The sequence below is a fragment of the Oratosquilla oratoria genome, chromosome 16, assembly GCF_046742065.1.
Source record: "Oratosquilla oratoria isolate Oo_2021 chromosome 16, ASM4674206v1, whole genome shotgun sequence".
NCBI classification, from domain to species: Eukaryota; Metazoa; Arthropoda; class Malacostraca; order Stomatopoda; family Squillidae; genus Oratosquilla; species Oratosquilla oratoria.
Genome location: NC_134792.1, coordinates 47,809,230 through 48,097,587, shown reverse-complemented (window position 1 = coordinate 48,097,587; position 288,358 = coordinate 47,809,230). Strand labels below are relative to the sequence as shown.

Sequence of the window (288,358 nt, the reverse complement as noted above, 5' to 3'; positions counted from 1 at the left end):
GTTTTTCCTTCCACTAACACACTAATTCCCTCCTCCCCTTCTTATTTATCATGTCCTCTAACACAAAAGTCCACAAGACTATAAAAATATTAGAACAATTGGGTCTGCCCCACATCTATCATAATTCTAACTTCCTTCCATTTCATTATTTTCTTACACTAAACTCCCAAATCCTCCCTCTCCCCCATCTTATCTATCCTGCCCCTTGGAAAGCATGTAGGTCTGCCCCGCATCTATCATAACTCTTCCTTCCTTCCATTTCATTCTTTCCTTCCACTTAATCCCCCTCTCCCCCTCCCTCCCTCTCCCCCATCTTATCTATCCTGCCCTCTAACTTGGAAGGAAAGTCCAAAAGACTATAAACTAACCGAGCAATTGGGTCTGCCCCACACCTATCATAACTCTAACTTCCTTCCATTTCATTCTTTCCTTCCACTAAAAACCCCTAATCCCCCCTCCCTCCCTCTCCCCCATCTTATCTATCCTGCCCTCTAACTAACTTGGAAGGATAAATTATAAAATAGTTGATCACACAACATTTGCCCTCTAACTTGGAAGGAGAAATTATAAAATAGTTGATCACATAACATTTACCATAGATACGTACTCGTTGGTAGCAACAAGAATTAATCAGTGCCAGCTACCACAAACCCGTGTGATCCTATTGTCCAATATGATTATTCCCACTCCACAATACACTATAAACTAGAATGGAGTATAACCCTTGCAAGTGGCCCTACGTCACTCCTCACCCCGCATGTTATTTTATCTCAACAAGAAAAAAAATCATAGCTACATCACAGATTAGGTTGTTATGGTATTCGCTACATATAGCTGGTGACATTGTGAGCTCTGTAAAACGGAAGCTGTTTGGATATAGGTTTCATTCACTCCAAACCCAGGATATATGTTCATATGTGGTTACGGCTATGCGAGCCAAAACTATAGCAGACAGGCCCAGGACCAAAGCTTCACGACGGACGGATTTGATTATATATATATATATATATATATATATATATATATATATATATATATATATATATATATATATATATATATATATATATATGAAGAGAATCGCCATTGACGCCGAATGTCAACTCAAATAATTCGCAAATTTAATAATTCCACGTTCTACAATGTAATAGCCCCATTAGCTCAGTTGGTAGAGCTCTGGTCTAACATCAATCAAGTGAAGTCCTAGATCGAGTTGCATTGGGAGTGTTGGAATTAATTATTTGATGTGATATCTACGTTTGTGTATATATATATATATATATATATATATATATATATATATATATATATATATATATATATATATATATATATATATATATACCAAGAGCCTTTTCTCCCTTACAAGGGAGGTAGTCAATCAAAGGCATGTACCTGTTATATATATAACGGAGAAAGAGAGCGTGAAAGGGAATAAGGACAGGTGTGGAAGGTGAAAATTGTCAGATAAATTTGCTCCGTGTTACAGTTTGAATATTTACCGTCTTATAAGATTGTCAAATTCATACAATCTTTGATTAAGATTAACATTTGTGCATGGGCTACAGTTGATTAAACGACATTCAATTAATTCAAAACACAAGTATTCTTTACTTTTCCTACAGACTTTTCCCAGTCTTCCAGAAAAATCAATCTCGCTAAAGCAGCTATCATAACTCTAACTTCCTTCCATTTCATACTTTCCTTCCACTAAACCCCCAAATCCCCATCTTATCTATCCTGCCCTCTAACTAAAGCGGGTGACCTGTAATATATAGTCACCCCTTGTTTTTTTATCAATAATAATAATAATAATAAGTTTATTTGGCAATAAATCAAATAAAGATAAAAAAAAATACATTTTTCAATTTTACAGTGACCCATGCCAAAGCAAACTGAAAAAACATATGAGCATATTTCCATTGTGGTCCTCATGATGTGTAATATGTCTTTCTTGCCCATACATTATTATTATCGGCATGTCACTTTTTCCATTCCATGTAATGTAATTTTAATGATCTATGCAATTCGGTCTCCCAAACTAATATGTATTTTTATCATTAATTTGTACCATCCCTTGCTTGCATTATTTCAGAAAGTTTGTCAATCCTGATGATGTTTCTTTGAAGACGAAAGCTCGACAATATTAAATGGAGAACTATGGAGATCTTGTATTAGCTCACCCTACAACTGGAAAAAAGTTTATAAGAAAAATGGAAAACATTAAGAAAAAATTGGACAACTGTCAGAATATTGTCGTATTTAATTCAACTTGTATCAAAGAAAAACCTGATTCCTTACTTCACGAATATATATATATTTATATACCAAGAGCCTTTTCTCCCTTACAAGATAGTCAATCAAAGGCATGTACCTGTTATATATGAAACGGAGAAAGAGAGCGTGAAAGGGAATAAGGACAGGTGTGGAAGGTGAAAATTGTCAGATAAACTTGCTCCGTGTTACAGTTTGAATATTTACCGTCTTGTAAGATTGTCAAATTCATACAATCTTTGATTAAGATTAACACATGTGCCTGGGCTAAAGTTGATTAAACGACATTCAATTAATTCAAAACACAAGTATTCTTTCCTTTTCCTAAAGACTTTTCCCATCTTTCAGAAAAATCAATCTCGCTAAAGCGGGTGACCTATAATATATAGTCACCCCTTGTTTGGACTAATATCATTAATAATAATGATAATAATAATAATAAAAACAATAAGTTTATATGTCAATAAATCAAATAAAGATAAAGAAAAACACGTTGTTTAAATTTACAATTACCATTGCCGAGGAAAAAGGGAAAAACATGTGGGCATATTTCCATTGTGGTCCTCATAATATGCAATATGCCTTTCTTGCCCAGAAATTATTACCACCGGCAAGTCCTTTATTCCATGAATTAAATTGTGATTATTTCCCTTTGATAGAACTAGATCTTCCGTATTATACCAAACAATTAAATTTTATAAGCACACTTTTATTGGTGCTAAACATATGGTTAATTATTATGGGTGCACATTGAGGAACTTCGCTGTATTGACTCTGCATTTAATGTTAATTGCAGGCAATGGAAGTTAGGATTCGATTACTAGTTGTACGTCGTTGATAGTGATTGCAGCGCGCGGTACTCGGATGGTAGCCCAATAACAGTCCGGTCGTAGAGCTACATCTCAGGTTAGGTTGTTAGGGTATTCTCTACAAATAGCTCTGTAAAACGGAAACTATTCGTTGCATGTTTCATTCACTCCAAACCCACGATATTATTAAGGTTATATGTGGTTACGGCTATGCGAGCCAAAAATGTAGCAGACAGGCCCAGGACCAAAGCTTCACGGCGCCATCTTTTGGTATTAGTTCTGATTACGTTAGAGCTGGGCGCGTTACTGCCGGGCAGACAGTGCGGTAGTAATGCAAGTGCCCAGATCTTGTTATTTTAGGTTTTAGAATTGGAAATATTAATGTAGTAGTTTAGGTATTATTTCATTGAGAATATTCGTAAGAAGTAAATTATCTTTTTTTTCATCTAAAGGAAATTAAAATCGGTAACGCACTGACAGTAATGCACTACATGTCTCGTGGTAACGCGGCCAGTTCGTAGACTATAGTTACGGTCCATTATTTGTAACGGAAATATCTCCCTGAAAATATTCTCATATTGGTGTATCATTGGTACTTACCTGTATCCATGTTAGTTTTGCTTTTTTTTTCTATTGGGCACTCAAAAAGAAAAATATACATGTCACGCATTCAATATTTTTTGCAGTGTGGTCCGAGATATTCCTGCATTACGTTCACACTGCGCCTCGTCGATGCTACAAGCTTTGTAAACAATGATGTCTACAACGTATACCATGTAAACGTAAACCATGTAAACCAACTCGGCCTTATTGTGCCAGTAAAGAGTTTGATTTTGGAGATTTGTTACTACTAGGTAAAACTAATTATTCTTTACACAAGTTAGATTCTTTTTTGTAGATTGTATGCACTCTAAATAATAATGAAAGCATTACTGAAAGTCTCGCAAAGAGCCTACCAATCCACTTCAGAAAATGGCAAGTGTGTTTTTCCTGGCGTCTGCTTCGTTTTGTTTTATTTTCCCTGTTGTTATACATAGTTATATACTATATGTATTTGTTTGTTATTTACTTGTCATTTCCACTGATTTAATTTGTCTAAGCTTATTTATCTGATAAATTGAGTAAAGTTCCAAAAACATGTATATTATTTTTAAATAATGCTTTAAAAAATGTCAATTGGTACCATTGTGATAGAATCTTGCCCCATGATTTAGCTCCCCGTGTATTTTCTGTACAGTTTTCATAAGCTTTCATCTCTTGCTTTTCTCTGATTTCTATGTTATTGATATATCATTATTCTAAATATCTTTAATCCTATCCCTTTCTTCCCAATCGTGTATTTTCCCCAGTAGTTCTTTCTTCATTTTCATAATCCCTAACTTTGACATTAGATAGCCTTCGGCACTCGACAGTATCACTGTTCATCAAACGCAATGTCGATGCTGCACGAAAAGTGAAAAGAATCTCTGACGACATTGCGAAATAGATGGCGCCACAAGTAGGTTTTTACGAGGATGTCTATAGCATACGACGTAATTTCAAATTGCAATGAATAAAAAATATATTTAGCTATTAATGACTTTGGTAAGTACTAAAAATTATTCGGTAAATTTTGACCCCTTTCATTTTCAAAGTGGTTATACTTTGACTCTTGTTGTAGCCGACGTTAGGGAACTGTTTTGTTTCATCTTCAAGGGTGAAATTAATTAAGGACTACTAAGATCGGTAGTTGTGGAAGGCGAAGAAATGTCTGTATAAAATTGAAAAGAGAGTAGTGTGCGATATAGATCTATTGCCACCAGACGATTCTTGGGGATATTAATTGTGTGTTGTCGTGGCTCAGGACGCATGGGCAGGAGACTTCGATTTGGAGGCTGACTTCAATATCTGTGAGGGGCATTACTGCGGATATAACAAGATCTCAACCAACAAAGTTTGAAAGGGAGTCGGAGGCTAAATCGTAGGAATAGTCAGAAAAATTGAAAGACTTTTAGTGGTAGGTAAACTGAAATGAGAAGATGCAGTAGGAGAGAAAGTTATAAAATAAACTAATTTCAGTAGGAGGAAAAGCTTGTGCGTGTGGTCGTAGTTTTGTTTGCGAAATGTTTGCGTGTGTATACTACGCAGAGAGGGTTGTTGCATTCAACAGGATATTTTATGTATAGGGAGCGAAGTGGACTATGGACTACGTACGATAGACCACCCGCTCGATCGGGATTGGTTGTTGTAGGACGGGAAGAGATGTCTGTATGAAAATTAAAAGATATTTTTGTATAAAAGAGGGCTATTGCCTCAGTGTGATTTCAGGGATATTTATTTCGTGGGGTCGTGGCTTAGCAGGGGTGAAGAGGAGACTTGGAGTTGAAGGCTGATAGGGTTGCCACCCGTTCCGTAAAATACGGAATCGTCCTTTATTTGAGAATAAAATGTTGCGTCCCGTACTGACTCAATACGGGACGCGGTTTGTTCCGTATTTTCCAGAGTGCCCACTGCACCTCTCTGCCTGTTGTAAACTGTGCCTCTCTTGTGTTGAACCATTTATTTTGAGCAACTTTTGATGGAAATCCGCTACTTTTTTTTTTTTTACCTTTTTCCGCTACTGTTTCTGAAATTTTCTGGCAACCCCCTCAGTGGCGCCTGCCTCACTCCCTCAGTGCTCACTGAGCCACTGAACTGACAAGACCATGCAAATGTCGTCGCCTGCAGATTATGATACCCCAGCGGTGAAGACGAGTCCACCACCTCATAAAAAGGGAAAACGCCTCCAAAAGTACAGACATGAATGGGAAGAGGCATACCCGTGGCTTAACAGCGTAAGTGGAGAATTGTATAAAGCGAACTGCAAAGCATGTAGGCGCACGTTCTCGGTATCGCATGGTGGACTTTCTGACATCAAACAGCATGCATCAGGAGAACAACATTCCCGAAATGCAAGATCACAGAAGACCCAAAGTGTAGTGTCACAAATCTTCATGACTAAAACATCTCAGGCAGAGATTGATTCGGTATGTGAGATATGCACATGTTATGTTCTTACTTATCTGTGGTTTTACAAGATGTCGAGTCAGAATAGGGCTATTAGCCTAGGCTACGAGCCTACGTAGGCTGTTTCTATTTACCTGCATAGTCAGTATAGGATAGATTGATAAATATAATAGATTACAAATAAATAGATACAGATACATTGATGGATAAAAGAGTGATCAGATTACATTGTAGTCTACAGTGTAGTCTGAATACTTTGTTTATCTATTAATGTATCTATCTTACTCATACCTGGGTTACCTATGTACTTATGCATATTAGGGTATATTACATAGTTTTAAATCATATTTCTGAATGAGCTGTTCTTTATATGGGTACGATTTTAATTCTATTGATTAATTAGTACAAAATTTTATCATTAATAACTAATCAACCATAATGAAAAGTCATTATGGTCTCTCTCCTCCCCTCTAGGTTACTGCAGCTGAAATAACACAGGTATACCACACAGTAAAGTATAATCTTAGCTACAACAGTGCTGACCGTGCTCACAAGCTAAATAAAAAGATGCTACCTAATTCCAAAATACTGAAGGAAATGACTTTGGAAAGAACAAAGGCAGAGGCCCTGGTGAAAGATGTCCTAGCTCCAAAGGCAGTGGGTGATGTCCTCAAGGCCCTAACATCACCCCTCCCATTCTCCATACAGACGGATGCCTCAAATAAAGGAAACCGGAAGATGTTTCCCTTTGCCGTCCAATACTTCAGTCCAGAGTATGGAGTCACAAACAAAATGCTTGATTTCATTGAGAATTCATATGAGTCAGCTGCCGGGATTGTAGCTCTCCTGGAACAATCCCTTGATAAATTTGGTTTGTCATTGGACCAAGTAACAGCATTTAGTGCAGACGACACTAATGTTAACTTTGGTATTCACAACTCAGTTTTCACCAATCTGAAAATGAAGCATAAAGATCTGCTGCAAGAAAACTGCCATGCCCACATAGTGCACAACACAGTGAAGGACGCCCTTGACAAGCTCTCTGTAGATGTTGAGAATGTTGTGCTGAAGGTATATGGCCACTTCTCCATATCAGCCAAACGAAGGGAATCCCTCAAAGATTTGTGTGACTTTTGTGATGTGGAATTCCAAGAAATGCTACGACATGTAACTACCAGGTGGCTCTCTCTTAATCCAGCCATCCACCGACTGATACAAACTTGGTCTGTACTGAAATCTTACTTTATCAGCCTGGGGGATGACTGTCCAAAACAACTTCGAGCTTTGTTGAAGCTCAGTAAAGTGTCTGAAGATGCAAATGAAGAAGATGGAGACATAGTGGAGGTGTACCTCCTATTTTGTAGTAATATCCTATCCCTCTTTGAGGAGGTTGTAAAGAAGCTGGAGAGTAATACAACCACCTGTGTGGAATTATATTCCATCATGGATAACTTCAAGCAAAAACTCACACAGAGAAGAGATGACCAGTTTTATGGCTACTTAACTAAGGTGAAGCTGCAGCACCTCCCTCCACAAGATGTAAACATGGCAAGGACAGATTTCACTGCATTTCTAAACACAGCAATCTCATATGTTGTCAAATGGTTCAACTTCTCAGAGGACAACTGGCTGTTCTCACTGCAACCTCTCTCTTTGGACCATAACACCTTGACTTTCAATGATATCGAGAAGGTGGCTAGTAAGATCAACCTCATCAATAAAATCAACATGGATGAACTCTATGATGAATGCACCACATTCAATATCATTCTGAAGAAGTTCAGAGAAGATTCTGAATGGAAGACCAAAGATGTGGCTGCCAGGTGGATGTCTGTTTTACAAGGAGCTGACCTTCCTAACATGTTGTTTATTATAAGCCACATACTGAACATCCCAGCATCCACTGGATATGTTGAAAGGATCTTCCCCAGGATGGCCAACAAGTGGAGTGAAAGCAGGAACAGGTGCTCTGTGGAACTCATAAGGAGTGAGCTCCTGATCACTCTCAACTTTGAGCAGTCCTGTTCAGAATTTCACAGCAGTGTTTTGAAAGACAAAGAGTTACTCAGTGTTGCAAGGAGCAATAAGAAGTACACTTGGAAGAAGAATAAGTAAAAAAGAGGGAATACTATTGACTTGTGTATCCAGCCTTATATAACAATGTTCATTGGTAATAAAGAACTTTAAACATGACTAATTGTTTTCTTGACTACTCCTTTCCTGACTAATAAGTGACTCCAGAGGCTAAGTGATCTATGCATTTTTCAAGAGTTTGGGCCTTTATAAACAACCAGATTTCTCCCTGGCCACCGGAACGCACGCATACGCCACGCGCCCGGAACGTCCCTGGTAGACGGTAGAGGTGTCCCTTATTTTATTTTGCAAAAGGTGGCAACCCTACTTGAATCCCCCATTTATAATTACTTTTTTTCCATTATCACGTTGACCAAGAGGAGTGTTTCTTCTTGTGACCAGTTTGGCTTCCTTTTCTTTTTCTGTGATTCTTCTGCCATGTCTATATCCTCTGAAATAATTGTTGAGTCTTCTGTCGGAAGATTTGAATGTGGCGCGGCCGCCTGTACAATGCGCCTTCGTCCAAAAATATCTGTCGTTGCTTAATAAGTACTCATAAAAAAACATACATACGATATCTATGTGCTATCATGATACTCTATTAATAAATTCTGAACAACAGCATTAATAACACTGTTTTATGTGTGCAATTTTTAATAATACGTCCATTTACATGTTCATAAGCTGCTAACTTCAGCACTGTTTAGCGGGACTTGACAAACAACTGTTTGCTAGCTAACATTTGTTAGTTAAGCATTGGTGTATAACTTTTAGTAGTTTTCTGTTAACTAGCAGAGATTGTTAATTAAGGCTAACAAAAAAGTTTTGTGTATACGGCCCCAGATCTGCAGTGCAACTCTAGGTGCTGGGGCTGTCAATATGTAGCGTAGGGTCGGACCAATTCAAATAAGGCTTTAGATTTACATAGTAACTAGTTATAAGAAACCAGAGAAGCTACCTTGACGTGAATCATCCTTGTATCTATATGGGAATATCAATATGAGTAATGCAAATTATCAAATATAACACTGGAGGTGATGACAAATGTTATATTCATACACAGGTATTAGAGTGGTGCTCCAGTGAACTCCAATGGCATTGCACCCATGTAGTACAGTACTACAGAAGAACCTTACTTCATGAATACCTCTAGTTTGATTTTTTGCTAAATTGGGAAGGTTAGTATTTTTTTTTTTTTTTTTTTTTTTTTAGGTTGGTAACTTGGTGGATGATTTGACTCAGCCACCATATTTGAAAGGGGGGAAAGGCCCTTGGAATGTGTATGTTTATATTCTTGAGCTCAGTATTATAACTAGTTGAATGCTTTAGTTATTTAATGTTATATTTAGAAGGAACTCATCATTGTTTCATGTCTCTGTATCTGAAAAGTCTGTACAGAGTATTTAGAATATTGTATTTTATTAAAGTAAATATTACAGTTGCATGTTTCATTGTATTTCAGATGAATCTTACTGCTGCTTCTATTATATTTGCATTTTCTGAATTCCCAGCTCTCCCCTCCTAAAACAATTATGGGAATTGAGGTCAGGGGTGGGAGAATAGGCATCTGTGCAATATGGATGAACCTGGCATACTTAATGATTATGAATCCCAAAAAATAATTTAGATTGATTTCAAAGAAAATTTGATTGCAATGCTATTTATCAAGTACTATTACTATATGTATGTGCATTTTCTAAAATTTGTTATATCTGTGTTACAGTAACTTTTTTCATTACCTGTTGTGAACTACATCACAATGGGTGTAACTGTGGTCAATATTCCTGATGATGATCCTCATTGGTATGAAAAAATTCAGCAACAGAAGAATAAGAATGTCCCCTGTATAAAGGAAAACCCAAGGCGTGAGTATAGAAAGGATAAGTTTCTCTTGCTCCTCAGTCAATGTTGATTATTACCACAGTACATTAGTGGTATTGGGAATGGGCTTCTCAAAAAGGGGTGATTATTACCACAGTACATTAGTGGTATTGGGAATGGATGCCAAGAGGAGATTGTATGAAGGAGTGATTGTACCGACAGCACTCTATGGGGCAGAAACATGGAACATAAGAGAGGAAGAGTTTAGTGTTTAAGATGAAATGTCTGAGAAGTATGATAGGGGTTACTAGGCTGGATATAGTGAGAAATGAGGAGGTGAGTGGGGGTGGAAAAGGACTTGGGAGATAGGGTTGATGAAAGAGTATGGTGATGGTTTGGACACATGGAAAGAATGAGTGAAGAAAGATTAATAAAAGAAGTATGGAAGGCAGAGGTGGATGGAGTGAACAAGAGGAAGTGACCAAGGATGAGATGGATGGATGGATGGGGTAAAAGGGGCATTGAGAAAGAGGAAGATGTCTGTTGAGGAAGGGAGGGAGAAGATAGGGGTGAGTGGAGAATGGTTGTATATGGATGATGCTGCGGTTTATGAAAGGGAGGGATGGGAGTTTAAAGAGCGGTTATGTATGAGGGATGGAGGGGTTAAGGAGTGGTTATGTGTGAATGATATTTTGATGCAGCTGAAAGGGATTTCTCCCCATCTCTTTTCTGCATGAGGGGACAGAAAGATGGGGGGGGGCACCAATTAAAGCAGCCTTGCTGTGGAAGTGCTGTGTCTTGCTGCATTGCTTCTGACACAGAGCAATGGGTGAGATGCAGGGATGACCCATCATCCAGGAGGAGCTAAGAAAAGGCGGAGGGAGGTAGGGGTGATGAGTGGGAGTGGAGTGGGTGGGGATGAAATGGGTGGGAGTGGAATTATGCCTTTTGACCTTGGCTACCTCCCTTGTAAGGGAGAAAAAGCCATTGGCATATTTACCTTTTACCTAGTTGTATTTACCTAGTTGTATTTTGCGGGAAGGGGAGCTATGCTCGTGTTGTCCCGCCTTTGTATCTTGCAGTGTCTAGTTTGTTTTTAAACTCATGAATGGTTTTTGCGCATACTATTTCATTGTCCAGTTTGTTCCAAGTGTCCAAAACTCTATGAGGAAAACTGTTTTTCTTCAGTTCTCTTCTATAGCTATGTTTTTTTATTTTCTTTCCATGTCCTCTTGTGTTTCTTTTGTCCCAGTTAAGTAAGTTCTCACTATCGAGAACCTCTGTGCCTTTCATGATTCTGTAGATGGTCAATAGGTCACCTCTCTCTCTTCTTTGCTCCAGTGTCGGTAACTCCAGTTTAGCCAATCTCTCTTCGTATGATAGGTTTGCAAGTGCAGGTGCCATTTTTGTAGCTGCTCTTTGGATTCTTTCTATTTTCTTTATATTCTTTTTGGTACTGGGGGACCACAATGTCGCTGCATACTCTAATCTAGGCCTTATCAATGTAACCAATATTTTTTTCATCATGTCTTCGTCCAAGTATGTAAACGCCACTTTTATTGATCTTAGCAAATTGTAAGTCTCCCCGACAATTTTGTTAATCTGTATATCATAGGACAAGTCGTTCGTGATAATTACTCCCAAATCTTTTTCGGATCCTACTTTCTTTACTTCTTTGGTTCCAATTGTATATTTTCCTGATATTCTGTTTTTGCTTTTTCCAAACTCCATTATGCTACACTTCTTAGTATTAAAGTCCACTTCCCATTTCTGACTCCAGTTCCATACCCTATTTAGGTCTTCTTGCAGTGCTTCACAGTCCTCATCAGTTTCTATTTTCCTTAGCAGTTTGGCGTCATCGGCAAAGAAGCTCATGTAGCAGTTCACGTCCTCATCCATGTCATTCATATAGATAGCAAACATTATTGGTGCCAGCACAGATCCTTGCGGTACTCCACTGATCACCTCTTTCCAGTCTGAATATTTTTCTCTGAGCACTACTCTCATCTTTCTACCAGTCAGAAAGTCCTCTATCCATTTTAGTAGGTTTCCCTGTATTCCTCCTATGTGTTCCAGTTTTTTTAGTAGTTTTCTGTGTGGTACTTTGTCAAAGGCTTTTTGCAAGTCTAGGAATGCACAATCAGCCCATCCATTTCTTTCTTGCACTATGTCTATTAGTCTTGAGTAAAAGCATATTAAGTTTGTGGAGCATGATCTTCCTTGTCTGAATCCGAATTGTCTTGGGTTTAATATGTCATTGTCTTCCAGATGTTTTACCCATCTATTCTTGATTATTTTCTCACAAATTTTGGCAATGGTGCTTGTTAGTGATACTGGCCTATAGTTGGTGGGTTCTTCTTTGTTTCCTCCTTTGTGTATTGGTACAATGTTAGCGTTTTTCCAGTCCTCGGGTATGTATATTAGTGTGAAAACATATTCAATTTGTTAATCTTCTGTAGTTGATAAGATCATCAATAGTGCAGTTACTGTACTTTGAAAAGACCTGTTGTTGCTCCTGAATTTAATTTAAATTCTATTGTATTAATAGAATTTAATTTGTATACCTTTTTATATATTTACCGAGTTGTAATATATGGGGTTTGAACTTCTGAACTTCTGTGCTCATGAGGTCCAATCTTTTTGCCTCCATTCATCAGTTCTGCTATAAATTTGTTTATGGTATTGGCTTGGATTATATTTTCATCCAGCTTGTTCCATAAGTCTCCACTTATGTGAGGAAAGCATTTTTCAAACAAGATTGCTTTTTAATTTTTTTTTTACAATAAACTCTTTATCCCATAGCAGTAAATACTGTCTGTATTTTTTTTATATATCTTTATTTGTTATAGACATCATTATCATGTTCCCTCTCTCTGCTCATTTAATGTAGGAAGTCCCAGATCAGTCATGTCATTTAGACTTGGGATCATCTTGGTGTAACTATATCAAGTCTCTTGATACAGTGATGACACACTATTGATAGATTACATTTGCAAGTGTGTGTTTGCATTTGTCAAATACATATTTTCTTTTCATTTTACTTGTAATGTTAATGATATATTGGAAATAACTATAAATTTTATAATACAAGTTTCAAGTCGTTGAATTTTATATTTCAGCACTTCAAGAATTACTTCTGCAGTTGTGTGAGTCTGGATGCTATGTTGGTCATCCGTCAGCCTTCTTTCAACAAAATATTGAAGATTCAGTACAAATCATTCTCCACAGAGATGCTGATGGATCCAAAATTCATAGTCAGGCAGCACTAATACACCATGTTAAACAAAAACCATACTTTAAGATGTTTATAGAAGCCCTAGAAAAAGAAAAACTTTTAAAGAAGCAAAGATATGAAAATTGCCATCAAAATAGATTACTAAATTATTTCAGAGAAGAATGTGAAGAAATAGAGCAGAGGCCCCGAGAAGACTACAAAAATCTGTCAGAAAGTTTGGTGTCTGTTGATCAGTCTTTACATCAGGAACTAAAAATTATTCCAATATCAGATTTGTGTGATCATGAAAATAACAATAATTGTTCTCAAGATTTACAGATAATTGACCAGTCAAGAATACAAAGAAACAAAATTACTACAGATAAAAGTAAAGTAATTAAGAAATTGCAACATGATCCTATTATATCTAGTGAATGTGGAGGATGTTTAGGATCGCTTATATTTGACAGTGATGAAATGAAACCAAATAAAACTTTCATTACTAGTGATAGATTATATAAAATGCATAAAGATGAAGTAGTTGTAAATGTATCCTCAAATAATGAAGATATAATGCATGCATTAGTGCTATCCTCATTTCTTAAAGGTAATACTATAGGTTCACATGGTCGGCAGGAAAATTCCAACAAATTGGACGAATCAGGAATAGAAGAGCGAGGCTTAATAATGAAAATCCCCAATTTGCCAGTTGATGTTGAAAAAACAGACCATACACCACGATATAGATTCTTAACTGGATTTGAAGATCGACCGTGGGCTTGTAATTACTGCAAGGGAAGGTTTACAACCAAGAATTGCTTGAAACAACACCTTAAGACTCACACAGGACAAAAACCATATGAATGTGATGTGTGTCTTGCTAGATTCAGAGAACAGGCAGGTCTGAAGCGGCACAAAATGACACATACAGGAGAAAAACCTTTCAAGTGCCATAAATGTGACAAAGCCTACACCGAAAAAGCCGTGCTTATTGAGCACCAGCGGACTCACACAGGAGAGAAACCATATCTGTGTCATATCTGTAGTAAACACTTTTCGTATCTGTTTAGTTTCAAGCAACATATGAAGCGACATAGTGGTGAGAGGGATCATGAGTGTGAAGTTTGTGATGCTAAGTTTTACACTGCCACAAGCCTTGCAACACACAAGAAAAAGCACATTGGGTTGAGAGATGCCATATGTGAAGTCTGTGGAAAGGCTTTCATTGATAAATCACTTCTGAAGAGACACATGAAGATTCATTCGGGAGTCAAATCATTTATGTGTCACGTATGTGATGCCAGTTTTTACAGGCGTGATGCTCTTAACGTACACATGAGAAAGCATACTAGTGAAAAACCTTTTTCATGTAGCATCTGCAAGAAAAAGTTTTCTGATCGGAAGATATACCATGTCCACGTTAAGAAGCATGAAGAAGAACCCAAGTTGGCACATTTTGACAATGACTCACAAGCAGTCATACAGGGAACATCCTCTATAAAAGGTAGTGCTGAGCTTAATGAAGGTGTAGTAGATGAGTATGAAGTTAATCTTTCAATAAGTGGTAACTATGAAACTTCTCGGGAATATCTCGGTGAAACATCAAAGACATTATCAGAATCATACAAAAATTCACATGAATTCAAAAAAGTTCATGTGACACAGAGAAATTCAGTCAGTCCAAAGCATCAGCAAGAATCACAAAAATGCACAATAAATATGATAGACTATCCAAGTGAATATAAGCATACCCTAAGCACAGGTTTTCACCATCAAATGGTTCCTTATCCCAGACCTGTTAATGCAAGATATCCACCTGAACACAGATCTACACAAGATGCATCAAAATGTCTAACAGATCCTCAGAAATATCTGCAAGAGTTTCATAGGTATCAGCAGCTGCAAGATCATCATCAGCAACAAGATAACATTATACAGGAACATCAGCAAAATCGACATTTGCTCCCACAGCATCAGCAGCAACAGATACATCAATCAGATTCTCATAAACATATAGAACATCCAAGTATCAAGTAAGAAGCCAGTGTTAGACTACTTTCTGTTTATTTATATTATCTAATTTTATTTGCTGAGATGGAGGTGGTGGATGAATTGGTTTTATGTGTTTTTCAATCAGTCACAACCTATATGAATATTATATATCTATACATATATGTATATGTGTGTGTGTATGTATATACATATATACTGGGATAGTTATCTCTTGCCTTCTTTCCATGCTCAGAAAATTTAGAACATTACAACTTTTCTTCAGATCTGCAGCAGCAGGCCACTTCCAGCCTAACCTTAGGGCAGATATTGCCCACCGCCTCATCACCTCAGCACCAAGTGAACCTCCTCAAGGCTATTTCCAAAATCATTGTGTGTGGACAAGCACCATTTCACCATCTAACCTGGCATGGGGAGGAAGTACCATGTGGAGACAAGGCAGCTTTGGAGGACACTGACCATAGTTTTGGGAACTGTAAGGGGAGTACTTTTCCTGATTTTTTTTTTTTTTTTTTTTTTTTGGGGGGGGGGGGGGGGGGGCTTGCTAGGTTGTCAATGCTTTGAGTATCTATTCACCGATAGCCCATGGCCTTGAGGTAGTTGAGATATTTGAAGGAAATAAAGGTAAGGTGAATTTAAGCTTGGATAAAATAGGACGAGATAGAAGAGGAAGATGTTAATAGATGGTGAGAATTGGGTACAACTGAGCTACAGTTTTTCTTAAATAAACAATTGAAATTCTTTGTTGTGTATTTATCATGCCTATATTCACAATTTCTTGAATGGAAGAGGCAGTGGCATTGCCATGTAATGCAGTAGCAAGGGTAAACCAGCTTCAGCTGTTGGACCCAACTGTGAAAGTGCTGTGTTTTGCTGTTTTGCCACTTACCCAAGCAGTGGCAAGGGACAGGGATGAGCCTTTATCTATAAGGTTTTCATTCGTGAGGGACTTTGTCGGAGGCTTTGGCAAAGTCTATAACTATGGCGTCTACTTGCCTATTATCTAATTTTGGGGTTGTTGAGTAATTGGAATATGTCATGTGTTGTCACTAGAAGCCAAAGCCTCCAACAAAGTCCCTCACCAACAACTATTAGCAAAAATAGATTATGGCACACGAGGACCACTTTTTCACTGGATTAAGATGTTCTTGTCTTCTCCAGAACAGTGCATTGTTCTCGAGGGTAGCCAATCCTTAACTGGTCCTGTAACTTCTGGGGTTCGACAGGGCACTATCTTGGAACCTCTTCTCTTTCTTTCTTACATGAATGATTTCCCACTATCACTTTCCTCTACTACTAGACTCTTTGTGGACAATACTTTAGTATATAGGCAGATAGGTAACAGAGACGATTGTCTTCAACTATAAGATGACCTACACTTGAAGACTGGTAAACCAATATAAAATGACATTTAGACCTAACAAATATCACCACATCAAATTCACCCGTACTAACCAACCCCATCCAATTTACCTATAGACTACACAACACAAATCTAGACATAGTTCCCCCAAAAAAAATATTGGGGGGTCCACATTTCAGCGATGATCTACACATGGATCTCATACCAAAAAAAGAAAAAAAAATCTTGCTTTCAAGACACTCGTTCGGCCATACTATTGGGACACCGTATGGGATCCATACACTAACAATAAGTTCAATAACACATACAAATTAGAGTCCACACAAACTAAAACAGAGACGTGATTACAGACACACTACATCAGTCATAATTAGTTATTAAATTTGAATCACTTAAGACAAGAAGACGAATATACAGCCAAACAATTTAAGTAACATAAACAAAGAAACTTAACCCAACAAATACACGAACAACTAGTGACAGTCACAACCTATAATACCACACATAACAAACGTCAACATATTCAAGTACTCACCCCCCCCCACCCCGCGGCATCCATGAGTGGAATCATCTCCCATCTTACATAGAGTCCCATTCTAGATACTTTTAGAAATAGGATCACCCATCACTACCTCCCTCTCCTCAATCCTAATCCCAGTCCTGCATCTAATTCTGATTAGTGATGTGCCAGAACCAAAATTTTTACCGATACCGATATTTTTTTTTAGCATTTTACCGATACCGATACCGATACAGGAATTTAATGGGTTACCGATACCGATATTTTGCGCATTGCTCACAATGCCTTGTACTTTATTGTGCACTTTTTCATAAAGCTCTGGGATAGTTGTGTTAGAGATGTATTTCCTGCTTGGGATCTTATAGTTTGGTTTTAAGTGATTAAGGAGCCTAGCAAATCCCAGATCTTCTACAATAGATATAGGTTGACAATCTATTGTGATCATTTCAGCAATATATTTGTGTACCTCTTTTGCTGGAGCACTGTTGATGTCCCAAATCTTTTTGTACTGGAGAGTAGCTTCAAGAGTTGGCTGTTGAGATACCTGTTTTGCACTTGAACAGCCTGTTTGACTTTGACTAGAAGTTGAAGTTGAAATTTTTAGCTTTTTGTTGGGTTTGATTCAGCTGCTTTTTTCTGCTCCAATTCGGCATTTCCAAACTCATCAGGATGTTTATGTTGAAGATGCTTTCTAATATTTGTTGTTGTTTGGGTTTGCCTGTTTATTCCTCCTCTGCTTAATATTGTATTACAGAAATTACAGGATACTTTTGAAGAATCATCTTTGCATACTGTCACTAGATTCCATATAACACTTTGCTTTGACTTAGGCATTATTGCTAATTCTGGCAATTCTAATTGTAATTTAATAAATTTATCACAATATTGACTATCTGAAAAATGCAAGTTCAAATATTAAATATAAATAAATAATTACAATAAATAAATATTAAGAATGAGATCGAAAAGGGTAATAGGATAATAGCCATCAGCTAGCTCTCTTCTCTTCTTACATAAGACGCAAATGATTCCACAACCACATGGCGTGAAAGACACCCTTTACTTTATATATTTATATAATTATTTATTTGTTTCATGAATGAAAGTAATTTAACTTAAATTTTCTCTCAAGGTATCGGTATCGGTATCGGTATTTATTTTTCAATACCGATACCGATACCTTCTATTTTACCGATACCGATAGCTTGAAAATAAACCGATATTTACCGATACCGATACCGATACCGAAGCTTCGGTACATCACTAATTCTGATCCCATCCTCAACCCTAAACCTAGCCCGCAAATCATGTCGCTCATGAGTGGCCCTCCGCGGGTTTCCGTAAAGAAAGAAAATATATATATATACGCCTGTAATTGGTGTGGGGATTCAAACGATGGTCTCCATAATCCATGTTCCATTCGCTTTGATGGACGCTCTCAGCGGTACGCATACATGCATACGCTCGTTCACATATATAGGCTGAACGCACTAACAGTGTTAGCATTATGAATAAGTGTTGTCAGTGGCAGAGCTGAGATTATTAACGACATAATATTTTAATGTAAAATTAGTCAAGCATCATAATGACCCCTCCACCCAGACTTCTACCGTCTTTGCGCGTTCCATCATGAACACAGGAGGGAATCTACCAAACATTTTTACGATTCCGATACGAGTCCTTATACTGCTCTGAAATTCCGACTAAGATAAAGAATTATATAAATGTACTTTGATCATAAAGTATTTGTTTCCCAATTCAATTGCATGGCCTGAAAATAAACATGAATAATCATTGCAAGTGTCGGAATCGGACTCGTATCAGGATCGGAAGTTCAAAGCAGTATCGGGACTCGTATCGGAATAGAATTTTTGTTATCGTCCCATCACTATTACATATTCCAATTCAGGAGTAAACCATGATATCATAACTATGCATACAAACCTTACTTGGTCATGCAATTTCCTAAGTGATGTCTTCTTCCATCGCTGCTCTTTTCAATCTCGTCCACAGAGAGTTTCACACTCAAGATACAACGGTTGAACCCCCCGCTCACCAGCACCCCTCTCCCTTACAAGCCTTGCTGGTTCCTCCCACACCATATTACATGGACGAAAATCACCATAACTCAAACGGCTTAAGGGGTTATCACACTGGGCTTCACTAGCGGCGACAGTTGAGAATTCGTTTGAGTAAAAACGACTTCGGTTACAAGATTTCATCTTTCTTATTTCCAAATAATCAAATTATCTTTCCGTCATATATAGCAAAGCTGAATGATGAACTAAGAAATTGTAAATAATTACGAATGTTGAACATACTGTTGAAATAGTCATAGAGATGTTTAGATTTCTGTAAGTGAAGTCATATTTTAGTTATTCAAATGGAGGTTGGAGTTAAGATAAGGGAAGAAAAATAGCCGAGTGTGATGACCCCTTTACCTATTCTCCAACGGTACAACGGGAGAGTTCAATGGATATATTCATACATACAGGTATATGTGCGCACATATGAAGTTACATATATGCATACATATGCATGTATCCCTACATACATACATACATACATACACGCAAGCACCTGCCCAAACACTCTTCATCGGAGACGTCGTCTTGGCTGTCGCGAGCTAACGCCCATCGCCAAGAACCTCCACGACCTTTGGGAGAGTTCGACAACAGACGACGACGCTTCGCGTTCGGGAAAAGGCGGAGCAGCAGTAGAAGTCGACGACAAAGGACCTGGTGGTCCAAAGGACGGAACAGAGGACTTAGTACCTAAGCCGATTTCGTTGAGGTGAAGGACACATACCCAGGCAGCATCCTTATGCGCCTGAAGGAAGGAACCAAGCCGTCACCGAGGGCGCTTGGCACATGACGGGACGTGCAATGGCAGTCAGTGAGGAACTCCAGTCCGTCCTCACGGAAGAGCGTCCGGTCCAGTCCTTGAGGGCCTTGGCACCCGGCAGAGGATGGGATTAAGTGGTCTGCTTTGGTAGGCGAGCCGACCGTTGTCAAAGATTCTGTACAGATACTAAAATAGTTTTTTTTTTTTCTATCCGGCGCAGGACGGGATTAAGTGGTCGGCTTTGGTATGCGGGCCGACTTTCGTAAAAAAAAAAAAAAAAAAAAAATCGACTACGCCGGGAGGGCTTTGGCCTATGGCGCTGCTCTCTCCGCTCTCGTATGCTTCTCGTCCAGGACTCCAGCCCTGACCCCTGTGGCTAGAAATGACAATGGTGGACGCTCTTTCCGCGGCAAGGCGGCCGTCGCAAGGGCCACTTCCGAAGCCCCGAGACTTAAGGCTCGTCTCACACAATTTCTATTTTTTGAAAAACTCGATATCGTCTTCGGTAACCCTTTTTGGTGCCATAATATTGATGAATTCCAGGAGCTGAGATTTTTCCTTGTTTAATACTTCATTTTCCGTAGCCTCGGACCTTAAGAGGAAGCCCGGGCTCCCTCAAAGGACCCCCGGGACCCAGAGGAACCCTGGGCACCAGAGAAACCCTGGACCCCCAGAGGAACCTGGGCTCCCAGAGGAAACTCGGACCCCCAGAGGAGTCCCAGGCCTCAAGAGGAACCCCGGGCTCCCAGAGAAGTCCCAGGCCTCAAGAGAAGCCCCGGGATCCCAGAGGAACCTTAGGCCCCCACAGGAGTCCCAGGCCCCAAGAGGAACCTTAGGCCCCCACAGGAGTCCCAGGCCCCAAGAGGAACCCCAGGCCCCTCACAGGAACCCTGGGTCCCCTAGAGAAACTCTGGGCCTCTAGTGGAACACCGGGTCCCCAGATGAATTCCGGGTCTCCAGAGGAACTCCGGGCCCCTGGAGGAACCCTGGCCCCCAAAGGTACCCTGGGCTTCTAGAGGAACCCCTGCCGGAAGAGGAACCGCCGTTTGTACCCTATCCGTATATCAATTGTTTGCTTTCTACCCTTACATAGGATGTCTCATTTATGCCGGGTTCTATGGCTGTGGGATGACGTCATAAAAAGTAGGAAAACAGTATTTTTATTCTATAAAAGAAATCCAGCGGAGGGTGGGTTAACTGATGAGCCGGCCGACTTTTGTAAATTAATTCATACTATCTTTTTTATCAATAGTTTCTTTCAGCACGACGGTTGGAATCATTTATTCAAAAGGCATAAATGCCACAAATTATTTATTCCAGAATAATTATTATTACAAAGCGAATAAAAGTGGCGTTCAAATATTGAAATGTCAGGTGCACGGATTGCAGACGTTGTCGTTGTAGTTCCACTCCTTTATGTGGCACCATAGGATCAAACTCGATCTATATCATAAAGACCCGTGCTTGAGGCTCCGCGACAGCTGCAGTTCATGACTATTTGAGAGACGTCACTGCAACTAGTGATTTATTCCACAACAGTTACCAAAGCAAAGCCAATAAAAATATCGTTTAAATGCTGCCAAGTGCGCTGGTGGGGTTGGGAAGGAGATGAAATATTGTGTGCAGGTGTACGGATTGCAATCGTGGTTCCTATCACTTCCTAGCATATAGTTCATATTAGGTTCCATACCTATTACACCTTTTGTGTGGCAAGATGGTAAGAGACTGAGTTCCTCTTCTTAAAGGACCAAGTTCGAGACTTCGTGGCGGAATAAGTTGAGTGTTCGACGAAACAAGGTATCGTTTGACGAAATGAAACACTCAGTAACCACACAAGAACGATATTTCCCGGTCCGGCACATGCCCCATGGTTCAGCAGTACATTGACTCTTAGGCAACGCGTCAGTGCAACGTGACACGGTGTGTGTTGTTTCACAGATGCCTACATATTCCATATCATAATGTAGGAGCTTTGTGTTATAGATATGAGTACATATGTAAGGCGCCTGCGTGCTGCGACGCGTACAGGAAGGTTGTATATAGTTATAAATGGGACATATAGGCAAACGTGAGAATATTACAATACTCCACCTCAAATACCACTACACACATTTCATAGCTGACACTCACTAGTCAACTAGATTATAAATTAGCATGGTAATGGCTAAATAAGTATTTCTAGATTACAGATTTTAGCTTGACATACATTCTGTATCTATTTTTATTGTTATTCTGTTTTTCTACATATTTTCCGTTATTGCATGTTCTACTTTTCTCCTATTGTGGTGTAACATGTTGAAAATATATATTATATTGAGTTTACAAAAGTGAGACTATATTAATCTATTTCTTCCTAATCCTAATTGTGCATAACACGTATTTATTGATATAAATAAAAGAAAAAATACTACCAGAGCATGATTGTAAAATGTAAATGTCTGTCCTAATAATTTTGGATTTTCTTTGGTGCATGAGCATATGAAAACGTACCCGGCGTGCTCGAACTGCTGCACCCGAGTGTTAGGAGTAATTTACATAAGAAAATATATTTTGCATATTTCACCGAAATTACTAGCGTCCTTACAATTAAATTTCCAATAATAATTATATAACAACTAATTTGGATAATTTAGAAAGAACAATATGCATGATAACATTTCTTAGTATTCAATTTTATTTCCGGGTAGAGGGAGAGTACGCTCCAGTGAAGTAAATTTAGATTGGTGGAAGTTGCATTACTCCTCGCTGGAATAGATTAGGTGTGGTGGCATGAGCTGTATTCTTCCCTTTTAACAACACTTTAATGTGGTCATTGCCGTCTCCTGGCAGTTCGGTTCTTCAGGCATTGAAGTCACCCGCCCTCCCCCGACTTTAAAGATACGTGTCAACATAAGAACATCTGAGCATGTCAACATAAGAACATAAGAATGAGGGAGACTGCAAGAGACTATAAGGCATACACTAGGCAGTTCCATGTCCATATCCATCTGTCATCTCCACCCATAAAGTTGTCTAACCCGTTCTTAATACAACTGATAGTTGCAGCGCTCACTACATGGATACTAAATCTATCCCATTTGTTGACCACCCTAATAGTAAACCAAATCTTGCCTATTTCCTTTATAAATCTAAATTTGTCAAATTTAAATCCATTACTGCGAGTCCTACCTTTGTTTTAATATGATGACCTTGTTTCCGTCACCCTTGTTAAAGCCTTTGATCCACTTAAACACCTCTATAAGATCACCCCGCACTTTGCATCTTTCCAGAGAGTGTAAGTTAAGGTGCCTAAGCCTCTCTTCGTAAGGTAAATTTCTGAGCCCATGTATCATTTTGGTCATTCTCCTCTGTACTGATTCTAGTGAATTAATATCCATTCTATAAGACGGAGACCAAAACTGTACCGCATAGTCAAGGATGGGTCTAATTAATTTTGATGAGATGAGAAAATATTTAAGACATTTGGTCACTTACGAGACCAACCCAAGGGGCTGTGACGGAGTAAGATATTAGGTCAGTCCGGATTTCATTAGTGCGGTCAGAATCGGATCACGAAGGGTAATATGCACACCTTGGGTCAGGTCACTTACAAGCGCGAGGTCAACAGCCCGGCCACGATTTGGATGATTTGTACAACCTAACAGCTTTAATTCTAAATTCACAAAATGAATTTATTCCCCTCAAGTCAATACGGAAGAATAGTAATACTCCCAAATGGATGACGGACAGGATGAAATATGAGATCGGAATGAAAAGAGGATTTTACTCAAAAATAAAAAACGGGGAACACACCTTATCTCCAAATATAACGATATGGCAAGATAAGATTGGTTAAAAAGAACACGCGCACAACGAAACGTAATTTTGAAATTAAGGCTGCCAGGCAAGTTAGATCCAACCCAAAAAGCTTTTTTCATCAGGCCCAATTAAAAACGACGAAAATATCATGATAGAATCGGAGGAAAAAATGAGTGAGGCGTTTAACAAATATTTTCTCTCGGTGTTTACTAAGGAGGGGTTAGATAAGGTATCTGACCGCGATTCGATTTTCAGTTGGGATGAAGAAAGTAGACTATCTAATATCATCTTTAGTAAGGTAGAAGTAGTCAAACAGATTGATAGACTCAAAGCTACAAAATCCCCGGGTCCAGACGAAAAATTTCCGAGAGTGCATAATGGTCAACTGAGAATTTTTTATTTCATGTATGAAAATATAACTTAGAGGAAGTTAGAACACTAAAATGCACGTTTCTAGTATTTTATAGTTTTGATTTGATCCAAATAGCATGATCATAACAGTGTCTGAGAGCAGACGAACTTTTCAATGTCGTAGTTACATTTTCCACCGCTAGGATAACTGATGACGTCGGTAGTGTTGTTTCATTTCGTTACACGATACCTTGTTTCGTCGAACACTCAACTTATTCCGCCACGAAGTCTCGAACTTGGTCCTTTAAGAAGAGGAACCCAGTCTCTTACCATCTTGCCACACAAAAGGCGTAATAGGTATGGAACCTAATATGAACTATATGCTAGGAAGTGATAGGAACCACGATTGCAGTCCGTACACCTGCACACAATATTTCATCTCCTTCCCAACCCCACCAGCGCACTTGGCAGCATTTAAACGCTATTTTTATTGGCTTCGCTTTGGTAACTATTGTGGAATAAATCACTAGACGCAATTGTGTCTTTCAAATAGTCAACTGCAGCTGTCGCGGAGCCTCAAACACGGGTCTTTATGATACAAATCGAATTTGCATCTATGGTGCCACATAAAGGAGTGGAACTATAACGACAATGTCTGCGATCCATGCACCCGACATTTCAGTATTTGAACGCCACTTTTATTCGCTTTGTAATAATAATTATTCTGGAATAAATCACTTGTGGCATTTATGTCTTTTAAATAATTGATTCCAACCGTCGCGCTGAAAAAAAACTATTGATAAAAAAGATAGTATGAATTAATTTACAAAAGTCGGCCGGCTCACCAGTTAACCCACGCTCCGCCGTATTTCTTTTACAGGATAAAAATACTGTTTTTCTGCTTTTTATGACGTCATCCCACAGCCACAGAACCCGACAAAAATGAGACATCCTATGTAAGGTTAGAAAGCAAACAATTGATATACAGATAGGGTACAAACGGCGGCCCCCAGAGTACCTTTGGGGGCCAGGGTTCCTCCAGGGGCCCGGAGTTCCTCTGGAGACCCGGAATTCTTCTGGGGACCTCTAGAGGCCCAGGGTTCCTCTAGGGGACCCAGGGTTCCTCTGGGGGGCCTGGGGTTCCTCTTGGGGCCTGGGACTCCTGTGGGGGCCTAAGGTTCCTCTGGGAGCCCGGGGCTTCTCTTGAGGCCTGGGACTCCTCTGGGATCCCGGGGTTCCTCTTGGGGCCTGGGACTCATCTGGGGGTCCGAGGTTCCTCTGGTGGTCCAGGGTTTCTCTGTGGCCCAGGGTTCCTCTGGGTCCCGTAGGTCCTTTGAGGGAGCCCGGGGTTCCTCCGGGGGGCCAGGGGTTCCTCTTAAGGTCCGGGGTTACGGAAAACGAAGTATTAAATAAGGAAAAATCTCAGCTCCTGGAAATCATCAATATCATGGCACCAAAAAGGGTTACCGAAGACGATATCGAGTTTTTAAAAAAGTAGGAATTGTGTGAGACGAGCCTTAAGTCTCGGGGCTTCGGAAGTGATCCTTGCGACGGCCGCCTTGCCGCGGAAAGAGCGTCCACCATCGTCATTTCTAGCCACAGGGGTCAGGGCTGGAGTACTGGACGCGAAGCATACGGGAGCGGAGAGAGCAGCGCCACAGGCCAAAGCCCTCCCGGCGTTGTCGGGTCCTTTTTTTTCTCTCTCTCTCTCTTTTTTAATCATGAAAGTTGGTCCGCCCACCAAAGCCGAACACTTAATCCCGCCCTCCGCCGGATGAAAAAAGACGATTCTAGTATCTGTACAGAATCTTTGACGACGGTCGGCTCGCCCACCAAAGCCGACCACTTAATCCCGTCCTCTGCCGGGTGCCAAGGCCCTCAAGGACCGGACCGGACGCTCGCTCTTCCGTGAGGACGGACTGGAGTTCCTCACTGACTGCCATTGCACGTCCCGGCACGTGCCAAGCGTCCTTACTAACGATTTGGTTCCTTCCTTCAGGCGAATAAAGGCGCCGCTGGTGTATGTGTCCTTCATCTCGACGAAATTGTCTTAGTATGTCCTCTGGTCCGTCCTTTGGTCCACCAGGTCCTTTGTCGCCGACTTCCAATGTTGCTCCGTCTTTTCCCGAACGCGAAACGTCGTCCGTTTGTTGCCGAATTCCCAAAGGTTGTGGAGGTTCTTGGCGAAAGGCGAGCTCACGACAGGCAAGACGACGTCTCCGATGAAGGATATTTGGGCATGTGCTTGCGTGTGTGTATGTGGGGATACATGCATATGTATGCATATATGTAACTGCATATGTATGCACGTATACCTGTATATATGAATATATCCATTGAACTCTCCCGTTGTACAGTGTACGGTTGGAGAATAGGTAAAGGGGTCATCACACTCGGCTATTTTTATTCCCGTATCTTAACTCCAACCTTCATTTGAATAGCTAAAATATGACTTCACTTACAGAAATCTAAACATCTCTATGACTATTTCAACAGTATGTTCAACATTCGTAATTATTTACAATCTCTTAGTTCATCATTCAGCTTTGCTATCTTATATGACGGAAAGATAATTTGATTATTTGGAAATAAGAAAGATGAAATCTTGTAACCGAAGTCGTTTTTACTCAAACGAATTCTCAACTGTCGCCGCTGGTGAAGCCCAGTGTGATAACCCCTTAAGCCGTTTGAGTTATGGTGATTTTCGTCCATGTAATATGGTGTGGGAGGAACCAGCAAGGCTTGTAAGGGATAGGGGTGCTGGTGAGCGAGGGGTTTAACCGTTGTATCTTGAGTGTGAAACTCTCTGTGGACGAGATTGAAAAGAGCAGCGATGGAAGAAGACATCACTTAGCAAATTGCATGACCAAGTAAGGTTTGTATGCATAGTTATGATAACATGGCTCGCTCTTGAATTGGAATATATAGTAGCGATTGGACGGTACTAAAAATTCTAACTATTCCGATACGAGTCCCGATACTGCTCTAAACTTCCGATTCCAATACTTGCAATGATTATAATTCATGGTTATTTTTAGGCATTGCATTTGGATTGGGAAACAAATACTCTATGGACAAGGTATATTTATATAATCCTTTATCGGAATCTGAATTTTAGAGCAGTATCGGGACTCGTATCGGAATCGTTATTTATTGTATTTATTATTATTATTATTATTATTATTTTTTTTTTTTTGCTATCATCCCATCACAAATATGTATATTCCATCTTTTGTTTATGATGAAACACGCAAAGACGGCAGGAATCTGGGTGAAGGGGTCATTATGATGCTTAATTAATTTTACACTAAAATATCATATCATTAATAAACCTCAGGTCTACCACTGACAACACTCATTCATAACGTGTTTGACAACCAAATACCCCGTTCACACGTTCACACATCACTTTAAACACGTGTCTGTTGAACCGCGTTCGACGAACCGTTAGACCGTGTAAACCCCTCTAAAACCCCCTTTAGGGATGTTTATCACTATTCAAGGTCTCAACCAACAAAGTTAGGAAAGGAGTCGAAGGCTAAGAAGGGGTTTACACGGTCTAACGGTTCGTCGAACGCGGTTCGACGAACACGTGTTTAAAATGATGTGTAAACATGTGAACGGGGTATTTGGTTGTCGAACACGTTGGTTAAACCCCAAATACCTCGTTCATACGTTCATACATCACTTTAAACACGTGTCTGTCGAACCGCGTTCGACGAACCGTTAGACCGTGTAAACCCCTCTAAGTCGTAGAGACAGTCAGAAAGATGGAAATATTTTTAGTGGTAGGTAAACTGGAATGAGAAGATGCAGTAGGAAAGAAAATTAGAAATGAAAATAATTGCAGTGGGAGAGAAAGCGTTTGTAGATGTTTATGCGTGAACTCGTGTTTCATGTTTGCGATGTGTTTGTGTGTGTGCGTGCCACTTAGGGAGAGTTGGTGTTTTTATGTGGGTGTACATACAATGGATTATATTATGATATGAAGAATGATTCATAGCCTGTCCTCTGCCGATGAAACAAACTTCCTGAAGTAGTGGAGCCGTTTTGCCGGGGAGAGGAAGACAAGTATGACTAGAGCACACAACATGAATGAATGTATCCAGCGAAGACCCGCTACCTTTTCTCACACTTGTCGCTGGTTCCAAACGGACTCGTGTCCTCGGTACTCAGTCAGACAGGACCCAGTACATCGCGGCACATCTGGTCACGATCAGTCTAAGCTGGTTAAAGGATATGTTGACGTCCGCTGGTCACTGTATACAGCAGGGGAGGGAAGGGTGCAGATGACAAGAAATCTGTAGAATATGGCCTTGGTGTGATGTGGCGTATCAGGTGTTCGTGTTTGACGTGAAGTCTTTCGAGGTGTTTGATGTGCGGTGTGTTTGTGTTGGTTTAATGAACGAATGTTGACCACGCAGTGTAGTGATTCAGATGGACAGATGTTAATGGAAGTGAAGGAAGTAAGGGAAAGATGGGAAGGTGGGTAGAGTACTTTAGAGACCTGTTGAATGTGGAGGAGGACAGGGATTGATTGGTCTTGGTAGTGGGAGGCGGTAAGGAAAAGACGGTGGTGGGAGAAGAAAATGGAAGAGGTATATGAAAAGATGAGGTATAAGGAGCTTGACAACTATGACAGCTGATAAGGCACCTGGGTTAGATGGGTGTCATGTGGGTTGTCCAAACAAGGGAGGTACAGCAATGGAGGACTGAATAGTAAATTTGTTTAATGTGTGTCTAAAGGAGGGGAGAGTAACAGAGGACTGGAGGGGTGCCTGTATAGTTCCGCTTTACAAAATAAATGGAGACAAGTGCAATTATGCTAGTTTTAGAGGGATCAGTTTGTTGAGTATAGCTGGAAAGGCTTATGGGAGGAATTTAATTGAGAGGCTTAGCGGAGGAACAGAGGGAGTAATTGAAGACCAGTGTGGGTTTAGGAAAGGTAGAGAATGCGTGGATTAGATTCTTGTGGAAAGGCAGATTTGTGAGAAGGCTTTGGTAAAGGGATGTTTTTGAACTTTTATGAATTCTGAAAAAAAGCTTATGACAGGAGAGACAGTAAGGCACCGTGGGAGGTATTGCAGATATATAGGATTGAGAGAAAGGGCAGTCCATTTTTTTTTTTTTTTTTTTTACGAGAGTAGTAGAGCCTGTGTTAGGATTGGGAATGGAGAGAACAAGTGATTTGAGGTAGAGGTGTGGATGCATTATGGCTGTGTCTTATCCCCACGGCTGTTCAGTGTGTACATGGATGGGTTGGTACGAGAGATACATGCAAAGGTAATGGGCAGGGGGTTGGAGGTGGTTAGAGATAGTGGAAAGAAGTGGGAGGCGAGCCGGTTGTTATTTGCTGACGATAGTGCGCTTATGGCAGGGTCAGAGGAGGAATTAAGGCAGTTAATGACGGAGTTTGGGGAGATAAGCAATAGAAGAAAGTTGAAGGTAAATGTGGGCAAAAGTAAGGTTATGGGATGTACAAGGGGGAAGGATGGTGGGGAGTTGGAGAGAGGCTGGAGGAAGTAGACAGTTCTAACTATTTGGGGTCGTATGTGGCAGGAAATGGAGGAGTGGGGTGGAGGTAAACTTTTGTCTTGGGGGATTGAAAGTGTCATGAGAAACAGGCATTTGGGAATGGATGCAAAGAGAAGATTATGAAGGGGTGATTATGCCGGGCTGCCAGGTTGCAGGGTTTCAGTTTCGATATCAGTATCAAAGACAGAACATCAACCGAGGCAAGCCTCAACCCCCACCCGACCCCCGACGGTGCCCAGCCGCGGCAGTAACCTTCCCCCAGTCAACAACAGTTTAAAGTACAAACAAGCGGCAACAATGGCTTGACGTAAATGTAAACACTGCCGTAACGTAGTATAAAAATTTCAGTGAAATGTCGAGTGGATACCATGGCGGGTACCAAGGTGGATACCAGGGTGGACACCAGAGTGGATACCAGGGTGGACAACAGAGTGGATACCAGACTGGATATCCAACTGGATACCAGACTGCATACCAAAGTGGATATCAGAGTGGACAACTTGGAATTCCGCTACCTAAAGATGTTTGGCGAGTTTCGGCGCCTGTGAATCGGGCACAGCCCCCCAAATCCAAATTTAAGAAAAAGTTCGGCAATAAACACCCCTCGAGGTTTGTATTCTCTAACAATTATAACCGAAATACCAAGCCAAGAGCATGTTTTCGTAATTAAAGGGATATAAGTCCTTTCCTCAACTTTCCTATCGTGGAGAACGCTTTGGAAATTCGTGAATATTCCAAAGGTTAGGTTAGTGATATGGTGGCATTTTATTTTAACATTTGCAAGGCACAGGATTATCTAGATTACAACAAAAAACACAAACTAGTGAAATTCTAGGTACCCCTGGTGGTAAATCTCCAGAAGTGCACACCTAAGTGTTATATGAATAGAAAATTAAATATTTGTAAATTATAATACATGTTATTTGTTATATTGGTATTTTTTAGAAGTGCTCACCTATGCAATATAGCATTAGAAAAGGATAATTTTTTTTTTAATCATAATACATAAATGTAATATATGTTTTTCTTGGCAGAAAATGATAACAAAAACTTGCTAAAAGCAAATATACAACCGAACGAAGTTGTGAGCATAGCAATGAGATGCCATGTTGTCCTCTGTCCAATCCAGTCAGTGTCAGATGATGGCTTTCATGTTGTGCACTGGGTGTTCTCTAACTCCAGGTGATGTTAATAAGCACTGTTACAAAGGCAATAGGATTTCCTTCAAGTTATGTCACAACTCTATTCTCCGCAGTCTCTAATTGAGTACTTAATCAGGCCATCAGCATCCATGATGATGATGACCTGGATGATCTTTAGAATCACAGCCACCACATTACTAAATACACCTTAGGTTATGTAGGTTAGGTTAGAATAGATGAAGTAATCATCCTTTCATTTCTTCAACCTCAGCATCTATCAAAACAAATATGGTGCATCATTCACCCACCGAAACTTCTTTTGTTAGTAAATCAGTTGTAGCAACTTTTGTTATTCATTTCCGCCAAGAAAAATGAATATTACATAGATGTATTATATTTTACAAAACTAGTTATAAATTTTCTATTGCTATATCACATAGGTGTGCACTTCTAAAAATTTACCATTATACTTATTCTATATAATTTTTTTGTGAAGGATAGGGTAGAGGTAGGAGTGGAGGAGAATGGGGGTGTTTCAAGGAGGGAGTGACAAGGTGCGGAAGATGGTATGTAGAACAAGGAGGATGGGAGGGAATTGAAGGGTAGTGAGAGGGAGGATGATGAAGTGAAGAAGGTAGAAGAGAAGAAGCAAGCATAAGGGACTGGTTGCAAAGTGGGACAACTGAAACATGAGAGGTACAAAGCAAAAAGAAGCAAAAAAGATGAAAGAGGCAAAAAGGAGAGATGTAAAATGTGGGAGGAGTATGACAGAATTTTTTTTAAGTGGTAAAAAAATGTTTTAGAAAGAAATTAAGAGAGTAAAGGGAGGTGAGTCAAATAGAGAAGAAAAGGTAAAAAGTGCAGAGTAGATGGTAAGGGAAAGATGGGCAGAATGTTTTAGAGAACCGTTGAATGTGGAGGAGGATTGGGAACAATTGTTGGTAGCAGTAGGAGGCGCTAAGAAAATGACTGTGATAGGAGAGGGAAAAAGAAGAGAAATAAAAAAAGATGAGGTACAAGTAGTTTTGAATATGAGAGTAGGTAAGGCACCTGGGTCAGATGGATGTCATACGGAGTGTCTGAAGAAGGGAAGTATAATAACAGTGGACTGGCTAATGAGGGTAGAGTGTCAGAGGAATGGAGGAGTGCCTGTATAGTTCCACTTTACAAGGGAAAATGGGACAAATATGAGTGGAGTAGTTTCAAAGGGATTAGGTTGTTGAATGTAGTTGGGAAGGCTCATGGGTGGGTTTTGATTGAGAAGATTAGGAGAGGAATTGAGGGACTAATTGGTGAGGAACTGTGGTGGTTTAGGAAAGGTAGGGGTTGTGTGGATCAGATTTGTATTGATATGTAAGAAAGCTTTAGCAAAAGGTAAGGATTTTTTGGGCCTTTATGTATTTGGAAAAGGCTTATGACACTGACAGTAAGGCACTGTGGGAGGTTATGCAGATATATGGGATTGGGGGAAAGTTGTTTTAGGCAGTTGAGATTTTTTATGAGAGTAGTAGAGCCTATGTTAGAACTGGAAATGGTGAGACCAAGTGGTTTAAGGCAAAGGTGGGACTGCAACAGGGATGTGTCAAGTTATTGCCTGTTCAATGTGTACATGGATGGGGTGGTGTGGGAGGTGAAGGTGAGAAGATTAAAGAAAATAGAGAAAAGTGGGATGAGCCAGTTATTGTTTGCTGATGACACTGCACTTATGGGAGGGTCAGATGGGGATTAAGGGAGTTGGTGACGGAGCTATGGAAGGTATGCAATAGGAGAAAGTTGAAGGTAAACATTGGTGAATACAAGGTGATGAGATGTACAAGGGTAGAGGATGGCATTGAGTTGGAGGTTAGTCTTTAAGGAGAAGGGCTGGAGAAAGTGGATAGCTTTAAGTATTTGGGGTTACATGTTATATGTGAATGATAGTTTGATGCAGCCCATGAGGGGATAGAAGGAGAGGTCACTGAGTAAGTGAAGATGCCTTGCTGTGGATGTACTGTGTCTTGCTACATTGTTTCTGACCCAGGGCAGTGAGTGGGATACAGGAATGACCCATCATCCATGAGGAGTTAAGATGAGAAGGTGGTGGATGGGAGTAGCTATGTGCCTTTTGACTTGACTTCTTCCCTTATAAAGGGGGGAAAAGCCCTTGGTATATAAATAGACTATTTAATTACATGGCAGTCAGTAACTTTAGGATTATAGTTTATATAAAACCTATTGTGTTTTTCTCATGAAATATTCATAGTAATGTATAATCACATGCTTATTTTACCTCAATCAACAGGGGACAGTTTGATAATGCAGTTCCTGGATCATCTGGCACTGGGCCAGTGGCTAACCAGAAGGGCCAGAAAAAAAAGAAAAAAAGAAAAGGTAACAATCTCTCAAGATTGATGTTAAAGTAGCTGTTACTTAAAATGGAAAGAAGTATAGGGTCATCTAAAGAATCTGAATTGGGTGGGATCAAGGATGGTTTGAAAAATAGAAAATTTAGGGTTGTTGAGCCATCCATCAGAAAATAGACACAGTTCTCTTCTGTTCCATGATTACCCAGCCAGTAACAGGTTTTTTATGATCATGCTTCTTGTATTTCTTTTTTACAGCTTTAAGTTGAGCTACCTGCAGTCCATGATATGATGTGTTCTTTTTTCCATACTAAGATTATATATATATATATATCCTCTATACACCAAGGGCTTTTTCCCTCGTACAAGGGAGGTAGCCAAATCAAAATACAAGTACCCACTCCCACCCATTCCACTTTCATCCACCACCCTTCTTACCTCTCATCTTAGCACCTCATGGATGACAGGTCATCCCTGTATCCTGCCCACTGCCATGGGCACATACACAGCAAGGGCGCTTCACTTAATCAGTGACCTCCCTCCCCCTCTGTCCCCTCATGCAGAAAGAGAAGATAGGGAGAAAATTGTATATATATATATATATATATATATATATATATATATATATATATATATATATATATATATATATATGTATATATATATATATATATATATATATATATATATATATATATATATATACATATTATATATATATATATATATATATATATATATATATATATATATATATACACATACATACACAGATGAACCACAGACCAAAGGGGAGGAGACTAGTGGTCTTTTAAAGCAGTTTGTCTGTAGGTTCCATGTGCTGAATGCAATGTATATAGTCTTACTAATTACTGACAACTAGTGTCAACTCTGATGATATTCATTATTTTTCGTTAATATTGGCATGAAGAAATCATTTGGGCTATATTTTATTGTATCTCTAAGTTTTAAAGCATTTGGCTGCATCAATATTGAGATTCAAGATATTATACACTATTGACAACTTGTAGCTCAAGGCCATGTTTGTTCTTTTGTTGTGGACGGTCATGCTAAATACCATTCAGAGCCATCCAATATCGTCAGAACAAAATTAAAAAAAAAAAGAGAAAAAAAAACCATGATGGGGATTAACTGTGACATATTTTTTTTCTTCTAAGATTAAAATGTACTCATATGAAATAATGTATTTAGGCCCAGCACTACTCCTTACCATTCAAGATAGGTCCATCCTCAGACTTCTGTTAGTTTGTCTTCCCCAATGGGTCATGCTAATTACCATTTGGTACCATCCAGACATTGTCAAGAGCTGTCCAGACACAGTATGTTACCATCTTGACAGGGTCATAGGGGCATTCTCTGTGAGATAGACAAAAAAGTCAAATTAACATCTTCATCCCTCTGATTTTGCTCAAATTTGGTTTATAGGTAGTTTTAGGGTCCTAAACACATTTCTGAAATTTAAAGGTCAATCCAAACATCTGTTCAGGAGATAGGACTTCAGATATTTTGAGGTCATATGAGAGAATATCAGATTGTGTACTGCACAGGTAGCAACTTGTAGCCAAGAAACTCATTGAGGAACTGCATGATGCTTTGAAAGTGTGCATCAGGGCAGTTAACAAAATCAAGGCACTTCCACTTAACTCGTGATTGTTTGTACTGTTGTGCAAATATGGTAATGATTTAAAGTGGCTGTCTAGGGGTCACAGCTTGCATACATTTTGACTTGTACAACTCAACTGTTCAGTTCCTGGCAGACATGATCTCATCTCTATGTTAAGAGTTGAAAAAATGCAAAAATGTTCTGTTCTATTTGGCAGACCTCTTTTCTAAACTTAGTGAAACACAAAAATGTCTGCAGGAAGAGGTTACCATCATTCAGGCCAGAACAGTTCTAATGGGATTCCAAGGCAAGCTAAGTTTGTTTAGAGCATCACTGGCATGTAGAGCTTTTCAGTATTTTTCAAACTTACAATAGATACAAAGTGATAGCATTTCTGATGGTGACACATGACTCATCTGGAGAATTTAATTGAAGACTTTAAAGTGCACTTTGAAGACCTGGCAAAAATGATAGTGCCTGAATAGATCCTAACACCATTTGATATTGAAATAGGGAATGCAGACATTGTCTTACACCAGGAAGAAGAATTCATTGACATGACTGTGGACATGGAAGCAGGTGCTTTGTTCAGAAGAAATTGCCTCCATGAATTTTGGATCAACAAGAACAAGGTTGCTAAATATCCTCAGCTTTGTGCAGTGGTTGAGCCATTTTTACTTGATTTCCCAAGTTCATACAGAGTTGAAGCTGGTTTCAGTCATGCAAATGAAGTGTTAATAAAACAGAGGAGCAGACTGAGCTTGGAAGAACAAGGCAACCTACAGCTGAAGCTCACCAACCTGCAGCCTAATAACAGCATCCTTGTTGAGGCACATCAGGCATATCCTTCACATTAATGATATCAATAGTGAAAGAGGAAGTATGTTGTACTGAGAACTAAGTTATATATATATCGATCAACATATTTTCTGTGTGTAACCTTTTTATGATAATGTGAAGGATAGGAAGGGAAACATTGTTGCAGTAGGAAGTTCTAAGAAAATGACAGTGGTGAATGAGGAAAATGGAGTAGAAATAAGGAAAGATGAGGTAAAAGCAGTTATTAAAATGATGTGTCAAAAAAGGGAGGTGCAGTGATGGTGGACTGGCTGATGAGGTTGTTTAACCGCTTCAGTATGAGTAAAAGTCTTGTGCGGAGCATCGGTTGCCATACGAACAATGCATCACACTACTCACATCATAGAATATAGTTACTGCTGTATTACTTGTTTTCTTTTACTCTGAGTAATAATAATCATGGAAAACATGATCAAAACATTTCACAGAATCCAGGGGTAACTCACACCAACTACAAAAAAATACAGGGCTGTGGAGTCGGAGTTGGAAGCAATTACGGTGTCACTGGAGTCGGAGTTGGTAAAAATATACCTACTCCAACTCCAGTTAAATTTACATTTAATAAGGCCTTCGTTTAGTCTGTAGAATTATGCAATGCACACTCCGTATAAGTAGATTATATAAAAAAGAAAAAAATAATAATTTTCTAAAATGTAATAAATCTCATCATCTTAGGCTGCCCGCACACAAGCAACATTTTATTGCTAGTTGTCACAACAAAAAAATTGTCAAAAATAGAACGCACACATCTCTATGGGTGCCCGCACATGGACAATTTTTCCTGAGGCAACAACAAAAAATTGTGAGGTAGTTGCAGCCAGATCAATTTCTCCGATAACACAATTATTGTCGGCAACTGTGGCAGGCGATAGAAAACATTATTTCAAATGGGAGCTGGCACATGAACAACATTGCGTTGCTGCCACCCAGCCTGATGCTGCCTTGGTGTCTTTCAGACTGCAGTGGTGAGAGGACTTGGTACTACGTCATGTCTGTAATAAAAGAGTTATCTTTGTGGTCATTCCACTAAACCCCCAAAACGTCCTTGTGCAATGCTGGCTTTCAAATTTATACATAGACTGATAAACATCCAAAGTATTACTTCAATAAATTAAACACCTCCATTTTACACCTTCTATTGACACACAGTCATGGGAGCTGTAATATTCCTGTCAAGTTCCACATACATCGTTTCCATCACTCCATCAGTTTGGTGGTTTCTACCACTGCTGTGTTGCCAAACAATAGGATAATTATGATTTCAACTGTAGACTACCGCAGTAATACTCTCTTCTCTCCTTTCCCCTTCTTTTTTCCCCTCTATACTTTTTAGCATTGAATTATTGAAATAAGGAATTTAAAGTTTTAAAAAAAAGTTTAACATTTCAAACATGTTCAGCTGTATCTTGTTTTGTACTCGTATCGATAAGATCGGTTCCAGAACCAGAGTAATGTCCATTGCAATAATCGCATAGCAGTACCAGTATGTAGTTAAACCAAGAGGTACTTGTGTGAATAATTTCAGTACAAAAAGACAAAAGAAGGTATGAAAACATATGAAGTATAATGATATCCAAAAAGTATGTATAATATATACAGATGCTCCTCTACTTACGTTCATTTGTTTTACGTTTTTTCGATTTTACGTTTGAACTGACTGAAAGAAAATTTTTGTATATATTTTTTTTTTTTTGGAGCGAATTTTTTAGTTTAGCGTGCTCTCCGTAGTATGAGACATTCAAACGATACTTACACATGACGCTGCGTCCATTGTTTACATGGCACAAACGACAGACTGAACGTGCCTTGCCTCCTCCTCCTCCTCCTCCACCATCTCACTTTATGTTGCTTGAATTTAATCTATTTGAAATTAATGTTATTATTTTACAATGTTATGTTTATAATTAATGGTTTAGGGGTGTTTTATAAGATACGGTAATAGAATTTATGGATGTATAGTACAGTATGAATGGTCATACATTAGTGGAACGTACAGTAACAACTTACATTAATTTTCACGTTACGTTCGGCCGTTCGGAACGTAACTAAAACGTAAGTTGAGGAGCATCTGTATACCTTTCAGTATCATACATGTTCAGCTGTAACACTCAACCTTGTACCATACTCGTATCAATTAGGTTTATTTTGTCTATATTTACTGTTTCCTTTCAATAAATTTGCCTAAACTTCTTTTATAAAGTATTTTTATCTTTTTATTTTGGTTTTGCAAAACTATATATGTAAAAAAATCTTACATTATATTTTTTATTATTAGGTTTGTATATCATTTACAAAGGTTATATTTCAACTTTTGTTATAAAGAACAGTACTGTATTTTTGTTTTTGAAATATACTTATCACTTATTTGCAAAGATATATATTATGCCAAATGTCTTACATTATAGAATCTTTTTTTTACTGAATTTTCTTCAATATCCTTTCAAAAATTTTGTCTCTACTTCAGTTATAAAGTATTAATGAAGAGGTCAAACATAGGAAAGCCACACTATAACATATATATTTATTCTTTGATATAAACCAGTTATAATGATATAAGTCTACTCAAGATTGGGGCATATGTGTGTTGTATAGGCTTTATAAATTATTTAGGCCATAATCAGTTAATTACATGAAGAGGATCCGGAGTTGGAGTCAGTGGTGCCATAAATAGAGGAGTCGGAGTCGGAGGTTTTGTGTTCCAACTCCACAGCCCTGAAAAAATACATATAATCAGGAACCTTGTAGTGTCCCACAAAGTTTTGTATTGGTTCCGATAATATTTGCCATATATATATAAATGACATGGATGAAGGTGTGGAATGTTATATGAACTTTGCAGATGATGCAAAACTACTAAAGAAAGTAAGTACAGACGCTCCTCAACTTACGTTTTAGTTACGTTCCGAACGGCCGAACATAAGTTGAAAATGAACATAAGTTGTTACTGTACTATACAACTGTAAATTCTATTACTGTATCTTATAAAACACCCCTAAATCATTAATTATACACATAACATTGTAAAATAATAACATTAATTTCAAATAAATTAAATTCAAGCAACATAAATTGAGATGGTAGAGGAGGAGGAGGATGGGGCAAGGCACGTTCAGTCTGTCGTTTGTGCCATGTAAACAATGGATGCAGCGTCATGCGTAAGTATCGTTAGAACTACGGAGAGCGCGCTAAACTAAAAAATTCACTCAAATTTTTTTTTTTTACAGTCAGTTCAAACGTAAAATCGAAAAAACATAAAACGAATGAACATAAGTAGAGGAGTGTCTGTACAGAGGAAAACTGTAAATCTCTACAGAAAGACTTGGATAAAATCTGGGAATGGAGTCAAAAGTGGGAAGTGAACTTCAACATTAAGAAATGTAGTATAATGGAGTTTGGAAAAAGTACATACATACATATACCAAAGGCTTTTTCCCCCTTACACGGGGGGTAGCCAAAAAGTAAAAGGCATAGAAATCACTCCCACCCATTTCATTTTCCATATATTCCACTCCCCCTCCACCCTCCTCCCTCCCTCCTATCTTGGTACCTCCTGGAAAAAGTAAAAATAGAATATCAGGGCAATATAAAATTGGTACAAAGGAAGTTAAAAAAGCTAGCTCGGAACGGGACCTAGGACCAATTATCAGCAAAACCATGTCACCAGACAACCATATCAACAAAATAGTCGGAGAAACCTTCAATTTACTAAGATCAAGTGGCCTTTGACTTCTGTAATATTGTAATTCTTCATTCACTTACAACTTTCTTCACTTTCTTTTTATCATTGTAGTATTGTAAGTCACTTGTCTATAGGCCCCATGCCTCTCTCATAATGTAGGCTTTTAGTCAAATTCCATTACTCAATAAATGAAGGGGAATTATATTAACTTAACTTTTCTTCATTTTCTTCACAAATTCTGGTACAATATATTTTCTTAGGTACACCTGAGTAATCCCCCTGGGATCCTCTTACACCCACCAAGCCAAGTCTGCTCCGATGTCACAATTTAATTCATCCAATAACTTTGAACATTACAAATAAGTGCCACCCTTTTAGGGCATGACTTTATCTCCATGCACTAATAATTTTTCTCCTCCACCCTTTTCTCCAATCAGAAAGACTGTTATACGGTCTCAAGCAATACTGTTTACGCAAGCACTTCTGACACAAGCAGAACGGGCTTTGTGTTTACATTTCATCACATCAGCACCTTTGATCGCTACCTTAACCAATGTTTACAAACTTTAGGTGGTAAGCGAAATATGCAACTCTGCAACTTACAGTTGGCCATTGTTTCCAAAACATCTGGTCATAAAATTATATATCTTCTCACCTACCCCTCTATCTACCGGCCTATTACACACTGATAACATTACAATTGGAGTATGCCTTGACACCATGGACACCCAGTACTAAAAATATATAAAGAAATTAGAAAGAATTCAAAGAGCAACAACAAAGATGGGACCAACTCTCTCTAAATTGACATACAAAGATTGTCCAAACTGGAACTACCAATAAAGAAGAGAAAGGGGCCATTTACAGAATTATGAAAGGGATGGAAGTCCTCAACAGAGATGATTTATTAAAGTGGGGTAAGAGAAAAACAAGAGGACATGAAAAGAAACTCAAAAAGAATGGTTATAGAAGAGATCTGAAAAAGAATAACTTCACACACAGAATGGTTGATATTTGGAACAAATTGGATGAGGCAACAGTGTGTGCAAAAACTATACAAGAATTTAAGAACAAACTTGATGCTGAAAGATACAAAGACTGGTCACTATGAGCATAGCTCCCTTCCTGTATAATACAACTAGGTAAATACTTACGCCTCATGATGCCTATGTAGGTGTTGTTGTACCAAAGGGGTTAATGTTTGTCTAAAAGAGGATAGAGTATCAGAGGACTGGAGAAGTGCCTGTATAATTTGTGCTTTACAAGGAAAAAGGGGACAAGTATGAGTGTAGTACTTTCAGAGGAATCAGTTTGTTGAGTGTAGTTGGGTAGGTTTATGGGAGGGTTTTGATTGAGAGGATTAAGAGAGGAGCAGATGGACTAATTGGTGAAGAACAGTGTGGGTTTAGGACAGGTAGGGGGTTGCATGGATCAGATTTTTGTGGTAAGGCAGATATGTGTGAAAGTTTAAGGAAAAGGTAAGGATGTTTTTTGGGCCTTTGTGAATTTGGAAAAGACTTAGAGAGGGTAGACAGGAAGGCACTGTGGGAGGTATTGCAGATACTGTATATGGGATAGGAGGAAAGATTTTAAGACCAGTCAAGAGTTTTTACGAGAGTAGTAGAGCCTGTGTTAGAATTAGAAATGGAGAGAGTGAGTGGGACTTAGCCAGGGATGTGTTATGTTGCCTTGGCTGTTCAATTTATACATTGATGGGTGGTGTGAGAGGTAAACTAAGGGTAATGGGCTAGGGATTGGAGATGATTAAAGAAAATGGAGAAAAGCAGGAGATAAGCCAGTTGTTTTTTGCTGATGACATTGCACTTGTGGCAGGATCAGAGGAGGGATTAAGGAAGTTAATGATAGAGCTTGGGAAGGAGTGCCAAAGAAGAAAGTTGAAGATAAATGTAGGTAAAAGTAAGGTGATGAGATGTACAAGGGGAGAGGATGGCAGCAAATTGGAAGTGAGTATTAAGGGAGAGAGACTGGAAGAAATGGGTAGCTTTAGATACTTGGGTGCAAATGTGGCAGGAAAGGGAGGAGTAGAGGTGGAGGTAGAATGTAGATTGAGAGAAGCAAGTAAATGCCTTGGGGGATTAAAAAGTGTAATGAGAAAAAGACATTTGGGAATGGATGCTAAGAGGAGGTTGTATGAAGGGATGATTATAGCGACAGCACTGTATGGAGCAGAAACATGGAGCATTAGAGAGGAAGATTTTGAGATGAAATGCCTGAGAAGTGTGGTAGGGGTTACTAGGCTGGATAAAGTGAGAAACAAGGTGAAGAGGAGAGCAGGGGTGGAAAGGGAGTTGGAAGATAGGGTTGATGAAAGAGTAATGGGATGGTTTGGACATATGGAAAGAATGAGTGAAGAAAGATTAGTAAAAGAGGTGTGGAAGGCAGAGGTGGTGGGAGCAGAGATGAGGGGGTGACCAAGGATGAGATGGATGGATGGGGTAAATGAGGCATTAGGAAGGGGGGGAATGTCTGTTGAGGAATTGAAGGGAGAAGACAAAAGATAGGGGTGAGTGGAGGATGGTTGTGTATGGATGATGCTGTGATGCATGAAAGGGCGTGGTTGGGGGATGGGGGAGTATGTGTGAATGATATTTTCACATAGTCCAAGGGGATTTCTCCCTCTCTTCTTTTTTTCTGCATGAGGGGACAGAGAGAGGGGGTCACCAATTGAATGAAGTGGCCTTGCTGTGGATGTGCTGTGTCTTGCTGCATTGCTTCTGACCTAGGGCAGTGGGTGAGATGCAGGGGTGGCCCATCATCCAGGAGTAGCCAAGTAAAGATGGAGGGATGTGAATGGGAGTGGAGTATGTGAGGATGAAGTGGGTGGGATTGGATTTATGCCGCCTTTGACTTTGGTTACCTCCCTTGTATGGAGGAAAAAGCTGTTGGTATATGTATTTTACCTAGTTGTATTATATGGGAAGGGAGCTATGCTCATAGTGACCTGTCTTTGTATCTTTCAGCATCAACTTTGTTCTTAAATTCTTGAATAGTATTTGCACACACTGTTGCCTCATCTAATTTATTCCAGATGTCCACCACTCTGTGTGGGAAGCTATTCTTTTTCAGATCTCTTCTATAGCTATCCTTTTCAAGTTTCTTTTCATGTCCTCTTGTTTTTCTCTTGTCCCACTTTGATAAATCATCTCTATCTAGGACTTCCATTCCTTTCATAATTCTGTTTCAGGGTTGGTAGTTCCAATTTGGACAATTTTTGTTTGTCAATTTGGAGAGAATTGGTGCCATCTTTGTCATTGCTGTTTGTATTCTTTCTAATTTCTTTATATTCTTTTTAGTACTAGGTGTTCATAGTGTCACAGCATACTCCAATCTTGGTCTTACTAGTATAAATAATATTTTCTTTACCATTTCCTCATCCAAATAGTCAAAAGCCACTTTCATCGACCTTAGTAAATTGAAAGATTCTCCAACTATTTTGTTGTTATGCTTGTCTGGTGACATGTCTTTGCTGATAATTACTCCTAGGTCCCTTTCCGAGCTCATTTTCTTCTTCTGCTCCAATTTTGTATTTCATCAGTGTTTTATTTTTACATTTTCCAAACTCCATTATACTACATTTCTTGATATTAAAGTTCACTTCCCACTTTTGGCTCCATTTCCAGACTTTATCTAGGTCTTTCTGTAGTGATTCACAATCTTCCACTGTACTTACTTCCTTTAGTATTTTTGCATCATCTGCAAAGTAGTTCATATAGCATTTCACACTTTCATCCATGTCATTCATATATTTGGCAAACATGTATATATGCATGCATGTCAACTACTACTACTACTACTCATATTGATTTTGTCATCAGTGTTTTTTCCCTGAATTAAAAGCTAGGGGATAGGAGGTTGATAGAAAATATGAAACTTTATAGGGGGGTTGATGAGTTAAAAAGTTTTAGAACCCCTGCCTTTGGGGTAATACCTTTAGGTAGAGGTGTTTATGGTCTTTGGAAGTGGGCATCTAGAAGGTGGTCTTTGGAAGTGGGCATCTAGAAGGTGGTCTCTGGAAGTGGGCATCTAGAAGGTGGTCTTTCTCATTGTCTACCCCATATGACTCCCTTGTGCAGGAGACCATTGCTGGCCCCTTAGAGTCCGTAAGACTTGAGAGAAAACAGTGAAACATGAACATTATAGAGAAAACTGAAAATTTGACATTACATAGAATGATAACCTTGTATTTTCTTTTGTCTGTTAAGTTTTAATGTTTTCATTAATTGCAGTAAGAATTCAACAGAAATCACCATATGAGTTAGAACCTCCTGTACCATTGGCCAAAGAGCTTGGTAAGTATCATTTTCAAGTTTTATTTTTTATAATACCAGATTTTGATGAACACATCCATAATATTAATGATTTATATTTTAGAGGTGACAAGGTTTGTGTAGTTATAGTTAACACTGGGCAGTGTATTATGTATAAACATGTGAATATTGTTTATATACATTGTTTATTTACTTACAGGTCAGAATCCAGTCGTAGCATTACTTGAACTGTGCATTAAAAGAAAATGGGACAAACCTAAGTTTGACGTGATTATGGAGTGTGGACCTGATCATAAGAAACATTTTGTAATGAAGGTAGGGTCACACCTTTCTCTCTTATTGACTTTTCATTGATTCAATAGTTTCATAATTTAATAAAAAATTTGTTTTGTTTTAAATGCTATTAGGTCAGGGTTGATGGTCATTATTACAAATCACCAATAGCTATTGCACCAAAGAAATTGGCAAAGGCTCATGCTGCTGCTGCATGCCTGCAAACCCTTGGTCGTGAAGCATGGAAGATACTGGAAGGGGACTTGGAAAAGAAAGGTAATGAAGAACCTAAGGAAACAGAAGAATCAGAATAGGTAAAAAGAATATCGTAATTTTTGTATCAACTAGGCAAAAATAGGGTATGATAGTAAAAGTATTATAACATACCATGCATGTATGCAAGATTGCACAACCTGTGCAGTTTATGTAAAAGAGGAAAGATTGATATTTGAGTTTGAAGATGATGTAAGGATGAAGTTGGTTTACTCATTAGAATAGAATAAAATTGAAAGAAGAAATGAGCTTTTGCATATTCCTGAATTTTATTTTAATATAGGAACATGGTGGTAGCATTCTTATCCTTTCAGTTCTCCCCAACACATAGGAAATAAAGGCATTGTATTTTGTCTACAATAAGCAGCACTTCTTTCCATGAGGACAATAATGAACTGAAGTGATGGAACCACTTTGAAAATTAAAGGCGTCTAATTCTTCTGAAATAAGTTTTTAATACTTCCCAAAATCAATTGTAGTTAAGTAAATTACACACAAACTTTTTAATTTTTTCTTTATTGCAGTCTATTGCAGTATTGGGAATGGATGCTAAGAGAAGAATGTGTGAAGGGGTGATTATGCCCATAGCACTGTATGGGGCAGAGACATGGAACATAAGAGAGGAAGAGTTTAAATGTGTTTGAAATGAAATGTCTGAAGCATGGTAGGGGTTACAAGGTTGGGTAGAGAGAGAAACAAAGGGATGAGGAGGAGAATGGCGGTGGAAAAGGAGATGGAAGATAGGGTTTATGAAAATATTGGGATGGTTTGGACACATGGAAAGTGAGTGAAGAAAGATTAGTAAAAGAAGTGTGGATGGAGTACATGAGGGGACAATCAAGGATGAGATGGATGGATGGGATTCGAGGGTCACTGAGCAAGAAGGGGATGTCTGTTGAGGAAGGAAGGGAGAAGGCAGAAGATTGTGTGAGTGGAGAATGGCTGTGTATGGATGATATTGTGATGCATGGAAGGGAGTGGGAGTTAGGGAATTATTATGTGAATGATATTTTGATGCAGCATGAATGGATTTCTTCCCTTCTTTAGTGTTACTGCATGAGATGACGTTGAGGGGGGTTGCCAATTTAAGGAAGTGGTCTTGCTATGGATGTGCTGCATTGCTTCTGACCCAGGGTAATGGGTGAGATGCAGGGATGACCCATCATCCAGGAGGAGCCAAGATGGGAGGGAGGGAGGTGTGGTGAATGGGGGTGGAATGGATGGGTGTGTAATTATGTCATTTGACTCTGGCTGCTTCCCTTGTAAGGGGGAAAAATCCCTTGGTATATATATGTATGTATTTATTGTTGTCTGAAATTACTGATCCTAACCCAGAAAGTAAGGTGATGAGAAAGGGGAGAGGATGGCAGCAAATTGGAAATGTGACTGAAGGAAGTGGATAGCTTTAGATACTCAGGGGTGCATGTGGTGGAAAAGGGAGAAGTGGAGTTAGAATGTAGATTGAAAGAAGCAAGTAAATGCCTTTGGGAATTAAAAAATGTAATGAGAAATAGACATTTGGGGGTGAATGCTAAGAGGAGAGTATGAAGGGGTGATTGTGCCGACAGCACTGTATGTAGAACATGAGAGAGGAAGAGTTTAAATGTGATTGAGATGAAATGTCTGAGAAGTATGGTAGGGGTTAGACTGGATAGAGTGAGAAATAAGTGAGGAGGAGAGTTGGGGTGGAAAAGGAATTGGGAGATATGGTTGATGAAAGAGTATTGGGATGGTTTGGACACATGGAAAGTATGAATGAAGAAAGATTAGTAAAAGAAATATGGAAGGCAGAGGTAGATGGAGTGAACAAGAGGTGGCAACTGTAGATGACATGGATGGATGGGGTAAAAAGGGCGCTGAGAAAGGGGGATGTCAGTTGAGGAAGGGAGAGGACAGGAGTGAGTGGAGAATAGTTGTGTTTGGATGGGAGTTGGGGGGGGGGTTAGGGAGCGGTTATGTGTGAATATTGACATAGCCCAAAAGGAATTTCTCCCTGTATTCTCTTTTTCTGCTCAAGGAGACAGAGGGGGGGTTCACTGATTAAATGAAATGGCCTTGCTGTAGATGTGCTGTGTCTTGCTGCACTGCTTCTGATCCAGGGCATTTGGCAAGATGCAAGGATGACCCATTATCCAGGAGGAGCCAAGAAAAGAGGGAGGGAGGGGTGGTGAATGGGAGTGGAGTGGGTGGAGTGGAATTATGTCTTTTGACTTTGGGTACCTCCCTTGTAAGGTGGAAAGAGCTCTTGCTATATATATGTATGTAACTGAAAAAACACTGTCTTTTTCAGTCATTCTTGTGAAGCCTACTAATGGCACCATCTACTCTGTGTTCATTTTTCATGTATTGTCATTGTGTTTGATGAATGGTGATCATGTTGAATGCCACATGGTATTTACTATCAAATTTAGGAATTATGAAAATGAAGAAAGAACTATTGAGGAAATACAATTGGGAAGAAAAGAAAATGAGAAAAGATGTGGAGAATAATGAAATATTATTAACATATAAAACTCAGAGAGCAAGAAGAAAGCTTATGATTATTGCCCAGCAACAATATTATTCACATACAGAACATACATGGGGAGCAAAATGAAGAGGTTTCTCTTACAATAATACTAAATGGCCTTTTTTAAAGCATGTGCAGAGCAAATAAGAGATATTGTTTTAGGAAATGTTGATTAAATTTATTGGATAAATAAACTTAGAAAAATAAAAAAACAGGAGAATTAGTAAGTGAATAACAAAGAAATTCGATCTAAACACCAGTGGCTTTTTCCCTGTTACAAGGGAGGTAGCCAAGTCACAAGGCAAGTACCTACTACCATCCAACACCCTTTCCTCCCTCTCATCTTGGTTCCTCATGTATGACGGGTCATCCTTGTATCCTGCCCACTGCCCTGGGTCAGAAACAATACAGCAAGACAGCACATCCATAGCAATGCTGCTTTACTTGGCAAACCCCCTCTCTATCCCCTCATGTAGAAAAAAGAGAAGATGGGGAGAAATCCCTTCATGCTACGTCAAGATATTCATGCACAACCACTCCCTACTCACTCCTTCCCTTCCTTGCATCACAGTGTCATCTATACACAGTTATTCTCCACTCACCCCTACTCCTACCTTCTCCCTTGTTCAACACATTCTCCTCTTTCTCAACTCCCCTTTCACCCCATCCATCCATCTCATCCTTGGTGATCCCCTGAGGTTCACTCCCTCTACCTCTGCCTTCCACACCTCTTTTACTAATCTTTCCCAATATTCTTTCACCAGCCCTATCTGCCATCTCCTTTTCCACCCCTGCTCTCATCTCACTCTATCCAACCTTGTAACGCCTACCATACTTCTCAGACACGTTTAAACTTTTTCTTTCTGCCTCTCTTAAATTCCAGGTCTGCTCTCATAGTGCCATTGGCACAATCATCCCTTCATATGGTCTCTTCTTTGCACCCATTCCTAAATGCCTATTTCTCATTACACTTTTTAATCCCCCAAGGCATTTACTTGCTTCCCTAAGTCTACAACTTACTTCCACCTTCACTCCTCCCTTTCCTATCACATACAACCCAAAGTACCTAAAGCCATCCACTTCCTCCAGCCTCTCTCCTTAAAAAATTATTTCTAACTTACTGCCATCCTCTACCCTTGTACATCTCATCACTTTACTTTTACCCACATTTACCTTCAATTTCTCTATCACATACCCTCTCAAACTCTATTACTAACTTCTTTAATCCCTCCTCTGACCTTGCCTCACCTCCCACTTTTCTCCATTTTCTTTAACCATCTCCAGTCCCCTGCCCTTTACCTCCCACACCACCCCATCCATGTATATATTGAACAGTCATGGCAACATGACACCCCTGTCACAGTGCCACCTTTATTTGAAACCACTTACTCTCTCCATTTTCAATTCTAATACAGGCTCTACTATTGTAAAAATTCTTGACTGGCCTTAACAGCTTTCCCCCAATCCTATATATCCACAAACCTTCTCACAGTGCCTCCCTGTCTACCCTGTCATAAGCCTTTTCCAAATACATAAAGGCCCAAAAACATCTACCTTTCCCTAAAGCTTTTTTACATATCTGTCTTAACACAAAAATCTGATCCACACAACCCCTACCTTTCCTAAACCCACACTGTTTCTCATGAGTTACTCCCTGTTCCTCTCCTAATCCTCATTTACAACCCAACCATATGCCTTCCCAACTACACTCAACAAACTGATCCCCCTGAAATTACTGCACTTGCATGTCACCATTTCCCTTGTAAAGAAGAACTATACAGGCACTCCTCCAGTCCTCTGACACTCAACCCTCCCTCAGACATACATTAAACCTCCTCACTAGCCAGTCCACTATTACTATACCTCCCTTCTTCAAACACTCCACATGAAAACCATCTAACCCACATGCTTTACCTGCTCTCATTATTTTCAAAATTACTAGCACCTCGTATTTTTATTTCTCCATTTTCCTCTCCCATCACTGTCATTTTCTTAGCACCTCCCATTGCTACCATTTCTCTCCCTATCCTTCTCCATATTCAGCAGTTTTCTAAAATGCTCTGCTCCTCTTCCACTTCTCTCCTCTTCCATAAATATATCCATCTACACCTTGTACCTTTTCTTCTCTACTTGACTCACCTCCCCTTTCTTAATGTCTTTCCAAAAAATCTTTTTATTACATTCAAAATTTTGTCATACTCCTCCCCCATTTTACGTCTGTTCACATTTTTTGTTTCCTATATCTTTTGTTTTGCTTCTCTTTTTTTCTTTGCACCTCATATGTTTCTCTCATCCTACTTTGCAACCAGTACATATGCTTACTTCTCTTCTATGACCTTCTTTACTCTATCCCACCGCTTTCTACCTTTCCTTCTGTTCCCTCCCATCCTCCTTGTTCCACATACCATCTTTACACACCTTGTCACTCCCTCCTTGAAACACTCCCATTACTACCTCTAATCTATCCTTCACAAAGAAATTACATAAAATAGATATAACAAAAGGGAAAAAACAAAACAAGACAGAAAATAGGCTAATTAGAAAGGGTGTTGTAATGAAGCCGATGCATTGATGGTGTCATCAATGCCATTAATAATTGTGCAATCCAAATTACTTAAAACCATATTCTTGTACAGACAGACACAAACAGTTTAACTTTGATTTTCTAAATGGCAGAATTTTTTTTCTAAATTCAGAGAAACAATACTGACTAAATAATATATGAAAATGCAATTTTCTTTTATTAGACCTTTACTGGAACTTAATTTCAATTTTATGTGTTCACTATTATCAAAGTTTAGTAACTGGCTAAATAAGGGGGTGTGGTATAGGAATAAATGCAAAAATCACTTCCCTAATCTGTAGTTCAACAAAAGTACCTTCTTTGATTTTGGTGTCACTTACTGTGGGAAATATATTTCTCAAATGTTTGAATCCCTTGCCGGTTTTATCCTTACCTTTGACAAACTTCTTCATTGACCTTAGCTTGATATACAAAGACAGATAATTTTTCTCAGGATCAGTAAGTGGAGTATCAATGACATTCTTCTCATGAAACCAATTATCATTTTGGCTACATTTTCTTTATATAGTGGTCTTTTCTTTTTTCTGACTGTCCTACTCACAAAGAAAGCATAAAAAATCTTTGTGTGACCATCAGCACTCCAAGTAAAAATGCCACTACCTTTGGTTAACAGAGATATTCCATTTGAATTCCTCATACTTTTTTTTGTCTTGTTTTTTGTAATCAAAGCTTCATACTCTAAATGTTTCCTTCATATTAGCTGCATGAGACTCATAATCATTTGTGTTAGTCATGATCAAGGTCTTCCATAAAGACTGGACACCATTGCAGAATAGCAGACCATCCTCAAGTGAGGAAATTTTCTTGGAAATACAATGATGATCAGAACAGAAAAAGATAAGTGTACTGGAACACAAAAAACTATGGGTGATATAACATTTTTTGGAATGTTTTTGGATTTAATTGCGGAAATGCCTGGAAAAAAGGTGCCCTCTCTCTTGGGACAAATTCTTTTTTGACCAGTGTAATGTATTAAACTTGCCATGTGAAGAATAATTAGTTTTATCTAGTAGTAACAAAACACCATAATTAACCTTTTAACTGGCACACTTGGGATGAGATTAAAAAAAATATATATATATATATATATATATATATATATATATATGTATATATATATATATATATATATATATTATATATATATATATATATATATATATATATATACAGGTAAACGTCGACTTACGATGGCATTAGGTTTCGATAGAGCCATCGTAAGACGATTTCATCGTAAGTCGATCCCCAATTTGTGTATCACTGTTCCGTGGTCACTGTACCTAGCCTACCTGTATATTAACCACCAGAGATACTGAATATAGCCTATTAAACATGTACAGTAGTTTATTTAATTATTTTTATCCTTTTTACCATATTCAAACACTATAATATGTATTTTCAGTACGGAACTTAAATCTCGCGGGCAGCAGCCAATGCCAGCCATACGACGTGACGTAATAATACTCGCATCATAAAATATAGTCACCGCTTATATCGATCGTTCTCTCTTTCACCCGCGAATTTTGAAAACCACAGAGAATGGGATTCAAGGCACATTTGAGAGAATGTAAAAACACAGGGGCGACTACAATGAATATAATCAAGACGCCGATATGGCAGCGTCGCGAATCCACTTGCTCCTCATGACGCCTACGTGTGCGGCACCGTATGGAAGGGGTTAAATTATCATATCGTCGTCGTCGTCGTCGTCATCGTAAAGTCGAACAATCGTAAGTCGCGGCCATCGTAAGTCGACGTTTACCTGTATATATATATATATATATATATATATATATATATATATTGTTTACAAAACTTGATACATCCAGCAGGTGTAGTGTGAACATGATGCAGTATTTTGTGTAGGAGCACACTGCAAAAATATTGAATGCTTCACATATACTATCCTTGCATTTTTGAGTGCCCAGACAGCATTGCAGAACCAACAGGTAAGCACAAATGATGTACCAATATAAAAACTTCCTCAGAGAGTTACTGTATTCCAATTCAAAATTATAACCCATAACTATGCCATCTCTCTGCATATCATAGCCATTGTCAGGGTTATTTAGGAAGACGAGACTACCCTCAAAAGATGATGAAGACTCTCAATATCTCTGAATATCCTGTTTTGCTACAGGATGCTTGAGTTTGTACACAAACCATGACATCATTGGAACTAATACCGAAAGATGGCACTTATGTTGTGTTTTAGAATGCTAATAAGGCCTCAGCATGGGCCTGCACTGCAACCAGCTAATCATTCCTCAGCATGGGCCCACATAGCAGTCAGCCAACCAGATCCCTACTCACGTACAAACTCCTTGCGGATGTGGAAGTAGCAATTGCCTCCCGCAGATGCTGTTCACTAGAAGCTTGCAAACTCGCTCGATTCATGAGCAAGTTTCTGATTGGTCGACTGTGCTCCTGGCTGAGCTTCATGTTTTATATATAAGCCCTGTGAAACCCAATAAAACCATTCCAACTTCGTTGTTTAGTAGAAACCTAACCAGTCACAGTGGTGACCCTGGAGTAGCTCCTTTGAAGTGATTTAAAGGAAGGACAAGGCATTTCACATGAGAATTAAGTGCGCAGACAACTGGATATCGACAGATCGCCTGAAGCCAACATGCTTACAAGCCAATGATCCTCCTCCAGTTCAGCTCTCAAAGGCAGGCTGCCTGGTCCCTTGACCGTGTCAACACCTCACTTGAAGGGGGTGTATTGCAAGGCCTTGCCATGGGCCTGCACTGCATCCAGCCAATCGTCCCTCAGTATGGGACCACACTGCAGTCAGCCAACCAGATCCCTGCTCACATACAAACTCCTTGCATACGTAGAAGTAGCAATTGCCTAATGAAGACACTACTCACTAGAAGCTCGCAAACTCACTCAACCCACACATGAGCTTCTGATTGGCTGACCACACTCCCGGCTGAGCTTCATGTTTTGTATACAAGTCCTGTGTAAGTCCAATAAAACCATTCTGACTTGCTTCTTCGTTTGATAGGCAACTAACCCGTCACACTAATTAGCAGACTACAAATATTTTTGTCAAAAAGTCCCTCGGATAGTACTTTTGAGATAAAATACTTGATTAAAACAGTTTTATTGAAAGTAACATTACAAAAGAGAAAATGCAAAGTTGTACCTAAACTTGGTGGCTACCTTTTAATGAGAGTATGAGACAGGTGAGGAGGAGAGCAGCTGTGAAAAGGGAGTTGGGAAATAGGGTTGATGAAAGAGTATTGGGATGGTTTGGACACATGGAAAGAATGAGAGAGGAAAGATTGGTAAAAGAGGTGTGGAAGGCAGAGGTGAGGAGAGTGAACACGAGGGGACAACCAAGGATGAGATGGATGGAGTAAAAGAGGCATTGGAAAAGAGGGGAATATCTGTTGAAGGGAGAAGACAGAAGATCAGGGTAAGAGGAGAATGGTTGTGTATGGATGATGCTGTGATGCATGGAAGGGAGTGGGTTGAGGATGAGGGAGTATGTGTGAATGATATTTTGACACAGCCTAAAGGGATTTCTCCCTCTCTTCTCTTTTTCTGTAAGAGGGGAGAGAGAAAGGGGGTCACCAATTAAATGAAGTGGCCTTGCTATGGATGTGCTGTGTCTTGCTACATTGCTTCTGACCCAGGGCAGTGGGCAAGGTGCAGAGATGACCTATCATCCAGGAGGAGCCGAGAAAAGGGAGGGAGGGGTGGTGAATGGGAGTGGAGTCTGTGGGGATGAAATGGCTGGGAGTGGATTTATGCCTTTAACTTTGGCTACCTCCCTTGTATAGGGAAAAAGTCATTGGTATATGAATGTAAATAATTAAGTCGGTGAATAAATAATGAGAGGAGGGAGGGTCACTGTAAGTGAAGTGGCCCTGCTGTGGCTGTGTTGTGTCTAGCTGCATGGCTTCTGACCTGGTCAGTGGGCAAGAGACAGGTATGACCCTTTATCCATGAGAAGCCAAGAAAGGCCGGGAAACAAGGGTGGTGGATGGGAGTGGGTGTGTGCCTTGACTGGCTACTTCCTTTATAAGGGGGATGAAAACCTTGGTATGTAGTTTACATAAATTGGTTACAAACAATTCATGATCTATTTCATACTAATGATTTAGATCTAATCAAAGGAAAAGGATAACCTTTAACCATTTTTTTTTTATATATATTTTACTATACTTCACATCACATTTGTTGAAAAGATTACTTGAGATACTATTTAAACTGTGATCTGTGGGACACAATGACCTCACATTTTTGTTTTATTCACAAATAAAATTTTATTCCTATCCTGTATCAGCAGATTTGGAAGATAATGGAGGTAGCGAGGAATAGACTGAATATTTTTAAGATGAAGTCCTTGGGAAATATGACAGGTGTTAAAAGAATGGACAGAATGAGAAATATGGAGGTGGGCAGGGAAAAGGAGTAGGAAGGGACCCACCCAAGGCAGAACAGTGTTGAAGTGATTTGGGTATATAGAAAGATTTCATGAGAAAAGAATAGTAGAGAGAGTGTGGAAAGTAGAAGTTGATCGGATGAACTTGGGAGGAAGATTGATAAGATGTATGGATGAGGGCAAGTGGGGGTTCTGGATGCATATGGAATGACTGTCAGGTGGAGAAGAGAAAGAGCAAAAGATGGAAATGAAGGGAGAGTGAATGGATGAAGGTATAAGGGAGCTCATAATTTATTTTGAGCAGATGAGGAAGGGGGTTGGCATACAATAAATCAGTAGGGTTTAAACCAGCTCTGGCTATGAGATCCTGCTACAGAAGAGCAGTGCCTAGCTACATAGCTTTTGATCCAGGCAGTGTGGTGGTGGATGGGGCAACCCCTCATCCACAAAGTGCTGAAATGGGGGGATGGTTGTTTGGGTTTTATTTGTTTACGATGTGGTTTGACTTGGGTAAGTCCTTTGTAAGAGGAAAAGGGCCTTTGGTGTATATGTGTGTGTGTATGAGAGGATAAAGGGAGGGTCATCATGTAAATGAAATAGTGGAGTCCTGCTGTGCCTTGCTGCTTGCTGCACTGATTATGACCTGGGCAGTAGGGGCCAGGGATGACCCTTCAACCACAAGGAGCTAAGATAGACGGGAAACAAATAGGTGATGGGTGTATGTTTTGGCTGGCTACCTCCTTTACAAAGGGGAAGAAGCCTATTGGTATACAGATAGATATCTGTTCAAAAATTGGCAAATTATTTTTTATGAGCTGAACTCGTACTTTAAATGTACTGTTCACATACTACTCAATCATTTGTCTTGGTCTCTTCTGAATGGAAACTTATGGTCATGTGTCAACCTGCCGACTGGATACTGTTGTGTTTTAAAAGTTCAAGAAAACTGCCAATATTGGATAACTTTTATTAACAACACTAACCTAAAAATAATACAATAAAGAAATTACATCTTGAATCACAAATTCCAGTAAACATGTTCATCTAAATTTCTGCTGCTCCTTTATATGAAACAACACAACAACTATATATTATTTCCCACAAAACAAGGTAGGCATTAGAGAGAGAAATACTAAGGATTCTTATTTATGTGACACTCATTCTTTCACGCCTTCCTTCTTTAAATTATGAAAAATAAAATAGAGTAAATACATGCACTAATAAAGATACATACATATACCAATGGCTATTTCCCCCTTACAAGGCATAAATCCACTCCCACCCAGTTCATTCCCACAGACTCCACTCCCATTCACCACCCTTCCCTCCCTCTTCTCTTGGCTCCTCCTGGATGATGGGTAACCCCTTTATCTCATATATTGTCCTGGGTCAGAAGCAATGTAGCAAGACACACCTACAGCAAGACTGCTTCATTTTATCTGTGACTCCCCCTCTCCATCCCCTTATGCAGAAAAAGAGAAGATGGAGACGAAATCCCTTTGGGCTGCATCAAAATATCATTCACACATACTCCCTCGCCCACTCCCACCACCCCATCCATGTGTAAATTGAACAGCCAAGGTGACATAACACATCCCTGCCAAAGTCCCACCTTTCTCACATATATGCTTTACCAGAAAAATCTGATCCATGCCTTTACCTGTCCTAAACCCACACTGTTCCTCACCAATTACTCCCTGTTCCTCTCCTAATCCTCTCAATCAAAACCCTCCTAAAAGCCTTCCCAACTACACTAAAAAAACTGATCCCCCTGAAACTACTATTCTTTTTCAAATCACTCTGTCATACATGTACATTTTTCCTTGTTTAACGTCCTGACCACTCATCCCATCCAACCAGCTTTTAGTTGGTCTACTCCTTATTTTCATTTCCAGTGCTTAAGGCTCATGATTGCTTCAATTATATCTGTTCTGATAACAAAATCAAAACGCCTCAGGTTGGTCTGTTCTACCCTGCTCCCAATCCAATATATACCCCTGTCATTTCATGTATTCTAGCCTTTTCCTAGTATATCCCATAACAAAATATTGCTAATCTGAATTTTAGCCCCTACGCCACCATAATATCAGGGGGAATAGATCTTTAGGTATGTATGTATATATGTATTATACCGAGGAGTACTTGGATATGCATTAAATATCTTGGCAACAATAAGAATATCACTAGTAAGGAAGGGGTTAGAAGAAACTTGTCATCTCATGGTCCCATAGTCTAAAGAAGGCACTTTCTTGACCTAAGTATAATTTCATTAATGCCATCTTCCCCTTTATAAAGAGGAAAGGGTTTTGTGGTGCATGTACGATTATTAAATTGTCAATAAAAAAAGTTTCACTACAATTACTGTACAGTTATATGACATTCACTTACAACCAGTAGCAGTTTAACCACTTTGGTACGATGATGCCTACATAGGTGTCATGAGGCACGAGTGGGTACACAAGGATGTCTGTGTCACCATCTTGATTATACATATTTTTTTTGTAGTTGTACATGAGTTACCTCTGGATTTTGTGAACTGGTTTGATCACTTTTTGTGTTTATTATTACTCAGAGTAAAAGAGAACAAGTAATACAGCAGTGACTTTATATACTATAAAGCGAGTAGTGTGATGCATCGTTCATATGGCTGTGCGCAAGAATTTGACTCATACTGAAGTGGTTAAGGTGGTATGAAATAGAGGACTGTAAACATATACAACTCAATGTCAACATGCACAACATTCCCCATGCTGTGTTCTCTAGATAGACTGTAGCTCTCTGGAATGTTGTGTGTTAAATTTGTGTTGTGTCTGTGTGTTAAATTTGTGTTTTCCTAGTCTTTCTTCATTCTTTCTATATACCCAAACCACCCAAGCACTCATGGTTAAGTGGAATACTAGTGGGATTCTCACTGGCTGTGCAGTTTAGCATTACTATAGTCCAAGTAACCTAACTTGAGCTCTTAGGCATGGCCAAAGGACCCCACTGTTTACACATCTAGTGATGATTTGTACATGGCAATCTGTCTCACTGTTAGTCTGTTAACTATTTATGGTATATATATATTTATATTTAATACAACTGCATGGTGTTATGAATGGCTTGGAATTTGAGAAAGACAATGACTGCAAACTTTCCATTTGACTTGGCAACATCTGTCATGCAACACTGCCACCCAGGGGTGGTTGACCACAAGTGTCCTTGACATAAGCAGTACATCATTGTCTTTCCCTCAAATCCCAAGCCATTCATAACACTATGCAATCATATGATGAATATGTATACATTCCATGAATAGATAATGTACAGACTAACAGTAAGACAGATTGACATGTGCAGGTCATTGCAAAAGAGGTTATATATATATTTTTTTTTTCTCAAGAAAAGGCAAATAGAATAACTTTACTGCCACTCACACAAGCACTCGCATGGACACCAGAAACCACTAATGAAAATAAGCCAAAATATATGGGTGGGAGTGGATTTATGCCTTAGACTTTGGCTACCTCCCTTGTTACTTGTTCCACCCATTAGCTGACTTCTACTAGTAATTTAGTTTTTTCTTTGCTTCTCCATGCTAGAGATATCTTCAGAAGACTTGAAAATCTTCATCAAAAACTCATGAAAGCCCAATTTGCTGTTGCATATAATTCACTGTGATTTAAGGAAAATATCTTGCTGTGCTACTTAAACATATATATATATATAGAGAGAGGTAGTGAGCCCCTATTATTATATTGCGGAGTGATCTGGCACCAGTGCAGCCTCCTGGGGGCATGCCCAAAGGCTCAAATTAACACATCTTCACTATACCTGGATGTGGAGTAAGGGTATATTACATTTAATTCCCAACTTTAAAAAAGTCCTCCATGGGGAAGCACCATCCAAGCCTTCTCTGAGAGAGTGATTTTGTGACATTAAACCAAATAATATAGTACATACATACATACACCAAAGGCTTTTTCCCCCTGTACAAGGGAGGTAGCCAAAAAACATGCATAAAAAACACTCCCACCCATTCCATCCCCAACATAATCCACTCCCTCCCTCTTATCCTTGCACCTCCCAGATGATGGGTCATCCCTGCATCTTGTCCACTGCCCTGGGTCAGAAGCAGTGTCGCAAGACACAACACATCCATAGTAAGGCCACTTCATTAAATCAGTGACCCCCCCCCCCCCTCTCTATCCCCTCATGCAGAAAAGGAGAAGAAAAGGAGAAGTCCCTTCGGGCTGTGTCAATTTATCTCTCACACATACTCCCTCACCCACAACCCTTATGCATCACAGCATCATATATACACAACCATTCTCTATTCACCCCTATCTTCTGTCATCTCCTGTCCTTCCTCAATAGATATTCCCCTCTTTCTTAATGCCCCTTTTACCCCATCCATCCATCTCATCCTAGGTCGACCCCTCATGTTCACTCCTTCCACACCTCTTTTATTAGTCTTTCTTCACACATTCTTTCCATGTGTCCAAAACCATCCCAATACTTTTTCATCAACCCTATCTCCCAACTCCCTTTCCACCCTCCTTCTCTTCCTCACCTTCTCATTTCTCACCCTATCCAGCCTAGTAACCCCTATCATACTTCTCACGCACCTCATCTCATACACATTCAAACTCCTCCTTTCTTATGTTTCATGTTTCTGCTCTGTTCAGTGCTGTTGGCACAATCACTCCTTCATACTATCTCTTCTTACCATCCATTCCCAAATGTCTATTTCTCATTACAGTTTTTAATCCTCCAAGGCATTTACTCGCTTCTCTCAATCTACATTCTACCACCTCCACCCTTCCCTTTCCTGCCACATTCGCACCCAACTATCTAAAACTATCCATTTCCTCCAGTCTCTCTCCCTTAATACTTACTTCCAGTCTGCTGCCACTTTCTCACCTTTTACATTTCATCACCTTACTTTTACCCACATTTATCTTCAGCTTCCTTCTTTCGCACACCTTCCCAAACTGTCACTAACTTCCTCAATCCCTCTTCTGATCCTGCTAAAAGTACAGTGTCATCAACAAATAACAACTCGCTTATCTCCCACTTTTCTCCATTTTTTTTTAACCATTTCCAATCTCTGACCCAGTACCCTTGCATTTAACTCTCGTACCACACCATCCATGTATAAATTGAACAGCCAGGGTGACATAACACATCCCTGATGAAGTCCCACCTTTACCTCAAACTACTTACTCCCTCCATTTTTAATCCTAACACAAGCTCTACTACTGTCATAAAAACTCTTGACAGCTCTTAAAAGCTTTCCTCTTATCCCATATATCTGCAATACTTTCTACAGTGCCTTCCTGTCTACCCTGTCATATACCTTTTCCAGATCCATAAAAGCCCAAAAAACATCCTTATCTTTTCCTATAGCTTTCTCAGATATCTGTTTTACCACAAAAATCTGATCTACACAGCCCCTACCTATCCTAAACCCACACTGTTCCTCACCAATTACTCCCTCTGTTCCTCTCCTAATCCTCTCAATCAAGACCCTCCCATAAGCCTTCCCTACTACACTTAACAAGCTGATCCCTCTGAAACTACTACACTCACACTTGTCCCCTTTTCCCTTGTAGTGGAGCTATACAGGCACTCCTCTGGCACTCTACCCTCTCTTGAACAAACATTAAATAACCTCACCAGCCAGTCCACCATCAATGTACCTCCTTTTTTCAGACATTTTGCATGACATCTATCCAACCCAGGTGCTTTATCTGCTGTCCTCATCTTAACAACTCCCTTCACTTCATCTTTCCTTATTTCTCCCTCATCACAGTCATTTTCTTAGCCCTTCTCACTGCAATTATCTTTCCCTCCCTATCCTCCTTCATGTTTAGTAACTCCCTAAAATACTCTGCCCATCTTCCTTTTACTGCCTTCTCTTCCATTATCATCTCTCCATCTGCACCTTTTACCTTTTCTTCTCTACTTCATTCGTCTCCTCTTACCCTCTTTATTTCTTTCCAAAACATCTTTTTATTACTTTCAAAATCTTGTCATACTCTTACCCCATTTCACATTTGCTCTCTTCTTTGCCTCCTTTATCTTATGCTGTACTTCTCTTTTCTTTCTTTGTACCTTTCATATGATTCCCTTGTCCTACTTTGTAACCAATCTGTGGTGCTCACTTCTTCTCTTTTACAGCCTTCTTTGCTTCCTCATCCCATCACTCACTGATTTATCCCACATAAATGACTGAAATTCTTTAAGCAACCCATTAACTGCTGATTTACATTCCTCCTCCACTCCTAGTTCCACTCTATCCTTCACTCCCTCCCACTCCTCTCCCAGCTTCTTCTAGTACTCCTCCTTTATAGTGAAATACTGATTAATATCACATAAAGTATAGCACAAATATGGGTCACAACAAGTATAGCTCCTGTCCCATAAAATACAACTAGGTAAATACATAAATGACTGAAATTCTTTAAGCAACCTGTTAACTGCTGATTTATACTGTGCTATCAGCTGTGAAAGTGTCACTGTTAGTGTTTCCAAAACAGAAATAGGTAGTAATACAACTATCTAAAAAATTTTATGCCACATATTTGTCAACAATCTCAGTCATAAACCATTTTTCATTAAACCGTTGATGATCATCATCATAGGCAATAAAATGCAGTTTCCCTTCCCCTTCCATCTTTTGGAGACCAAGACGATCCTGTAAAGGATAACAGAATTTAATGGTTTGATTCAGTGGAAACATGGATTTGTCTTCAAGCTATTATTTAATGTAGAGAGAGAAAAAAAAAAAAATAGGTCAACCACAACCCAGCACAACTAAGGAGTATAGGAAAAAGAAATATACATACATACATATACCAAGGCTTTTTCCCCCTTTCAAGGGAGGTAGCCAAAAAGAAAAAGGCATAAAATCATTTCCACCCAATCCATCCCTAAATACACTCCACTCCCCTCCACCCTCCCTCATATCTTAGCACCTCCTAGATGACGGATCATCCCTGCACCTTGTCCACTGCCCTGGGTCAGAGGCAGTGTTGCAAGTCACAGCACATCCACAGCAAGGCCGCTTCATTAGATTGGCAACCCCCCTCTCCGTCCCCCCATGCACGGGGAGAAAAAGAAACATGGAGTTACATTTATCTGCTTTATAGGAGTATGTTACTCTCGGTTTTCCATCTAGTTTGATTCTTTAGATTCAAAAAGAAATCAGCTTTAATCCTCTCAAAGATTTTTTTTTTTTAATATATTGTATAGAATACACACAAATATTTTTTCTTTATTTATATATTATCTTATATATTTATCTTTAGTTAAGTTCATAAGTTTTGGATATAAAGAAACAAAATAATAGTTCTGTTAGTTTGTTGCAACCTACCACACTACAGTGGACAGCCTTCTCCCTGGTAAGAAACCAGAGGGGAATTTGGGGCTTTCTAGACAGTCCATGTCCTATGAAACTGAGGATTTTCCTACATGCAGATGTGGTACTGTGAGTCCTCCTTATCCTGTAAATTCACAGTTACAGTATTTGGTAATTACTACCCTCAATTCTATTTACTAGTGATGTACCGAAGCTTCGGTATCGGTAAATATCGGTTTATTTTCAAGCTATCGGTATCGGTATATATCAGTATCGGTAAAATGGAAGGTATTGGTATATCGGTATCGGTATTGAAAAATAAATACTGATACCGATACCTTGAGAGAAAATTTAAGTTAAATTACTTTCATTCATGAAACAAATAAATAATTATATAAATATATAAAGTAAAGGGTGTCTTTCACGCCATGTGGTTGTGGAATCATTTGCGTCTTATGTAAGAAGAGAAGAGAGCTAGCTGATGGCTATTATCCTATTACCCTTTTCGATCTCATTCTTAATATTTATTTATTGTAATTATTTATTTATATTTAATATTTGAACTTGCATTTTTCAGATAGTCAATATTGTGATAAATTTATTAAATTACAATTAGAATTGCCAGAATTAGCAAGTCAAAGCAAAGTGTTATATGGAATCTAGTGACAGTATGCAAAGATGATTCTTCAAAAGTATCCTGTAATTTCTGTAATACAATATTAAGCAGAGGAGGAATAAACAGGCAAACCCAAACAACAACAAATATTAGAAAGCATCTTCAACATAAACATCCTGATGAGTTTGGAAATGCCGAATTGGAGCAGAAAAAAACAGCTGAATCAAACCCAACACTTGCCTCATTCTTAAATGTTCCACCTACCAAAAAGCTAAAAATTTCAACTTCAACTTCTAGTCAAAGTCAAACAGGCTGTTCAAGTGCAAAATAGGTATCTCAACAGCCAACTCTTGAAGCTACTCTCCAGTACAAAAAGATTTGGGACATCAACAGTGCTCCAGCAAAAGAGGTACACAAATATATTGCTGAAATGATCACAATAGATTGTCAACCTATATCTATTGTAGAAGATCTGGGATTTGCTAGGCTCCTTAATCACTTAAAACCAAACTATAAGATCCCAAGCAGGAAATACATCTCTAACACAACTATCCCAGAGCTTTATGAAAAAGTGCACAATAAAGTACAAGGCATTGTGAGCAATGCGCAAAATATCGGTATCGGTATCGGTAACCCATTAAATTCCTGTATCGGTATCGGTAAAATGCTAAAAAAATATCGGTATCGGTATCGGTAAAAATTTTGGTTCTGGCACATCACTACTATTTACGGTAAGAAAAATTCACAGATATGGTATCCACTAGATATTTTGAAGAGGAAAGAGCAGGGAGAAGATATGTCTGCCATATCCTATTATTACATGTTATAATGAGTTCGGTATACAGTAATTTCAATTTGCGATAAGGTTTTCAGGAACACTTATGTACTGTATAACGAGAACTTACTGTACTGCCATATCCTGAGATGATTATTAATTAGTTCATGCTGTATATTTCTTTCCTACTATGAACAATACATTCTTGAATGATCTCAGGCAGTGCTTTTCAGGATGGGGATTGTATATGCCTTTTCTCACATTGTTGGAATGCCATTGTGTGACCAGAATAGGTTGGAGATAATTGTCAGAATTTATATTGATACTTGGCCCAGATGTTTCACGTCTTCTGCAAGAGAGTTTTTCAGTTACTTATTCATTTATCTATTCTTATTTTATCTATTTATATATTTCTTTTTTGCTAGAGAAGGGTGAATTAGTTTCAGTGCCTAGCTTTATTTTCCAAATATTTTTTATTCCCCAGTTCTCTGGTGTCATGGGTTTTAGAACAGTGGTTGTATTTAGTATGGTGCTGTTGATTTGGTGAATTTTTTCCCCCTTATGTTGCTCCAACTACTCCATGTGTGGACAGTGGATTATTTTTCAGTTTTTATTTTTTTTATTTTGCTATTTATTTTGAGAGAGAGAGAGAGAGAGAGAGAGAGAGAGAGAGAGAGAGAGAGAGAGAGAGAGAGAGAGAGAGAGAGAGAGAGAGAGAGAGAGAGGGGGGGGGAGGGAGAGAGAGAGGGGGGGAAGGGAGAGAGAGGGGAGAAAGGGAGAGAGGGAAGAAAGGGAGAGAGAGGGGAGAAAAGGAGAGAGGTGAGAAAGGGAGACTGAGAGGGGAGAAAGAGAGAGAGAGAAACAAGGTAGCACAGGGACCACACCATTGCCCACTTTCCCAGAAAGTTTAATGTCCATGGATCTATCTATTTTGCTGTCATGTTGCCTCAGTAGAAACATATGCTGCAATAAGATGAAGCCTAAGGTGTACTTCAACCTCACCAGCATCATACATTTATCAAGTGGATAACTCCAATAACAGCAGTATGTAGTCAGCTGGCTATACTAATTGCTAATCCCAAGACCCTTAGAGATGTTTCATTGCTGTGGCCCATCCACTGATGGGTGCAACAATCACACTGATCTCACCACTGCTCTGTCTCTTCCCCTCAGAGAATCACCATAGCTCAGCTAATGAACAGAGTAGTTCACCATTTTTGGAAAGGGAAAGAATACTCTCGAAGTCTAGATGCCCACATGGAAAGCTTGGTGAATGTGAAGGGTAGGTGGTAAACCTAACCCCACCAGAAGTTTCATGTCTAGATGCCAAAGACACAAATGTATAGATTTACCCTCCCATGCTTTCACCCACCATGAAGGGAAGCTAAGCATTGGGTTTATATCTCTAAGTCCCAAGGATTGTGGGAGAGTATATGCATCTACTACCTTGGCACTATGGGTTGGCAGCCAGGGACCATGTTGCATTGGCCCATTCAGTAGCTATTTGGCTTAGGGTATGCCTGACTTGAAGAATATCTATATCTTTATTTACCTTAGTCTCAATAAGATGTCATATCAGGTTATTCTGTTTCAAACATTATTGATCTCTAACCTAGCTGATGAGTCATCTATATGCCACTTTCAGATTTATCATATTCCCTGTATCATTAGATATAAAGGGTAAGAAGCACCTCATGATGAATTAGGTATATTTTTCTTATAAAAACATCTTAAGATTTAATAGTTTACTGTACTTGAGTTTCAGCATAATCATTTTATTGACCGCCCATTAGTAGTATTATGGTAATTAACACACCCTAATTTAGTACAGAAATAATATAGCATATCTAAACATAGTGTAATTACGCCTTTGTATTCTCATTTCATTTCTGCACCTGCTTCTTGAATAATTTTATTAGTAGGTGGTGATTTATAGTCTTTCAGCAACCCTGTTGCTATTTAATGTATTCTCTTATTTGTATCTCAAAATGAACAGTGTATGCCTGTCTTTTCTGCTTTGATGCTATTCTCTTCACTCATGGAGGGGGTACTGTTTGCTGAATGACTGTAGAGATGATGGCTAACACTATGCTCTGATGATGATAGTTGGTTTGTGCCTGCAGATGGCATCAGTAAGGCACTGTTACCATAAACAAGCATGGTGCATCACAGTGGGCCTTTTGAACTCAATAGTCTATTATCATGAGAGCACAAAAGACAGTAATAAGGTTGGTATTTCTTAATGTGCATGCAAGACTTGGCCTGGAGTTGGATTTTGTGAAATACCATATTGTATGCCAACATGAATGAAAGGCCCATGGTACCAGTCGGAAATAACTACTGGTTATCACCATGACCTCTTAACCTCTTCCATAGGGTGACGCCTACGTAGGTGTCATGAGGAGTAAGTGGGTATACGAGGATGCCGACGTTGGCGTCTTGATTATATTTATTGTAGTTGTACCTGTGTGGTCCCCATACTCTGTAAACTGGCTTCATCATATTTTCAATGGTTATCAAAATTCACGGGTGAAAGAAAATGAGCGATAGAGCAGTGACTTTATTTTTTATAATGCGAGTATTATGACGCACCATCGTACGTCTGGCAGCTAATGCTGCCAGACGTGTGATGTGGCCCATATTGAAGGGGTTAAAGCCCTCCCATCTTTAATCAGATCTCTTCAATCAATCCCTTTTGTGACATGAACACTGTAATCATGTCACCTCTTTCTCTTCAATCTTTCAAAGGTGGCAGACCCAGTGCCTTTTGTCGTTCCTCATTTGTTTTATCTGGCAGGCTGGGGACCAGTTTGGTTGCTGTCCTTTGTATTCTCTCAATCCTACTTATATTCTTCACTCTGTGTGGGGTCCATACTATTGACACATATTCCAGTCATGGACAAATCAGGGTTTCAATGAGTTTTTTCATCATCTTTACATCCATATAATGGCATGCCACTTTAATCTTCTGCAGTAGTCCATGTCTCTCCCACAATCCTGCTGATACATCTGTCAGGTGATAAATTGTCTTTTATCAAGACTCCCAATTATTTCTCTTCTTTTGCTTGTAATGTGTTCACTTCTTAAGGAATAGTTTAAGAATGGCCTTTTGCTGCTATTGCCCATTTCCAGTATCTTGCTTTTTTGGTAAAGAACTTCATTTCCCATTCTTGGCTCCATGCAAAAATAGTATCTAGATCTTTTTGCAATATTCTACCATCCTCCTCATTTTTCACTCCTCTCATGATTTTTGCATCATCTGCAAACATGTTGGCATAGCTTGTTCCTTCCATCATGTCATTAACATAGACAAGAAACATTATTGGTGCAAGCACTGAACCTTGTTTAACTACGCTCATTACTGCTCTCCAGCTTGTCATTTTGTCCTTTACTACTGTCCTCATGTATCTTTACTTCAAAAACTTTTTCCATTCTAACAGTTTGCCTCTGTCCTCTAACATGCTCCAATTTCCACAAAGTTGACTGTGAGGTACTTTATCAAATGCCTTCTCTAGATCCAAGTACAAGCAGTCCACCCACCTCTCTCTCTCTCTCTTGCAGCACATCAATCACTCTCCAGTAAAAGTTGAAAAAGTTTGACACGCATGACCTTCCAGATCTGAAACCAAACTGTCAGAATGTTAATCTTTTCAAGATATTTGGTCCATTGATCTTTCACAATCCTTTCACATAATTTAACTATTGTGCTGATTAGTGATACTGGCCTATAATTTAGTGGCGTTTCCTTATTTACACCTTTGTGAATTGGCACCATGTTTGCCCTTTTCCAATCATGTGACACAATGCCTTCTTTCAATGAACATGTAAAAAGACTGGATCTTGTCCGCTAGTTGTTCATTACATTAAGTGTCCAATTTGAGATCCCGTCAGTCCCGAGGCTTTTGTCACATCCAATGATCCCATGAGATTGAACACTTCCCTCACTTCTACATTTACATGTGTGCCAAGATGCAGGGTGAATTTTGAGGGCATTTTTTCAGGAAAAATGCATCTTACAATGAGATATACATTTTCTTCTGCTTTTCTTTTTTGATACCACTTCCCCAGTATTTTATCCATCTGTGACCAGTTTGTGTAGTTAATGAATGGAATAAACTTCCTGCAAAGGCAGTGCCATTTTATTCAGTTCGAAGCTTTAAGAATAATTTAGATAAACACCTAAGCAAGATGCTGTAATGACTATCATTTATTTTTTATTATTTGTTTATTAGTTTTATCATTTGTCTGTTTATTATTATTTGCTTTTCATTTGTTATTATATGTCAATTTATTATTTACTATTTACCTGTTAATTATTTAACTATACGTATGCATTTATTTATGTATTTTATTCATTATTTACATTATCATAGTTTTCATTTATTCATTTATTTATTTATCATTATTATGATTTTTTTTTTTGCATCTGACCTAGATGCCAAAAGGTCTCCTGTCGGCATGCTCCGCCTTTGTAATCCTTTGATGGATTGACTCAGTTTAGTATCAGAAAACTCTCCCCTATCAGGAGGCTAGGACATTGCCTCTGACTTTGTAGCATGGAATGTAATCAACCATGCCCTTGGTTCAACTGCCACCAGCCAGTTGAACCAGGGGCATGGTTCATTAAATTCCACACTACAAAGTCCTCTGTAAGGAGCATTGTTAAATAGACTAAACCACCGTATGATAACCAGGTTTTAGGAAACACTCCTTCAAGGTAGAACAATTCATCATGACACCACTGTATTCAAACTAATTTATCAATAATGACAGTCAAAATAAAAATTATATGAAAATTCAAAAGAAGGAAATACAAACTTCTTTATTCAATACATAATAACACTGGAATTTTATATTCTACACCAAATATTTGTCAACAATCTCACTCAAGAACCAAGCATCACTAAATCGAAGATGGCCATTATCATAGTCAAGAAAATGTAGTTTTCCAGCTTCCTCCATTGTCTTCAGACCAAGACGATCCTGTAAGACAAATTAGTGGTTCAAGCTGAACTCAATGGAAACCTGTTTAAACCTAAGCTGTTGTTTATTCTGTTCAGCTACAACCTGAAGTCCAGTGAGCTGTATGTTTGTGTGCATACATTACTTAACTGCAGTAAGCAATGATACAAAGGAACTGTATGGATAAAAGAGGGGGAAAAGCATCCCAAACTCAAGATAAACATAGTGACACAGGAGCCAACAATGAGCATCTGCAATGCTATTTTTGTGTGATGGATGTTACACAATCATCTCCCCATTAAATGTCTTCAAAGCTCACCAACACCTTCACTTCCACTTGGGAGGTGCAGTACCAAGGAGCTGACACTTTATGTGAAGATTGGGTCAAGATCTTTCATCAACTATTTTTTCCTACAATACTTTCACATAGAAAGAATGAAAATCAGTGACTGTTTCCCTGATATAGAAACAGAATCCACTTTAACACAACACAAACTATATATATATATATATTCTTTTTCTGGAGAGATCATTGAAAGGTCCAAGTGAATGCCACCAGCCACTGCAGGAAAACAGGTTTTTCATCAAAGGAATCCCAGGCAACAGTGAACTAATATACTGGAATATACAATACTTGCATAACACAAGCACAACCAAATAAATGCAACAAACTAAACTGACAGCATACTACTCAAATATCTACAACAACCTACCGCTTGCACCATCCAATACATCAATACAAAAACATACACATATTCAAATCATATAACAAACACTGCAAGACTGTCCACCAAACTCCCACCAGTCATTATCCAGAGGGAGAAATCCCTACCATGACAAGCAAGAACCACACTAACAGGACGGTGTTCAGGCCCCAGCTTAAAAACAATACCAACACAGAATGAACCTGGCCACAAACAAACTTCCCCAGATGCAATCACCTCACAGAAGACACCAAGACTTAGACAAACAACACAATATAAATTCCTTAAGTGACTTGCGGGCCAATTCAATGACTATTTCCAGTTACTTGGGAGGTGTGGATCTCTTGCAAGAGATACCTGGGGCAACAGACTGATCTACTTTTCAACCAAATAAATCACTTTTGTCCTTTACTTTTGCCCATTCCCAATACTTTACACTTCTTGGCATCGGAGGAAAAAAAAAAAAAAAAAAAAAAAAAAAAAAAAAAAATCAATATGGCTCTAGTAATACATATACCAAGGCTTTTTCCCCTTGCTAGGGAGGTAGCCAAGAAGAAAAAGACATAAAAACCATTCCCACCCATTCAATCCCTAAATACACTCCACTCCCCTCCACCTTCCCTCTTATCTTGACACCTCCTGGATGACGGGTCATCCCTGCACCCTGTCCACTGCCCTGGGTCAGAGGCAGTGTTGCAAGACACAGCACATCCACAGCGAGGCCACTTCATTAAATCGGCGAACCCCCTCTGCATCCCCCCATGCAGAAAAGGAGAAGACAGGGAGAAATCCCTTCAGGCTGCGTCAAATTTTTCTCACACATACTACCTCACCTCCCATCCCCCCAACCCATTCCACCTCATGCATCACAACATCATCCATATACAACCATTCTCCATTCACCCCTTTCTTCTGTCCTCTCCCGTCCTTCCTCAACAGACATTCCCCTCTTCCCCAAAGCCACATTCACCCCATCCATCTATCTCATCCTAGGATGCCCCCTCATGTTCACTCCCTCCACATCTGCCTTCCATACCTTTTTTACTAGTCTTTCTTCACTCATTCTTTCCATGTGTCCAAACCATCCGAATACTCTTTCATCAACCATATCTCCCAACTCCCTTACCACCCCTGTTCTCCTCCTCACCTCATTTCTCACTCTATCCAGCCTAGTAACCCCCCATCATACTTCTCAGACACCTCATCTCAAACACATTCAAACTCCTTCTCTCTTCCATGTTTCTGCCCCATACAGTGCTGTTGGCACAATCACTACCTTCACACAATCTCCTCTTAGCCTCCATTCCCAAATGTCTATTCCTCATTACACTTTTTAATCCTCCAAGGCATTTACTCGCTTCTCTCAATCTACATTCTACCTCCACCTCCACTCCACCCTTTCCTGCCACATATGGACCCAAGTATCTAAAACTATCCACTTCCTCCAGTCACTCTCCCTTAATACTCACTTCCAGTCTGCTGCCACTTTCACCCATTGTACATCTCATGACCTTACTCTTACCCAGATTTATCTTCAGCTTTCTTCTTTCGCACACTCTCCCAAACTCTGTCACTAACTTCCTCAATCCCTCCTCTGATCCTGCTACAAGCGCAGTGTCATCTGCAAACAACAGCTGGCTCATCTCCCACTTTTCTCCATTTTCTTTAAACACCTCCAATCCCTGTCCCACCACCCTTGCATTTACCTCTTGCACCACCCCATCCATGTATAAGTTGAACAGCCAGGGCGACATAACACATTCCTGACGAAGTCCCACCTTTACCTCAAACCACTCACTCTCTCCATTTCTAATCCTGATACATGCTCTACTACTCTCGTAAAAACTCTTGACTACTCCTAGAAGCTTTCATCCTTTCCCATATATCTGCAAAACCTCCCACAGTGCCCTCCAGTCTACCCTGTCTGAAGCCTTTTCCAGATCCATAAAAGCCCAAAAACATACTTACCTTTTCGTATAGCTTTCTCACATATCTGTCTTACCACAAAAATCTGATCAACACAACCCCTACCTGTCCTAAATCCACACTGTTCCTCACCAATTACTCCCTCTGTTCCTCTCCTAATCCTCTCAATCAAGATCCTCCCATAAGCCTTCCCAGCTACACTTAACAAGCTAATCCCTCTGAAACTACTACACTCACACTTGTCCCCTTTTCCCTTGTAAACCACTATACAGGCATTCCTCCAGTCCTCCGGCACTACCCTCTCTCCAGCAAACATTAAACCTCACCAGCCAGCCCACCATCACTGTACCTCCTTTTTTTAAGACATTCTGCATGGCATCCATCCAGACCAGGTGCCCTACCTGCCCCCACCATCCCAACAACTGTCCCCATCCCATCCCTCCCCACTCATCACAGTCACCCTCCCAGCACTTCCCACTGCAACCATCTTTCCCTCCCCATCCTCCTTCACATTTAGCAACTCCCTAAAACACTCCGCCCATCCTCCCCCCACTGCCCTCCCTTCCACTATCCTCCCTCCCCCCACACCTCCCACCCCCTCTTTTCCACCTGATTTGCCTCCCCTTCCTCCCCCAATCTCCCTCCAAAACATCTTTTTATTACCTTCAAAATTCTCTGCTCTAGTAATAGGTTCTGTTTAAGAGTTTTTGTAGCAATCTGCAATCTTTTTCATCTTCTATTCACCTCATGATCTTTGCACTGCCTACAAACAGATTAGCATAGCTTGTCTTTCTAGTCATTATGCAGTAACTTTTTGGATCAGGGCAAGGTGGACTTGAAGGACATCCAAATTATTATTTAGCTTACTCTCAAAAACACATTATATTTGGTTTTCCCTTTTTCAAGTAATCTTTGATCTTTAACCTCTCTGATATCATATCATATATTGGTATATAGCACTTTCAAATAAAATAATCTATTAGTATATACAGTGGCAGCTCATAGCTTGATTTAAGTTTTCTGTAAAGAACAGAAAAAAAAAAAAAAAAAAAAAAATCCACCAACACATCAAAATGTAGTTTTAAAAGGAAAATCATTGAATCTTCCTTGATTAAACAATTCCCTAATTTTAACATATCAAAAGGACAATGGTCACCTAATTATATACCCACCTTGGCAGTTAACAAATTATTTCCTTCTATTGTAAAAGCAGATGACTTGCCACAAAGCCCGTGCAGCAACATAGATGCCACCTGATATGTAATGTCCATGTTCACTCATTCCACCTCTCTCCTCTGTATATAAGATATGTGTTTTCTTTTGTCTTTGTATTCCGCTGAAGTGGATCACAGCAAGTGATAGAAATATATGAAAATTGTTATTTCCTTTTTTTTCTTAAATCCAATCAACAGTGGGTTTTTAGTGTATTTATTAATGTGTTACAACATTACTTGGCAGTGATATATATATATATATATATATATATATTATATATATATATATATATATATATATATATACTTATATTCATATATCATGATATATAGTTATATACTTATATAACTAAATATATACAGTACAGTTTTAGGTACCTACTACCTACATACAAATACCAAAGGCTTTTTTCCCCCATTACATGGGAGGTAGCCAAAAAGAAAAAGGCATAGAAACTACTCCCATCCATTCCATCCCCTACATACTCCACTCCCCTCCACCCTCCCCTTTATCTTGGCACCTCCTGGATGACAGGTTATCCCTGCATCCTGTCCAATGCCTTGGGTCAGAAGCAGTGTTGCAAGACACACCACAGCCACAGCAAGGCCACTTCATTAATTCAGTGACCCCCCCCCTTTCCATCCCCTCATGCAGAAAAGAAAAGAAGATGGGGAGAAATCTCTTCGGACTGCATCAAATTATTTCTCATACATATTTCCTCACCCCCCATCCCCCACCCACTCCCCCTCATGCATCACATCATCATCCATACACAACCCTTCTCCATTCACCCGTCTTCTGTCCTCTCCCGTCCTTCCTCAATAGACATTCCTCTCTTTCGTAATGCTCCTTTTACCCCATCCATCCATCTCATCCTAGGTCAACCCCTCATATTCACTCCTTCCACACCTCTTTTACTAATCTTTCTTCACTCATTCTTTCCATGTGTCCAAACCATCCTAATACTTTCATCAACCCTATCTTCCAACTCCCTTTCCACCCCTGTTCTCCTCCTCACCTCCTAATTTCTCACTCTATCTAGCCTAGTAATCCCTATCGTACTTCTCAGACATTATATCTCAAACACATTCAAACTCCTCCTCTCTTCCTCTCTTATGTTCTATGTTTCTGTCCCATACAGTGCTGTCGGCACAATCACTCCTTCATATAACCTCCTCTTAGCATCCATTCCCAAATGTCTATTTCTCATTACACTTTTTAATCCACCAACGCATTTACTCGCTTCTCTCAATCTACATTTTACCTCCACCCCCACTCCTCCCTTTCCTGCCACATTCGCACCCAAGTATCTAAAACTATCCACTTCCTCCAGTCTCTCTCCCTCAATGTTTTTATGTTGTTGACAGGACCCTGTGGTATGCCCAGCCCCTTGTTCTGCTGGGGAGTGATGAGGAAAGTGGCAGGGGGTTCTATGGTAGATTCAGCCACATGTTTCAGGATGACAAGACCACCATGAACTCTGCCCTACAACCCCATTATACCCTAGCATTTGTGTGCCACTTCCTCCCTGACAAGGCAGCATACATCAAATACAAGCTCATATGGGAGATGAAGGCCATCATGGGTATGGTGGAGTAGGTGCAGTCACCAACAAGGAGTAGGACAAGTTTATGGCATCCTGGCAGCCACCCCTCAGATCAGGGGTGAGGAGGAGGTGGAGGAAGTCATCCAGAGGGAGCTGGAGGGGTGGCAGAGAGAGATGACCAGTGTCCTGCCCTTACAAATTCCCCTAGCATCTACAGAGATGTCTGGCTGGACCTCTTCTGGAGGTACAACACCCCCCTGCCCAGCTCTGCGGCCAAGGAGAGGCTGTTCAGCTTGGCAAGGGACATCCTGAAGCCTAAAAGATCCAGCGTGAGCAACCTGAACTTTGAGAGCTTGGTGTTCCTCAGGGGCAACTTCAACCTCCTAGGATTCACGGAATGGCCCAAGGAGGAGGAGAAGGTGAAGGAGGGGGAGGAGGCCCTCTATGCTTAGTGATTTTATGTCTGTCTGGAGTCAAGTGGTATTTGAAGATTTTATATTAGTTTTATATTCTATGGTAAATAAATAGTGTATTGTAAGCTATTTTTGATTGTTTGACCTATAGCTGAACTGTTTTATTAGTTTTAAATTGATTTATATATATTTATTTGATTTTGGGTGGTAATGCACTAGTAAATTTTTTTAACACTGATAATGCACTTTTAATTTTGGTAACAGTAATGCAGTAACACGGACCACTCTAAGGAAACTGAAATCAGTAATGTATCCCAGATTTTTCAGTAACGCATTGACGGTAATGCACTACCTGTCCGGCAGTAACACGCCCAGATCTGTTAATTAATCTCTCTGTAACCAGTCTATGATAACTAGGTTTTAGAAACTACCACTGAAAAACACTCCTTAAAGGTTGAAAAATTAATCATATGACATAAGTATATTCAAACTGATTTATCTATAATGATCAACAAGTTGAAACATAGATGAAACTTAAAAAAAAGTAAACAAATAAAAAGAAAATAGAAATATGAACTGTTGTTTATTCAGCACATAATATGATTGGAATGTTACATTCTAAGACAAATATTTGTCAACAATCTCAGACAGTAACCAATCATCAGTTAATTGAAGATGGTCATCATCACGTTCGATAAAATGTAGTTTTCCAGCCTTGTCCATTTTCTTTAGACCAAGACGATCCTGAAAGATAAATCAGTAGTTCAAACTGCACTTACTGGAAACTTGAGTTTACCTACAGGCTGCTATTTCATTCTGCAGAGCTGTAACATGTTACCCACTAACCTGTATGTTTGTATGCATACATTACTTAATTGCAGGGAACACTGCTACTAGGGGATGTTAAAAAAAAGACGAAATATATGGTATAAAAATATTCATATAAAAAAGGCTTATTTTCCCCACAAGGGTGGCCAACCAAGCCCCACACTTCATTCATGCCATAACTATCTAACACTCATTTGTTTTCCCTTTTCTCTTGGCCCTTGTGAATGAAGAGCAATCTCTGTACCTCACCCACTGCCCAGGTCAGAGCCAATGCAGCAGGGCAGAGCACCTCCGTGGGAGGGCCCAACAGCCAAAGTTGGTTTACTTCCACAGCTTCATTACATGGTAACCCTCCTCACCTCGGTCCACTAAAAAAATTACAGAGAAGACAAGAAGAAATCCCGTCAGGCTGTGTCAATTTATCCCTCATTCAAAACCATTTTCCACCAACATATATCTCCTGGCCTCTCCCTTACCTGCTTGACACAACACACTTGTACCTATGGGCCCCTTCACATCACATTCATTCCCTCAAGCTCACTCTATCTAGTGCCCATCACTGGTCCCATCAAACCACAGCACAAGATTCAATAATAAATACCAAAAGATTCATCTCAGTCCTATACAGCTAAAACAGGACCAAATATGAAAGAATAATAATAATAAAAAAAAAAGGATACATACATACATATACTAAATGCCCTTTCCCCCTCACATGGGAGGTAGACAAAAAACAAAGGCATAGAAACCACTCACACCCATTCCATCCCCAACATACTCCACTCCCCTCCACCTTCTTCCCTCCCTCTTATCTTGGCACCTCCTGGATGATGGGTCATTCCTGCATCTTGCCCATTGCCCTAGGTCAGAAGCAGTGTCGCAAGACACAGGATACCCACAGTAAGGCTGCTTCTTCAAATAAGCAAACCCCCCCCTCTCCTTTCTCTCATGCAGAAAAGGAGAAGACTGGGAGAAATCACTTCAGGCTGCATCAATTTATTTCTCACACATACTCCCTCACCCCCCATCCCCCACCCACTCCCCCTCATGCATCACAGCATCATCCATACACAACCATTCTCCATTCACCCCTATCTTTTGTCCTCTCTCGTCCTTCCTTAACAGACATTACCCTCTTTCCCAAAGCCCCTTTTACCCCATCCATCCATCTCATCCTAGGTCAACCCCTTATATTCACTCCTTCCACCTCTGCCTTCCACACCCCTTTTACTGGTCTTTCTTCACTCAATCTTTCCATGTGTCCAAACCATCCTAATATTCCTTCATCAACCCTATCTCCCAACTCCCTTTCCACCTCCCTTCTCCTCCTCACCTCCTCATTTATCACTCTATCCAGCCTAGTAACCCCTATCATACTTCTCAGGCACCTCATTTCAAACATCCAAACTCCTCCTCTCTTCCTCTCTATGTTCCATGTTTCTGCCCCATACAGTGCTGTTGGCATAATCACTCCTTCATATCCTCTTAACATCCATTCCCAAAGGTCTATTCCTCATTATGCTTTTTAATCACACAAGGCATTTACTTGCTTCTCTCAATCTACATTCTAACTCCACCTCCATTTCCTGCCACATTCCCACCAAGTATCTAAAATTATCCACATCCTCCAGTCTTTCTCCCTTAATACTCACTTCCAGTCTGCTGCCACCCTCTCCCCTTGTACATCTCATTACCTTACTTTTACCCACATTTATCTTCAGCTTCCTTCTTTCACACACCTTCCTAAACTCTGCCACTAACTTCCTCAATCCCTCCTCTGATCCTGCTTCAAGCAAAGTGGCATCAGCAAATGACAACTGGCTTATCTCCCACTTTTCTCAATTTTGTTTAATCATCTCCAATTGCTGACCCACTACCCTTGCATTTACTCCTTGTGCTACCCCATCCATGTATAAATTGAACAGCCAGGGTGACATAACACATCCCTGATGAAGTCCCACCTCTACCTTAAACCACTCACTCTCTCCAATTCTAATCCTAACACAAGCTCTAATACTCTCGAAAAACTCTTGACTGCTCTTAAAAGCTTTTCTCCTATCCCATATATCTGTAATACCTCCCATAGTGCCTTCCTATCTACCCTGTCATAAGCCTTTTCCAAATCCATAAAAGCCCAAAAAACATCCTTATCTTTTTCTATAGCTTTCTCAGATATCTGTTTTACCACAAAAATCTTATCCACACAACCCCTACCTGTCCTAAACCCACACTGTTCCTCACCTAATCTTTTCAATCAAGACCCTCCCATAAACCTTCCCTACTACACTTAACAAGTTGATCCCTCTGAAACTACTATACTCACACTTGTCCCCTTTTCTCTTGTAAAGTGGAACTATACAGGCACTCCTCCAGTCCTCTGGCACTCTACCCTCTCTTAAATAAACATTAAATAACCTCACCAACTAGTCCACCATCACTGTACCTCCTTTTTTCAGACATTCTACATGACATCCATAAAAACCCAGGTGCTTTACCTTCTCTCATTATCCATCTTTCTTCTCACAAACATGCTATCTATCTCTTCCCTTTTACTCTCATCTGTACTGCATGAAGACACATTAAAAGACCCAAACCTTAGGGTACTGGTTGGAAAACTCCTAGACCCTCTTATGCCTTTACTTTTTTTTTTTTTTTTTTTTTTAGGAATGTCCCCTTTGGGGTTACAAGGAAAAGGATGCATAGTCATATCCCCATCCCATTTTTTTTTTCACCTTATAGACTCAAGTGGGAAGATTGGTAGCAGTACTCTTTTCCCCCACCACAGGGAAAAAATAAAAATAAAATAAAATCTAGTAAACAAGAGGGAAGGTTGCTATCAACAAAGTAGGTCTTCTGAATTATAACCACAAAGAAGTAAATATCTCCAAAACATATTCAAATTTATGGTAATAGGTCAATTGAAATACAAAGAGGAAAAAAATAAGTATAATCTAAGAGTACTAGTGAGAAAATTTGGACAGAGTTCAGCCTTTCCAAAAGAACTGAAAATTTCTGTTACTACAAAAGAAGTGTGATGATGGAGGAATGAGCTGTAGTGCCTCTGACTTGAACATGTGTGGCAAGAGACTGTACCTTCACCCATGAGGAGCTAAGATGGGGTGGACAACAAATATATATATTTTTTTTTATGGATGTGAGATAGGTGTTGGGGAGGTGAAGTGGGGGGGGGGAGAGAGAGAGGGGGGAGAGAGAGAGAGAGGGAGAGAGAGAGAGAGAGAGAGAGAGAGAGAGAGAGAGAGAGAGAGAGAGAGAGAGAGGGAGAAACCAAATGCTAGTTACTTGAGGCTGCACCTCCAGATGGAGGTGAGAATATTGACAAGTTTTGAAGATGGATAGTAAGGAGATGATTCTCTCTGACTTCCATTTTGCATGATCTCCACTTGGAACTCTCTGTCACTGGTCCCTCTATCTTAAATACACAATAAAAAACTGTCACACAAACCTGAAGATAAAGTTCAGTTTCCTGCAGTGGAAGAACATCCTTATCCTGTCCTGGAGCATAAAATCCAAACCACTCACTTTCAATGGGGACGACCATAGTGTCACGCAGGAACTTCACCATCACAAAGTTATTCAGGGCATTCAAATTGTCAATGTAAGTCTGGTTGATGACCTTTATAAAAAGAATGATAATTAAATTCTTATTCATGAAACATAAAAACATATTAGAAATTTAATCAAATAATTGTTACATACATACATATATGATGATTACTACTAGGTCCTTTTCTGAAGTTGGTTCCGAAAAGGACCTAGGAGTAATCATCACCAAAGACATGTCCCCAGACAAGCAGATAAACAAAATAGTTAGAGAAACCTACAATTTACTAAGATCAATAAAGTGGCTTTTAATTACTTGGATGAAGTAATGGGAAAGAAAATACTAATCACACTGATAAGACCAAGATTGTAGTAGGCAGCAACACTATGGACACCCAGTACAAAAATGAATATAAGAAAAATAGAAAGAATCCAACGAGCAACAACAAGGATGGCCCCAACACTTTCAAAATTGACATACGAGCAAGGATTGTCCAAACTGGAACTATCAACCCTGGAACAAAGAAGAGAAAGAAATCTATTGACCATTTACAGAATCATGAAAGGCATGGAAGTCCTTGACAGAGAAGACCTATTAAAATGTGATAGAAGAAAAACAAGGGGACATGAAAAGAAACTCAAAAAGGACAATTATAGAAAAGATCTGGAGGAAAAAACAAAAAAACAAACACAGAGTGGTAGATGTCTGGAACAAATTGGATGAAATAATAGTGTATGCAAACACCATACAAGAATTTAAGAACAAACTAGATGCTGCGAGATACAAAGGCGGATCACCACGAGCATAGCTCCCCTTCCCATATAATACAACTAGGTAAATACAACACAAGCAAACTTCCAGACTAACAAGAAAAAATTGAGCTCCTTAGAAACAAGTTAAAAGTAGAACTTCTCAACAATGTTGTATTAAAAGGATGCCTAGGTTGTGTTAAATGGGAAGGGGAGTGCTAGTGGATACAGATGGTTAAATTACAGCATAAATAGTGAGTATTAAAGCAAAATGTAAGAAAAGGATGACAGGCCTGAGAAACCCAATGGTGGTGGTGCGTTGAGTCATAACATAAACACATATCCAGAGCCATCCATCGGTGCAAGACTGAAGCATAACCTGAGCTTAGGTCACCTCTGGATACAAAAAGACTTCTCTTAGTGGAGATGAGGGATATTCTTCTGGATTTAGTGGGTATGAAAGAAGACTTTTTAGTAGATGTGGATGTGCTGTGCCTTGCAACACTGCCTCTAACCCAGGGCAGTGGACAGGGTGCAGGGATGACCCGTCATCCAGGAGGTGCCAAGATAAAAGGGAGGGTGGAGGGGAGTGGAGTGTATTTGGGGATGGAATGGGTGGGAATGATTTTATGCCTTTTCCTTTTTGGCTACCTCCCTTGTAAGGGGGAAAAAGCCTTGGTATATGTATATATGTAATAGAAATAATGCAAAAAAGGGATGGATGGGCTGATTGTGCTTTCCTAGATTTACAAAAAGCATTTGATAAAGTACCACACAAAAAGCTACTATGAAAACTCAAAATAATAGGTGTACAGGGAAAGTTAATCAAATGGATGGAAGATTTCTTGAATGGGAGAAAAATGAGGGTGGTACTTAAGAGACAAAAACTTAACCTGGGAAGAAATGAAAAGTGGAGTCCCACAAGGTTTGGTATTGGCCCCAATAATGTTTGCAATATATATGACATGGATGAAGGTATGGAATGTTATATGAACTTCTTTACAGATGATGCAAAACTACTAAAGAAAGTACAGAAAAAGACTGAATCATTAGAGAGACCTGGACAAAGTCTGGGCAATGGAGCCAAAAGTGGGAAGTAAACTTCAATATCAAGAAATGTAGTATAATAGAGTTTGGGAAAAGTAAAAATAGAATATCAGGGCAATATAAAATTGGTACAAAGGAAATTAAAAAAGTTAGCTTGGTAAAGGACCTAGGAGTAATTATTAACAAAGACATGTCACCAGACAAGCATATTAACAAAATAGTCAGAGAAACCTACAATTTACTAAGATCAATAAAGGTGGCCTTTAACTACTTGGATGAGGTAATGGTAAAGAAAATATTAGTCACACTGATAAGACCAAGATCAGAGTACACTGCAACACTATGGACACCCAGCACAAAAACGAATATAAAGAAATTAGTAAGAATCCAATGAGCAACAACAAAGATGGCACCAACACTTTCAAAATTGACATACAAATCAAGATTGTCTGAACTGGAACTACCAACCCTGGAACAAAGAAGAGAAAGAGGAGATCTACTGGCCATTTACAGAATCATGAAAGGCATGGAAGTCCCTGACAGAAGATTTATTAAAGTGGGATACAAGAAAAACAAGAGGCCAAGAAAAGAATCTCAAAAAGGATAGTTATAGAAGAGATCTGAAAAAGAATAGAGTGGTAGCTGTCTGTAACAAATTGGATGAGGCAACAGTGTGTGCAAAAACCATACAAGAATTTAGGAACAAACTAGATGCTGAAATATACAAAGACGGGCTCCCTTCCCACGTAATACAACTAGGTAAAACTACGTAAATGCACACATACATATATATGGTGGGCATACATATATATGGTGGAAACGTAGAAAACACCAGACTCAGAAGTAGGTAATTTATCCCATGTTGAGTCCTGTCTGGGACCCGTCCTCAGGGGATACAATGGAATACAGAAATCACATGGTCTAAATATATGAGTCGCCATGCCCACAGGAGGGACGCGGCAACCTGCGCTGGGTGAGAGCGTGTGGTGCTGGAGGGGGGGGGGGGAAGAGAAGGGGGATGCGGTAACTTGCGCCAGGCAAGAGCATGTGGTGGTGGAGGGGGAAGAGAAAAGGGGGGAGGACATTTACATCTGCCATTGTTCGTGATACTTTTCCACCTCTCTCTTGCCCCTGCATATATGGGGTTGAGTGTTATGGACCTATTTATGCTGTCTTCGTTAGTGGCCCACGCCTCCAAGAACAGTCTGCCTCCTTTCCTGTTGTTGTTGTAGAGTACCTTTGCGCCCTGCCAGTCGAACTCGTGTTGGTGCTGTTCAGTATGTTTGTACACCGCCGAACTCTGGTCTTTTCTATTTACTGCCCTTTGGTGCTCTTGTAGTTTTGTACTAGCCTGTTTTCCTGTTTCACCCACATAGCGCGCTGTGCAATCACAGCAACTGACATTGTACACTGCTCCAGGCTGTTTCAATTTGCTCACCTTATCCTTGACCCAGGTGAGAGCTCCATGTAGCATGTTACTGGGTTTGTGCGCGATAGTCACATGGTTTTTATTCAATATCCTCACGACCTCTGAAACACCCCTCATGTAAAGGACCGTTATCCTGGTTGTAGCTGTTTGTGTCTTGCCCCGGTCTATTTGTCTTCTCTGTGGCACCATCCACCTTTTCACTACTTGATTCGGGTAGCCGTTAGCCCGGAATACCCTCCTGAACCTGCTTCTTTCCTCTTTCAGTGACGCCCAAGATACACAAAGAGTGAGTGCCTTTAGGACCAATTATTGCTTTCAGAGGGTCTCCCACATACAACCCAGCATCGGTGCTGGCCAAAAGACTTAGACCCTTGGCAGTGAGCTCAACACGGATGTTGAAAAATTCAAATGAATTTCTGGAAAAAGTGCGAGATGTCAGAGTGGAGACTGATGAGTTATGGTGGCTTTAGATGTAAAGTCCATGTTCACGTCTTTACCGGAGGACCTCGTGAAACGAGCGGTGTTGTCCGTGATGGAGGAAACACGGGGCTACCTGGACAATGAAAAACTTTCCACCAGTGAATTGATGAGGTTGGTGAATTTATGCCAAGACTCAACCTTTTTTAATTACAGAGACACGGTGTACCACCAGAGAATTGGGACCCCATGGGCTTGCCAATTTTGGTAATCCTGGCTGAGATCACCATGCAGCAGTTCGAGAATACGATTTTGTCCGCTGCACCAACATTATTGAAGCTGTGGACACGGTATGTGGACAATGTGTTCGCAATCCTGAAGGACAGAGATGTGGATGGGTTCCTGGAACAGCTCAATAGGAAGCATGAGGCTATCCAATTCAAGATGGAGAAGGAGGCAGAAGGCGAGCTACTGTTCCTGGATGTTATGGTGAAATGCGTGGGTGACATTTTGGTCACTAGCGTGTACAGGAAGGCAATGCATACCAAACGATTGCTGTATTTCAGTAGTGATCATCCGATCTGCCACAAGAAAAGTGTGGTGAAAACATTGTGGAACAGGGCAGAGAGGGTCTGCTCCACAGAGGCATTGCTGAAAGAGGAAAGAAGCAGGTTGAGGAGGGTATTCCAGGCTAATGGCTACCCGAATCAAGTAGTAAAAAGGTGGACGATGCTGCAGAGAACAAAAATAGACCGAGCAAGACACAAACAGCCATAACCAGGATAACGGTCCCTTACGCGAGGGGTGTTTCAGAGGTCACAGTGAGGATATTGAATAAAAATGGTGTGACCATCAAGCACAGACCCAGTAACATGCTACATGGAGCTCTCATCCGGGTCAAGGATAAGGTGAGCAAATTGAAACAGCCCAGGGCAGTGTACATCAGTTGCTCCAGTTGCACAGCGCGCTCTGTGGGTGAAACAGGATAACAGGCTAGTACAAGACTAAAAGAGCACCAAAGGGCAGTAAATAGAAATGACCAGAGTTTGGCAGTGTACATACTGAACAGCACCAACACGAGTTTGACTGGCAGGGCGCAAAGGTACTCTACAACAACAACAGGAAAGGAGGCAGACTGTTCTTGGAGGTGTAGGCCACTAACGAAGACAGCATAAATAGGTCCATAACACTCAACCCCATATATACAGGGGCAAGAGAGAGGTGGAAAATTGTCATGAACAATGGTGTGTGTGTGTGTGGGGGGGGGTATAAATGTCCTCTCCCCCCTCCACCACTACGTGCTCTCGCCTGGCACTGGTCACTGCGTTTCCCTTCTCCCCCCCCCTCCACCACCACATGCTCTCGCCTGGCGCAGGTTGCCGCGTTCCTCCTGTGGGCATGGCGATTCGTATATTTAGACCATGTGATTTCTGTATTCTATTGTATCCCCTGAGGACGGGTCCCGGACAAGACTCGAAACATCTGGAATAAATTACCTACTTCTTAGTCGTGTTTTCTACATTTCCACCATTATGGTTCCCAGACTCCAGCTTTTTTCATACATACAAATATATATATTTATATATATATACAGGTAATCCTCGATTTATACAGTAGATGCATTCCAGAAGGGACCGTATAAAGCAAAAATTGTATAAAGTAAGGAATGCATACCCAACCCCAGAGACTTTGAATACCCAATCCCCCCAGTACCCCTTTGAAGGATGTGTTCGAAATAAAATAATATTTCACTGCATATGTTTTGCATTAAACACATTTCTATTATGTTCATTAATGCTTTTATTAAAAAAACTGTACTTACTTCATAAAAATGACAATGACTATGGGAAAAGTTTAAACACAAAATTATTTCATTACGTTTTTCCTCTATTTTGTTGCTCCCTCCTCTGATCTGTCACCATTGGCCCAGCTGGTATCAGACTCTGCCCCTGACATCTCATCACTGGCCCTCTGGGTATCAGACTCCACCTCCATGTCTGTTGTGTTTGGTGAGGAAGTTGCGGGGTTGTCGGGGTTATCTGTCTCCGATTCTGTGATTTGACTTGGTGTTTATGGTTGGAAGAAGCTTGTTATTGATTGCTGCTTTACCTTCTGTTGCTTTTCTTTCAGAAGCTCATAACACTTTATTTTTTCCATAACTCCCCTGATGACAGCGGTGCTTCTTTCAATATATGGGTCATTTTCTTCAATAATTTTCATTGACTGCGCCAACAAGTCCATAAACTGAGACAAGTTGGCTGCTGTGAGGGCTCGCTGAGGTTGTCCAGATGTGTCTGTTGCTGCTGCTGCCTCTACTTCCTCCATTATCTTCACTCTCTCTTTTTCTATGTCTAAAAGATCTTCATCAGAGAGCTCTTCTGTATGTGACTGCAGCAAGTCGTCTATGTCTTCCTCTTCCAATTCTTCAAATCCAACTTGCTGTGCAAGACGAAGACTTTTAATGTTGGCATTGGCGACGTTGTCACTTATACTAATTCCTTTAAAGTCATGGACGAATCGAGGGTACAGTTTCTTCCACACACCGTTAAGACATGACCTGGGCACTTCCTCCCATGACTCCTTGATAAATTTCAGTGCGTCCTTCACTGAAAATTGACGCCAATAATTGTGGACTGTGATGTTTTTCTGCTCCGTAACCTTTAGGTCTTTCTTGCTCTCTTAGGCGTATCACCGCCAGCTGAAGATGTAGATGGGCGCTTGGGAGCCATGCTAAACACTGGACACTGAAATCACTTTTCACAAGAGAGAGAGAGATGTTGCCACAACCACGTGTAGGTGAACAATGAGCTTGGCGCGTGGCCAGGGTGACAGGGATGCGGGTGGCAGGAAACAGCTAGCTAGCGACACCTTGTGGCTGCATTTCTGAACTAAATCGCCACGTGAATTTTAACTTTCTTGAAACCGTATACTGTATTTCTGAGGAATTCGTACAATGTGATGAATAACCCCTATTTTTGGACACCGTATAACTCTGAATTCATATATAGTAAACTCATATAAATCAAGGACTGTCTGTACATACATACAGATGAGGACTTGCTAAAAAGGACCACAGATAGTTGCCAAAATACATAGAAATAAATCTTTCACTTCTAATCTTATATTCTGATAGTGGGTTTTAAGTTATTTTACATATATATCTACATGTGTATATTATGGCAGTTTGATTAAATAGATCTGCGTGTGGAACTTGAACCCTACACCATGAAGTAGGGTGCTACCAACTATACCAGGCTGGATTATAAAAGAAGCAACTTGGAACTTATTCTACAGCTTCCCAACATGAACTCCTTTATTGTAAATAATTACAGTAGGCTCTGCCTACAGAACTTGAACTCTTGGCTATGAATCATGAAGCAAATCCCCTTAATTGACTTTCCACCACAATCTTATCATAGCTCTACCCTACCTTAAAAAAATTACTTATTTACAGAAATACTGACCCTTTCATTGTTGATATCAGCAAGAAATACAGATTTCTCTTTGTATAGCTCTTCATTCAATGGATCATGCCAGTACTCTGCTTGTACTAAGTAGTCCTGGATCCAACTGGATAGGACAAAGACAATTATTTATCAATAAGTATTCATCTATACTGTGTGCTAAAACTAGTAAATAATATAATATGTACTATCCTTATTAACTGATGAGTCACACATACCACATTCTTATTCAGTATTAATTCTGAATATTGATGAAAAATATATGAGAAATACTTACTGGTGATATGCTCCATGATTAAGGATTTTGCGGATATATTCACACACCCGAGACTTCTCAGGAAGTGTGGGACAGTGTGGGAGACCAAACACCCCTTGATGCTGCCCACCAATTGATATAAAGTTGCGTACCTTATGCCCACATCGTTGTACAACTGCCCGACTATATCACAATACAGGAACAAAAATATACAATTTGACAAAGAGAAAGCTATGAGTAGGAACAATTTAAATATAATGAACCTCCACCATATGCAAACAAAACCAAAATTTCACACAACTGGCTTCAATTAAATACATAAAAAATGCAAGCATTACACCTTCTACTATGATGTACATTTACACTTCTTCCGAAACCAAGCATACATTAAATCCCAACCTAAGCCATCATTACAGGAAAACCACTCTCAATTTTTTTTTTATTAGAAAAACACATTACTCTATATATGCCCCCATGTTGAGTAGTCGTCTGATCTCTTCACAAATGAAGTTGCCATCTGGACACATGGGCAAACCAAAGACACCCTGTTGCTGTCCACCAATACTTATCAGATTGTGCATTGCTGGCTGTGGGCAACGCTGTGCAATGGCTCGGCTAGTGTTAAGGAGAAAACAATAATAAGCTCATGCATGAAGATTATTCCTGAGGGCAGTGAAAAGTTTACACAAAGAATGTAAGGTATGTATTAAAGTAAGGCAGTTCTGAAACAAGTTGTAACACAACCCTGGGTGTCTAATTTACCTATCTTCTTCTGTAATTACTCTCTCCAATAGTTTTGCATCATCTGCAAACAAGTTTATATCACATTCGATTCCTTTGTCCATATTGTTTATATAAACAGCAAACATTACCAGAGCCAATACAGAGCCTTGGGAGGCTCCACTTATCATATTTACCCAATTTGAGTTCTTTTCTCTAAGTACCACTCTCATTTTTCTTCTGTTCAAGATATCTTTCATCCATTCCAATCATTTTCCCTGTATTCCACCTAATGTTTAGATTTTTCTTAGTAGCTTTTTGTGTGGTACTTCATCAAAAGCCTTTTGTAAGTCCAGGAAGGCACAGTCTGCCCAACCACTCTTTCCTGTATTATTTCTACCAATCTTGAGTAAAAGCATATTAAGTTTGTGATACATGACCCTCCACTTCTGAATCCAGATTGCTTGGGGTTTAGTATTTTGTTCTCTTCCAAGTGTTTAGTCCATTTATTTTTGATAAATCTTTTGCATATTATTGCAATTGTGCTTGTAAGGGATACCAGTCTATAGTTTGTTGGATTTTCTTTATTTCCTCCCTTATATATTGGTACAATATTTGCATTTTTCCATTCTTGTGGTACTTTTCCTTCTTTGAGTGAGAAGTCAATTATCTTGTGTATTTTATCTGTGAGTTCATCTATATATTCTTTTAGTGTCCAGTTCGCTATTCCGTCTGGCCCATGTGACTTTCTGACATCGAGTTTCTTTATTTGGTCCCTTATTTCTTTCTGTGTTACTGTTATTTATTTCATTTTGGGGGATTTTTCTTGGTGTCCATCATCCCACATTTGTGAGCTTTCAACTGTAAATACAGACTTAAAGTGTCTGGCCATTACTTCGGCCATTTCTATATTTTCTATGTATTTTTTATTTCCTTCACGCAGTTTCACTATTTCATGTTTGTCTTATAGTTTATCATTTACATATCTGTAAAATAGTTTAGGTTGGCCTTTGCATTTGTCTATTATATCTTTTCCAAAGTTTTTTTCTTTCTGCATATGTCTACATATTCATTTCTCAAGTTTGATGTACGTTTGCCATTTAGTCACTTTTTTGTCTCTTTTCCATCTTTTCCAAGCTTTGTCTCTTCTATCTTTAGCATCGCTACACTTTTTATTATACCAGCACTTTATCCCTCACCCCCCACCCACACCTTCTATGCATCACAGCATCATCCACACACAACCACTCTCCACTCACCCCCATCTCCCATCCTCTTACTTCCCTCCTCAACAGACATTCCCCTCTTTCCCAACACCCCCCTCACCACATCCATCCATCTCATCCTTGGTCGCCCCCTCATGTTCACTCCTTCCACACCTTTTTTACTGATAGTTCTTCACTCATTCTATGTGTCCAAACCATCCCAATACTCTTTCATCAACCCTATATCCCAACTCCCTTTCCACCCCACTCTCCTCCTCGTTTTTCACTCTATCCAGCCTTTTACCCTACCATATTTCTCAGGCATTTCATCTCAAACACTTTAAACTCTTTCTTATGTTCTATGTTTCTGCCCCATACAATACTGTCAGCACAATCATCCCTTCATACAATTTTCTCTTAGCATCCATTCCCAAATGTCTATTTCTCATTACACTTTTTAATTCCCTAAGGCATTTACTTGTTTCTCTCAATCTACATTCTATCTCCACCTCCATTCCTGGCTTATCTCCCACTTTTCTCAATTTTCTTTAATCATCTCCAATCCCTGGCCCATTACCCTTGTGTTTACCTCTTGCACCACCCCATCCATGTATAAATTTAACAGCCAAGGCAACATAACACATCCCTGATGAAGTCCCACTTTTACCTCAAACCACTCACTCTCTCCATTTCTGATTCTAACACAAGCTCTACTACTCTTATAAAAACAGCTTTCCTCCTATCCCATATATCTGCAATACCTCCTACAGTGCCTTCCTGTCTACTCTGTCTTAAGCCTCTTCCAAATCCATAAAGGCCCAAAAAAACATCCTTACCTTTTCCTATAGCTTTCTCACATATCTATTTTACCACACAACTCCTACCTGTCCTAAACCCACACTGTTCCTCACCAATTATTCCCTCTGTTCTTCTAATCCTCTCAACCAGAATCCTCCTTTAGGCCTTCCCAACTATACTCAACAAACTGATCCTTCATAAACTACTACACTCACACTTGTCCCCTTCTCCCTTGTAAAGTGGAACTATACAGGCACTCCTACAGTCCTCCAGCACTCTAACCCATTTTAGACAAACATCAAACTTCACCAGCCAGTCCACCATCACTATACCTCCCTTTTTATGACACTCCACATGACTCCTATCTAACCCAGGTGCCTTACCTGCTCTTATCATTTTAATAATGGCTTTCACCCTATCTTTCCTTATTTCTCCTCCATTTTCCTCATCATCAATGTCATTTTCTTAGCTTTTCCCACTGCAACTACCTTTCCCTGCCTATCTTCTTTCACATTTAGCAACTTCCTAAAAATATTCTGCCCATCTTCTTCTTACTGTCATCTCTTCCATTATCATCTATCTGCACCTTTTACCTTTTTTTCTCTACTTGATTTGCCTATCCTTCCTCTCTTAATTTCTTTAAAAAACGTCTTTTTATTACTTTCAAAGTTTTCTGTCATACTCTTACCCCATTTCACATCTGCTCTCCTCTTTGCCTCCTTCATCTTATGCTGTATTTCTCTTTTCTTGGTACCTTTCATATGATTCTCTCGTCCTATTTTACAATCAATCTGCGAATGTTCGTTTCTTCTCTTCTACAACCTTCTTAGTTTTATCCTACCACCACTCACTATCCTTCCTTCTATTTCCTCCCGTCCTCCTTGTTCCACACACCATCTTTGCACACCTTGTGACTCCCTCCTTCGAACTCCTAGTTCTACATACATACATATACCAAGGCTTTTTCCCCCTTACAAGGGAGGTAGCCAAAAAGGAAAAGGCATAAAATCATTCCCACCCCTTCCATCCCTGAATACACTCCACACCCCTCCACCCTCCCTCTTATCTTAGCACCTCCTGGATGACAGGTCATCCTAGTTCTACTCTACTCTACTCCTAGTTCTACTCTATCCTTAATTCCCTCGCACTCTTCTCTCAGTTTCTTCTTGTACTCCTTTTCCTTTTCTTTCTCATTTAACCTCTTCAATATGATGATGCCTACTTAGGTGTCATAGGGGCACAAGTGGATATGAGGATGCAGGTGTTGGTGTCTTGATTATATCTATTTTGTAGTTGTAGTTCAGTTACCCCTGAATTCTGTGAACTGGCTTGATAATTTTTTCTTTGTTTATTATTACTCAGTTAAAGAGAATGAGTAATAGAGCAGTGACTTTATGTTTTATAACACGAGTATTGTGATGTATCAATCATTGTTCTTCTGTCATCTGATGCGTGCAAGGATTTGACTCATTTTGAAGAGTTTAAGCAGTTTACTCTAAGCACCTCCCCACCTTCTGCCCTTTTCCTCTTTCTCCATCTATTCTCCATTCTCAACTTATCTTCCACCAAAAAATTATCTGATATTCGCCCGCTCTTTCCCCTTAGAACATGTACATCCAAAACTCTTCCAACTCTTTTCCTGGCTACCATTACATAGTCCTTTATAGCCCTATCTACCACCCTTCCATCCACCACCCTCTCCCATGTGTACTTATGCTTGACTTCCTTCCTAAATATTGTATTTGCTATCAACTCTAGACATATCTCCACCATCATCTCTCCACTACGATTTTTTCCTGGAACTCTATACTTCCCAACCACTCCATCTATTAGTTCATCTCTTACCCCAGAATTGAGATCTCCCAATAACATTACACTGACATTTCTCCCTAAACCCTCTATGCATTCATTTAAATCTACCCATAAAGCCTCCCTTTCCTCTACACTCTTCTCTACCAGGCCCACATGCACTTGCAAAGACCCACATCACTCTTCCCAGTTTCATCTTCGTCCACATTAACTTTGAAGAAACCTTCCACTCCACTGCATGTTTACCTATCTCTTCACCTAGTACAGCCACCCCTTCTCTCCCTTGTCCTCTCTTCACTCCCTATCAACTTACTTTCACTCAATGCCAACACATCTTTCTTCTCACAAACTACTGCCTATCTCTTCCCTTTTACTTTCAACTGTACCGCATCCACACATTAAAAGACCCAAACCTTGAGGTTCTGGTCAGAAAACTTCTCCCAGACCCTCTTATGACTTTGCTTTTTTTTTTTTAGGACTGACCTCTTTGGGGCTACAGAGAGTAGAATGCCTTGTCCTATCCCTGTCCCATTTTTGTCATCTTTTATGACTCAAATGGGAAGAATCGGTGGCAGTATTCTTTCTCCCCTACCACAGGGTCAGTTACCATTTTGTCCCTCTTGCAAAAAATTCTGTACCTGTACAAGTACTGCTCTCAAAATAAACATAGGTAATAAATAATATCATAGACTTTCTAAACTGAAATCTAGAAATACATACATACCATACATATACCAAAGGTTTTTTTTCCCTTTACAAGGTATAGCTAAAAAATAAAGGCATCAAATTCACTCCCACCCATTCCATCCTCACATACTCCACTCCCATCCACCCCCTCCCCCCTCTAATCTAGAAGAAATCTAGAAATAAAAATGACAAAGGAAACTTACAGGAACTGTGCACCTTGAGAAAATCCCATTGCATTATAGCCATTCTTCAACTTTGGGTTTGAGGCAATCTGTTCACACACATCCTTTACCTGGTCATTTACATTCATGAAATATCCATTCTCTATATCCTGAAAAAAACAAACAAAGTCTATTGTTTATAGATTCCACTGAGTAAGGAGGGGTATTATACTATATATTCATTCTGGCTGTTGCCAGGCCATCTGACTACACAATGGGAAAAGCTATTGACTACCCAAAACATAAATATCTATTTCATCTAACCTATTCTTCATGGCACCATGTGATTTCATTCTATTGAGAGGAATCCCTCTAACTTCCCAAAGAACTAAATGTGGGCACTGGTGTCACTCTTGAGGAAGAAAGTATGATTCATGGTGCAAAAACAAGTCCATGAATTCCCTTTGTCTCTCATACTTTCAGTCAAGTACTGTCAACACTGGTCAATGTTGCCACATAGTGGCTGTGCCTCAGTGTCCCCTAATCTTAAAAGTATCAAAACACTTCATTATGTGCAAGTTGTCCATCAAACAGTTGCAATGATCTTGGGCACAATTTGCCTACTAGATGCATACTACATAAGAATGCAAAATCCAAATGTGGTAATAAACAAGTTCAAATACTTAATGAAACCAAGTACATATCAATCATACAGGTTTTGGTATATCCTTACAGCAGCAATATTAGGTCCAATCATGAGGGACTTGACATAAATTCCTGGAACATGTTCTTCAATGATTTTCTTGATGTGGCCCATACTAAATGGGTTGCAACAACAATCACCTGGAAATAAATAAATACATAGATAAATAAATATGCAAAGTAAAACTAAAACAAAAATAAAATAACAAAGTAAAAAACAAAAAATCAAACAAGTGGCTAAAATAAAAAGGTAATGAGTTGACAGGTCATAACAATGGGCTAGTGACAAGCTTGATGGATTTTCATTCTGACCAAAACTCCAAAAATTCTATTCAACTGTTAGGTTATAACTACAATGTAGCAATTGGACAAGACATTACTGCATTACCAGGGGAGGATTTTCCTATACAGGATTTGTAGGTGATTGTAATATAGCATTTTTAGTTGTCATTTCATCTCAACCTGTGCTCTAGCAATCCATTGTAGTTTGCAGTTGTTTATAGTTTTACTTCTTTACACTCATAGGTGTATGGGTCACTTTCATTTTAGCTGGTATTTTAAAGTATCTATTTATTTCTTAATCCTGAATCCTTTCCCCATCACAGAAGAGATCCTTCCTCCCAGCTGGATATATACAGTATATATATATATATATATATATATATATATATATATATATATATATATATATATATATATATATATATATACAGTGTGTGTGAGAGATATTAATCACCTCCAGCTGTTCCTTTATGACTGAATTTCCATCCAATTTTATCCAATTCACTCGAACTTCCCCCATTCTATAGAACTGAAAGATTATTTGGTAAACACAAAGGAAACAATGTTCATATGTGATCATTATTCTGTAAGGGGATTTAATTAGGTATTATTATTATTTATTTTTTTAAAGTATAGTACTGTATATGTGACTTATCGCAGGTAAATTGGGGGAAATTACATCTCTCACTCCACCACTCCATTACATCATGCGGACATGTTCATATTCCAGTTCAGAAGCATTTTTACGGTTTTAGATCACCTGGACACTCCAACACAAAATGAGGTAGGGAACCCTTAGCTTAATTTACGAAGTAGTAGGTGGGGGCTCCACCAAGCAAGATCTAAGGATATAAGGTCTAACCACTTCCGACCAAATTTCGAGGGAGTTGGCGCAGCGGGCCCGTGAACGTCACCTGGCTGTTCAAAGTGGGGTTCGCGGGTACTATAGCTGTCAGTTGAAGCTGGCGCGTCGTTCGGGAATGACGTTACCTTCGCTCGCACCGCTCCACGCAATTAGTTATATTCTGACAAATATTATATAAAATATATATATAAAATATTATAGTTCCTGTCTATATGAATATATATGATATAATATATATATATATATATATATATAAAATATTATAGTTCCTGTCTTCCTTGGCGTTTCAGTTTTCTTCAGTGTTTCACAAAGAGAAAACGAACCCAGCCTAATGACGTCAGAAGCTGCGCACAATAATTAAAACGGTCTGACCTGTATATTTAGACCTTGCCACCAAGGATGCAAGCACAATCTTAAACGCCCGGGGGGGTATGCATTCAACAGCGAGACACCCCATTGGCATGTAGGTTCAAGTATCTAAGTAGAATATTGGAGATTATGAAGATATCTGCAATATAGTAGTTAGTCAATTTATTAATGCATTCAACGGCGAGGCACCCCATTGGCAGGGACGAAAATGGAATGATAGGGAGCGCATATCAACTCTCAATTTTCATTATACCTAAATATAGGAACATAGTGATCCCTAAGTCCGGACGAAAAAAGCAATTAAAATAGTTTATAAATGAAAGGGATTGTGGCCGAGAGTTGCCTTCTCCCAACGATAATTTGATGGATGTATTAGAATAGATGATAAACGGGAATTCCTCTAACTCTAAGGGTCGATTATGTTGGGCTATAATGGGAAAGAAAAAAAAAACAGTGATTATTAGACGGAAAATAGGGTTTGGTAATTTAAGTGTGTAAACAAAGAGTTTGGGAAGGATATAAGGAGAACTAGATTAATACTTAAAAAGTACGCTTCGTTCATTAAAGCTCACCAAGGTGGCCGGAAAGCTTAGCGACGTAATCCCACGTTTTAATCGTGCAGTCGAGAGCGTCAAATACCTCCACGCTACTTTATTCGTAAATTGTTCTGTCTTGTAGATCAGTGTAAAGATTTTGGCAAACCTTGGCCATATATATATATATATATATATATATTGTGGTTTGCAATTACAACCCATAGGTTGTAAATCTATGATCATTACGTAAGTGAATAAAAAGTTTGTGAAAAGGGACGAACATGTGTCCTCGGGGGAGACATTACATTTCTACCCCCAAGCCATCTTCTTCCCTGGGTGGAAACTACACATTACTTTTACCATAACCATGTTATATTGCGTATAGTTTAAGAACGAATTATATGTTGCAAGTGTTGAGAAGAATTAAAATACCATTATCTCGTAGATCAATAAAACAAACTTGAATTATACAGTACTTGAATATTTCCTCCGCACTCGATCCCGCGGATGCAACGAATACCTGAAAGGCCTATGGGGGTGGAATAGAAATAATCCTTGTAGCTGGGATGGTGGCAGCGAAGCACGAAGTAACATATTTTGAATACCAATCAAAAAAATTCTAATTAACATAGATTTCATATTTCTATATATCTACATAATTACTATCTTAACCGTGGTGTTCGGGACTGGACATAGTTTATTCCCATGACGGATTCTCACGCATTATAATTACAATTAAATTATTTCGTCAATGGGCATTCAGTAGACATATGCAGCTTTCCGTTAGTTACATTGGTGCATTTTGTTGTGTTACCATTTTCAAAGATGGTCAAACAACTGATTTGAATAAAACATCACCTAATTCAAAATGAAGAAACATTTTCCCGTATCGATTGTTGACAAGTTTCTTATATACGTTGATCGCCGCGCGATTGGCTATGACTAATTTAGCGGACGCTGGAAGGGTCACTACGGCCTATATTTCTCACATCCGCATAAGTTTTCTTGTGTTTGTAGCAAGTAGCAAATGTTCGAATTACTATCAACAAACATAATTAAATTTCTTAACATATTATTATTATTATCTAGGCTGGATAGTGAGAAATGAGGAGGTGACGAGGAGAACAGGGGTGAAAAAGGAGCTGGGAGATAGGGTTGATGAAAGAATATTAGGATGGTTTGGACACATGGAAAGAATGAGTGAAGAAAGACTAGTAAAAGAGGTATGGAAGGCAGATGTGGAGGGAGTGAACATGAGGGGACGTCCTAGGATGAGGTGGATGGATGGGGGTGAAGGGGGCTTTGGGGAAGAGGGGAATGTCTGTTGAGGAAGGAAGGGAGAGGACGGAAGACAGAGGTGAGTGGAGAATGGTTGTATATGGATGATGTTGTGATTGCATGAGGAGGAATGGGCGGGGGGGTGGGGTAGTATGTGTGAGTAAATTTTGACGTAGCCCGAAGGGATTTCTCCCCATCCTCTCCTTATATGCAAGGGGGGACGGAGAGGGGGGGTCGCCGATTAAATGAAGCGGCCTTGCTGTGGATGTGCTGTGTCTTGCGACACTGCTTCTGACCCAGGGCGGTGGGCAAGGTGCAGGGATGACCCGTCATCCAGGAGGTGCTCAGATGAGAGGGAGGGTGGGAGGGGTGTGGAGTGTATTTAGGGATGAAATGGGTGGGAGTGTTTTTATGCCTTTCCCTTTTTGGCTACCTCCCTTGAAAGGGGGAAAAAGCCTTGGTATATGTATGTATGTATATATTATTATTATTACAATTTTCCAACAATCGTTGATGAGTAAAGTGAAGAAAAACGCGCGATAATCAGTGCTACATCAAACTGAGGCATCGCATACTAGCATTCACTGCTGGGGGTCGAGGAGAAAAGTGGGGCTCAAGTCTTTCGCACGCTCCCAATAGTTATGATATTCAACCTAACCATTCGTGTCAAACGAATGTGGCAGATTCTGTTGATAACTCAAAAGAAGCGCCATGCAAGGACTACAGCCAATTATTTAACGGGCAACTTGCGGAGGTGCAAGACACTGCGCACTCATGTCGGGGTACTGCGTTTTCGCCTTTATTCTTTTAATATGCCAACATGAACGCGACAATAAGGGAAATGTGAACATGGTGTGTAGACTCTTGGTCAGGACAAAATTTGGAAAGGAGGAACGGTTTCCATACTAGTATTTTTATTCTAAATTTTCCTTCCACGTATATTTCAACATGAACGCCCTGTAAAAACATATATTGAACCACGTTTCATAATACAAATCATGGTAGCATAAATAATGTCTAATTTTTTTGTTTTACTGTTTATTAAGGCATTACTATCATTTCCACTTTTCATATTACTTCCAAGGGTATTTGGTGTGTATTTACCTAGTATCTTACGGGAAGGGGAGCTACGCTCGTAGTGTTCCGCCTTTGTATCTTCAAGTGTCTAGTTTGCTCTTAAATTCGTGTATGGCTTTTGCACACACTAATGTTTCGTCCACTGTGTTCCAAGTGCCCACCACTCTGTGTGAAAAATGTTCGTAAGATATCTTCTATAAATATCCTTTTTGAGTTCCTTTCCGTGTTTCTCTTGTTCCAATTTAGTAAGTCTTCTCTATCAAGTATTTCCGTGCCTTTTATGATTCTATGGATGGTCAGTAAGTCTCTCTCTTTTCTTTGTTCCAAAGTCTGTAATTTCAATTTAGCCAGTTTGAAAGTGATGGGGCCATTTTCGTGGTTGCTCTGTATTCTTTCAATTTTCTTTATATTCTTTTTGGTACTGGGTGACCATAATGTCGCAGCATACTCCAGTCTAGGCCTTATTAATGTGACTAATATTTTTCTAATAATTTCTTCATCCAAATAGGTAAACGCCACTTTTATTGATCTTAGTAAGTTATAGGATTCTCCGACAATTTTGTTTATTTGTTTATCAGAGGACATGTCGTTTGAGATAATTACTCCCAGGTCTTTTTCAGATCCCACTTTCTTTACCTCTTTAGTTCTAATTGTATATTATCCTCATTTATATTTCTTTTATTAGTTCAGGTCTCTATAATGATTCGCAGTCAGTTTCGGTTTTCACTTTCCGCAACAATTTAGCATCGCCTGCAAAGAAGCTCATGTAACATTCCACATCGTCATACATGTATGTGTGTGTGTGTGTTATTTATCATGATTACGATCTTGGACCACGTGTTAGTCTCGTGATCGACAACATTTACCCTCCCGGATGAGAGCTCGAAGCTCGTATATTGCCCGATCTATGGGTAACGTTATAGTATTGTGTGTGTAATTCACCATGGTCTTGGATCACCTGTTGGACTCGTGATCGACAGCTACTACCCTCCTGGTAGAGCTCATATATGACCGATCTATGGGTAATGCTGTGACCTCACACGCACACACCCAACTCCCAGCCCACGAGTTAGAGTAACGACTCGCAGCGCAGCGATACTGAAATTATTTCCATTCTGGGCGGGATTCGAACTCGGACCGCCGTAGTGGCTTCAGCGATCGCTACCACTGCGCCATCGAGTCATGTGTATGTGAGCGTGTCCATGTGATTCAACATTGTTTTGGATCACGTGCTGGACTCGTGATCGACAACTACTACCCTCCCGGAAGACGGCTGAGCTTATATATGACCGATCTCTGGGTAATGCTGTGACCTTACACACACACACATCCAACTCCCCGCCCACAGGAGTTGGAGTAACGATTCACAGCGCTTCGATACTGAAATTATTTCAGCCCTGGGCGGAGTTTGAACCCGGACCGCCGTAGTGGCGGTCGCAAACGCTACCACTGTGCCATCGAGTCGTGTGTGCGTGCATGAATATGGAGTCGCCGGGCGTGTCTGCGTAAATTTGTGTTATATAGAGAAAAAATGTATTATTGCATTCTAAGGATTTATTTTTTTCTTTGCAAGTTAGCCCCAGGCTTTATTCACAGGATAACAAAACGCTGCAATGATGACAAGACTCCCTTTACCAACTCCTACACTATTCGCTGAGACACTTCATAATGAAGTTTGCCAAGACTGACGCACCAAACGACTTTATTCAGCTGAGGGAAGGACCGTGTACATACACTCACACACTCATACCCATTCACACACATACACACACTCATTCACTCTCGCATTCGCACGCTCATTCACACATACACACACACTCATTCGCACACATTCACTCACGGACTCGCTGGACACTCGGAGGGGAGTTGCCCCGAACACGTAGTCCAGCACCTCCGGCCAGGGAGTCCTTCTCCTCCGGCCTACGTCGTCTCGAGGGACCCCAAGATCCCCTCGAAGTTCGTCGCAGAGCATCCGAGGCCGGCGGGCACTCCTCCGAGCACTTACGCTCGTGCCGCCGACCCAGGTGCTTGCTGTCTCTTCGGCCCCCGTCGCTGAACAGGTCCGGTGGTTCCTGGGGCCCTCCAGGTTCCGTGGAAGGCTGTCTTGACGAAGGCGCTGTCGAGAGCGGGCGAGCATCCCGAACACTTGCGTTTGTGCTGGTAGGAGTGCCCCTCTTCAGCCCGCGACTTCCCACCGATTTTCCCTGATCGGCGGCTCGTGGAAGTTCTCGACATTCTTCGGCGCCGTAGGTATCCTACTCTGGATATGGTATTCCGCAGATCCTTGGTGTGGGTCTAGTTGTGGTGATTGGTTTGACGACACCACCAACACCATCACCACTAGTTGCTACTAGAGGTTGATACTAGACAGTGATACTAGTCGATACTAGTTTTCGTCATGGCATCGCGCGCTGGGCCCTTCTCGAGTAAAAACACTCTCGAGCCATATACTGTCTTCCTGAATTTGCAGTTCTGTCGTATCTTCGGCTATGGATGAAATGTAATGTTTAACTTAAGTAGTTTGCGTGTTCACCTAAATGATTTCCGATGTAACCAAAATTGTGAAGCGGTGCACTATATGTCTAACATAATTTTCAATTTAACTTACAGGATTAATGTTAGTATAGTGCATACCGGGTTGAAATTATATTATATAAAATGGACATACACTATATATATTTAAATAGTTATTTGGACTCATTGAAAAATTGCGCTCCCATTAAAAGTGCTTTCGCGGAAATAATATCAGGTTCCAGAGATGAGGATATTGATGTATTGGAAGATGTTCTACACATCACTAGCACTAATGCTAATAGTACAAATTTATTGTATCCAAAAGAATTAGTTTCTTCTTGTACATTGTCTGTCGTATATTCGGCTATGGATGAAATGTAATGCTGAACTTAAGTAGTTTGCGTGTTCACCTAAATGATTTCCGATGTAACCAAAATTGTGAAGCGGTGTACTATATGTCTAACATCATTTTCAATTTAACTTATAGGATTAATACAGGAACCTATTAGCCAAACATTGAAGAGCTATATTACATAAAATTGGAAGAAACAGATTCTTAATGTTTGCATGTCAGCCGTGACCGTGAGTGATCAACTTATGTCAATTATTACGTTATACCAGTGTCAAAATTTGGATTCTTCAACGTTTCGAGACCATGGTTTAACTTAAATCAATTGGAAAGGTCTACATCTTGCTTTTGTCAAACCCAAGACAATATTTGAAAAAAAACTGTCATGTTAAAGTGCCGTTCATCCATTGACACATGATACAATTTTCGCGTGTTATTTGAACGCCGTACTTCTGATCAAATATTGCAAGCACTACACAATGAAATATTCTAATTCAAGAACAATATTAACAAGGAACATATCAAACGATATACGAATGACCATCTGATGCAAAACTTCGTTCACACCGCCGCGATTGAAATCTTATGGACACCGTTAACCTGTTACAAGGGATGAGTATGCTAGTAGATTGAAACAAATCTGTTTTTAAAAAAATGACTAAGGTGTTGGGAGTGACATTATTGGACTTGAGACCTGTACGCCGCAATTTTATTCATCACGTCCTAAGACGGATAGACAAAATACATATCGTTGTTTCAACAACGATTACTTGGACGATTGTGTTGCCTCTGAGACTGTCTTGCAGATACGCAGCTGACCGGTCCCATAGGATTTGGCCAGGTGCTGAGACTACTCTGCATCGGACTTGTCATCACCCCTGACCCGAGTCGCCCGGTTTGTGGGAAAGCACCCACGCTATTCTACGTTAACCTACGCCTGGGACCCTTTCACTGTCGCCTCAGGATACTTGGACTACACCCGAGGCCCTGTCTCTGTCGCCTCAAGGATACTTGGACTCCACCTGAGGCCCTGTCTTTGTCGCCCCGGGGATGCATCTTCCTTACTATTGACACTGTGAAGAATTGGACCTGCATTACCATTTAAAAATAAAAATATATATATATACGTACATTTATGTTTATATTTTGTCTTAAAGATAATTATATATATTTTGTCGGAGGTTTTTTCCACTCTGGACCCATCGTTCCCATGGCCGGTTGATTTCCACTTTGTGGACTTGTATCCTCTCTGAGTTCGAGGCCCCATGAGTTTTTTTCCCTCCTTCAGTCTTGTTTTGTGTTGTGTGTGCTGGGTCGTTACAGGCTGTGAAAATAGTCGTGGCGTGTGGGGACACACGCTTCTTCGGAGGGAGGCTATGTGGTGATTGGTTTGACGACACCACCTACACCATCACCACTAGTTGCTACTAGAGGTTGATACTAGACAGTGATACTAGTCGATACTAGTTTTCGTCATCGCATCGCGCACTGGGCATGACGCATCGCACGCTGGGCCCTTCTCGAGTAAAAACACTCGACACAGATACTGTCTTGCTGAATTTGCAGTTCTGAAATGGGCACGTGATGGGATGTTTACGAAAGAGGCATGTGTTCCCATTGGTCATTTGTGGTATACAGAGAGAATCTTAACCAATCATAATAAGTTGTAGGAGGAGCCTATATCATCCAGAGATTCCCTTATAGCCAGCAATAGTGTAAATTTCAGTCTTCTCTCTTAAGAAATTAACCCAGTGTCAAGTTCAGTCTTATCTGGAATTTCAATTTATTCATAACAACGTTAAATCGTCTATTCGTGACTCGAGTAGTGTATCATGAACCTTGAAGCATCCTCGCAAATCAGAGAAAGGTCTGTACCAATTAAAACATAGTCAAGCCTCCCACACCCGTACACATCACAGTAATTCACTATATATTTTGAATTTAAATTAATATCACATAATAATAAAAGTCACATACTTGGGAAACATTAGTCTCATTCACCACCAAATGTGAAGTGATAATTTTTTGTACATACGTTTGTTCGTGTTCCTTGTTATTCTAGTTATCTTGGCCACAGCTACCATTTACTTATACTTATTTATATTTATGCGTAAACAAGGAGCACGACATAGTGCCATCGGCCGAAGCAATGTCCCTCGTCGCGCCCAACTGGGCCAGAGCCCCGGCAGAAGCGGTGGCTCCGGCCCAGCACCGGAGCGAGAATCTCAGACGAGGAGGCAGCGGCGGCGGCGGCCAGCATCGGACGAAAACCAACACTAAGGGAAGGAGTGAGCGAGTGCATTTACCTAGTTGTATTTTACGAGAAGGGGAGCTACGCTCGTAGTGTTCCGCCTTTATATCTCGCAGTGTCTAGTTTACTCTTAAATTCATGTTAATGAATGGTTTTTGCACACTATTTTTTCGTCCAGTGTGTTCCAAGTGTCCACCACTCTATGTAGATGGTCAGTAGGTCGCCTCTCTCTCTTCTTTGCTCCAGAGTTGGTAACTTCAGTTTAGCCATTCTCTCCTCGTATGACAAGTTTGCAAATGCAGGGGCCATTTTTGTGGCTGCCCTCTGGATTCTTTCTATTTTCTTTATAATCTTTTTGGTACTGGGTGACCACAATGTCGCCGCATATTCTAGTCTAGGCCTTATCAGTGTGACTAATATTTTTTCAACCATTTCTTCATCCAAATATGTAAATGCCACTTTTATTGATCTTAGCAAGTTATATGATTCACCGACAATTTTGTTTATCTGTTTGTCATAGGACAAGTCGTTTGAGATAATTACACCCAAATCTTTTTCGGATCCCTTTTTTACCATGATCTTGGGCCACGTGTAGGTCGCGCGCGCATTTGTGAAATGAGGATCTGCCTCCTACCAACCAATTTCTTCATTCTATCATTTCGTTTATAACAGAATCGCTTAATTCAGCAAGTGATTCGACAATCCCGTGCCACGAGGGCACCTGCTGTTTCCCGAAATTTCTATCCAGATTGTCGATGACTTCATATATCTAATGGACAACTTGTACACAATTAACATTAAAAAAAATTACTAACCAAAATTTAGCTTTAGCAGGAGGGGAAGTCGACTTAACACTTTATATTTTTGCCCAGCTGACTAGGCCAAAATAGGACGCTAGTGTTCATCTCCTGGGAAGACAGTGCAGTGTTATACCTATTCTCGGTGACGCATTTTATTTTATTCTATTCTATTTATTGTAGTTTGGTTTCACATCAAGAAATAATGTTATTTCCCTCTCCATGCGCACCACATTATGTAAAAAATCAACATTTACTATGCCTTGTTTTAAATATTACCATTTACAAAGTGTAATGTGAACAACATTTCATTAAAATGCCGTTCCTACACATATTTCACAAAGTATTTACCGGATAATTCTTATCTGCCTATCCTACTGTGGAATGCTATCGAGAGCGAAAACAATACAGCGATTTTTGGGGTGGCAAATGTAAACATACGAAGAACAACTGTACAATAAAATAATTATTACAATTATAATAAAATTAGAAATTAATATTCAACCTTGTCATCATTCCCCTTAACTCGTTACATATTCTAGTTCAAGAATATGTGTTGGTAATTCCCTATATTATCGCAATCGTATATATCATATAAACATTCAGATATATATACCACTGTATATTATCTGGAGTTTCTCACCTATCGAAAAACAAGCATGTAAGACTATATTTCGTCACTTGACATTGGGGTGTGGGACCTATCTACAAGGTCATGGGACCCACTCAAGGTCTTTGACATGCTTGTTTACATGTGACGTCACAAACGTAGTGTATTGTGGGAAAAATAATGCTGAACAGTCGGCGACGCCGACTGTTCAGCATTATTTTTCAAGTATTGCGTGGTTTTCAAGTATTGCAAGTATTGACTCGAAAAATAAGTGGGGTTGGATCTTTTAAGAGTCAAAGCTTGGAATATATATACGAATACAAATAAAGACAGCAACATTACTGAACGTAAAAAGAACATTCTATTCTCACAAATTCACAATTCCTAGAGGACTAGACATTATCTTAACCACCTGTCGACCATGCTCGTTTCCCACAACCTTGAAGTGAACAAAACGTAAAATGTAGAATAAGGCAGTCACTTTACTAAATGCACAACAAACACTAATTTAACAGTTACATGGTAAAGTGCTCACTCGAACACTGACCTTTAGAAAAACAAATATACACAAGGTCTTATCTCCCGTATATTGGAGAATAGGGTAGCCGATTGTCATCCATCCCACCCATTCCAAGCTCCTCCTATCTACGCATCTCATAGATACACCTTGTCCCTACCCACGCCACTCAAGTCAAAGGCAATACTACAGGACACAGTGCTTCTACAGTTGGGTCCAACAGCTGGAGCTATTTGATCTAAGAACTGTATATTTTTGTCCTTCTCCATACATGTGGCATACTGTGTACACCATATCATGGCCCTTTCCCCCTAGACTGAAGCACAAATTGAACATTCACTAATTGGCCATACACATAGATATGACTTTACAACTTAAACTACAAGTAAATTTATCCTTTTCTCTTTTAGGCCAAACATCTTTTTAATCACTGGGTTATGGGCACCATGGCTCCTTCCTCTTAGGCTGGAGGGCGATTAAAAAGAATCAGTTTTGTTTCCTTTATACCTTCTCATTGGTCAGGCTGATGAGCACACAAGCTACTATATGTACCAAGCTTTGCATATTTTGTACAAACAGTAGGCCCAGTGTTATTTTTTTTCTACTTTGATCATTCTACCAGCACTAGTCAGCAGTTTGGCAGATAGAAAAGAGAGGAATTTCACTGTTTGTTTTTTTTTCATTTTTATTTTGGGTTTTCAGCACTGGCGAATCCATAACCCAATGAATAAAAAAAGTCTGGCCTTAACCTGATGCCCTAAGTAACCAAAACCTATTTTAGGTATATCATCACACAGCAGCAGATTATTACAGAGATTGAGATTAAAAGAGGGACTAATAGCAAGTACAGTACCTGCAAATTATACTTTCACGGAATAGATGTAAGAAGATTATCCTCTTCTTGCCAACCTGCCAACACTTTTACCTCCTGGGCTGACACTTGGTCTCTAAACTGGACCCACAATTTCTCTATCATTTCCACCTTTTCTTACAAGGACACTTGACAAATGATGACTGTTCCCCTTCTCTTGGTACTATAAGGCAGCACAACACAAACAATCCTAGATTATAGAAAACAGTCCAATATATCTTCCCAGAGTGGTCAATTGAAGGGCCTGAGGATTGCTGGCAGCCACTGTGAGGCTTCAGGTTTCCTATATGTGAAACTTGAGGCAACACTTATCAAAGACACTTTGCTACCTAGTAAGAAAATTCTATACTGTGAATGTAATATCCCGATACAATTCTTGACAGACATTGACAGTACAAAAGATACATGGAAGTATAGCAATGAAACCAAGATAAATGTTTTATGAATATGTACAGTTAGCAGACACATGAATTGGCTTAAGAGCTTTGTGAGTAAGAAATGAAATAAAGTCAAGTAAAAATAAAGAAATGTCCCTTGAAACGACCATTGTTTCAGTCCTCCCACTACTTAATCTCTGGAAGATTTCTACTAAACTGCACTCTTCAACTTAGCTAGAACCTTCTCTCAAGCAGTAAACATAAACACAACCAAACCATTTTCTCCATCCACAAGCATAAACCAAGCTGTTCAACCTCATATATTGTTTCAGAGCAGCCTGCTGCTCACCCAGCTATACCTGCAATTCATGAAACAAGGCATAAAAAAAACAAGCTACTGTGAACAACATGAGCACAAATACAAATACTCTAACTAGCCTTAAGATGTTTTCAATATCATTACATGCTCAAAATATAAAAGGACTGAACTGAGACAAGAAAAACTGAAAACCTTGAGAAAAATGACAATTCATAATTTTGTAAAGATACTAATGATGGGTACCTGTTTTCAGATTGGGCCCAAGATTTCCTTCTGTCAAACCGATTATCTTTCCTATACTTTTTCACATAAAGAAAGAGGACAACTGACTGCTCCTCTCTTCCTGCCACTTGGTGACACAGAAACAGACCCATACCTACAACACATACAACAGTCAACATCTAGGAGATCTATGGGAAGACCTGAGGACTGTTGCTAACCCATGTAGGTTCCCAGTTAGTGGGACTCTAGGCATCTATATGAACATGTTGCCAAGTCAAAGCATTCACCCACTTCATACACAAAACCCAGAGCATTAGGTTTTAATGCTATGACTGTTAAAAATAAAAGTGCAGAGGTAGTTATCAAACTATCTACCATTAGTTAGACCCATCCTTGACTATGCGGTACAGTTTTGGTCTCTGTCCTATAGAATGAATATTAATTCACTAGAATCAGTACAGAGGAGAATGACCAAAATGATACATGGGCTCAGAAACTGATGTTATGAGGACAGGCTTGGGCACCTAAATTTATACTCTCTGGGAAGATGCAGTGATCAAATAGAGGTGTTCAAGTATTTCAAGGGCTTCAAAAGTGATACAGACAAGGTCATCATATTAAGACAATAGGGCAGGACTCACAGTAATGAATTTAAATTGTACAAATTTAGATTTAACAAGAAAATAGGCAAGAGCTGGTTTACCTATAGAGTGGTCAATGAATGGAAAAGATGGTCACCATGTAGCAAGCGCTGAAACTATTGGTTATTCTAAAAGGTTAGATAACTTTATGGATGGGGATGATAGGTGCTAATGGACATGGAACTGCTTAGTGTAGGCCTTAAGGTCTCTTGTAGTCTCCTTTACTATGTTCTTATGTTCTTTCCATCTCATAATAATAATAATATTACCATTAACTTTAATAACAATGATGATACATACATATACCAAAATTTTTTTTTCTCCTTACAAGGGAGGTAGCCAAAAAAGAATGGCATTAAATCCACTCCCACCCATTCCATCACCACATACTCCATTCCCATTCACCCCCTTCCCTCCATCTTATCTTGGCTCCTCCTGGATAACTGGTCATCCCTGCATCTCGTCCACTGCCCTGGGTCAGAAGTAGTGTCACATGACACAGCACATCCACAGCAAGGCCACTTCATTAAATCAGCGACCCCCCCCCCCCATTCTTTGTCCCCTCATGCAGAAACAGAGATGGGGAGAAAGACCTTTGGGCTGCATCAATTAATTTTTCACACATACTACCTCACCCACATCTCCCACCCACTCCTCATGCATCACAGCATCATCCATACACAACCATTTTCCATTTACCCCTATCTTCTGTCCTCTCCCATCCTTCCTCAACAGACATTCACCTCTCTTCCAATGCCCCTTTTACTCCTTCCACCTCTACTTTCCACACCTCTTTTACTAATCTTTCTTCACTCATTCTTTCCATGTGTCCAAACCATCCCAATACTCTTTCATCAACCCAATGTCCCAACTCTTTCCACCCCTGTCCTCCTCCTCATCTCCTCATTTCTCACTATATTCAGCCTAGTAACCCCTATCATACTTCTCAGGCACCTTATCTCAAACACATTTAAACTCCTATCTTCCTCTTTTATGTTCCATGTTTCTGCCCTATACAGTGCTGTTGGCACAATCACTCCTTCATACAATCTCCTCTTAGCATCCATTCCCAAATGTCTATCTCTCCTTACACTTTAATCCCCCAAGGCATTTACTTGCTTCTTTCAATCTACATTCTAACTCTACCTCCACTCCTCCCCTTCCTGCCACATTCGCACCCAAGTATCTAAAACTATCCATTTCCTCCAGTCTCTCTCCCTTAATACTCACTTCCAGTCTGCTGCCACCTTCTCCCCTTGTACATCTCATCACCTTACTTTTACCCACATTTATCTTCAACTTCCTTCTTTTGCACACCTTCCCAAACTCTGTCACTAACTTCCTCAATCCCTCCTCTGATCCTGCTACAAGTGCAGTGTTGTCAGCAAACAACAACTGGCTTATCTCCATTTTCTTTAACCATCTTCAATCCCTGACCCAACCCTTGTGTTTACCTCTTGCACCATCCCATCCATGTATAAATTGAACAGGCAATGATGACATTATTAATAATAATAACAATAGTAATAATAATATTAATTATAATAGCAACAAGACTAATATTAACAATAATATTAAACATAATTGTTGCCTCAAATTTCCACACCTAGAAGCCTGCAGCCCCATGGTAGCTGGCAATGACACTTGGTCCCTTACTTGGAAATCTCAGGGAAGAAATGGACTCATTTGTGTTGTATTGGTATAAAGTTGTTTCTGTACCCACAGCTTAGAAAACTACAAAGAGGGAAGTAGTTTCCAGTTATTAGCACTCCTTGCGTGGAAAGGTGGAGGAAAGATCCTTGGCTCAGTCCAAAATTTGAGTGGCCCTATAAGGTTGTACTTTCATTTGCAGGTAAGGGTATTAACAAGTTTAGAAGATATATTTTGCAGGACTGCCAATTACAGGTACTCATCATTGGTGCCTGGTACAGTAATTACACATAAAACATGTCACAAAAATTTCTGAGTGATTCCATGACTTTTCTGTCACAAACCACCAAATCAGAAACTCCTGTAAAGTAACCTAACCTGTTTAAAAATGCTAATTAGAGGTATAAATTAGTGGATTGAGGGGCTATGGGGAAGGAGGGAGGGAGGGGGGATACAAGCTGAATATATTATAATTAATGAACTGGTTTGTGGTATAGCAGCCATACTCTGAATGTTCATAGCTAGGAGTACTGCACACTTCTGCGCATGACTGAACAGAATTCCCCTTCTGTGGCCCCTCCTACCTCAGGTTAGAAATTCAAAATGGCTGTGTGGAATGGCAAATGATCACTTAAATCAATTACATATTAAAGAAGATTTAGATAAATTACAGCAATGGTCTGAAAAGTGGCTTATGAAATTTAACACAAGTAAATGTCACAAAAATGCACATAGGTAATAATAACAGTCTGTACAATTACAAGTTATTTAGAAGTTCATTGATAAAAGTGGATAGTGAAAAGGATCACAGCATAATTATCAGTAATGATCTCAAATCACCTAAGCATTGTATTTCAGCCTCTGAGAAAGCAAATAAGATTCTAGGACTGATTGTGCAATCTTTTGACTTCAAGAGTCTATCTCTCATTAACAAGCTATATAAATCATTAGTTCATCCACATTTGGCATATGCTGTTTCCGTATGGTCACTCAATCTCATTAAAGACATTGACAGATTGGAAAAAATATAATGGCGAGCCACAAAACTAATTCCAAATATCAAAAATAAATCATGGAAAAATTGACTAAAACACATGAATCTGTTTTTCCTAGAAAGGCGTAGACTCGGAGGTGACTTGATACAGGTTTTTAGATTCTAAAGGGAATTGACATCAAAAGTGACAACATTTTCACACTGAATGAGAATCCAACAAGAAATAATGGTCTCAAATTGTCAGGAAATAGATTTAATTTGGAAGTGGGTAGAAAAAACTTTGCTACCATGTAGTTAATGAATGGAATAAACTTCCTGCAGAGGCAGTGCAATGTAGTTCAGTTCAAAGCTTTATATTCATTTAGATAAACACCTAAGCTAAATGCTGTAATGACTGCCATTTATTTTATATAATTTATCATTATTTGTCTGTTTGTTTATTATTTGCTTTTTTTTTATTTATCAGTTACATGTCAATTTATTATTATTTACTACTTACCTATTTATTATTCAATTATGCCTATGCATTTATTTTATTATTATTTATACTATATTTCTTATTTATCTATTATTATTTTAATATTAATTGTTATTTCTTTTTTTTTCACATCCAACCTAAGTTTTGGACCAAGAGGTCTTCTGTTGGTACGCTCCTCCTTTGTAATCCTTTGAAGCTGATTAGCCATTCTAGGTGAAATAGAGTTAATTCCAAATTTATTTCATCTGAAGTTTTGCAAAATGCAGTTCAAACCTATAACATTATTGAAAGCTGTATGACAGGTTACGTTTGGTTAGGTAGGCAGGTAAGGATAATAGGTTTGGTTATGTAGGCTAGGTTAGGTTAACTTTGGTTTGGTTAGATTAGGAAGGTTAAGTTTAGCCAATCATAATAAAGAATACAGCATAATTGATACAATGCTGAATTTGCTATTATGATCAGCTATGAATACAGCAGTGACACAAGTGGTGACATTGCATTTGTCCATGCTCAGAACACTTCCATACTCCTAGCAATGAAAATTTGGAGTATAGCCGTCTTACCTATATCCTAAGCGTATAATTGAAAAAATCATTATGATTATTGCTTAGCAAAAATTTGAATAATAAGTTTCTTTAAAGATTCTTTTAGTAACAACACAAATAAACTAAAATTGTTGTATCCATAATAATAAAAACATAAAAGCAACCTTAGTTCAGTTACATGCAATAAAGTGAAAAAATATAAAATATCAAAATATGAATTATTTTTAATTTCTACTGTTTTACCTATTGTAAACTGGTATATACCTTTAAATTCTAATGGCCGAGGCAGTATTAGCAAACCCAATGTTAATGCCAAACCGTACATCTGTATACAGTAGTTATAATTTTACTTCTAAACGTAGCAATGAATTGTACCAACCCTATGCAATTGTTTACAGCTTAAAGTATGCAGCGAGCAACTTACCCATGCCATGCCATATAATTAGAGGTAATGTGTCGTTAGACACAGTCTGCGCCGCAGTTACGGCAAAAAGCACGAGAAACGTAACAGCCTTTAAATTCATGTTTCTAGCTTAATACTTTTCAACTGTAATTGTTGAAACGTCATTCACGTTAGCTCGATGACAGACCGACTGACGAATGGAGAGCAGGTATGAACTACTATATGTAAACAAATGGACAAAACTACCGAACTGTTACTATTCACACAGTTTTTCTATTTAAATAAGTGACAGTTCTTTTAGTGTTTTTATCAACATTTCAGAAAAGATATACAACTTATCATTTCCATGCATATATTATAATATTGTCAGAGAGAAAAGGTGTACATTACAAAGTAGGTAAATAAATAAATATAAAATATTATGTGGTAACAGCTCAGTTTCACCCTTATCTCTTCATCAAATACAAATCCTCTTACATGTTATCACCAGAACATGTAAAGAGATGTGGCAAAATGATATAAAAATGTGAAATGGGCCAATCAGGGTCGTCCCAGCTGGAAAATATCCAAATGTAGATACATAACGTGGGGACTGAGGATACGAACTTTTTTACAATTTTCGAAAAAAAAAAAAAAAAAAAAAAATCGAAGATTTACACGGAATAAAACCTTGTATAACGGTGGGGAATTTTCCCAAAGCAAAGGGCAGCCTTTTCACTGTGTTCACTCCTTGGAGGGTGAACGAGACCAGAATTAATAATCTATCTCTGTACCAATGGCTTAGCCAGTCAAAGCACGAATCCACTCCCACTCATTCCATTTCCATTCACCACCCTTATTACCCTTTCATTTTCATCTTAGCTCCTAGTGGATGAACGCCGGTTATCGCTGTCTTCCGCTTTACGCCCGGGTCAGAAGCAATGCAGCAAGACAGTACATCTGCCAGGGCCTTTTCACTTATACAGCGACCCTCCCTCCTCGTCCCCTCGCATACATAGTGAAGATGGGCCGAAATCTCTTCAGGCTACATCATAATATCATCCATACACATCCACTCTTCACTCACCCCTATCCCCTGCATTCTCTCTTCCCTGCTCAACAGACATTCCCCTCTTGCTCAGAACCCCTTTCACCCTATCCATCCATTTCATTCTCAGTCATCCCCTAAAGTTAAGTCCACCCATCTCTACTTTCCACATTCTTATTGTTAATCTTTTTTCACTCATTCTATCAATGTGCCCAATCCATCCCAATAAATTTTCATCACCCCTATCAGCCAACTCTCTGTCCACCCTCTGCTCATTTCTCACTTATAAAGGCTCGTAACCCTTACTATACTTCTCAGACACTTCATCTCAAACACATTTAAACTTCTTTCTGCCTCACTTAAATTCCAAGTCTCAGCCTTATACAGTGTCATAGGCACAATCACCCCTTCACTCAATCTTCTTTGTATCCATTCCAAGATATTTATTTCTTATGACACTTCAACCCCCTCCGGATAATTACTTGCTTCTCTCAATTTAGAATTTACCTCAACCCAAAGACCCCATTTCCTGCCACATGCAACCCCAAATACTTAAAAGTATGTACTTCCTCCTGCCTCTTTCTTTAAAGATCTTGCTGACAAACTAATTATTAATAACAGCTCTGGCCATTAGGCCTTACTGTGGAGGTGGAGGTAGTATGTAGATTGAGAGAAGCAAGTAAATGTCTTGGGGGATTAAAAAGTGTAATGAGAAATAGATATTTGGGAATAGATGCCAAGAGGAGATTGTATGAAGGGGTGATTGTGCTGACAGCACTGTATAGGGCAGAAACATGGAACATAGGAGAGGAAGAATTTCAATGTGTTTGAGATAAAATGTCTGAAAAGTATGTTAAGGATTACTAGGCTGGATAGAGTGAGAAATGAGGTGAGGATGAGAGCAGGATTGGAAAAGGAGTTGGGAGATAGGGTTGATGAAAGAGTATTGGGATGATTTGGATCATGGAAAGAATGAATGAAGAAAGATTAGTAAAAGAAGTGTTGAAGGCAGAGGTAAAAGGAGTGAACATGAGGGGATGACCAAAGATGAGATGATGGATGGTGTGAAAGGGGGTGTTGGGAAAGAGGGGAATGTCTGTTGAGGAAGGAAAGGAGAAGACAAAAGATAAGGGGTGAGTGGAGAATGGTTGTGTATGGATGATGCTGTGAAACATGGGAGTGGGTGGGGGATGGGGGTTAGGGAGTATGTGTGAATGATAATATTTTGACGCAGCCCGAAGGGATTTCTCCCCGTCTTTTCTTTTTCTACATAAGGGGACAGAGAGGGGGGACGTCACCAATTAAATGAAGTGGCCTTGCTGTGGATGTGCTGTGTCTTGCTGCATTGCTTCTGACCCAGGGCAGTGGGCAAGATGCAGGGATGACCCATAATCCAGGAGGAGCCAAGAAAAGAGAGAGGGAGGGGTGGTGAATGGGGGTGGAATATGTGAGGATGAAATGGATAGGAGTGGATTTATGCCTTTAGACTTTGGCTACCTCCCTTGTAAGGGGGAAGAAACTCTTGGTATATGTATGTATATGTTTTTGACCCAAGTAAAATGCCAGGGGACAGTGATGACCCTTCATACATAGGGTGCTAAGAGGGGAGGGGCATAAAATAGGTTTAGGTGTATATAAATTGTAGGTGTGAGCTTCAACTAGGCCAACTCACTTTAACCACTTTGGTATGATAACGCCCATGTAGGTGTCATGAGATGTGAGTAGGTACATGAGCATGACAGTGTTGGCATCTTGATTATATATATTTTTTTGCAGTTGTACATGAGTTACCCCCCAGATTCTGTGAACTGGTTTGATCAAGTTTTCTGTGTTTATTATTACTCAGAGCAAAAGAGAATGAGTAATACAGCAGTGAGTTTATATTTCATAATGCGAGTAGTGTGATGAATTGTATGTTTGACAGCCGATGTGGCGTACGAGAATTTGAGTCATACTTAAGTGGTTAAAGGGAAAAAGAACCATTGGTATGTATGTATACTGTATTCAGATTTGTTTCCATGGTCTTGATGTGTAATATTGGCACACAAATACTCACAGGAAAATATATTGGCACACAAATACTCACAGGAAAATATATTGGCACACAAATACTCACAGGAAAATAATACATCTTATTTTTGCAACTACTAGTGTAATTATAAACTTTAATACACTAACCAATTATAAAGCCAATGTTCTCATTGCACATTTTCATAGCTCATATGTAATAATAAATTGGAAAAGTCCACAACAAAATTTTTACCTACAATAAATTTTTCAGACTTTCAATTGTGCAATACTAAAGAAAATATTAAAATATCTAACAAAATCTATATATAAGCCTTTACCAGTTTCTGAAGTTCATTCATCTTACATTTAGGTAGGATTGAGGCTGGGCCATTCACATACATACAAATTTCTTTGGTGAAAATGCATTCCTATTTATAGACTTACTGAATTTGACTGAACATACATAACAGAAAGGCAAAATTACAACAAAATTTAACAAAATTATTACAGAGCAATACTACTTGATGAATATTATCCTTTTCAGATAGGTGATTCACTTAAAGATTTAATTCTGGCAACCACTAGATGGCTTTATTTTGCTGATGCAGCATCAACATCATGAAGGGATTCCAGCTATTCAATTAAAGCATTAAACTTGCCAAGAAGGAGGGGTGATAAATGAGTTTCAATGGGTATGAAGTAGGTGTGCATTGAGTTAGCTACCCTCCATATAAGAGGGAAAGGGCTTTAGGTGTCTATATATATATATATATATATATATATATATATATATATATATATATATATATATATATATATATATATATATATATATATGGATTTCTTGATTTATGTGATTTTGGAATAACAAAAACCTAGTAATTTTTTCATAATACATGGATTATTTAGAATAACACAATGTACAAAATTACTGTAGGCAATAGTAAAACTTAACTGTTCACTTTATGCGATTTTTACATTAAATGATCCTTTTAGGAATGTACCCCTCACATAAATCGTGAAATTCATATATATATATATATATATATATATATATATATATATATATATATATATATATACACACACACACACATACACACCACCAGATGACTTCTTTTTGTTGAAGTGGTGTGACCACAGTGGAAGGATTACAGTTATCTAATTAAACCAATGGACTTGGTAATGTCATTTTGGAATTTCATTCTGGCTGTCTTTCCTTTGGTTAAGGGGGCATCAAAGTAGTAAAAGGGTTTAACAATCTCATTGATTCCAAAACAAAATATACTTATAACTGCAAATGAGGATTCTTCTAATGCCCTGGAGGTAGTTTTGTGGAGATCAACAAGCATGGCAGTATTTAGTTTCACCTTTCTACATCCATGCAAAATAAGTTGAGTACTCACGACATACTACAACAGAAATTATTTATAATGCCTCACTGATATTTGCTAATAGTTTTCATTTATGCATAATACCATGACAATTTGAAATCAACTTATAACTCTTCACATTGTTTCCTAAAATAGAATTACCATTTCAGTGCCAAACTTTCAGTGAGTAAGCAAAATGAGTGATGAACATGTTTTATGAGTAAATGACAGCATATGTTTCATAGCCTAGTTTGTACAAAATACCCTTGACGCTACATCATCATACCTATTAGGTCAAACTATAAAAAAGTCACCTAGAAAAATACAAGTACAACTTACCACAATATTTATTTCTTTTGACACATATTTGGTTATCAATGGGTAAACCTTTCTGGGCTCATTATAAAAGTTTGAGAAAATAAATAAATAATGATTAAACAATATCATATCAAGATTCATAATTCTTCATTTCATTAAAAAAAAAAAAAAAAAAAAAAAAAAAAAATCACCATCCCACTCCCACAAAGTGGAAAATGAGAATCCCCTGCTTTAGGCTAATGTTTGGGTCCCCTCCCTGCCTGGCCAGGGCTGTTGGGAACCAATACAAAAAGCACACAAGGGGTCCCTGAAATTGAACTCAACACATGCTCATGAATTCATCATGGTATCCACTAGGCTACTGCATGGCCCCAATGTTTCAAAATGGATCATTTTTCTCATTAATTTTTATGAAACTATTGAGCTACAGTTCAAATAATGAAAAAAACAAAAGCATGAAAATGAGTGCAAGTTTAACCTCTCTTCATGGAAAGTACAAAAACAGAGTGCTTGCAGCATGACTTAACAACAATAAATGCAATCAGGATTCAGAGAATATTTCATATTAATGTTTTTTTTCCCCTAAAGATAATATAAATTCCATGGGTACTCAAAGAATAGTGTACCTGCATTACACTGGTAATATTAATTCTCCTTTTTTTTTTTCTAAGCTGATTCTGCAGTCTATTGACTCACGGTCAAATCAATAGTGGACTCAAGCCGTTGTTTTATCTTGTGATGTTTGTACATACGATGTTTCTCTTGCATGTTGAGAAAATGCTGAAGCAATACCTCAAAATCAACATTATGATGCTGAGGCACCTGTGCTGCTGATGAATGGCTGGTCCTGTTTAGTGAATATAAGCTATCAGTTTAATAATTTCAGAACAATATTAAATATGTACCACAAAATATGTCTGTACTTCAAATACAAAATATGTCTGTACTTCAAACACATACACACACACACACACACAATGTTACATGAGCTTCTTTGCAGATGATGCCAAATTGTTAAGGAAAGTAAAAAATGAAAAGGATTGTGAATCACTGCAGGAAGACCTGAATAAGGTATGGAATTGGAGTCAGAAATGGGAAGTGGACTTCAATATTAAAAAGTGTAGCATAACAGAATTTGGAAAAAGTAAAAATAGAATATCAAGACAATATAAAATTGGAACTAAGGAGATAAAGAAGGAGATATCCAAAAAAGATTTGGGTGTAATCATCACAAACAACTTGTCCTATGATAAACAGATAAACAAAATTGTCGGAGAATCCTATAACTTGCTAAGATCAATAAAAGTGGCATTTACATATTTGGATGAAGAAATTAAAAAAAAAAAAATTTTAGTCACACTGATAAGGCCTAGACTAGAATATGTGGCAACATTGTGGTAACCCAGTACCAAAACGAATATAAAGAAAATAGAAAGAATCCAGAGAGCAGCCACAAAAATGGCCCCTACACTTGCAAACTTCTCATATGAGGAGAGATTGGCTAAACTGGAGTAACAAACTCTGGAGCAAAGAAGAGAGAGAGGTGACCTACTGACCATTTACAGAATCATGAAGGGCACAGAAATGCTTGATAGAGAGGACTTGTTAAACTGGGACAAGAGAAACACCAAGAGGACATGGAAAGAAAATAAAAAAAAACATAGTTATAGAAGAGATCTGAAGAAAAACAGTTTTCCACATAGAGTGGTGGACACTTGGAACAAACTGGACAAAAAAATAGTGTGCGCAAAAACCATTCATGAGTTTAAGAGCAAACTACATACATACATACATAGAGTGGTGGACACTTGGAACAAACTGAACAAAAAAATAGCCTGCGCAAAAACCATTCATGAGTTTAAGAGCAAACTAGACACTGCGAGATACAAAGGCAAGACACCATGAGCCTAACTCCCTTTCCCGCAAAATGCAATTAGGTAAATACAATTAGGTAAATACACACACACACACACACACATGGATGAAGGAATTGAAAGTTATATGAGCTTCTTCACAGACGATGCAGAAATGTTGAAAAAAGTGAACACCGAAGAAGATTGTGAATCACTGCAAAGCAATCTTAATAAAGTATGGGAATGGAGTAGGAAGTGGGAGATGGAATTCAACATTAAGAAGTGTAGTAGAATGGAATTTGGAAAAAGCAAAAAAGAATAGTGGGTTCATATACATTGGGAGAAGAAGAATTTAAAAATGGAAAATGAAAAGGACCTAAGAGTCATTATTATATGTCCCCTGAGAAACATATAAACAAAATTTTTGGATAAACTTATACCTTCATAAGATCAAAGTGGCATTTACATACCTGGATGAAGAAATGGTGAAGAAAATACTAGTCACTTTAATAAGACCAAAATTGGAGTATGCAGCAATGACGTGGTCACCAAGTACAAAAAAATGTATTACAAAACTTGAAAGAATACAAAGAGCAATTACGAAATTGGCACCAATGCTCTCAGAACTATCTTATGAGGAGAGGCTGGCAAAACTTGTGCTACAGACATTAGAGCAAAGAAGAGAGAGAGGAGACTTGATAACTATATACAGAATCATGAAAGGCATGGAAATTACTGATACAGAGGATACAATAAAATGGGATTGTAGAGATACCAGAGGACATGGAAAGAAAATCAAGAAAGACAGTTATAGAAGAGACCTGACAAAGAACAGCTTTCCCCACAGGATAATAGACGTTTGGAACAGATTAGATGTGCAAAAATGATACATAAATTTAAAAAGTCTATATAAAATGAGATATGGAGACAGGACACCACAAGCATAGCTCCCCTTCCCGTAAAATAGAACTAGGTAAATACACACACACACACACACCTCTCATGGCGCTGTGGTTAGAGCTCTGGCCTGCCATTACGGAGGTCCGGGTTCAATCCTCGCCCGGGGCTGAAATTATCAGTATCGCAGCGCTGCGGGGGTTACTCCACCTCTCGTGGGCGGGGAGTTGGGGGTGTGTGTGTGTGCAAGGTCATAGCATTACCCATAGATCGGACCTACGAGCTCTGAGCTCACTTCCAGGAGGGAAATAGCTGTCGATCACGAGTCCAACACGTGATCCAAAGACCAAAGACCAAGTGAATACACAAATTCTAATCACTCTGATAAGACCAAGATTGGAATATGCAGCAACGATATGGTCACCAAGTACAAAAAAATGTATAAAAAAACTTGAAAGAATACAAAGAGCAATTACAAAATTGGCACCAACACTGAAAACTATCATATGAAGAGAGACTAGCAAAACTTGAACTACAGACACTAGAGCAAAGAAGAGAGAGAGGAGATTTGATAGCTATTTACAGAATCATGAAAGGCATAGAAATTACTGATAGAGAGAATCTGATAAAATGGGATGATAGAAATACAAGAGGACACGGAAAGAAAATCAAGAAAGACAGCTATAAAAGAGATCTGAAAAAGAACAGCTTTCCTCACAGAGTAATAGACAGTTGGAACAAGTTAGATGAGAAAGTGGTGTGTGCAAAAACAATACATGAATTTAAAAATAGTTTAGATAAAATGAGATATGAAGACGGGACACCACGAGCATAGCTCCCCTTCCCATAAAATACAACTAGGTAAATATATATATACACACACATATATATACATATATATATATATATATATATTATATATATATATATTCATAAATAGCTGGAGTCCAGGAACCATTTTTTTTTTTTTTTTTAAGAAAGTATACGCTGGACTCGACGTTCGTCAATTTATTCCGACGTTTTGAACCCTGTCCGGGGTTCGTCTTCAGGGTAATACAGTGGAAGCAATAGGAAATGTACATAAATAGGGGATACCTAGTACACTGGGACAGGTCTCCCCAGTAACCATTATATTCCAACGCAGGTAGAACATATCAAAAACAAAAATAAGAAACAAAAATAAAAATAAAAACTATAATACAAAATGTGCAATACTTCCTTAAAAACATTCAAAGAGTTTACTTTTTCCAGCCTTCATTGTATTTTCTTATTTATTCTATAGTAACCTCTTTGAATGTTTTTAAGGAAGTATTGCACATTTTGTATTATAGTTTTTATTTTTATTTTTATTTTTGTTTCTTATTTTTGTTTTTGATATGTTCTACCTGTGTTGGAATATAACGGTTACTGGGGAGACCTGTCCCAGTGTACTAGGTATCCCCTATTTATGTACATTTCCTATTGCTACCACTGTATTACCCTGAAGACGAACCCCGGACAGGGTTCGAAACTTCGGAATAAATTGACGAACGTCAAGTCCAGCGTATACTTTCTTCCAAATATATATACATATATATATACATATATATATATATATATAGATAAGTATTTTAGACAAATTATTTGGATGATTGAGAACATAAACACAGGGGTTCCGTGCCTTACCCTGTGTTTATGTTTTCCATCCAAATATATATATATGTATGTATATGTATATATATACATATATATATATATATATATATATATATATATATACATACAAATATATATGTATTTATACATATCTATAACTCTAAAAAAAATTCTGGAGCGCTCCCGATCTGAGTCGGCCGGCCCGGGGGTGTCTGCGACTTCCATTGTGTTTCTGGGACACCCCGCCGGCCTAGCTGTAAGCATACATTTGAAAGTTAACGGGTTGGGGTTTCTGAACTACGGCCCCCTTCTCGGAGTTGGTTATCGTTAAATGGCTAAAGAAACTGAAGCTCAGAGAAAGAGGAGGATACGACATTTCTGGAGTTGGGTCACCACGAAGAAGAGCCAAGACAAGAAAAATGTACAAAACAATAAAGCGCTTTTCAACAAGTTAACAGCAGAGCACTCTTCTTTATTCCCTTCTCTATACGCTGATAACCAACGTTTCTGGTTGGAGAAGGACATTAAAGAGTTTCATCGGAAAACTCTGTCTCTCAACAAGATTCTTCGAGATAGTAAGGACTATGAATACGAAGATTCTCTTTTCGACTCCATTCCCTTATTGGAAGAAGCGATTAATGAAGAAACGTCAGATAATTTCATTAAGCATTACTTTGCGGGATACAAGAGTTATGCCAATAACGGAGGAAAGTGGTGCCATAAGACGTACCAGAAGCACTACCTTGAACGGATCTTTAAGAAGTACAAAGTGGCTGAAAAGAGGAACAAACACGCTATAAAGAAGGTCCAAAGAGAAACAGAACAGAAGAAGAAAAGAATACAGTTAGAAGCAGAAGAGAAAGAAAGAACAGAGCGGAGAAAGGAGGAAGCTGAACGAAAGAAGAAGTTAGCCGAAGAAAAGGAAAGAGAAGCTACAGCAAAGGCGAAGGAATTAGAGAGAAAGAGACTCGAGGCCGTAGAAGCTTCAAGGAGGAAAAAGGAAGAGAGGGAACAAAGACTTCTCGAGACAGAGACGTTTAGAGCCAATAGAGAAAATAACAGAGAGAAAATGAAGAAATACAAAGAGATACTAGCAAGACAAGAGAAAGGAATAATGTTAGTAACAGAAGAAGATAAGAAGTTACTCGAAAAAGTCCGGGAGGAAAAGAAGGAACATTGGGAAGGGGGGGATAAAGCTTGAAATGACGGATTACGAAGAAGACTGTAGTGGTTTGAAAGCACGAATAAGGGACACCTACGACGTTGTGGAACACAGCATTGGAAAACTTGGCGACGTAAAGTGCAAGTACTGTGATGCTTTAAGGTGGAAAAGGGAGACAGAGGGTTTGTGTTGTAGATCGGGACAAATCCCAGCTGTGAAACCCTCTGAGATAAAAAACGAAGAGTTCAAATCACTATTTGAAGGTGTTACCCCTCTTTCTAAAAGATTTCTTAAGAACACAATCGGGTTTAATACTGTCTTTAGTTACAGTTCCTTTGCAACATCCAAGAAATTGGAAAATGCAGCTGAAAAAGCTATGGTGTACAAGATAAAGGGTGCTATATACCACAGAACCAGTTATGTGAGGCCAGAGTTATTAGTGGGAGACAAGGAGACTCGAGGTATGTTTTCGGACGAAGAAAAGTTTTCCAACGGAGACGTAAAGGACTTAACACGGAGAAGACCTAACGGGGTTGTCGATAACTTCCTAGATCTCTATTTCTATAACAGTAGAGAGGAACAAATTAGACTCAGAACCTATAAAGTCTCTAAGTTGTTTTTGGAAGCACCTATAAGCGAGGAGAAAAAATCAACTAAATCCAGAAGAGAAATAGAAGAAAGAGAGTACAACGAGAACGAGGAGATAATTCGTATAATATTCAACTACCTTCTCGAAAACAATAAGTGTTTGAGACAGATTTTGTCTGAAATAGAAAACTCCAGGGAACTGATAGCATTGCATATTGAAAAGCATAGAGATATACCACAAATGAATCTCCAACTTAAAGCGGTTGAAAACTTTGAAACGAAGGAACATAAAGGAGTTTACCACCTTCCGACATCAAATGTGACTGTGGGTGGTATAGTGAATCTAGACGACGAGCACGATCCTCTTTTAATAAAGATAACCAGTCCCAAGAAGGATTCGAAATATAAAATTAGGTTTGTGGATCACACCAGTTTCTTTTATGATCCGTTCCAGTACCCTTTATTGATACCCAACGGAGATATGGGTTACACGTATCTTTTGCGGTCTCTGAAGGCTAACAAAGCTGGGAACGAGAAGAAGATTTCTCCGTGCGCATATTACGCTTCTATGTTTATGGAAAGAGAGAACTGTTTCACAGCTCTCTTTCAATGTCGAACACTGTTCCAGAGGTTCGTTATTGACTGTTACGTGAAGGCTGAATCAAATCGATTAGATTATATCCGTTTTAACCAACATGAAATCAGAAAAGAGAGCTCCGATATTCTTAAGAGTGATTCAGCCCATAAAGGACAACGAGTGCTACTTCCTAAGTGTTTCGTGGGAGGCCCGAGATACATGAAAGAGAGGCAACAGGATGCGTTAAGTTTTGTGTCAAGATACGGTTCTCCGGATTTTTTCATAACTTTCACTATGAATCCGAAATGTAAAGAATTGACACTATACGGCGACACTATTAACGTCTGTAATCGTCCAGATATAGTTAGTCGTGTTTTTAAACTCAAGGTAGACCAACTAATGAGAGAGTTATTAACAGATAAAATATTCGGAGAAGTCTCAGCTCATTTGTACAGCATTGAGTGGCAGAAAAGAGGCTTGCCTCACGTTCACATTCTTCTATGGATGAAACGTAAAGTGACTGAAAATACCGTTTCGAGCCTAATATCCGCCGAGATACCCGACAAGAAAAAACACCCAGAACTGTATGATATTGTTACCACTAACATGATACACGGACCGTGCATAGGCTACGATGAAAGCTCCGTGTGTTGTAATGGGAAGAAAAACGATAGAGGGACGTGCCAGAAAGATTTTCCGAAACAGTGCCGTTCAACGATAAAATTCGGAAACAACGGCTACCCTCTCTACAGGAGAAGAGCTGTGGGAGAAGGAGGTTTCTCCTTTGTGAAAAAGTTAAAGGGACAGGAAGTAACTATCGACAACTCATGGGTGGTGCCTTACAACCCCTATCTTTGCTTGAGATTTAACTCTCACATAAACGTAGTGTTCAAATTCTATTAAGGCTATAGCGTACGTTACAAAGTACGTCAACAAAGGATGTGACAGAGTTCTATTCACTAAAACCGAGGGAACCGAAGAAATCAATGAAATTAAGAACTTCACGGATGCAAGATTCGTTAACTCCAACGAAGCAACTTGGAAGATATTCAGATTCCCCATACACAGTAGTTACCCTCCTGTTATGAATCTGGACCTCCATTTAAAGGACGAAAACGAAGTATTCTTCAACGCCGATTCCTCAAAGGCAGACATAAAAAAGAAGGCAAACAGAGACACTCAGTTGACAGCATTTTTCAAATTATGTAGCGTTAACGAATACGCAGCCACCCTAACTTACAACGAAGTAGCTGCTTACTTCAAGTACAGCATTCCGAAATCATGTTGGGAGGAGAGGAAAGGTAACACTCACGCTATAGGAAGGATAAGAGCTGTAACGAACAAGACAGTAGAACTGTTCTATATGAGAATGCTTCTAACCCACAAGAGAGGTCCCAAATCCTTCGAAGACCTCAGGATGGTGGACGGTGTACTCTACGGAACTTACAGGGAAGCCGTTAAGGCTATGGGTCTTTTAAAAGATGAAGAGACTTGGAAACAGACTATCCTGGAGATAATAAACTACACAAATGACCGCAAAGAACTTCGTTCGACTTACGCTAGCATGTTAGTGTTCTCGGATCTAGAAGACCAGAAAGATATCTGGGAAGAAACAAAGGATCTCTTCTCGAGTGATTTTCTATATCTTAGAGGGTTGAAGGATTACAACGACGAAATATACCTCGATGCTCTTGACGACATCCAAGAACAAGTTTTCAATTGTGGAGGAGGAAACATAGTCCACTACGGCTTACCTTCTTCCAGAAATGGAGAAAAGTCTTCAAACGTGATAAGGAGGGAGAAAGCTTATAATTCTAAAGAATTGTCCGAGACAGTGGAGAGAGCTCTCCCTCTATTAAACAGAGAGCAGAAGATTTGTTACGATAAAATCATTGAAAGTGTTGGTTGTGAGACGGAAAACAAAAGCAAAGCGTTCTTCTTAAATGCACCTGGTGGGACAGGAAAGTCCTTCCTTTTGAATCTTCTTCTAGACACAGTTCGTTCGAAGAGTAAAGTGGCTTTAGCTGTGGCTTCTTCGGGTATAGCAGCTACTGTCCTTCACGGGGGAAGAACTGCCCATAATATGTTCAAGATACCACTGATGGAACATAACGAAAGAAAAACATGCAACATAAAGCACAAGTCCGAACTAGCTCGATTGCTTCTTATGTCTTCTTTGATTGTGTGGGACGAAGCAGTGATGGCAAATAAGAACACAATCTCAGCCCTGGATATCACTTTGAGGGACCTTTCCGGTCTTGATATTTTCATGGGAGGAAAGACGTTCGTTTGTGCTGGAGACTTTAGACAGATATTACCAGTTGTAAGAGGAGGAGGAAAGAACGACGAGTTGAACAGTTGTCTGAAATCAAGTTACTTTTGGCCTTTCTTCGAAGAGTTAGAACTGATAAAGAACGTTCGACTTAAGAGTGAAGACGAAGAAAACATAAACTTTGCAGAGAAATTATTAGAAGTTGGAGAAGGAAAGTACAAAGAGTGTCACTTCGGAGAAGGTTTCGGGGTGTTAGTTGACAGCAGAGAAGAGTTAGTTGAAAGAGTGTACAGAGGAATGGGAGAGAACATATTTAACGTCTCTTTCTTTGAAAAGAGAGCTATAATATCTCCCACGAACAACGACGTCGAAATCATTAACGAGTTTGTGTACAATAAAGTGATTGGTAAGGAATTGGTTAACATGAGCGTAGATGTCGGTTGTGAATCAATAGAAGGGATGGACGTTCAGGCGTCAGTTTTCAATTCTATGGATAGCCCTTCCATTCCTCCACACAAATTAAGGTTGAAGGAAGGAGCAATTGTGATGGTTATGAGGAACATTTGCCCTCCGAAAATCTGTAATGGGACTAGAGTTATGGTAACAAATTTGAGAAGGAACGTTATTGTTGGAAAGATTTTAACTGGTGTGTACAGGAACACACAGATCTTACTTCCTAGAGTTACTTTAGAGGCAACAGACACCCCTGTAGCCTTCAAGAGATACTAGTTCCCTGTCAAACTCTGTTACGCTATGACAATAAATAAGTCCCAGGGGCAGACGTTTGAGAAGTGTGGTGTGCTACTGGATTCATCACAGTGCTTCGCACACGGTCAACTATACGTAGCGTGTTCTAGAGTTACAAGCCACGATTCCCTCATAGTTTTTCCAGGATATACAAAGAAAGGGGAAGAATACGAGTTGAGACCTTGGGTGAATTGCGTTTATGAAGAGGTGTTCTGTGATGTGGATAAAAGTAAAGTTTCTTCTTTGGAGGATTTAATCTTTGAAGATAACTCTGAAACCTCAAGGATACCAGAAGAGGAACCCGATCAATCCATAGTCAGCATATCACGTTCTGTGTTCGAGAAAACAGAAGGAGAAGTAGCTGCGATGATCTTACCAGAAGAACTCTTCGAAGAAGAGAACTACTTGAGTCGAGGGGAAATGGAGGATAAAATTTAAGAAATCGAAGAGAAGATTGGAGAGAAGATTGAGGAGAAGATTGAGGAGAAGATCGGAGCTAAGGATACCAAAAACGAAGAAAGATTTGAAAAGATTGTCTACGAAATAGATGAGATTAAAACCATGTTGAAGGATTTCGTAAAGAGAAAGAATAGCAGCGAAGAAGAGGACAGCGAAGAAGAACTCACACCCAAGAGAAAAAAGAAGAAACTACATTAAATGTATAGTTCTAAGGTGTTTTAAGTAAAAGGCAATGAAAATCTTTGGTTTTATTAACTTTTTTATGTGTATCATCAATGCCCGAAGGGCTGGGTGCGAAGCACCCGCGGGCGGAGCCCGCCTCGCCGAAGGCCAAGCACACCTGGCGTAGCCAGGTCCGGCGGAGCCGGGTGCTTGTATATATATATATATATATATATATATATATATATATATATATATATGTATATATATATATATATAGGGCACCAAGAAGAAATTAAACCAAAGTACCTATCCTAGTTTTTGTAAATTGTATATATGATCATGATTTGTAGATTCAAAATAAAATTACCAGAAGATGCCTGAAGCATAGGCGAAATATTGTAAGTAATGCATTTGTTTTTATTTCCAAAAACACTATGGTTTCATTTGGTGATATTGTGTTCTCCCTTCCTCCCACAGAAAGCAAAATAGCAAGGATAGAAAGTTTAAGGAAGATTTCCAGTGCTGAGCATGCTGTATTATTTAATAGAAAATGTATCCAAGAAAACCTGCTCCCTAAATTCACACACACACACACACATATATATATATATTATATATATACATACATACACACACACACACACTTCAACGAACGGACGGCTTAGAAGACGTTCTGAAGAAAATTGAAGTTTCGTGGATCCCAACGCAAAGAGAAGTGCCTATTGTATTTACAGGGTGGGGGGGAATTGCTCGTGGGGTAGTGGGATAGTAGGGAAAGAGGAGAAGGGGAGGGATTGCTGAGGGAAATGGAAGGAAATGAGGAAGGAGAGGACTTGGCCCAGGCAGACAGGCGAAAGGTATACAAACGGCCCCCCGACCAGCTGAGCGACGATGAAATGTCTAATGAAAATGTAAAGATTAGAAGTATAGATAAGAGAAATACAGTAGAAAGTGATGAGAATATTTTCCAGGGATTTAAAGAGGGTGGGGGGGACACAACAAACATTTTAAATCAGTGTTTACAAGGGAGAACATACAACCTGAAGAGATTGAATGGAAAGAGAAAGTCCCCCCTATGAAAGAAATAGAAGTAACAAAGAATGAAATATTGAAACACTTGAGTAATCTTGATGTCAGAAAATCGCATGGACCAGATGAAATGGCAAGCTGGATTTTGAAAGAATGCAGGAATGAACTGGCAGATATAATACATATCATAATAATCAGTTCATTGAAAGAAGGTAAAGTTCCAGAAGATTGGAAAAAAGCAAATATAGTACCTATATATAAAGGGGGGAATAAAGAAGACCCTAACAACTATAGGCCAGTCTCTCTAACAAGTACAATAGCAAAAATTTGTGAAAGAATTGTAAAAAATAGATGGGTAAAATATTGGATTCAGACAAGGACGATCATGCGTCACCAATTTAATATGTTTCTATTCAAGGCTAATAGATATAATACAAGAAAGAGATGGATGGGCTGATTGCGCATTTCTAGACCTAAAAAAAGCTTTTGACAAAGTACCACATAAAAAGTTGCTTAAGAAATTATAAACTGAAGGAGGAATACAGGGCAAACTACTAAATTGGATGGAAGACTTTTTGCAAGAAAGAAAAATGAGAGTAGTGATAAGAGACCAACACTCAAAATGGGATGAAGTAATAAGCGGTGTTCCACAAGGAACGGTTCTGGCCCCAATAATGTTTGCTATATATATTAATGATATGGATGAAGGAATTGAAAGCTATATGAGCTTCTTTGCAGATGATGCAAAACTATTGAAAAAAGTGAACACGGAAGAAGATTGTGAATCACTACAGAGAGATCTAAACAAAGTACAGGAATGGAGTAGGAAGTGGGAAATGGAGTTCAATACAAAGAAGTGTAGTATAATGGTATTTGGAAAAAGTAAAAACAGAATAACAGGATCATATAAATTGGGAGAAGAAAGAATAAAAAAAGTAGAAAATGAAAAGGACCTGGGAGTCATTGTTATGAATAATATGTCACCTGAGAAACATATAAATAAGATTTTTGGAGAAACCTATAATTTAATAAGAACAATCAAAGTGACATTTACATATCTGGATGAAGAAATGGTGAAGAAAATTCTAATCACCCTGATAAGACCAAGATTGGAATATGCGGCAACGATATGGTCACCAAGTACAAAAAAATGTATAAAAAAAAATTGAAAGAATACAAAGAGCAATTACAAAATTGGCACCAACACTCTCAAAACTATCATATGAAGAGAGACTAGCAAAACTTGAACTACAGACTAGAGCAAAGAAGAGAGAGAGGAGATTTGATAACTATTTACAGAATCATGAAAGGCATAGAAATTACTGATAGAGAGAATCTGATAAAATGAGATGACAGAAATACAAGAGGACATGGAAAGAAAATCAAAAAGGATAGCTATAAAAGAGACCTGAAAAAGAACAGCTTTCCTCACAGAGTAATAGACAGTTGGAACAAGTTAGATGAGAAAGTGGTGTGTGCAAAAACAATACATGAATTTAAAAATAGTTTAGATAAAATGAGATATGAAAAGGGGACACCACGAGCATAGCTCCCCTTCCCGTAAAATACAACTAGGTAAATACAACTAGGTAAATACACACAAGTTGAAGCTAAATGTGGGTAAAAGTAAGGTGATGAGATATACAAAGGGAGAGGAGGGCAGCAAATTGGAAGGGAGTAGTAAGGGAGAAAGGCTGGAGGAAGTGAATAGCTTTAAATAATTATGGGCACATGTGGAGGGAAAGGGAGGAATGGAGGTGGATGTAGAATGTAGACTGAGAGAAGCTGGTAAATGCCTTGTGGGATTAAAAAGTGTAATAAGAAATATACATTTGGGAATGGATGGTAAGAGAAGATTGTATGAAGGGATGATTGTTCTGACAGCACTGCACAGGGCAGAAATATGGAACAAGACAGTTTCCAGTAATGGTGAAAGTGGCTTCATCACTCCACAACACATTTTTCCACTTCTCCACTGTGTAGTGTGCAGCAGTGGGCCAAGAAAACTTGTGATGCTGGTGGAGCCGATTCACCATTACAGAACAAGTCCACAGGGAGGCCCAGGAAGACTACTCTTCATACTTTGAAGGTACTGAGGAGACAGGTGGATGATAGTCCACGTATAACAGCACCACAGTTGAAGGAAAAGAACCCTAAATTACTTGGTCATGTGTCTGTGAGAACAGTAGGCTGCTGCCTGCATGATGATCTGCAATTCTCACACCACAATGCTTGCAAGAAACCACTTGCATCCATAAAACAGAAAAAGAACAGGGTTACTTTTTGCCACAAATATTTACAGTGGGATGTGGAGAAGAGGAAAAATGTGTTGTGGAGTGATGAAACCACTTTCACTATTACTGGAAACCATCTTGGCAAACTGTACTGTCGTCCTGGCAGTGAACCTTTGGACCCAAAATTCACACACAGTACTGTAAAACATCTTGATTCAATGAGGATTTGGGGTGCTTTTGGCTACCACAGTGTGGTATTATTAGTGATATTACTAAAAAATGTAACTCTGAATGCAGACCGATATTTTGAGCTACTTAATAATCATTTGGATGACTGTTTTATTCAGTGCAAAACAGATGTCTTCATGTTTTCATCAAAGAGAAACATATTGAGACCACAAAGGAGTTAAAATCAGACCCTAGCATTACCATCAGGAAAGCAGAAAAAGTGGCTACTTACATACTCATGGACACCTCTGAGTATTTAGACAAGATTGATACCATCCTCAGTGATACTACAAAGTTTAAAAAGATCAGTAAAGATCCCACAGATTTACTAAAGATAAAAGTAAACTGACCAATACATGGATGGGGTGGTGCGAGAGGTAAATGCAAGGGTAGTAGGTCAGGGATTGGAGATTGTTAAAGAAAATAGAGAAAAGTGGGAGATAAGCTAGTTGTTGTTTGCTGATAACACTGTGCTTGTAGCAGGATCAGAGGAAGGATTGAGGAAGTTAGTGACAGAGTTTGGGATGGTGTGTGAAAGAAGGAAGTTGAAGATAAATGTGGGTAAAAGTAAGGTGATGAAATGTACAAGGGGAGAAAGTGGCAGCAGACTGGAAGTGAGTATTAAAGGAGAGAGACTGGAGGAAGTGGATAGTTTTAGATACTTGGGTGCAAATGTGACAGGAATGGAAGGAGTGGAGGTGGAGGTAGAATGTAGATTGAGAGAACCGAGTAAATGTCTTGGGGAATTAAAAAGTGTAATGAGAAAAAGAATAGGGAACATTCCTACAAAAGTAAAGGCATAAGAGGGAATAGATGCTAAGAGGAGATTGTATGAAGGAGTGATTGTGCCAGCAGCTCTGTACAGGGAAGAAACATGGAACATAAGGGAGGAATAGAGGAGGAGTTTGAATGTGTTTGAGATGAGGTGCCTGAGAAGTATGATAGGGGTTACTAGGCTGGATAGAATGAGAAATGAGGAAGTGAGGAGGAGAACAGGGGTGGAAAGGGAGTTGGGAGATAGGGTTGATGAAAGAGTATTGGGATGGTTTGGACACATGGAAAGAATGAGTAAAGAAAGACTAGTAAAAGAGGTGTGGAAGGCAGAGGTGGAAGGAGTGAATATGAGGGGTCAACCTAGGATGAGATGGATGGATGGGGTAAAAGGGGCATTGGGAAAGAGGGAAATGTCTGTTGAGGAAGGATGGGAGAGGACAGAAGATAGGGGTGAATGGAGAATGGTTGTCTATGGATGATGCTGTGATGCATGAGGGGGAGTGGGGTGGGGGTTGGGGGGTGAGGGAGTATGCATGAGAAATAAACTGAAGCAGCCCGAAGGGATTTCTCCCCATCTTCTCCTTTTCTGCATGAGGGGACGGAGATGGGGGGTTGCCGATTTAATGAAGTGACCTTGCTGTGGATGTGCTATGTCTTGAGACACTGCTTCTGACCCAGGGCAGTGGACCAGATGCAGGGATGACCCATGATCCAGGAGGTGCCAAGATAAGAGGGTAGATGGGAGTGGAGTATGTAGGGGATGGAATGGGTGTGAATGGTTTCTATGCCTTTGTTTTTTGGCTACCTTCCATGTAAGGGGGAAAAAGCCTTTGATATATGTATGTATTCACCTACTTGTATTTTGTGGGAAGGGGAACTACGCTCATGGTGTCCTGCCTTTGTATCTAGCAAGTGTCTAGTTTGCTCTTAAACTCATGAATGGTTTTTGCACACACCATTTTTTTTTTGTCCAGTTTGTTCCAAGTGTCCACCACTCTATGTATGTATGTATGCATGTATATATATATATATATATATATATATATATATATATATATATATATATATATATATATATATATATATATATATATATATATATACAGTGTTCCCTCGTCACTTCACGCTTCACATTTTGCGGCTTCAGTGCTTCGCGGGTTTTTCCAAAATATTCATTGAAAAAATCACCAAAAAATAATCAAATTTTCTTAAAACTTACCATGCTAACACATGAATGTTGTGTCTTTCTCGTGTAAGTTTGGATAAATTATTAAAATGATAAATAATATCACTAGAGGGAATTTTATCGGAAAAAACGCTATCGGTGCAACTTCACGAAGTCATGCATTTTATGACCTACGTATATCTTGATCTATTAAGATTTTAGAAAAAAACGAAATTACACGCTGTTTGTATAGTATTTGAGATTTTATGTTTAAAAGCAGGTTAGTCTAGGTAAAGTATTAAGATTGGAAAACATTTCTGACGGCATCAATGACATCATACGGACTGAGGGATGAAGAGACAGACATACATCATTCAAATGCTCATGGAATATGGAAAATGATAATTGGATTACACTGTAAAAATATCACGTCAATATATAAAAAAACTTTTGCTTTTATTAATATTTTTCTATCAGTGCATCTGATCCCCCTTAATTACTTTATAATAAATATTAATTACTGTATAAGATTTTATAATTACAGTCGTACCTCGGTACTCGACCGCCTCTATACTCGACCAAATCGGTGCTCGACCAAAAAATTCGAGTAGAAAATGCATCGGACCTCGAACAGATTTTCGGTACTCGACTAGCTCGAACAGCGGGTAAGCGTCAGTTCGACTCAGACCGCCAGCGGAGTAAGACGTACGCAGTTTGTTCGAGTATTTCTTCCCAGATTTAAACTTTTTCGTGTTGCTCTAGCCCTTAATAATGGGTCCAAAGAAAGACAGTGATAAGGGGAAAATTGGTTTCGGTGTTCGAACAAATCGGTGCTCGACCACCACCTCAGAACGGATTATGGTCGAGTACCGAGGTACGACTGTAATGATTTAAGTAAATATGTGTACTGTTGTAATCTTTGTCTTAAATATGTAAAGTATATATACTGTTTACATAATCTAAACATTCTGGTACCCACATACACATACACGAAAAATCCTGGGGGGGGGGGCAAATACTACTTTGCGGTTTTTCACCTTTTGTGGGGGGGTTCTGGTCACCATTAACCGCAAAAAACGAGGGATCATTATATATATATATATATATATATATATATATATATAATTATATATATATGTATATATATATATGTATATATATATATATATAAATATACATCTACACTGAATGGTTCCCAGCGATCAATTGATATTATTCAACCACAAACAACTTTTAATTCCATGCCATCGCAATCGAGACTGAAGAATCGCTCGATGGAGACATTTTGTTGGAAATTGAAACGTGGACGAGCCGAGGATTCGAACCCAGCTAACCCGTAACTTTGTTACGGGTTAGCTGGGTTCGAATCCTCGGCTCGTCCACGTTTCAATTTCCAACAAAATGTCTCCATCGAGCGATTCTTCAGTCTCGATTGCGATGGCATGGAATTAAAAGTTGTTTGTGGTTGAATATATATATATATATATACATATATACATACACATACATATCCCCCTGTGGTGGGGGGAAAGAATACTGCCACCAAGTCTTCCCACTTGAATCATAAGAGGTGACAAAAATGGGATGGGGATTAGGACTAGGCATCCTTCTCCCTGTAGCCCCAAAGGGGACATTCCTAAAAAAGTAAAGGCATAAGAGGGTCTAGGAGTTTTCCAACCACTACGCTAAAGTTTGGGTATTTTAATGTGTGTTGATGTGGTACAGATGAGAGTAAAAGGGAAGAGATAGGTAGTATGTTTGTGAGAAGAAAGATGGATGTGTTGGCTTTGAGTGAATCTAAGTTGAGAGGGAGGGGTGAGTGTGAGTTTGGGAGTGTAGTTGGGAGGTTCTCAGGAGTGAAGAGAGGATGAGGGAGAGAAGGGGTGGCTATACTTGTAAGTGAAGAGATAGGTAAGCATGTAGTGGAGTGGAAGGAGGTTTATTCAAGGTTATTGTGGATGAAAGTGAAATTAGGAAGGGAGATGTGGGTTTTTGTAAGTGCATATGGGCCTGGTAGTGAGAAAAGTGTAAAAGAAAGGGAGGCCTTTTGGATAGATTCAAATGAGTGCATAGAGGGATTAGGGAGAAATGTTAATGTAGTGGTATTGAGAGACCTTATTGCTTGGGTAGGAAATGAACCAATAGATGGAGTGGTTGGGAAGTGTGGAGTTCCAGGAAAGAATCATAATGGAGAGTTGATGGTAATGTGTCTCGAAAGAGAGTTGATAACAGCATATACAGTGTTTAGGAAGTCAAGCATGAGTACCCATGGGAAAGGGTGATGGATGGAAGGGTGGTAGACAGAGCATTAATGAACTATACAGTGGTAACCAGAAGTATAGTAGGAAGAGTTAAGGATGTATATGCTCTAAGGGGAGAGAGGGGGGAATATCAGATCATTATCTGGTGGAAGGTAAATTGAGAGTGGAGGATAGATGGAAAACAGGAAAAGGACAGAAGGTAGGGAGGTGCTTAGAGTGAACTACTTAAATGAGAAAGAAATGGAGAAGGAGTACAAGAAGAAGCTGAGAGAGGAGTGGGAGGGAGTGAAGGATAGAGTAGAACTAGGAGTGACGGTGGAATGGGAATGGTTCAAGTAGGGAGTCACAAGGTGTGCAAAGATGGTGTGTGGAACAAGGAGGATGGGAGGAAATAGAAGGAAGGTTAGTGAGTGGTGGGATGAGGAAGCAAAGAAAGTTGTAGAAGAGAAGAAGCGAGCTTTCACAGATTGGTTACAAAATAGGATGAGGGAGTCATATGAGGGGTACAAAGTAAAGAAAAGAGAAGTAAAGCATAAGATAAAGGAGGCAAAGAGGAGAGCATATGTGAAATGGGGTAAGAGTATGACAGAAAATTTTGAAAGTAATAGAAAAAGGTTTTGGAAAGAAATTAAGAGAGGAAGAGGAGGGAAATCAAGTTGAGAAGAAAAGGTAAAAGGTGCAGATGGAGAGATGATAATGGAAGAGAAGGCAGTAAGAGGAAGATGGGCAGAGTATTTTAGGAAGTTGCTAAATGTGAAGGAGGATAGGGAGGGAAAGGTAGTTGCAGTGGGAAGCGCTAAGAAAATGACCATGATTAGTGAGGAAAATGGAGGAAAAATAAGGAAAGATGAAATGAAGGCAGTTGTTAAGATGATAAAAGCAGGTTGTTGTTGTTGTTGTCGTTCCCTAGACTGTCTGTCCGAGCAGTCCCGTCTCCCCAAGGAAGGCCACAGCCGAAACTGGGTTTTCCCACAAATCCTTTATAGAGTGTATGTTGTGTTGTTTGCGTGCATGATTGTGTATAATGCAGTCTTCCATTATGTGTTGTATGGTATGGGGTGAAGTGTTACATCCTGGGCAGCTGTTCACAACACGGTCGTCCAGCCTCTTCGGGTAGCTTAGAAGTGCTGGGTGGTGACCGCATCGCAGTCTGGCCAAGTGGACTCTGTCCTTTCGTGGGAGAGAGGATTCAGAAGGGTGGATATCTGGGGGTCTGGCATGCAGCAGTGTGTTGTCTTTCAGTGTGTTAATGGAGCGGTGAGTGATATGATTATGAATATGTTTCCGGAGGCTGGTATTTGGTGGTTGTGGAGGAAGAGAAGAGAGTATCTGTGCGTAATAAAGGTCTTTGGGTGTAGTTTTAATGTTTCTTGGTGTGTGTGGGTGTTCTGCTATGTAGTGTAGCGGGTGTGATGTGTTTGTGGTGGCTGCAGCAAGTGTTTGTGTGCCTCTCATGTCGAGGTGGTCCTTGACTTTGAGGACTTTTGTTTCATGGTGTAAATGGTCTGTAGGTGTTGTATTTGTGCAGCTTGTAATTGTTTTTAGGGCTTTGTTTTGTATGATTTGAAGGGTGTTGTGGTGTGTCTCACTGAGATTAGGAGCCCATGCAGGACTCGCATAATTCAACACTGAGCGTATGCATTGTTTGTATATTGTTATATTAGTTTCTTTGTTTTGTCCAAATGTTGTTCCAGTGATTGACTTAAGTGCGTTAAGTCTAGGTGTGCATTTGTTTTTTATGTTTGTGATGTGTTGTTTGAAAGACATGGATGTATCGTATGTTACACCAAGAATTTTCGGTGTGTTTGTGTGTGGTATTAGAGTGTTGTTGATGTAGAGATGAGGTATGTATTTGTGTTCTTTTGTCCAGTTGGTGAGAAGTGTTGCTGTAGATTTGTGTTGAGTGTGTCAAGGTATGGCTGGATTATTTCTGCAGCTTTGTCTGTGTTACGATGTGTGCATGTGATTGTTATGTCATCTGCGTAGGAAGAGATTTGTATTTCTGAGGTGTCTGGTGTGGGTAAGTCATGCATGTATAGATTAAATAATGTGGGGGATAGAACTGAGCCCTGTGGTACTCCGTTCTTAATGTTTCTGATGTGCGATGATTGGCCATTATATGACACATGAGCATTCCTGCCTGCCAGATAATTGGCCAGCCATCTTTTGGTGTTATTGTGCATGTCTGTGTTATATATTTTATTTGTTAGGTTGTGGCGGGGGATAGCATCAAAAGCTTTACTAATGTCTAATGTTATAAGAAGTGTTCTGTGGTGGGGCCTATCTGAATTGATGCCATCTAAAATTCTTTGTGTGAGGTTTGTCAGAAGAGTGTTTGTGGAGTGTAGTGGCCTAAAACCGTGTTGTGAGTCAGCAAGGGGAATATATGGTGTGACAAGTTTAAGTATTAGGCGTTCAATGATTTTAGAGGGGGTGCAGAGAAGTGTGATTGGGCGGTGCGATGTTGGGATTGTTCGGTTTTGGAATGGTGATTATTTTACCATGCTTCCAGATGTCGGGTATAGTGTTGTGTGAATAGCTGTAGTTTGCAATGTTTGTGAGTGCGTGTATACCTTGTGGTCCAATGTGTTTTAGGTGGATGTTGCTTATGTTATCAGGGCCACAGGCAGATGAGTGCTTGAGATTATGCATTATGAGTTTTGTCTGACTGTCTATGAAGGGTGTATAGTCTGAGTCTGTGGGGAAGTCTTTCTTACGTCGAATGGTGCGTCGGTCGTCAGGGTGAGATGTAAGATGGCTCGTCTGTGCAAAATGACGTATGAGTGCGTTTGCTTGTTGTCTGTTTGAGGGTAGATTATCTGTTGTTGTGATTATTGCTGCGTGAGAGCGTGTAGTGTTAGTGTTGGATAGTGTGATGCTGTTGAGTGTTTTGTACAATTTGCTGGTGTTTGTTTTGTGATCAAGTGTATTGATAAAGTTTTGCCAATTTTGTGTTTTTTGTTCATGTAAGGCACCTGGGTTGGATGGTTCTCATGCAGAATGTCTGAGAAAAGGAGGAACAGTGATGTTGGACTGGCTGGTGAGGTTATTTAATGTTTGTTTAACCTGTACAGCATTGGAGCCAAAATAATTTTTTTTTTTTTTTAATCAACTCAAAATGATCTAAAACCAACAAATCTTGCTTATTTTGACTGACCTTAGCCTAGAAGTGGAGAAACTGGGTCGATTTTTTCGAGATATGCATGCGAAAGTTTGGTAAAACATCCATAGACTTTCTTTCACTCCTCAAGCGGGTTGAACGAGGTTGTATTTTTCAGGGAAGCTTCGTTAGAATTTAAGAGAGTGAAAGAATTTTACATTTATGATGTTTCAAATCAATGTACAGTCACCCATAATAGTCTGACACTTATGGGAAACATGTTTAAAATAGTTTTTGTGGATTTTTTGGGAAATATTTATCACTTTGTTATGTGGTAAATTGATTTTTCACTATATCTTTTTTTTTATCATTTCATGGAGGATAGGTGATTGTGGTGTTTCTTATTGTTTTGGTAAATATTTTAGTAAGCATCCATCACACCATTATTGTCCGGCCACATTTTGTATTACACATTTTTTATGAAAATTTACAGTACGAAATTGCCAGTTCTATACATCTGAATACATACTAAATAGCACCTACCTAACTGTCAAAGTACAACTTCACCTCCTCATACTTTGTTTCGTACACCAGAGTCGCCTAAATCACGTCCTAAAGTCCAATTTTATAACCCAAATTACCCCCAAAAAATTGCTGCCTGAGCTGCCAATTTTGTCAATAAATAAAAAAAATTTGGTACCTTTTTATGGACAATGGATAGGGCTACTTGGTCATTACCATAGATTTGACCCTCACCATAATGCCTATTTTTGGAAAATTCTTTAATTTGTGGCATACTACTTATGCTGCTGATGCTGTAGGGGTTAAGAGACGGTAAAGTGCTGGAGGACTGGAGGAGTGCCTGTATAGTTCCACTTTACAAGGGGAAAGGGGACAAGTGTGAGTGTAGTAGTTTCAGAGGGATTAGCTTGTTAAGTGTAGTTGGGAAGGCTTATGGGAGGGTCTTGATTGAGCGGATTAGGAGAGAAACAGAAGGAGTAGCTGGTGAGGAACAGTGTGGGTTTAGGACAGGTAGGGGTTGCATAGATCAGCTTTTTGTGGTAAAACAAATATGTGAGAGAGCTATAGGAAAAGGTAAGGATATTTTTCAGACTTCTATGGATTTGGAAAAGGCTTATAACAGGGAAGACAGGAAGGAACTGTGGGAGGTACTGCAGATACATGGGATAGGAGGAAAGCTTTAAGAAGCTGTCAAGAGTTTTTACAAGAGTAGTAGAGTATTTGTCAGGATTAGAAATGGAGAGAGTGGTTTGAGGTAAAGGTGGGATTTCGTCAGGGATGTTTTGTCACCCTGGCTGTTCAATTCATACATGGATGGGGTGGTGCGAGAGGTAAATGTAAGGGTAGTGGATCAGGGATTGGAGATGGTTAAAGAAAATGGAGAAAATTGGGAGATAAGCCAGTTGTTGTTTGCTGATGACACTGTGCTTGTTGCAGGATCAGAGGAGGGATTGAGAAAGTTAGACTTTGGGAAGGTGTAAGAAAGAAGGCAGTTGAATATAAATGTGGGTAAAAGTAAGGTGATGAGATGTACAAGGGGAGAAAGTGGCAGGAGACTGGAAGTGAGTATTAAAGGAGAGAGACTGTAGGAGGTGTTTTAGATACTTGAGTGCGAATGTGGCAGGAAAGGGAGGAGTGGAGGTGGAGGTAGAATGTAGATTGAGGGAAGCTAGTAAATGCCTTAGTAGATTAAAAAATGTAATGAGAAATAGACATTTGGGAATGGATGCTAAGAGGAGATTGTATGAAGGAGTAATTGAGCTGACAGCACTGTATGGGGTAGAAACATGGAACATATGAGAGGAAGAGTGGAGGAGTTTGAGATGAGATGTCTGAGAAGTATCATAGGGGTTACAAGGCTGGATAGAAAGGAGAAAGGAGGAGAAGAGGAGAAGAACAGGGGTAGAAAGAGAGTTGGGAGATAGGGTTGATGAAAGAGTATTGGGATGGTTTGGACACATGGAAAGAATGAATGAAGAAAGACTAGTAAAAGAGGTGTAGAAGGCAGAAGTGGAAGGAGTGAATGTGAGGGGTCGACCTAGGATGAGATGGATGGATGGGGTAAAAGGGGCATTGGGAAAGAGGGGAATGTCTGTGGAGGAAGGATGGGAGAGGACAGAAGATAAGGGTGAATGGAGAATGGTTGTATATGGATGATGCTGTGATGCATGAGGGGGAATGGGTGGGGGATGGGTTGTGAGGGAGTATGTGTTAAAAAATAATTTCATGCAGCCCGAAGGTATTTCTCCCCGTCTTCTCCTTTTTTGCATGAGGGGACAGAGAGGAGGGGGGTCACCGATTTAATGAAACGGCCTTGCTGTGGATGTGCTGTGTCTTGTGACACTGCTTCTGACCTGGGGCAGTGGGCGAGATGCAGGGATGACCCGTCATCCAAGGCGGTGCCAAGATAAGAGGGTGGAGGGGAGTGGATTGTGATATAGGGATGGAATGGGTGGCAGTGGTTTTTATGCTTTTGTTTTTTGGCTACCTTCCATGTAAATGGGAAAAAGACTTTGATATATGTATGTATATATATACACACACACACACACATATATATAATATATATGTCCTGTCAGGGGTATTGGCTGCATGTTATTGTGGCAAAGTAGCATTCAGTTGACACTTTAGGGCCTATATGGGGTGCCCCTATGGACTAGAGCCACACATCATTTTGTGTGTGATAGAGGAGGACTCTGCTCACAGGGAAATGATGACACTTATTATACAGCAACTGTCCCTCCATCATGCTGTTCCACAACCCCTTGTTACTGTCCTGTACTATTTCTCTGAATATTCATTTCCTTTTTTTGCCTACCGTGTGGTGGGCGATAGAATGCTGCCATGCTGCCACCAAGTCTTCCCACTTGAATCGTAAGAGGTGACAAAAATGGGACAGGGATTACGACTAGGCATCCTTCTCCCTGTAGCCTCACAGGGGACATTCCTAAAAAAAGTAAAGGCATAGGAGGGTCTAGGAGTTTTCCAACCAGTACCCTACGGTTTGGGACTTTTAATGTGCGTGGATGTGGTACAGATGAGAGTAAAAGGGAAAAGATAGGCAGTATGTTTGTGAGAAGAAAGATGGATGTGTTGCCTTTGAGTGAATCTAAGTTGAGAGGGAGGGGTGATTGTGAGTTTGGGAGTGTAGTTAGGAGGTTCTCAGGAGTGAAGAGAGGACGAGAGAGAGAAGGGGTGGCTATACTTGTAAGTGAAGAGATAGGTAAGCGTGTAGTAGAGTGGAAGGTTTCTTCAAGGTTAATGTGGCTGAAGGTGAAACTGGGAAAGGAGATGTGGGTTTTTGTAAGTGCATATGGGCCTGGTAGTGAGAAGAGTGTAAAAGAAAGGGAGGCTTTTTGGATAGATTTAAATGAGTGCATAGAGGGATTAGGGAGAAACGTCACTGTAGTAGTATTGGAAGACCTTAATGCTAGGGTAGGAAATGAGCCAATAAATGGAGTGGTTGGGAAGTGTGGAGTTCCAGGAAAGAATCGTAGTGGAGAGTTGATGGTGGAGAAATGTCTAGAGAGTTGATGATAGCATATACAGTGTTTAGGAAGAAAGTCAAGCATAAGTACACATGGGAGAGGGTGGTGGAAGGAAGGGTGGTAGATAGAGTGTTAATGGACTTTGTCGTGGTAGATAGGAGTGTAATAGGAAGAGATAAGAATGTACATGTTGTAAGGGGAGAGAGAGGGGGAATATCAGATCATCTTCTAATGGAAGGTAAGTTGAGAGTGGAGGATAGATGGAAAAACAGGAAAAGGACAAAAGGTAGGGAGGTACTTAGAGTGAACTGCTTCAGTGAGAAAGAAAAGGAGAAGTACAAGAAGCTGAGAGAGGAGTGGGAGGGAGTGAAGGATAGAGTAGAACTAGGAGTGAAGGTGGAATGGGGATGGTTGAAGGAGGGAGTCATAAGGTGTGCAAAGATGGTGTGTGGAACAAGGACAGGAGGAAATAGAAGGAAGGTTAGTGAGTGGTGGGATGATGAAGCAAAGAAGGTTGTAGAAAAGAAGAAGCAAGCTTTCACAGATTGGTTACAAAATGGGACGGGGAATCACATGAGAGGTACAAAGAAATGAGAAGAGAAGTAATGCATAACATAAAGGAGGCAAAGGGGAGAGATGTGAAATGGGGTAAGAGTATGACAGAAAATTTTGAAAATAATAAAAAGATGTTTTGGAAAGGAATTAAGAGAGGAAGGAGAGGCAAATCAAGTAGAGAAGAAAAGGTAAATGATGCAGATGGTGAGATGATAATGGAAGAGAAGGCAGTAAGAGGAAGATGGGAAGAGTATTTTAGGGAGTTGCTAAATGTGAAGGAGGATAGGAAGGGAAAGGTAGATGCAGTATGAAGTGCTAAGAAAATGATGTGATGAGTGAGGAATATTGAGGAGAAATGAAGTGAAGGCAGTTGTTAAGATAATGAGAGCAGGTAAGGCACCTGAGTTGGATGGATGCCATACAGAATGTCTGAAAAAAGGAGGTACAGTGATGGTGGACTGGCTGTTGATGTTATTTAATGTTTGCTTAAGAGAGGGTAGATTGCCTGAGAACTGGAGGAGTGCCTGTATAGTTCCACTTTACAAGGGGAAAGGGGACAAGCGTGAGTGTAGTAGGAAGGCTTATGGGAGGGTCTTGATTGAGCAGATTAGGAGAGGAACAGAGGGAGTAGCTGGTGAGGAACAGTGTGGGTTTAGGACAGGTAGGGGTTGCGTAGATCAGCTTTTTGTGGTAAAACAGATATGTGAGAAAGCTATAGGAAAAGGTGAGGATGTTTTTTGGGCTTTTATGGATTTGGAAAAGGCTTATGACAGGGTAGACAGAAAGGCACTCTGGGAGGTATTGCAGATATATGGGATAAGAGGAAAGCTTTTAGGAGCTGTCAAGAGTTCTTACAAGAGTAGTAGTGTGTGTGTCAGGATTAGAAATGGAGAGAGTGAGTGGTTTGAGGTAAAGGTGGGACTTCATCAGGGATGTGTTATGTCACCCTGACTGTTCAATCTATACGTGGATGGGGTGGTGCGAGAGGTAAATGCAAGGATAGTGGGTCAGGGAATAGAGATGGTTAAAGAAAATGGAGAAAATTGGGAGATAAGCCAGTTGTTGTTTGCTGATGACACTGCACTTGTAGCAGGATCAGAGGAGGGATTGAGGAAGTTATTGACAGAGTTTGGGAAGGTGTGCAAAAGAAGGAAGTTGAAGATAAATGTGGGCAAAAGTAAGGTGATGAGATGTACAAGGGGCCAAAGTGGCTGCAGACTAGAAGTGAGTATAAAGGGAGAGAGACTTGAGGAAGTACCGTATTTGATGGCTCATAAGATACACCTTAAAAAAAAAAAGTGTCAAGAAATGAGCCTGCGTCCTATGAGGCCAAGGTTGAGCATTGAGGCTGTGGTTGGTGGTAAGTCTATGGCAACAGAAGCCCTAAAATCAAACCCCAGACATCTTGGCACACGTGAACAAAGTAATGATTGGTACTACACCACAAAACTCTTTCTATCAAGGTAATAATATATAATAGGTCATAATTACTGGTAATTCACATAGAATGACACCAGCTAGGAAGAATTTGCCTACGTGACCATGAACCACACATTGCATGTACCAAGACAAAGACGCTGTCGGTTACGCTCCGATGTCGAACCCGGTAACATGGTCAAGCTTCACTGCATTATTTACAGTGTGACGCCGTTACTCCTTGAGGTGAGACACAAATGCTTTCTTTCATAAATGAGGAGAGTGTCATGGGGTAGGGTGGCTTGTGGTGATGGTCTGCATGCATAATAATCATGTAATAGGTTATGCAATAGTGTTTAAAACTACTAGATTACATTACCCCAACATGATGGAGCCAAAAAAAATTATGCCACTACACAGTTGCTTATAAGATACAAATGATACAATTTGCCAAGGAAAAAGGCAACAGAGCTGCTGGTAGGCATTTCAGCTCACCTCCAAATGAGAAAATGATATGTGCCTGGCGAAAACAAGAGGAAGAACTTCAGAAAGTGGTGAAATCAAAACACGGTCTTCACACTAAAAAAAGCTAAATGGTTGGAATTGGAAGAGGAGATGAAGGCTTGGGTTGTTAATCAAATGAATCAAAGTGCAATAGTAACTACTAATCAAATAATTTTTGAAGCTAAAGTAAGGGCAACTGCCAAAGATCATGATGATTTTTCTGGTAATGAGGGCTGGTGTTACAGATTTATGAAAAGGAATGGATTAGCAATTCAAACTAAAACAAAAATATCACAAAAAGTGCCTGTGGCATATGAAAACAAAATTCTTGAGTTTCATAGATATACTACATTAGAATTGTGTGTAGAATGATGATAAAAAAAATAAAATATTATGAACAAACTTTATGTCTGTAGTCTCTCACAGTCACTGCCAACGCCATATGCCAGGTACATGTTTACATCTCACAACAGGATTGGTACATAGGCTACTAGCAAATACTAAAGTTTTTAAATGCATAGTATTGGTATCTAATAATGATCTAAATGCATGTGAGAGTCTTCAAATGTCAGGTGAAATCCATTACTTCATATTCAGAGCTTAAATCTGCTCATTTAGCTTTTTATTCATTTCAATGTCTGCCAAAATTGGGTGTGTCTTATGAGCCCATGCATCTTATGAGCCATCAAATACAGTAGTTTTAGATACTTGGGTGCGAATGTGTCAGGAAAGGGTGGAGTGGAGGTGGACGTAGAATGTAGAGTGAGAGAAGCGAGTAATTGTGTTGGTGGATTAAAAAGTGTAATGAGAAATAGACATTTGGGAATGGATGCTAAGAGGAGATTGTATGAAGGAGTGATTGTGCCAACAGCACTGTATAGGGTAGAAACATGGAACATATGAAAGGAAGAGAGGAGGAGTTTGAATGTGTTTGAGATGAGGTGTCTGAGAAGTATGATAGGGGTTACTAGGCTGGATAGAAAGGAGAAATGAGGAGGTGAGGAGGAGAATGGGGGTGGAAATGGAGTTGGGAGATAGGGTTCATGAAAGAGTATTGGGATGGTTTGGACACATGGAAAGAATGAGTGAAGAAAGACTAGTAAAAGAGGTGTAGAAGGCAGAGGTGGAAGGAGTGAACATGAGGGGTCGACCTAGAATGAGATGGATGGATGGGGTAAAAGGGGCTTTGGGAAAAAGGGGAATGTCAGTTGAGGAAGGACAGAAGAGGACAGAAGATAGGGGTGAATGGAGAATTGTTGTATATGGATGATGTGTGATGCATGAGGTGGAATGGGTGGGGGATGGGGGTTGAGGGAGTATGTGTGAAAAATAATTTGACGCAGCTCAAAGGGATTTCTCCCCATCTTCTCCTCTCCTGCATGAGGGGATGGAGAGGGGGGTCACTGATTTATTGAAGTGGCCTTGCTGTTGATGTGATGTGCTGTGTCTTGTGACACTGCTTCTGACCCAGGGCAGTGGGAGAGATGCAGGGATGACCCGTCATCCAGGAGGTGCCAAGATAAGAGGGAGGGAAGAGTTGGAGGGGAGTGGAATGTGATAGGGATGGAATGGGTGGGAGTGGTTTCTATGCCTTTGTTTTTTTGGCTACCTCCCTTTCAAGGGGAAAAAAAGCCTTAGGTATATGTATGTATGTGTATATATATATATATACATGAAGCAGCCTTGCTGTGGATGTGCTGTGTCCTGCGACACTGCTTCTGACCCAGGGCAGTGGACAGGGTGCAGGGATGACCCGTCATCTAGGAGGTGCTAAGATGGGAGGGAGGGTGGAGGGGTGTGGAGTGTTTTCGGGGATGAAATGGGTGGGAATGTTTTTGTGCCTTGTCCTTTTTGGCTTTGGGAAAAAGGGGAATGTCAGTTGAGGAAGGACAGAAGAGGACAGAAGTTAGGGGTGAATGGAGAATTGTTGTATATGGATGATGTGTGATGCATGAGGTGGAATGGGTGGGGGATGGGGGTTGAGGGAGTATGTGTGAAAAATAATTTGACGCAGCTCAAAGGGATTTCTCCCCATCTTCTCCTCTCCTGCATGAGGGGATGGAGAGGGGGGTCACTGATTTAATGAAGTGGCCTTGCTGTTGATGTGATGTGCTGTGTCTTGTGACACTGCTTCTGACCCAGGGCAGTGGGAGAGATGCAGGGATGACCCGTCATCCAGGAGGTGCCAAGATAAGAGGGAGGGAAGAGTTGGAGGGGAGTGGAATGTGATAGGGATGGAATGGGTGGGAGTGGTTTCTATGCCTTTGTTTTTTTGGCTAACTCCCTTTTAAGGGGAAAAAAAGCCTTAGGTATATGTATGTATGTGTATATATATATATATATATATATATGAAGCAGCCTTGCTGTGGATGTGCTGTGTCCTGCAACACTGCTTCTGACCCAGGGCAGTGGACAGGGTGCAGGGATGACCCGTCATCTAGGAGGTGCTAAGATGGGAGGGAGGGTGGAGGGGTGTGGAGTGTTTTCGGGGATGAAATGGGTGGGAATGTTTTTGTGCCTTGTCCTTTTTGGCTACCCCCCTGGTAAGGGGAAAAAAAGCCTTGGTGTATGTATGTATGTATGTATGCATGTATGTATGTATGTATGTATGTATGTATATATATATATATATATATATATATATATATATATATATATATATACACACACACACACACACACACACACTTTCAACGAACGGACGGCTTGAAGAACGCTCTGAAGAAAAGTGCAGATTGTGGATACCAACGCAAAGAGAAGTGCCTTTTTGTATTTGCAGGGGGGGGGGGGGAAATTGCTCGTGAGGTAGTGGGAAAGTAAGAAAAGAGGAGAGGGGGAGGGATTGCTGGGGAAATGGAAGGTAATGAGGAGGTGGAGGAAATGGCCCTGACGGGCCGCCGGGTAGACAAAAGACCCCAAGACGAGTTGGATGATAACATGTCTAATAGGAATGTGAAGATTAGAGGTATAGATAGGAGCAATATAGCAGAAAGTGATGAGAATATTTTCAAGGGATTTAAAGAGAGTGGGGGGGACACAAACCCCCCCCGACTGACAAGACTAGAGAAGAAGGTTGATAAGGTGATCGAGGACTTGGAGAGTAGGTTAGGTCATATGAACACCATTTTAAAAAGGGTTGAAAGATTGGAAGAACTGGAAAAGGCGAATAAAAACTTAACTGATGAAATAGAAGAACTAAAAAGACAGTTAAGAGAGGTAAAGGGGGAGAATGAGGAATTGAAGAAGAATAGTAAAGAAAACAGAGAAACAATAGCTAAAGAAAGTAAAAATTGGAAGCAAACCCAAGAAGGAAATAAGATTTCATTCACTGACATAGTCAAACAGCAATTGAAAGAACATACTGAAGACTCAGTTATTAAAGTGATGAGACAAAAGGAGAATATAGTAAGGGATTTAGCAGACAAGAAGAAATGTATAATTATATTAGGAATGGAAGAGAAACACAACACAGATAGAACCACAAGAATCAAAGAGGAAAATGAAAAAGTAAGCCAATTACTAGAATCAGTTCAGGAAGATGAACCAGGAATTATGAAACAAATCGAAGAGAAATTTAGACTCGGAAAGTATAGCACAGACAAGACCAGACCAATTAAGATTAAATTCAAGTCACAAACAACGGCAGAGAATATCTTATCCAAAACAGGGAAACTAGCAACAAGTGAACAACACAAAAAGATATGGATAAAAAGAGAAATGAATAAAGAGGAAAGAGAGGAAGAAAAGCAGAAAAGACTGGAAGCTAAGACAAAAAACGAGAACAGAACGGAGTCAGAGAAAGAGAGATTCTATTGGAGAGTAGTGAACATGAAACTAAGGAAGTTCGACATACAAAAGAAAAACATAAGGGAAACAGAGAACACAATGGAAGTGGCAGAAAACTAAGAGTGTCTTACACAAATATAGATGGATTAATAACAGGATTGAATGAACTGAATGATTATTTGAAAGAAAAAGAACCGGACATAATGGGAATTGTAGAAACAAAATTAAAAGGCCCACTACCACCCAACAGTGTAGGACATGATGCATACAATTATTGGATTAGAAACAGAGAGAAAAAGCAAGGGGGTGGAGTTATGTTCCTGACTAAGAAGGATATAAACGTGAAAGGTGTCATATATGGAAAGAATACAGTAGAGATGATTATGATAGAAGTGGAAGACAGAGATAAGAAGAGCAGAAAATTTGTGATCAATTATGTGCCTCCGAAAACAGCCTCATGGGAGGAGAGTGAATATAAAAGTATGTTAGAGGACACAAAGATAGCATTAACTAAAATAATGGAAGACGGAGGAAAAATAGTTATGATGGGCGACTTTAATTGCAAAGAAATCTGCTGGGAAGAAATGACAGTAAAGAGTGGTGATGACTCATGGGGAAATGCTCTACTTGAGATGATTACTGACCATTCAATGACACAATGGATACAAGAGAACACTAGGTATAGAAATGAAGAAGAACCATCGAGGCTAGACTTAATAATTACATCTGAACCTAGAATAGTGGACAAGATTGAATATAAAACACCAATAGGTAAAAGTGACCACATATTGATTGAACTGGAACTTAATGAAGAAAAATATATGAAAAGAAATGAACAATATAGAAAAGGAAGAATGATGTATGAAAAAACAAACTTTGATAAAATAAGAGAATTCTTCCAACAAGAAAACTGGGAAGAAATATACAAAGAAGAAACATCAGTGGAAGAGAAATGGAATATTTTGACAAAAATTTACAAAAAAGGAGTGGAAAAGTATGTCCCAAGACAAAAACAAGAAAAAGAATATGTAAAATGCTGGTACAACAAAAGTTGTAGGGAGTTAAAAGACAAAAGAGACAAAGCCTGGACCAGATGGAAAAAAGACAGAAGACCTGAAAAATGGAAAATATATACTGGTTATAGAAATGAATATGTACAAAAGTGCAGAGAGAAAAAAAGAAAATATGAAAAAGATGTTATAGAAAAGTGTAAAGATCAACCAAAACTATTCTACAGATTTGTAAACAATAAACTGAAAAACAAACAAGACTTGGAGAAATTGAGACAAGGAGGAGTTGAATACACTGAGGAAATGGAAATGGCAGAAATTATGAACAAACATTTTAAATCAGTGTTTACAAGGGAAAATATACAACCTGAAGAGATTGAGTGGAAAGAAAAAGTCCCCCCTATGGAAGAAATAGAAGTAACAAAGAATGAAATATTGACACACTTGGGTAATTTTGATGTCAGAAAATCGCATGGGCCAGATGAAATAGCAAACTGGATTCTGAAAGAATGCAGGAATGAACTGGCAGACAAAATACATAGCATAATAAGCAGTTCCTTAAAAGAAGGAAAAGTTCCAGAAGATTGGAAAAAAGCAAATATAGTACCTATATATAAAGGAGGAAATAAAGAAGAACCTACCAATTATAGACCAGTCTCTCTAACAAGTACAATAGCAAAAATTTGTGAAAGAATTATCAAAAGTAGATGGGTAAAATACTTGGAAAAAAACAACGTACTAAATCCAAGGCAATTTGGATTCAGACAAGGACGGTCATGCGTCACCAATTTAATATGTTTCTATTCAAGGCTAATAGATATAATACAAGAAAGAGATGGATGGGCTGATTGTGCATTTCTAGACCTAAAAAAAGCTTTTGACAAAGTACCACATAAGAAGTTGCTTAAGAAATTAGAATATGAAGGAGGAATACAAGGTAAATTGCTAAATTGGATGGAAGACTTTTTGCAAGAAAGAAAAATGAGAGTAGTGATAAGAGATCAGCACTCAAAATGGAATGAAGTAATAAGCGGTGTCCCGCAGGGAACAGTTCTGGCCCCAATAATGTTTGCTATATATATTAATGATATGGATGAAGGAATTGAAAGCTATATGAGCTTCTTTGCAGATGATGCAAAACTACTGAAAAGAGTGAAAACTGAAGAAGATTGTGAATCACTACAGAGGGATCTAAATAAAGTACAAGAATGGAGTAGGAAGTGGGAGATGGAGTTCAATACAAAAAAGTGTAGTATAATGGAATTTGGAAAAAGCAAAAACAGAATAGCAGGATCATATAATTTGGGAGAAGAAGGAATAAAAAAAGTAGAAAAGGAGAAGGACCTGGGAGTCATTGTTATGAATAATATGTCACCTGAGAAACATATAAATAAGATTTTTGGAGAAACTTATAATTTAATAAGAACAATCAAAGTGGCATTTACATACCTGGATGAAGAAATGGTGAGGAAAATCCTAATCACCCTGATAAGACCAAGATTGGAATATGCAGCAACGATATGGTCACCAAGTACAAAAAAATGTATAAAAAAACTTGAAAGAATACAAAGAGCAATTACAAAACTGGCACCAACACTCTCAAAACTATCATATGAAGAGAGACTACAAAAACTTAAACTACAGACACTAGAGCAAAGAAGAGAGAGAGGAGATTTGATAGCTATTTACAGAATCATGAAAGGCATAGAAATTACTGATAGAGAGAATCTGATAAAATGGGATGACAGAAATACAAGAGGACACGGAAAGAAAATAAAAAAAGACAGCTATAGAAGAGATTTTAAAAAGAACAGCTTTCCTCACAGAGCAATAGACAGTTGGAACAAGTTAGATGAGAAAGTGGTGTGTGCAAAAACAATACATGAATTTAAAAATAGTTTAGATAAAATGAGATATGAAGACGGGACCCCACGAGCATAGCTCCCCTTCCCGTAAAATACAACTAGGTAAATACAACTAGGTAAATACACAGGTTGAAGCTCCCAAACTCTGCAATCTAAGACCCAGTAACACCTAAATCTCAGCCATGATTACCCGGCAGAACACCCAAAACACGGCTTCGTATTTTCTGCCATGATCATTTCCTACCACCAGTTTAGGTATACCGGTAGTGGTTTGTTGTGACAGTACTGTGGTGTAGAGTCCACTGTTATTTTGTGTATCTACAGTACCTCTGTAGCCCTATTATGGCTCCCAAGCTTCAAGAAACACCTATTTTCTTAAAAGTCGGAAAATTCTATTACTCAGCTCGGTGCTGGTCCCGAGGGTACTGAGTTTGGGAGGTTCGACCTATAATATATGTATGAGATAGCCAAGCCATAACATATACCCATCCCACATCCATTCAAAACCTATCTGTCCCCCCTCCCACCTTAGCATCTTGTAGATGAATGGTCATGATTGTTCCTCACCACACTGCCTGGGTCACAGGCAATGCAGTAAGACAAAGCACCTCCATAGTTGGGCCTGGCAGTCAGAGTTGGTCTACCCTGACTGTTTCATTATATGGTGGTGATAACCCCCCTCCCCATTTCATCCATGTGGACAATTTAAGGAGAAGATATGAACATCCATTTGGGCTGCATCATTTCTTCATCCATTTATAACAACGCTCCATTCACTTCAACCTTTTGCACTCTCTTCCTTACAAAATAACTGCAAATAAACTTACTTTAATAAGTGTGCTGGTGGTACACAGTTGAGACGACATCTAAGAAGAGTAAATGCATCACTCTGAGGTAGAAGCATCAGTAAACCATACAAGGTTTCAACTAATGCTGAGTATGTAACTGGATCTAGCAACTGGAGTCGTAAGTCTGAAAGGTATAGAATTATTCTAAGCTAAGGAACTGGAGCCAATTATGTGACTGTTAAGTACTTGAGTAATTCATATAAAGTCTTATTTTCTATACATAACTTACATGTAAATATTGGAGATTCAATCAGCTGTACTAACTTGTCAACTTCCACTAAGAAGTCTGTGGTAACTTCAATATTGCCACTGAATTGGACTAAGGAAAATGCACTTATTAAATGCTCACTATGCAATAGAAACAAAATTATTTCCCAGATAGTGTCCCAAGCTGCATATAAACACACATCACAGGAATGGACCATTTTTCAACTCATGATACCGTATTGCCCAATGGCACAAAGACATGGGACCAACAACAGGTACCTGCATAATAGGTTCAATGGTGCCTTTTTTTTTTTTTTTAAGAAGAAGAAGAAGGAGGTGCTAAGATGAGAGGGAGGGTGGAGGGGTGTGGAGTGTATTCAGGGATGGAATGGGTGGGAATGATTTCATGCCTTTTCCTTTTTGGCTACCTCCCTTGTAAGGGGGAAAAAGCCTTGGTATATGTATGTATGTATGTAGAAGAAGAAGAAGAAGAAGAAGAAGAAGAAGAAGAAGAAGAAGAAGAAGAAGAAGAAGAAGAAGAAGAAGAAGAAGAAGAAGAAGAAGAAGAAGAAGAAGAAGAAGAAGAAGAAGAAGAAGAAGAAGAAGAAGAAGAAGAAGAAGAAGAAGAAGAAGAAGAAGAAGAAGAAGAAGAAGAAGAAGAAGAAGAAGAAGAAGAAGAAGAAGAAGAAGAAGAAGAAGAAGAAGAAGAAGAAGAAGAAGAAGAAGAAGAAGAAGAAGAAGAAGAAGAAGAAGAAGAAGAAGAAGAAGAAGAAGAAGAAGAAGAAGAAGAAGAAGAAGAAGAAGAAGAAGAAGAAGAAGAAGATCTGCCACCTCTATGACTTCACCTCCTCACTTTTACTAAGCCATCATTAAGCTTAAATGAATCCCTTTTTGTAAAGGATTATGTACACAGAATTAATGATAATATGCAAAGAGTAATATGCCTATAATCCATAAAATCAATCATGTAAAATGTAAAGGATACAATGCATGAACAAGTGTGGCTGCATGACTGTAGTTCTGGGTCAGCAAACACAGAGTCAACATGGCAACTGGGTTGTGGCTCCATGACTTGTACAACACAACAAATAACTTACAACTTTCCTGAAAATATAAGGACCAAGTTGTGGGTGAAGATTGACCAACACATTGCAACTAATATTTGACAATCAAGAGACCCACACTGTTTATTTGTTTTACTTACAAATCTTTTATTTATACTTTATAATACATCTCTATTTGTAAAATGTTCATACAATCCATCAATCTTATCCTGTTAAAATCTAACAACAAAAAAATACAACATTTGTTATGAATATTTTGAAAACTTGATCTATACTCACTGGACTTGATAGGTCCTTCAATTTCAATCTTAGGGTAAAGAGTTCCTTGGATGTAAGAAGAATGGAAGACAAAGTCTGGACCATCAGTGATGCAAATGTTAAATTTTCTTCCTTCAACAAAAGCTCAGCTAAGGTTCTATAAATGTCTTCAGCACTCAGCATAACACACAACTGCCTAGAAATACAGCCTGGATACTCAATGGGCAAAATGATGTAACATAAAAATAAAGGCATTCTTAATGGCTTGACATAATTTCAAACTATACCTCAATAATATAAAGACATTTTATCTTTTACCTAATAATAAATGGTCCCCTGTCCTCTAAGAGGTTTCGTTCTGTTGCAAAGATATGAAGCAAATTCTGCAAAAATCTTGTGAAGTATTCATCCACCTTTCCCCCCTCATTTTTACATGATGTAACTGAAAAGAATAATAACAGAGTTCTAAATAGAATAATTTTCTCTCTTATTCTTACATGATGAAGCTGAAAACATCAATAACAAAATACTTAATACATGGAAATATATACAAAATACTTAATAAAGTAGTTTAAACAGATGAAGCAATATGACAAGAGCTTGAAATTTGAAAACTTAAAAAGAGGAACTAACAGCCAGCAATTACGTATATATAAAATAAAACATCATTTTTTGGTGGAAGGTAAGTTGAGAGTGGAGGATAGATGGAGAAAGAGGAAAAGGACAGAAGGTAGGGAGGTGCTTAGAGTAAACTGCTTAAATGAGAAAGAAAAGGAGGTGTACAAGAAGCTGAGAGAAGAGTGGGAGGGAGTGATGGATAGAGTAGGACTAGGAGTAGAGGAGGAATGGGGAGGTTTCAAGGAGAGAGTCATATAGTGTGCAAAGATGGTGTGTGGAACAAGGAGGATGGGAGGAAATAGAGGGAAGGATAGTGAGTGGTGGGATGATGAAGCAAAGAAGGTTGGAGAAGAGAAGAAACAAGCATTTACTGATTGGTTGCAAAATACAACATGAGAATCATATGAGAGGTACAAAGAAAAGAGAAGAGAAGTAAAGCATAAGATACATACATACATACATGAATGTAAGAATAAGATAAAGGAGGCAAAAAGGAGAGCAGATATGAAATGGGTAAGAGTATAACAGAAAACTTTGAAAGTAATAAAAAGATGACTTGGAAGGAAATTAAAAGAAGAAGGGGAGGCAAATCAAGTAGAGAAGCAAAGGTAAAAGATGCAGATGGAGAGATGATAATGGAAGAGATGGCAGTGAGAGGAAGAAGGGCAGAATATTTTAGGGAGTTGCAAAATGTGATGGAGGACAGGAAGGGAAAGGTAGTTGCAGTGGGAAGCACTAAGAAAATGACAGTGATGAATGAGGAGAATGGAAGCAAAACAAGGAAAGATGAGGTGAAAGCAGTTATTAACCCCTTCCATACGGTGCCGCACACGTAGGCGTCATGGACTTAGATCTCGGTGGCAGCAGCCAATGCCAGCCGTACGACGTGTCGTAATAATACTCGCATCATAAAATATAGTCACCGCTTATATCGATCGTTCTCTCTTCACCCGTGAATTTTGATAACCATAGAAAATGCGATTACAAAAGAATTAGAAAGAATGTCATTATGGAGGGGCGACTACAATAAATATAATCAAGACGCCGATATGGCAGCCTCGCGAATACACTCGCTCCCCATGACGCCTACGTGTGCGGCACCGTATGGAAGGGGTTAAAATGATGAGAGAAGGTAAGGCACCTGGAATAGATGGGTGTCATGGAGTGTCTAAAAAAGGGAGGTACAGTGATGGTGGACTGGCTGGTGAGGTTGTTTAATGTTTGTTAAAAAGAGGGTAGAGTGCTGGAGGACTACAAAGGATTACAAAGGCAGAGCATGCCGACAGGAGACCTTTTGGTCCATAACTAGGTCGGATGCGGAAAAAAATCATATTAATAGAAAAATAATAAAAAAATATATATATATATATGATAATGTATGCAACAAACAAAATACATAAATAAATGAATAGGTATAGTTGAATAACAAACAAACAGGTAAACAGTAAATAGTAATAAATTGACACATAACTAATAATAAATGAAAATCAAACGACAAATGATAACAAAGCAAAAACAAATAATATAAAATAAATCATAATCATTACAGCATCTTGCTTAGATGTTTATCTAAATGAGTCTTAAAGCTTCGAACTGAACTACATTGCACTACCTGTGCAGGAAGTTTATTCCATTCATTAACTACACGGTTGGCAAAGTTGTTTCTACCTACTTCCAAATTGAATCTATTTCCGGATAGTTTGAGACCATTGTTTCTTGTCTGATTCTCATTCAATGTGAAAATTTTGTCACTTTTGATGTTGTCAATTCCCTTTAGAATCTTAAAGACCTGTATCAAGTCACCTCTGAGTCTACACTTTTTTAGGGAAAACAGATTCATCTGTTTTAGTCGATTTTCGTATGAGGAGTGCCTGTATAGAGGAGTGCCTCTATAGTTCTATTTTACAAAGTAAAGGGGGACAAGTGTGAGTGTAGTAGTTTCAGAGGGATCAGTTTGTTGAGTGTAGTTGGGAGGGCTTATAGGTGGGTTTTGATTGAGAGGATTAGGAGAGGAATAGAAAGAGTAATTGGTGAGGAACAATGTGGGTTTAGGACAGGTAGGGGTTGTGTGGATCAGAATTTTTTGGTAAAGCAGATATGTGAGAAAGCTTTGGGAAAAGGTAAGGATGTTTTTTGGGCCTTTATGGATCTGGAAAAGGCTTATGACAGGGTAGACAGGATATCACTATGGGAGGTATTGCAGATACATGGAATAGGAGGAAAGATTTTAAGAGCAGTCAAGAGTTTTTACAAGAGTAGTAGAGAGTGCGTGGTTTGAGGTAAAGGTGGGACTTCGCCAGGGATGTGTTTTGTTGCCTTGGCTCTTCAATTTATACATGGATGACTTGTGCGAGAGGTAAATGCAAGGGTAGTGGGCCAGGGAATGGAGATGGTTAAAAAAATTTGAGAAAAATGGAAGGTAAGCCAGTTGTTGGCTGGTGACACTGCACTTGTAGCATGATCAGAGGAGGGATTAAGGAAGTTAGTGACAGAGTTTGGGAAGGTGTGCAAGAGAAGGAAGTTGAAAATAAATGTGGGTAAAAGTAAGATGGATGCTGTGGATGTACTGTGTCTTGCATCACTGCTTCTGACCCAAGGCAGTGGGCAAGATGCAGGGATGACCTGTCATCAGGGGGAGCCAAGATAAGAGGGAGGGAGGGGGGTGGATGGGAGTGGAGTATGTGATGATGGAATGGGTGGGAGTGGATTTTATGCCTTTGTTTTTTGGCTACCTCCCTTGCAAGGGGGAAAAGCCTTGGGTATATATATGTATGTAAAAATAAGGTGATGAGATGTACAAAAGGAGAGGAGGGCAGCAGATTGGAAGGGAGTATTAAGGAAGAGAGACTGGAGGAAGTGAATAGCTTTAGATACATTGGGGCAAATGTGCTGGGAAAGGGAGAAGTGGAGATAGAATGTAGATTGAGAGAGGCAGGTAAATACCTTGGAGATTAAAAAGTGTAATGAAAAATACACATTTGGCAATGGATGCTAAGAGGAGATTGTATGAAGGAATGATTGTGCCGACATCACTGTTTGGGGCAGACACATGGAACATAACAAGAGGAAGAGAGGAGGCATTTAAATGTGTTTGAGATGAAATGCCTGAAAAGTATGGTAGGGGTTACTAGATTGGATGGAGTGAGAAACAAGGTGTGAAGGAGAGCAGGGGTGGAAAAGGAGTTGGGAGATAGGGTTGATGAAAGAGTATTGGGATGGTTTGGAAACATGGAAAGAATGAGTGAAGAAAGATTAGTAAAAGAGATGTGGATGGTGGGACCTTGAGAAAGAGGGGAATGTATGTTGAGGAAGGAAGGGAGAAGATATAAGACAGGGGTGAGTGGAGAATGGTTGTGTATGGATGATGCTGTGAAGCATGGAAGGGAGTGGGTGGGTGATGGGGGGTTGAGGGAGTATGTGTGAATGATATTTTGATGTAGCCCAAAGAGATTTCTCCCTGTCTTTTCCTTTTCTGCATGAGGGGATGGAGAGGGGGGTCACTGACTAAATAAAACATACTTGCTGTGGATGTGCTCTGTCTTATTCCATTGACCCATGGTAGTGGGTGAGATGCAGGGATGACCTGTCATCCAGGAGGAGCCAAGAAAAGAGGGAGGGAGGGGTGGTGAATGGGAGTGGAGTATGTGGGGATGAAATGGGTGGGAGTGGATTATGCCTTTGACTTTGGCTACCTCCCTTGTAAGGGTGAAAAAGCCTTTGGTATATGTATGTATGTATTAGAAGAATAAAAATCTTCTACTTTACCTTCAGACATGTTTGGCTGTGAATTTGTTGATGCAATTTGAGCCAGGACTTGTATAACAAGTAAAACAACTTCATCAGAGGGATCAGAAAGTGTTCGGAGCAAAACATGGAATAGCTCCTCCACATACTTGCACATCTGTCAATTATATTAAAGAAGGGTCAACAGACAAAGATTACTTTACTCTGTTACTTTATACCCACACACAATATAGGCATGTTAGAAAATTAGAGAATAGGAGACAGGATCCAATTAGCTAAATACAACTTGGTAAATACAGAGTTATAAAATTTAGATAATTACCCTGTTTGGAATCTTGTCATGCAGGTGATAAATCCAGCGAAGCACTGCTGTCTTACATGGAACTGCTGTATTACACAGTTGCTTCAAAAGAACCTCCATAACTGAGGTTAAATCAAGATCTTCTGGCTGGTTAGCTAGTCAATGAAAGAAATTTTTTTTATGCAAGATAATTTTGTTACTAGTGTATCATATTTAATATAAAAATGTACATTACGTAACAACAACAAAATGAACAGAATAAGAATAAAATAAAACAAATAGGTGAGGTGGAAAGGCAGTGATTCACAAGCAAATGGATATTAGAAGAATAAGAAACAATTGAAAAATAATGGGGTAATTAAGATTAAATATAAAACTGCGATATACCTTTTGATTAAGTACTAATAAAAAATTACAGCCCACTGTAAGACAAATAAAAGCTTCATAAATCCTGGGCTCCAATTAATGTTCTTATTATTAAAAAAAAAAATGGAAAGTTAGAAAAAATATAATCACACACTGACTTGCAGTTTCCTTTACTGTTTCATCTTCTTTTTCTTCATTAAATGATTCACTTTCATTGTTGTCATCATCTGTTGTTATCAAAGCCATTAGCTTGGAACTCACTTCCTCAGCAGTTCCTCTGGTTTCTGCAATAATCAAATTTTAACAATTACAAAGGATTACAAAGGCAGAGCATGCCAACAGACCTTTTGGTCCATAACTAGGTCAGATGTGGAAAAAAATGCAATAATGATAAATAAATTAAAGAAAAATAAATAAGAATTATAATAATATGAATAATAATAAATAAAACAAATGCATAGGTGTATTTAAATAATAAACAGATAAATAGTAAATAATAGTAAATAAAAATCAAGCATATAATAATAAACAAACAAATCAAGTTTTGCACAATATTTGCACCATTTTCATATCTTTACATGAACTGGATGAATAAATATCATCCTGCACCATCAACATATTCAGGATGTAACACTTCACCCCATACCATACAACACATAATGGAAGACTGCATTATACACAATCATGCACGCAAACAACACAACATACACTATAAAGGATGTGGGAAAACCCAGTTTCGCCTGTGGCATTCCTTGGGGAGACGGGACTGCTCGGACAGGCAGTCTAGGGAACGACAACAACAACAACAACAACATACATACATATACCAAGGCTTTTTCCCCCTTACAAGGGAGGTAGCCAAAAAGAAAAAGGCATAAAATCATTCCCACCCATTCCATCCCTGAATACACTCCACACCCCTCCACCCTCCCTCTTATCTTAGCACCTCCCAAATGACGGGTCATCCCTGCACCTTGTCCACTGCCCTGGGTCAGAAGCAGTGTCGCAAGACACAGCACATCCACAGCAAGGCCGCTTCATTAAATCGGCGACACCCCCTCTCCGTCCCCCCATTGCATAAAATGAGAGGACAACAACAACAACAACAACAACATATTCAATAACTTTTGAATCATAAGAAGAAAGAGTGAAATATAGTTCTCTTGTACTTACCATGCCATGCATACATATGTAATCTAATCACTCCCCTCCCTCTTTCTAACCTAGATCCTAAACCATCCCCACTAGCACCTCAACCCTCGACAACAACCTACAACACATACAGAACACATTATCAACAGCTCACAACATTGACTGCATCAACACGCAAAAAAAAAAAAAATCAAATGTTGCCTCAAACAATGCAACATATACACTCCCATCATACAGGAAAAAACTAAAAAAACACCCATTTTTTGTCATTTCACTACCATTAGACAAGACCAGACAGATGGCAACGGCGATGGACTCATCACCCTAATCCTTCAGTCTATCTGCTTTGAGGACACAAGTGCCATTACCAAAAACTTCCTCCCTATCACAGACAACACTAATGAAACACAATAAATTAAAATCCAAACAGGTAACAAGTCCACAATGACAATAGTTAACATATACATCTGCCCCTCCCCATCATCCCCCACATTTCCAAATAACTTTGGCCCTTCTCTTATTCAATTTGCCACCATTCCTAACTTTATTATGGGTGGTGACTTCAACCCCAAGTTGTTGACATGTTATATCAACAAGCTCAACATGATCAGAGGGCTTGATATGTTAACATATCTTAACTCACTGACAATCATGAATAACATGCATAATCATACACGTACCCCCCATCCCCTCCTCTCCTGACATAACCTTCTGCTCCCCCCTGCTTAACCCCAACAACTTCATGGAAAGTGGTTGAAGCCCTTGGATCTGGTCACCTTTCAATCATCATCACCACCAAAACATGAAATACCCCAGCAGGCCACAAACACACATGTACCAATTACAAGAGAGCAACTGGGTAGCTTTTACTTAAGAAACAGAACAACATTTTGAGACACAAAACAATAAACCAATCACACACATAAACACTACAGTGCACACTTTTAAAACAATCATACAAAATACAGACAAGAAAAATATCCACAGAGGCAGCAGAAAATCACACAACTTCACACCAGAAATCCAAGACCTCATCAGACAATGCAATACACTTAAACACAATACCCCCACACCTATCCTTCAAAATATAACAGACTAAATACAAGCAATAAACATTAAGATAAACAACAAAATACACAAATAGAAAACACAACTGGCAAAATCTTGTCAACACAATCACAAAACAAAAATCAGTAAACTGTACAAAACACTTAACAGCATTACAGTAACACAACACGCTTGTACACAGCAAGAACCACAACAGTCAATTTACCCTCAAACAGACAACAAGCAAACACATTCATAAATCATTTTGTGTAGACAAGCCATTGCACCCCTCATCCTGACGACTAACGTACCATTTGACATGAAAGACTTCCACACAGATAAATATGGGTAAAAATAAGATGATGAGATGTACAAGGGGAGAGGATGGCAGCAAATTGGAAGTGAGTATTAAGGGAGAGAGACTAAAGGCAGTGGATAGTCTTAGATACTTGGGGCGAATGTGTCAGGAAAGGGAGGAGTGGAGATGGAGGTAGAGGTAGAATGTAGATTGTGGGAAGCATGTAAATGCCTTGGGGGATTAAAAATTGTGATGAGAAATAGTCATTTGGGAATGGATGCTAAGAAGAGATTGTATGAAGGAGTGATTGTGCCAATAGCACTGTACGGGACATAAACATGGAACATAAGAGAGGAAGAGAGAAAGAGCTTAAAAGTGTTTGAGATGAAATGTCTGAGAAGCATGGTAGGGATTACTAGGGTAAACAGAGTGAGAAACAAGGAGGTGAGGAGGAGAACGGAGGTGGAAAAGGAGTTGAGAAATAGGGTTGATGAAAGAGTATTGGGTTGATTTGGACACATGTAAGGAATGAGTGAAGAAGGATCAGTTAAAGAAGTGTGGAAGGCAGCAATGGATGGAGTGAACATGAGGGGCTGACCAAGGATGAGTTGGATGGATGGGGTAAAATGGGCATTGGGAAAGAGGTGAATGTCTGTTGAGGAAGGAAGGGAGAAGATAGAAGATAGGGGTGAATGGAGAATGGTTGTGTATAGATGATGCTGTGATGCATGGGAGTGGGTAGGAGATAGAGGGGGAAGGGAGTATGTATGAATGATATTTTGACACAGCCCAAAGGGATTTCTACCTGTCTTCCCTTTTTCTGCATGAGGGGATGGACAGGGGTCGCTGATTAAATGAAACAGCCTTGCTGTGGATGTGCTGTGTCATGCTGCATTGCTTCTGACCCAAGGCAGTGGGTGAGATGTAGAGATGACCCGCCATCCAGGAAGAGTCAAGAAAAGAGTTAGGGAGGGGTGGTGAATGGGAGTGGAATATGTGGGGCTGAAATGGGTGGGAGTGGATTTATGCCTTTGACTTTGGCTACCTCCCTTGTAAGGGGGAAAAGGCCCTTGGTATAAATACATACATAACTAGGTAAATACATATATATAACAAAGGCTCTTTCCTCCTTATAAGGGAGGTAGCCAAAAAACAAAGGCATAAAAATCACTCCCACCCATTCCATCCCCACACACTCCACTCCCATCCACATCCCTCCCTCTTTTCTTAATTCTTCCTAGATGACAGGCCATCGCTGCATTTTGTCTACTGCCCTGGGTCAGAAGCAGTGTCACAAGACACAGCACATCCACAGCGAGGCTGCTTCATTAAATCAGTGACCCACCCCCCTTTGTCCCCTCATGCAGAAATGGAGAAGATAGGGAGAAATCCCTTTGGGCTGTGTCAATTTATTTTTCACACATACTCCCTCACCCCCATCTCCCACCCACTCCCCCTCATGCATCACAGCATCATCCATACACAACCATTCTCCATTCACCCCTATCTTTTGTCTTCTCCCATCCTTCCTCAACAGACATTCCCCTCTTTCCCAATGCCCCTTTTACTCCATCCATCCATCTCATCCATGGTTGCCCCCTCATGTTCACTAATTCCACCACTGCCTTCCACACATCTTTTACTAATCTTTCTTCACTCATTCTTTCCATGTGTCCATACCATCCCAATACTCTTTCATAAACCCTATCTCCCAACTCCCTTTCCACTCGTTCTCCTCCTCACCTCCTCGTTTCTCACTCTGTCCAGCCTAGTAACCCCTATCATACTTCTCAGGCACCTCATCTCAAACACATTCAAATTCCTCCCCTCTTCCTCTCTTATGTTCCACATTTCTGCCCCATACAGTGCTGTTGGCACAATCACTCCTTCATATAATGTCCTCTTAGCATCCATTCCCAAATGTCTTTTTCTCATTACAATTTTAATCCCCCAAGGTATTTACTTGCTTCTCTCAATCTACATTCTATCTCCACCTCCACTCCTCCCTTTCCTGCCACAGTTGCACCTAAGTATCTAAAACTATCCACTTCCTCCAGTCTCTCTCCCTTAATACTCACTTCCAGTCTTATGCCCCTTTCTCCCCTTGTACATCTCATCACCTTACTTTTACCCACATTTATCTTCAACTTCCTTCTTTCACACATCTTCCCAAACTCTGTCACTAGCTTCCTCAATCCCTCCTCTGATCCTACTACAAGTACAGTGTCTTCAGCAAACAACAACTGGTTTATCTTCCACTTTTCTCCATTTTCTTTAACCATTTCCAATCCCTGACCCACTACCCTTGCATTTACCTCTTGCTCCACCCCATCCATGTGTAAATTGAACTGCCAGGATGACATAACACATGCTCTACTACTCTCATAAAAACTCTTGACTGCTCTTAACAGCTTTCCTCCTATCCCATATATCTGAAAACCTCCCACAGTGCCTTCCTGTCTAACCAGTCATAAGCCTTTTCCAAATCCATAAAAGCCCAAAAGAGATTCTTACCTTTTCCTAAATCATTCTCACATATCTGTCTTACCTTAAAAATCTGATCCATGCAGCCCCTACCTGTCCTAAACCCACACTGTTCCTTACCAATTACTTCCTGTTCCTCTCCTAATCCTCTCAATCAAGACCCTCCCATAAGCCTTCCCAACTATACTCAACAAGCTAATCCCTCTGAAACTACTACACTCACACTTGTCCCCTTTTCCCTTGTAAAGCTGAACTATACAGGCACTCCTCCAGTCCTCCAGCACTCTACCCTCTCATAAACAAACATTAAATAACCTCACCAGCTAGTCCACCATCATTGTACCTACTTTTTTTTAGACATTCTTTGTGACACCCATCCAACCCAGGTGCCTTACCTTATCATCTTAACAACTGCCTTCACTTCATCTTTCCTTATTTCTCCTCCATCTTCCTCACTCATTACAGTCATTTTCTTAGTGCTTCCCACTGCAACTACCTTTCCCAACTCCTTATAATACTCTACCTATCTTCCTATTACTGCTGTCTCTTCCATTATTATCTCTCCATTTGCACCTTTTACCGTTTTCTTTTCTTGATTCACCTCCTCTTCCTCTCTTAATTTCTGTCCAAAACATCTTTTTATTACTTTCAAAATTTTCTGTCATACTCTTACCCCATTTCACATCTGCTCTCCTCTTTGCCTCCTTTATCTTATACTTTACTTTTCTCTTTTTTTTTTTTGTACTTCTCATATGATTCTCTCATCCTATTTTGTAACCAACCTTTGAAAAGTCGCTTCTCTTCTACAAATTTCCTTGATTCATCATCCCACCACTCACTACCCTTCTATTTCCTCCCATTCTCCTTATTCCACACACCATCTTTGCACACCTTGTGACTCCTTCCTTGAACCATCCCCATTTCTCCTCCACTAGTTCTACTCTATCCTTCACTCCGTCCCACTCCTCTCTCAGCTTCTTCTTGTACTCCTTCTCCTTTTCTTTCTCATTTAAGTAGTTCACTTTAATCATCTAACTACCTTCTGTCATTTTCCTCTGTCTCCATCTATCCTCCACAGTCAACTTACCTTCCACCAAAAAATTATCTGATATTCCCCCACCCTCTCCCCTTAACTCTTTCTACTATACTCCTGGTTACCACTACATAGTCCATTAGTGCTCTATCTACCACTCTTCCATCCATCACTCCCATGTGTACTTATGTTTGACTTTCTTCCGAAACACTGTATTTGCTCTCATCAACTCTCTAGACACATCTCCATCATCAACTCTCCACTACGATTTTTTCATGGAACTCCACACTTACCAACCACTCCATCTATTGGTTTATTTCCTACCCTAGCATTAAGGTCTCCCAATATTACTACATTGACATTTCTCCCTAATCCCTCTATGCACTCACTGAAATTTATCCAAAAAGCCTCCCTTTCCTCTACACTCTTCTCACTACCAGGCCCATATGCTCTTACAAAAACCCACATCTCCCTTCCCTGTTTCACTTCCATCCACATTAACCTTGAAGAAACCTCCTTCCACTCTACAATATGCTTATCTATCTCTTCATTTACTGGTATAGCCACCCCTTCTCTCCCTCATCCTCTCTTCACTCCTGAGATACTCCTAACTACATTCCCAAACTCACACTTGCCCCTCGCTTTCAGCTTAGTTTCACTCAAAACCAACACATCCATCTTTCTTTTCACAAACATACTGCCTATCTCTTCCCTTTTACTCTCATCTGTACCACATCCACACACATTAAAAGACCCAAACCTTAGGGTATTGGTTGGAAAACTCTTCCCAGACCCTCTTATGCTTTTACTTTTTTTAGGAATATCCCCTTTGGGGCTACAGGGAGAATGATGCCTAGTCCTATCCCCTTCCCCTTTTTTGTCACCTCATACCACTCAAGTGGAAAGGCTTGGTGACAGTATTCTTATCCCCCACCACAGTGTTAGGCAAAATGAGAAAATGAATATTCAAAGAAATGATACAGAGCAGAAACAATGTGGGGGGACAGCATAATGTAGAGACAGTTGCAGTATTATAAAATATTATCATTTCTCTTTAATCCACCAAGGCATTTACTCGCTTCTCTCAATCTACATTCTACCTCCACCTTCACTCCACCTTTTCCTGCCACATTTGCACCCAAGTATCTAAAACTATCCACTTCCTCCAGTCTCTCTCCCTTAATGCTCACTTCCAGACTACTGCCACTTTCACCCCTTGTACATCTCATCACCTTACTTTTACCCACATTTATCTTTAGCTTTCTTCTATCACATACTCTCCCAAACTCTGCCACCAACTTCCTCAATCCCTCCTCCGATCCTGCCACAAGCACAGTGTCATCAGCAAACAACAGCTGGCTCACCTCCCACTTTTCTCCATTTTCTTTAACCATTTCCAATCCCTGACCCACTACCCTTGCATTTACCTCTCGCACTACCCCATCCCTGTATAAGTTGAACAGCCAGGGCGACATAACACATCCTTGACTAAGTCCCACCTTTACCTCGAACCACTCACTCTCTCCATTTTTAATCCTGACACAAGCTCTACTACTCTCATAAAAACTCTTGACAGCTCCTAGAAGCTTTCCTCCTATCCCATATATCTGCATAACCTCCCACAGTGCCTTTCTGTCTACCCTATCATAAGCCTTTTCCAGATACATAAAAGCCCAAAAAACATCCTTCCCCTTTCCTATAGCTTTCTCACATATTTGTCTTACCACAGAGATCTGATCTACACAACCTTTACCTGTCCTAAACAGTGTAATGAGGCATAGACATTTGGGAACGGATGCTAAGAGGAGACTGTATGAAGGAGTGATTGTGCCAACAGCACTGTATGGGGCAGAAACATGGAACATAAGAGAGGAAGAGAGCAGGAGTTTGAATGTATTTGAGATGAGGTGTCTGAGAAGTATGATGGGGGTTACTAGGATAGATAGAGTGAGAAATGAGGAGGTGAGGAGGAGAACAGGGGTGGAAAGGGAGTTGGGAGATAGGGTTGATGAAAGAGTATTAGGATGGTTTGGACACATGGAAAGAATGAGTGAAGAAAGACTAGTAAAAGAGGTATGGAAGGAAGATGTGGAGGAAGTGAACATGAGGGGATGTCCTCAGATGAGGTGGATGGATGGGGTGAATGGGGCTTTGGGGAAGAGGGGAATGTCTGTTGAGGAAGGACGGGAGAGGACAGAAGATAGGGGTGAATGGAGAATGGTTGTATATGGATGATGTTGTGATGCATGAGGTGGAATGGGCGGGGGGATGGGGGGTGAGGTAGTATGTGTGAGCAAAATTTGATGCAGCCCGAAGGGATTTCTCCCCATCTTCTCCTTTTATGCATGAGGGGAAGGAGAGGGTGGGTCGCCGATTTAATGAAGCGGCCTTGCTGTGGATGTGCTGTGTCTTGCGACACTGCTTCTGACCCAGGGCAGTGGACAAGGTGCAGGGATGACCCATCATCCAGGAGGTGCTACGATAAGAGGGAGGGTGGAGGGGTGTGGAGTGTATTCAGGGATGGAATGGGTGGGAATGATTTTATGCCTTTTCCTTTTTGGCTACCTCCCTTGTAAGGGGGAAAAAGCCTAGTTATATGTATGTATGTATATATGTATCATTTCTCTGTGAATATAGATTTCCTCTACCACAGACAAAAATGATGTGTGGCTCTGGTCCATAAGCGTGCCCCATATAGACCCTAAAGTATCAGCTCCATACTACTCAACAGTTTTTAACACCACAATAACATGAAGCCAATACCCCAGATCTACGGGGTTTGTATGTGCTATCTCTCCATAACCTTATAATGCAAACAAATGTTTGATACATTTAAACTTCTAATATACACTATTACCATAGATTTAACAATCTATACTTACTTGCATAAGCTGGATCTTCCATTGCTAGACATGGTACTGTAGCTGCAAGGATTCCCGACGTGCAAGGAAGCATGGCACGTCCAGACAGCTTCACAAATTCACCAATCCAAGTTAAGGCAATTTGCTGGGGATTTATAGGATGAAGGAAGCATTTAAATCTTCAGCGATCAATGACAATGGTCTTTGAGGACATTGTTAACGTACAATATCTATAAAAATTCCAGTACTTCATACACCTAAACATTGATAAATACTGAAATTGATATATTACCTGAACCAATTGGTCTGGTGACTGTGCATGGGTTATTAGGATGCTGATCATATCAGCAAACTTGACTCGATCAGGAGCTCTCTTTATGCTTACTTGAAACTCTCCGACAGCAGCTTCACACCTGTTTCAATATGAATAAGTTGGACTAATGAAGACATTAACAAAGTTTTTCAACACTAAGTTATATGTAACATTAGTTATTAGGAACTTGTTAAAAAAATATATCAAATAAATCTAAGAGGATGTAAACACTTTACACAACTGATGTACAATTCTTTGATATTAATCATTTCTCTACATTCGGCAAAATAAGTATCCATTTCACTTAGATTTTGCTTCTCTTTTCAGCATTTCACTTATTACTCTGAGATGAGGGAAGGTGAAGATGCAAATCAAAGACAACCAAATGGCCATACAGGCTTAATGAACCTCATGATTAGTTTTTCCTATAAAAAAAAGTCATGTACAGATGACTAACACAGCATGATGGCAGCCAGAATAAAAGGAGAAATGTAACTCAGTAAGGAAGTTGTTTAATGATGGGGTTATGTGCAACTGACAAAAATTAAAGTCTGGCAGCAGTCAAATAAAAAGCCAAAGTACCAATTGTCACAAAAGGGGCTAAACACATTAAGTAGAAGAGGATGAAAGTAAAAATGAAGACAATAATTCAATACTTACATCTTCTTTACTTCTGGCTTTGGAGCTTCAAGGATAAAAAATAAACCATCAAGTATCTCAGGTAAAAATGTTACAGTGTCAACATCTGGCACTTTATGTAAAACGGAAACCCATGAGACGACAAGGGTTTGTGCCCAATGGTTTGTGCTGTAGAGTTTTTCTCGTAAAACAGGGATGAAGGCAACCAAGTCAAATGCCGCACTTTCAGTTACAATATCCTAAAAAATAAAAAATAAATAAAAAGAAGTTTATTTCACAATCTAATGAAATCACTTTAAAAAACCTTCTCTTGCAATGGTGTCATTTCATCCCCACTCATGGAACATGTCATTGCCTTAGTCTATACATTCTTCTCCAGCTCTCTTTGTCACTCATGCCTTTTCACATAGCTTATATATGAAAAAATTAATAGGACAGATGCAATGCTGTTCATCTCCCATGCCTAACCAGTTCACTTTGCAGGTAACACATAATTAGATAAACAAAAGACAAACATGACTAATTAATGCATAAAAGTATGGCACCTATTAACCACTACATTTATCATGTTTGGGCATTGCCACCTGTCTTTCAATCAATCTGTTGTCCTGAGTCTCTGGCAGTAGACCTATGACTCCCAGGTAAAAGGAAACAGCCATTAAGTTGGCCTGCAAGTCACTCAGAATATATTGTGTTGTTGTCTGGGTAAGGTAAGAGTAGGGCAATGCAAAATTAGGTGCTCAATGTCTTCTGTGTTGTGATTCCATCTGCAGCAATGTGCAGGCATGGCTAGGCTTATTCTGTGGTGATATTATTTCAAAGCTTGATTGTGATCTTAATGCAAATGCACTACTGCAGATCTTGCTGTGAGAAGGACTTCTCAGTAAGGCTGATGTCTTGGGGAGTTTAGTGGAGTACAGAGTTTGGTAGTCTGTCTTGGAGTGCTTGTTTTATGATCTAAGTGTGTATGTGTTTTAATATGGATGTGTTGCATGAGGTTGGTGGAAGGTTATTGTAGATGTCTGAGTAGTATGCTGCCAGTGTAGATTTTTTGTTATGGCCATTTAGTAGAACTTGTGTTATGTAATATGACAGATACATGAGAGAGCTCTTGCATAGAACTGTGTGCTTATCATTGTCATGCTGTTTCATGGGGAGGATTTTGGTTTTAGTGAGTAGATGTTCTGTTGGAGTGGTTTTCATGCATTGTGGGCTACTGACTACATGATAAAACGTAGCCAATACTTTGGAGACTTTTTGGGGTGCCCCTCTGTGCCAGAGCTAGACATCATTTGTCTTTTTCAGTCTAAATATTTACTAAGAAAGGAATGATGATGGATTTTTACTACTGCTGCCCCTCCTTTATGATGTCCATTGAACATCTTAACCACTTCTATGAATCCGCCTCTTCCTTTTCATATCCCACTCTGCTGGGGGAAGGGAGGAGAGAAAAATGTCACAGTAATCCCATGCATGTTGTAGATGACTAAATGGGACAGAGTGAGGGGACTAGGGATTCCCCTATGCTATATTTTTCTCCCACAAAAAGTGAAGACATAAGAGGGTCTGGAAGAGCTTTTAACTAGAACCTTAGTAATTGGGTGATTAAATATATGTGGATGTGGTACAAAGAACCCTAGTAATTGGGTCATTAAATGCACATGGATGTAGCATAGATGAGAGGAAAATAGAAGAGATTAGTAACATGTTTGTGAATAAGAATATAGATGTGTTAGCGCTGAGTGAAACTAAACTGAAAGGGAAGGATGAGTTTAGAAGTGTGGTGGATAGGATGTTAGGAGTGACAAAGGGGCAAGTGTAAGGAGGAATAATACTGCTGATAAAAGATTAAATAAATGGGTGCATAATGATGTGGAGAGAAGTGTCTTCACAGATAATGTAGGTGAATGTGAAATTGGGATGAGAGATATGGGCTTCTGAGAGTGCGTGTGGCCCTGGCAGTGAGAAAAGATGAGAGAATGACTTTTTAGACTGATCTACATGAGCGTGTAGAGTTTTAGGATAAATGTAAATAAAGCAATGTTGGGGATCTTTATGCTTGGGTAGGAGATGTGCTGATATATATGGTAGGGAGGTTACAGGTGCCACATAAGATTTATAGCAGAGATGTCAGAGATGTGTAAAGAAAGGGAGATGATGAAAATGAACAGTGTTTAAGAAGAAAGACAATTGTAAGTATATTGGACAGGGTGAAGGATGGGAGGGTGATTGAGAGGGCATTAATAGAGATTAATGGATATTGGAGGGAACAGAGCAGTGAGTAAATGGTGGAGGAGGAAAATAAATGACCATGTCAATATTAGTACAGTAGGAAGATGGTGGAAGCAAAGCACAAGGTGAAAGAAATGGAAGGAAGTGAAGAAAGTGAGGGGGTGAGTCAGGTAGAGAGAAGGTATAGGGGATGGGCAGATGATGATGACAGTGAAAGTGGTAAGGGAAGGATGGGTAGAGTATTTCAAGGATTTATTGAATACAGAGGAGCTTAAGGAGGGCCTGATTGTGGCAGTGGGAGATGCCAGGAAAATGACTGTAATGGAAGAGGAGAATGACTGGAATACAGGATTGCATTCAGGACACCATCCAGTATTGAAACTACCAACACAGAACAGAAGCAACCACCACACAAAAGACACAGAACACCTTATACTACAATGCCCGACACTAACAATCCCTAGACAACAACTCAATATATCTTCCCTAAGTGGCTTGAGGACATGCCCAGAGGCTGTTGCAAGTTACCTAAAGGCTGTGGGTTTTCTACACCAAAGACCAGGGGCAATGGATTGATTGATTGATTGATATGGTTGGGGTTATGAGGATAGACAGAGTGAGAAATGTGGAGGTGAGGCAGAAAGTAGGAGCAGAGAGCAGAAAGATAGGGTGGATGAAAGAATACTGGGATGGTTTGAGCATATGGAAAGAATGCATGAAGGAGCTTTAGAAAAAAAAAAGTGGAAGGTAAAGAGGGAAGGAATAGACTTGTGGGTAAAACATAGTTGTGAGAAAAGAGTGGTTAAGAATGGCTGAGGAAATGATGCAGCCTGAAGGGATTTCTTCTTGTATGCTTCCTCTAATGGGGAGAAGTGGGTGTCCACCATGCAATGCAGCAATAGGGTTTAGCCAGCTTTGGCTGTAGGGCCATAAAGGTACTGTGTTTGCTGCATTGTCTCTGACACAAGCAGTGTGTGTTGGACAGGGATGATCCTTCATCCACAAGGAGCCATAAAAGGAGGGACAACAAATGGGTTTCTGAATCAATACACAATAGATGTAGGGTGTGTACTTAGACATAGACATCTACTAACAAGGTGGTGAGGACCTTTGAGCATAGGTATGTAGGAATGTACATATGCTACATAAGAATATATAAAGGCTATTACAAGGGTGCTTAGGAGCCATGTCAACCAGAAAAGCATGATGGCTGCAGCTGAGAATGTTCAAAATAATAGACACATGGACTAATATTACTGTTTGTTGAAAAGCAGGAACATGGTGCCAGCAACCAATGACATTTGGCAGGATAGAACATACACTTTCTTGGATGTGCCAAATACAATCATCTTTGTTTAGAAATAATGAACAGCTTACTAGAAGGTAAGCCAATGAAAATAAGCAAGTACAGTATATGAAATACAGACGCTCCTCAACTTACGTTTTAGTTACGTTCCGAACGGCCGAACGTAAGTTGAAAATGAATGTAAGTTGTTACTGTACCATACATCCGTAAATTCTATTACCGTATCTTATAAAACACCCCTAAATCATTAATTATACACATAACATTGTAAAATGATAACAATTTCAAATAAATCAAATTCAAGCAACATAAATTGAGATAGTGGAGGAGGAGGGGGAGGAGGAGGAGGAGGAGGCAAGGCACGTTCAGTCTGTCGTTTGTGCCATGTAAACAATGGACGCAGCGTCATGTGTAAGTATCGTTTGAACTACGGAGAGCGCGCTAAACTAAAAAATTCACTAAAAATTTTTTTTTACCATTTTTTTTTTCAGTCAGTTCAAACGTAATATTGAAAAAACGTAAAACGAATGAACGTAAGTAGAGGAGCATCTGTAATTTATCCACCAAGTAAAATACAATAAAATACAATAAAATAAAATAATGATTGTTTCTCATACTGTATTACCTTCATCATTCTGTCTAACATCTCAGAACCATTCTTCACATTTTGGTCTGCATCAGTTGCTAGCTTGACAAGAACTATGAAAATATCATTAAACTGGGACAAAATTGCTCCTCTTGAAACCCGAACAACATTGTATAGAGACTCTGTTGCATAATATCGTACATTGGGATTGCTGTCTGTGAAACAAGCAAGAATGGGATGTACTAATTCTTGGATATATGGTCCAATACCCTGAAACAAAAGAGATGATATCTTTTAATATACTATAGAATTCAATGACATATGAGGTAATGTGTATATATCATATTATTTATATATATATATATATATATATATATTATATATATATATATATATATATATATATGTTTCATTCTTCTATTCAATTATGCAGCAAACTGTTTTATACACCATACAAACTATATGTACATGTTTCTGTGTATCTGTGTGTGTATTTATCTAATTGTAGTAAACAGGAAAGGAGCAACACTCTTGGGGTCCTGTCTCTTAAGGCCACATCACACTACACAGGGGTGAGAGGCCCTTGCCCTGTGTTCAAACACTGACTTGTTGCCATGGGTGAATGATGCAAGCTACTCAGTTCATCCCTGATATTTTTTTTTGCACAGGTGATGTTTCACTTGCCACAGGCACACATTATCCTTGTACAGTTCTATCCATTGAATAACATCCTCATGATGCCAGTAGAGCTGCAACTTCTGTGACATGATGAGTGAGGCAGTTTGGCAGGTTTTATGTCACACCTCACCAATCCACCCTTAATGGGAGGACAGTGGCACAAAACTAGTACCCCGTATACCTCAATTTGAGTGTTGTAGTTCCCTACAATTTGACACATATTATGGCAGGGCTTTTACTCTCCAATTTCTCATACCTAGATTCAAATTCATGTATGGTTCCAACTTAGGTTATATCCTTATTTTCCAATTATCTACTTAGATTTGAATTCATGTATTGTCTCAGCTTGGGCTATATCACCTTCTAAGCTGTTCCAAGTATTTATGCATTTGTATGAAAAATATTTATTCACATCCTTTAAACATTTAATCTTTCTCATTTGTTCTCATCACCACTTGAAACCTTCCCATCTGCCAGGCTAGGAACCAGTTCAGTTGGTGTCCTCTGTATTCTCTTAATCTTGTTTACATCCTTCACTCTATATGGGGACCATACCACTGACACATATTCTAGTCTTGGTCGAATCAGCATTTCTATGAGTTTTTTCACCATCTCTTCATCCATACATTGAAAAGCCACTTTCATGATCTGCAGCAATCCACTTTCTCCAACAATCCTGCTGATACAGCTGTCAGTTGACAGGTTATTTTTCATCTTTCTCTCATCTCTTTTACTTTTGTAATGGATTTGCTTACCAAGGAATAGTTCAAAGATAGTCTTTTAGAATTACTACCTATTTCCAATACATTCCATTTTATGGTATTGAAATTAATTTTCCATTCTTTGGTCCACATAGTGTGTATTTACCTAATTGTAATATATAGGAAAGGAGCAATACTCATTGAGTCCTATTTCTTATTCTCCAATTTATTGTGTGTGTGTGTGTGTGTGTATTTACCTAGTTGTATTTTACAGGAAGGGAAGCTATGCTCATGGTGTCCTGTCTCCATATCTCGCTTTATCTAGACTGTTTTTAAATTTGTGTATTGTTTTTGCAAACACCACATTCTCATCTAACATTTTCCAAATGTCTATTATCCTGTGGGGAAAGCTGTTCTTTTTCAGGCCTCTTTTATAATTGTCTTTCTTGATTTTCTTTCCATGTCCTCTTGTATCTCTACCATCCTTTTTTATTAGATCCTCTCTATCTATAATTTCCAAGCCTTTCATGATTCTATAAACAGTTATCAAGTCTCCTTTCTCTTCTTTGCTCCAATGTCTGTGGCTCAAGTTTTGCCAGCCTCTCATCATATGATAGTTCTGAGAGCATTGGTGCCAATTTCATAATTGCTCTTTGTATTCTTTCAAGTTTTGTTATACATTTTTTGTACTTGGTGACCACGTCATTGCTGTATACTCCAATTTTGGTCTTATCAAAGTGACTAGTATTTTCTTCACCATTTCTTCGTCCAGGTATGTAAATGCCACTTTGATTGTTCTTATTAAATTATAAGTTTCTCCAAAAATTTGGTTTATATGTTTCTCAGGGGACATATTCATAATAATGACTCCTAGGTCCTTCTCTTTTTCCACTTCTTCAATTTCTTCCTCTCCCAATGTATATGATCCCACTATTCTTTTTTTGCTTCCTCCAAATTCCATTATACTACACTTCTTAATGTTGAATTCCATCTCATACTTCCTACCCCATTCCCATACTTTATTGAGATCACTCTGCAGCGACTCACAATCTTCTTCAGTGTTCCCTTTTTTCAAAAATTTTGCATCGTCTGCAAAGAAGCTCATATAACTTTCAATTCCTTCATCCATATAATAAATATATATAGCAAACATTATTGGGGCCAAGACTGTTCCTTGTGGAACTCCACTAATCACCTCATCCCAACTGTAATGTTTGTCTATCACCACTCTCATTTTCCTTTCATGCAAGAAGTCTTCCATCCACTTCAGCAGTTTGCCCTATATTCCTCCTGCAGTTTCTAATTTCTTTAGCAATTTCTTATGTGCCACCTTATCAAAAGCTTTTTTTCAGGTCTAGAAAGGCACAATCAGTCCATCCACCTCTTGTATTATATCTATTAGTCTTGAATAGAAGCACATCAAGTTTGTGACACATGATCTTCCTTGTCTAAATCCAAACTGCCTCAGATTTAGTACATTGTTTTTTCCAAATGCCTTACCCATCTAATTTTGATCATTCTTTCACAAATTTTAGCTACCATACTTGTAAGAGAGACTGGTCTATAGTTTGTAGGGTCTTCTTTGTTCCACCCTTATATATTGGTACTATATTTGTTTTTCTCCAATCTTCTGTAATTTTTCCTTCTTTCAATGAACTGCTTATTAGACTATGTATTTTGTCTGTTAGTTCATTCCTGCATTCTCTCAAAATCCAGTTTGCCATTTCATCTGGACCATGCGATTTTCTAACATCAAGATTACTCAAGTGATTCATTATTTCATTCCTTGTTACTTCTATCCCTTTCATAGGGGGGACTTTCTCCTCCCACTCGACATCTCTAAGTTGTATGTTCTCCCTCATAAACAATTTAGAATACTTGTTCATAATTTCTACCATTTCTATTTACTCTGTGTATTCTATTCCTCCTTGTCATAGTTTCACTAATTCTTGTTTGTTTTTCAATATGTTGTTTACTAATCTATAAAACAGTTTTGGCTGATCTTTACATTTTTCTATGACATTCTTTTTATATTTTCTCTTTTCTTCTCTGTGCACTTGTACATATTCCTTTCTATAACTAGTATATATTTTCCATTTTTCGAGTTTTTGTCTTTCATCCATTTTATCCAAGCTCTATCCCTTTAGTCTTTTAACTACCTAAATCTTTTGTTGTACCAACATTCTACATATCCTTTTTCTTGTTTTTGTCTTGGAATATACTTTTCCACTCCTTATAAATTGTTGTCAAAATTTTTTATTTCTCTTCTACTGTTGTTTCCTCTTTGTATATCATTTTCCAATCTACTTTTAGAAAAAAAATTCTCATTTTATCAAAATTTGTTTTTCCATACATCATTCTTCCCTTTCTATATTGTTCATTTTTCCCATGTATTTTTCTTCATTTAGTTCCAGTTCAACTAATATGTGGTCACTTTTACTTAGTGGTGTCTTATATTCAATTTTGTCCACTATTTCAGGTTCTGATGTGATTATTAGGTCTAGTCTTGATGGCTCTTCCTCATTTCTATACCTAGTATTCTCTTGTATCCTTTGTGTCATTGTATGTTCTATAATCATATCAGGTACAGTAGTACACTTCCACATAGGTCGTCTCCATCATTTACTGTCATCTCTTCCCAGCAGATTTCTTTACAATTAGTCACCCATTATAACTATTCTTCCTCCATCTTCCATTATCTTATTTAGTGTTATCCTTGTGTCTTCTAACATATTCTTGTGTTCTCTCTCTTCCCACAAAGCCATTTTAGGAGGAACATAATTTACCACAAACTTCCTGCTCTTCTTGTCCCTGTCCTCTATTTCCATCATAATCATCTCTCTATTCTTTCCATATGTAACATTCCTCACATTTATATCCTTCTTAGTCAGGAGCATAACTCCACCACCTTGCTTTACTTCTCTGTTTCTAATCCAATAATTATAAACACCATGTCCTACACTGTTGGGTGGTAATGGACCTTTCAATTTTGTTTCCACAATTCCCATTATATCAGGTTCTTTTTCCTTCAGGTAATCATTCAGTTCATTCAAGCCTGTTATTAATCCATCTATATTTGTGAAGGACACTTTTAATTTTCTGTTACCTCCATCCTGTTTTCTGTTTCCCTTCTGTTTTTCTCTGCTATGAACCATTTCCTCACTTTCATATCCACTACTTTCCAATAGAATTTCTCTTTGTCTGACTCTGTTCTGTTCTCATTTTTTCTTTAGCTTCTATTCTTTTTGTTTTCTCTTCCTCTTTATTCATCTCTCTTTTTATCCATACCTGTTTGTACTGATCACTTTCTGCTAGTTTTCCTGTTTTTGATAAGACATTCTCTGCTGTCGTTTGTGACCTGAATTTAACATTAATTGGTCTGGTCTTGTCTATACTGTATTTCCCTAACCTATAAATTTCTTCAATTTCTTTCCTTATTTCCTGTTCACCGTCTTGAAATATTTTAATACCTTGTTCACTCTTTCTTTCTCATCTCTTACTCTTGTAGTCCTATTTGGATTATGCTTCTCTTCCATTCCTAATATAATTATACATTTCTTTTTATCTGCTAAGTCTCTTATTATATTCTCCTTCTCTCTCATCACTTTAATAACTGTGTCCTTAGTGTGTTCCTTCATTTGTTGCTTCACTATATCTCTAAATTCAACTTTGTTATCCTCCTGACCTTTTTTCCAACCACTTACCTCTTTTGCTATGGACTCTATTATTCCTTTTTAATTCCTCATTCTCATCCTTTACTTTTTTTAACTGTCTTTTTAATTCTTCTATTTCTTTATTTAGGTTTTGGTTCTCCTTCTTTAGTTCTTCCAATTTATCAACTCTGTGTAATTAGTGCAAGTTGGCTAAACCTAACCTCCCATGATTCATTAATTTTTGTTAGTTTTTCCTCTAGACTTGCTAATCGGGGGAGGTTGTCATCTCCTCCCTCATTAAATCCATAGAAATAATTATCTCCACTTTCTATTGCACTGCTCTTATCTATATTTCTAATTTTAGTGCCTTTACTGTTTGGTTCAACTTTGGCTGTGTTGTCTGCACATCTCTTATTTACATTCCTTCTGACGTCCAGAGCCCATTCGTCCCCTTCCTTATTTTCTTCCATTTTCCTTATTAATCCCTCCCCTTCTCCTTTTTCTTCACCTGTCCACTACACCATGAGCTTTCCCCTTCCCTACTAATACAGCACAGGTCCTCATCATTGAAATCCATGAAAATTGTATTTTTTTCCCCAGAGTTCCAGTCCAATGTGTGTGTGTGTGTAATTCACCATGGTCTTGGATCATGTGTTGGACTCATGATCAAAAGCTACTACCCTCCCAGAAGAGAGCTCAGAGTTCATGTATGACTGATCTATGGGTAATGCTGCGACCTCACACACACACACACACAACCCTAACTCCCTGCCTACATGAACTGGAGTAATGGCTCACAGCGCAGTGATACTGAAATTATTTCAGCCCTGGGCAAGATTTGAACTCGGACTGATGAGTTAGCTGTTGTGAATACTACCACTGTGCACCATGTGTGTGTGTTTTTGAGTGTATTTACTTAATTGTAATATATAGAAAAGAAGATATACTCATTGGGTCTTATCTCCTAATCAATATTTTTTTTTATCATACCTAGCCTCAAATTCATGTACAGTTTCAACATAATCTATAGTCTTTATTTCCAATTATCATATTTAGATTTGAACTCATGTATTGATGAGTTAAACACCATATGAGGACGGAGCCTTTATTTGTACAAATAAAGGCTCCGTCCTCATATGGTGTTTAACTCGTCAATCTTGTCGGCAACTGCCACTTTCAAGGAACTCATGTATTGTTTGAGCTTAGGCTATATCACCTTATAAGGTATTCCACTTATCTAAGCATCTATATGGATAAATATATTTCTTTACATCCTTTAAAAATGTGGTCTTACTTAATTTGCTCTCATGACCTGTTAGTGCCCTCCCATCTTTCATAAGGAGATCTCTTCTGTCAATGTAATCTATCCCCTTTAGTGACCTGAATACTACAATCACATCACCTCTTTCTCTTCGATCTTTCAAAGATGGCAGACCCAGTGCTTTTAGGCTTTCCTCATGTGGTTTATCTACCAGGCTCTGTGCGTGTGTATTTACCTAACTGTACCTAACTATAGTATAAAGGAAAGGAGCAACGTTTATTGGGTCTTGTCTCCTAATCTCCAATCTATCATACCTAGCTTCAAATTCATGTACATCTTCTACTTAATCTATGTCCTTGATTTCCAATTATTATATTTAGATTTGAATTCATATAATGTTTGAACTTGGGCTACATCACCTTCTAAGTTATTCCAAGTATTTATGCATCTATATGGAAAATTGTATTTCTTCACGTGCTTTAGATATGTGATCTTTCTCAATTTGCTTCCATGATCTCTTAAAGCCTTCCCATCCTTAATCAAAAGATCTGTCTATGCAATGTATCTCCTTTAGTGATCTGAACACTGATCGTATCACCTTTTTCTCTTTGATTTTTCAGAGTTGGCAGGGGACCAGTTTGGTTGCTCCATTTGTATTATCTTGATCTTGCTTATATCTTTCACTTTATGTGGGGACCCTGATCCTTCCAGTCTTGGAAGGATCAGGGTTTTGATGAGTTTTTTCATCATCTCTTCATCCATATCATAAAACACCACTTTAATGTTGTGCAGTAGTATGTATGTCTCTCACAATCCTGCTGATATGTCTGTCAGGTGACAGGTTGTCTTTTACCAACACTCCTAAATCTTTCTCCTTTTTTACTTTTGTAATGGGTTCTCTCTGATACAATGATGCCTACATAGGCATCATGAGGTGCGAGTAGGTATATGAGAATGCTGGTGTTGGGGTTTTGATTATATCTATTTTGTAGTTCTTGCTGAGTGACCCCAAATTCTGTGAATTGGTTTTATCAAGTTTTCTATGTTTACTATTATTCAGAGAGAAAGAGAATGAGTAATAGAGCAGTGATTTTATATTTCATAATGCAAGTAGTATGATGCATTGTACATTAAGCATCCAATGCTGCGCACAAGAATTTGACCTGTATTGAAGAGGTTAAGGATGGTCTTTTGCCACTATCACCCATTTCTAGTACTTTGCATTTTTCAGTACTGAACTTCTTTTCCCATTCTTGTCTTCATGCAAAAATAGCGTCTAGGTCTTTTTGCAAAAGTCTACCATCCTCCTCATTTTTCACTCTTCCCATGATTTTGCATAATCTTCAAATGTGTTGGCATATCTTGGTGTACCTTCCATCATATCATTGACATTGACAACAAACATTATTGATACAAGCACTGAACCTTGTGGAAATCTGCTCACTACTACTCTCCATCTTGACATTTTAATCCTTTACCACTGTCCTCATGTGTGTATGTATATGTGATATCTATATACAGAATAAACAGAAATTACCCTGGAACCAAGTCCTATAGCCACTGCAGCCAGTCCAATTAGTCCACCCTTACGTGTGTGTGGATTGTGGGACAGAGCAAAATCTTCCAAAACACGTATAAGGCGAGTTATTTGGTCTCTATTGTTGACTGCAGAAAATTCTTTAACCATTCTGTAATAATGAAAAACACAATTTTAAGAAAAAAATTAATTCTAGCAATTCTATATAAATAATCAGATATATAAATTCAAACAAAAACTTAATCATAACAATTTTATACAAAGCTATACTTTAACATAGCACACTGTTTACCTAGCTGTAGTGCAGTATACAGAGAAAGTGCTACACTCATGGGATCCTGATTCATATTCTCCAACTGTCATACATACACATGTTTATACCAAAAGACCCTTTCCACAAAAGTCAAGGTATACAAGGGTCTAGGGGAAGGATGCCAATCAGAATTCTAGTACAGTAAATTGGTTGAACCATCATGTTGAAGTTATTAGAACCATTGGATGAAAGGAAAGCTTCAGAGCCTAATGGGATCTCAAAATGGATACTTAAAGAATGCACAAAGCAATAGGAAGACAAGATTTATAGTTTAATTGTGTGTTAAGAGAATGAGTAGTGCCACACATATGGAAAAGAGCTAATGTGGAATCAATTTAAAGATGGAGGTAAGAAGGTACCACAGAATTGAAGACATGTGTCCCTGACCAGCAAGATAATGAAAAAAAAATGGTGAGGGTGGAAAAAGGAAGTCTAATCCACCCTAGGTTTGAACAAGTCATGCACACAAAATGTACAAGAGATTAGAAGCACAAGACCTACTATCATTAAATCAATGAAGAGAAGGAGGTTCCCCTGACTCTGGTGCTCAGGTCACTTATAGGGGTGGATAAAATGAACAGAAATCTCTCTTTGTTTGGGATGGAAGGGCCATGGGTACAAATTAAAAAAGAACTAAAGTCTGAAGTATATTAACCACTTCAGAACAATGATGCCTACATAGGCGTCATGAGACACAAGTGGGTACATGAGGATACCGGCATCGGCGTCTTTATTATATATATTTTTTTGTAGTTGTACATGAGTTACCCCCAGATTCTGTGAATGGGTTTGATCACGTTTTTGGTGTTTATTATTAATCAAAGTAAAAGAGAATGAGTAGTACAGCAGTGAATTTATATTTTATAATGCAAGTAGTGTGATGCATTGTACATATGGCAGCTGATGCTGTGCACAAGAATTTGACTCATACTGAAGTGGCTAAAATAATAATAATAAATTCTGTACTGATGTACACACTCCTGGAATAGCCTAGAAAATAACCAAGCCCAAGCTAGAACAATATATGAATTTAAGACTAGGTACGATATCTAGTAATTAATTCAGTATCCCACAAGTGTAACATCTTCCCTGTATAATAGAATTATGTAAATACAGTAATGGCTACCAAACCTCCTAGCTGTCACAAAATGCAGAGTATCATATGATAACCACTTACTGAAAAACAAAAGATTGTAGCGCTAAGTCCCCCAAAGAGTAGTTCTATCACCATCACAATTTAATCCTTTCACACATGAATTCCCAACACCACACCCAGAACATAACATTAAAACTCTCACTTATGCAGATGATCTAACAATACAGCATTACAACTATAAAATAGCAGTTAAGAACTAAAACTTATTCCTTCATTATTATCACCATCACAGGCAGGAAGCCACACATCTACTGGCAGCGCTACCATCACAGATGGAATTTTTTTGCTGCCATCTTTTGTGACCCTTTCAACTGGGTTCCCTTTGAGTTTGAACTCTGGTAGCATTCAATGCATGTACAGGTGGCTCAAAAAATATTCCTGTTCTAGAAGTTTAGATTCAGTTCCTCATAAACAGAAGGATTTTCAGCTTTGTAAATGTAAATTTGGATAGCTGCAGCAGCAATTTAGTTTTCTGAGTGGAAATCTAAAGGGAAGGCAACTATATAAGCACTTTTTAATGTGATATTGGTGTTTTTTAGCTTTTTTCCCAGAAATTACTGACTTCAAGATCATTGTTCAAGGTGTGGCTATGCATTTGCTGCCAGAAAATGCATATACATACATACATATACCAAGGCTTTTTCCCCCTTACAAGGGAGGTAGCCAAAAAGGAAAAGGCATAAAATCATTCCCACCCATTCCATCCCTGAATACACTCCACACCCCTCCACCCTCCCTCTTATCTTAGCACCTCCTGGATGACGGATCATCCCTGCACCTTGTCCACTGCCCTGGGTCAGAAGCAGTGTCGCAAGACACAGCACATCCACAGCAAGGCCGCTTCATTAAATCGGCGACCCCCCCCTCTCCGTCCCCCATTGCATAAAAGGAGAAGACGGGGAGAAATCCCTTCGGGCTGCGTCAAATTTTGCTCACACATACTACCTCACCCCCCATCCCCCCTGCCCATTCCACCTCATGCATCACAACATCATCCATATACAACCATTCTCCATTCACCCCTGTGTTCTGTCCACTCCCGTCCTTCCTCAACAGACATTCCCCTCTTCCCCAAAGCCCCCTTCACCCCATCCATCCACCTCATCCTAGGACGTCCCCTCATGTTCACTCCCTCCACATCTGCCTTCCATACCTCTTTTACTAGTCTTTCTTCACTCATTCTTTCCATGTGTCCAAACCATCCTAATATTCTTTCATCAACCCTATCTCCCAACTCCCTTTCCACCCCTGTTCTCCTCCTCACCTCCTCATTTATCACTCTATCTAGCCTATGTGGCAGGAAAAGGTGGAGGTAGAATGTAGACTGAGAGACGCGAGTAAATGCCTTGGTGGATTAAAGAGTGTAATGAGGAATAGACATTTGGGAATGGATGCTAAGAGGAGACTGTATGAAGGAGTGATTGTGCCAACAGCACTGTATGGGGCAGAAACATGGAACATAAGAGAGGAAGAGAGGAAGAGAGAAGGAGTTTGAATGTGTTTGAGATGAGGTGTCTGAGAAGTATGATGGGGGCCAGAAAATGCATTTTGGATTATTAGGTTTTGCTGCTAGATGCCATCTAGCTGCAATCCTATTTTTGAAGAACTGAATCTAAACTCATACAACAGGAAGACATTTTGAACCACCTGCACATATATCAAATGCTACCAGAGTTCAAACTCAGGAGAACTTAGTCAAATGGGTTGCTCAAAATTGTGGTTGCTAAATTCCATCCGCAATGGTAGCACCACCCACAGATTCACATGTACTGTCTTAATAATTTCCATGGCAACATGATTGGTGTTAGTAAGAATAGTATAAACGGAAGGTCCTACATTGTTTTTTATATGCTCAGGTTATTTATTAACCCATAAAACCTTCATATACCAAGTTGCATTTAAATTGGACCAGCAGTTTAAATTTTATAAAAATTGACACCTTAATCATTGCTATGGAAATGCAAATTTGGTATGATATAGATGTCCCACATTTTTTTTACATGCCCATGTGATTTACTGACCCATAAAACCCATGAATTCCAACTTTCATTAAAACTGGACCAGTGGTTTAGAGTTTGTTTATTTCTTTCCCAAAATCTTACCTGAGTTACCTTTGTATGTCTATTTAATTCTCACCTACACTTGGTCTACACTTGGTGTTGTTCTGAGGTTGATCCCTCACAGTCACGGTGATCCGCCGCTGAATCCGGTTCTGGCGTCCCTAGCTAGTAGGTCCACTTGATCCGGGATGGAGTTTGAGGCTGCCCGACAGTTGTCTGTATAGCCTGGTACCAGTGGTTCATCAGGTAAGGACGATAAGTATCTGTCCAGTCCAGCCTTAAATGTGTCCACCGTGCAGCCTGTTATGTCTCTTATTTGTTTAGGGAGTGCATTGAAGATCCTCGGCCCTTCATGCCCCAGGCTGGCAGCAAGTAAAGTCTTGATTCGCTCTGGGGCTTTGGTTGGAAGGGTTCTTCTTTTGCACTTTCGCCCTGTTCGTTTATTGTATAGTGAGTGCAGTGTAGAAGAGTTTGTGGGGTCTGGTGTATGCTTTTCTAGGATCTTCCACAGGTAGATGGCTCTGTACCGGTCTCTCCTTCTTTGTTGGGAGAATAGATTGAGTTCCTTGAGGCGGTCCCAGTAATTCAGTTCCCTCATCCCCTGTATCTGACGGGTGAAGCTTCTTTGAACTGCTTCTAGCCGCTGGATTTCCCCTTTTTTATGGGGCGACCACAACTGACTGTAGTAGTCTAGTGTGGGTTGGACCAGGGCCCTCCATAGGGTTAGCATAACCTGTGGTTCCCTTGATGAGAAGGTACGGAGTACCCAGCTTGCCATTCCCTTGGCTTTCTTTATTGTTACATCAATATGATGATGAAAGCTGGCGTCCTCGCTGAGGTGGACTCCCAGGCATTTTACATGCATCTTTGGGGGGATGACTAAGTCCCCCTCGGTGTGCAGAGCAGTTTCCTGCTTGATGTCTTGGTATGGGCCACACCTCAGCATTTCGAATTTTCCTTCATTGAACTGCATATTGTTTTCTGCAGCCCAGGTGTACACCTTGTTGAGGTCCTCCTGTAGGTGGAATACATCCTCTTGACTGGTCACTGTGTGGCTGATGTTTGTATCATCAGCGAAAGAGGTGAGAACTGAGGAGCCTATGTATTTGTTGATGTCACACAGGTGGATGAGGAACAGGAGTGGACCCAGAACTGAACCTTGAGGCACTCCACTACTTACTGTGGCTTCTATAGATTTGTGGTCATCCACTGCCACTGTCTGTGTTCTCCCGGTGAGGAAACTGGATAACCAGATTCCCAGTTTGCCTCCAATTCCTAAGGATTTGATTTTGTGGAGGAGAATACCGTGATCAACCTTATCAAATGCCTTGGCAAAGTCTAGGAACACCACATCTACATTTTTTCCTTCCGCCAGGTTGTGTAGGAGCCAGTCGTAATGATCCAGTAACTTTGATAGACAGGAGCGTCCTTTTCTGAATCCATGTTGGGTTTCGTTTAGGAAGTTGTTGTCTTCCATATACTTGGTGACTTTATCCCGCACACATTTCTCAAACACTTTGGTGATATGAGATGTAAGTGCCACTGGTCTGTAGTTTTGTGGGAGGCTCCTGTCCCCTCCTTTGTAGATGGGGCTTATAGTGGCTTTTTTGAGGAGTGCTGGGACCACTCCTTTGTCTAGAGAGTGTCTCCATATCAAACTTATGGGTTGCGCAAGGGTTTCTTTGCATTTTAGGAGCATGATGGCTGGTACTCCGTCTGGTCCAGCGGCCGAGTTTGATTTGAGCTCTTTTATGCTGTTCTTTATGTCATTCTTTGTGAACAGTATGTCGGTGAGCTGTGGTGACTGGGGGTTTTTTGTTTCAAAGAATGTTGCTGGGTTGTTGACAACTTTGGACGCTCTTGGTGTACTGAATACATTGTTGTACTGTTGCCTCAACACTTCACATGTTTCGTTTGGATCTTTTGTTAGTGTTCCCTTGTCCGTTTTTAGGGGGCCAATCTGGGTTTTTGTCTTTGTGTACCTCTTGCAATAGCTGTAGAAGTATTTCGGGTTTTGTTTAATGTTCGTTATCGCCCGATTTTCATCGTTTCTTCTTTGTGCTTCATGGGATAATCTTATTTGTTTTTCAACTTCAGCTATTTTGGTTCTGATTCTGCACTCCTTTTCCTCTCTTTTACTTTTATTCAGTTGTTTAGTTAAGGACTTTCTTTTCCTCATCAGGATTCTTCTGTCTCTCGGTATGGTGTTTTGTTGTGGTCTTCTGTTTAGTTTTAGTGGGATGTGTTTATTGCAGATTTCTAGTAAGGTTTTTATTAGGGCCTGGAATGTGTCATCAGGACTGCCCCCTTCCATGATCTGGTCCCAGTTTACTTTGCCAAGGCTAGCATTTACCTCCTCCCACTTTATGGAGTCGCTGTGGAAGTTGAAGTGTCCAAGGTGAGTATCCTCTGATGGGGTTGGTTTACTTTGTACTTTCCCTGTTTTCATGTAAGTGGTGTTCAACGTGATGAGGTTGTGGTCACTGAGCGTTGTTTCTTCTACATGGTAGTTGCTGAGAATGTCCTGGTTATTGGTGAAGAAAAGGTCGAGGATATTATTTATCCTTGTTGGCTTGGTTATCATCTGTGTGAGAAATGCCCTGTCAGCTAGGTCCAGCAGGAGTTTGGCTTGGGCTTGGTCCTCTGTTGTTCCTCCTGCTATGGTACCTTCTGGCCATTGTATAAATGGTAGATTAAAATCCCCACACAGTATGATGTCAGGCATTGGTGTTTGCAGACTATCTAGTAAGAGGTCTATCTTTTCTATCCCGTTTCTGAAATTTTCAGTGTCACATTGGGGTGGGCGATAGCAATTAATGATAATGAGGTTTAGTGTGTTTATATGTAGAGCTATGAGCTCAATTTGACTGTCTGTGTGTGTTAGGAGAATCTTTGTGTCTGAGGTGTGGGTATTCCTTACATATATGATAACACATCCATGTGTTCTCCCTTTTGTTTTATATCAGTCAAGGCTCAAGCCAAAAATTCAGAATCACAGAAAAATTTCAAAATTTTGTATCTGTTATTTTTAAGCTATTTAAGAAATTAAAAAAACATTTTGCTTGTGACTAAAACATCTTTTATGTGAAATAAGGATTAAAGGGTTAAGCCAAACTCGGTGAGATTTTGAATTTGGGTAGCCTAGATAGATAGATAGACTTTATATGGCAATGAATCAATGTACATGAAGTGCAAATAATGACAAGAACACATAGTTCGGAATAATAAATGCAAATTGCCTATAAGTATTATTATTATATATATATATATAATCAAACTAATTTTGGTTACCTGAGTAATATCTAGTTTGTAGTGTGTAATAATGCACAAGTAAACTTAAATTATATTGCTTCTGAATATCAGCAAACATAAGTTTTTAACTTACTTTTCTATTTCCAAAGCTGCTGCCTTCCTTTTGTCATACAGCTTGTCACTAAGGGCCCGTACACAGGCAGTGCTTAGTGGTGAGTAATCTCGTTCTCCCATACTTGTTTAAAGGAAACTTGGAGGACTTGGAGGTTATTGCTCTTCCTTGATATAGATATCATGCAGTGATAAATAGTTTTAATAATCCAAAATCTGGGCGTATTAAGTGACGTTCATCCACCTCCTATCACAGTCAGCTGACAGTGTTTACATCGACATCCGAATCCGCTATTGGAATTCCATATTAAGTTGAAGTCAATGTCATATATCACATACGGACGAAAAGATGAATGGACGCTGACGTAATTTGGGAAGATTATAGTATTTACATCATTATTTACATAAAATTAAATACTTGTATCGTGTCGATGGCTGAGTTGAGGAGTGCAATTGCAATTATACTTACTCATGGAATGCACCTTCTATCTGAAATATGTCAATATATTTGCTTTAACTTAACGGAAAAGGTGCAATTTTATTATGGATTTAAAGTACCTTATTCATACAAAATAGTATGAAAATATAGTGTTCCCTAGTATTTATCCTAAACTTGTATATGTTCAAATGCAATGTATATGTCCCTTAATGGCGCCAAATCTAAAGTAGTTTGCGCCTGCGCGAGAATATGGTGAGCAGACGACATCTGAATGGAAGATGCCTGTAGTGAAACAAGCTAGGGTAACTGATTTTTACCTAATTTACATCATGTAACGAAATTATGAAGATATGTATTCCGGATGGTTATTGTGCAGTGAAAACACATTAAGATTTATTTCAAAAGAAATAAAAAAATACAGGAACATCTCAAAGAAAAAGGAGATAAAACGGTATCTGCCAAGGCCTGGATAACTGAAAATTGGTGCATCTGCTCCAGACACATTCCTGAGGGAACGTAACTTCACAATCTAAATGCTAAGTTTGTGGCCGATAACACCATGCATATTACAGAGAGATTACGGTAGTAACGTCGTTTTCAAGATATATAAGTGATTTTGCAGAAGAATAGTTTGGCGACAACTTTTACACGTTGAAAGCTATCTCATTCATTATGAATAAGGTTTAATGGAATTATTAGACATGTCCAAGGGCAAGGAGTGATGCAGGTAATGTGTGCACCAGGCAGTGTAATGCATTTCATCATTATTTGATTTACTAATGGGTTGGTACTATTCATGCCCACTCCAGCGTGACGTGAAGTGTTAGGTATGAAGTAGCTGTAAGACTGCTCTTGCTCAAGTATTACTAGTTTGGGAAAATTTAGAAGTATTGTTTATTTGTATAATTTTTTTGTAACATTGGTTTAAATTTATAATAAGTGAAATTTAGTTTGTATGTATGGTTATGAAGTGTACTAAAGGTGTAATAGAATGCCTTTACATTTCACAAAATGGGAAAGGGCATGGTACCAACTAGATATCAAAAATAGTTACTGTATTTGGAAAAAGCAAAGCAAGACAAAAGCTGTGTATAAACTCAATGGAGTAGAAAATATACAATTTAAGACTTTGATTTTCTCAAATTGAAGCATGTATGTATGCATGTAAGGAAAATAGGAAGCATGGAATTGAATGCATATTTAACATAACTGTCAGATGTATTTGCACCACCCAAGGGTTTCTTTAAGCTGAGTAGAATTGTGTGGCATTGACCAAAATCAAATTAAAAATATATAAATTGATGTGGTGGGTGCAAATTGGTTACAGTCAGTACTTTAGTTGTAATAATGATATTCTATTCATTCAAGTGAAAACAAAATCATTAAATAAATAAAACTGAAATAGAGTTTGAATAGATTATATGTATTATGTTTTCACTGTTACTGTAGTCATTAGTATGTTACACATATTTCAATTATTTTTTACCTGACTTTGTGTAGTTTGTTAATGTGTGGGGAATTCATTAAGGGAATGTGTGTAAGTTGTGATGATAGCCTGTGAAATTTTTAACAAAGTGACAATTTCCACAGAATGATAGCTGCAAGATAGTAACTTGTTTTTATAATATGACTATACTACTGCATAGAAATGGCCAGGCCATATTTAATTTACCATTGTTATGAATAGTTTAGGTAGATGGTTGTATTAGAATGAGATAGGTTTTGTGAAAGGCTGGGAATTTGATAATCTTGCTTTTTTTTATCAGCAAAGATAGTGATCAACTGGGTTGGCCTACTGCCCTACAAGTCACTCAGAAAAGATGTATTGTAGTTTGGGTAAAGCTAGAGCAGGGCACTGTAATTCCAGGTGTTTGGTGTTTTCTGTATGGTGATTGCATCTTCAGCAATTTGCATATTTGGCTAGGCCTGTTCTGCGTTAGAATACTTTTAAAGTTGTATGGCAGCCAGAACATGGAGATCCAGGTGTGGTTCTTGCTTATCTTGGAAGTGATTTCTTTGTAGGACTGATATCTGAGGGAGCTTGGTGGTGGGTCTTGGATTTGTTTTGTGATTGAATCTGGATGTGTATTTGTATGGATGTGTTGTTTGGTGGTGGTGGCAGGTTGTTTGAGATGTTTGATTAATTTGCTGCTTGTTTTATTTGCTTTTCATTCATCATTGGACTTTCAGGTGGTTATTAGAGCTTGTATTATGTAATAGGATGCATGTTTAGGCTGAAGGATCTTGTACAAAATTGTGTGCTGATCATTTTCTTTTGCTATTCTATGGTTAGGATTTTGGGTCAATGTGTAGATATTCTCTTGGGGGTGGTTTTTGTGCATGCAGTTGTTATTCTTAATGCTTTGTGCTATGTAGTTCATAGGATGTATATGTTTTCTTGATTGTAGGTAACCATGCTGGGGAGGTGGAGTTGAGTGTGGTTCATATGAAGTCGAATTTCTGCTGATCAAAACCTGTATTTTTTTTTTTTTCTCCATACTGTTATGTTCTTGATGCATGAGCGAAAACAAGTGAATATCAAGAGAAAACTCTAGGATTTAAGGGTTCTTGTCCAATGGGATGAGTTGGATTTTCAATTTCATTGTTGGATGTTTATTTGATTAATAGTTGTTTGAGGTAAACAGTGTCATTAATGATTTTTGAGGGGAGGCTTCCATTCTGTTTTGTCTTAGTCACATTCTAATTATGAATGAGCATTCTTGACAATTACTCTGATATTACTGTGATAGGATATAAACACCACCAAAAAGAAATTATGGTGGCAGAAGATATAGATAAGGCTTTCAACAAAGTTCCCAGACACTATCAGAAAGATAATTGAGACAGAGATCCACAACAAGAAATGGCTTGCAAACTTCTTAATAGGAAGAGAGTGGAATGTGTCCCAGAACAACCAACAATGTAGGAACATTCTACAACAGAGTAAAGTGCACTGTGTCTACAACAGAGTACCCCAAGTAGTAATACTCTTGCCTACACTATTCAGCCTCTTCACATGTGATCTCCTGACATCAAATCCAAAGTATAACACCATTGTGCTTTCCTATATTGATAATGACAGAAACAGAACCACACAAATACAGATGATAGTCCAGTGTTTCTCCAAGTAGTTGTGCCTTGTGATGAGATAGATTTAGGGTAGTGGAGATGTGTATGACAGTATTGACATGTACATCATTTCAAGGAGCTATGTCTATTATATATATATCTTGAAAGAACACAGTGTGGGGAATGTTGTGCATGTCAACACGGTCTCATATTTTGATGTGCATCCCCAAAGACATGTCCCCAGACAAGCAGATAAACAAAATAGTCAGAGAAACCTACAATTTAAGATCAATGAAGGTGGCTTTTAATTATTGGATGAAGTAATGGTAAAAAAAATACTAGTCACACTGATAAGACCAAGATTGGAGTATGCTGCAATGCTATGGACACCCAGTACAAAAAAGAATATAAGGAAAATAAGAAGAATCCAAAGAGCACTGACAAAGATGGCTCCAACACTTTCAAATTTGACATACGAACAAATGTTGTCTAAACTGGAACTACAACCCTGAAACAAAGAAGAGAAAAAGGAGATCTATTGACCATTTACAGAATCATGAAAGGCATGGAAGTCCCTGACAGAGAAGACTTATTAAGTTGGGATAAAAGAAAAACAAGGGGACATGAAATGAAACTCAAAAAGAATAGATATAGAAAAGATCTGGAAATAAAAACAGTTTTTCATGCAGAGTGGTGGATGTCTGGAATAAATTGGATGAAACAGTAGTGTGTGCAAACACCATACAAGAATTTAAGAACAAAATAGATGTTGCGAAATACAAAGACGGGTCACTATGAGCATAGCTCCCCTTCCTGTATAATACAAATAGGTAAATACACACAACACACATGCATACACACCTCATAGTACCATATGCAGCCACAGCATCCTAGATAAATATGTGGTAAAGCCCAAGGACAGTTATTAGTTGCTGTGAAGTTGGGTCTCTTGTCAGTGAAACTTTTTTATTATTATTGTTATTGTAATGAGGGACCAATGATTGGTACTTGCACATGGTGGCCCTGCAATGTGGGCAGTGAAGTTCCCCATTTTCAAAACCCATCAGCCCCCTCACACTTGGACACTTGGAACAAACTGGACAAAAAAATAGTGTGCGCAAAAGAGCAAACTATACACTGCGAGATTCAAAGGCAGGACACCACAAGTGTAGCTCCCCTTCCCGCAAAATACAACTAGGTAAATACATCTCTCAGGAGGTGCAGCCTTGAGGGGCTAACATTTGTCTCTGGACTGGGCCCAAGATCTTTCTTTCAACTTCAGTAGTACTTCTTACACCTTTTCCTAGATGAAGAGCTGGTAATTGCTACCCTTCTACCACTTTCAGCCAGTGACATAGTCTCACACCAATACAACACAGACGACAGTCCAGAGTTTCTTCCTTGAGATCTGTGGGAGGGCCTGAGGACCATTGGCAGTCACTGTGGGGCTGCAGGTCTTCCATTCGGCAAAACTCAAGGCACAATTATTATTATTATTATTATTATTATAATGGAAAGCTGGGGGTAAACCTGCTTTGGTTGTTGAGACCTTGTTTCAGTGGACAAAATGGGGGATATCAGTATCAACATGTTTACTGTAATGTAATATCAGACTTATTAAGAATTAAGATGGGTCTTAATATGCTATGGTTATATAGTGTTGCCTCTGAAACCCATTAAATGACAGTCAAGTAAATCAAGGAGTGAGTGTACTGTGGATGTGCTATATTTTATTGCATTGGCTCTGACCTGAGCAGTGGGCAGGGGATATAAATGGTCCTTCATCCTCAATCAGCTAAGATGGAAAGGGCAACTAATGGGTTTTTCTATTGATTTGGGATGGGTGAAGGGTAGGTATCTGACTTGGCCACCTTTCTTATAAGGAGGAAAGGGCCTTTTGTTATGTATATGGAAGCTCGCTGGCTGAGCGGGTTAGGGCGTCGTTACTTGCGGCGAAGGTCGAGGGGATGGCGGTTCGAATCCTGCCACCAGCGAAGTTGAACCAAGGGCATGGTTCATTAAATTCCACGCTACAAAGCCCTCTGTGGGGGGCACCATCCTAGCCTTCCGATAGGGGGGAGTTTGTGACGTTAAACCATACCATGCATGTGTTGTTATGTGGAGGTGTTGTGTCCCACTGTATTACCTTTGACCTGAGCAGTGTAACATGGGGCAGGGATGACTCTTCATCTACAAGGTGTTAAAATGAGAGGTAGTGAATAAGTTTTGATGATTGTATGCCTTGAATCAACCACCTTCCTCAAAGTGGGGAAAGGCCCTTTGGTATGCATGTATCATAATTGTTATTACTCATAAGGTACTAAGGAAGGGCAGTGAATGGGTTTTCATAATTGTGGAATGAGTGTATGCTTTAATTTGGTCACCTTCACTGAAAGGGGCAAAGAAGGCTCATTGGTATGTATGTATGCATGTATTATTATTTTTATTAATAATGTTTTTTCATTGTTTTTGTTATCATTATTATTATTATAGCTATTAATGTATGTATCTATCTTATATAAAGGGAAACAATATGCTCAAGGGTCCATGTGTCTGTGTACTCAGTCGTATCTGACATAAATTTTTTCATGTTATTTGACTTTATTAGTTTCTCTTCCATATCACTCCTCTAATCCATGCTTTAGTAAGGAAAATGTATTTTTTGATGTCCTTGAAACCTCAAATCTTTTTCAGTTTTATCCTGTGGTTTCTGGTATCCTTTTGATTCTACACTAAGAAGTCCTTTTTATTGATTGTGTCCACTCCTGTTATGGCACTAAATACCATTATCATATCATCTCATTTTCTTCTAATATTGGAAGCTTGGGTATATTTAATTTTTCTTCGTGTGTTCTATCAGGAAGACCTGGAACTATTTTAGTTGCAGGTTTTTGAATTTTCACAATCTTGGTTGTGTCTTTCTCTATGTGGTGATCGTACTATTGCAGCATACCCCAATCTGGCCCCCAATCAGTTTCATTTTTCATCATTGTAGTGGAATACCATTCTAAGCTCATCAACAATTAATAAGTCTCCTCTGTAGTGTGCTTGATTTGTTTTTCTTAAGATAAGTTTACCCTATCAACTTTAGGTCTTTTATATATATATTTAATTGTTTCATTCCCTAGTCTATAGATCAGGGATGGACTGCTTACTTTTACACATTTCCAATATTTTACATTTCTTTGGACAGAAATTCAATCCTGGCTTTATTCATATGTTTAATTAAGATCCTCCTCCTCTGTATGAGGGTACTGACTAAATAAGGCCCTCCTCCCATATAAAGGGGTGGATGGGGGCTGAGTAAAAGCACACTCAAAGTCAAAGTCGACTCAGAAAGGGACTTGGGAGTGACTCTCTAGTGACTTGACACCTGATAAACATGGAGAGACTTTTAACTTGTTAAGATCAATGAAAGTGGCCTTCAACTACATGGATGAAGAAATGGTAAAGAAAATAGTGGTTACACTGATAAGACCTAAATTAGAGTATGCATTGACACTGGGCACCTAGCACAAAAAAAAAGAAATAGAAAGAATTCAAAGAGCAGCGGAAAAATGGTATCTACATTCTCAAATTTGACATACGAATGAAGCTTGGATAAATTACATCTATCAGCACTGGAACAGAGAAGAGAAAGAGGTGATTTGTTGACCATTTACAGAATTATGAAAGGGATGGAAATTCTTGATAGAGACAACTTATTAAAATGGGACAGAAGAGCAACAAGAGGACACGAGAAGAAGCTAAAGAAGGACAGTTACAGAAGAAATTTGAAAAGGAATAGCTTCCCACATAGAGTGATTGATGTCTGGAACAAACTAAACGGAGAAACAGTGAGTGCCAAAACTATATAAGATTTTAAGAATAAACTGGATGTAGAGAGATACAAAAACGGGTCACTACGACCATAGCTCTCGTCCCATAAAATACAATTAGGATGAAGGTGTAGAGTGTTATATGAATTTCTTTGCAGATGATGCAAAGATACTAAAGAAGGTAAAAACAGAGGAAGACTGCAACTCATTGCAACAAGATTTGGACAAGATCTGAAATTGGACTCAAAAGTGAGAAGTAAAATTCAATATAAAGAAATGTAGTATAATGGAATTTGGAAAGAGTAAAAACAGAATATCAAAAGATTACAAAATTGGTGAAGAAGAAGTGAAAAAAGTAAACTCGGAGAAAGATCTTGGAGCGATGATCAGCAAGGACATGACACCGGATAAGCATACAGGTAGTTCTCGTTATATGCGGGGGTTCCGTTCCGCGGACCCCCCCCGCATATAACGAATTCGCATATATCGAACTATTGAACCTATGGGAAAAAGGGGGATACGTTCTCAACTCGGATTTTTTTTTTTTTTTTTTTTTTTTTTTTTTTTTTTTTTTTTTTTTTTTTTTTTTTTTTTTTTTTTTTTTTTTTTTTTTTTTATAATAGGAGGGTTATAGAACAGAGTGAGTGAGCAAAGCGAGCATGATATTCTGCAACATTAACACTCTCTGACATATAAGTATTAACCTCGGGAAAAGACGCTACCGTAAACATCACTTATTTCGCCAAGCGTATTTTCTTCAGCTGTTTGAAAAATCAGTCTGTTTACAATTCACATTTCAGACTGCTTGCTATGCTTAAACTGACTGTTGATGTGCTCTGGAGATACACAGGCAGGCTTACTGCTTAGAGTTTATCCAGTGCGGAGAATAAACGATAATTCTTGCAGAGAGTGAAAATTGACGAAATTAATTGGGGCAGTAATAAGTATCAAAAATTAATTTGTTTGTGAAAAAAATAATTAATTTGTGTATCAAAAAAGCTTAATTACCTGCAGAAAGACAATGGTTTGGCCTATGAGACAGGAAGGATGCCTAAGACGATGCCGTCTGTACAGCTGCCGGTGTTGTTGTTGTGATAACGCCGCAGTGATGCCAGCTCTACCTAGCTGATGCAGCCAGTGTTACCACACGGCTTTATGCGCACCACCTTCAAATATATAATAGGTATTTTGAAAAAAATAATCGGCCGCGACTATTTTTATTTATTCGTTTTTTTTTTAGGTCAAATCGCATATCTTCGAATATATCCCCGCACATATCGAAAAGTGGTGCGAATTCGCATATATCGAGAACTACCTGTATTGATAAAATATTCGGAGAAACCTACAATTTATTGAGGTCAATTAAAGTGGCGTTTGCTTATTTGGACAAGGAAATTATAAAAAAAAAAATTAACTACACTAATAAGACCAAAACTCGAGTATGCAGCAACACCATGGACACCCAGTACCAAAAAGAATACAAAAAAAATTAGAAAGAATACAAAGAGCAACAACAAAACTAGCACCAACTCTTTCCAAACTGACATATGAGCAAAGGCTGTCCAAACTAAAATGACCAACTTTGGAACAAAGAAGGGAAAGAGGAGACTTGCTGACTATCTATAGAATAATGAAAGGAATGGAAGTCTTAGATAAGAATAACTTGTTAATATGGGATAATGGTAAAACAAGAGGACACCAAAAGAAACTAAAAAAGGACAGTTACAGAAGAGATCTGAAAAGGAACAGCTTCCCACACAGAGTGATTGATGCTTGGAACAAATTAGACAATGAAACAGTGTGTGCAAACACTATTCAAGATTTTAAGAAAAAACGGGTCACCACGAGCATAGCTCTCTTCCTGTATGATACAACTAGGTAAATACACACACACAGTGTACATACACATTAAAACCCATTTAGTGCCATTCCCTTCCCAGCACCTTCTAAATGATGTCATCCCTGGCCTCCACCACACTGATTGGGTTAAAGGCAGTGCAGTGACACACAGCACTATGAGCCCTGCTAAAAGAAGCATTGTGTTTTGCTGCATTGTCTTCACTTCAACCAGTGTGGGGTCATCTCTGTCTCCTACCACACTGCTTGGGTCTGAAGTAATGCAGCAAGACACAACACCTCCATACCAGGACTTGAAAGTTGAATCTGGTTTAACCCCACCACTTCATGGCAATCTCCCTTGCCTTATCCAATCAAGAAGTACAAAGAGCAGGCAAAAAAGCAATCCCTTCAAGGCACATCATTTCTCTTTGGCATACATTAAACAATTTCACCAGCCATTCCATGATAACTACTTCAATTTTCATACACTCCATGTTATAACCATCCAACTCAGGTGCTTTACCAGTTTTCATCTCTTTCAATGTTCTTTGTATTTCCTCTTTTCCTGCAGCCTTATCATTCTCCTCTCCAATCTGTCACTTTTCTGGCATCTGCCACTGCCACAGTCAAACCATCCCTATCCTCTGTATTCAACAAATCCATGAAACACTCCACCTATCTTTCCTTTACTGCCATCACTTTCACTAGTATCTGTTCATCTGCATCCTTTATCTGTTCCTGAGCTGGGTGTATTCGTAGGTGCGTCCCTCGGTGTCCTGACTATATATGTGTCAGTTAGGATACTGAGGGACACACTGAGGAATGTGCCCAGCTCTGATCTGTTCCTTTGTACCTGACTTCCCCCCTTATTCTTTCACTTCCTTCCACAACATCTTTTAAATCCTATGAAGATTCTCCATAAGACACTCCTCACTTTATATCTCCTCTCCTCTTGGCCTCCTTCATCTTAGAATTTGCTTCCACCCTTTTTATTCTGTACCTCTCTAATGTTTACCTGTTTCTTCTTTGCAACCAGTTTTCATATGCTCACTTTTTTCTGTCACTGCCACTACCTCCCTTGCCTCTTTGTCCCACCACTCACTCACTGCCTCTCCTGTTCCTTCCCATCCTCCTCATCGTACATATAATCTTTGTGTACTTTAGTTTTTCTTCCATGAAATATACCCATTCGTCTTGTACAGTAAGTACTCATTATACGGTACATATGCATTCCTGAAAACCTTACCGCAAATTGAAATTACCATATACCGAACCCATTATAACATGTAATAATAGGATATAGCAGATGTACCTTCTCCCTGCTCTTTCCTCTTCAAAATATGTAGCGTATACCGTATCTGTGAATTTTTCTTACCGTAAATAGAATCGAGGGTAGTAATTTACCGGATAAAGAATTACCATATAAGGAGGATTCACTGTACTCCTTTTCTCCTTTATGTTTTCTTACCGTAAATAGAATTGAGGGTAGTAATTACCAAATACTGTAACTGTGAATTTACCAGATAAAGAATTACCGTATAAGGAGGACTCACTGTACTCCTTTTCTCCTTTATGTTTCACGACATCCCATACTTCTCTCAGCTTTTTTCACCTTTAACACCTCTCTTTTCTTCAACACTTTTTTTCTTCTTCTTCTCCTCCTCCTCCTCCTCCACTTAACCTTCTTTTTCAATTTCTCCTCTACCCAACAGTGATCAGACAATCCACTGCCCACTTTCCTGAATACATTTATGTCTAGAGCGCTTTCAATCAGTCTTTTTAGGCAGCAGTACCTAAGTCTATTATTGCCCTCTCAACTACCCTGGTCCACATATGCTTGTCTCTCTTCTTAAACACTGTGTTCACAATTATCATGTTTTTACCATCATCGTTTCCTTTTCAGTATACATCTCTTAATCTCTAAACTATAGTTTCTTCCTGCTATTCCATACCTCTCTGCTTCTCCATCCATCATCATAACTCCTGCTCTAGTGTTGTCTCCCAACACCACTACATTCAGATTTCTCCGAAAACTACACACTCACTGAAATCAGTCCAAAATTAATTTCTCTCATTGTGAGTTCCATATGCATTCACAAAAATCTAAATCTCCCATCCCAATTAATTCTTGCACATATTGCTCTTGATGATGCTTTTCTCAACCCCACCATGCACTTGCCTGTCTCATCATTTGCTAGCAGTGCCACTCCTTCCCTCCCTCACCCTCTTGCCTCTCCTGACACCCTACCCACCATGCATCCAAACTCCAAATCACCTAGCCCTACCCTTTCAATTTAGTTTCACACAACACTAACTCACCCATCTTTCTTCTCACAAATATACTTCCAATTTCTTTGCTTTTACTATCATCTGTACCACATCCACACACATTTTATGACCCATTTACTAGGATTCATGTTGGAGTCCTCCCAGACTCTCTTGTGCCTTGACATTTCTTAAGAGTGAAATACAGAATGTAATCCCAAGTCACCTCATTCATTTGCCTTCTACAACGTGCATAGGAAATGATGGCAGCATTCCTTCCTCCACTGTCACCACAGAGGATCAGAGAAGGAAAAGATAGTTATAAAAGTGGTAATCAACCATTTTGTTGCACCAAATTTCACTTGCAAGAGACCCACAATTCCCCAGCCCAATTAACTGACAGCAGCCGCTAGATTGTCCCACAAGTAACTTGGGAGAAATGTGTTGATGTCTTGAGTAGGGCTAGGGTGAGGCAGTGTACAATGAAGTGTTTGTTGATATCTGTATGATGATTGCATCAGGGGTAGTTTCTTTTTGTTTATCCAGGCCTGTCCTGTGTTGGTATTGTCTTAGTGTTGGATGGTGACCTCCTAAACAGTCATGCTGATATAGTTCTTGATTCTTGCGAAAGGGAATTTTCTGGAGGGGTGCGAAGTAGTAGGAATTGTGGTGGTTGGTCTTGAAATACTTAAATTGTAGTATACAGGAAAGGAGCGATGCTTTCTGTCACCGACTCCAGTTTATAATATCTCACTTCAAATTCATGTTTAGTTCCAACTCAGTCCGTATCTTCATTTTCCAATTATCGTACTTAAATTTGTATTCATGTATTGTTCCAGCTTAGTGCAGGCGATTAGTTGCTGTATGTTTTTGAATAGTATGCTGCTGGTGAGGTATTTTGTTGTATTCATTTGGTTGTGTTTGTATTGGTTTAAGAGCTCTTGTATAGTACAGTGTCCCTTTCATTTTCATGTTGGGTAGTTTTGTTTTTTATGTTTAGATATTCTGTTGGGTGTTTAGTTCAGGGAAACAGCAGCAGTACAGAATTATCTCATCATTCCTTTATGAGTAGAAATTTTATTCTAATATAAATGAATGATGTGTGGCTGTGGTCTGTAGGAACACCCACAAAAAAGCAGTCCCTGAAGTATTGATTGCATGGTTACATGCAGGCAGTGCTCCAGTATGAGAAGTAACTACCCCATTACGGAATACCTTGTGTGGTACCTTGTCATAAAACATCCCCCAGATTTGGGTAAACACATCTACCCATCCATCTCTATTGTAACGCATTGATTGCCTTCAAGTAAAAGCCAAACACATTTAAGGCTCATGATCCTAATTTATAATTCAAATTTGTTGTCTTCCTATTTTCTCAATCTGTCTTTCACAATTGTGACACACTTTAACTATCATGTTGGCAGGAACTGGTCTGTAATTCAGGTGTTCTTTGTTACTCCTCCATTATGTTGGTACCACATTGGCTCTCCTCCAGCCATGAAGTACTGTTACTTCTTCTCTGTACTCATTAAGTAGCTAGTTGGAGATTCTAGAAGGCTTAGTGGCTTTCCTTGTATATAGTTTCTTCAGTAGTTTATTTACTTCCTTCACTTTCACCTTTGTAATTTTTAACCCAACAATCCTATTCTTTGACTCTTCATCCACAAAGGAATTTTGTATTTGAAAATGACTGGAATTTTTGTTTGTTAGTTCAACTAGTGTTGATCCATTTTCATGGGCTTCTTCCACTTCAATATGGTGATATCTTCCCTGAGTCTCACCTTGTGGTCAGTGAATGTGTAGGACAATTTAGTTTGATTTTTACATTTGTCAATAATACTTGTTTAAATTTTTGTTTTGTTTACTTAGACATTTGTTTATGTTTCTACATTTTTTCTTCAAGCATTCTTTGATATATCTTTCTCTCCCTCCCCCCCCTCTCTATCTCTCTTCTCCCCTCTCTCTCTCTCTCTCTCTCTCTCTCTCTCTCTCTCTCTCTCTCTCTCTCTCTCTCTCTCTCTCTCCTATCTCTCTCTCTCTCTCTCTCTCTCTCTCTCTCTCTCCTATCTCTCCTATCTCTCTCCCTCCCTCCCTCCCTCTACACCCCAATCTATGTATTTACCTAGTTATATGTGTGTGTGTGTATATATATATATATATATATATACATCTACACTGAATGGTTCCCAGCGATCAATTGATATATATATATATAAATGGATATATGGAGGAATACATTCGCATTTACATATGCTTCTCTGAAGTACTGACAAGTAACCATTTATAATTTTTTTTTTTTTTTTTTTTTTTTTTTTTTAAATCTAAGTTATAGCAAGATCTGAGATGAGTGTCTGAAAGCAGCAAAAATTGTTGCTTTTATTTTTCAATGGAGTTTTCTTTTCTTCTTCATCTTTCTTTGTCTTTCTTGTAGGACAAAGGCATAGGATGGAAGAGGAATGTCAAATGGTATTTGACAGCCTTCCCAAAAATAAAATAAAGAATAAAGATGCTTTGAACAATTGACCAGAAATGCCATGAGAATAGACATACAAAGGAAGCACCACTTCTCGTGAAGGTGGCTATTGTTCTCTGCAGCCAGACAATGTCCTATGAGAATAGATATCTCAGATAATGAAATTAAAATTGTAATTGTTTAAGCTACTTAAGGTGGCTATTGTTCTCAGCAGTCAAACACTGTCCCATAAGAATAGACATCTCAGATAATGAACTTAGAATTAAAGTTGTAAACTGATGATTGTCATTGTCCAGAGCAGTCAGATATTGCCCAATAAGAAGAGATGTCTCTGGGAATGAGATAATTATGTACATAAGGTTACTTTTGTTCTTTACTGCCAATATCCTGGATGAGTGTATTTACCTAGTTGTATTATACGGGAAGGGAGCTATGCTTGTGGTGACCTGTCTTTGTATCTTTCAGCATCAAGTTTTTTCTTAAAATCTTGAATAATGTTTGCACACACTTTTTTTTGTGTAATTTGTTCCACTCTGTGTGGGAAGCTATTTTCTTTTTTTAGATCTCTTCTGTAATCATCTTTTTTTAGTTTCTTTTCGTGTCCTCTTATTTTTCCATTGTCCCATTTCAATAAGTCATTCTTATCTAAGATTTCCATTCCCTTCATAATTCTATAGATAGTAAGTCTCCTCTTTCCCTTCTTTGTTCCAGAGTTGGTAATTCTAATTTGGACAGTCTTTGTTCATATGTCATTTTGGAAAGAGTTGGTGCCAGTTTTGTTGTTGCTCTTTGTATTCTTTCTAACTTCTTTATATTCTTTTTGGTACTGGGTGTCCATAGTGTTGCTGTGTACTCGAGTTTTGGTCTTATTAGTGTAGTTAAATTTTTTTTTATCATTTCCTCGTCCAAATAGGCAAATGCCACTTTTATTGACCTCAATAAATTATAGGTTTCTCTGACTATTTTATTAATATGCTTATCCGGTGTCATGTCTTTGCTGATCATCACTCCAAGGTCTTTTTCTGAGTTTACTTTTTTTTACCTCTTCTCCACCAATTTTATAATCTCTTGATGTTCTGTTTTTACTCTTTCCAAATTCCATTATACTAAATTTCTTGATATTGAATTTCACTTCCCACTTTTGAGTCCATTTCCAGATCTTGTCCAAGTCTTGTGGTAATGAGTTGTAATCCTCCGTTTTTACTTTCTTTAGTATTTTTGCATCGTCTGCAAAGAAATTTATATAACACTCTACTCCTTTGTCCATTCATTTATGTATACAGCAAACATGATTGGGGCCAGTACTGATCCCTGTGGGACACCACTTATAATTTCTTCCCAATTTGAGAATTTGGCTCTAATTACTACTCTCATTTTCCTCCCAGTCAGGAAGTCTTTCATCCATTCCAATAATTTTCCTCTGATGCCACCTATTGATTCTATCTTCCTTATTAGTTTATTGTGTGGTACCTTATCAAATGCCTTTTGTGTGTATGCATATATATATATATATGCACACACATACGTGTGTGTGTGTTTACCTAGTTGTATCTTATGGGAAGGGGAGCTATGCTCATGGTGCCCTGTCTCTGTATCTGGCAGTGTCTAAATTGTTCTTAAATTTGTGTATGTTTTTTGCACACACCATCATTTTGTCCAGTGTTCCATACATCCACCACTCTTTGGGGAAAAGCTTTTTTTTTTTCAGTTCTGTTCTATAATTATCCTTTTGAGCTTCCTTCCATGTCCCCTTGTATTTCTCGTATACCAATTTAGTAAGTCTTCTCTATCAAGGACTTCATACCACTCATGATTCTATAGATGATCAACAAATCTCCTCTTTTTCTTCTTTGTATATATATAATGGGGCTACAGTTGTATAGTTATGGTGGGCATCTTTATTCTCACTCAGTGTTATACAAGGATAGGTATATCAAAATTGTATTCTTATAGAGGTCATTGCTCTGCAATCAGAGAATGTGGATATAAAAAGACGTGTCTCAGAGTGCAGAGTTAAATCAAAGTAGTATAATATGGTAGTCATTGTTATCTTCAGTCATACATTGTCTTATAAGAATAGATATCCTCTTCTCTCTCTCTCTCTCTCTCTGTATATATACATATATATATATATATGTACAGTGGCCGCGAAAAGTTTGGGCGCAAAATTATAGGCGCCCCAACTTTCCCCTAAACTCAAAACATGCGAAAAATACAACTTTCCACCCAAACTTTTCGCTATTTTTCAATGCTAGCGTTTGTACCCGTATTTAGCCGAGACAATACACACTATTTGGCAACTCTGTTTAGGCGCACTCGATGTCACATGGAGTCACTTTCTAAACATCTCTCACGGAGAGTAGTCTTTTTTTTGCGGTGGTCTCTGTTTTTGTTCCTTGATATCTCCGTAATGGGAAGTGGTAAAGAGCTGGAAAGAGACACAGTTTTTACAATCATAACCCTCTATAAGGAGGGTTATAAGTGTAAAGATATTGCTACTCGTGTGGGAATTGGAGTGCGTCAAGTGCAAAAGTGGACCAAGAAATTTCGAGACGAAGGAAGTGACATCATTCCTACTCAAAAGCACCGCTCTGGTCGGCCAAGGAAGATATCAAATCGTACTTCTACGGTTCTAACTGCCTCCTACGGTTATTAGGAGGCAGTTAGAACTGTAGAAGTACGATTTTATATCTTTTCTTCTTCTTCTTCTTCTTCTTCTTCTTCTTCTTCTTCTTCTTCTTCTTCTTCTTCTTCTTCTTCTTCTTCTTCTTCTTCTTCTTCTTCTTCTTCTTCTTCTTCTTCTTCTTCTTCTTCTTCTTCTTCTTCTTCTTCTTCTTCTTCTTCTTCTTCTTCTTCTTCTTCTTCTTCTCCTTCTCCTCCTCCTCCTCCTCCTCCTCCTCCTCCTCCTCCTCCTCCTTCTTCTTCTTCTTCTTCTTCTTCTTCTTCTTCTTCTTCTTCTTCTTCCAGATATCTTCTAAAACTGCCCTTTTTGAGTGTCTCCATGTCCCCTTGTTTTTCTTCTGTCCCAATTTAATAAGTCTTCTCTATCAAGGACTTCCATGCCTTTCATAATTCTGTAAATGGCCAAGAGATCACCTCTTTCTCTTCTTTGCTCCAGGGTTGGTAGTTCCAGTTTAGACAAGCTTTGCTCATATGTCAGTTTTGAAAGTGTTGGGGGCCATCTTTATCGTTGCTTTCTGGATTCTTTCTATTTTCCTTATATTCTTTTTTGTACTAGGTGTTCATAGTGTCAATGGGTACTCCAATCTTGGTCTTATCAGTGTGATTAGTATTTTTTTTACCATTTCCTCATCCAAATAATTAAAAGCCACCTTTATTGATCTTAACAAATTGTAGGTTTCTCCAACTATTTTGTTTATCTGCTTGTCTGGGGACATGTCTTTGGTGATGATTACTCCTAGGTATGTGTATTTACCTAGTAGCCTAGTTGTATTTTGCGGGAAGGGGAGCTATGCTCGTGGTGTCCCGTCTTTGTATCTTGCAGTGTCTAGTTTGCTCTTAAACTCATGAATGATTTTTGCGCACACTATTTCATTGTCCAGTTTGTTCCAAGTGTCCACCACTCTATGTGGAAAACTGTTTTTCTTCAGATCTCTTCTGTAACTATGTTTTTTTATTTTCTTTCCATGTCCTCTTGTGCTTCTCTTGTCCCAGTTTAACAAGTCCTCTCTATTGAGTATTTCTGTGCCCTTCATGATTCTGTAGATGGTCAGTAGGTCACCTCTCTCTTCTTTGCACCAGAGTCAGTAACTCCAGTTTAGCCAATCTCTCCTCACATGACAAGTTTGCAAGTGTAGGTGCCATTTTTATGGCTGCTTTCTGGATTTTTTCTATTGTCAATAAGTGGTACTGGGTGGCCTTATCAGTGTGACCAATACTTTTTAATAATTTCTTCATCCAAATATGTAAATGCCACTTTTATTGATCTTAGCAAGTTGTAGGATTCTCCGACAATTTTGTTTATCTTTTTATCATAGGACGAGTCGTTTGAGATAATTACACCCAAATCTTTTTCAGATCTCTCCTTCTTTACCTCCTTGGCTCCAATTTTATATTGGCCTGATATTCTATTTTTGCTTTTTCCAAACTCCATTATGCTACACTTGTTAATATTGAAGTCCACTTCCCATTTCTGACTCCAGTTCCATACCTTATTCAGGTCTTCCTGCAGTGATTCGCAATCCTTTTCAGTTTTTACTTTCCTTAATAGTTACAAAGAAGCTCATGTAACATTTCACATCATCATCCATGTCATTCACATAAATAGCAAACATTATTGGAGCCAATATAGATCCTTGCAGTACTCCATTATCACCTCTTTCCAACCTGAATATCTTTCTACCAATCAGGAAGTCCTCCATCCATTTTAGTAGTACAGTATAGTGTTAAGCCATTGTCCTTAGTCTCCTTGCAGAGTACCTGTTGCCTTTTGGTAACTGGGAACAGCCTCTTGGTGGGTCCACAATTCACTCAGGGAAGATATATTGTTGTTGCTGTTGTTAGGGATTGTTAGTGTGGGGTATGAGATATTCTGTATCCTTTATATTATGGTTGCATCTGGGGTGGTTTGAATCTGTGGTCAAGCCTATTCTATGTTAGTAGTGTTTCAATGTGGGATGGTGTCCTGAGCAGAGGTGTGCTAGTGTGGTTCTTACAAACATATACACACACATGACAGTCAAAATGACAGTGAAGTTTGGAACTCCAGGAAAACTTCAAATTTTCATGGATCTCAATGATGAGGGAGTACCTTTGTTGCATTAGTAGGGAAGGGGAAAGCTCGTGGTGTAGTGGGAAGGTGAAGAAAAAGGAGAAAGGGAGGGATTAGTTAGGAAAATGGAAAGAAATAAGGAAAGGGATGAACAGGCCCCAAAAGTCGGAAGGAATGTCAACAAGATATGCACAGACAATAGAGGTGAGGTCAAAGACATTAGTAAAAATGTAAAAATTAGAAATGTAGATAAGAGCAGTGCAATGGAAGATGAAGATAATTATTTCCATGGATTTAATGAGGGAGGAGATGACAACCTCCTCTGATAAGCAAAGGGGGACGGAGAGGGGGGGTCGCCGATTAAATGAAGCGGCCTTGCTGTGGATGTACTGTGTCTTGCGACACTGCTTCTGACCCAGGGCAGTGGGCAGGGTGCAGGGATGACCCGTCATCCAGGAGGTGCTCAGATGAGAGGAAGGGTGGGAGGGGTGTGGAGTGTATTTAGGGATGAAATGGGTGGGAGTGTTTTTATGCCTTTCCCTTTTTGGCTACCTCCCTTGGAAGGGGGAAAAAGCCTTGGTATATGTATGTATGATGTGTGTATATATATATATATATATATATATATATATATATATACACACACACTTATTACTCCTCTCCCCTGGCTGTTTTATTATCTTATGTCTAGGGGAGGTCTGTGTAGCTGAATTAGGTGATCTGATTGCAACACATTAGTCCTTTTGGGTACAGCACATGTAGATCAGATCAGTGTTACAGTGGTTCACATGGCCTAGATATATGTCCCCTCACCCATGAGAGATCCCATCAGGTTCTCAGCCTTTGACTGGGTTTTGTTAAATAGAGTGACTTTATGTGTCACCTCTGGATCATAATGTGCAGTTGATTGGGTTGTCATTCTTCCTAGATGGCTGAGTTAGATACTGTCCTTGCCGCATTATAAATGCCCCTATCAAAGATGAGGACTTTTTCAAAGGTCACACCCAAAATAGAAAGGTGTTTCACATTCACTCTCCCTATCCTCAATGACATTTGTAATCATTCCTTTATTTTATTTATTTGTTATTTTTTTTATGATTATTATTATTATTATTATGTGGTAAGGGCTTCACTCTTTGTTTTGTGCATTTAATATATTTCATTTGGTTTATTAGATGTACCCAGCTGTGGTGTCTCAGGAAAGTTTCGGAAACACTATATTTCAGTCTCTAGTGTAGCTCAGTGATCATTAGGACATCAGTATAAGTAGCACAATAGGAGTATAACTGGAAAACTGACAAAATAGGTATTCCAGACCAAAGGACCAAGCAGGCTATCCAGTGGCTGTCAAAATAGAATAGGGTCTTGGGTATTTTTGTTGAGAACCACTAGTAGACTTTTTAGATAACCATTTGGAAGTAGTAGCTTTCCTTGAACTGAAAAAGAAAAAAACTGATTGTTGCTTTGAATTTTGCCAACTGAAATGTTAGAATGTGTTGTGTTAGTTTGGGATTGTTTCCATGCTTGGCTGATAGTAATACAATGGGAACAGTTGCAGATTGTGAAAAAAAATTGGGAAAATACAGTTGAAATTGATACAGAGATCCAGCGCCTGGTTCAGAAACCAAATGTCAGCTCCTACAGGTAGAGGTGAGGGTATTGATGGGGGTACTGAAGACATGTGGCAGGTTGATTTGTATGGTACAATTTTTAGTCATTGGAATGTACAGTAAAGAAGCTGCTTGTGAGTTTCTATCTCTTTTCCTTCATCTGTTGTACCTAACTTTCAGTTCAGATGTAGTTTTACATTGGGCTATGTTACCATCTAGGTTCTACCAGGAATTGACACAAATGTGCAAACTGTTTCCTATCTTTCAAACAAATAGTGTTTCTCAATTTTTTTCCATAACCTTTTGATATCCTCTTGTCTCAGACCAAGAGATCTTTGTCATTTTTGTCCAAAACATTCAGTTACCTGAACACTGCACTTATGTCACCTATTCCTCTTGTTTTTACTCATGGCTGGCCCAATTCTTGTAGTCCCTCCTCCTGTAAAGCTGTGAACCTATTTGGTTGCTGTTCTTTGTACTCTTTCTATCTTCTTAATATCCTTCACTTTGTGTGAAGACCACACCATTGCTCTCTATAATTTTTTCCCCTTCATTCTCTCTTTGTCCATGCTTGTGGGGTTCAACCTCTGTATCTCCACTTGAAAAGAACTTGATTAACAAAAATTTAAAGCTTGGGGACAGTAAACATGGTAAAGAAGCCAAATGACTAGTGGGCAATTTAAGAATTGTATTAAAAAAAACATGAAAGTAATGGTGAAAATAGCAATAACCTTGTACATTATGGTATGGTTTGAATGTATCATGGCAGTATGGAACCTATAAGACATTTAGAAAAGTATTGATTAAAATGCAGTGAACTTTCTTGAGAATGGATGAATTTACATGGTTAGTCATATGCAAATAGATATAAAAAATGAAGGACACTGGATGAAAGAAGGGATGTATGTGACATGATTAAAACAATTATATGCAGTTGATAACAGTTGGAACAAGAGAAAATTGTGGTTATTTGTAGTAAAAGGTGAATCACTAGTAACAGTATAAAAGATTAAGAAGAATTATAATAGAGGTTGGGAAACTGGAGAATAGGAGAATAACATATGTAAAACACACCTTACATACTAATTTATAGGGAAAAGACTTGTAGGCCAACTTTTGTTTGTTATTGTCATTGTAAGTGTTTAGATTTTCATTCAAGATTTTTTATAGAATTAATTATTGATTTGATGATTTGTAACTGGGTCTTACTTCTGCTGATCAACAGGAGTGCAGTATGGGCAGCAGATGAGGAAGGCTGGGCTTGGGTGTGCTATAGCATGGTGGTGCAGGATGGGGGTGCAAGTGTAGAGCCGGCACCACAAGCAGACGACGCCAGGGGTGCCACTGCCTGCCTGGTGCCGCTGCCCTGCCTGACACTGCAGCTGCCATGGTGCAGGCAAATGAGGAAGTGATGTCCAGGCCATCTGAGTGTGACTCTCGGCCATCCACCAGCGGGTCAGGACCATACTTACACAACAAGGTCACCCTCAACAACAGATGGCCAGGAGGCGCTCGGCCCAAGATCTTTAACCACCACTCCTTCAGCTCAGGCTCTAGGCCCTCTGTCTTGTCCAGGGCATCAGGCTCACTCAGGTCTGTGTCACGCCCTGGGTCTCGGCTGGGTTCAGGTTCACGTCTTGGGTCGAGGGGGTCCCTCCTTTCGGGTTCCATTGGAACCTCAGAGGATTTTGGTTCAGGGGTGTCTAGATTACGGAGGGAATTACCTTCGATATCAGACATCTGTGGCTTTGATGAGGTGCAGGAACTCTTGCGAGACATTGAACAGCTCGAGTGCAGAAGATGGACCTCAGACTGGGATTCGTTCACCATCCAGTCCTCGCACCCTGACCTGGACCTACCCAATGACCTGGACCTCCTCTCCCACGATTTTGAAACTATTTCCCGTTGTGACTCCCGGTTGTCGTGGGATTCCCATGCAGGGCGGCGGCCGGGGGATGATGAAGAGGAGGATGAGCTGAACCTGACACCAGACAAGGGGTCACCCCAGCACACCAGAAACCGCCGACCGTCCCCCACAATAACTCTTGCATGGGACGACTCACACCTCAAAACCTCTGTTGGAATTTTTAGATTATTATTAGTAGTAAGTATTCATACTGTCCAGACTCATCCTTTCATAGTTTATAGTTTGCATGTACAGTATAGTGTTTCTTAGTCCATATAGAATACCAAATTAGAACATTTAAATTGGAGAATGACAATAGTTTGTTTAGAAAAAAATTCTTTTTTGAAGGAGTGTTTTCTGGTGAGGTGATTGATGAAGCATTATTAGCTTTGTCTAAAACTTTTGAAATATTAAAGATCTTGTGTGTATAATTGGATATAACTTACATGTATAAAAAGGAGGATTGTAGTTTCTATTTTTTTCACTAATTAATTAATTTATTGTTTGTTTATTCATTTATTTATTACATATTTATTTTATTTTTATTTATTCATTTTTTGTTTGTATGTAGAGAAAATTATTTCTTTTGTTTAGAACATAGTATTTCAGTCAGAAGTATTATATGCTTGTAGATTATTGCATGTATTATTAAGTTGTGGCTAGTAAAGATTTTAAATTCTTTTGGTTGTTTATTTAAACATAGCCTAGTAGTTTTGCCTGCCTCGGAGAAAGAAAATAAGTTGGAACAAGGATTGATTCCAAAGACAGATTCATATATTGAATATTAGAGTCATAGATGTATTGTTTGGGTGTATTATATTATTGCATATTAATATTTTCCCAATTTTTGACCCATGTGTGGGCAGACAAGTTTTTATCATTTGTTTTATAAATTCATAATTATTTTTTAGGGTGAAGAAGGTGTACCACTATGTTCCATGGTATTTGTTTACACAAAAACTCATCATTTAAAGATTTATTCTGATAGAAATATAGAAAATCATCACAAAGAAATCCAAATGATGTGGTAGAGAAAGAGTTGAATAAGGACATGTTTTAAAGCTTTTGTATTCTATCATTAAATCAGCTCTCTCTCTCTCTCTCTCACTCTCTTGTCTCTCCTACTCTCTCTCTCTCTCTCTCTGTAAATATATATGTGTGTGTGTGTGTGTATATATATATATATATATATATATATATATATATATATATATGAATACTTTTAAGCAGTATGGGAGTAGGAGATGTTTCAGGGTATATTGGAAGGTATTACATAGTTAATGTATTGAATCATGGGAAATATACAATACTTTTTAATTTTTACAGTGATGATTTTCTGAATAAGAACTAAAGAAGTGTAAAAGTCATTGTAACCAAAAACAACTTGTATGCTTCCCAAAGGAGAAGCATAATTATAAACTTTAGATAATTAGTTCCTGTAATTAAGGAAGATGGCTGTAAAGAAGATAGGAAAGGATGATAAGTTGTTGGGTAGCATGATTAAAAAGAAATATTTGTTAGATCAAAACATTTTTGCCATTATTATTTTTTCTAATTGCCATATAATTAGAACACAGTGGCTCAGTGAAATAAATAGTTGCCTTTTTTTAAGAAGTCAACAATTTTGGAAATAGTTCCTTTTATTGACCTAACTATCAAATGGTCAATTTGTATGCATTTTATTGCCAGGCATATAAATTTTTTTCCTCAGTTTTATTTGACTTCTAATGTGCAATTTTTTCTTTTTCTATTTTATTCACAGGTTGTTTCAATAATTACAATGACCTGTGCGTGTACCGTGGGCACAGCCCGTCTGAGTATATTTGTATTACCGGGTGCATGGCGATTGCGTGTGGTGGTGTTCACTGCCGTGTTTACCATCCTAACCACCACCATACTTTTGCTGTTGCACCTCTCGTCCCTCGTACATTCACTGACATTGCGTTGGGATAAACTAGTGAGTAAATTTTTTTTTTTTTTCATTTCTTGAAGCAAACATCCTTTTTTAAATGGCACATAGATTTTTGTTCATGTGATTTTGTAAAATCAAGAGGGACTTTTCTGTCAGTGATTCTTTGAAATAATGAGGAAGGCTTTAAATCTTATATCTTTCAAATTTAAGATTCTTCCTGTTATCTGTTATGATAAATCCATATTTTGGCATGTGAATTTCTTTTTTGGCATGAAATGTTGACTTTTGTATTCATAATACATATTAACATCTAGACTGGGACCTACAATGGGTACCTGCAAGTGGTGGTCCTGCAAGATGACATCAAAGAGAATCATCTCCCAGTTGTCTATCTTCAAAAGCTGTCAATACTTTCATGTATACATACAGCTCCAAAGGGACCCAAGATCTCTCTCTTTCAACTCTGTACAATAATCCTTCCCATATTAGAATATGTCATATCCACTACCTCCTGTATCCATAATATTTTCTCTAGTCTAGTTAAATCACATTCATAAGAAATGGCCATAACTACAAATTTCCGTAGTTGTGGAGCCCTTCAATCATAGTACAGGTAAACCTCTAAATGCGCAGATTCCAGATGCATGTTTTCAATTTGACACAAGCCAATTTTGAAAGCATTCTATTCCAGGTATACGAGAACTGTGCTTGGTTGTAGATGAATAATAAGACTGTGAATGTGACATTCAAGCAGCCCACTGCTGTTTGACATGACTGCTGGAGGGTATTGTATACAGTGTTACATTACATACTACACCAGTACTACAATGCAGGTAGTTCATCCAGTATCAAGTGAGCCTGGACTGTCTTGACCAGCTAAGCAAGCTCTGAATTATCTCATGCCTTTGAATCCTCATATTCCTTTACAGGACCCCCTCAAAAGGTAGAGTTTCGCTAAGCCTCAGAACCTAACCCCCCCCTTATTACCATTATTTCTGATAGGAAAATTATCCTTTAAGTATACAAATGCTAAGCATGTTACATCTTCAGGAATGTAATGTTTATGAAGTTAGAGGTTTACCTGTAAATTTAAGTTCCCTGCAGCTCGGAACTCCAGTTTGCAGTTTCAAATTATCCGCCCTTTCATGACATCATGCACTTGCAGCTGCCATGTTCATAGCCTCAGTTTACACTTTATCACCATTAGAGGTTACAGTTGGTACTATTTTAATTATTAATCATTTATATCCTAACTATAATTATCAATGTTTTTATTGATAATTTAATGCCACTTCCAGATTTTTTAAGTTCACAATTAGTGAATGAATTTCTTTATTTACAAATTAAATTTGGTAAGGTAAAATTTCTTAATTTAAGTAATCAGATAGATCCCACTTGAGTTGGTAAAGATCTGATTACTTACTTATAATACATGTTTGGTTATGCAGTATTATGCTATGATATTTTGGACAAATCCACCTGCAACACAGAGAGGAATTGACAGTCAGCAACTTGTTGAACATGGACATGATTCTGAACCTCACATTGCTCAAGAAACTAGATGAGAGTAATGTAAATAAAGATAACAACAGAGAGGAGGATTTCAGAAAATGTTTTTGTTACAAGATAACTTAATTGGAGCTGAATTGGAATAAAAAAAATTCAACTACTTACTAAGTCCTCTATTTCAGTGCAGAGTGAATTTGCAGTATATAAACAAAAAGAAAACCAAAAATGTACATTGATTGTATGATACATTAAAGGCCATGAATCCTGCAACCTCTGAAGCAGAGTGAGCATTTTCTGCAGTGTGATGTTTCATAGTAAAGATTTGATCCAGTTTTTCTGTCATTAGAATTAGACTAAGTTTCACTATCATGAAGTTAAAGGTACTTGTTGAAATTGATAGTTTTTTTTAATGAAAATGTCTAGATTCCGATTAGATTAACCTCTTCAATACAAGTCAAATATTCATGTGCAAAGGGCCTGATGTATAATGATATGATGATGCGTCACAATATGCATATTAATAGATATAAAGTTACAGTTTCCTCTCATTCTCTTTCACCTCGAGTAAGGATAACTACAGTAAATGTGATCAAGCCTGTTCACAGAATATGGGGGTCATTCAGGTACAATTACAAAAGAAATAGAATGCCACATCCTCCTATACCCATTCACACCTCAGGACGCCAACATCGTCATTAGTGTATGGAATAGGTTAATCTCATTTTATTGACATATTTTCGACATACATATACCAAAATTCCTTTATAAAGGATTACAAATGAGAAACATGCCAACAGGAGACTTTTTGGTCCATAACTAGGTTGGATACAAAAAAAAAATATTAATAATGATAAACAAACAAAAAATTATAACAGCATAGATAATAATAAATCAAATAAATGCATAAGTATAGTTATATGATTAACAAACAGGAAAATAGTAAATATTAATAAATTGACAGATAAATAATAAATTAAATCAACCAAGTAATAATAAACAAATAATATAGAATAAATGGCAGGCATTACAACATCTTGCTTAGGTGTTTATCTAAATGAATCTGAAAGCTTTGAACTGAACTACGTTGCACTGCCTCTGCAGGAAGTTTATTCCATTCATTAACTACACAGTTGGTGAAGTTGTTTCTACCCACTTCCAAATTAAATCTATTTCCTGACAGTTTGAGACCATTATTTCATGTCATATTCTCATTCAGTGTGAAAATTTTGTCACTTTTGATGTTGTCAATCCCCTTTAGAATCTTAAAAACCTGTATCAAGTCACCTCTGAGTCTATGATTTTCTAGGGGAAACAGATTCATATGTTTTAGTCAATTTTCCCATTCCCCCTTATAGTGGGGGTGGTAAGTCAAAGCATACCCACCCTACACCATTATATGTATCCTTCTGCTGGGTACCATTTTATGTAGGCATCCCTGGCAATTGAAAAAAATTACAAGGTGGCAAGAAGGGGCATCCATTTTTTCTGATGCCTCCACTCCATTGCCAATAAGACTATGACCAAGTTCTTTGATCAACATTGCTAAACATATGGCAAAGTTGCTGGGACCAATATTATACAAACCATCTAAATGTAATCAAACCATATATATATATATATATATACACACACACACGCACATCCATACATACATACATATATATACCAGTAGTTTTTTCCCCCCTTACAAGGGTCAAAAAACAAAGGTATAAAATTCACTCCCTATCCATTCCATCCCCACATACTCCACTCCCATTCATCCCCTCCCTCTTATCTTCACTCTTCCTGTATGATGGGTCATCCCTGCACCTCATCCACTCCCTGGCTCAGAGGCAATGTAGCTAGACACAGCACATCCATAGCAAGGCCACTTCATTTAATCAGTGACCCCCCCCCTCTATCCCCTCTTGTAGAAAAAGAGAAGATGGGCTGCATCAAAAATATTCAAACATACTCCCATCCCCCACACACTCCCATGCACCTCAACATCATCCATACACAACCATTCTCCACTCATCCCTATCTTCTGTCTTCTCCTGTCCTTCCTCAACAGACATCCCCTTCTTTAACAGTGTCCCTTTTACCCCATTCATCCATCTCATCCTTGGTTGCCCCCTCATGTTCACTCCTTCCACACTCTACTAATCTTTCTTCACTCATTTCCATGTGTCCAAACCGTCCCAATACTCTTTCATCAACCCTATCTCCCAACTCCCTTTCCACCCCCATTATCCTCCTCACCTCCTTGTTTCTCACTCTATCCAGCCTAGTAATCCCTACCATACTTCTCAGGTACCTCATCTCAAACACATTCAAACTCCTCTCTTCCTCTTTTATGTTCCACATTTCTGCCCCATACAGTGCTGTCGGCACAATCACTCCTTCATACAATCTCCTCTTAGCATCCATTCCCAAATGTTTATTTCTCATTACACTTTTCAATCCCCCAAGGCATTTACTTCTCTCAATCTACCTTCTACCTCCACCTCCACTTCTCCCTTTCCCACCACATTTGCACCTAAGTAGCTAAAGCTATCCACTTCCACCAGTCTCACTCCCTTAACACTCACTTCTAATTTGCTGCCACATTCTCCCCTAGTACATTTCATAAACTTTTACCCACATTTATCTTTAACTTCCTTCTTTTGCACACCTTCCCAAACTCTTTCATTAACTTCCTTAATTCTTCCTCTGAACCTGCCATCAGCAAACAACAACTGGCTTATCTCCCATTTTTCTCCATTTTCTTTAACCATATTCAATCTCTGACCCATTACCCTTGCATTTACCTCTTGCACCACCCCATCCATATATAAATTGAATAGCCAAGGCAACATAATGCATCCCTGGCAAATTTGCACCATTACCTTGAACCATTCACTCTCCATTTCTAATACAAACACAGGCTCCATTACTCTCATAAAAACTCTTAACAGCTTTTCTCCTATCCCATATATCTGCAATACCTACCATAGTGCCTTCCTGTCTACCCTGTCATAAGCATTTCCCAAATCCTTAAAGGCCCAAAAAACATTCTTACCTTTTCCCTTCTTTCTCACATGTCTGCCTCACCACAAAAATCACACAACCCCTACATATCCTAAAACCACTCTGTTACTCACCAATTACTCCCTCTGTTCCTCTCCTGATCCTCTCAATCAAAACCTTCCCATAAGCCTTCCCAACTACACTCAACAAACTGATCCCTCTGAAACTACTACACTCACACTTGTCCTCTTTTCCCTTGTAAAGTGGAACTATACAGGCATTCCTCCAGTCCCCTGGCACTCTACCCTTTTTTAGACAAACAATAAACAACCTCACCAGCCAGTCCGCCATCATTGTACCTCCCTTTTTTTATACACTGACACCCATCCAACTCAGGTGCCTTACCTGCTTTCATCATTTTAATAACTGCTTTCACCTTATCTTTCCTTATTTCTTCATTTTCCTCATTCATTACTGTCATTTTCTTAGCACTTCCCAGTGCAACTACTTTCCCTCCCTATCCTCCTTCACATTTAGCAGCAACTCCCTAAAACACTCCGCCCATCTTCCTCTTACTGCTATCTCTTCTATTATCATCTCTCCATCTACACCTCTTACCTTTTCTTCTCTACTTGATTTGCCTCCTCTTCTTTTAATTTCTTTCCAAAACATATTTTTATTACTTTCAAATTTTTCTATCATATTCTTACCCCATTTCACATCTCTACTCTTTGCCTCCTTTATCGTATGCTTTACTTCTCTTTTTCCTTTGTAGCCTCTCATATGATTCTCACATCCTATTTTGTAACCAATCTGTGAATGCTTCTCTTCTACAACCTTCTTTGCTTCATCATCCCACAATCACTACCCTTCTATTTCCTCCCATCCTCCTTGTTCCACACACCAACTTTGCACACCTTGTGACTCCCTCCTTGAACCATCCCCATTCCTCCTCCACTCCTAGTTCTACTCTAACCTTCACTCCTCCCACTCCTCTCTCAGCTTCATTTTGTACTTCTTTCTCATTGAAGCAGTTTACTTTAAGCACCTCCTTACCTTTTGTCCTTTTCCTCTTTCTCCATCTATCCTACACTTACTTTCCACCAAAAAATTATCTGATATTCCTCCACTCTCTCCCCTTAGAACATGTACATCCAAAACTCTTCCTACTCTTCTCCTGGTTACCACTATATAGTTCATTAAAGCCCTATCTACCACCTTCCATCCAACACTCTCTCCCCTGTGTACTTAAGCTTGACTTTCTTCCTTTTCTTCCCATTTTTGTTGCCTTTCATTACTCAAGTAGAAACGTTTGATGGCAGTATTCTTCTCCCCAATGGCTTTTCTCCCTTACAAGGGAGGTAGGCAAAAAACAAAGGCATAAAATGCACTCCCACCCATTCCATCCCCACTTACTCCAGTCCCATTCACCCCCCTTCTGTGACTCTTATCTTGGCTCCTCCTGGATGACGGGTCATCCCTGCATCTCGCCCACTGCCCTAGGTCAGAGGCATTGTCGCAAGACACCGCACATCCGGAACAAGGGCACTTCATTTATGTGGCGACCCCCCTTTCCATCCCTTCATGTAGAAAAATAAAAGATGGGAAGAAATCCCTTTGGGCTGCTTCAAACATATCATTGAAACCTACTCCCCTCCACCCACTCCCCTCCAAGTATCTCGACATCATCCATACACAACCGTTCTCCACTCATCCCTATCTTCTGTCTTCTCTCTTCTTCCTCAACAGACATTCCCCTCTTTCCTAGTGCCCTTTTTACCCCATTCATCCATCTCATCCTTGGTTGCCCCCTCATGTTTACTCCTTCCACCTCTGCTTTCCATACTAATCTTTACTCAATCTTTCCATGTGTCCAAACCATCCCAATACTCTTTCATCACCCCTGTCACCCAACTCCCTTTCCACCCCTGTTCTCCTCCTCACCTCCTCATTTCTCATTCTATCCAGCCTAGTAATCCCTACTATACTTCTCAGCCACCTCATCTCATATTCAAACTCTTCCTCTCTTCCTCTCTTATGTTCCATGTTTCTGCTCCATACAGTGTTGTCAGCACAATCACTTCTTCATACAATCTCCTCTTAGAATCCATCCCCAAATGTCTTTTTCTAATTACACTTTTTAATCCCCCAAGGCATTTACTTGTTTCTCTCAATCTCCATTCTACCTCTACCTACATTTCTCCCTTTCCTGCCACATTAGCACCCAAGTATCAGCTTTCCACTTTCTTCAGTCTCTCCCTTAATACTCACTTCCAATTTGCTGCCACACACATGCTCATATATATATATATATATATATATATATATATATATATGAGTATGTGTATATGTATGTATAAATTAAATATCCTACTATTGGGGGAACAGAAAGAAGGTTCTCCGATAGTTGATATTCAGTTTATCTTATCAATGTGTAAAAACATTTGACTCACTTGTATGTGTGTATATATATATATATATATATATATATATATATATATATATATATATATATATCATGAGCATCTTCATATCAACATTACAGGCATTTTGAAATGGCACTAGTATGCCTAAGAACAGGACATTCCTGATTTACACATGGCCATTTCCTGGCAGGAAAGAGGGTTTTTGTAAGTGCATATGGGCCTGGTAGTGAGAAGATTGTAGAGGAAAGGGAGGCTTTCTGGATATATTTAAATTAGTACATAGAAGGATTAGGGAGAAATGTCAATGAAGTGGTATTGGGAGATCTTAATGCTAGGGTAGGAAACGAACCAAAGGATGGAGTGGCTGGGAAGTGTGGAGTCCCTGGAAAAATTGTAGTGGAAAGTTCATGGTGATGTGTCTAGAGAGTTGATGATAGCAAATACAGTGTTTAGGAAGAAAGTCAAGCATAAGTACACATGGGAGAGAATGTTGGATGGAAGGGTGGTAGATAGGGCTTGAGAGAATTAGGAGAGGAACAGAGGGAGTAATTGGTGAAGAACAGTGTGGTTTTAGGATATGTAGGGGTTGTGTGGATTAGATTTTTGTGGTAAGGCAGATATGTGAGAAAGCTTTAGGAAAAGGTAAGAATGTTTTTTGGGCCTTTATGGATTTGGAAAAGGCTTATGACAGGGTAGACAGGAAGGCACTGTGGGAGATATTGCAGATATGTGGGATAGGAGGAAAGCTGTTAAGAGCAGCCAAGAGTTTTTACAAGAGTAGTAGTGCCTGTGTTAGAATTAGAAATGGAGAGAGTGAGTGGTTTGAGGTAAAGGTGGGACGTACTTGTGTTATGTTGCCTTGGCTGTTGAAATTATACAAGGATGGGGTGGTGCGAGTGGTAAATGCAAGGGAAGTGGGCTAGGTATTGGAGATGGTTAAAGAAAATTAAGAAAAATGGGAGATAAACCAGTTGTTTGGTGATGGCACTGCACGTGTGGCAGGATCAGAGGAGGGATTATGGAAATTAGTGACAGAGTTTGGGAAAGTGAGTGAAAGAAGGAAGTTGATAATAAATGAGAAAAAAACTTGATGAGATTTACAAGGGGAGAGGATGGTAGCAAATTAGAGGTGAGTATTAAGGGGACTGGAGGAGAGGAAGGAGTGGAAGTGGAGGTAGAATGTAGATTGAGAGAAGCAAGACATTTGGGAATGGATGCTAAGAGGAGATTGTATTTACCTAGTTGTATTGTATGGGAAGGGAGCTATGCTCGTAGTGACCCATCTTTGTATCTCTCAGCATCAAGTTTTTTCTTAAGATTTTGAATAGTGTTTGCACACACTGTTTCTTTGTCCAATTTGTTCCAAGTATCTATCACTCTGTGTGGGAAGCTATTTTCTTTTTTCAGCTCTCTGTAATTATCTTTTTTTTTTTTTTTTTTTTCCATTGTTCCATTTCAATAAGTCATTCTTTCATTCTTATCTAAAATTTCCATTCCCTTCATAATCCTATAGATAGTAAGTCTCCTCCCTTCTTTGTTCCAGAGTTGGTAATTCTAATTTGGACAGTCTTTGTTCATATATCATTTTGGAAAGAGGTGGTGCCAGTTTTGTTGTTGCTCTTTGTATTCTTTCTAACTTCTTTATATTCTTTTTGGTACTGGGTGTCCATAGTGTTGCTGCATACTCAAGTTTTGGTCTTATTAGTGTAGTTAATTTTTTTATCATTTCCTCGTCCAAATAGGCAAATGCCACTTTTATTGACCTCAATAAATTATAGGTTTCTCTGACTATTTTATTAATATGCTTATCCGGTGTCATGTCTTTGCTGATCATCACTCCAAGGTCTTTTTCTGAGTTTACTTTTTTGACCTCTTCACCAATTTTATAATCTCTCGATATTCTGTTTTTACTTTTTCCAAATTCCATTATACTACATTTCTTGATATTGAATTTCACTTCCCACTTTTGAGTCCATTTCCAGATCTTGTCCAAGTCTTGTTGTAATGAGTTGCAATCCTCCTCCGTTTTTACTTTCTTTAGTATTTTTGCGTTGTCTGCAAAGAAATTCATATAACACATCTACTCCTTTGTCCATGTCATTTATGTATATAGCAAACATGATGGGGGCCAGTACTGATCCCTGCAGGATACCTCTTATCATTTCTTCCCAATTTGAGAATTTGTCTCTAATTACGACTCATTTTTCTCCCAGTCAGGAAGTCTTTCATACATTCCAATAATTTTCCTCTAATGCCACCTAGTGATTCTATCTTCCTTATTAGTTTATTGTGTGGTACCTTATCAAATGCCTATTGTAGGTCCAGAAAGGCACAGTCTGCCTAACCATCTCTCTCTTGTATTATGTCTATTAATCTTGAGTAGAAGCAGATCAAGTTTGTTGTACATGATCTTCCTTGTCTGAATCCAAATTGATTTGGATTCAGTATAGTTTTTTCTTCCAAATGTTTAACCCATCTATTTTTGATTACCTTTTTGCACATTTTTACTTCTGTGCTTGTCAGGGAGACTGGTCTGTAATTTTGATGGGTCTTCCTTGTTTCCTCCCTTGTAAATCGGTACAATGTTTGCTTTCTTCCAGTCCTGTGGCACTTTTCTTTCTTCAAGTGATAATTTAATTATATTGTATATTTTGTCTGTTAATTCTTCCATGCATTCTTTCAGTATCCAATTTGCAATTCCGTCTGGACCATGTGATTTTCTGACATCAAGGGTTTTGAGTTGGTCACTGATTTCCTTTTGTGTTACAATTATTTCTTTCATTGAGGGGGATCTCTCTCTGTTTCCACACAGTTAGGTGAGTTTTCTATTGTGAATACTGATTTGAAATGGTTGTTCATAATTTCAGCCATTTCCAGTTCTTTTGTATATTCATGTTTACCTTGGCGCATCTTTTCTATTTTTTGTTTGTTCTTCAGTTTGCCATTTACATACATGTAAAATAGTTTGGGTTTTTCCTTGCATTTTTTTTTTTTTTTTTTTTTTTTTTTTTTTTTTTCATAGTTTCTCTTTCCATCTCGGCATATTTTTACATAATCATTTCTTAGTTTAATGTACATTAGCCATTTGCTTGTTTTCTTGTCTCTTCCATTTCTTCCAAGCTTTGTCTCTTTTATCCTTAGCCTCACTACACCTTTTGTTGTACAGTGAGACCTCTCATTAACAGACGTTAATTAGCTGTGTTTTCGATGTTTTGCAGTGGTTTTTGGGTGGCATAGTGATTGCATGCACTAAACAACAGCACCAATAACACCAAAAACACAGCAAAAACACCGCAAACACAACTAATTAAAGTCTGTTAATGAGAGGTCTCACTGTACCTGCTTTTTATGTATGTTCTTATGTATGTATTTACCTAGTTGTACCTAGTTGTATAATCCAGGTATGTAAATGCCACTTTGATTGTTCTTATTAAATTATAAGTTTCTCCAAAAATCTTATTTATATGTTTTTCAGGTGACATATTATATTTAGATCTCTCTGTAGTGATTCACAATCTTCTTCAGTTTTCACTCTTTTCAGTAGTTTTGCATCGTCTGCAAAGAAGCTCATATAGCTTTCAATTCCTTCATCCATATCATTAATATATATAGCAAACATTATTGGGGCCAGGACTGTTCCCTGCGGGACACCGCTTATTACTTCATTCCATTTTGAGTGTTGATTTCTTATCACTACTCTCATTTTTCTTTCTTGCAAGAAGTCTTCCATCCAATTTAGTAATTTACCTTGTATTCCTCCTTCAGATTCTAGTTTCTTAAGCAACTTCTTATGTGGTACTTTGTCAAAAGCTTTTTTTAGATCTAGAAATGCACAATCAGCCCATCCATCTCTTTCTTGTATTATATCTATTAGCCTTGAATAGAAACATATTAAATTGGTGTTAGAGAGACTGGTCTATAGTTGGTAGGTTCCTCTTTATTTCCTCCTTTATATATAGGTACTATATTTGCTTTTTTCCAATCTTCTGGAACTTTTCCTTCTTTCAAGGAACTGCTTATTATGCTATGTATTTTGTCTGCCAGTTCATTTCTGCATTCTTTCAGAATCCAGTTTGCTATTTCATCTGGTCCATGTGATTTTCTGACATCAAGATTACTCAATTGTATCAATATTTCATTCTTTGATACTTCTATTTTTTCTATAGGGGGGACTTTCTCTTTCCATTCAATCTCTTCAGGTTGTATGTTCTCCCTTGTAAACACTGATTTAAAATGTTTGTTCATAATTTCCGCCATTTCCATTTCCTCAGTGTATTCAACTCCCCCTTGTCTTAATTTCTCCAAGTCCTGTTTGTTTTTCAGTTTATTGTTTACAAATCTGTAGAATAGTTTTGGTTGATCTTTACATTTTTCTATGACGTCTTTTTCATATTTTCTCTTTTCCTCTCTGCATGTTTGTACATATTCATTTCTATAACTGGTATATATTTTCCATTTTTCAGGTTTTCTGTCTTTTTTTCCATCTGGTCCAGGCTTTGTCTCTTATCTTTTAACTCTCTACAACTTTTGTTGTACCAGCATTTTACATATTCTTTTTCTTGTTTTTGTCTTGGGACATACTTTTCCACTCGTCTTGCGGTCGCTTGTCCACCTTTCGGCGGCCCGTCAGGGCCAATTCCTCCACCTCCTCATTACCTTCCATTTCCCCAGCAATCCCTCCCCCTCTCCTCTTTCCTTACTTTCCCACTACCCCACGAGCAATTTCCCCCCACCCTGCAAATACAAAAAGGCACTTCTCTTTGCGTTGGGATCCACAATCTGCACTTTTCTTCAGAACGTTCTTCAAGCCGTCCGTTCGTTGAAAGTGTGTGTGTGTGTGTGTGCATATATATATTTATGTATATGTATATATACATTATATATATATTTATACACACATACATATACTAAGGCTTTTTCCCCCTTACAAGGGAGGTAGCCAAAAAGGAAAAGGCATAAAATCATTCCCACCCATTCCATCCCTGAATACACTCCACACCCCTCCACCCTCCCTCTCATCTTAGCACCTCCTGGGTGACAGGTCATCCCTGCACCTTGTCCACTGCCCTGGGTCAGAGGCAGTGTTGCAAGACAGCACATCCACAGCAAGGCCACTTCATTATATATATATATATATAATTTGTTTGAGATTAAATGCAAGAAGTGTGATGGGGGATGTGAGTATAGAGGGAATGATGATTGTTGAGGGGAGATGGAGAGCAAGGGTGGAAAGAGAGTTGCAGATGGGCTTGGTCTGAGGATACTGAGATGGATTGGGCAAATGGAAAGAAAGAGTGAAGAAAGACTCAGAAAAATGTGTGATAAACAGAAGTGGATGGAGGATTTGAGGATAAGATCTAATATAAAGTGGATGGACATGGTGACGGGGGTGTTGGTTTCAAGAGGGTGGGGTTTTCAAATAAGGAAGTGAACAAGAGATAGAAGTGAATGGACAGTGGTTCTAGGTGGACGAGGAATTACCCATAGGTATGTAGGGATAATTTTTTTTGCTCCATGCATTTTTTGCATTGCTTGTGACCTGAGTAGTGTGGTATGGGGACAGGAATGATCCTTCATCCACTAAATGCTAAGATGGGAGGGACAATGAATGGATTTTTGGATTGTTGTGGAATAGGTGAAGGGTGGAGGTGTGCTTTGCCTCAGCTTCCCCCCCACACACACACATACACTTACACTTACACACAGCTTTCCCCACAGAGTGGTGGATGTATGGAACAAACTGGATGAAATGATAGTGTGTGAAAAAACCATACACGAATTTAAGAACAATTTAGATACTGTGAGATACAGAGATGGGCCACCACGAGCATAGCTCCCCTTCCTGAAAGATAGAACTAGATAAATATACACATACTTACATACATACCTTATATGGGGAAAATAGTTTTTGGTATATATTGGCATATATGTTATTATTTTTATATTCTATTTATTTGTTTTTCCTCTCCTTTACACCAGTTTTAGAGTATTCATTACCAGTGAGGATGGTATGAAGGTCGAATTATCTTTTCTTCAGATTCATAGACTACTGTTGGTCAGAATGTATTTAAATACTCTCACATGTGTTGTCTCCGATGCATTTAATCATATCTTTCACCCATGGTATCATGTTGTTAACCATCACAACATTTAACAGAGTATTACCATAATTATTCAATACTACTTGCTTTCTGATGGCAAATATTCACTTTCAATTGTTCTCATTAGGGAATTGAACTTTTTGACATCTTGTTTCATTTCAACCTTTTGGTATTTCAGCCTATGTCTTGTTGTTCTTCCTGTTGATGACTTTGCATAATCTGCTTTGTGAGTTGTATACTTTCTTCATTCATTTGGAAACCTCTCAGCTGCACCCCATATGGACTGTTGACTGTAAATTTATACAGTCAATGTTTCAGTGATTTTAGTGACATCTCTATGGATCCAGGTCATGCAGTATTCTTTCATGATCAGTTGAAAATTTCCATTAAAAAATTGATATTGATAACTTTCAACTTCTACTATTTCTCCTCTTCTCTGCCCTCCCAAAATCTCCTTTACTACCTTGGTGACCCCACTGCTTGAGCACAGTATTGTCATTAGGGTAAGTTCTGGTTATTGCTGACAGTATACCAAATACTTATCTGCTGTATTTTTAAAAGCTATATACCCATTTCTCCATGCTCCTTTTCCAATTTTTTCCATTATTTCATCTACTCCCAGCATCTGCCTTCCATTCATCATTTTCATTCATCCATTCCTATCTCTTTTTAATCTTTGTTCTTCCCTTCCTCTTCTTTCCCCTTTGACATTACTTTCCTTTTCCTCTGCCTCTTTTTCCCTTTGGCCAATTAAAAAAAATTATAATGACTACAAAAAGCAAATGTGTGTCATATAACCTAATTGTTGTTTTGGCGTTAGTTTGCTATTATGCCAGCTCTCATTCTATGTTGCTAGTCTTTCATTTATCCCATCCTTTGTCTTGTATAGAGTGCTTGTGAATGACACTGGATAATAATTTAATGGGTTTTCTCAGTTCCCTTTGTTGAATGTTGGTATAATAACTTCCACCTTTGAATTAATTTATATAATATTAGTGATTGTTACCTTGGCTTTCACCGACTCAAAATATCTTTGGGAAGAAACATTAGATAGGGGTTTTGTGTTGTATCAGAGTGGGACTTTTGATGCCATTGGTGTGACATAGTAAGAAGAGATGAGAAATTGCTGGTTGCCTGTTCTCTTTATATGAAAAAGTGGAGGAACTACACTTACGATTGGTAGAAATCTTGGGCCTGAACTGGAGCCTGAGGGTCATGGGCTGCACCTCCAGATGGAAGTTAAGCTGTTGATGAATTATAAAGATAGGTGGCAGGGGAGTGATTCTCTCTGATGTCCATCTTGCAGGAGCACCATTGCAGGTGCCCATTATTGGTCCTTTGGTAGTTATGTATTTGTAAAGGGTGTTCGGGATAAATTCGATAATTTTTTTTATCTTCTGTCATTTCAGAACCATTTGAAGGATTTAATAGTGATAAAGTGCAACGGATAGCTGATTCTATGTACTATTGGTGGGTGTGAGAGCTAGAGAGCATGGACGACTGGAAAGTACCAGAATTAAACACCATATGAGGACTGAGCCTTTATTTGTACAAATAAAGGCTCTGTCCTCATATGGTATTTAACTTGTCAGTCTTGTCAGCAACTGCTACTTTCATAAAGCACCAGAATATTGGAAGAGAGTGACCTGCATCATCATGATTCATGCCGGATTAAAAAATTCAGAAATTGTAGCTGCAGCTCAGTGCTCCTTGAATACCGTGAAGGCCGTGAGATGTGAGCTGGAGAATTGCGATGGAGATGTGGAAGCAGTGGCTAGCAGGAAGGATCATCGCAGGCATTCTGACTCTGTCCACACAATGAAATTTGTCGAGAAGCTGCAAAAAAAGGTGTGGCAAGATCCAGGGAAGGCAATGCAGACCATGGCAAGAGAGATGGGTGTCAAGGTGGCAACTACAAAGAAAGCACTGAACAAGAATCTTCACTACTCCTCATACAAGAGGCGCAACAACCAACTAGGACAGACAGTCTAGGGAACGACAACAACAACAACAACTACTCACCACCAAGGCCCAAGAGAACCGCCTTATGATATAAAAGCCAAGAAGCTCCTCTACAAAGTCAAACACCCAGTTGAGCCGGGGATGTTGTGGTTTTTCTCAGACAAGAAGAACTTTTGCCAGGACCAGTTGCACAACACACAGAACAATAGGTGGCTAACCTACAGTCCGCTCAAATTCCTGCATTTTGTGAAGACCAAGTTCCCTCAAAGTGTGATGGTCTTTTGGTGTGTTTCCAGCAAAGGCCACATCATGCCACCCAACATCTTTGAAGAGGGACTCAGACTCACTTCAGATGGCTATATTAAGTTGCTGTCCACTGCTGTCAAGTGATGGGTGGAGAGGGTGGCTGCGGGAAGACCATACATATGCCAGCAGGACTCAGTTCTTGTCTCACACCTCTGGGAAAACCCAGAAGTGGCTGTATGAGAACTTCTATGACTTCACCAGTCCCAACATCTGACCCCCCCAACTTGCCTGATTGCAACCCCATGGACTATTACATGTGGGACGCAGTTGAAAAAGACACCAATCATACTGCCTGCAACACCAATGATGAGCTGATTGCCTGCATCAAATTGGTGTTCAGGCATCTCTCGAAGGACACCATGAAGGCCGCATGCTGCAGGTTCAGGTCCCACCTGGAGGCCATGGTAGAGGCTCAGGGCAGCTTCTTTGAGTGAGCTGTATTTGGTAAAAGGTCTTCTAAGAGATGCACTTTGAATTTTGGGAATGCATCAATTTTTGGCCAGGATATGACATTTTTTCTTTCCTTTCCAAAAGTGTCAAATTTATCCCGAACACCCTGTATATGTTCTTGAAAAATCTCAGCCTGGTATCAAGGAAATTATAAAGCACAAGTCAGACATTGACTTTATTTCCACTTATTTGAAGTTTAAGACAAGAATCTCATGGTAACTTACTTTGATTTTATGTAACAAACTTTAATTTATTTACAGTGATGGTTATTAATGTTAAGTTTGTAACTGAATCAGACTAACCAAAGTATAGCATGATTTCTTCTCAGTTGCTGCAAAATACAAACAAATGTAGTTCTGCAGTTTAAAAAAGAATTAGCATGCCTTTTGATTCTAGATATAGATTGATAAGGATTGTTTGGAAGGTTACTCATCAAATTATCCTGTTATTGTCATTCCAGGTAACAGTGATCTATGTGTTTGTGTGTGTCTGCTACCTGGTGGCTGCATCTTTGTTATTGCACTTGCTGCATCTATACCACACAATGTACCCTTGGATACCTGCGTGGACCAAACAACAACTTTTGACCACATCTGTAAGAAAACATATGAATATATAATTTATGTTGTTTTGACTTTATTGATGTTTTCTGTTTTTTATAAAGTTGTGTCGGTGTAGGAATGATCAAAATTAGATGATCCAGAGCAGGAGAGTAAGTCAAGCTCAATATCAATATACAATTACCTTAGTAATAGATAAGAATAAGCCATTTGTTAATTGATAATATCATGGAAAAGGTATTCACTTTTTATTCATTTGTTTATCTATATTTTTAAAGCAGGATGTATTTGATATATTCTCATGTTGTTCATCAAAACAGTATTTTACTTGAGTATAGATATCACTATAAATGTACATAGATATATACCTAATAGTAATGTGCAGGAAAGGAACTGTGCTTGTAGGATCCATTTTTTTTGTGTACTTACCTATTTATCTAATAATGATGTACAGGAAAAGAGCTTTGTTTGAGGGGTACCATCTGTCTTCATCAATCAAGATAGGATTTCCTTATTTTAATTTTTTCCCTGATTATTTCCTCTCTTAGGCCCCACCAGAATTTGATGCATCTGTACAGAATGCTCTCGTGTTTTAGTTTTTGTGTGTATGTACCTGTATTTTCTAATGATGATGTACAGGAAAAGAGCTATGTTTGAGCAGTCCCCTCTCTGTCTTTGTCAGTCAATTTTGGCTTTGATATATTTTTTTCATGCATCTGTACAGAAAGCTGTTTCTTGACATTCCTTGGCCACTTTATTATTTTCAAATTTTCTGACCTTGTGTCACTTTCTCATCCCAAACTAAGATATTGTTTCTATAAATTTTGTTCACTTTTCATTGATCTGAACAAAGTAATCATATGTTCTCTGTTTTCTTTCTTCTAATAAAGGAAGTTTTAGTTTTTCGTATTTTATGTGGTTCGTCTAACAGGCTGGAGATTATTTTGGTTGCTGAATTTAGTATTCATTCATGTTTGTATCCATTTTATGTAGAGATCACACCACTGCTGCATATTTTAATCTGAGATCAGGTTCTCTTTGAGTCTTCTCATTGCTTCTTTGTCCATGGAATGAAATGTTGCTCTTATGTTCATCAACAGCTTATGCATCTCATCAAAATTTTTGTTATTGTACATACTTGGTGATGAATTATCTGTGACCAGCACTCTGAGCTTTTCCCTTTTGCTTATGTAATTGTGTCATTTCCCATTGAGTGTATTATTGATGGCCCATGTACTTTTGCCCATTTCCAGTGTTTTGCCCTTCTTAGCATTGTGGCAATACAGAATAGACTTGGTCATAATATTGAATTGTTCCAGATGCATTCACTACACAAAAGATGCAAAACACCTCATCCTACATTTCCCCTATCTAGCCTTTGATAGAGAATAACACAATATCTTCGTTGAGTGACCTGTGAGCCAATGTAGGGGCCATTGCTGGTTACCTGGGAGTCACTGGTTTCCTAAAAGAGAGACCTGGGCAGTGAATTGACTGATTGATCTTAGCATTGAAATTGATTTTCCATTAAGGTCTTGTCAGGTTTTTGTAACAATTTTCAATCTTCCTCCTCTTTAATTCTCCTGGGACCAGTGATAGGTACCTGTGTGGTGGTCCTATAAGATGGACAGTAGAGGTGCCCATTTTCAAAACCCACCAACCCACTCACCTTCATCAAGAGCTGCAGCCCTGAGGGGCAGACATTCAGCCTCTGGACCAGATCATCTCTGTATCAACTTCAGTTGCTTTTCTTTTGCCTTTTCACACATAGAGAGTTGACATCCAGCAACTGTTTCCCTCTTGCTACTTTCAACTAGTAACATAGAAACAGTCCTACATCAATACAATACAGACAACAGTCCAAAGTTTCTTCCCAGAGGACTGTTGCCAGCTGCAGATTTCCAGTCCATGAAACTCAAGGCAAAAGTTATCATAATTTTATTTTCCTCAAGATTTTTGCATCATTTGCGAATAGATTAGTATAGTTTGTTTCTTCCATCATATCAATTATATAAATCAAGAACATTGTGGGTGCTGGTACTGACCCATGTAGAACCACTAATTACTTTCCTTCCACACAAAACAACACAGACAGGTTATCAGTCAGTGAAACTCAAGGCAGCAGTGATTATAATTCCTTGCCATTTTTTTTCTTCTGCCTCACGCCTTTTATTGAAACAATCTTTTCTTCAAACCCTGCTCCCACCAACCCTTGGTGTGTGTGTGTATGCATGTGTGGCACTGGTGACATAATTGGAAGTGTGCTTGTCTTGCTTGGTTGTGGGTTTGAATCCTGCACTTCCCTCCATTTCCCAGCAATAACTCTTACCTGCCCTAACAGTCCAAGCACTATGGCTAAGTGATGGCTTTGGCCAAAGCTACATGCCTCCTGGCATAGGCTCCTCACCTTATATGAAGTTCATGTGCTTTGTTTTGTCCAGGCTGTCAGCTGCATCAAATGCTTATTTTTTTTTTTTTTTTACTTGTTTATTTTCTCCTAATGGCCTCCAGCATATGTGTGTGTATATAAAAAAAAGGAGAGAGAGAGAGAGAATTTTACTTATTGTTACCTTTACCTTACCACCCACACTCATGGAAGAGAAGACAGTAGTGCTCAGTAGCAATTAGGAAGTGCAGTGGAGTTTTGTATATTGCATGTTGAACCTTGATGTTTCCTTTTTATTTTTATCACTGCTTTGAACCTCAACCTAATAATGTGAAAAGGACATACAAATCATATTGTTAAAATTATTGAAGTGTTATACAGTTGGGCTTTTTAGTACAAAATTGATCAGCATACCAGTGTGAATGAATGTGGAATGCAACATCTAATAAAATTCATGACCAATAGGAGCAGGGAGAAAAGAATGGGAAGCCCACTAAGATGTTCCAGCTTACCCTGAGCATTGTCATCCCAAACAATAAATATCAGTTGTCTGACTGTAGTCACTGACTGGTTTACCAAGCAATTCTCAGACTATTAATCACAATTTTGTGATACTGTTCATCTCACAGTCATGGGTATGGAAACCACCACATGTGTGAGAGTGTGGGATGTGCAATGGTTAGGACATCCCTCTCTCTTACCTTGGGTATTAAGCAGAGTAGTGTAATTGGTCCGTATGATGATGAACATGAGGGGACGTCCTAGGATGAGGTGGATGTATGGGGTGAAGGGGGAAGAGGGGAAGAGGGGAATGTCTGTTGAGGAAGGACGGGAGAAGACAGAAGATAGGGGTGAATGGAGAATGATTGTATATGGAAAATGTTGTGATACATGAGGTGGAATGGACGGGGGAATGGGGGGTGAGGTAGTGTGTGTGAGCAAAACTTTTGACGCAGCCCGAAGGGATTTCTCCCCGTCCTCTCCTTTATATGGGGGGTGAGGTAGTGTGTGTGAGCAAAAATTTTGACGCAGCCCGAAGGGATTTCTCCCCGTCCTCTCCTTTATATGGGGGGTTGCCAATTTAATGAAGCGGCCTTACTGTGGATGTGCTGTGTCCTGCGACACTGCTTCTGACCCAGGGCAGTGGACAGGGTGCAGGGATGACCCGTCATCTAGGAGGTGCTAAGATGGGAGGGAGGGTGGAGGGGTGTGGAGTGTTTTCGGGGATGGAATGGGTGGGAGTGATTTTATGCCTTGTCCTTTTTGGCTACCTCCCTGGTAAGGGGGAAAAAGCCTTGGTATATGTATGTATGTATGATGATGAATCTGTTAATATTTTTAAGTATGAGAAGTGTGTTTTTTTCCAGATTGTAGGTATTTTACAGTGTGCATAGCTGTGTTTAATTATGGTATGTTTGTTTAAGAGAGGGTAGAGTGCTGGAGGACTGGAGGAGTGCATGCATAGTTCCACTTTACAAGGGAAAGGGGGACAAATCTGAGTGTAGTAGTTTCAGAGGGATCAGTTTGTTAAGTGTAGTTGGGAGGGTCTTGATTGAAAGGATTAGGAGAGGAACAGAGGGAGTAATTGGTGAGGAACAGTGTGGGTTTAGGACAGGTAGGGGTTGTGTGGGTCAGATTTTTGTGATAAGACAGATATGTGAGAAAGCTTTAGGAAGAGGTCAGAATGTTTTGTAGGCTTTTATGGATTTGGAAAAGGCTTATGACAGGGTAGACAGGAAGCCACTGTGGGAGGTATTGCAGATATATGGGGTAGGAGGAAAGCTGTTAACCCCTTCCATACGGTGCCGCACACGTAGGCGTCATGGACTTAGATCTCGGTGGCAGCAACCAATGCCAGCCGTACGACGTGTCGTAATAATACTCGCATCATAAAATATAGTCACCGCTTATATCGATCGTTCTCTCTTCACCCGTGAATTTTGATAACCACAGAGAATGGGATTAAGGGCGAATTTGACAGAATGTAAAAACACAGGGGCGACTACAATAAATATAATCAAGACGCCGATATGGCAGCCTCGCGAATACACTCGCTCCCCATGACGCCTACGTGTGCGGCACCGTATGGAAGGGGTTAAGAGCAGTCAAGAGTTTTTACGAGAGTAGTAGAGCTTGTGTTAGAACCAGAAATGGAGAGAGCGAGTGGTTTGCAGTAAAGATGGGACTTCACCAGGGATGTATCATGTCACCATGGCTGTTCAATTTATACATGGATGGGGTGGTGCAAGAAATAAGTGCAAGGGTAGTGGGTCAGTGATTGGAGATGGTTAAAGAAAATAGAGAAAAGTGGGAGATGAGCCAGTTGTTGTTTGTTGACAACACTGTGCTTGTGGCAGGATCAGAGGAGGAATTGAGAAAGTTAGTGTCAGAGTTTGGGAAGGTGTGTGAAAGAAGGAAGCTGAAGATAAATGTGTGTAAAAGGAAGGTGATGAGATGTACAAGGGGAGAAGGTGGCAGCAGACAGGAGGTGAGTATTAAAGGAGGGAGACTGGAGGAAGTGGATAGTTTTGGATACTTGGGTGTGAATGTGGTGGGAAAGGGAGGAGTGGAGATGGAGGTAGAATGTAGATTTAGAGAAGCAATTAAATGCCTTGTGGGATTTAAAAATGTAATGAGAAATAGACATTTGGGAATGGATGCTAAGAGGAGATTGTATAAAGGAGTGATTGTGCTGACAGCTTTGTATGGGGCAGAAACATGGAACATAAGAGAGAAGGAGTTTGAATGTGTTTGAGATGATGTGCCTGAGAAGTATGATAGGGGTTACTAGGTTGGATTGAGTGAGAAACGAGTAGGTGAGGAGGAGAGCGGGGGTGGAAAGGGAGTTGGGAGATAGGGTTGATGAAAGACTATTGGGATGGTTTGGACACATGGGAAGAATGAGCGTAGAAAGATTAGTAAAAGATATGTGGAAGTGAGAGGTGGAAAGAGTGAACGTGAGGGGGTGACCAAGGAAGAGATGGATGGATGGGGTAAAAGGGGCATTGGAAAAGAGGGGTTTGTCTGTTGAGGAAGGATGGGAGAGGACAGAAGATAGGGGTGAATGGAGAATGGTTGTGTATGGATGATGCTGTGATGCATGAGGGGGGATGGGGGGTGAGGGAGTATGTGTGAAAAATAATTTGACGCAGCCCAAAGGGATTTCTCCCCGTCTTCTCCATTTCTGCATGAGGGGACAGAGATGGGGAGTTGCCAATTTAATGAAGCAGCCTTGCTGTGGATGTGCTGTCTTGCAACACTGCTTCTGACCCAGGGCAGTGGGCAAGATGCAGGGATGACCCATCATCCAGGAGGAGCCAAGATAAGAAGGAGGGAGGGAGGGGGTTGAATAGGAATGGAGTATGTAGGGATGGAATGGGTGGGAGTGGTTTTTATGTCTTTCTTTTTTTGCTACCTCTCTTGTAAGGGGGAAAAAGCCTTTGGTATATATATATGTATGTTTGTGAGTACTATGAACCCTTGTATGCTTATGTTTGATAATACCTGGATCCATAGCATGTGAATGTTTGAATATGTTGTGATTTTATGTATATGCTACCGCAGTTAATGTAGATGTGAGGTCCAGTCAAAAGTTACACTAGTGTCTGGGCATGTAATAGCCCACTGTTTGAACTGACATACTGGAATTAATGAAAAGAATGAATAAGGATGATAATAGTTGCCTCAGGTTTCACCCATACAAAATCCACTGCCCCAGTCATTGGCCATAGTTCTTGGTCTCTCCCATATCTTTCTGGGGAGAAATAATGGACCATTGTCTGTGTTGTATTAGTGTGAATCTGTTTTCCTATCACCAGCCAACAGGAGGAAGAAGGGAGCAGTTGCAATTTGTCAGTTCTCTTTTTGAAGAAGAAAAAAAAAAAGGAGAATATTGTCAAAATTAAGCAAGGGAGATCTTGGGCTTGGTCTAGAGATGGAGTGTCAGCCACTTAGGGCTATGCCTGTAGATAGAGGTGAATGTGTTATTAGGTTTTGAAGATGGGGAGAGGGTTCCTCCAACCTCTATTTCATAAGGTACTCATTGCTAGTCCCTGAAAGAGACAAGTGTAATGGGAGTGAAAGTAAGTGAAGTGTTGCCTCTCCCATGGCTAACTACCTCATTTTGCAGGTAATGGTGCATATAAGTTAAAAAAAGAAAGAAAAAAGATGTATGTTTGTATGTATGGTATACCAATGGTCTTGACTCCTCACAGGAGAAACATACAGAAAAGGGATATTGAGTCCCCTGACTCTGCCACATTTTGTTGACTACAACATGAATAGAAACATGGTTTTGGCATTCTTATCCCTGCACCACAGGAACATAAAATTTTATGTTTTTATGGTGAATATGATGGGATGGGCATAGTGCTTAGATTGTTTCCAGAGTGGTGAATCATTATTTGCTCTTTTTAGTGCATTTTTCCTCATATTCTTTCATGTTGTCGTCTGAAATTTTCTGTTTTTGACCAACCGTTTACATACTTTAAAAATATAACTTCATTATCTAGTGTGCATTCTGTATATATTCAAATCTGCTGGTATTGGCCCTTCTTTTTTTCTCAGTGTTATTATCTTTCATGAAAAGAAATATACAGCATATCATTGCCATACATGCACTGCTGATCAAATGAATGTTTTGATATATTACTATTAAATTTGGAATATTCATTTCACATATGTCTATGAAAAATTATGATCAAGTCACTTTGGCATCAGTTGACTCATGCTGCCATAGTTTTGACTCAGTCGCTCTCAATTAAAGCTCCACCTTTTCCTATTGCAATCATTGCTGTAATAGCCTCCTTGCATGACTGCAGCAGCCTTTTCATCTATCCATTCATATCTACTGGTATAAAGGTCTCCATACTGCTTGATAAATCTTATGTCATTCATAAACACATCTTTTAGAAATGGCTATTTGCATATGTCATGTTCAGTGATGTTTCAGTTAGTACATAAACATTTTTATTTCTTCTTTATCTTCTTTTTCTTTTTTTAGATATAGATATGTATACCTACTGACATTTTCATTCCTGTTTACTAGTCTTTCCAGTTTGATTTTTTATTCTTGAGCAAAATAATGCAGTTGTCAGAATGCATTGCATTCATATATTTTTTTGTCAAGCTATGCAACAATATTTTCATAATATTTTTTTACATAGCCATATTGGCATTATACAACTCCATAATTTTTTCATTTGTTCCATGTGGAAAGGTTCCCTACTTTATGATATTCTTCATTCCCTGTAGTTCCTACAAGTTCAGAATAGCACCATGATCCTATCCATCAACATACATTATGTGCCTTAGATGTAATTTTGCACATTAGTAGGATCTGTAGTGAAGTGATATACTGTTTTCACTTAGTGTTTTATATTTTTGATCCTGTAATGTTTTTAGAAAAGAAAAAATTTTTGTCTACATAAATATTATGTGTCGGTATCCTAACCTAGTGCTTAACTCTATCATTATTGAAATAGATGGATGTCATCAAGACTTTGATTGAATTAGCCTTATGTGTATGATTTATTTGAAAGAAATTATTCAAGTATATATTGAGCTTGCTTTGTGCACTTCGTATGAAAATAGAATGTAGCTTAGATTCTGTAATGATTTTTTTTTCTTTTGTTTTTAATAATAATATTGATTAGAGAAAATTGTTACAGTTATGTGGATGTGCATGTGGTGTGGTGTCTTTGGTGCTGGCTGTCATCTCTGGGTGTGGATGGCCTCGGTATGGACGCGTTCTCAGCGAAGGCTCCACCACAGACACCACCTCCTCTCATCATCTTCATACATTCCACCACATTAATCCCAATGCCATCGCTGGACCTGCTGCTAATTTATTGCCATCACGGAGTCATTATAGTGGTATTCCACAAGGGTCCTCAGGTAGTTTGGGAGCAGGCCAAGGCCAGGCCACCACCGCCCTCACGCCGGATAACTTGATAGACCCTCAGCCTGGCCCCTCCAAGGCTTTGCCCCACAATCACACTCCTGCCCGCCCTTGCAATCATCCCAGGCCTCCTTCCCTTCAGTCAGTCCAACAGCAAGTCCATATAGTTTAGTTGTGATTTGGTGTGCAAGCAGCAGGGCTGGGCATGTGGGCTTGTGGGCTATGCTTGGAGCATTGGCACGTCAAGAATCCCACCATGGCATGGACAGCCATGCAGCTCCATAAAACTAAACATTGTGAGGGTCTTAGTGAAAAAGTGCTTTTTATTGACAGTGTGTCAAGTAATTAGCAATTACTGTACAGTGTTGTATAGTTCAGTTGGGACTTTGTGGAGAAAAGGAACACAATAGTGATGTGCCAGATGGTTGGTTCCCCAAGACTGGCCCATCAATATGCACCTTCTTTTTGTGATACCTGGCAGCCCATTTCCCATGGGTCATAGTTTGGCTTTATTGTTTTTCCAAGTTTTTAGATGAGCTTTGAAGCTGAACTTGTAGCTTTCCTTTTAGATAAACCTTGATACCAAAGACATTAACCATGTGTAAATAGTTAGACAACTAGTTTTCTAGGATACTGGTTTTTATTAGTATTGTGTCATATTGCTGAATTTTTTACCAATCTCCTCCATTTTTTCCATTATGCTATTGGAGCATTAAGTGCTGCCGTGAAGTGACTTGACTTCATCCCAGTATGTATGTAAAGTGGCTGTGTCCACCAGTCAAGAGGTAAAACATATCCTTCCCTCCCTGACAGCCAGTGGCAGTAGCACCCCAACCCAAGCAAAAACCTTCACTCCATCTCACCCTTTCTTTCTCTCCTGTGGGATCAATTTAAACTTTTTGATAAACAACTGTGTTAGATACTTTTCCTACTATTTTTCACAAAGCTGTATTATTCATAGTACATTTAGGATTAGGGAAGTGGTTCCAGGGCTCCCAGAACTGTTAATTGACATTCCAGAATGTGACAAGATTTAAATCTTCCTTTAATCTTCCATATAAAAACAAGAAAAAAAAAATCTGTTCTTACAGAAGTGGTTACTTTGATACAAAATTTTATCATTAAGCTTCCCTTACGAACTCTGATCTTCCAGATGCAGTACCTCTACCAAATTCCTATTCAGGAGCCAACTTTTACCCAAGAAAAAATACTTCCACATTTTTCTAAAGCTTCATATCCTAATATATCTAGACCAAGCTGAAGACTGCAGAGCAAAAGGAGAATATGTAAAGCTTTGTGGTGAAGGTGGTGGCGGTGGTGCTGGTTCCATTGGCCTTCCTGGCAGAGGTGTTGTGCCAGGCAACACTGTCTTGGCTGGTGGTAGCGTGGCCTTTTCTAGCCCACAGCCCACACTTTTCTACATTCCGGCACATGCCAGCTTCCCCAGCATCACAGTGCTTTTGTATAGCCAATTCAACAATTGTGCTTAATTTATATATAAAAATAAAAAAGAAAAGAAATAATTATGAGAAAAAAAGGGAGTGGACTTTGCAAAAATGGGATAATATGCCATTACTGAACTTGCACATGTAGCTGGAAAAAGCCTCAGATGTCAACACCTTGCAGATACCAGGGTCAGGGAATACACTTTCTATTTTCTTTTACTGCCATATTATTTCAGTATCTTAATCTTTTTGAATTAAATTTGTATCGTAAGAAACAACGCACATTTATATGTATATATACAGTATATATATATATATATATATATGTACATGCATGTTTGTGTGTATATGTATACACACACACACACACACATAAATACATACATATAATCAATCGATTCATTGCCCTTGGTCTCTCTTGCAGAAGACATGCGGCCTGACACATACACATGTACTGTACACACACACACACACACATTTATGTGTGTATGTATGTATATATATATATGGTGTACAGTATATATACATATATTTTTCTTTTCTTTCATGCAGATCAGTTGATGAATAGTGGTGGTAACAAACTTGGACAGACAAATGACTGGTCGCAACAATTAGGTGTGATATATGTATGAAAATACCGTGATGCTATGAAAGCTGTGTCAGTGCTTGCAGAATCCTGCTAATATTTGCATCAGTGCTGCTGTGCTTTGTTTTAGACTGAGTTTATATATGTTGTATAGATTCCTTGACATGTGAGCAAAATGTGCAGGGTGACAGGCTTCTTTGTTGGAAAACTTCCTAAGTATGTGTAATGATTATAAATAGTAGCTGTACAGAACTGTGGATTATATTTTTTGTAAAAGAGGTAAATATTCCGCAGATATCATGGGCAAATGTAACATTACACAGTGGTATGAGAAAGCTTTGCCAGTTGGTAAAGTGAACAGCAATGCAGTTACTTTGCAGTTTTAAAGTTGGGAAATAAGCTGTGAAAACAGGAAGAGTAGGACATAATTTTGTCCACCCTCCCCTATTCCTACCCCTTCCAAGGCCTAATGCAACATATAGAGACTCAGTCACTGGCTTGGGTAGCACAAGAGTCCACACTCTCTACTCTGCATGGGGCTGGGCTGTGGCAAGCTTGGCATTTGGACTCCTATGGCCTCGTGGTTCGTGAGGGGTACAGTGCTACCCCATATGTTTTTATTGATTTGAAGAGTTTATTTTTATTGTTACTATTTATATATTTATTTACTATAGGTCCAATAGGGAGGAAAAATTAAGTCCTTGGGAAGAGTAATGAGGGGATGATATATTCAGTAGAGAGCTTATTTAAAACTTATTGTGTCAGATTTATATGATAACTTATTACTGAAAAAAAGGTCGGTTTTAGTAATCAAAATGGAGATTGTTACATGTAAAGCACATTTCATGCCCTTGTGTGTTCTGCCCAAGGGCATCCTCACCTCATGACATCCTTGTACTTATGGCAGCTTGTAAAGAGGACTCAACCAGTGATGTTGACCTGCCTACGGTGCTTTGCAAAGGACGTGCATAATTGTAGCTCATACTTAGGTTGCAACATCATATTTATTGTGCTCCTTAACTATTCCTCTTCATTTTCTTTCATTTTCACATGAATTTTGGTTATGGGGTCTCCAGTAGGTTATATTTGAACACAGTATGGTCAGAGCAGACATTTCATTGTTATGATATTGGAATTATATTTTGGTTGTTGTGTGATCATTGAATCATTATATTAAGAAAATGCAAACACAGTAATGACAGATGAACAATGAAATTTTGAAGTTTGTAGAAATGCAGTGTCAGCATTGACTGCTCCTAGGTCAGATCTGATTTAATGAAGAATGAGTGAATATCCATTAGAGATGAAATTTCTGCTTGAAAACAAAGCATCATGATATGACCCAAAATTGTAGTCTTCCCCCTCCCTCCCCCTCTCCAAAAAAGTAGGAGTAATTTTGTCTTGCAGTGGAAGCGCAGTCCAGTCTATTTTGATTGTTATCAAGCACTGGTCTATATTTTGTACAAGACACTGGTAAGTCTTCCCATGCAATCCTTGCCCAGCCGTTATTCTTCAGGCACACAAATAAAAGGAGATGCAAATATTTGGGCTTCTTCCAGCTTTCATAACATGGGATTGCTTAACATTTCTGCATATACTTCCAGAACTGAAGTTGATCATATAATTTTGTATAAGGAAATCTATATCCCAAGAATGAAACACAGTAATCCCTAGTAAAAATGTGCCAAGTTGGAAAATTAACAAATTCTAAACTGTTAAGTAGGATACACAATGAACCTCACAGCCAAGAAGGGCAACACAGCCCATCTTCAAGCTAATCAGTCAGTCAACCTGATACAGTGAGTATATAAAGAGACCTTCATATTGCCCAACTTATACCTATATATTGCCTAATATACAATCTATTTATGTGTGTATGTGCTTCTGTGTGTGTACATATGAATATATTTAGATATGTAAATATATATTGTATGCATGTGTGCATATAAGTGTGAGTGTGAGTCTGTGTGTATGGAGTTGCCTAGTCATAATAACTAAGTTGCATTTTACAGGATCAAGCTGATTTCACAATGTTTGTGTGTACGTGTATGTATGTGTGTGTGTGTGCATACTTACCTAGCTGAGCTTTACTGGACAATTTATTCTCACAGTGTCTCATCTTAATGTCTACTCTTATTATAGTGTTATTCATAATTTAATTTGAAAATATGTGTATTTGAGCATATGAGCATTGGCAATCCATTTCATTTGTCCATCAATCCATTTGGAAAGCTGAAGTTTCTCTGTCACCCCCTCTCTCTCTCTCTCACTCTCTCTCTCTCTCTCTCTCTCTCTCTCTCTCTCTCTCTTTCTTTCTCTCTCTCTTTCTTTACCTCCCTCCCTCCCTCCCTCTTTCTGTCTCTGCAGTCTTGCTGTACTCTGTCAACTGTGTCAATGAATTCCATACACTCGATGTATGTATTGTTGGGAATGAAATGAAGTGTAAATTTTACATGCTGTGTAAGCAGGAAGGAATAAAAGGGATGAATGTGATGATGGGAGGGAAAAGGGGTGGTGGTGGGTGTATTCCTCTTCCATGCCATGCCAAGACATGTTGCTTTTCCAGGTAATAGTGTATAAGTCATTGGGTTGATGCAGTTTTATTCTTCGTCACTTTCGCTCTCGCTCTCTCTCTCTCTCTCTCTCTCTCTCTCTCTCTCTCTCTCTCTCTCTCCCCCCCCTCCCTCTCTCCCCTTTCTCTCTCTCCCTCCCTCCTCTCTCTCTCTCTCCCTCCCTCCCTCCCCCCTCTCTCACATTCTCTTCTTCTTCTTTTCTTCTTCTTCTTCTTCTTCTTCTTCTTCTTCTTCTTCTTCTTCTTCTTCTTCTTCTTCTTCTTCTTCTTCTTCTTCTTCTTCTTCTTCTTCTTCTTCTTCTTCTTCTTCTTCTTCTTCTTCTTCTTCTTCTTCTTCTTCTTCTTCTTCTTCTTCTTCTTCTTCTTCTTCTTCTTCTTCTTCTTCTTCTTCTTCTTCTTCTTCTTCCAACATTATTTGCCCATGTTACCAATCTATCTGTTTTGTCAAGCTTTGTGGACATATATGTTGTTTTGTTGTGGCTTTTTATGCCATTTTAACTTACATTTAATTTTGGTTCTCACTTGGGCACCCTTTACCTGCAAAATATCTCAAGCATTGTCTGGGGCACCATTGTGTTAGTATTCTCACATCTTCATCCATGTGTCTAAAGGGAATGCACTGTGTTTCTCTCCATTTCTCTTGTGTGTATGCATGAGTCCTACTTCAAAGGAAATTATTGTCTTTTAAGACTTATTTCAGTCCAGTGCTCTGTGTTATTGAGATTATGGAAATAAGCACCATACTGATCGATATGTCATGGTATCTTCTTAGTATATTGTGTGGTGAGTGGTTCATGTGAATATATGTGTGGTTGTTAAGTAAATCATTATTTTTATTTTGTTTTCACAAAATGTAATAGATTTGTTTACTTTTTCTAAGTTTGATCATTTTTGCTCGTGATAGATTTTTTTATATTTGAGCACATACTGTTTTTGCAGGTAGGTTATTTTTTATTTCTATTGATGTATTTTGGGAAAAATACGTTTTGACTTTATTGCACCCACCCTTTTTTGCCACTTGAAACTGCCTTCAGGTTTTTCTTGCAAACAGATTCAAACACTTGTCTTTGGCCATTAATTTCTTGTCATAGATGCACTTTTATAGAATGATCATATCACCCCTCCCCCCTTTTTTTCAGTGATGATATGTGGTGTTTATAGAATTTGTGTACATGATATTCCCTGCAAGATTGGAACCCACTTGGGAGTTATTCAGTACTTTTTACTAGTGTCACTATATCTCCCATTTTTAGTGAGCTACACACACTATGATGACCTCTTTTATACTATGTCTGAAGTACTGGGTTATCAATGTTTTCATCATCAAAATAACTGAAAGTCACTAGGATGCATGCTCACCATGTATGGTGTGATTGTGTGTATAGATACGCATATATGCATGTTGGGATTTGTTATTAATTGAAATGTTTGAAAGAAAAAATTAAGATTGAAAAGGAAAAACAGTTGACAAAATTTGGAGTAAAAATGTGTTGGCAGAATCAACATGTAATTGTAGTGAGCAGACATTTGCATAATTGACCCTTTCTATAGGGTTTCCATTATCAAGAAACTATTTTTGATAGTTGTAGAGAAATAATGTAATAATTGTTGCCAGACTCCACAAATTGGGAACCTGGAGCTTTGTATTAGCCAGCAGTGTTCTCGAGGCCTACCATAAATCTCCCTAAGCAGAAATTATGGATTGTTTCTGTATTGTATTAGTGTGGGTCTGTGTATCACCAGCTCCATCGCAGGAAGAAGAGGAGGAGAAAAAAAAGTTGTATTTTGTCAGGTCTCCTTATGTGAAAATGGAGTAGAATAGTAGTTGAAGTTGATAAAAAGAGGTAACTTGGGACTCATCAAGAGACTTAGTACCAGCCTCTCAGGGCTGCACTTGCAGATGTTAGTATTGATGGTTTTTGGAGGCAGACAGTATAGAAACTTTTACGGATATCCATTTCACAGGATCGCCACTTGTAGGTTCCTGTAGTTGGTCTTAGTTGTAGAGGAACTGGTAACTAGTGAAACACTAGATTTCACAACCAAAAATTAAAGCACACTAGGAAATGCAATTAAGTCTCATTAATGATTCTATAAGCAGGTTCTTCTGTGGCTAATGAATAAGGAAATTTGAGTTTAACTTAAAGAAAAGGGTTCACTTAAATGCACTAAATTGCAAGATGCAACTGAAGTTGTCATCATTGCTTTATATGCACAGACTTGTAGGACAAGTAGAAATCACCAGTAGCAGTTGGAATTGAACATAGGTCAACATGTATGTATTTATGAAATTGCAATACTGTACACAGTGTGTTGTAGCTAGGAAAAGGGATGACTCTTCATCCACAATGTGCTGAGACAGGAGGGGAGTTGAATGCTAGTTGTGTATGAAGTGGGTATCGGGTGTTTACTTGTGTGTACTTTGAATTTGCCTTTGGTGCACGTATGAAATGAATAGGAAAAGAGCTGTGATCATTGGGTCCCGTCTATGTCTCCCATCAACAACAGTAATGCAACACTACAACAAAATTGCTGCCATAAGCACAATCATGCCACAGCAATGAAAATAATGGCTGACTCAAAAAAGGATGTCAATGTCCTCCCAATAATTTTCAGTAATACTACTCGCCTCAGTCAGGAATACATGAAGTATCCTGCTATCTTGTGGAATGACTATTCAGAAACCCCACCTTGTGTGTGTATGTATGTGTGATGATAATGATTATAGCCTGGAATCTCAATGAATGGAAATCTGCAGATCTACAGTGGTTGGCAGTGGTCCTTGGGTCCTACTATAGATCTCTCTGGGAAGAAAAGCTGGACTATTGTTTGTGCTTTATTGATGTGAGACTTTTTCCATGTTGCCAGTCTGTAGTACTAGGAGGAGAGGATCAGGGACAGGTTGTCAGTTCTTATTTCATGAAAAGGTTGGGGAAGTACAGTAAGAGATTATAAAAATCTTTTGCCTGGATCAGTGTCAGCCCCTTGATGCTGCACCTCCAAGTTGAGATGAGGGTGTTGACAAGTTTTGAAGATGGGTAGTAAGGAGATGATTCTCTAGGGCATATCTTGCAGGTACCTATTTTTTGGATATATATATATATATATATATATATATATATACACCCACACACACGCACATACATACATACATATACCAACAGTTTTCCCCCCTTACAAAGGAGGTAGCCAAAGTCAAAGGCATAAATCTATTCCCACCCATTTCATCCCCACATACTCCACTCCTATCCACCACCCCTCCCTCCCTCTTAACTGAGTTCCTCTTGGATGACAGGTCATCCATGCATCTTGCCCACTGCCCTGGACCAGAACTAATGCAACAAGACACAGCACATCTACAGCAAGGCAACTTCATTTAATCGGTGACCCACCCTTCTCCATCCCCTCATGCGGAAAAAGAGATGGGGAGAAATTCCTTTGGGCTGTGTCAAAATATCATTCACAAATACTCTCTCACCTCCCCCATCCCCCACCCACTCCCTTCCATGCATCACATCATCATCCATACACAATCATTCTCCACTCATCTCTATCTTCTGTCTTCTCCCTTCCTTCCTCAACAGACATTACCCTCTTTCCCAATGCCCCTTTTACCCCATCCATCCATCTCATCCTTGGTTGCCCCCTCATCTTCATTCTCTCCACCTCTGCCCTCCACAACTCTTTTACTAATCTTACACATACACATAGACACAACTTGATGGTGCAGTTGGTAGAGTTCCTGGCTGCCACTGTGGAAGTCTGGTTTCAAATCCTGCCCAGGGCTGAAATAATTTCAGTATCTCTGCACTGCAAATCGTTACTCCAACTCTCGTGGGTGGGGAGTTGGGGGTGGGTGTGCATGTAAGGTCACAGCATTACCCATAGATCCGTCATATATAAGCTCTGAGCTCTCTTCTGGGAGGGAAATAGCTGTCGATCATGAGTCCAACATGTGATCCAAGACCATGGTGAATCACACACACACACACACACTTCAACGAACGGACGGCTTAGAAGACGTTCTGAAGAAAATTGAAGTTTCGTGGATCTCAACACAAAGAGAAGTGCCTATTGTATTTACAGGGTGGGGGGGGAAATTGCTTGTGGGGTAGTGGGAAAGTAGGGAAAGAGGAGAAGGGGAGGGATTGCTGAGGGAAATGGAAGGAAATGAGGAAGGAGAGGACTTGGCCCAGGCAGACAGGCGAAAGGTAAACAAATGGCCCCCCGACCAGCTGAGCGACGATGAAATGTCTAATAAAAATGTAAAGATTAGAAGTATAGATAAGAGAAATACAGTAGAAAGTGATGAGAATATTTTCCAGGGATTTAAAGAGGGTGGGGGGGACACAAACCCCCCCCGACTGACAAGACTAGAAGAGAAGGTCAATAAGATGATCGAGGACTTGGAGCGTAGGTTCGGTCATGTTAACAACATTGTACAGAGAGTTGAAAAATTGGAAGAACTAGAGAAGGCGAACAAAAACTTAACTAAGGAAATTGAAGAATTAAAAAAACAGTTAAAAGAAGTAAAAGAAGAGAATAAAGTCTTAAAGGAGAATAATAAGGAGAACAAAGAGGGTTGGAAAAAAATCCAAGAAAATAGCAAAGTTGCATTCACTGACATAATCAGACAGCAAATGAATGAACAAACTGAAAACTCAGTTATTAAAGTGATGAGACAGAAGGAGAATATAGTAAGAGACTTAGCAGACAGAAAGAAATGTATAATTATATTAGGAATGGAAGAGAAACATAACCCAGATAGAACCACAAGAATCAAAGAGGAAAATGAAAAAGTAAGAAATTTACTAGAATTAGTTCAGGAAGATGAGCCAGAAATAATGAAACAAATCGAAGAGAAATTCAGGTTCGGGAAATATAGTACAGACAAGACCAGACCAATTAAGATTAAATTCAGGTCACAAACTACGGCTGAGAATATCTTATCCAAAACAGGGAAACTAGCAACAAGTGAACAATATAAAAAGGTATGGATAAAAAGGGAAATGAATAAAGAGGAAATAGAGGAAGAAAAACAGAAAAGACTTGAAGCTAAGGAAAAAAACGAGATAAGAACGGAGTCAGAAAAAGAGAGAGTAGTGAATATGAAACTAAAGAAAGTCGACATACAAGAGAAAAACAAAAGGGAAACAGAGAACACAATGAAAGTGGCAGAAAACTAAGAGTGTCTTACACAAATATAGATGGATTAATAACAGGATTGAATGAGCTGAATGATTATTTGAAAGAAAAAGAACCAGACATAATGGGAATTGTAGAAACAAAATTAAAAGGTCCACTACCACCCAACAGTGTAGGACATGATGCATATAATTATTGGATTAGAAACAGAGTGAAAAAGGAAGAGGGTGGAGTTATGTTCCTGACTAAGAAGGATATAAACGTGAAGTGTGTCACATATGGAAAGAATACAGTAGAGATGATAATGATGGAAGTAGAAGACAGAGATAAGAAGAGCAGAAAGTTTGTGATAAATTATGTGCCCCCGAAAACAGCCTCATGGGAAGAGAGTGAACATAAATGTATGTTAGAGGACACAAAGATAACATTAAACAAGATAATGGAAGATGGAGGAAAAATAGTTATGATGGGCGACTTTAATTGCAAAGAAATCTGCTGGGAAGAAATGACAGTAAAGGGTGGAGACGGCTCATGGGGAAACACTCTACTTGAGATGGTTACTGACCATACAATGACACAATGGATACAGGAGAACACTAGGTATAGAAATGAAGAGCCATCGAGACTAGACCTAATAATTACATCCGAACCTAGAATAGTGGACAAAATTTAATATAAAACACCAATAAGTAAAAGTGACCACATATTGATTGAATTGGAACTTAATGAAGAAAAATATATGAAAAGAAATGAACAATATAGAAAAGGAAGAATGATGTATGAAAAAACAAACTTTGATCAAATAAGAGAATTCTTTCAAAAGGAAAACTGGGAAGAAATATACAAAGAAGAAACAACAGTAGAAGAGAAATGGAATATTTTGACAAAAATTTACAAAAAAGAAGTGGAAAAGTATGTCCCAAGACAAAAACAAGAAAAAGAATATGTAAAATGCTGGTACAACAAAAGTTGTAGGGAGTTAAAAGACAAAAGAGACAAAGCCTGGACCAGATGGAAAAAAGACAGAAGACCTGAAAAATGGAAAATATATACCTGTTATAGAAATGAATATGTACAAACGTGCAGAGAGGAAAAGAGAAAATATGAAAAAGATATCATAGAAAAGTGTAAAGATCAACCAAAACTATTCTACAGATTTGTAAACAATAAACTGAAAAACAAACAAGACTTGGAGAAATTAAGACAAGAGGGAGTTGAATACACTGAGGAAATGGAAATGGCAGAAATTATGAACAAACATTTTAAATTAGTGTTTACAAGGGAGAACATACAACCTGAAGAGAACGAATGGAAAGAGAAAGTCCCCCCTATGGAAGAAATAGAAGTAACAAAGAATGAAATATTAACACACTTGAGTAATCTTGATGTCAGAAAATCGCATGGACCAGATGAAATAGCACAAACTGGATACTGAAAGAATGCAGGAATGAACCGGCAGACAAAATACATAGCATACTAAATAGTTCCTTGAAAGAAGGAAAAGTTCCAGAAGATTGGAAAAAAGCAAATATAGTACCTATATATAAAGGAGGAAATAAAGAAGAACCTACCAACTATAGACCAGTCTCTCTAACAAGTACAATAGCAAAAATTTGTGAAAGAATTATCAAAAGTAGATGGGTAAAATATTTAGAAAAAAACAGTGTTAAATCCAAGGCAATTTGGATTCAGACAAGGACGATCATGTGTCACCAATTTAATATGTTTCTATTCAAGGCTAATAGATATAATACAAGAAAGAGATGGATGGGCTGATTGTGCATTTCTAGACCTAAAGAAAGCTTTTGACAAAGTACCACATAAGAAGTTGCTTAAGAAATTAGAAACTGAAGGAGGAATACAGGGAAAACTACTAAATTGGATGGAAGACTTTTTGCAAGAAAGAAAAATGAGAGTAGTGATAAGAAACCAGCACTCAAAATGGGATGAAGTAATAAGCGGTGTTCCGCAGGGAACAGTTCTGGCCCTAATAATGTTTGCTATATATATTAATGATATGGATGAAGGAATTGAAAGCTATATGAGCTTCTTTGCAGATGATGCAAAACTACTGAAAAGAGTGAAAACTGAAGAAGATTGTGAATCACTACAGAGAGATCTAAATAAAGTACAGGAATGGAGTAGGAAGTGGGAGATGGAGTTCAATACAAAAAAGTGTAGTATCATGGAATTTGGAAAAAGCAAAAACAGAATAACAAGAGCATATAAATTGGGAGAAGAAGGAATAAAAAAAGTAGAAAATGAGAAGGACCTGGGAGTCATTGTTATGAATAATATGTCACCTGAGAAACATATAAATAAGATTTTTGGAGAAACTTATAATTTAATAAGAACAATCAAAGTTGCATTTACATACCTGGATGAAGAAATGGTGAAGAAAATCCTAATCACCCTGATAAGACCAAGATTGGAATATGCAGCAACGATATGGTCACCAAGTACAAAAAAATGTATAAAAAAAACTTGAAAGAATACAAAGAGCAATTACAAAATTGGCACCAACACTCTCAAAACTATCATATGAAGAGAGACTAGAAAAACTTGAACTACAGACACTAGAGCAAAGAAGAGAGAGAGGAGATTTGATAGCTATTTACAGAATCATGAAAGGCATAGAAATTACTGATAGAGAGAATCTGATAAAATGGGATGACAGAAATACAAGAGGACACGGAAAGAAAATAAAAAAAGACAGCTATGGAAGAGATTTGAAAAAGAACAGCTTTCCTCACAGAGTAATAGACAGTTGGAACAAGTTAGATGAGAAAGTGGTGTGTGCAAAAACAATACATGAATTTAAAAATAGTTTAGATAAAATGAGATATGAAGACGGGACCCCACAAGCATAGCTCCCCTTCCCGTAAAATACAACTAGGTAAATACACACACACACACACATATATATATATACACACACACATATACATATTCCAAAAGGCCTTTTATCCCTTATGAGAGTGGTGGCCAAGTCAAAACATACACCCACCTTTCACCCATTGTACACTCATACAAATACCCAGTTGTTGTCCCTCCCTTCATAGCTCCTTTTGGATGAAGGGTCATCCCAATCTTCCACCCACTACTTGGGTCAGAGTCATGCAGCAGGACAAGACAGCTGAAGTTGGTGTGCCACAATTATTTCATTACATGCTGACCTCCCCTCCTTTTGTCGTCCTCTTGAGAAATTACAGAGTAGACAAAAAGAGTGTGTTTGTGTATGTGTTTACCTGATTGTACTATACAGGAATGGAGCAATACTTATAAGATCTTGTCTCTTACTCTCTTCAAATTCATGTCTGGTGTCTGCTTCACTGTTTCAGTATTTTCTATTCTTCTGTTTACTAATTTGTTTGCAATTTGGCCTTGCTGTATATGTATGTGTATACTGAAACACTTTTTTTTTTTTTTTTTTTTTTTTTTTTTTTCCTGAATAAGTTATCAATTGGCATTTTCATCCTTTCCAAATAATTTCTTCATCAGCCTTTCACAGTTTTCTCACATATTTTAACTATCATGTTGATCAAGGACACTGGTCATTGATTTAGATTCCTCCTTCAAATTGGGTATCACCAGTTTTAGGTATTAATGGGTATTTTAGGTTCCTAATACCATTGGTAAGGGTGTGCTGTATATGTAAAAATTGAGCATTTACTGTGAACCAAGTTGTATCACTCATTATTCTGTGTTGTTATTGTTATGCAGCACAACTTGCTAAACTTCACAGTATTGAAACACAAAATGTTATAGTAATATATATATTGTTGATATTAATCGGAGATTCTAATCATAACAAGCCCTTCTTCATTATTTCCCAATGCTAAAGATAAGTGACCAGTAACAATGTTGACAAGGATAGCAGGGATTGGTCTTATTGGTGATAAGCAAGGAGTGGATGTGTTAAGTTGCTTGCCTCAGCGATGCATGTCTGTCATCTCTTAATTTTGTTTAAAGCTTGTAGATACCTCCCTCCCCCCCCTTTTTTTCCATTTCATTCTTTTTTATGTTTTTGTAAGTAGTTTTGATGAGCATGGCAACTAAATAAAGGTTCCTGCAGTGTACAGTTTCACTAATTGTTATCTTCTGGAACTAGAATGTATCTCACACCTATGGATTTATCATTTATGCATATCTTTATTAAAGTCCATACATTCCATTGGTTCCTGGTGTCTGCTTATTATACATATTCAGACAATACTGACAGGAGTAATATGGTGATTGATGGGTTTGTGCAATGATCGCTAATAACAAGACAGCATAGGTGGTTTACTTTACTATTGTTGATGTGCAGTTTGTTTTGGAGATCCCACAGATAGGCACCTGAGTAAAGTGGTAGAGGACAAGGGAAATCCTCCCTCCATAAGGTACTGAGATGATCAGGACATTAAATACGTGTTTATGAAGTAGGTGTGTGGTTCGACTTGGCCACCCCTTCTCTCAATATAAAGGGGAAAGGGCCTTTGGTGTATGTGTGTATATATATATATGTATATGTATACATATACACACACATACATATTGAAAGGACTTTTCTCTTTATAAGGGAGGTAGCCAATCAAGGCATACACCTACATTTACCCATCCAACACCCATTTGTTTTCCTTTTTATCTTAGCTCCTTGTGGATGAAGGGTCATCTGTAAGAGAGACCAGGAGCAACAGATTGATTGAAAAGATGAAGGGCCATCCCAGTCTCCTGCCCAGTGCCTGGGTCAGGATCAATGCAGCAAGACACAACACCTCCATAGCAGGGCCCAACAGCCAAAGCTGGTGTACCACCATCACTTCATTACATTGTGACACTCCCTCCTCATCCATGACAAGGGATATAAATATATATATATATATATTGGAATCTAAGAATATTTGGGGAAATGGCATTTTGGTAAAATTGGATTAACAGTAATAGTCATTGCCTTGAGTTTCACCAACTGAAAATTCACAGCCTAACAGTGAATGGCAACAGCTAATGGGCTTCCTCATGATTTTCTGTGGGAATACAGTTTGGACTGTTGTCATTGTGAGAATTGTACCTATATCATTGGTTTATAGTAGTAGTAGGAGGGGAGTAATCAATAGTTGTCAGCTTCTATTACATGAAAATGTAGAGGAAATACAGTACAAAGATGATAGAGAGAGATTTTGGGCCCAGCCTGGAGACCTAATTGTAAAATACAGAATTGGAGCAATATTCATTCAGTTCCATCTCTCATCTCCATTATCGCACATTGCTATAAATTCACGTATGTTGTCTGCGTAGATTGTCTTCTAATTTATTCTTCAAATTAATGCATCTGTGTTTAACACTGCCTATGTACAATATATACATATACCAAAAGGCCTTTTTCACCTTTATCAGAGGGGGAAAGTTATGTTTCTTGGTATCCTTCAAGCAGTTTGTCTAGTTTTTGCCATGCCCTTTTTGATGTTTCATCCCACTGTCTATGTGTGTGTGTGTGTGTATTTACCTAATTGAAGTATACAGGAAAGGAGCAATGCTCATTGGGTCCCATCTCCTCTCCAGTTTTATCATACTCAGCCTCAAATTCATGTAGTTCCAACTTAATCTATATCCTTGATTTCCAATTATCATATTTAGATTTGGATTCATGTATTGCTCCAGCTTGGGCTATATCACCAAGGCTATTCCAAGTATTTATGCATCTGTATGGAAAGCCATATTTCTTCATATTGTTTAGATGTTGTCTTTCTTTGTTCCCATGACCTCGCCCTCCCATCCTAAAGCAAGAGATCTTTTCTCTCAATGCAATCTTTAGTGACCTGAATACTGTAATCATATCACCTCTTTCTCTTTGATCTTACAAAGATGGCAAACCCAGTGCTTTTAGTCTTTCCTCATATGATTTATCTGCCAGGGTTGGGACCAGTTTGGTTGCTGCCCTTTGTATTCTCTTAATCTTGCTTATATCCTTCACTCTGTGTGGGGACCATACTACTGACCCATATTCCAGTCTTGGATGGATCATGTGTGTGTGTAAATGAATTATAGCCACATACAAGGTTGGGACACTATCAAAACAATTCTGCATTAGAAAGCAGGTAATGAGAACATAATTTCATATATGTAGACAAATATTTCAGGAGACAGTACATCTCTTCCTCCCTCTCTCTCTTTCTCTCTTTTCTCTCTCCCTCTCTTCCAATCTTTCTCTCTTTTTCTCTCTTTCCCTGTCTGTCTCTGTCTGTCTTTACAAAATGGAATTGGTGATCTATCCTCATCAAAGGTAGGCTCTACTCCTTAGTCCCTAAAGAAGGGGAATAAAAGTTGGTCATTTCCTCCAAACCCCAACAACCTCCTCCTCTTCCTTCTTCTCTCCCTCCCCTCTCCTTATCTCCAAAGAGAAAATTCTAAACACTTCCTAGGCAGTTGCCCCTTTCATTTTTCTGTTCCCTTAAGTATTTTACTTGTATGGCATGGTAACTCAAAATGCATCTTACCTTGTTGTCCACTCTACCTCATTCCTTTCTGTTCTGTCTGTTTTAAATACTTTACTTTCCACTTTTGTCTTCGAACAGAAGCTTTGCTTCCCCCTTTATTCAGAGTTTGACATAGCTTTTCTTCTTCCCACGGATGAGGAGTCCCCAACTCAGCCTCACTGAGGACAGACCTTTTGTTGCCCAGAAACAAAATAAAAGGATATATATATATAGAGTATATATAACTATTATATATGCACATTTGAATAAATGCAAAGAGATATTAGAAGATAATTATATACTCATTGATATAATACTGCTTTTGTGTAGCTTGTTCACAATTCTGCAATTGTGATTTTGATATTTTATGTGATTTGACATTGCATTCACTCAATTGTCTTCATTCAGATGGTGTGTTTGTATATGTGAGGTCATTTGATGTTGGTTTGTGCAGTAATGCATTGAAGAGGCTCAACTTAGAATGAATCTTACATGTTAAAGCCTATGTAATGGAAGATTACATATTTGTTTCATGTTAAACACAAACATCAGAATGAAAGAAATGATAAAAAAAAAATGGAATCATCAAGAACTTTGAATATTGCCTTATCATGTTCCTCGTGTTGAATGGCTTTCAGATTTATGAAACAGTGAGGTAGACATGCATAGATGGTGTTTGAAAACCCAAAGAAGTATCAAGTAGTTTAATGAAAGATAGATGAATTATTTTTAGTTACAATTATTTTTAAGTGAAGTCACTGTCAAAAGTAAAAATGTCCAAGAACACAGCCCACGACTATTCATCAGTGGTTTCCAACCAGATAAAACTGTATATGGAGTTTGTACATACATTATTGATTAGGATCCATCAAGCAGTTCTCATTACCTGTTAAATGAATTTAGGATGCTACAATATTTGTTCTGTCAGGTTACAATTCTCTTGCGTCCACTGTATTCGCCTGATCTGTAACCCTGTGCCTTTTTTTAGTTTCCTCTGATGTAATATAACATTAAATGTTATTAGTATGGTACCAGTGAGGACACTCAACATTCTGTAAAAAATGAATTGTAATACAAAGACTTTATTCTGTTATTGTTTCCAGCTACAATGAAAATACTGAAATGATACAATGCAACTACCAAAGGATGCACAGCACAAGGTAAGTAAAATTTAGCAGATATAGCTAGTCTGATAACAGTGACCATAACATATATATTGTATATTTATTTATATATGTACATATGTAAGTACCAGTAATTTGAATGTGTGTGTGTGTACATGATTCACCATGGTCTTGGATTGTGTGTTGGTCTTGTGATCAACAGCTATTACCTTCCCAGATGAAGTTATTAGCTATTGGTCATAAGATTAACATGTGATCCAAGACCATGGTGAATCAGTATGTGTGTGTGTGTGCTTGTGTATACAGTAATAAGATACGAGAGTATGGGCCATAGTAATCAATGGGGAAAAGCACTGAAGTTTTTATAGTTTGTAGCTTATTCTCTTGATAGTGTTTAATATTTGTTGAGCTCCCTTTGAGAATGGGTTAACACTGTTCCCAAATTACCACCCTTTGATTTTTGCCTGTTTATGTATTGGAGCTGCAGCTGTTGCACCAATACACCTTGATGGTTTCCACTAATATCAGTGCCAAAACAGATGCTTATGATTTGTCCTTGAAGGCTGAAGATGTGTCAATAAAAGAAATACCAAGGTTTACTGACTGTGGTAAGAGCAGTGTTTGTTACCTTGTTGTTATTTGATTGTGGTTCATTCTGGAACTCCTTCCAGCAGTTTTATGATGCCTTTTCTCAAATCCCATGTTGTGATTTTTACACCTTTCAATACTTCACAACTTGGGAGGTTGTCGCTGCCCTTAGAAACTTTCCTTGGATGTTCAAGGATGGGTTTTCTTGTTGGTATGACATTGAGAGGCATACCTCATATGGTAGCAACAAGGCAGTAAATAGTGCTTTCATCATAGCAGGGATATATATATATATATATATATATATATATATATATTTTTTTTTTTTTTTTTTTTTTTTTTTTATATATATATATTTTTTTTTTTTTTTTTTTTTTTTTTTTTTTTTTTTTTTCCCAAGCAAAAATAAGAGCATTTTCTTTAACACTGAAGTCAGTAGGAGTCATCAGGGTTGTTTGGTGCAAAAAATCCAGCACTAGAATTTGAATAATCAAAAATAGTAGCAACATAGACAAATGCAACATTTGCCCACTCTTAAATGGAGCTCACTTAATACTAAGGCCAGAAGTAAAGGTCAATATATCATCATGGTAGTCACAGTTGCCAGATGTACAACGACTTTGCTTGGTTGAGAAACTAGGCTGGAAACCACAAAAAACTTCAGTGTCTTTTACCATTGATTTCTGTGGTTCTATTGATTGAATGAATGAGGCACTACCAGAAAGAGTGGGAAGCAGAAATGGATGGTTTGAGCTTTAGAGAAAGATCAAGAATAAGGTGGATAGATGGAGTGGAAAGAGATTTGGATGTGTGTGAAATGTATGTTGACCAGGGAAGAGAGAATGCAAAAGATACAAGTGAATGTAGGGAGATTGTGTGGATGGTTGAAAGGATGATCCAGTCAAAAGAGATGTTCTTCTCATATGCTTCATAACTTACTTGGAGTGGAAGAGGAAGGGGCTTCCCATATGATGAAGTGATGAAGGTAAATAAGTTCTGGCTATCAGGCCTTGCTGCAGAAGTGTTGTAGTTCACTTCATTGCCTGTAACTTGAGCAGTGTGACAGGGGTTGGCCATAATGGTTCCATCAATGAAGTGCTGAGATAGGAGGTTATTAGAGGGATATTGTATATGAAAGTGGGCTGGTGCTTTTGTGCTTTGACTTGGCCACATCACTTATAAATGGGAGAGGGTCTTTGTTGTATGCATTGAGAAAAGAAAAAAAAACAGTGGTAAATATATATTAATTAAAGGAATGAATATGTAAAAATATGCAGGGAAGAAAAAGGAAACTGAAAAAGACATAATAGAAAAATGTAAGGATCAGCCAACACTATTCTATAGATATGTGAATGGTAAACTAAAAAACAAACAGGAAATAGTGAAACTATGCCAAGGGAATATAGAATACACAGAAAATACAGAAATGGCTGAAGTCATGAGAAAATGTACAACATCGGGATGAAGGGAGAGAAGTGAACCCCCCTATGAGGGAAATAGTAGTAACACGGAGAGAAACAATGAACCTTGATGTCAGGAAATCGCATGGCCTGGATGGAATTACAAATTAGATAGTAAAAGAATGTAAAGAAGAACTAATAGACAAAATATATAACATAATAAGTTGCTCACTCAAAGAAAGAAAATAACAGAAGACTGGAAAAATGCTGATATCATAACAATTTATAAAGGAGGAAATAAGGAAGACCCAACAAATTACAGACCAGTTTCTCTTACAAGCATGGTAGCCAAAATTTGTGAAAGTTTTAAAAAGTAGATGGATAAAACATCTGGAGGAGAACACTACTAAATCCAAGCCAATTCAGATTTAGACAGGGAAGATCATGTGCCACAAATTTGATCTATTTTTACTCAAGACTACTAGATATAATACAGGAAAGGGATGGATGGGCTGATTGTGCTTTACTAGATCAACAAAAGGCTTTTGACAAAGTCCCACAAAAAAACTATTAAGAAAACTGGAAACCATTGGAGGGATACAAGGTAAACTACTGAAATGGATGGAGGACTTTTTGCATAGAAGAAAAATGAGAATAGTGCTCAGAGATAAGAGTTCTACTTGGGAAGAGATGATCAGTGGAGTTCCACAAGGATCAGTATTGGTTCCAATTATGTTTGCTATTTATGTGAATGACATGGACGAGGGTGTGGAATGTTACATGAACATTTTTGCAGATGATGCAAAACTGTTAAAGAAAGTAAGTACTGAAACTGACTGTGATTCACTGCAGAGAGATCTGAACAGGGCAGTGGCGGCGCCAGGGGTGGCCTTGGGGGGGCTTTAGCCCCCCAAAAAAAGTGGCCAGCCCCCGCATTAGCCCCCCCAACTGAAATGAGCAAATTGAAAATTTAAAACACTCATTGAAATAATTTTATTAAGTGGAATTTTTAATTGCCAGGGCTAAAGATTTGTCAGCCATCAGTGCTAGCCCAACCATTAACCCCCTCCCCTTCTGAAATGAGGATAATATATGTGTATTATCATATTACTATTAGCCCCCCCAAAAATTTGCTCAGCCCCCCCTTAGCCTCCCCAACTAAAAATTCCTGGCGCCGCCGCTGGAACAGGGTTTGGGAAGGGAGTCAGAAGTGGAAAGTGGACTTCAACATTAAGAAATGTAGCATAATGGAATTTGGGAAAAGTGAAAAAAATATATCAGGACAATATAAAATTGGTGCAAAGGAAGTAAAGAAAGTGGGATCAGAAAAAGACCCTGACAAACAGATAAACAAAATTGTTGGTGAAACCCATAACTTGCTAAGATCAATAAAAGTGGCTTTTACTAACGTGGATGAAGAAAAGGTAAAGAAAATTTTAGTCACACTGATAAACCCAAAATTGGAGTATGCAGCAACACTATGGTCACCCAGTATTAAAAAGAATATAAGAATAATTGAGAGAATCCAGAGAACAACTACAAAGATGGCCCCAACACTGTCAAAAATGTCATATGAAGACAGATTGTTAAGACTAGAATTACCATCTCTGGAACAAAGGAGAAAAAGAGGTGACTTGTTGACCATCTACAGAATTATGAGAGGTATAGAGGTTCTTGATAGAGAATATTTACTAAGTTGGGATAAGAGAAACACAAGAGGACATGGAAGGAAGCTCAAAAAGGACAGTTATAGAAGAGACTTGAAAACAAAAAAAACAGCTTTCCCCACAGAGTGATGGATGTATGGAACATATTAGACAAAACTATAGTGTGTCCAAAAACAATACATGAACTTAAGAGCAAATTAGATATGGCGACATAAAGAGATGGGACACAATGAGCATAGCTCCCCTTCCTGTAAGATACAACTAGGTAAACACACACACACACAAGACCTGAAAAAGAACAGCTTCCTCACAGAATGGTGGATGCATGGAACATACTGGACAAAACAATAGTGTGTGTAAAAACAATACACAAATTTAAGAGCAAATTAGACATGGCGAGATACAAAAACAGGACACCACGAGCATAGCCCCCTTCCCGTAAGATAGAACTAGGTAAATATACAGAAACAAATGGACCAAGCTCTTGGAAGAAAAGAAAGTAGTAAACCCAAAACAATTTGGCTTTAGAAGTGGAAGATTGTGTATCACAAACCTAATTTGCTTTTACTCAAGATTAATTGAGATAATACAAGAAAGAGATGGCTGTGCAGATGCGCCTTCTTGGACTTGCAGAAGGCATTTGACGAATTACCACATGAAAAATTAATAAGAAAAAATGAATTAATAGGAGGAATAGAAAGTAAGCTGCTGGAATAGATGAAGGATTTCTTAATTAGGAGAAAAATGAGAGTGGTACTTAGAGACAAAAATTCAAACTGGGAAGATGTGAAGAGTGGCGTCCTTCAAGGCTCTGTATTGGCTCATTTAATGTTTGCCATATATATAAATGATATGGATGAGGGAGTAAATTGTTACATGAACTTCTTTGCTAATTATGCCAAATTACTCAAGAGAGTAAGAACAGAAGAAGATTGCAGATCACTACAAGAAGACCTAGACAAAATATGGGAATGGAGTCAGAGATGTGAGATGAACTTCAACATTAAGAAATGTAGCATAATGGAATTTGGAAAAAGCAAAAATAGAGTATCAGGTCAATATAAAATTGGAAACAAGGAAGTCAAAAAAGTCAATTCAGAAAGGGACCTGAGAATAATCATCTCAAATGACTTGACACCTGATAAACATGTCAATAAATTATTTGGAGAGACTTTTAACTTATTAAGATCAATGAAAGTGGCCTTCGACTACATGGATGAGGAGATGGTTGAAAAAATAGTGGTTACACTGATAAGACCTAAAGTAGAATATGATGCAACACTGTGGGCACCTAGCACAAAAAAAGAACATGAGAAAATTAGAAAGAATCCAAAGAGCAGTGACAAAAATGGCACCTACACAGTCAAATCGTACATACGAACAAAGATTGGAGAAATTACGTCTATCAACACTGGAACAGAGAAGAGAAAGAGGTGATCTGTTGACCATTTACAGAATTATGAAAGGGATGGAAATTCTCAATAGAGACAACCTGTTAAAGTGGGACAGAAGAGAAACAAGGACACGAAAAGAAACTAAAGAAGGACAGTTACAGAAGAGACCTGAAAAAGAATAGCTTCCCACATAGAGTGATTGATGTGTGGAACAAACTAAAAGGAGAAACAGTGAGTGCCAAAACTATACATGATTTTAAGAATAAACTGGACACAGAAAGATACGAAAACGGGTCACTACAAGCATAGCTTTCATCCCGTAAAATACAACTAGGTAAATAAATACACAGTTACAGGCATGCAGGAAATTTTCCTGTATCCAAAGTGGGTGGGGCCAAAGTTTGGATTGTAGAGCCAGCCATCATGGAATGTACACAGTTCTCTATATACATTATTTTATACAATGCCCTCACTTGTTCCTTGATCATCCAGTCAACAACAAATTCTGTCACCCCACTGTATCTTGTACAGTATCACTCCCGTGCTGCTTGATCAAGTTGTGCTAATTTAGAATTATTAAATTATTGCATGATGTTAAACACTTATCAATTTTCATTGATGCATAAAACTTTAGAATGTTTTCATTTACTCCTGAAATATCATGTACTTTGCTTTTTCCACAATTCAGTTCATGCATGATTTCCACATGTCATAATCACTATCCATTTTCTTGACAATGTTCACTTTATCTTCAGTGGACAGCACAATATGCTTGTGTTTTGTATCAGGACAATTAACACAATTTTAAGTGGCTAAAATGCACACAAAATCAGAGGCATAGCAATTAGTCTAGCATGAACCAAGCACAAAATGCTGGGTGGCACTGCTGAAAACTCGTTGCAAGAACTACACTATTTGGCATTTATCTCAAATTGGTTCAGAAGTACAGTATATCAGATTGTAAGAAACAAATTGAATTATAGATTGAAACCGTACCAAGGATGTAGAGTGAAAAGTTTGGAAGGTAGATGGATTCATATTTTGAGGTTTTAGAGTCTGGAAATTTTCCTATATGTGTATGTGTGTGTATTTGTGTAATTGTAATACACAGGAAAATGTTACAAATATATTTGTATCTAACCTGATTGTATTATACAGGAAAAGAGCTATGCTCATGGGGTCTGTCTTTTTCTCTATTGACTATCTTTTGAATACTTTCTGGTTTTAGATTGGACAGTTTGGATTGATATCTATACAAAGTTGTATTTCTTGATATCTTTCAAACATAGTCTTTTACAGATTGTTCATATAATTTCATGATGTCTTGCTGTCCCAAACCAAGAGATCGTCTCTGTCAGTTGTGTATTTCCCTAATAGTAGTATACAGGAAGGGAATTGTGCCTCTTATTCTCCAAATATCAAACTGTATTTTAAAGTTTGTATATGGTTCCAGCTTGGGCTGTGTTGTCTTTAGGCTATTCCAGGAGTTTACACATCTGTGTGGGTGTGTGTATGTGTGAAAGATGTAAGAGTAAGATAAGGAGAATAAAAGTAAAATATTTTGTGCATGGAAGTGAAAAGTGAAGAGATGACTGAATGGAAAGGTGGTGGTGGTGGTAGCTACAGTTGTATAACCTATCGTTTTCCAATGGCAGGTCCAGTACTTCTAATCTTTGTATGTTTTATCCACAAAGCTGGGAACCAATTTGGTTTAAAAAAATTCTATTCTCACAATTTTGTTCATATCCTTGCATATTCTGATTTAGGGTGGATCAGGGATTCCATGATTTTTTTTTTCATCTTTGTAATGAAAAACAATGTTCATCTATAGTCTGAATATATGTGTGTCTGTATGTGTATTTGCATAATTGTAATATACAGGAAAGTAGCTATGCTCATGGGCTCCTATCTCTTCTACTACAGTACACTTACAATTCTTAGCTTTAAATTCATTTATGATTTTAGCTTGGGCTATATCATCCTCTATCCTATTCCAGGAGTTGATGCATCTATGTGGAACACTGTGTTTCTTCATATCCTTCAGATATTGGTCTTCTTCAATTTGTTCCCATTAATTCATTGTGTATGTGCATGTATGTGTGTCTTTGATTGTTCATGGTATTTGTGAGTTAATGTGTATATATCATTTAAACAAATGCTAACCTGACTCATCACTGCTCAACTTGACCATCTGAAAAACCTAAAGTTTCATGTGGTATATCTGCTGTTATGTTTTTATTGATATACTTATTGAACTTTTTTCCACTAATTGGTGAAAGTATGAATGCATTAAAGACAAGTTTGAATTTCACTATTGAAATGTAAGCGAATTACCATAATGGAAAATTTGATATGGATTTCTCTCTCACTCACTCACTCTCTCTCCCTCTCTCTTCCTTTGTGTCTCTCACACCTTTTCTTTCTCTCACTTTATCTTTCTCCATGAACTGGATATAGAAAGTTACCATACCCATAACCAGACTTCTATATATATATATTTTTTTTTCATTACTATGTTTTTTTCTTTGATGTCAGCAAATTTCTTAGTTGAACTGTTTGATTACCCATATGTAACAGAAGTTTTCCCGTTTGGTTATACCTGTGCCTTGATGCTTTTCCACTCTTCTACTATGAATTGTAGTATGTTCCCATGTGTTGCATACAGGAAATCCCTTTCTCACTTTGTGATATAGAAGTCAGTGCTCAAGTCCAAGGCTTACTTGGTTTTCTCTTTCCTTGTGCATGTGACCCAAATACCACCCTTGTAATCATCAACGCACAATGTGTACAAGTGCCATGGAAGTTCTTGTTCATGTACTATATAGATATTGAATCAACGCTATGAAAATTTATTTGTGGAATTTTTTCCATGAAAAGTCCATAGTGGTAAAATCTAGATTGAGAACAGAGGTTTGAATCAAAGATACAAGCACTCTACCATCATATTTTATTGTTTCTACTGCTGCACATGAAAGATTAAGAATTGAAATCTTAATTTTTCATGAACATTTAAGAATGTATGAAATGTCCTCTATTGTTACCCATTTTGGATTTTTCTTTTTCTTTTTTTTTATGATACTGTCATTTGTATTTATGAAAGGGATACTGGATTGTTGTAGCTATATACAAAATATTGGATGTATATGACAAGTTTTTGCCTTTTGCTTGAGCCAAGTTTTGCTATGTAGTAGCACCTTCCAATGTATACAACAAGTAACAAGAGCTCATGCTATGCATACTTAACAATTTGGCCTCAGTTCTGTAACTGATAGACCCCATAGTAATTTGTTTGAAAGAATGTTCATGTTTAAAATCTTTGATTATTATTTTCAAGGAAAAAAAATTAAACAAAATAAGAAAGCAATATTGATTGTTAGTATTAGTAATGCGGATGTTTATACTCTAGGTAAGAGCATATTCATTTGACAGGGATGAGTTATGTTTATATATATGCTTTTCACCTTTATTAGAATTTTATAAGTCATGCAGGGTAATCCGTGACAAATTACGGAATGGAAAATTCCGAATCAATTTGGTTTATAGTTGGATTTAAAAGGGTAATTTTTTAATCAAAAGATGAATAATTGGAATGTGGTGCACTTAGGGAGGTCCAGCCCTTCCTTAGTAGCCCTATTGGATAGCCCTGCTTTTCATTGTAGTTGTTACATGCGTCACATAGTTCTATCAACTTGTTACAAAAGCTTGTATGATCATCAACTGGTTGTTTTGTGATTATGATCTCTACTCTGTAGGTTAAGCAGGGAATAGGCTGATAGAAAGATGTTAAATGCTTGTTAATTTTGCCATTGTTATTGCCTCATGTTTTTATTATCTGAAATTTTGTCACTTTGAAATATGAAAAGTCTTTAAATAGAAATGAATTGATATGGAGGGAAATTCCAAGGAGTAAACAACGAAAACAAATACTACTTATACTGAAAGTATGGAATTCTTCTGCACAAAATACAATCTCAGAAAATATGTGTTGCTCTGGTTTTTATAGTATCGGAATATACTGCTTATGAGGTTGAGCAGAAAATATATTCTTCAGAATGTATGATTTATATTATGTAATATATATATATATATATGAATATATATGAAGACAGATTCACCTTATTTTGAACCAAGAGCAACACAAGAAATGACCATAGTTTTACCTGGATCCCAAATAATGGCTGGGTCATGAGGGGGTCAGAGCACATATATACTCTGTTCATTAATTCTTCAGAGCACTATTGTACCATTATCTCTATTAAGCTAATAATTTTTATGGTAAATCCTATTTAGTCACATTAGAATTCTTAAATATTGAAATGGTATTATTGGCATAGTGGCTGCTATTTTGCTGGTTGCTTACTTACATTTCCAGTTGCCAGCCTGAAAAGGCCAACTGGCCTTGGGGTCAAGCAACAGTGAAATGTAGAGCTTGATGATGGGTCCTCTGTTTTGTATCTATATTTGTCAGTAGTGCAACTTTTTTAAGAAAATTTGCCTCAGCCAAAACACTGACTTTGTAAGTGTAAGGCTCAGATATATAGTAGGCTGGAAATTAGAAGCTCCTCTAAATGTGCTTTGAAATTATTTTCATGATGCTCTGATTGCTTCTCCTTAGCACCCGTTTTCATCATTCTGTTAATAAGATCTTATTTGCTCAGGATGAGCTGAATGACTGTTACTGTTCATACTATTTTATATAATTTATTCTGTACAGTTTTCCAACTCATTTCATGCTTTCTTTCATTTGAAGCATGACTCAAATATATTCAACCAAACCAGGGAGTGCTATGTAAAAGTAGGCTAGTGTTACAAACTTTTGGAACATCTGTGTTGTAACTGACATTTGTCATACCAACACAAACTTTCAGGCACTTCAGGAGTTTACAGATCCATCCTGTACATGGTGCACACAGGGAAGTATGTGTGCACCTCCTACATGCACATACATACTTGAACACACACATACACAACACACACATACACACACAACACACATTAATATACACGAGCATAACTCCAGTCCCGTAAAATACAACTAGGTAAATACACACACACACACTCATGACACACACACACACATGACACACACACACAGATGACACACACTCACATGACATGCACACACACACACACAGATGACACACACTCACATGACACGCACACACGACACATACACACACACAGGTAATTACAATTAGATAAATACATACACACAATGCCTTCATTTCTCTATATTTCATAAACTGATGAAACCAAACCAAGACTTCCACCTGCCTGTGGTCTCTTTACCTGGTTTTATGTTGCTTGATAGATGTGCTATAGTAGCTGATGTTAGAGTATGGGCACAAGTCAAAACAGGCAAAGGGTACTGCATTGAAATTAGCACAGTATATTGCTTTTGAACAACACATTGTCAAATATAAAGTGAGGGTCATTTTAATCTTCAAAAATTAGTTCCTGCCATCAACACATTTACAAGTAAAATGTGATAATCTATCATTATTTCAAGCACAAACACACAGGAGCTCATTTTAGCAGTTTTATTTAGCTTGCAAGATAAGATTATTTGCTAAATAAATGTAAACTATTTTATGAAATGTTAATTGAATATAGGTTGTTTTACAGCTATAGATAGTAGGTGTTTCAGTGGAAATTTAAGAGGCTATGTGATGGTATGGAACCCTGTTGTGCATGCTAGAAGACTGGCATGGTGAGGTGAGCATGTGCCCAGTCCCATCCACTCTGCCAGTGTGTTGTGCACTATAGCTATAGAACCTTATCAACCTTTCCAGTCATGAAAAAGTAAAGAAAAAAATGTAGCCTATGCACAAGCCATGATCCTTGTTTATTTAGCATCTTGTGGTTATGTTTGTTAAAAGCTGTGAGTTAGAGGTAATTTACCTCAGAGGCCCTGGCCATGTTAGAACCACAGGCAGAAAGATGGTGTTCTTAATCACCCACCATCTTTGTGGCTCTTACACCTTTTTTAATACTCATTTCCAGTCTTTGCCAGGGCATTGAGAGGAAAACAAGGGTGCAACTTAACTTAGACCATGGATTTTGACTGTTCATGTTGGGGATTTCAAATATTAAAACTGGTCAATCATATCTAGTGGGTAATGATACTCCTGGTGTGCTGGTGAAATACAAGAAATGTCCACCATATTCTAGTCACTAACTAATGGTTGCTTGATAGGTTGCCTCATTATTTATGTTCCTCCCAGAAATATATATATGTATATGTGTGTATATATGTAAGTATGTGTGTGTATATATATATATATATATATATATATGTATGTGTATGTATATATATATGTATGTATGTGTGTCTGTGTGTATATATATATATATATAATATATATATATATATTTGCGATTATAATAATTGTTATCTTGAGTTTCACTGACCCACAGCCCCACAGTGGTTAGCAAGTCTTTGGCCCCTCCAATGTGTCTGTCTGGCAAGAAACTTTGGATTGAATGTGTTGTGCTAGTATGGGACAGTTTCTAGGTCACAGGCTTAAATTAATGGGGGGAGTGTAATATCTGATTGATGAATATCCTTGTGTGATAGGGAGGAGGAAATACAGTTTAAACTAATATAGAGATCATGAGCTTGGTCCAGAGACAGAATGTCAGTCCCTCAGAGCTGCACCTCTAGCTGGAGGTGGGGAAGTTGATAAGGCTTAAACAAGGGTATTAGGGAGTCTCAGATGTCTATCTTGCAAGATCACTAATTGTAGGCACTTGTATATGCTACTGGATCCAGTCCTTAATCCTTCTCATGATCTCTGGGAAGAAAGATTACTATTGCCTGTGTCATATTTGTGTGGGATAATTTCTTTGTTGCTAGCTGAAAGAGTAGGAGGAGGGGAATGCTTGCTAGTTGTCAACTCTCCTTATGTGAAAAGGCATAGAAAACAGATAAAATTGATTGAGAGAGATCTTGGGTCTGGTCCAAAGATTGTATGCCAGCCCCAGGGTGCTGTACTGCCAGATGGAGGTGAGGGATTTGATGGATTTGAAAATGAGGAGTAGGGAGATAATTTTCTCTGCCATCCATTTGTCCATTTGCAGGACCACATCTAGCAGGTATCCCTCAGTGGTCCCATGTGTATATATATATATATATATGCATGTGTGTGTGTGTGTGCTCAGACACATGTATGTATATATCATACTATGCTGTCCTACACTAGCTCACTCCAGAGCTCCACAAAATTGTGGATTGAACTAGTGGCTGTGGTCTGTTTCAGAGGGGCTATAGTCACCTGCAAGATATATATATATATGCATATATTTATATATACAGGTATATATATAGAGGGGCTATGGGTCACCTGCAAGATATATATATATATATATATATATATATATTATTTTTATATACAGGTATATATACATACATTTATATACACATATATATGTATGTGTGTGTCTGTATATGTTTGTGTGTATTGATATATGTATATATACACATATATACATATATGTGTGTGTGTGGTGTGCCTATATATAATGTTTATGTATATACATATATATATATAGTTATGTATATATATATATTATATATATATATATATATTCTGTAAAAAAAAAACACACACACGAACATCTCAACTCTTTGTACCTCGTAGCAACTAGGATCTCATGGTGTATATGGATGTGTGTTCCTTCAAAACATTCCTGAAATAAGGTCACGACTTCTATTGAATCATTTTTGCATCTGCTTAGGCTTAGGCCTCGGGTGCTTGTGCAGTGTATTTTGAGAATGAAATTCACTCCACTTGTTTCATTGTTGAAAGACAATGGAGTCTCACTTGAGCAGAGCTTGAGCCTAAGGATGTGCCCCATCGTGCCAAATGTAATTGATCGCACTTCCAAAGATATGTACTTAACATTCATCATCTTTTGTAATATAGGATAAAATTTTGGAGTCAAAATGCCTGCAGTGTTACCTCAACCATTGTGCCCATGTTATTCTAACAGCAGTTCCTCCATCATTATCCAACTAGTATACTTTGGCCAAAATCCTTGAACAGCATCAAGTTGCATCATGTAGTGCTTGCATATTTGATTATTAATAAAGATCAAGCAAGTTTTCATATCACTAGATTAAAAGACCTGTTCTAAGGTCTTGTCGAGTTTTGTCATTGAACATCGAAAACGTAATTAAAGCAATAATCCCGTGAACATTTAATGTTTGTGTTCATAGGATCTTCCAGCACTTGCTGTGGAAAACTTATTGAGCACAGCATGAACATTTTTCATCATAAAAGCCATGGGATATTAGTATTGGAGATAGTGAATCAGCAGGTTCTGCAAAACATATGATGACAGTGGTTGAGGTGGCACTTGTAGGGAGACTTTGGGTGGCACTATTTGGCCTCCAGGTGACGTCTTGGCGCTGGGCCATTTTTCGAAGTTGTGCATTGTAGTTTGAAATAGCTTTATAAGTCTGTCTGTGTCACTCTGTCTGTCTCTCTCACTTGTTCCTATTTTATATTTATTTTTGGAGAAGAGGGTTTCAACTGTTGTAAAAATATGTCTGTTGCACAAAAATCTATTGCTCTCTACATAATAAACATGGTTCTTTTGTAACAGGCCACAGTTACTTTTGTGCTGGTTATAAGCAACTTTATTATTTATGTCATTTATGAAATATATTGAACGCAAGGTCATATGAAATTTCAGAAAGTTTATTTTGTTTTTCCCTTTTCAATTTTGCCATAATATATAGTCTGCCATAGCCAGCACTACCACAAAAGCAGATTCATTATATCTAGAGATCAATGTACTTGTTATTGACCAATGCATTAACATGACAGGATATGTCCCAGACTGTCAGGTTTGTCACCTTTTGTATGCCCCAACTACCATGTGCAAGTACAAACAATACAAAACCCAAACAGGTTTCAAGACTTTTATTGAACTATTCCCTTTGTAGGTAAAGGCCACAGGTCTCCTGTGAGAGAAATTATTTTTCTGGTTCCCATAGGTATCCCCAGTACTTACTTAAGGCCAAAAGCATTCCCTCCTAGCTTGGGATACCACAACTGCCTTGGACCTGTGGCTCTCCTCAGGCATGTAGGCCACTTCAGTAAGAAAATAACCAATCTAGATGTTATAGAAAGGTGTCTTTGGTGGTGAGCCTTATCCTATTTTGTATTTGGACCCTGCTGTAGATGGACTTCTTTCTTCAAATGGAGAGGGTAGATGAGGAATTTTTCAGTCTTCTGGAGATTACCAAGCTTGAACATAAAAATGAGGGACACTGCAATAAACCTTTGATTTGATCATCTCAAACTCCAAAATCAAGTATACATCTCTTTATTTATCAAACTCAAAAAAATTACAAACCTTGTGAATGAACATAACTCAGAATGAAACATATTTTAGTTTCCAAGCTTGGTGTTGTTAAGAAATATGGATGTTTTTCACATCAATCACTTGCATTATAAGACTATGGAAGCTGAGACTGTGATAGACATTAATTCCAAGAATAGGGTATACTTAGCAATGAAAGTGCACAGTAAAGCATTTAATACAAGTAAAGTGAGGCTATAGAAAGGGTTTTGTGCACCAAGACCAACAATATAATAAAAGTTGTCTCGCATTAATGGCACAAATTACATCTACAAAAATCAAGTAACCCCTACAAATGATATGCATCACACATGGGTAACTGTATACTTATTTTTTGTTGTGTAAATACTTCATAACAACATTAACTTCAAGTCTTTGGTTAGTTTACAATGAAAGAATGGTTGTGGGGAAATTATATAGTACATGATATTCTTGTTGGCCTTAACCACCTACTTAATTACAAAAATAAATTCAATTTACCTCATTAAAATAAAATTAATCACAAGCCAATGTCAAAATAAATAGTGTACATTTACAAGTAATACATACAAGCTCTCCTACACTTCACAACCCTAACTTTTTTAATTAAAAGCTTTTAGCCACATTGTAGGCATACGTATTTCCTATAACAGATTAATCTACAAAGTCAGTTAATAACTGCTTCTTCCACCTGATGTTACTTACTCATAATGGAGCAATGAAATTGTTGGCATCAAGAGCTTTCAGGTAGCTGTAAGAAAGAAAAAGAAAAAAAAAGGTTATTGCCATACACACAAATTAACACAAATCAATCAATTACATGAATTTAGTATGGGAGAATGAGTTAAAAGATGATGCTGGACCTAGTTTTTCAAGAATAAGGTATGTTGACGCAAACATGACAATAGAACAGGATAATGCAAGAGAGGGAAGCATGAAGAAACCACAACATGTGCCCTTGATCAACATTATACCAAGCAGAACACCTTCATTATTAGTGGGGATTAGGTATAAATGAAATCTATTAAAACCCACAAGTAAAACTCAATATTTTAACAGTTAATACTAATTTCCATCTGATCATGTACCCTATTTTACCTTTTTTACTATCCATTCATCCACTTGTATGTTATGTGCTGTTTATTTGTAATGTTCCTTAGAAATAAGATAAATAATTACAAAACTCTCAAAAAGCCCTTTCTCCCTTATAAGAGGGTGGCAGAGTCAAAGCATACACCAACCCCAAACCCACCCAGAAACCTATTTATATTTCCATCAACAGTGTCACCATCACTTCATACATAAAATAGGTTCAATCAGTAGTTTTCTCACTATCACCACTAACATGACCATATTTGTGGCTTTGCAGATTTCTGAAGCCTTAACCCCTTCCATACGGTGCCGCACACGTAGGCGTCATGGACTTAGATCTCGGTGGCAGCAGCCAATGCCAGCCGTACGACGTGTCGTAATAATACTCGCATCATAAAATATAGTCACCGCTTATATCAATCGTTCTCTCTTCACCCGTGAATTTTGATAACCATAGAAAATGCGATTACAAAAGAATTAGAAAGAATGTCATTATGGAGGGGCGACTACAATAAATATAATCAAGACGCCGATATGGCAGCCTCGCGAATACACTCGCTCCCCATGACGCCTACGTGTGCGGCACCGTATGGAAGGGGTTAAGATAGGTAAGGATAGATGTTACCACATAATAGCTGGGATTTTTACAGCAATGGTCTGAAAAGTGGCAAATGAAATTTAACACCAGTAAATGCAAGGTAATGCACATAGGTAAAAATAACAGTAAGTACGATTACAAGTTATTTGGAAATTCGTTAACAAAAGTGGATAGTGAAAAAGATCTCGGTGTAATTATCAGTAACGACCTCAAATCATTCAAGCAGTGTATTTCACCCTCTGAGAAAGCAAATAAGATTCTGGGACTGATTGCTCGATCTTTTGATTTAAAAAGTCCATCACTCATTAACAAGCTACAGGTAAACGTCGACTTACGATGGCATTAGGTTTCGATAGAGCCATCGTAAGACGATTTCATCGTAAGTCGATCCCCAATTTGTGTATCACTCTGTTCCGTGGTCACTGTACCTAGCCTACCTGTATATTAACCACCAGAGATACTGAATATAGCCTATTAAACATGTACAGTAGTTTATTGAATTATTTTTATCCTTTTTACCATATTCAAACACTATAATATGTATTTTCAGTACGGGACTTAAATCTCGCGGGCAGCAGCCAATGCCAGCCGTACGACGTGACGTAATAATACTCGCATCATAAAATATAGTCACCGCTTATATCGATCGTTCTCTCTTTCACCCGCGAATTTTGAAAACCACAGAGAATGGGATTCATGGCACATTTGAGAGAATGTAAAAACACAGGGGCGACTACAATAAATATAATCAAGACGACGATAAGGCAGCGTCGCGAATCCACTTGCTCCTCATGACGCCTACGTGTGCGGCACCGTATGGAAGGGGTTAAATTATCATATCGTCGTCGTCGTCGTCGTCATCGTAAAGTCGAACAATCGTAAGTCGCGGCCATCGTAAGTCGACGTTTACCTGTATATAAATTGTTAGTTCGTCCACATTTGGAATATGCTGTTTCTGTATGGTCACCGAATCTCATTAAAGACATTGACAGACTGGAAAAAGTACAACGGCGAGCCACAAAACTGATTCCAAATATCAAAAATAAATCATACGAAAATCTACTAAAACACATGAATCTGTTTTCCCTAAAAAAGCGTAGACTCGGAGGTGACTTGATACAGGTCTTTAAGATTTTAAAGGGAATTGACATCAAAAGTGACAAAATTTTCACATTGAATGAGAATCAGACAAGAAACAATGGTCTCAAACTGTCCGGAAATAGATTCAATTAGGAAGTGGGTAGAAACAACTTTGCCAACCGTGTAGTTAATGAATGGAATAAACTTTCTGCACAGGTAGTGCAATGTAGTTCAGTTCGAAGCTTTAAGAATCATTTAGATAAATACCTAAGTAAGATGCTGTAATGATTATAATTGATCTTATATTATTTGTTTTTGTTTTGTTATCTTTTGTCTGTGATTTTCATTTATTATTAGTTATACAGTATGTCAATTTATTATTATTTACTATTTACCTGTTTGTTTATTATTTAACTATACCTATGCATTTATTTATGTATTTTATTTGTTATCTACATTATTATAGTTTTTATTTATTATTCTATTATTATGATTTTTTTCGCATCCGACCTAGATATGGATCAAAAGGTCTCCTGTCGGTATGCTCCACCTTTGTAATCCTTTGTAATCCTTTATAGAATACCACCATACCAACAGCACTATTGATGTATGTTGCATAACAACTCAAAAAATAATTAGATAAAAAATGACAAGTCAACTATTATTAGGTATGATACAAAATTATCCTGTTCTGTACACTGTAAGTAAATACAGACATTAAAACACAGGATAAATATTCATACAAAACTGTCAATTAGAAATACCTAGGATTATGCTCTTCCACTCGCCCCCTTAGTATCCGTGGCCCAAGAAATTGTCCGAGGCTGGTCAAGCACTGACTGGCTGCTAATGAAGTCAGAGCATTTTCACACTCCTGCCGACAAAATAAAGTAAATACCAGACAATGCATACCACAACATATTGAATATTCTATCCATCTATATACCAAGGGTTTCTTCTCCTTAACCACTTAGGTACGATGACGCCTACGTAGAAGTCATGAGGCACAAGTAGGTACATGAGGATCCCAGCATCAGCATCTTGATATATATTTTTTTGTAGTTGTACATGAGTTACCCCAGGATTCTGTGGGCTGGTTTGATCACGTTTTCTGTTTATTATTACTCGGAGCAAAAGGTAACGAGTAATACAGCAGTAACTTTATATTTTATAAAGTGTGTTGCATTGTACATATGGCAGCCAATGCTGGGTGCAAGAATTTGACTTGTACTAAAGTGGTTAAGGTAAAAAAAAAAAAAAAAAAAAAAAAAAAAAATTACTTCTACGCAACTTACCAGAGAATAAAATACTGGATCCAAGAAATTATGCAAGTGGCTCTTGAAAACCTTTTTGCCCAAGCCCTTTGCAATGACAGGTAAACACTTGCAAAGTGTTTCATGAAGAGTTACATGAGCGGTATAATGTTTGTGATGGACAGCTTCTGCTATCAGAGTGAGCAGGTTTGCAATATGACCTGCAGCAAGTGGACTATCTGCTAACTCGGCAGCCAAGTATACGCACCTGTTGTTGGGAATTACAATTTTGTAAGAAACAAAACCATACATGATGGAACTTCCTTACAATCTGCCTAAATCATGTGACTTTCACTGAAGTAGCTTACAAAAGTTCTATTCTTGTCCCAAAGTACTTTCCTCTGATCACTTTCATTATATTATACTCCTCCCTAAGTTTACCATTCTGTTTCCTTTAGACTGTGTGCAAGATGTTTACAATACTGTATCTGAGAGTACAAAGAAATAGGTTTCTGGGGATGAATGCAAAAAGAAGGCTGTATGAAGGAGTGATTGTGCTCAGTACTGCATGCTGGAGAGATGAGGAATTTGAAGAAGCTAAATGTGTTTTTAGATGAAGTGTGATATATATGGTAGGTGTTACAAGGATAGATAGAGTGAGCAATATGGAGGTGAGGCAGAGAGCAGGAATGGAAAGAGCTGTCAGATATTGTAGATCAAGGAGTGCTGAGGTGGTTTGGGCATATGAAAAGGTTGATGAAAGTATAGTGAAAAGAATGTGGATGGAGTGAACCAGAGAAGAAAACCATAACTCCATGGACTGTGTGTGTGTGTATTTACCTAGTTGTATCTTATGGGAAGGGCTATGCTCATGGTGTCCTGTCTTTGTATCTTGCAGTGTCTAGTTTGCTCTTAAATTCATGTATAGTTTTTGCACACACTATTGTTTCATCTAGTTTGTTCCAGATATCCACCACTCTATGTGGGAAACTTTTTTTTTTCAGGTCTCTTCTATAACTATCCTCAGTTTCTTTTCATGTCCCCTTGTGTTTCTCTAAAACCAATTTAGTAAGTCCTCTCTATCAAGGACTACTGTGCCTTTCATGATTCTGTAAATGGTCAGCAGCCTGCTTCTTTCTCTTCTTTGTTCCAAAGTCAGTAATTTCAATTTAGCCAGTCTCTCCTTATATGACAGGTCTGAAAGCGTTGGGGTCATTTTCAAGGCTGCTCTCTGGATTCGTTCAATCTCCTTTATATTCTTTTTGGTACTGGGTGACGATAGTGTCGCAGCATACTCTAATCTTGGCCTTATTAGTGTGACTAGTATTTTTTTTTACCATTTCTTCATCTAAATAGGTAAAAGCCACCTTTCTTGATCTTAGCAAGTTGTAAGATTCTCTGACAACTTTATCTATTTATCAGGGGACAGGTCATTTGAAGTAATTACTCCCAAGTCTTTTTCAGGTCACACTTTCTTTACTTCCTTTGTTCCAATTTTATATTGTCCCGATATTCCTTTTTTACTTTTTCCGGACCCCATTATGCTACATTTCTTAACCCCTTCCATACGGTGCCGCACACGTAGGCGTCATGGGGAGCGAGTGTATTCGCGAGGCTGCCATATCGGCGTCTTGATTATATTTATTGTAGCCGCCCCTCTATAATGACATTCTTTCTAATTCTGATGTAATCGCATTTTCTATGGTTATCAAAATTCACGGGTGAAGAGAGAACGATCGATATAAGCGGTGACTATATATTATGATGCGAGTATTATTACGACACGTCGTACGGCTGGCATTGGCTGCTGCCACCGAGATCTAAGTCCATGACGCCTACGTGTGCGGCACCGTATGGAAGGGGTTAATGCTAAAGTCTACTTCCTACTTTTGGCTCTATTTCCAAATCTTGTTTAGGTCTCTCTGTAGTGATTCACAATCTGTTTCAGTATTCACTTTCATCAGCAATTTAGCATCATCTGCAAAGAAGCTCATGTAATAATCCACAGCTTCATCCATGTCATTCTCATAGTGAACATTATTGGAGCCAATACCAATCCCTGTGGAACTGCACTAATCACCTCCTCCCAAGCTGAACTCTTTTTCTCTGAGCACTACTATAATTTTTCTGTCATGCAAGAAAATCTCCATCCATTTACCTTGTATCCCTCCTATGTTTTCATTTTTTTTTTTTTAATAATTTTTTGTGGTGTTTTGTCAAAGGCTTTTTGTAAGTCTAGGAAAACACAATCAGCTCATCCATCCCTTTCTTGTATTATATCTATTAAGTTTGTGGCACATGATCTTCCCTGTCTGAATCCAAATTGTCTCGAGTTTCTTATATTGTTTTCTTCCAGGTGTTTTATCCATCTATTCTTGATAATTTTTTCATAAATTTTGGCTACAGTGCTTGTAAGGGAGACTGCTCTGTAATTTGTTGGTTCTTTGTTTCCTCCTTTATATATTGGTATGATATTGGCATTTTTCCAGTCCTTTGGTATTTTTCCTTCTTTGAGTGAGCAACTTATTGTTATATATTCTGTCCATTAATTCTTTACATCCTTTTAGTATCCAATTTGCAATTCCGTCTGGGTTATGTGATTTCCTAACATCAAGATTCGTTAGTTGATCCATTATTTCTATTTGTGCTATTGTTATTTCCCTCATGGGGGGTAATCACACTTCAATTCCTTCGTCCCAATGCTGTATTTTTTCTCTAGCAAAAACTGACTTGAAGTGATTATTCATATCTTCAGCTATTTCTAAATCTTCTGTATATTCTATATTTCCATGGTGTAGTTTCACCATTTCCTGTTTATTTTTAAGTTTACCATTCACATGTCCATAGAATAGTCTGGATTGATTTTTACATTTTTCTGTGATGTCTTTTTCGTAGTTTCTTTTTTCCTCTATGCGCACTTTCACATATTAATTTCTATGGTTGATATATAATTGCCACTTTCCAGGTTTTTTTTTATCTTTTCCAAGCTTTATCTCTTCTTTCACCTCACAGCATCTTCTGTTGAAAAAGCACTTAATGTACACCTTTTCCTGTTTCTGTCTTGGTACATATTCATTCCTTTATTATAAATTTCCATCAAAATCATCCATTTCTCTTCAACTTGTGTCTCTTCTTTAAAAAAAGTTTGCCCAATTTGCATTTTGAAAGAATTTCTTAAGATTATTCCTAAAGTTTGTTTTGTTGTACATCAGTCTTCCTTTTCTGTATTTTTCATTTCTATATTTTCTCCTTGAATTCCACCTTTATTAGTATGTAGTCACTCTTTCCAAATGGTGTCTTGTATCTAATTTTATCCACAATTTCAGGTTCTGTTGTAAATATACAATCTAGTCTCGATGGTTCTTCATTACTTTTATATCTGGTATTTTCTTTTACCAATTGTGTCACTGTATGTTCTATAGTCATGTCAAGTCATACATTTCCGCATAGATCCTCTCCACCTTTTGCTGTCATCTCTTCCCAACAGATTTCCTTGCACTTAAAATCTCCCATAAGTACCAGGTTACCTCCATCCTTCAGCATCTCATTTAATGAATGCCTTGTGTTTTCTAACATTTTTGAATGCTCACCCTCTATCCAAGAGCCCAATTTTGGGAGCAAATCACCACAAACTTTCTACTTTTCATGTCGTTGTCTTCAATATTTATCATGATCATTTTCACGCTGTTTTTACCGTCTGTAACCTTCATCACATTTAAATTTTTCTTGGCCAAGAACATGATTCCTCCACTCTGTTTCTCGTTTCTGTTTTTAACCCAGTAATTACATAACCCATGTCCAACACTATTTAGTGGTAGTGGACTCCTTAATTTTGTATCCACAATCCCCATTAACCCCTTCCATACGGTGCCGCACACGTAGGCGTCATGAGGAGCAAGTGGATTCGCGGCGCTGCCATATCGGCGTCTTGATTATATTTATTGTAGTCACCCCTGTGTTTTTACATTCTCCTTGATCTGCTCTGAATCCCTTTCTCTGTGGTTTTCAAAATTCACGGGTGAAAGAGAGAACGATCGATATAAGCCGTGACTATATTTTATGATGCGAGTATTATTACGACACGTTGTACGGCTGGCATTGGCTGCTGCCCGCGAGATTTAAGTCCCGTACTGAAGTGGTTAAGTCTGGTTTTTCTTCTGACAGGTAATCATTTAGTTCACTCAATCCTGAGATTAATCCATCTATATAAGTATAGGCCACTTTTAATTTTTTTCTTCTCCATCCCGTTTTCTGTTCCTTTTGTTTCACTTACCTAGGTGTACCATTTCCTTAGCCTCATGTCTATGACCTAATAGAACTCCTTGCTTTCAGTCTTCATTTTTTTTTCTTAGATTCATCTTTTAGTGTCTTCTCTAGTGTGCACGCATGTATGTGTGGGTGCATGTGTGTGTAAAACCAGTAAATCTATACTTGTGTTAAGTTACTGAGCATAAAAACAAAAAACCTGAAATACTTTTCAAATATGTAGAATATATCTGAAGGGTAACTGAATATGCACTCAGATAAAAACAAAACAACAAACGAAAACATACCCATCAGCATATTCCCAAGGCTGTGGAGGTCGCCGAAACTGACAATCTGAACAACCACCTCCTCCTCGCCCCATCTTTGGTGCCAATGACCCACAAGAGTACATCTGTAAAGGTAGAAGGAGAAAAAGAAATGAAGCATAAAATGATTCTAATTATCAATTTTCAACATACAGACGCTCCTCTACTTACGTTCATTCGTTTTACGTTTTTTCGATTTTATGTTTGAACTGACGGTAAAAAAAAATTGTAAAAAAAATTTTTTTGAGTGAATTTTTTAGTTTACCGCGCTCTCCGTAGTTCAAACAATACTTGCGCACGACACTGCGTCCATTGTTTACATTGTGCAGACGACAAACTGAAAATGCCTTGCCTTGCCTCCTCCTCCTCCCACTCCTCCTCCACCATCTCAATTTATGTTGCTTGAATTTAATCTATTTGAAATTAATGTTATTATTTTACAATGTTAGGTGTTTAATTAATGATTTAGGGGGTGTTTTATAAGATACGGTAATAGAATTTACCGATGTATAGTACAGTAACAACTTACGTTCATTTTCAACTTACGTTCGGCCATTCGGAACGTAACTAAAACGTAAGTTGAGGAGCGTCTGTATACCAGATTTACATACCATAATACCAGAACACATTGAACACCTCATATCACACTACTTCACCCTAGTCATATCCAAACAACATTATTATTTTTTTTTTTTTACTGGGTGACTTGTGGACAAATCTGATGGCTGTTGCTGATTGCAAAGGAGCTGTAGATCCCTGCAAGAGACCCGAGGCAATGGATTGATTGAATGATCCTCGTTCCGTCATATCAATGCAGCCACTTGAAGGTATGATATCTCAATGATATGAAATGCTAAACTGGTTTTTCTTATTTTTCTTACAGCTTTGTTATTGAAAGAAATTTTGTCGTCAGCATGCTTTTCCAATGAATTCTGATGCAAAATATATTTAGATTTACACATATATATGAAGACTAGGTAAGAACTACATTTGGAAAAAAAATTTACATACACACATATACCAACAGTTTTTTCCCCCTTACAAGGGAGGTAGCCAAAGTCAAAGGCATAAATCCACTCCCACCCAGTTCATTCTCACATACTCCACTCCCATTCACCCCCCCACTTCCTCTTTTCTTGGCTCCTCCTGGGTGATGGGTCATCCCTGCATCTTGCCCACTGCCCTGGGTCAGAAGCAATGTAGCAAGGGTTACTGGACAATAAAAAAGGATAACATTACAGTATGTTCTCACCTGATTATTCGAATGCAGTTCCATATCATTATCTCTTTTACGTTTGACAACACCATATGTAGCACCACCCTTTGCTAGATCAGTGTACCGTTCACTTTCTGCTGGCTGATTACTAACTCCTAGAAAACATGATACAATCCATTAAAAGATTAGTATCAATGAAACACGATAAACATCTATAAACTAGGTGAAATGCAAGACAAAATATTTCATTAGATTTAAAATTAAAGCTATGGATAAAACCTTACCCTGTAGTCCCTCTTTAATATCTTGCAAAATCTTATCAAGAAGTTCTTCTTGATATGCTTTCACTATGTTCCCAATAGCTGTAGCAGCACCTTGTCTGACGGAGGGTATGTTGTCCTATACAAAAACAAAGACACTTTCTCAATTGATTTTTTTTTCTCTCGCAATTTCAGTTTGATGTAATGAATTACTGTATATAGAATTACAATAACTATAATAACATCCAAAACTTTCAAGTCAAATTTGCCAAAAACCTCTATCAGATTAAGCCAAATAAAAGATATGTTCATATAACAATAACTGTAGCATCACATTTCATTGATTGGAAATCCAGATACACAATGCCTGCCATCAGTCCTTGGGCCAACCCACACATATTGCTGGGACTGCTTATTTCATTGGCTTATAGTATTAAGAGGATGGTTGCAGTTGCCAATTGTTAGCTCTCCTTGTTTGGCAAGGCAGAGGAAACTCTGTCCAACAACAACAACAACAATAATAATAATAATAATAATAACACTAATAATTTATTAATAATACTGATAATATTATATACATATACCAATGGCTTTTTCTCCCTTACAAGGGAGGTAGCCAAAGCTAAAGGTATAAATAATACTAATTAATATCTATATTAACAATAATAATAATAATAACAAGAATACATTCACATGAGTTTGGCTACCTCCCTTATTAGGGGGAAAAAAGCCTTGGTATATGTATGTATGTAAGAATACCATACAAGGGAAGTAGCCAAGAATAATAAAAAGAATTACCGTATAATAATAAAAATTATGCCTTTAGTTTTTTTTAGGAATGTCCCTGTGGGGCTACAGGGAGAAGGATGCTTGGTCCCAATCCCCGTCCTTTTTTTCTCGCCTCTTATGATCCAAGTGGACATACAGTAAACTCGCACTTATCCGAACGCGTTTTAACCGAATAATCGCATTAACTGAACATTTTCTCAATACGGTAGCCATCGCTTCAACTGAACGTATTTGGATCTCAACCGAACATTCAAACACCCTGCCGCCTCTTCCGCCACCCCCGCGCCACACGCAAGCTTCACTAAGTGCTCACACGGTGGCAGCACACTCCATGTTTACACCTGATCGGCTGTTTATACTCTATAGAATATGTTTATAAAGTAGCAGGAAAAGGTGGAATGAAGGTGGAGGTAGAATGTAGATTGAGAGAAGCGAGTAAATGCCTTGGTGGATTAAAGAGTGTAATGAGGAATAGACATTTAGGAATGGATGCGAAGAGGAGACTGTATGAAGGAGTGATTGTGCCAACAGCACTGTATGGGGCAGAAACGTGGAACATAAGAGAAGAAGAGAGAAGGAGTTTGAATGTGTTTGAGATGAGGTGTCTGAGAAGTATGGTGGGGGTTACTAGGCTGGATAGAGTGAGAAATGAGGAACTGAGGAGGAGAACAGGGGTGAAAAAGGAGCTGGGAGGTAGGGTTGATGAAAGAGTATTAGGATGGTTTGGACACATGGAAAGAATGAGTGAAGAAAGAGGTATGGAAGGCAGATGTGGAGGGAGTGAACATGAGGGGACGTCCTAGGATGAGGTGGATGGATGGGGTGAAGGGGGCTTTGGGGAAGAGGGGAATGTCTGTTGAGAAAGGAAGGGAGAGGACGGAAGACAGAGGTGAGTGGAGAATGGTTGTATATGGATGATGTTGTGATTGCATGAGGAGGAATGGGCGGGGTGGGTGGGGGGTGAGGTAGTATGTGTGAGCAAATTTTGACGCAGCCCGAAGGGATTTCTCCCCGTCCTCTCCTTATATGCAAGGGGGGACGGAGAGGGGGGTCGCCGATTAAATGAAGCTGCCTTGCTGTGGATGTGCTGTGTCTTGCGACACTGCTTCTGACCCAGGGCGGTGGGCAAGGTGCAGGGATGACCCGTCATCCAGGAGGTGCTCAGATGAGAGGGAGGGTGGGAGGGGTGTGGAGTGTAAATAGGGATGAAATGGGTGGGAGTGTTTTTATGCCTTTCCCTTTGTGGCTACCTCCCTTGAAAGGGGGAAAAAGCCTTGGTATATGTATGTATGTATAAGCATTTCCATGTGTATGTTAAGTTTGCAGGTACGAATATTGCAGCTGACATTACCGCATAAAAATCTACGGGAATGAAACATACAAAGTCGGATTAACCGAACATTTCGGTTAAGGGGGTACGCGACACCTGGGGGGGGTGAATTTGGTCAAGATATGGCATTTTTCAAAACTGTGTTCAAAATGTTCGTATACCACTTAGAAACAAATCCCGACAAATAATTTTCCAGCCGCGCGCAATTTAAAGGTCCTGGGTGAGGATTAAAGGGACAGATTTAAAGGCGCAACCCACACTAGAAGGAGGCGTGCCACTTAGGACCTTCAGGCGCAGCGAATAACGTTGAAATTTGATTGAATTTACACTCGCCCAGTGTATCAACGGCCAATACGATTGTGGAGGGGAAGGGAGGAAGGTGGAGGGAGAATATTTCGCCAACTTTGTGCGAAACTAAGCGTTAGTTACCGGCTAGCTCTGAAAAGGGAAGTACGCATGTCTCATGAGCTCTCATTGCAATCTATTACTTTAGCTAGTACATATTACTCTTTAGTACAGTCATCATGGGTAGCAAAAAGAACAAAAGAACATCACAATGACAAATAACAGCAGTTAAAGATGGCAAGCAGTCAAAGACGACTAAAGATCTCACCACCTCTCACTCCACCACCGCCCTCACCTGCACCTCTGTGACGGTGACAGAGGTAAAGGACAACATTAGACTAAACAATTCAAAGAGGAAGATTAAATCTAAAGAAGAAAGCAAGAGGAAAAAGATCAAGGCTATACAGGAAGAAGAAAGAAGAAGGGACATCATATGATGCTGGAGGGGGTGCCCTACCAACATAGATTGGCGAGGGGAATCTGATGAGGAAAGAGAAGGCGCCCACTACTGGAAAATAAACCTCTTTCCAATGATTTAGATACCCTGAAGACCCCCAGCAGAGAGGTTTCATATGAAGAAACCGCCAAAGGTGCAAAAAAGCAAATTATATGATGTTGTCGTCTGTGCGTCGTCACTACTGTGACATACTTATACTTTAGTTTTTCAGTATTTAAAGTACTTATAATTAAAATATGTTGATAATTTTTACTGTACTTACTTATTATATAATAAGAATTAAGCCATGAAAAAATCAGTCACATTGGTGAAACTATAAGCAAGTTACAGATATATTCATATTTCAAGTTGCCATATCTCCGTTCGATATTTTTCTACTTTTTTTTAATCATAAAAAATCTAATATACATTAGATTTAGATGAAACTTACAGGGAATATTACTTTTAGTAACTGCTAGGGCCGATTGTTCGAATATTTTGAATAGGATGAAAGAGTTCGGAGTAATAATGGAAACAAGAGCAAAAAAATTGTATTTTTCACGATTTTTGCCAGCCATTAAAGTTGAAATGCCTGTATGCAAAAGTATAAAAGAAATTGTTCAATTACTCAATGACCGGCCCTAGGTGTGCCTACTGACTAATCATAGCCAAAATATAAAACAAATTGGTCCACGTATTATGGTGCTGTGCACTTTTAAATGTCGCTACTGGTATACGTACATGTGTACATACATCATTCTGCTTCACCTAAAATGTAGGCAATATGGATACCTATTTACCTGAGAAGTTTCAGCTCTTTACTCTAAATATTTTAGAAAATGACCTCCAGGTGTCGCGTACCCCCTTAATCGGACATTTCTAATCCCCCTTGGAGTTCGGATAAGTGGAAGTTTACTGTACTTGGTGTCAGTATTCTTTTGCCCCCACCACAGGGTAGGTAGGCAAAAAAGGAAATGAATATTCAGAGAAATTGTACAGGACAGTGACAAGGGGTTGGGGGACAGCCTAACAGAGGGACAGTTGTAGTTTAAAAGTGTCATTTCTCTATGAACAGAGTTTTCCTCTATCACAGACAAAATGATGTGTGGCTCTGGTCCATAGGGGCATTCCATATAGACCCTAAAGTATCAACTGCATGCTACTTTTGCCACAATAACATCCAGCCAATACCCCAGACAGTGCTAAGATGGGAGGGAGGGTGGAGGGGAGTGGAGTGTATTTAGGGATGGAATGGGTGGGAATAATTTTATGCCTTTTTCTTTTTGGCTACCTCCGTTGCAAGGGGGAAAAAGCCTTGGTATATGTATGTAATAATAAAAATTATGACAACAATAATTATGATGATATGGTTTAATGTCACAAAGCCCCCCTATCAGGAGGCTAGGATGGTGCCACTTACAGAGGATTTTGTAGCATGGAATTTAATTAATAATGCCCTTTGTTCAACTTTGCCAGTGGCAGGGTTCAAACCACCATCCCCTTGAACTTTGCCACAAATAACAACTCCCTAACCTTCTCAGCCAGTGGATTAGGGTGTCAAACAAAAGTTCAATGTTTCTTCCTAAGAGATCTATGGCAAGGCCCAAAGGCTACTGTGGGGCTGTGGGTTTCTAACCAATGAAAAACAAGACAATTATTATCAACATGTCAATCTATCTATTTGTATACCAAGGGCTTTTTCCCATTTATAAGGGAGGTAGCAGTCAAAGGGCACATGCCTACTCCCACCCATTCCACTCCCATCCACCACCCTTTCCTCCCTCTCATCTTAGCTACTTGTGTATGATAGGTCATCCCTGTATCCAGACCGTTGCCCTGGGTCATAAGAAATGTAGTAAGACACAGTACATCTACAGCAAGAAGGCCACTTCGCTTAATCAGCAACCCCCCAACTCCATCCCTTTATGTATAAAACATGTAAAATTGGAATATAGATGACATTTGACATTAAGCACTCTGACACAGTAAAAGGTTGTTACCAAAATCATAAAAATCATTCAAGATTACTCAAGAGATCTTCCATACTTTAAGATTTGCGAAGAAGAGTGGATAAAGTTGTTCCATGGTACTTCTGGCCTCCTGGGAATAGCATACAATAAAGCTGCCACACGCCACACAAGCAGCTGAAAATGTATTATACTTCAGATACTTAACATGCTACACAAACAAGTTCCAATTTTTTTTTTAGTGAAAGAGTCTATTCTATATATAGATATATCAAAGATACTTTCTCTTTATAAGGTGGGGGTGGCTGAATCAAAGCACAAACCCACATCACAGACAAATAAAACCCATACAACCACACCTCCCACCTCAACACCTTGGAGATAAAATTCTCCGTGTCCCTGGCCACACTGCTTGGGTCAAAAGCAATGCAGGTAGGTATAATTCTTCCACAATAGGGCCCAACAGCCAGAGCTGGTTTACCCCTCAGCTTTACTAACTGGTAATCCTCCTAATCCACTTAAACTATGAAACAAATGAGAACATCTCTTCATACATTGTCTTCACCTCACAATTCTCCTCCATTGACTCCAATCTTTTGCATTATCTCTTCCATACTCATCATACATCCGACATATATCCATAATCATCTTCACCAAACTCACCCATCTCATTCTTGTTCTACCTTTCAAATTTATTCCAACCACTTCTACTTTTCACACTTGTTTTGGTCACTCATTCTTTTGAGCCAGTTAAATGTTGATCACTTTTATCTTCTACTTCCCCTTCTTTAAAATGCTTCTTAAATTTTTCCATTATCAACCCTATGACTAATCCTTTTTTTTTTTTTTTTTTTTTTTTTTTATCAACCCATGGTGGAGGACAAGAATACCACTAAAATTCTCCTTGTGCATAACAAAAAAAAATAAAATAAAATAAAATAAAATAAAATAAAATAAATAAATTAAATTCAGTGGAACAACCCGGACCTCCTTTTTTTCTTATATCTATCAAGACAAAAATATGCTTTGATTCAGACACCCTAATTATAAAAGGAATTATGACCCTTATATATGTATGCACCCCATATTTCTTATAATACCACAAATAGTCTTCATGCAATAGAAACACATTACTGGAGAACCTAGTTCTTTAAAAATACATTACTGCAGGAACTAGTTCTTTTGCCATCAAGGATTACACTTTCTAGTGCAGAGATACTTAGAATCTAAGATGAGTGTGTCTACATGTATTGTGCAATACTAATCTTAATAATCTTACCATCTCTAACAGGCCATGAATCATCATTGAAGCAAACTGTAAGAGCATCAAGCAAAACAGGAACAAATGGGCGTACACTGTCACTGGTCACCTTCAAAGCCAGCTCAGCAATACATGAGCATGCAGCTTCACGTACTGCATGGTTATTAGCAGTTGTAGCTTCTATGTAGTAAGATACCTGGATATATTAGTAAAAAATATCAACACAAAAAAAGTTATTATATAAGTTTTTATTTATTTGCTATTTCTTCTTTTTATTTTTTTTTCATAAGGTTTCTATATTACTACTGTATATAGTAAATTTAAGCTGAACATACCACAGAATCAATATATTTTTCTACAAGGACTTTTCCTTCTGTTCCTGTAACCTGGCGCCAAGTATCCTGAGAATAAATCCGTACTCCTTCAGCAACATAGTATCTGTGTACCATCAAATGAGAACCCATTAAATTATGTTCTAATTTAATTAACTATATCTTCTTCAAATAACTATTCAAAAGACAAACAAATATTTTACCTGTTCAAACATAACCTTGGTAGAAGAATAGGGAAGAATCTCTCTCTACCCTGTTCAGGTAAAGATAAAAGAAATTTTCTTGTTGCCTTTGAAGAGGCTAAACGTACCTGCAATAAACATGGATTTCAAAAATTATTTTCAATACAATTCATGTTGATAACTAGAGATATCAACTAAGTATCCACATACATATATACGTATTGAGGGGCTATTTCCCCTTAACAAAGGTGTGGCCAAGTCAAAACATATACCCAGGCTACACCTATCCATTCATTGCCTCTCCCATCTAATGGATGAATAGTCATCCCTGTGCCCTGCCACACTACTTGGTTCTTAGGAAAAGCAGCAAGACAGTGCTTCTACAGTAGGAGCTCTGTTCTACTTTAACTGACAGTTTTCTTCCCAGCTCAATTCTCTGCCTCACCTCTACATTTTTCACTCTATCTATTTTTGTCTATCCATCTATAAACCAAGGGTTTTTTCCCCCTTACCAGGGAGACAGCCAAAGTCAAAAGGCATATACCCACCCCCACCCATTCCATTCCCTTCCACCACCCTTTCATTTCCTGGGTCAGACGCAATATAGCAACCCACATTCACAGCAAGGCTGCTTCACTTAACTGGTAACCCCTTTCTCCACCCCCTCATGCAAAAAAATAACAGATGGGAGAAATCCCTATGTGCTGCATCAAAATATCATTCACACATGTCCACTCCCCAAATCCCCAATCTCCTATCCACTTTCTTCCTTGCATCACAGTATCATCTATACACAACCTTTCTCCACTCACCCCTATCTCCTGCCTTCTCCCTTCCCTGCTCAACAGACATCCCCCTCCTGCTGAATGCCCCTTTCACCCCATCCATCCATCCATCTTGTCCTCAGCCACCCCCTCATGTTCACTCCATCCACCACTGCCTTCCACACCACTTTTACTAATCTTTCTTCACTCATTCTTTCCATGTGTCCAAACCATCCCAATAATTTTTCATCAACTCTATCTCATGTCTCCTTTTCCACCTCACTCTCCTCCTCACCTCCTCATTTCTAACTCTATCCAATCTTGTAACTCTTACCATACTTCTCAGATGTTTCATTTTAAATACACTGATGGCATCCTCATGTACCCACTCACACCTTGTGACACCCATGTACAGTGGCCGCGAAAAGTTTGGGCGGAAAATTATAGGCTCCCAACTTTCAGCTAAACTCAAAACATGCGAAAAATACAACTTTCCACCCAAACTTTTCGTTATTTTTCAATGCTAGCGTTTGTACCCATATTTAGCCGAGACAATACACACTACTTAACAACTCTGTTTAGGCGCACTCGATGTCACGTGGAGTCAGTTTCTAAACATCTCCCACGGGGAGTAGTCTTTTTTTTGCGGTGGTCTCTGTTTTTGTGCCTTGATATCTCCGTAATGGGAAGTGGTAAAGAGCTGGGAAGAGACACAGTTGTTACAATCATAACCCTCTATAAGGAGGGTTAGTGTAAAAATATTGCTACTCGTGTGGGAATTGGAGTGCGTCAAGTGCAAAAGTAGACCAAGAAGTTTCGAGACGGAGGAAGTAACATCATTCCTACTCCAAAGCATCACTCTGGTCGGCCAAGGAAGATATCAAATCGTACTTCTACGGTTATTAGGAGGCAGTTAGATAAAGATCCAATGCTCACAGCTCGAAAACTGGAAGAAAATAACCCTGCACTGCTGCATGATGTGTCTGTAAGATGTATTTCTGATCATTTAGCCAAAGATTTACAAAACCGTAGTTGCTGTGCTAAAGTTCTTCCCCTCCAAAGTGCAAAAAACATACGTGATCACATAGCATTTTGCAAGAAATATAAGGACTGGTCCTTAGAAGACTGGGAATGAGTATTGTGGAGTGATGAGTCAACGTTTGTGGTGTTGTCGGACTGCAGGTCAAAGCGTGTGAGGTGCCCCAGGGGGTCTGACCCTAATGACCCTCGCTATACAGCTAAAGTGGTGAAACATGCTGCAAGTGTTATGGTGTGGGGATGCTTTGCATTTGGTGGAGTTGGCAATTTAGTGTTTCTTGCACAAAATGAGAGTGTAAATCAGCACACTTATTTCGAGTTATTGTGTGATAACCTGCCTGAAAGTTTTGAAAAGTGCAATGCTAGTTGGTTTATGCAGGACGGAGCTCCTGCTCACACAGCTCGGTCTGTTACCCAATGGTTAGAAGACTGTGGTGTTGATTACTTCAAAAAATGGCCTGGAAATTCTCCAGACCTAAATCCCATTGAGCACGTATGGCATATAATTAAAAAACAGCTAAGCTAAAAACAGAAATACAGGATATTTGGGATAATATTATTCCTCAACACGTACAAAACCTGGCAAGATGCATCCCGGCACGTTTGGAGAAGGTCATAAAGCTTAAAGGAAAATCGCTTGGTAAATAAGGTATGTAATAAGCCATTTATAGGTCTTTAAATGATTATTTAAATGTCACAAGTGTTTACATTTGTTACGCGCCCAAACTTTTCGCGGCCACTGTAGGTGTCATCGTACCGAAGTGGCAAACAACTGCCTTCACCTCATCTTTCCTTATTTCTCCTCCATTTTCCTCACTCATCACTGTCATTTTGGCTACCTTCCTTGTAAGGGGGAAAAAGCCTTGGTATATGTATGTATGTATGTATGTATGTATCATTGTCATTTTCTTAGTGCTTCCCACTGTGACTACCTTTCCCTCCCTATCCTCCTTCACATTTAACAACTCCCTAAAATACTCTGCCCATCTTCCTCTTGCTGTCTTACTGTCGCACATACCAAGAAAGAAAGAAAAGAAAAGAAAGAAAAAATAATAAGATAAAAAATAAGCAGTATTCAGTTACAAAGACCTTATAATCATTTAAAATTTACAAAGTCACTCCTTTTATCTACCAACAAATCTGTGAAAAAGGTTACAATAATGGTACACTTACTTGGCTCCAATTGTCAGCAAGCCCTTGGCCAAGGTGTTGAGCTAACTGGTCACCATAAACAAAGAGAGGGTTTTTCTCTAAAAGTTCATTGCTTTCTGTTGGTAGAATCATAATTCCCATAAGTTAAGAAGAGATAGAGAATGAATGAAAAAAAAAACAAGAAATTCAAATAATAAAAGATTACTTATTACTGAAAAATTTCATACCTGCATTGCCACATGACACCAGAGCTGCACAAACATTAAATCCAGTCTCCCGAACAAAGCGATTTGTATGGGACAGCGATACAAATATCAAATCTAAAAGTTCCTGAAAGGTGATATGAAAAGTACACATCAATTTGTGAAATCAACAGCCATTTATATATTTCAACACTGTCCCCAGAAATATATCATTGTTTTTAATAAACTGTATCAAAACCTATTGTAAGTCACCTGATCAATGTATGGAAGAAACTTAGCAGTTGATCCTGTTATCATGTGTTCAAGAGCTTTCATGCTTGTTTCTAAATTCCTCCATCCAGCTGTATCATGGAATATCTGTGATGCATCACCACTATTGCGCTATGAAGAAAGGTATTATTTTAGCTTGTGGTAGTTTGTAGTTAAAATTATTTCTACATATAGTATATACCAAGGGTTTCTCCCCCCCACCCTTATGAGGGAGGTAACCAGCCAAGGCACCAACCCACCTCCACCCATTCCACTCCCATCTGACACCCATTTGTTTCCCTTCTATCTTAGCTGAACACAACAGGAATCATACCTTTTCACGAGTATTGGCTGTTAGTCTTCCAAGTAACTTCTGTGTGCTCTCATGTTCCAAACGTGAAGCATCATCATCAGTAACTTCTCGTTCCAAGTTGTTCTTAATCAGCTCAAGAATTGTTGTTCTACAAATTGCATATGTTTCCCCACCATCCACTTTACACAAAGCACCAAGAACCTCACCTTCAACCAAAAATATATGAAGATCAGTTATTTACTTTACTAAGTAATGGGTAGACCCTTAAAGCCCTCTCATCATTTCATTACACCTTTATATCTGAACCAGAGTTTTTTTTGTGTTTTTTTTAAGTACACTCAGAGACTGTCCCCTACAGTCTGCACCTCCAGATGAAGGAATGGGTGACAATGAGTTTTGAAGATGAACATCAGGATGATGATCTTTTCTGCCATTCATTTTGCAGAACCACTACTTGCAGGTACCCATCATTGGTCCCTGTATCAAAGGTTGATATTCACAAATAAAGTACATTTCACTACCAGATATTATAATTACAAGATATGTATGTAAACATCTGGAAAAAAATTAAATTCTGTTTCCAAAACAGTGCCATAGATAAATGTAATGGTTTGCCACATAAAGTGGCACATACTCAACAGTACAGTATATAATTTCAAAATACATACATATATACATATACCAATGGCTTTTTTCCCTTACAAGAGAGGTAGCCAAACAAATACTCCCACCCATTCCATACCCACATACTCCACTCCCATTCACCCACCTCCCTCCCTCTTATCTTGACCCCTCCTGGATGATGGGTCATCCCTACATCTCACTCACAGCCCTGGGTCGGAAGCAATGCAGCAAAACACCACATCCACAGCAAGGCAGCTTCATTTTATCGGTATGATATAATTTTTCCAGTCTTCTGGTATTTTTTCTTCTTTGGGTGAGCAACATATTATATTTTGTCTACTAGTTCTTTCCATTCTTTTAATACCTAATTTGCTATTCCATCCAGGCTGTGTGATTTTCTGACATCGAGGTTCATTATATGATCCATTATTTCCTTCTGTTATTATTATTTCCTTCATGGGGGCGAGACTTCACTTCTCTTCCTTCAAGTTTTTGTATTTTTTCTCTAGTGAAAACAGACTTAAAATGTTTGCACATAACTTATGCAATTTCAGTATCTTCTGTGTATTCAGTGTTCCCTTGCCAAAGTTTCATTATTTCTTGCTTGTTTTTCAGTGTCCCATTTACATATCTATAGAATACTTTTGGCTGATCTTTATATTTATCTGTCTTTTTCATAGTTACTTTTTTCATCCCTACATATTTTTACGTATTCATTCCTTTGGTTAACATATAATTGCCACTTTCTAGGTTTCCTGTCTTTTCTCCATCTCTTCCAAGCTTTGTCTCTTCTATCTTTCGCTTCACTGCACCTCCTATTAAACCAGGACTTTATGTACACTTTGGTACATATTTCTCCACTCCTTCTTTATAAATCTTCATCAGAATTATCCATTTTTCTTCCACTTGTGTTTCCTCTTTGTAGAATCATTCCCAATTTGCATTAAGAAAAAATATTTAGGTTTCTCAAAGTCTGCTTTGCTATATATCAGTCTACACTTTCTGTGTTTCTCATTTCTATTTGTATTTCCTCCTCTACTTCTAACTCGAGTAGTATATGGTCACTTCACAATTGGTGTCCTGTAATCAATTTTGTCTACTATTTCAGGTTCTGACATAACTATTAAATCTAGTCTTGGTGGTTCATTATTTCTAAATCTAGTGTTCCTTTACCCATTGTGTCATTGTATGTTCCATGGTCATGTCAAGTAAAACATTTCCCCATTGATCATCTCCACCTTTCACTGTCATCTCTTTCCAACATATTTCTTTGCAATTAAAGTCACCCATGAGTATTGTGTTCCTTCCATCCATCAGCAATTCATTTAATGAAGATTTAGTATCATTTAACATTTTGAAGTAATCTTTCTCTGTCCAAGACCCTGTTTTTCAGGGCACATAAATCACTGCAAATTTTCTGCTTTTGATGCCATTGTCTTCAACTCTTATTGTCATTATCTCTACCCTGTTCACTCCATATGTAACTTTCGTCACATTTAAGTTTTTCTCAACCAGGAACATGGCTCCTCCACCTCGTTTCTCCTCCCTATTTCTAAACCAGTGATTACATAATCTATGTCCATCACTGTTTGGTACTAGTGGACCTCTTAATTTTGTCTCCACAATTCCCATTACATCTGGATTAGCTTCTAATAGGTAATCATTAAGTTCATTCAATCCTAAGATCAATCCATTTATATTTGTATACACCAATTTTAATTTTCTACACCCTCCATGTCGTTCTCTGAATCTTCCGGGGGGTTTTTTTTTCTTAAGTATACCATTTTATCAGTCTCACATCTAACACTCTCCAATAGAACTGCGTTTTCTTGATATTCATTCTCTTCTTGTTTTTTTTAGCTTCATTTCTTAATGTCCTAAGTTTTCCCCTTTCCTCATCATTCATGTCTCTTTTCATCCATATATTTTTATAGTGTTCACTTTTTGCTAATTTTCCTGTTCTTATTAAGATTTCTTCTACTATCACTTGTGACCTTAATTTAACCTTTTGTGGTTGACTTTTTCCTTCTCCTTGTACATATCCAATCTGTGCATTTCTATTTCCTGGTCACTATCCTGTAGTTCTTTAAGGACATTTTTTGCCAATTCTTTGTCTTTTTTTTTCTCTCAGGAACCAATTTCGGTTATGTTTTTCCTTTACACCATAAATTATTATACATTTTTTCTTGTCTAATGTGTCTCTTACTGGATTTTCTTTTTGTTTGATTACCTTGATGACTGCATCTTCAGCCTTCTCCTGCATCTGTTGATGAACTATTTCTTTGAAAATTACCTTATTTTCTTCCTTGTCCTTTTTCCAATCATTCCTAAGTTGTTGTAATTCACTTTCTCCTATGCTTTTTCCTGCATCTAAGGTTATTATTCTAATCTTTTCATCTACCTCTTTCCTTATGGTCTCATTGTATTTTTGTTATTTTTCAATTTTTTTATTTCACCTTTCAGTTCAGCCAGTTCTTTTTTTAGTACACTAATTTCTTCTATCATTTCATTGTTCACTTTCTTTAAGTCAGCCATTTTATTGTTTGTCATTATTCGCTTTCCATAAGCATTTGTTTCTTTTCTCCAAGCATTATTCATATTTCTCACATCCCTCTCTATGTCTATAATTTTACTAAAGAGCCTTCTTTTGTGTCCAGTAAATCCGGAAAAATTACTTTCATCACCATTGTCAAATAGAAACTTTTTAGTACCTCTTGGTGATCTAAAATCTAGATTTATATTTGGTTTTGGTTTCACACTGGTTGGCCACTCTGCATGTCAGTTTACATTTTAACATAATGGTCAGCCATCTTGGGAATGTTCCGACCTGTCAACACTTTCCTCCATTTCCTTCTTCTATTTCTCACTTTTTACACTATGATTAATCATTTTGGGCATCCATGAGCACTCCCCTTCCATAATTTACACACTAGGTAATCTATAATTGAAGCACTGTTATGTCATTCTGTGAATATTCATGTTTCACTGAAACATCAAGTAATATGTGTTCTCACTATGACGATATAGAAGTAATGAAGAACCATGGAGATTAGATTTAATATTTACAACAGAAGAAGACACCATTTGGAAAGAGTGATCACATACTAATAGAGGTGGAACTAAAGGAGGAAATATATACAGAGAAATGAGAAATACAGAAAAGGAAGACTGATGTAAAACAAAACGGACTTTGGGAAACTTAAGAAATTCTTTCAAACTGCAAATTGGGAAAACTTCTTCAAAGAAGAGACACAAGTGGAAGAGAAATGGATGATTTTGATGGAAATTTATAAGGAAGGAGTGAATAAATACGTACCAAGACAGAAACAAGGAAAGGTGTACATTAAGTGCTAGTTCAACAGAAGATGCAGTGAGGTGAAAGATGGAAAAAAAGATAAAATCCTGGAAGGTGGCAAATATATATCAACCAAAGGAATATATAAAAGTGCGCAGAGAGGAAAAAAGAAACTATGAAAAAGATATCATA

General features: G+C 38.7%; 6 protein-coding genes across 18 annotated transcripts in view; 3 read left to right on the top strand and 3 right to left on the bottom strand.

Annotated features, from left to right (window-relative positions):
- Nucleotides 1-8,728: 8,728 nt before the first annotated feature.
- LOC143033979 (uncharacterized) lies at nt 8,729-15,910 on the top strand. 3 transcript variants are annotated; one of them, XM_076199744.1, is made up of 5 exons: nt 8,729-8,902; nt 9,205-9,319; nt 9,865-10,006; nt 13,082-15,209; nt 15,452-15,910. In XM_076199744.1, exons 3-5 carry the CDS (start codon nt 9,901-9,903, stop codon nt 15,642-15,644), a joined length of 2,427 nt encoding a protein of 808 aa, XP_076055859.1. In that variant the 5' UTR covers nt 8,729-8,902; nt 9,205-9,319; nt 9,865-9,900; the 3' UTR covers nt 15,645-15,910. The 3 variants fall into 3 exon arrangements, with proteins under 3 accessions (XP_076055859.1, XP_076055857.1, XP_076055858.1); XM_076199742.1 differs by having other exon boundaries at nt 8,729-9,027; XM_076199743.1 differs by having other exon boundaries at nt 8,734-8,885.
- A 13,867-nt stretch (nt 15,911-29,777) lies between these two features.
- LOC143033977 (uncharacterized) lies at nt 29,778-44,151 on the top strand. Its single transcript, XM_076199741.1, has 5 exons — nt 29,778-30,206; nt 33,021-33,109; nt 43,490-43,552; nt 43,731-43,846; nt 43,939-44,151. Exons 1-5 carry the CDS (start codon nt 29,950-29,952, stop codon nt 44,116-44,118), a joined length of 705 nt encoding a protein of 234 aa, XP_076055856.1. The 5' UTR covers nt 29,778-29,949; the 3' UTR covers nt 44,119-44,151.
- Nucleotides 44,152-54,519: 10,368 nt separating this feature from the next.
- Ppt1 (Palmitoyl-protein thioesterase 1) lies at nt 54,520-109,079 on the bottom strand. 7 transcript variants are annotated; one of them, XR_012967213.1, is made up of 8 exons: nt 108,866-109,079; nt 90,931-91,040; nt 90,240-90,367; nt 84,839-85,000; nt 84,562-84,667; nt 77,357-77,527; nt 59,006-60,245; nt 54,520-55,226 (listed from the first exon to the last, which is right to left on the bottom strand). XR_012967213.1 is itself a non-coding variant. In XM_076199738.1 (7 exons), the coding sequence occupies exons 1-7, from the start codon at nt 108,963-108,965 to the stop codon at nt 60,120-60,122; spliced, it is 897 nt and encodes a 298-aa protein (XP_076055853.1). In that variant the 5' UTR covers nt 108,966-109,079; the 3' UTR covers nt 55,890-60,119. The 7 variants fall into 7 exon arrangements, 6 of the variants coding, with proteins under 6 accessions (XP_076055853.1, XP_076055850.1, XP_076055851.1 ...); XM_076199738.1 differs by lacking the exons at nt 54,520-55,226; nt 84,839-85,000 and adding an exon at nt 85,277-85,432 and having other exon boundaries at nt 55,890-60,245; XM_076199735.1 differs by lacking the exon at nt 54,520-55,226 and having other exon boundaries at nt 55,890-60,245.
- Nucleotides 109,080-113,739: 4,660 nt separating this feature from the next.
- LOC143033972 (protein VAC14 homolog) lies at nt 113,740-183,747 on the bottom strand. 2 transcript variants are annotated; one of them, XR_012967212.1, is made up of 16 exons: nt 183,465-183,747; nt 176,551-176,701; nt 168,760-168,990; nt 164,618-164,835; nt 163,937-164,057; nt 163,666-163,789; nt 154,928-155,053; nt 154,425-154,558; nt 154,124-154,259; nt 150,059-150,182; nt 149,762-149,936; nt 149,404-149,522; nt 148,441-148,520; nt 148,191-148,335; nt 134,776-134,901; nt 114,282-114,419 (listed from the first exon to the last, which is right to left on the bottom strand). XR_012967212.1 is itself a non-coding variant. In XM_076199728.1 (15 exons), exons 1-15 carry the CDS (start codon nt 183,563-183,565, stop codon nt 114,257-114,259), a joined length of 2,148 nt encoding a protein of 715 aa, XP_076055843.1. In that variant the 5' UTR covers nt 183,566-183,746; the 3' UTR covers nt 113,740-114,256. The 2 variants fall into 2 exon arrangements, 1 of the variants encoding a protein (XP_076055843.1); XM_076199728.1 differs by lacking the exon at nt 134,776-134,901 and having other exon boundaries at nt 113,740-114,419; nt 183,465-183,746.
- Nucleotides 183,748-184,189: 442 nt separating this feature from the next.
- LOC143033976 (uncharacterized) lies at nt 184,190-236,441 on the top strand. Its single transcript, XM_076199740.1, has 5 exons — nt 184,190-184,608; nt 204,913-205,791; nt 207,356-207,550; nt 223,708-223,842; nt 231,863-236,441. The coding sequence occupies exons 2-5, from the start codon at nt 205,075-205,077 to the stop codon at nt 232,262-232,264; spliced, it is 1,449 nt and encodes a 482-aa protein (XP_076055855.1). The 5' UTR covers nt 184,190-184,608; nt 204,913-205,074; the 3' UTR covers nt 232,265-236,441.
- Nucleotides 236,442-263,785: 27,344 nt separating this feature from the next.
- LOC143033974 (uncharacterized) overlaps nt 263,786-288,358 on the bottom strand; it is a 28,029-nt gene continuing 3,456 nt past the window's right edge. For all 4 annotated transcript variants that reach the window (XM_076199733.1, XM_076199729.1, XM_076199731.1 and 1 more), the window contains exons 4-17: nt 284,269-284,453; nt 283,938-284,066; nt 283,710-283,812; nt 283,504-283,598; nt 280,550-280,656; nt 280,350-280,452; nt 280,033-280,210; nt 278,833-278,930; nt 273,911-274,025; nt 273,663-273,781; nt 272,393-272,496; nt 267,882-268,107; nt 267,351-267,460; nt 263,786-264,567 (exon numbers count right to left, since the gene is read on the bottom strand). In XM_076199733.1, the coding sequence (XP_076055848.1) occupies nt 264,522-264,567; nt 267,351-267,460; nt 267,882-268,107; nt 272,393-272,496; nt 273,663-273,781; nt 273,911-274,025; nt 278,833-278,930; nt 280,033-280,210; nt 280,350-280,452; nt 280,550-280,656; nt 283,504-283,598; nt 283,710-283,812; nt 283,938-284,066; nt 284,269-284,453 (1,718 nt within the window). In that variant the 3' untranslated portion in view covers nt 263,786-264,521. The remainder of the gene's footprint in view (nt 264,568-267,350; nt 267,461-267,881; nt 268,108-272,392; nt 272,497-273,662; nt 273,782-273,910; nt 274,026-278,832; nt 278,931-280,032; nt 280,211-280,349; nt 280,453-280,549; nt 280,657-283,503; nt 283,599-283,709; nt 283,813-283,937; nt 284,067-284,268; nt 284,454-288,358) is intronic.

Excerpts from the sequence above, each read along its gene's own strand:
- LOC143033976 (XM_076199740.1), top strand. The coding sequence starts at position 205,075 with ATGGTGCAGGCAAATGAGGAAGTGATGTCCAGGCCATCTGAGTGTGAC. Across the intron at positions 205,792-207,355 it reads TTTTTAGATTATTATTAGTA|GTTGTTTCAATAATTACAAT; the intron begins GTAAGTATTCAT and ends TTTTATTCACAG. Across the intron at positions 223,843-231,862 it reads AACAACTTTTGACCACATCT|TTATGTGGATGTGCATGTGG; the intron begins GTAAGAAAACAT and ends AAATTGTTACAG.
- LOC143033977 (XM_076199741.1), top strand. The coding sequence starts at position 29,950 with ATGTCGAGTGGATACCATGGCGGGTACCAAGGTGGATACCAGGGTGGA. Across the intron at positions 33,110-43,489 it reads AAAAAAGAAAAAAAGAAAAG|TAAGAATTCAACAGAAATCA; the intron begins GTAACAATCTCT and ends CATTAATTGCAG. Across the intron at positions 43,847-43,938 it reads AGAAACATTTTGTAATGAAG|GTCAGGGTTGATGGTCATTA; the intron begins GTAGGGTCACAC and ends AAATGCTATTAG.
- LOC143033972 (XM_076199728.1), bottom strand. The coding sequence starts at position 183,565 with ATGGGAGAACGAGATTACTCACCACTAAGCACTGCCTGTGTACGGGCC. Across the intron at positions 149,523-149,761 it reads TGAAGGACCTATCAAGTCCA|GAAAGTTGTAAGTTATTTGT; the intron begins GTGAGTATAGAT and ends TTATATTTTCAG. Across the intron at positions 148,521-149,403 it reads GCCACACTTGTTCATGCATT|TGGCAATATTGAAGTTACCA; the intron begins GTATCCTTTACA and ends AGTCCAATTCAG.
- LOC143033979 (XM_076199744.1), top strand. The coding sequence starts at position 9,901 with ATGGGTGTAACTGTGGTCAATATTCCTGATGATGATCCTCATTGGTAT. Across the intron at positions 10,007-13,081 it reads TATAAAGGAAAACCCAAGGC|CACTTCAAGAATTACTTCTG; the intron begins GTGAGTATAGAA and ends TTTATATTTCAG. Across the intron at positions 15,210-15,451 it reads ATAGAACATCCAAGTATCAA|ATCTGCAGCAGCAGGCCACT; the intron begins GTAAGAAGCCAG and ends ACTTTTCTTCAG.
- Ppt1 (XM_076199735.1), bottom strand. The coding sequence starts at position 108,965 with ATGAATTTAAAGGCTGTTACGTTTCTCGTGCTTTTTGCCGTAACTGCG. Across the intron at positions 90,368-90,930 it reads TTGGACCTAATATTGCTGCT|GATATAGAGAATGGATATTT; the intron begins GTAAGGATATAC and ends TGTTTTTTTCAG. Across the intron at positions 85,001-90,239 it reads TCTCAAGGTGCACAGTTCCT|TCGGGCAGTTGTACAACGAT; the intron begins GTAAGTTTCCTT and ends ATTGTGATATAG.